The 288,358-nt window shown below is 38.7% G+C and overlaps 2 protein-coding genes and 2 pseudogenes across 3 annotated transcripts; 1 reads left to right on the forward strand and 3 right to left on the reverse strand.

The window, feature by feature from the left end:
• Positions 1 to 3,538: 3,538 nt before the first annotated feature.
• Positions 3,539 to 221,604, forward strand: SYN2 (synapsin II). The gene is made up of 13 exons (XM_059161765.1): positions 3,539 to 4,118; positions 171,382 to 171,439; positions 172,751 to 172,842; positions 175,097 to 175,253; positions 179,637 to 179,726; positions 190,842 to 190,904; positions 191,285 to 191,427; positions 195,600 to 195,674; positions 196,156 to 196,258; positions 198,253 to 198,402; positions 213,722 to 213,782; positions 217,846 to 218,065; positions 220,658 to 221,604. Exons 1-13 carry the CDS (start codon positions 3,733 to 3,735, stop codon positions 220,791 to 220,793), a joined length of 1,734 nt encoding a protein of 577 aa, XP_059017748.1. The 5' UTR covers positions 3,539 to 3,732; the 3' UTR covers positions 220,794 to 221,604.
• LOC131826026 (small ribosomal subunit protein uS10-like) lies at positions 10,352 to 10,818 on the reverse strand (annotated as a pseudogene).
• On the reverse strand, positions 13,858 to 14,900 carry LOC131824232 (ribosome biogenesis protein NSA2 homolog; annotated as a pseudogene).
• TIMP4 (TIMP metallopeptidase inhibitor 4) lies at positions 176,960 to 187,958 on the reverse strand. Of its 2 annotated transcripts, none has more exons than XM_059161766.1 (5): positions 187,343 to 187,958; positions 186,030 to 186,127; positions 185,506 to 185,620; positions 182,752 to 182,876; positions 176,960 to 177,606 (listed from the first exon to the last, which is right to left on the reverse strand). In XM_059161766.1, the coding sequence occupies exons 1-5, from the start codon at positions 187,479 to 187,481 to the stop codon at positions 177,346 to 177,348; spliced, it is 738 nt and encodes a 245-aa protein (XP_059017749.1). In that variant the 5' UTR covers positions 187,482 to 187,958; the 3' UTR covers positions 176,960 to 177,345. The 2 variants fall into 2 exon arrangements, with proteins under 2 accessions (XP_059017749.1, XP_059017750.1); XM_059161767.1 differs by having other exon boundaries at positions 177,469 to 182,122; positions 187,343 to 187,951.
• Positions 221,605 to 288,358: the final 66,754 nt, after the last annotated feature.

Genomic DNA, 288,358 nt, shown 5'->3' on the forward strand with positions numbered 1-288,358 from the left:
CTTCTGCTCATATACAACTGATTAATGACCATACATTCCCAATTATAATAAAATGGTCTATTTTCCCATAAGAATAATATTCTTTTTAAAACCTACCAGAAAGTAACAATAAATCCATGGAGTATTTGATAGATATTTTTCAATGGTCTTGTAGGCTTCCATTGTATCAATGAGGGAATCTAAACCAAAGGAGTTCTTTGGGCATATTTTGGTCTAGCACCCAAGACTGGGATACCAAGTGTGTGTTAGATGTTGTATCAGGCTTTGTAGAACATTTTGAGAGGAGAAGAAGAAGAATCCCTCACCTTGAGGTACTTGTTACCTAAAAAGAAACCTGGATAGACACTAGCAACATAAACAAACAAGTACAACCTGCAGAGCCTTCTTACAAATATGTAAGGGCATGCTTCAGACTAACACAGGTGAGGTCTTTGCCTTCAAGGAATAGATCAATACATTCTCACTACTTACCCAGTTTAGCTTCCCTGTCTTTGCTTTTCCTAGCCTTTCTGTCTTGATTGTTTTCTCCACCCTGTCCTGGGTATCCGAATTCCATCATTTCATAAGGACTGAGTCCTACCTCCCCTGTGAAATCCTCTCATCCCTCAGATCCTTTCTTCCTCTGACTCTCTCTCTCTCTCTCTCTCTCTTTTTAAAGATTTTATTTATTTATTTGACGGAGAGAGAAAGATCACAAGTACGCAGAACAGAAGGCAGACGGAGAGGGGGAAGCAGGTTCCCTGTGGAGCAGAGAGCCGGATGCAGGGCTCGATCCCAGGACCCTCAATCCCAGGACCCTGAGATCATGACCTGAACTGAAGGCAGAGTCTCAACCCACTGAGCCACCCAGGTGCCCCCTCCTCTGGCTCTTTTAACACTCACTGCCTGCTCCACTTTCTGGTCATTCACCGACTGCTCTGCTATTGCTGGTTATGTGTTCACATGTTTACAAGTTGTCTTCTTAAGGGTGTAACTTGGGTTTTATTTATTCTTGAGTATTCTTTATCCATGAGTGCTTAGCATAATAACCTGCATGTATTAGATACTCACAACATGTTTTTTAACTGGTTGATTTAAAAATACAATACATTCACTACTAGCTTCATGATTAAGAGGAATTACTTAGTGAAATATGAAAAAAAAAAGATAACCCAAACATCTGAAAAATTGAAGTGATAAAAGTATATGAAGTCCCATCAAGAGATTTATCCTTTGGAAAAGATTCATCTGATACTCTAAAAAATACTTATAGGAAGGGCAGTACATTAAACTAAGTTTATTTAGTTATTAGTGAAGTTATCAGTTTTATTCTCCAATAGACAGACACAAGAGCTGAGTTGGATAAGAGTACAGTTCGTCTCTCAAACAGCTGAGTCCTTAATGCAGGCCAAGGACCATGCTTCATGCTGAAGTCCAAGATGGCTCAAACATAATCCTCTCCTTGAAAAGCATATATTCAAGCCACCAGAATATTTTATTATAAATTTTTTAAGGGGCTATGACAAAACCAGACACAGGTTTTGTCTACTGTGAAGCACTTTGTCTATCTGAAACACTTAGTCTACCGTGGAGGATTGAGGGAAGGCTTCCTGGAGGAGTCATCAACTAGCATTCCTCAAGTCCTTCTCTGCCAGAGTGCCTTCCCTACTTCTCTGTTGGTAGTCTTTTAGCTGCTTTAAGACCCACTTCAAATGTCACTTTCTCTGAGAAGCCATTCCTAAACCTCATAGGCAGAATGCATCCCTCACTCCTTGGTGTCCCTAAACCACTTAGCCCAACAATATTACAGCATTTCTCACATATTATTGTAGTAAATCGTTCCTGTGCCTATCTTCCCTGCTCTCTGCTCTCATAGATTGTGAACTTCCCACAGACAGGATCTACTTTGCGTTTATATCAGTCTATCAAGCACTTACCACTGCCTGGCACGAGGTGGATGGGAAGACCACTGTATTATTATAGCTGGCTGGAGACCTCTTGAACATCACTGGGTCTCTGGCTCAGAGCCCAGTTGTGCATCTATAGGTCCCAAGTTTGTGCCAGCTGGGAGGCAGGACTCAAGAACTGCCCGTCAGTATTAGTGACAAGATGTTCACTGATTCTGTTTAGTTCAACAGATACATACTGAGAACTAGTTCACATAAGAATAAGAATCTAGCCACTGCTACTAGAATATCTACTGTGTGCCAGGTACTTTATATACACAATCTCATTTATTCTGTGTAACAACTTTGAAAAGTTTTATCTCAGTATAGCATAATGTATAAACTCCTTGAATCACTATAATCACCTGAAATTAATGTAACATTGTGTGTCAATTATACTAAAATAAAAAAATTTTAAAAGCATTATCTCCTTTTATCAGATAGGGAAAAGAGGCTCAGAGGCTAATTTGCCTGAGGTCACACATCACCCAGAGTGGGCTGAATGTAAAGTACTATATCTGCTGTGTCCTCTTCCCATACAACACATGGATTAAGTATATATCTCATGAGAGGTGAAAACAAAGATCCAGAAGTCAAAACAGATTTAGGGAGTGCACATGGAAAGGTGATAATCAGGTCTTCATGGAGGTGGAAACAGATCTAGCCAATTAATGAACTGGAAAAAACATTTAGAAAGATTTTTGAAGAGATAAACTTCTTGATACAATAAAGGACGCATCACTGCCTATCAGGGAGGCAAGCACAGAAAGGGTGGGGGACCCTTAGATACCCCACTTGGGGGGAGGGGTCTCCAGCCTTACGCAAGGTTTCGCCTCTCTGGTCCATGAGGATGGGAAGAGAAGGTGCTCGTAAGTGAGCCATCCCTAAAGGGCAGGCACCAAAAATGCGCCCACAGACCCAGTGGAAGATCTGTCAAATCTCTGTCACCAAAAGGATGAAGGGGTGGGGGTGGGGGTGGGGGGTGGGGGGTGAGGATGTCTTTCTCACCTAATATTGAGGAGGGAGTAGTTCTTCTTTTGTCTCATCATATGAGTGTGTGTTGTGTATGTGTGTGTGAACGCGCGCGCGCGCGCGAGTGTGTGGGCAGATTATTCTTTCCTCCATCACCTGGAGGTTGAGGAGATGGCACCTTTCTCCCAGCTTTGGGAAAAGAGGTGGTTCTTTACTTTCCCATTACAGGGAGTATGTGAGTGTGTGTGTGTGTGTGTGTGTGTATGAGCGCGCGCACCAGGGGAATGGGTCCATTCTCACCTCAGGCTGGGGAGGCTGACACCTCTCTTCCTTCGAAAGGCAGTGGGGACAGTTTTCTTCGCCTCCATCTCTGGGTGGGACAGTGCTATTTTATCCCCAACCAAAAAGGTTGTTGGGGTCTCGGCTCCTTTTTTCCTGTTCTCGGGGAGCAAGGCTGGCTCCCACACTCTCTCCACAGAACTCCGCTCAGGTTGCAGGAGACCTGGCAACCCCCCTGCCCCCAAATCTCCAGAGTAGGGACCCCACCGCTAAGTGCGGGGCGCTCAGGCAGCGAATAGGGGGCGGTGCCGGCTCTGCGGCGAGAGGCGGGGCGAAAAGTGGCTCCGCCTCCGGCCCCCGCCCGCTCCCTGGCGCGGTGCCTCGCGCTGCCCGGCCAGCCCGGCCCAGTGCACCGCGGCTGTCTGCTGGGATCGCGCGCCGCAAACCCGGTCGCAGCCGCCTCAGCCGCCTCAGTCCCCCAGCCACTGCCGCCTCAGTCTCGCCCTCCTCGCCGTCCGGCCCCGCCGCCCCGCGCGCCCCCAGCCCCTCAAGCCAGATGATGAACTTCCTGAGGCGCCGGCTGTCGGACAGCAGCTTCATCGCCAACCTGCCCAATGGCTACATGACCGACCTGCAGCGGCCCGAGCCCCAGCAGCCGCCGCCGCCGCCCCCCGGTCCAGGCGCGGCCTCGGCCTCCTCGGCGCCCCCGGCCGTCTCGCCGGGCCCCGAGCGGAGGCCGCCGCCCGCCCCGGCCCCGGCGCCCGCGTCGCATCCTGCGCCGCAGGCGACCGCGGCGCCATCGGTGGGCAGCAGTTTCTTCAGCTCGCTGTCCCAAGCCGTGAAGCAGACGGCAGCCTCGGCCGGCCTGGTGGACGCGCCCGCGCCCGCCGCCGCCAGGAAGGCCAAGGTGCTGCTGGTCGTCGACGAGCCGCACACCGACTGGTAGGTACCCGGCCGCCGCCGCCGCGCGGTGTTCCCGGGGCCTGCCGGGCAGCTGGAGGCCGCGGGGAAGGTGGTCCCGGGCGCCAAGGAATCGTTCCTGACACCTGAGAGGGAGGGTCTGCATGGTCCCCCTGTGGGGAGATGTTGTTGGTGGTAGGGGTTTCAACGTTGTGTCTTTTGAGGGGGGTGGTCTGGAAAGGTGATTCCTGAGGTGAAATATTGCCTCGATTCTCTCAAATCCCTCACGACACGTAAAAGAAGGAGCTACTTTATGCAACACGGAAGAATCCTAAAAAAAAAAAAAATGAGTTTTGTTTGTTTGTTTGTTCTTGAAGGGAGGGGGCAGAAAGAACAGACTTTCAGCCTAGACACGTAGAAGCTCAGGTGAGACATTTAAAGCCAATACAAAAGATTGTACAATGTTAGGCACGGAGTGAATTTGCGGTGGAAATGAGTGTTTTGAGGGAGAGGGTGATGGGGGTAGTTTTCACCTGGCTGGATGAAGGCTTGTATCAGTATTGACATCTACGTTGGTCAAGGCACGGATATGAGAGCCCAGGTGTATGTACTTGAGCTTGCTGCAGAGGAGCATGGCTGAGGTCCGTTTAAGAATAATAAAATGCTTGTGTTTTTTGAAGCAGGAAGGGGATTTGTGGTTTTTAAAATTTGTTTTTGTTTTAGTGTAAAAAAAAAAGTGTGTGTGTGTGTGTGTGTGTGTGTGTGTGGCGGTGGGGTGGGAGGACGGGGAGAGTTGTGAAAGAAGGTGGTTTTTTCCAGCTGGAAAGATGATGACTGAGGTAAAATATTCTGGATCATTAAAGGGGTACAAACAAATAAAAGGATCTACCTTAATGCAGTAGACAGCAACTTGGAGAATTTCTTTCTCTCTCTCTCTTTCTTTCTTCTTTCTTGGGATATTGCAACTTAGAATGGTGAGGGCTTCTGGAAAATGTTACCTCTAGTTAGTAAAAGCATGAATGGGGTTCATTCAAGACAGATCAGGTTAAAGAGGTTCTATGTCATGTAGCAGGAAGTTGGCCCAGGGGATGGTTGGGGTTGGTGGTGATGGAAGAATTGACTGGTGAAGGGCTTGAAGAAGTGAAGAGGCAAGAAGTCTGGGTTGCTTCTTCTTCAGGAATATGGGAAGGATTTTATTTTTTACTTTCTCAGAAAGGTTGAGGTAAAGAGCCTGGACCCAAGTGCTTCCTCCTGAGAGTGAGGCACAGAGGGACCACAGAATTGTTTTTCTCCATTTCCTCTTTTGGCTGATTTACTGCTTTTTCTCTTTCATTTTCTCACAGGGAGACTTGGAGGGAGGGAGTACTGGCGTGGGTGTAATGGAAGTGAGATGTAGATACGGAGATGCACTCCTGCTGGCTCCTAATATGACCATTCTGAATAGTCATTTGGGTGACTTGTGTAGTTGCCTTTTCTCAGAAAAATGGAGTAGAAAATCTTAAGGGACCTTTGTTAGGAAATGACAGAGGCACTGGCAAGAGTGTATGAGGAAAATATAAGAGTATATGATGGTACCATTGGTAGTCCCATAGGAAGATTATTCTTAGTTTAAATTACAAGTGCTTATTAAATGGGAAAGGTAGGTAACTAAGTTTCATTGAGCAACTGTTATATGTCAGACCCTTACTAGGTGCTCTTATATATGTCTCATTAAATTCTAAACACAAAACTGAGGCTTACAAAAAGTGAGTAACGTGTTCCCAGTCATACAGCCAGCAAATAGTTGACCTAAGATATGAATTAGGCCCATTTGACTCCAGTATTGCCATTCCACTATGCTGTATTGCCTCACAGTATATATAATAATAATATATTATTATTATTATTGCCAATAATGTTTGCCTTATTATTATATTATTGGCAATATTAATAATAGGCTCCCTCTACAGGGTAGGCAGAGTAGGGGCCTTACCAAGAACTCACATTGAAATTTAGAGACAAAATGGAGACATGAACAGTTAAAAAAAATTATTCTACAATTATTATTTCAGACCAGTGTTTTAGGCATTCAGTAAATAGAGTGATTGTGAGAGCCAGAGTTATTGGAGAAAGCTTTATAAAAGATGAGTTTTTTTTTTTTTTTAAAGATTTTATTTATTTATTTGACACACAGAAATCACAAGTAGGCAGAGTGGCAGGGGGAAGCTGGCTTCCCGCTGAGCAGGGAGCCCAATGCAGGGCTCAATCCAAGGACCTTGAGATCATGATCTGAGCCGAAGACAGACACTTAACCAACTGAGCCACCTAGGTGCCCCTAAAAGATGAGTCTTGAAGAAAGGCCAGGAAAAGGAGGAGAGAAATGGGAATATTGGTGCTTCGTTTTTTATGCAAGAATCTGACACTCATGTACCTTGCTTGTCCTGATCTGTTCTGATGAAGACATTTGTTTTGGGTTTAATTACCAGTTAGGTACCAACAGGTAGGAAGATATTCATTTGTATGGGCATGATGTAGCTGCTGAGATTTGTGTTTAGCACTAACTGCTTCTTTTGCTTAGGATTCAAAACTCTTTTTGGATAGTGTTTTTCTCTAGGAAAACTGCCTGCCTGGCATGAACCAGAAAATTTGCCTTGCCCTGGAGACTAAACTTCTGATGGAAGTAATAGAAGCCATTTTCCTTTGGGCTGACTCCCAACTGGTTTCTGATTTTCTTTGTAGTAATAACATTGATTTATTAAAACTCATAAACCCAGTTTGAGTCTAGTGCTTGACGGCATTTGATGGCTTCTCTGTTTCTATGTTTAATAGCGTCTCTCAGGATTGCAGATTTTGTTTTCTTTCTTGCCTGAATTTGCTAAAAGCATCTCAGATAAATATTTTTGAATGGTTTTATTGAAAGTTCTCTATAAGTTAAGGAGCAGGTGTCTGCTTATGACAAGCACAGTGACTTGAAAAGGTGCTTTTTCCTCTAATGGCAAATTTTAGCAAATTTGTCTCACTGTTTAAGCTATCTATCTAGATAGCATTCAGTGAACAGGTGTCATATATGCCCAATATTATTTTCCTGATGCTTGAATAGGAAGTCAGAGTGTAGCTTCCTGGTAGAATTTAAGAATATTGGTCCCATTTGAACTATAGATTGCTAAAATAAAGAGGGTTTTGAGAAGCATTTAAGTAATTGGAGATTTAAAAGAAGGGCTTAAAGTTGGCAGCTTCTCAGAGCAACCTTAATATATAGCAGATTCCTTCAAATATTTATCAGTGTAATTGTGGACAATGGAATTTGGGGACTTTTCCACAGACTAAGTTGATGGGAAAATTGGAGGTTGTCTGTCTCTTGTTTAAAATGTGTTTTCATTGGTTGCTTGAGATCTTTAGATTAATTGCATGGTAAAGAATCATTGAAAAAATGTATCTGCTCCACTAAAAAATGAAATCCCTTATTAGTTATTGTTACTAGTATTTTAAATATATATACGTTTTGCCTGAAATGCGTGTCTTCTTTTAAGGTTCATACCTAAAGTGCAGTTAATATTGAACTCTAATTATCTTTGTGCTTAAACAAGGAACAAATGTCTATTTGTATGTTGTTTTTTTTCTGCATCTTACACTCTCACTGGTGAAGAGGTAAGTTTTCTCTCAGATTTTCCCCTGCCTCCATTTTCAGCAATTCAATTCCACTGACCAAGTGATCTTTTCCATCTCAATAGCATGTCTCAATGTTTGATTTGAAAATCAGCATAGCACAGACATTCTAGAGATTATCTGATGTTCTGGGGACTGTAGATATGGTAAGTCCACAGGTGTTTTATTGAGCACCTTCTTATTATGGGGTGTATATGCTAAGAAAAAGGAGTTGTAGTATGTCTTTGAAGATTTTTCTGTTCAAGTGGACAAATAAGATAACACACTTTTTAAAAAAAATTAACATATAATGTATTATTTGTTTCAGGGGTACAGGTCTGCGATTCATTAGTCATATTTATATAATACCCTTGCTCCTTATAACACATACCTTCTTCAATATCTATCACCCAGTTACCCCATCCCTCCACCCTCCTCCCCCGAGCAATCCTCAGTTTGTTTCTTATGATTAAGAGTCTCTTGGGGTGCCTGGGTGGCTCAGTGTGTTAAAGCCTTTGCCTTTGGCTTGGGTCATGATCCCGGGGTCCTGGGATCGAGCCCCGCATCAGGCTCTCTGCTCAGTGGGGAGCCTGCTTCCTCCTCTCTCTCTCTCTCTCTCTGCCTGCCTCTCTGCCTACTTGTGATCTCTATCTGTCAAATAAATAAATAAAAAATCTTAAAAAAAAAAAAAAAGGAGTCTCTTATGGTTTGTCTTCCTCTCTGGGTTTCATCGTTTTTCATTTTTTCCTCTCTTCCTCTATGATCCTCTGCCTTGTTTCTTAAATTCCATATCACGTATCAGTGACATCATATAATTGTCTTTCTCTGTGACTTATTTTGCTTAGCATAATACCGTCTAGCTCCATCCACGTTGTTGTAAATGGCAAGATTTCATTTTTAATGGCTGCATAATATTGCATTGCATATATATATACACAACATCTTATTTATCCATTCATCTGTTGTTGGATATCTGGGCTCTTTACATAGTTTGGCTATTGTGGACATTGCTGCTATAAACATTGGGGTGCAGGTGCCCCTTTGGATCAGTACATTTGTTTCTTTGGGGTAAATACCCAGTAGTGCAATTGCTGAGTCTATTTTCAACTTTTTGAGGAATCTCCATACTGTTTTCCAGAGTGGCTGCACCAGTTTGCTTTCCCACCAACAGTGTAGAAGGGTTCCCTCATACTTTTTTTTTTTTTTTAAGTTTACAAAAACTACCCCTTTTATTCAAAGAATATAGTCCTTGGATCAACAGTATTGGGATCAAACAGGAACTTTTCTTTTTTTTTTTAAATGGATTTATTTATTTATTTTCGGTAGAGAGCATAAGTGGGAGGGGCAGAAGGACAGGGAGAGAGAATCTCAAGCAGACTGTACACTGATTGCTGAGCATAACCTGGGGCTTGATCCTGAGACCCTGAGATAACCACCTGAGGGGAAACCAAGAATGGGACACTCAACTACTCAACCCACTGTACCACCCAAGTGCCCCAGGCAGCTTTTTGAACTACAGCTTATCAGGTCGTCATACCTACTGAGTCAATTTGCATTTGAATAAAATGTCCAGGTGATTTACATGCACATTAAATTTCAGATGCACTGAACTAAAGGATATGTGATTAGTGCTAAAGGTGTGGCAACCACACTACTATGATTTATTGAGCCTTTGCTATAGGGGAAGCGTAATAAGCTCTTTACTAATATTGAATCTCTGCCACAGCACTGTAGTACTTTAGAAGTTCAAAAGAGTGAAAAATGGATGTGGGCTACAGTGAGAAGGGAGTGCTTCATGCAAGTATCAAGATTTGAACTGAACTTTGAAGATTTTGTATCAAAAGAGATAGGTTTGACTCAGTCCAGAGAGTGGATAGTAAAAGGAAAGTACAGTGGTAGAAAAGAGAGAGACCATGAAGAAACTGGACTGATGCATTATCTAGGCAGCACCTATTTTCCATGCTTTTATGGTCTGTCTTTGGACATATCATTAAGAATAGGGGATTTCAAAGTACAGTAGTCTGGACCAGTGCTTGTGAGAGACTCTAGAACAGTATTTGAATTAGAACTTGGGGGGAAAACTCAAGTGAAATTTGAGGCTTCTGTCTATTAAATATTTTATCTGTATGCCCTGTTTCTGACTTGTGAACACAAACATACTGATTCTACAAAATTGCATTGTTCTTAATAGCCATAGGCTATAGCTTAGAATTTTAGATTAGTAGAGCTGGAAGATTTGGGTACTTTACAAATGGAAGAAATATAATCTGAAGAGGGAACATGACTTGTTCAGGGTTACTCAGCTAGTTAATGACAAAACCAGAACTACAATCTAGAACTTCAGTCTCTCTACTAAGCTTTTTACCCCAATTTACCCTCTATTTTACTATCTTTCTACCTTCCTTTTATCTTTCTCCATTTCAAGGATTGATAGGGACTTTTTACTTTTATAATTATAACATTTGAACTTGAAAGAACCTGAAAGAGCAGTAGTAGTGCAGAGAAATGGAATGATTTGGCCAAGCTCAAATAAGAAGTTGGAGAATGAGGACTAGAATTTATATCTTCTGACTCCAACTCAAGTTTCTTTCTATTCTCTCTCTCTTTTATTATTTTTTTTAAACAACTGATAATTTATTTAAAAGATTGATTCAGGCATCTGCAATGGTGACTTCAGCCTTGACTCCTGCCTCCATACTGATGGAAGTAATTTGCTTAACAATCTCAGAAGGACTGTGCAGATCAATGAGTTGCTTGTGGATCTTCATCTGAGAACAATCCCAAGTCTTAGAACCTTAACCACAAGCAATTTTTCTTGTAGTAGTGATTCTCAGAATCTTGGTAGGTATCAGAACTAGTCCTTTCACTCTGAGATTCTTTTCCTTTGCACCTGTGATCAGGTTAGTATACAGTGTTTCCTAAGATTTTAGGTTGCAGCTGAGTAGAGTATTTCTAAATTGGTGAATCGCCATCTCTGGTTCCAGGGTGTCTTCCCAGTGCCTTTAAAAAATATGACTGTGGAGCGGCTTCCTGACTGACTTGTTTCTGGAGGAGAGCAAACAAGGGTGAGTCGGGAGCAAGAGCAGGGCATCCAGGACTCCACTGCAGCTGCGACCATGTCTTTCTCAAAGATGTTTTTTTACTCGTAAGTCACTCTTTAGACAGGTCCCTCAAATATAAGCCTTTTCTCCTTAAAAATACTGTTTTTATCTATTTCTTTTAAAGATTCATTGTGGAATGCTTAATAAATATTTTAAAAAGAGCCACATGAACACCACACTAGAGTCACACGGACCATTGCCTTATCTTATATGTTACTGTTTCAGCCAAGGTCATTGTAAAATGGTTGAAGGAAAGACTGTTCGAGAGTCTGGTAATCAAAATCCAACAATATAATAAAGTTAGTAGGACAGTGGTACAATGATGACCTTCTTTCCAGGGGCACATTTTTACTGTAGTGTTCCTGTCTACCTGAGATTGCTTCCTGTCTTTCTATACCCAAGTTCAGATCTATAATTATGTTAGCAAAAAGTAGTGGAGGTCTAAACAGTAAGTGTTCCAGAATTATATACCTTCCCTCACATTGGTAAGACAGTTTTTTTTTTTTTTAAAGATTTTATTTATTTATTTGTCAGAGAGCGAGCGAGTGAGAGCTAGCACAGGCAGACAGAGTGGAAGGCAGAGTCAGAGGAAGAAGCAGGCTCCCTGTGGAGCAAGGAGCCCGATGTGGGACTCGATCCCGGGACGCTGGGATCATGACCTGAGCCAAAGGCAGCTGCTTAACCAACTGAGCCACCCAGGTGTCCCTGGTAAGACAGTTTTAACTGGGACATGTTTAGTGCAGTTGAATATCTAACACAAGCCAAGTGCTGGGGATATAAGTTTGGCATAGCCCTTGTTTACTAGAATCTTCCCACCCAGTAGGGGAGAGGACAGACATTTAAGTAAGATTTATTATAGGATGGTAATTAATGGGCATTAAGTACTATGGGAACAAAGAGGTGGGCTGTCCTAGGAAATGAAGATATGTTAGAAATGTTGTACTGTTAAAAATGAGCCATTGTATATCCTTAGGTAAACCACTTTGCCTCTTTGGATTTTGATTTTCTAAAATCTGTCAGTTGATAGGATTGAAAAAGACACTAAGATCCTTTACAGCACTACTTATTTCCATGTTACAGTTTATGTGCTATTTTCTTTAAAAAGCTTTATAATTTACTCTATGGCATAAGGCTTATAAATCTTTGGAAAAAGAGGCCTACGTCAATAAATGACTAAACATGTTTTTGATGAAAAGCTCATCTTTGAGTACGCTCCATTTAGTACCTCTTTCTTACCTCCTCATGATGGGAACTGGGGACTTGTGGTTAAATTCCTGTCTTCCTGATAGATCTAAGAACTTTTGTAAACATATGTTGAAGTATTGGCTGACAGAGTTCATCTCTTGATCCCTGCCATGTACACTGTGCTGCTGATCAGTTTATACAACATATGTATACACATTGTCTCATTTTATCCTCACAGTGATCCTGAAAAGTAGAAATAATATTTCATAGACGAATAAACAAACTCATGAAAGTAATCATTTGCCCAGTAATTAATAGCTGTTAAGCTGAAATGTCAGGTTCTTAACCTAAATTGGTAGAGTCCTGCACACATAAGACAAATTTGCCAGCAGAAAAATTAGATTACTTTTTGTTATAAAAAAGGTTTCTTTTGCAAAAGGATTTACTGCATGATTCACTTAAATAGTAAGCACCCTACTGCTTTTGAAATTGCTCACTTTATAAAAATTTTATATATACACATGTATATATGTATATATATACATATATATGTATATATATACATATAAATTTATGTATATATGTATATATACATGTATATATAAAATTTTTATGAAGTGAGCAATACATATATACATATGTATGTATATATACATATATATATATACATATATATATGAAAAATATATTTTTCAGGATCATATTCATTACAGGGAGTGACATAGTTAGACATGGTTAAACATAGTGGCCTCAGTATGGAGAGTTGCATCCTGTTTTTGGTTTTTAATGGTACTCACACTGTGTTTGCCCTTCTGAATCCTGTGAATAAGATCTTCTACATACTTCTTGGTGGCATTGTCATCCTTTGTTTTAGCTTTCTACGTAGAAGCAATTGAATACCAGAAGGCTACATATAGCTTTCTAGAGAGAAGAGAAGATGACGTAAAGGGCATTTCTGTCCTGCAGATACTACTTCTCTGCAGCAGAAGGAAGTAACTTATAATAGGGCAGGTGACCTTCGGAAAGAATAAAGTGTACAAATACCATAGATTTCTGAACTCAAAAGATGCCCATGCAACATAAATAAGAATTACAGAAAGTATACTGGCCTTGGTGTTTGTTGCTCAGTAGTAGGCATTTCTGAAGTTTAATCAGTTTACATAAAATTGTAAAGCAGATTATGATCATATTCAATCACTGCACCCTTTTCTTCTCTTTTCAGGACCATGAAACAATGTGAACATACAGGATTGAGGCCCAGCCCCACCCTTAACTATATGACCCTATCAGAGTTACAAAACCTCTCTGAGCCCCTTTTCCCTCTATTTGACACATTTTTCATTGGGGAATTACCATATGCCAGACACTGTTCTAGGTTCCAGAATAACACAGACAAAAATTAGTTCCCATATGTGTGAAATGGAAGTGAAAACATGTATATCCCATAGTGATGTTGTGAGAATTGAATAAAATAAGGTTTTGGAAAAGCACTTTGTAGAGGGTAAAGAGCCTTATCTTTGTTCCTTTTTTTGATTTCCCTTATGGTGTAATTTTATTGTCTATTTTGCACACTTCAAGGATGAAGAATATTTTTATTCTTTTTTAAATTGAAGGCTACTTCTTTAAAGCAAAATTTTTGAAGACTTTTTTTTTTTTAAAGATTTTATTTATTTATTTGACAGAGAGAGACACAGTGAGAGAGGAACACAAGCAGGGGGTAGTGGGAGAGGGAGAAGTAGGCTTCAGTCTGAGCAGGGAATCTGATGCGGGGCTTGATGCTTAATGACGGAGCCAGCCAGATGCCCCTTCCTTTGGTATATTTTGAAGGGAAATATAATTTTAGCTTTTTTTTTTTTTTAAATAAATGTCTATTTTAATGTTTTTCACAATAGAATAAATGCTTCTCTTGATGACTGCAGATACATAAGGCTGTTTGGTAGTATCCAGAACCACCACAGGAATGGTTGTTTTCCTGATTGGTGTGTAGTCTTCAGTAATTATAAGGAATTACTTGTCTCGAACTGCTGTCAAACCAGCAGGACTGCATTTATGCATCCATCATTTTCAGGATTGTTGGTAACCTGGGCATATTTTCCCCAAATAACTTTGCCTCCTTGTGTCACAAGGCCCAACTCGCTCACGTTCACCTCAATTACAGTACCTTTGGTAATAACACCCAAAGTTGTATATAGTGGGGATGAAGGATTTTTTTTTACACCAAGTACTGGCAGGCAAAAGGTGGCTTTCAATTCAGGATGTGTTACATGGGCCTTTTGAAACGTAAGCCCATTGGTCTAATGAATCTTTCATATTTAGGTGGTTTTCAAGTAAAGCCATCTCCAACAAAGCAGACTTTAGTGACCATTCTTTTCCATGCTTTCTTCTTTCTCTTTCCTGTTCGAATAACTTTTAATACTTCTGTTTCTCCCTGGGCTCGAACTTTGGGTAAAGGAACTTCCCATTTTCCCGCTTTCTCTTTTCGTTTTTGTTTAATCATATTAGAAAGTACTTTAGCTCGAGACTGTCCCTCCCTGTCCAGTAGATATGCAGGTACTGCTCCTTGTGGAGTCTTTTCATCATTCTTTTGTTTGGTGTTTCTCTTTTCATGCATCTTGATAGTCTTTTTCATCTGTATTTTCTCAGCATGGTGCTGTTTATGGTAGAGCTTAGCTTTCAGACCAGTCATCTTTTTTGCCTTCTTTGAAGGTTCATGAGCCTCTCGACCTTCTTTCTTTCTCTTTTTCTCATGGTAATCCAAACGATAGCCATAGCACTTCCAGTGTAACTCAATATATTCATTTTGTGGCATGGTGATGGCTGCAGAGCTGTGGAGTGCAGCTGTTGGGGCTCAAAGAAGATCTCAGTTTTCGGATCTCCCAGACCCACGAACTAACTCCACGCAAACCGCGATGGGAAAGAGAGATTTTTTTTTTTTTTAAATAAGAGAGATATTACCTATTAGACTCAGCTGATTAACAGTTATGGACAGGACCACATAAATCCTTATTTTGTTTAATAAATAAATTCTAAAATAGCAGTGCTTCAGTTTCACTTGTGACTAATTAGGGAAGGGTGGTTACAGAGGGAAATGAAGGAAGAGAGAATCAGAATGGCTTTAAAAGTTATGTTTGGGGATGCCTGAGTGGCTCAGTGGGTTAAGCAGCTGCCTTCGGCTCAGGTCATGATCCCAGCGTCCTGGGATCGAGTCCCACATCGGGCTCCTTGCTCAGCAGGGAGCCTGCTTCTCCCTCTGCCTCTGCCTGCCATTCTGTCTGCCTGTGCTCGCTCTCTCCCCATCTCTCTCTCTAATAAATAAATAAAATCTTAAAAAAAAAAAAGTTATGTTTGTGCAGGGCATCTGGGTGGCTCAGTTGGTCAAGCCATTGCCTTCGACTCAGGTCATGATCCCAGATTCCTGGGATCAAGTCCTGAATTGGGCTCTCTGCTCCGTAGGGAGCCTGCTTCCCCCCCTCTTTCTCTGTTTGCCTCTCTGCCTACTTGTGATCTCTCTGTCAAATAAATAAAATCTTTTTCTTAAAAAAAAAGTTATGTCTGTGTTCTTTTCTCCTATTCAGTCTATCTTTCACATTGCATTCAAAGTATTAAACAAAAGCATCCACAAATCTTGTAATTTCTTTTAATGTTCTTCTCTAACACATTTTTGCTCATGAAGCTTATTTACAACATGCTCCAGTTTATCTTTTCAGACTCATTTGTCACTACTCTCTCTTTTTTAAAAAGATTTTTTAATTTATTTACATGACAGACAAAGATCACAAGTAGGCAGAGAGGCAGGCAGAGAGAGAGGGAGAAGCAGGCTCCCTGCTGAGCAGAGAGCCCAATGTGGGGCTGGATCCCAGGACCCTGGGATCATGAGGTGAGCTGAAGGCAGATGCTTTAACCCACTGAGCCACCCAGGTGCCCCTGTCACTACTCTCTTAATCCTAAACTTTTGCTATATCCTGGGTTACACTCTTCTAAACACATACTTAGCTTTTAGGATTCCATGTGATTATTTCACAGTTCGTTTAGAATGTTCCTGTTGTTCTCTGTCTTACCTCAATGATCATTTTCTTTATTCCATTCTTGAGGATACTGTCTTGTTTTAAAAAAGACCCATTCCCTCCTCCATGTCTTTGCTCTAAATTCTACCTCTTCTTTTCCCTTCTGTTCATTCTTTCATTTTCTGCTGGTTGTTCTGTCACTGCAAATAAAGAAACAAGCAAAATCTGTTCTCCACCTTAGTCACTCTTCCAGATGTGAAATAGAAGTCTCACTCTTATCTCTACTCCCTTATCCTATATTTCCCCCTCTGCACTAATGGCTTCTACTCTATAATACTGATTGTTCTTGCTAAATCCAAAGGAGGGTGTCAGTCTATACTTTCATGGATTGGTTTGACACTTTATCCTCCATTTGGAAGTCCCTTCACTTCTGAATATGGCAATCTTTGTTCATATCTTTTTAAAGTTCCTTCTCACTCTTTTTGTTCTTTTTCTTTTCTTTTTTTAAAAGATTTATTTATTTATTTGTCAGAGGGAAAAAGAGAGAGAGAGAGAGATCACAAGCAGGCAAAGAGGCAAACAGAGGCAGAGAGAGAAGCAGGCTCCCCGCTGAGAAAGTTGCCTGATGCGGGACTCGATCCCAGGACCCTGGGATCATGACCTGAGCTGAAGGCAGCCGCTCAACCAACTTGAGCAACCCAGGTATCCCTGTTCTTTTTCTTTGATTACCTCATTAAATATAAGTGTTCCTAAGGGCCCCATCTTCTGCCCACTTCTTTGTTCACTCTACACACATTCCCTGATCCATCTCCTCTCAAGATGTCATTTATCTTCTAAATGCAATCAGTTCCCACACCTCAGCCTTCAGAGAAGAACATTGTCCTGATCTTTATGTACACGTTTAGTTGCCTGCTGTATTTCTCCATTTGGGTGGTTACAGGCAACTCAAGGTCATTTGTTCCAGTATTGAATTCCTTATCTCCTCTATTCTCTGTCTCAACTGAGGACACTGACTGTTGCCTATTTCAAGTTCTCATTAATTTCACCTAGAACTCTTATAAGTTTCATAATGATTTCTACTTAATAGCTTGAATGAACTATTTAAAATACAAGTCTGACTCATTCACTCCTTTGCTTAAAGCTTTTCATGTCTATCCCATGTCTGATAAGTAAAGTTCATCACCTTCCCATGATTTGACCTGTGCTTTCTTCTTCAGTCTCCTAACCATTTCCATTCCTAAACTTCAATTTACAGCAATATTGAACTATTGAACTAACACACATTATGGCATTCCTTCCCCTTGTCTTTGTTTATGCTGTTCACTCCACATGCAATTGTTGTTCTCTTTTCTTCCTTTTCTTGACTGAACTCATATGTACCTTTTGAGACTGAGATGAATATTTCTCTTTCAGAAATTCTTCTATTACCCCTGGATATATTGGGCATTTCTGTCCCCTTCATGCCCTCCTTCAGTCATATGGCTATCTTTATCACCGGACTCAAAACAATGATCTATTTGTGTGATGAAGAATTCTTTGTGGCAGGCTTAATGTTTTATTCATTTTTATATCCTTAGCATCCAGCAATGTCTGACACATAGTTTAAGTTCAATAAATCTTTGCCAAATTGAGCTAAGGAGAGAGAGATCCAGAGAATGACAAAAGGGGTAGAAGGGAACAATGGTGAGAAAAAGTATTCGAGGATAAGAGGTATATGTTGGAAAACATCTTTATTCACTGCAAATACAAGCACTAGGATGCTTTTGCTCTTACTTATGCTCTATGAAATGCAAATTGACTTTATTAGTTTTCAACCAGTCCAAATCATAACTCTTTAGAGATTTAGCTCTGAATGAGATCCAATAGCAGCCTACAAATACCGGAAAGTATTATCTGGCTCATGGTAGCCATGGTAGCTTTGAGCAGAATAAAGGCAAATGGAATAAAATTATGGACCGAAGCTCTCCTTTGTGGCCTATATTGACACTCAGCTCTCCTGGAGCTCATTTTTCTGAAGTTAATCCTGCTTTTTTTTTTTTTTTTTTTCCCTGTCCAGCAAACACTCCAATCTTGGGCCACCCAAGCTGCCTTTTTTTTTTTTTTTTCTCCCCTCTTTCGTGAGAAATTCCTTTGGGTTAGCCTAAGGATAATTCTGGAGAACTAACCAGCATTGTGACTGATGGGAATGTGTTGAAAGGAGATACACAGTAAGCTTTTCATGATCTGACTCTGCCTACCTCTTCAGTTCTACCTTTGATTTCTCCATCCACTTTGATAACCATGACAAACTACTTAAGTTTAACTGAATTTGCCATGTCTCTATGTCTTTATACTACTCCTGCTACCTGAAAGTCTTCTTCTGTGTTTTTGCCTGGATCATCTTTAAGACTCAATTCAATTGTTGATTATTTTAGAGTCAGGACTAGACTTACTCCTTTATTATCTTCTAGTTTGTGTTAGAATCTATAATATGTTTGTTTATCTCATAGTGATTAACTTATAATCAAATTTTATTTATCTGTCTTCTCATCTCCTCATCTTCAACGCTGAGATCTCCTTGAGGCCAATGACTGTAACTTTTTTTTTTAAGATTTTTTTTATTTATTAGAGAGAGAGAGAGAGAGCCCACAAGTAGGCAGATTGACAGGGAGAGGAAGAGGGAGAAGGAGGATCCCTGCTGAGCAGAGAGCCTGAGACAGGGCCTGGGATTATTACCTGAGCTGAAGGCAGATGCCCCAATGACTATAACTTTAACCTTGATGTCCCCAGCATTTGGTATGAGAGAGAAGGTTTTCAGTAATTATTTATTGGATCATTCAATGACTTATGAAAAAAATTATGAAAATACGAATGATGAGGAAAAGCAACTATTCAGCTCCCTATAAATATAAACAAGAGTTATGTTAACAAAAGTGATTATTCATTAAGAAATGATATGCATATATATGCATGCCTGGGTGGCTCAGATGGTTAAGTGTCTGACTTCGGCTCAGGTCGTGATTTCTAGGTCCTGGGATCAAGCCTTGAGATGGGGCCCTGGCTTACCAGGGAGTCTGCTTTTCCCTCTGTCTCTCCCCCTGCTCATGTTCTCTTTCTGTATCCTTCTGTCTCAAATAAGTAAAATCTTTTAAAAAGTGATACATATAAAAATCTTTTTATAAGCTGTAAAATGCTATAAACGCATTAATTATTTTTACTGGCCTCCCTTATAAGAGGCTGATGATGTACCTGTTCTTCCCCTCTCTAACACCTCTTCTGATGGGCATAAACACTCCATGCTTGTTTTCTGGAGAAGAGCCATGTGCTCTCTCTTTCTTTCCCTGTTTCAGCTTAGGCACTAGGATGTCTTTGTTTACTCGAGCCTTTCTCAAATTTTAGAGTCTGTTCTTTCTTTTTCCTTCTGTCTAGGACCATTCTTCCATTCTAGTCCTCCTAAGTGCAGCTATAATACCTTTCTAGGATAAATACCTCTTATTTATTTGTTCAAGGGACCTAGCAACTTTATGCAGTAACTTTAGCCTGAGGTAATCCTGCAAAAAGAGACTTGGGCTTTATGGAAGGAAATTGAGGTCTCTTTTCTGTTGTAGACTCAAATCCTTGAAGGGCCCTCATATTAATAATGAAAAAGTAACTGAAGATTGTTTCTTTTATACTTCTGGATTCCAGTAATAATCCAGAGAGGGAGCTGTGTGTGTTGAGGGGGGCGCAGGGGGACATGCTGGAGTGTGCTGTGCTCCAAGTCTCATGGTGCAGGGCTCCAAATTTGAGGGTGTGCAGTGGAATGTGATGGACCCTGTGATGCAAATGCAGGGATACATATGGATATGTTTCCCTCTTTGGCCCCTATCACTCCCTGATGGTGAGAATTTAAGTTCCATTGCATCCTGTGTTGCAGAGTGTTAACGTATTAACACTTCAACCATTGGACCAAAGGGCATCAGGAAAGATTGATCTGCTAGTTAATTGGCAAACGTTCACTAACTTCAGTGTGTTAGTTGCCATGAAGGCCACAAGACCAGTTAATACTTTGAATCAGATAATTATAGAATATAAGCTTCAAGGAAGATAGAAGTTAGGAGAGTAGAGTAGAAGGAGCTTTGCAAACATTTAAAATATCCAGATTTAGGTGTTTACTCTGCCAGTTAACTTTTTGTGTCACCATAGGCAATTTAGCTCTTTAAGCTTCAATTTCTATTTCAAAATTTAGGGATTTGGGTTAAATCACCTACAGAAGCCCTTAGAAATCAAGTGATTTCTTTTTTTTTTTTTTTAAAGATTTATTTATTTATTTATTTGACACAGAGAGATTACAAGTAGGCAGAGAGGCAGGCAGAGAGAGAGAGGAGGAAGCAGGCTCCCTGCCGAGCAGAGAGCCCGATGCGGGACTCGATCCCAGGACCCTGAGATCATGACCTGAGCCGAAGGCAGCGGCTTAACCCACTGAGCCACCCAGGCGCCCAAGTGATTTCTTTTTTTTTACTTATTTTTTTTATCATGTTATGATAGTCACCATACAGTACATTATTAGTTTTTGATGTAGTGTTCCATGATTCATTGTTTGCGTATAACACCCAATGCTCCATGCTATCCATGCCCTCCTTAATACCCATCACCAGGCTCTCCTATCCCCCCATCCCCTCCTTTCTAAAATCTTCAGTTTGTTTCCCAGAGTCCAGTCTCTCATGGTTTGTCTCCCGCTCCAATTCCTCACCACCCCCCCCTTCGTTTTTCCCTTCCTTCTCCTAATGTCCTCCATGCTATTCCTTATGTTTCACAAATAAGTAAAACCATATGATAATTGACTTTCTCTGCTTGTCATATTTCACTTAGCATAATCTCCTCCAGTTCCATCCATGTTGATGCAAATGTTGGGTATTCATCCTTTTGGATGGCTAAGTAATATTCTATTGTATATATGGACCACATCTTCTTTATCCATTCATTTGTTGAAAAGCATCTCAGCTCTTTCCACAGTTTGGCTCTTTTGGACATTGCTGCTATGAACATTGGGGTGCATATGGCCCTTCTTTTCGCTACATATATTTCTTTGGGATAAATACCCAGTAATGCAATAGCTGGGTTAAAGGGTGGCTCTATTTTTAATTTATTGAGGAACCTCCGCACTCTTTTTTCCAAAGTGGCTGCACTAACATGCATTCCCACCCACTGAAATCAAGTGATAAAAAAAAAAAAGAAAGAAAGAAAGAAAGAAAGAAAGAAAGAAACCAAGTGATTTCTACAGGTTAGATTGACATTATGAAGAGTTTTTCAGAGAAGGAAGAAATTACTGTGGGCTAATGAAATCAGAAAATGTTTCATATAAGGGGTAGATCTGAGCTAGCCTTTGAAGGCTGAGTGAGATTTAGATTAATGAGGAAAGAAAGAGGCATTTCACTTAAAAGGAAAAGAAAGAGCAAAAGCATAATAACAACAGTAATGAGTAATGTGTATGTAGAGGAGATTTAGGCTAGGTAGCATACAGGTTTCAGGGCAGTGAAAAGAGAGAAGTTTGGGTATGCAGTGTGGGAGAAATGATGATAATAATACCTAATGTATTGGATATACCATGTGACAAGTGGTGCTCTAAGTAGATGTTATTAACTTATTTATTAGGTTATGAAATAGGTTATTATTATTATGAACTTAATTTTACAAATGAGGAAGCTAAAGCTCATAGTGAATCCAGGTTTGAACCCAGGTTGTCCAACTTTGAGTCCATGCTCTTAACCAACATTCTGTGTGATCACTGAATAACAGTGTTTGTTTCAAATTTCTTGCCACTAAACACCTTGCTGTTTCTTATCCTCAATGACATAAACACACATTTGACTTTGGACAGTTTCTTGTTCTCTCTGAACTTCAGTTTCTTCAGCTATAAGGAGGAAATAAATATATATCTCAAAGGGTTCTTACGAGAATCAGTCAAACTGAAAATGTCTAATGCAGTGTCTGGGACATGGAGAGATTCAGTAAATGTTCCACCATGACGAGCAGATTTTCATAGCAGCTTTAAGACAACAGTTTACCATATGAGTATTTATAGAAGACTTCAAGTCAAGTAAAATAATTTGTAGACAGATTTCCATGACACCAAAAATAATTCTGAAAAATAGGACAAACCTAAATGAATATTTCTTCATTTTAGTTACAGTGGTTTGTTGCATATAGTTTAGAAAACACTGATTACTAGTGTTTTGAAACAGTCTCTCGGGAAGAAGTTTTTGAGATGGCTTATTAGTAGAAACTTTATTCTTTGAGTGCTGTCACATCCGTTGTCTCAGTCCTCCACACAGTAATATTTGTGGGGCATAATTAATGTTATTCTCATTTTATGTATAAAGGAATTAAGATGGAGAGGTTACTCAAGCTCGCATAGCCAGGAAGTGATAGAATCAAGACTAGAACTCAGGTCTTTGACTTTGGGTCTTGTATATTTTTCTATGGACTTACTATACTTTCTATGGAGATGCAGGAGCCATAGAACTAGGTGGATGGCTAATCTAGTTGGAAAATGGATAAAAATATCAGTTCTTCCCGCCATTTAACAAACTTCTTTGTTTTCAAGGATATTTATATTTAGCTTAATGATTTCCCTTTAATGCTGCCTCAAGTATCTCTTGCAGAAACTGCTGCGTTCTTACACAAAAAGCCAGTGAACATTGCCATGGAAAGTGATGACAGGAAGGTTGAGACTGGTATTCTTTGGAAAGAATGGAGCCAAAAGCCCTCAAGAAGCATCATGGTGTTCTGAAAAGCATAGATTTGGAATCAGATGGCCCAGGTGAATTCAGGCATGGCAAGTTTCTGAATCTTAATGTCCTTATCCTTAAAGCTGTAGTAATAATACCTGCCCTTTTTTCTTCATAGGATTGTTGTGAGGTCAAATTGCAAACTGTACCACACAGATTTAAATATATATGGATTGAAACGATTGTAACAAGTGGGATTGAGAGTTGATATGAGGAAGAATTTCCCACTTAATTTCCTCTTAAGTATTGTCATGCACAGTTTATCTAGTTATGAGAAGTAGGAATTTAGGGGAGCAAATATATTTTTTCTAGAATCAAGGCTGTTGATTATAATCAACTGTGGAGGTGGTGAATTTTTTCCCCCCACTTTTCTGTGCCTTCTCTCCTTGTCGATGCCTTTCCATGGACACATGTCCTATGAATGACCTAGGTCCCATTCCAGAGATGAACAAATTTTCTGAAACAAAACTGGGACATGAGGTCTTATTTTTCAGTGCAGGAACTAGTCTGGATGATTTTTATGTGCTGAAATGTGGGAATTGGGAAATTTTGGTGGTTGGAGACATTGGGGGTTGGAACCTCCTTGAAGTCAGGTGGTTCTTGGCAATTGGAGGCCAAATTATTGTTGGCTTCCCTATTTCCTGGCCTTTAATATATTTTCAGCAGACTGAGTTAATCTTTGCTTAGCTAGGAGTTGTTAATGGTTATTGGCAATAACTTTTCATAGGTTTTTGCCTTTTTGTAAAAAGAGCTGGAAAATAGAAAAACATCTCTAATCCTACCTAATGAATAGTGGAATTTCAGCACCAATGTGGGGGGTGGGGAAAGAGAAGCATTCTTTATTACACTTGCCCTCATGAAAAGTCTACTCTTTGAAAGAATTAAACTGTGAGTTAACTTGGTAAAGTGGGATAAGACTGATTTTCCTGTAGCTTTCAGATAGCATATGCATTCACATTTGGTTGAAAAAAATGCACTCAACTTAACTTTGACCCTGGAAAGAAATTGTAGCATTTAGGATTTTGTAATAAGGTCACACATTTAAGTAAATCTTGGTAATTTATTATATGCTTTGACTTGCGTGTGTCCCTTCACTTGTTATCTTAATCTTATAAGTTGGTATAACTTCCTGTTTTGATTAGGAAACCAAGGCTCAGGTAGATAGATGGTGATTCACTTATAGTTACAACGTGAAATAGGTAGAGCTACATCTAAAAATCTAGATTCTTCTTTGTGCTCTTTTCTCCTTACTCAGTGCCCCTTTTCTGAGCTCTGCATTAGTCAATTATGATGCTTTTGCCTGAAAGCACTAAGGATGGATAAAAAAATTGCTTAAGCTGGAAAGAGCCTGTATGGTCTATAACAGGTACCGTGTAGGTTGGTTGAAAAACAACTTAAAGATTAGCTCCTTTCCCTATGTGTTTTTGTTAATGCTTATAATATTTTTATGATTTAGAATCCTTCTGGTTTCCTTGGTATATTTCAGACTGATTTTAAGTTGTTAGGAAAGGGGATTTTTCTCTCCAGAGCTCAATTCCTTTAAAGCTTCTTATTTTCCTTTGTACCTGGGAATTTATTTCTTAGCCAAAATTCAGAGTGCTATCAGACTTAAGTTCCTACCAAAAAGACTGTTCCCTGCTGATCTGTTTTTTCTTCTGCCTGCTTTTTGCCTACATAACCTGTCCCTTTTGCTACATTCCACCCCTTAATTCCAGCTTTAATTATGTGCAAGTTTCTGAGAATTAAAGGACAGTGAATTTGGGGGTAGGAAAAGGATATGAAGCTCCTGTCCCTTTTGATTCCGTATGTCCCCCGACCCACCAAATCCTGGGAATACCTTGCTATTCTGTCTACTTCCCAGCATCCTGTGTCTTTCTCCAGACCTTTTAGGAGCATCTCTGCAGTGGTCTTGAAATAAAGACTTCCCAGAGATTTTTTAATGGTTGGTTTGGTTTTTCCCATATTAAGAGCTTAAAAAAAAAGAGGCACATAGAGATCAACCTTTTGTTTACTTCTAGCGGTCCACTTCCTCTCCGCTCTTGAGGACATTTATTGTGAGGTTTCCCATGTATTTCATTAATTCTTTCATGAATTATTCTGTAGGAACTTGTGCTAGAATACTGAGCACAAGAGATGTTGACCCATCTTTGCAAAGCTTATAATTTTTGGGGGGAAGATAGTCAATTAAACAAGCAGTGTAGTAAAGTGGGATTTATTATTCTATCAACATAATTAAAGAAAGTTTTAAATAAAACATATTTTTCTCATAATACCACCATAGTAATAGTGTAGCTGCTTCACATTTTTCCATATTCTCTTCCAGTATTTGTCCATATGCAAACATATTTTTTATATATTTGTGGTGGTTGTCTAGCTATAATTTTTTTTCTGCTTACAAATAATTTTTATATGTTGTTACTTACATATTTTTTCATAGCTATTGTACCATGATTTATCCAATCATATTTCCTTTTTTTAAAAAAAAGATTTTATTTATTTATTTGAGAGAGAGGCAGTGAGAGAGCATGAAAGGGGAGAAGTCAGAGGGAGAAGCAGACTACTTGAGGAGCTGGGAGCCCGATGGGGGACTCGATCGCAGGACTTGATCCTGGGACTCCAGGATCATGACATGAGCCTAAGGCAGTTGCTTAACCAACTGAACCACCCAAGTGCCCCTATCCAATTATATTTCTATTAGAGAAGTGTGTTGACTTATGTTTTTCATGATTAGTACATAGTAAGGCTATAGGCATTCTCAATTTTTGGGAAAAGAACTATTTGATCAAAAATTACAATGTATTTGGGCTCCTGGGTGGCTCAGTGGGTTAAAGCCTCTGCCTTCGGCTCGGGGCATGGTCTCAAGGTCCTGGGATCAAGCCCCACATCAGGCTCTCCGCTCAGTGGGGAGCCTCCTTTCATCCTCACCCCCCCTCCCGCCTGCCTCTCTGCCTACTTGTGATTTCTGTCTGTCAAATAAATAAAATCTTTTAAAAAATTATAATATATTTAACATTGATAGAAGCTATACTGCTTCCTATAAAAAGTTTTTACAGTTTGTAGTCCATCAACCTTTTTACCACTCTTCAGGACATTTATTATTTTTTTAAGTGTTAATAGGTATAAAAGCTATATTTGAGTGTTTTAATATGTATTTCTATGAGTACAGGTAAGATTGAACGTTTTCCCTAATGTTTGTTTATAAATATGTGAAATGATTGCTCTGGACTTTAGCGGTTTACTTGTTGATTTTGCTTACTTGGTGGTTTGATTTTAAATGGGGCATTCATTGTTGATGTAGAGGAATGGATGACAGTGGCTAGAAGGTCTTTTTGGGTATTTGATCTAACTTAGCAAAAACTTCTGTGATTGTGGAGCCAAGAGTTAGATTCTTTGAGCTAAAGTCAGTACTCCAGGGCTGCCTGGGTGGCTTAGTTGGTTAAGTGTCTGCCTTCAGCTCAGGTCATGATCCCAGAGTCCTGGGATCAAGCCTCATATTGGGCTTGTTGCTCAGCGGGGAACCTGTTCTCTCTCTGCCTGCAGCTCCCCCTGCTTGTGCTCTTTTGCTCTCTCTCTCTCTAATAAATAAATAAAGTCTTTAAAAAAAAAAATAAAGTCAGCATTACATGTAGGGCTGAAACATGTGGGGTCTATACTAGGTTGAGAGTTTTTTCAGAGCAAGGGCCTTGTTTCATTCTTTGCCTCAGCTTTTAGCACACTGGCCTATATAGGCCTCAAAAAATTGTTGCAGAAATACAAATTTCTTGGGGGTAGCAGATAAACTCCTCTAAATATTATTCTTACCTCTTCTTAAATTGCTTAAACTTTTCACATTTTAGATTTGTTCTTTGGATCTTAACAATTTTCTAATCTTGGAGGCCTCTGGGAATTTATTAATATCTATAAGAGGATGACTATGGTGCTCTCAGGCAGCATATTGAGGATTATAACCACACTATGAAAGCAATACTCTGTTGAGAAAAAATATAGAATAGACACCTGGTGGTGGAGGAGTAGAGATGGGGTGAGAGAGATGCTCAGAAGAATAGTAGGAAGTTGTCAGAAATAAATCTCATCTATTGCAGAGAATCCCAAGAGTATGAGAACTGGATAGTAATCTTAGTGTTCACCTGAGCCTTGGTGTCATTATGCATAAATGTCAGTGAGAATGCCTGCTTTCTAGGGTTGTCGTGAGACTTCATTGAAATAAAGTAGATTATGAAAGTGCTATGTGAAAAGAAATAATTTTTGCCATTACTATCTCATGTAAGAAACCAAGAATAGAGAGATAAAGTTACTTTTATTTTTTTCCCAGAAGCTGGATTTATTCTTTATATTTTGCTGCCAATCTTTATCATTTGAAGATGAAATAGAACTTTCTTTCTTTCTTTTTTTTTTTTTAAAGACTTTATTTATTTATGACAGATAGTGAGAGAGGGAACACAAAAAGCACAGGGGAGCTAGAGAGGGAGAATCAGACTCCCCACCAAGCAGGGAGCCCAATGTGGGGCTTGAATCCTGGGATACTGGGACCATGACCTGAGCTGAAGAGAGATGCTTAACAACTGAGCCACCCAGGTACCCTGAAATAGAACTTTCTAAAGTACTATTTTCCCCCAAGGAAATAGTGAGGAAGGATGGAGGATGGAATGGGGGTAACCTTGGGAAGTGAATAGACTTTGTTAGCTTTTTATCACTTTTGCAAATGGTGAGTTATCTTATAGTTAGTGGGAATAGTGAAGGTTTTGGTCCAAGGGAGTATTCGATCATGATAAGTGCCTTCCTAAGGGAGGTGTATCTGGAGACAGTATTGAAAATTGGGAGGAGGTAGAACTTGTGTCAGCCTGGAGACTTTAGGAGCATGTTTTGGTTGTTCATCTCTGAGATACTGGAGGCTTGGAATAGTGGGACCACGACAGTGAAGAAGGAATGGATACAAGGAAGTCAGAGGGTGTAGTCCTAGGCTAAAGGACCTCTGTGACCTTATGACCTTCAATCTGTTATCTCTTCCAGAGGTTTATTTTCCCTGAAAAATTTTTAAACATTGAAGTATAAAGGTGTATAGCCCAAAGAGTTTTTGCAAAGTACAAAGTACAACCCAAGTCAAGATATATAATATGACTAGTACCTGCTAAGCTTCTTTGGTACCCTCTCAGTCATTACGTCTCCTCCCCCAACAGGTTACCACTATTTTTACTACCTTCACCATATATTAATTTTGCCTGACTTGAGCTTATATAAATGGAACCATGCAATATAAACAGTATTGGGTCTAACTTCTTTTGTTTGACATTATGTTCATGAGAGTCATCTGTATTCTTTATTTTTTTTTTATATTTTATTTATTTATTTGTCAGAGAGCAAGAGCGTGCACAAGCAAGTAGAGTGGCAGGCAGAGGCAAAGAGAGAAGTAGGCTCTGCACTGAGCAAGGAGCCCGATGCAGGACTCGATCCCAGGACCATAGGATCATGACCTGAGCCGAAGGCAGCAGCCCAACCCACTGAGCCACTCAGGCATCCCAAGAGTCATCTGTATTCTTATATGGAGCATTACTTCATTCTTTTTCATTGCTCACTTATATTCTATGGTTTGAATATATCATAATTTATTTATTTATTCTGCCGTTTGTAGATTCTTAAGTTATTTCCAGTTTGGGAATGTTATGAAAAATGCTGCTGTGAACAATTTTTGTATATGTCTTTTGGTGAATATAGGCTTTTTCCCTATCCAGGAGTGGAATTTACTGGGTAAGGGCATAATCACATTCTCATGAATATCCTCTTCTTGGTTTATAGATGTTGCCTTCTTGCTATACCCTCATATGGTGGAGAGAGAGTTCTGGACTCTTCAAACTCTTAAAAGGGCACAAATCCCATTATGGGGGGCTTTACCCTTACAACCCCATTTAAATCTAATTGCTTCTCAAAGGCCCTACCTCTAAATACCATCACACTGGGGACTAGGGTTTCAGCATATGGATTTTGGGGGTTGAGGGCAGTCATAGCTTTCAGTTCATAATGAGTTGTATAATTACTCAGTATTGCAGTATTTTAAATATCAAAGGCTTTTATGTTTTAAGAAACTTGAACAGAAAGGGCTCTATTTAACATAGGCGGAGAAAAGAAATACTGGTTATTGAATGCCTGCTATATACCAGGTACTGCCTAAATGCTTTTACTTATATTATCTTGTTTAATCAAGATAATACTCATTTGAAATCAGTGTTTTTGTGTTGATTTTATAAGCCATAAAACTGATGATCACAGGTTAGTCAGGCAACTCATAATTGCCGACAAGAATTTAACCTAGATCTTGAATCCAAATCAGTCACATCACATAGAAATTACATTTTGTCAGTGAGGTGCCTTTTGCTTTTTTTTTTTTCTTTCCTCCTTTCTTTTTTGTGGGTGGAAGGGGGTCTTCTTGAAGACCCTGAAACCTTGTAGTATAGGTGGCCCCCTTCTAAGAATTAGTTCTTAGCTGGCCCTGCAAACAGTAGCCTCCTAACCAGGCAACCCCCTCTCCCCACTCTCCACTCCCACCCAGTCCCTTAGGCCCTTTCTGCCTCCCCAATGAATCTCTTAGCAGCCAGTCATTAAGACTGTCTCAAGGTAGATATTATACTGGCATATCCTCTGCTCCAGCTGGCAGGCTAATGGAAGAAGCTCCCATAGAATTTTTAAGGCTAGTTAAGCCTCTTATTTCTCTCTCATACCACTTTTCTTCATGTAGCTTTTTACCCCCAAGAGTAGGAGATCAAGAATGACATGTAATAGAGGTAGAAGGCAGGAGACCTGGGTCGTGGCCCTAATACTAAATTGTTATATATTCTTAATCTTCTCTTTTTTTTTTTTTTTTAAAGATTTTATTTATTTATTTGACTGACAGAGGTCACAAGTAGGCAGAGAGGCAGGCAGAGAGAGAGAGGAGGAAGCAGGCTCCCTGCCGAGCAGAGAGCCCGATGCGGGACTCAATCCCAGGACCCTGAGATCGTGACCTGAGCCGAAGGCAGCGGCTTAACCCACTGAGCCACCCAGGTGCCCCTTAATCTTCTCTTGATCAAAGTTTTATAATTTATAAAAAGAGGGAGTTGGATTGGAGTTAGTGGTTCCATTGATCATCCTCAGGGCCTACTGTGGGAAGACCCAAGTAGGAGATACTTTGGATACTGTTTATTATTACAACCAGAACAGCTCTGGTTCTATTTGTTGTGTATGTATTGAGCTTCCACCTGAGATTTTAGTTAAAGCAAAGGATTATGTAACAAATATATGCTTGAAATCCATTAGACTTAGAAGATCTCTTATAAGTGTAAGTATTACTTTGTGAAAGATTATGAATGGCATAACTAGGATGAGCAAAATTTCACCTTTAATATTTTCTTTTGTTAAAGATTTATTTATTTACTTATTTGGGAGAGACAGCACGGGGAGAGGCAGAGGGAGAGAAAGAATCTCAAGCAGACTCTTCACTGAACATGGAGCCTGATGCAGGACTCGATCCCACGATCCTGAGATCATGACCTGAGCCGAGCTCAAGAGTCCAACGCTTAACCAATTGAGTCACACAGGCACCCCTCACCTTTAACATTTTCTTGGTGTATGCAAGGCCTTCACGCTATCCTCTGACCACCATGAGGGAATGGAGGAAGTATAAATAATTTTGTCTAGAGTAGGAGAATGGGAAAGATTAATTAAAGAGGAGTCATCTGACCTAGAGTTATAGGAAGAATACAAATTCACTGGGTGGATTAGGAGATTGGAGGGGATAAGGCATTTCAGGTAGAGGAATGCGGCAGGAAAGCATGAAAAGACACTATTATTTTGGTAATACTATGTTCTTAGTTTAGATATTCTGTATGATGAAAACAGGAAGAAAGAGGAATGCTAGATGATATGAGTTGAGAGGTGAGGGCTCCTTTGTAAAGGGACTTGAACATCATATTTATAGTGATGAGGACTAATGAAGAATTATAAATATCACTTGGATTAGTACTGCTTAATGAATTTTGGGTTCCTCTAGACTCTGCATCCTTGACTGACACAGCAGTGTTTGGATGGTAGCTATGGCAATTGTGAAGCCCATACACTTAGAAGTAATTTTGTTTAGAGAGAGCCTTGGTGACACTATTTTTTTCTTTTTACTTGGCTTAGAGTATTGGATATATGTGTAATGCTTGTGTGAAACAAAAGGGTAAGGGAGTGGAAGAGGCCCTGTTGTTGGGCAGCAAGTCTCCACACTGTAATAAACTCAGTGGTGTCCTTACCATTAGAACTGTCATCACAGGTAGAAGTGGCAAGGTTGTAATTTTACCTCCTTTGTGAAAAATTAGAGTCAGACTTGTGGCTCATGCTTCTTCCTAGCTCTTCTCCATAACAGATCTCTTCAATTCTGTCACTGGAAACATATGTTTATTTGTAATGCATTGCAATCATGGTAATTGGAGCAGTGTGCCTTTTCATTCTTCTAACAACCATTTCCCTGCCTAGAGAGGCCCAGAGCATAATGTAATGAGCCTGTGAATTGCATTAGGTTGGGAATCAGTTTCCCAATTAAACACATATAAAGATGTCCCACCCATTTGCCCCCTTTTTAATCATCTATACCCTTGAAATGTCCCTAGATCCCATGAGTTCTATACTGGTTGAGGACAGCTTTTACATTGAGGCATAGTATCTGCCCAGTTGGGGCCAATGTCAGCTTCCATTTTACAAAACTGAGGAGTGAACTGACATTGAAAAGTTAAAATGACCAGGCACTTTACATACATTTTCTAATTGAATTCTTACACTTACAAAGAAGTGTTATTGCCATTTTACATATAAGCAGATGGTAAAGTAACTTCCCCAGAGTTGCGTACAGATAGAAAGTGGTAAGTGAGGATTTGAATGTTTGTCTAAATTGAAAATCTGTGGGTTTTTTTTTCCTACTTCTTGACTCTGAAAGCAGAATAATTGTGCTATTAGAGTCATAGAAATTTCATCTCTGGTTGGGAAGAAGCTTAGGGGAAGAACTTTGGCATAAAGGTCAGGAAAGAGGTCATACAAAGTAATGAGTTATAAGCAGTTCTACTATTTACGCCATTTGGGAATTAAACAGGTTATGCTGGGACCAGTAGTGAGTTTAGATAATTTCCAGGTATGAGTCAGAATAGGGAGCAAGAGATTGATATGATATGTATTTAGCTGGGGCTTAAATTAAGATGTAATTTGCATACCTTAAAATTCACCTTTTTAATGTATACAATTCACTGGTTTTAGTATAGTTCCAAGGTTGTGTAACCATCAGCACTATTTAATTCCAGAACATCTTCATCATCATACCCAAATTCCCTTTCCGTAGCTCCAGGCTAATCTACTTTTTGTCTCTGTGGATTTGCCTATTTTAGACATTTTATATATGTGGAATTATATAGTAACCCTTTCTTAAACAGCTTCTTTCACTCAATATAATATTTTCAAGGTTTATCTACATTGTAGGATGTTAGTACTTAGTTCTTTTTTATGGATTTTATTGATTTTTTCCTTTTTATACAATATTGTTGGATTTACATATTTATCCATTTCTCAGTTGATGGACATTTTGGGTTTTTAACACTTCTATGTCATTATGAGTAACATTGCTATGAGTATTTATGTGCAGGATTTACATATATATATATATATATATATATATATATATATATTTCTTTTCAGCGTAACAGAATTCATTGTTTATGCACTACACCCAGTGCTCCATGCAATACGTGCCCTCCATAATACCCACCACCTGGCTCCCCCAACCTCCCACTCCCCGCCCCTTCAAAACCCTCAGATTGTTTTTCAGAGTCCATAGTCTCTCACGGTTCATCTCTCCTTCCAATTTACATTAATATATGTTTTGAGTTCTTTTGGGTATATACCCATGAGTGGAACTGCTGGATCATGTAGTAAGTCTGTGTTTAATTCTTTGAGGAACTGCCAAATAGTTTTCCAAAGTGGCTGTACCATTTTACATTCCCACCAGGACTGTATGATGATTTCCCTTTCTCTACATCATCAACAATGCTTTTTAAAAATTTTAAAAATTATTTTTATTTTATTTTTTTTTAAAGATTTTATTTATTAATTTGAAAGAGAGAGACAGAGAGCACGAGCATTGGGGAGAGGCAGAGAGAGAGGGAGAAGCAGACTCCCTGCTAAGCAGGGAGGCCAATCTGGTGCTCGATCCCAGAACCTGGAGATTACAACCTGAGCCAAAGGCAGCCACTTAATTGACTGAGCCACCCAGGCAGGCATCCTTTTTTTGTTTTTTCAAAATGGCTATTTTAATGTGTGTGTGTGTGTGTGTGTGTGTGTGTTTTGAGATTTATTTATTTGAGAGAAAGAGAAGGTAGGGGAGGGAAGAGCAGAGGGAAAAAGAGAATCTCAAGCCTCACTGAGCATGGAGCTTAGTGCGGGGCTCCATCTCACAACCCTGAGACCGTGACTTGAGCTGAAATCAAGAGTTGGTCGCTTAGCCAACTGAGCCATCAGGCATCGCTAGTATATGTGGTTTTGATTTGCATTTCCCTACTGATAAATGATGCTGATCATCTTTTCATGTATTTATTGACTATTTGTATGCCTTCTTTGGAGAAATGTCTATCAAAATTTTTTCCCCATTTTTTTAATTGGGTTAGTTGGGTTGATTTAATTGGGTCTTCTGGTTGTTGTTAGAGTTCTTCATATGTTTTAGATGTAAGTACCTTATCAGAGATATGATTTGTTAATATTTTCTCCCAATCAGTGGGTTGTCTTCTACTTTGTTTTTTGGTCCTTTCATGTTTGGGTTTTTGATATATTTTTTTTAAAGGACAAAGGTTTTTAATTTTGATGAAGTCCACTTTATTTTTTCTATTATTTCTTGTTCAAAGTCACAAGTATTTATATGACCTGTGCTTTCTTTTTTTTTTTTTTTTTTTTTTTTTTAAAAACTTTTCTATTTTTTTTTTTTTTTTAAGATTCCATCCATTCATTTGTCAGAGAGAGAGTGAGAGCAAGCACAGGCAGACAGAGTGGAAGGCAGAGGCAGAGGGAGAAGCAGGCTCCCTGCGGAGCAAGGAGCCCGATGTGGGACTCGATCCCAGGACGCTGGGATCATGACCCGAGCCGAAGGCAGCTGCCCAACCAACTGAGCCACCCAGGCGTCCCGACCTGTGCTTTCTTTTAAGAGTTTTATAGTTTTATCTCTTAAATTTGGGGTTTTGAAAATCCTGGGAAATGCAAAAGATACATTTAGATTTTGGATTCCTGAAAAGCAGTTTGCAAAAGAACCCAGCAGTATATAACATAATAATAGTTTAACTATTTATAGTTTAAACTATTATTAATAATAGTTATACAAATTATAATCGAAGAATTGTATCTTTTGTTGATAATGTGTTTCTTCTCTCAAGTTACATATCTAGAACATAATTTCAATTTTTTTACTTATGAATTTCAAACTTTTTACTTATGAATTTATCTGTTGAGTTTTGGGAGCTTTTTTCATTAATTTTATGTAGAGCTCATTTTCAGTTATTCATTTGGTTTGTTTAGTTTGTGGAGTATACATTCCTTTTGTTTCTGAAGCTGTGTCTTTTTTTAACATTTGAATCACATATGTTTTTGTTAGCAATGATCTTAATAGATAATAAAAATCATTATTACCTCTTAAAAAATTTGGGGTTTTGAACCATTTTGCATTAATTTTTATATGCTGTGTTCTTAAACATGTGGATATCTGCTTTTCCCAACACCATTTGTTGGAGATGCTTTCCCTATTGAATTGTTTTGACATACTTGTTGAAAATCAATTCATGATAGAATTATGGGTTCATTTTTGGATTCTCAGTTCTATTCTATTGATCCAGTGAATTCCAGTGATTCATTATCTATCCTCATACCAGTACCACACTGTCTTCATCATTTACTTTTATAGTATGTTTGCCTAGTAATGTTGGAAAGTGTAAGAGGAAAGTGTAACTCCTCCCAACTTTGTTTTTTCCAAGATTTTGGTCTATTCTGGGTCCCTTCAATTTCCTTACGGATGTTAGGATCAGCTTGTTAATTTTTGCGACAAAGCTAGAATTTTGATACCTTAATCTATAGATTAATTTGAAGATTATTGACATCTAGTAAGTCTTACAATCCATGGACATAGTTGTTTTTCCACTTGTCTTAATTTTGTTTAATTTCTTTTAAAAATGTTTTGTGGTTTTCATTGTATGAATCTTGTACTTCCTTTTCAACATTTATTTCTGATAATTTTATTCTTTTTGATGCTATCCTTAATGGAGTTCTTTTCTTAATTGATTTTTATTTATTTAGTCTTTGTGTTATTCATTACTATATATAGTAATATACAATACAACCATTTTTGCATATTGATTGTGTCTCCTGCAACCTTGCTGAATTCTTTTATTATTAATTTAATTATCTAATTGTGTGTATGTATTCCTTAGAATTTTGTATGTATAAGATCATGTCTTCTGTAAATAGAGATAGTCTTATTTCTTCCTTTCCAATTTGGATGCTTTTTATTTCTTTTTCTTGCCTGATTGTCCTGGCTAGAATCTCTAATACAATGCTAGGTAAAAGTAGAGAGAACAGACATCCTTGTCTTACTCCTGATCTTCAGGGAAAGCCTTCAGTCTTTTACCATTAGCATAATGTTAGTTGTGTTTTTGTTTTTCATAGATACCCTTTATAAGGTTGAGGAAGTCCCTTTGATTTTTTGATTGCTAAGTGTTTTTATGATGAAAGGGTGTAGGATTTTGTCAAATGTTTTTTCTATGTCTATTGAAGTGATCATGTGGTTTTTATCATTTATTAATATGGTGTACTGCATTGACTGATATTCATATGTTGAACCAACCTTGCATTCCTGGGATAAATCTCACTTAGTCGTGGTATATAATCCCTTTTATATATAGTTAGATTTGGTTTGCTAACAGTTTGTTTATAGCTACAATATATTTAGTAGATCTTCTGACATTATACAAAGAGAAATGTAAATTGCCTCATATTATTCCACCAAGAGCTGTGTGCCACCACCTTGCTAAAGGCCTTACATAATGTTACCTTATTTAAACTTCTACCTTTGTGGTAGGTGGAGGTCATTTAATCTCCCATTGTATGCTAGGTAATGGTGTTCCTGTCTTGCAGATGAGGAGACAAAGGGGCAAAGATTTGTTTTTGTTTTGGTTGTTCAGCACTTATCCTCCCTTAAATAGGGATTGAAACTGCAAGGAAAAGAATTGAGACAGAACCAAATAAAGCAATGGATTTTTTAAAGGTGGGTCCTGAGTTGTTAAACTAGTTTTATGTATATAGTAACAGAACTGGACCTGGGTACAGTCATAGAGTAGAGATCTTATATAAGGTGAACGGTTGGGGGTAGAGAGAAAGAAATTAGTTTTTCTTAATTACATGGCCAGTCTTTTTTGAGATCAGTTCGGATCAGAACTTAGCCCCTAAATCAAAGCCATCTTTAAACCTCAGGCTTAAAGAAGACACGTTTCATGCCCTTAAGTAGTTAGTGGTCTACTTGTGGATGACATACAAGCTGTACAGTGAGATTCTAGGCCTCTAGCAATGGCCCACATTAACCAGGTAGGCACTGGTGTTGGGGGAGCCTGGAATATTCACTGTATACTTAGTTGTTAATAAGAATAATGATAATAATAACAGTAGTATGGAGTGATTTGGTATAGAGTATACTGGTTTGGAACACAAGTTGGTGATTTGGGAGATTTGTGCTTATGTTTGAGGAGGAGAGACTCCCTGAGTGTTCAACAGGTTGATTATCATGAATTAGGATTGTGTAGCCATTCAGCTTCCCAAAGGTGATTGGAATTTGATGAGAGATGGGCTGGCAAGTATGTGGTTGTAAACAGAAATGGCCTTGAAAGTAGATTTTAGAGTGACAAATAGAAGGTCTTCAGATGGACAAATTAATCTAGCTTTGATGAATAGGAAAGAAGAATGGTGATTGGTTACTTCTGATGGAAGCCAGGGTGAGGCAGGAGGGTGTGGTAGAGAACTTTAAATGGAATTGGTAAGTTCTTTTCCTTAACGTGAATGGTAAGTCCATGAGAGTTCTTTTTATTAATAGGTTTTATAACTTCTGTGTATATTACAATTTTAAATATATCTCGTATTTCATTCAAAAAAAGAGGAGAAAGAAAAAAAGAGGAATAAGGGAAAATAATTCGGTCCCAGCAAGGAACTAATGTGTTAACAGTGGAAATGCCAGGTAGTCTTTGCTTAATGTGTGTTTTATTATCGCCATCTTGCCCATTTGGAGACATTAGGCGATTATGTGCTTCTCTATTCTCTTCTATAACCTATAACTGAAAAGGTAATTTCTTAGAGCTGGGCTTTGGGAAGAACAGAAAAGATGAAGGTTTGAAACAGATTTTGTTTCTGCTTCTCAGAGGAGAAAATGGTGGGTGTGGGAGTGGGAGCTCATGTGTTCAGGCATCAAACTTGGCAGACGACTCCCTCAGAGCAGATGGAGTGAGGATTTCATCGCCTGACAGACTGACTCAGACCTTCCTCCCTGCAGCCAGCCACTACTGGGTATGGTTTGAATCTTAGTCAAAAGCTGCAGGATCATGTTATTCCTCCTTCTATTCTAGTAGTGGCGAACTCTAACTTTCCTAGCAGCCCAGGACTCCGGAGGACCAAGTATTCCTTCAAGGAGCCGATGATGTATTCGACCTTGGTCATTGCAGAGAGCATGGCTTTGATGACATGGTCATTTCTTAGGCTGAAGTCTATAAGCAGAGGCTGTAACTCCTGTGGATATTACTTCCATCCATGTTGCTTTAGAGAGGATTTTACATTGGATTGGATTGCCTATGTGTCCTTTATGCTTCTTCTCTGCCCTAAGATGATGAGATATGAATTGGAAGATTTTAAAGATTTTTTTTTAATTTGACAGAGATCACAAGTAGTAGGCAGAGAGGCTGACAGAGAGAGAGGAGGAAGCAGGCTCCCCGTGGAGCAGAGAAACCGATGTGGGGCTCGATCCCAGGACCCTGGGATCATGACTTGAGCTGAAGGCAGAGGCTTTTACCCACTGAGCCACCCAGGCACCCCTGAATTGGAAGCTTTTATACAGTCCAGTAAATTGGTTTAGTGAGGTCAGCAGAGGAAAAATCTCTGGGAAAGACTTGGAATTACCACCTGAGAAGTAAGTGGCTTTCCAGAAATTATAGATCTTGCTGCCAGTCACGATTTTAGCAACCAGTGAACATGAACATATTCTGGATTAGGGCCACAGCCTTTTAGTTGCTATCCTTGCCTTTAGTCTCTCTCCTGCCAATCTAGATGGTAAATGCTGCCAGCCTTTTCCCCTAAAACCCTGTTTCATCATGGCTCTCTTCATTCAGGTACCTGTGGAAGCTGCTGCTCTGCTTCAAGTCTAGCCATACTGTCTAGTTTTGAAATTTGTTATATCTGGCCTTAATGTCTTATCTTCTTCCCTAGCATTCATTTTCTTCTTTAGCTAAAACCTACCTAACCTGTAAGACTTCACTCAATTTCTTCCTCCTTCAGGGTACCTTAGTCATTCTATTCTTGGCTCTGTCAAACATATATGGTCATTTCCAAATAATTCAGTGGTAAATTATTTTGTAGTCTTTATGTGTATTAGTATTGGATTATGAGCTCTTTGAAGCCGTGAACCATGGTATTTAAGATGATGCCTAGCAATTATCAGTCTATTTTGTTAAATAATTAAACACTGAAAATTTTTAAAGAATAACTAATATTTGTATATTATTTTAGAATCCCCAAATGCCTTCACCTTTATTATCTTAACCCCCCCCACATTTTTTAAAATTTCCATTTAAAGATGAAGAAATTGAATCTTGAAGAGTTGATGTAATTTGCCCAAGGTCTCACAGTTGCTGCTGGTAGAGAAAGAACTGGAGCCTAGGTTTTTGGGTCCGTTGCAAATGCTGGCTTGCTTTGGGCTTCCTTAAAATCCCAGTTTTCCTTAAAGCATTCATTGAATAATATATTCAATTCCATGGAAATATTACAGGAGCAGTGAAAAAGTAATGTCTTCCTGTGACCTGGATAGTCACAAAAGATGTAGTGAATGTTTCAAACTCAAATGAATCAGAGGAAGAGAGGTTGGGTGGGTTGAATAGTGTCCCCCCTCTCCCCCAAATGTCTACCTAGCAGCACCTTAGAATGTGACCTTTTCTGGAAATAGAGTCTTTGCAGGTGTAGTTAGTTAAGGATATTGAGATGAAATCACAGATTTAGTGTGGGCTCTAAATCTGAAGACTGGTCATACTTACAAGGAGAAGAGAAGACACAGAGAGAAACAGAAGAGAAGGTCATGTGAAGATGGAGACAGAGATGGAAGCCACATAGCTACAAGCTAGGGAGCAAGGATTGCTGATAACCAGTAGAAGCTGGAAGAAGCAAGGAACCCATGGTTCCCTATAACCTTCAGAGGGAACATAGCCCTCCCAATACCTTGATTTCAGACTTTTAGGCCTCCAAACTGTGAGAGAATAAATTTTAGATTTAGTGACTACATTTATGGTGATTTGTTATGGCAGCCTTAGGAAATTGAAACAGAAGGGAAGAAAAATTAATATTTACTAAAAGGTCTGTTATATACCAGACATATTCTAGGCATTTTAATATATTATTTTCCTTTGTCTTCCACCAGCTTTATTTGAGTGGTAGAGGTTATTTATCCCTATTTCATAAGTCAGAAAAATAAGGCTAGGAAAGATAAAATAAAAAGATTGTGTTTTCAGACTTTTTAAAAAAATGCGGGGTGGGAAAGGTCAGAAGGAGAGGGAGAGAGAGAATCCTAAGCAGACTCCCTGCTGAACACAGAGCTTGATTTGTGGGTTCATTGTCAAGGCCCTGAGATCATAACCTGAGCCTAAATCAAGAGTCAGATGCTCAACTGACTTAGCCACCCAGGTGCCCCTTAAGACTATTCAAGACTGCTCTATGATGTGTTGTCTACTATGTGGTTTTTGTTTTGTTTTGTTTTTTAATCCTGATGATTGCCTGAGGAGCTTATTTTGTGGCCACTAGAGTGACTGGGTACTGAATTATGGTGGTCCATCCCTCCTAGATTGGTAAAAATGTGGAAGGTGGATTAGGCAAAAGAGGGCCAGAAATCTCATACAGCCTTTCTTCTGCGATTAACTTTCAGCATCTGTGTACCCTAGCGTTTTTACCTATTCTTCACCCTTGCATATTCACACTTCCTTCATGATACTTTCCTAGGTTCTGCTCTAATATTCTTCTATCTCTTCATCTCTTTCTCATCTGAAACTATAGCAATTTATCTGTTTCAACTTTATTGCACTTTCAACAGTCTATTTTTTTATTAGGTGATTTCTGCCTGTTTCTTATTTCCCCACATATATTGTAGGCTTCTTGAAGATGAGGATCTTCTTTGTCGTTTTTATATCTTCCATATTACCTACCAGGAATCCTTACATGTAACATCTGTTAATTAATTGTTGGTTGAATTTCTGTTTTCCTTTTCTCCCTCTTCTCCACTTTCCAGTTATAGTGCCAACCTTTGGATGGAAGGCATAATTTATCTTTAGTCTCTTCCTATCTTCCTTCTCAGTGACATTATTATCCTTTGTGATGTACCTAACACCATCTCTAGACCTTCTTGCCTGCTGATTCTCATTTAATTCTTTTCTGAAGTGATTGTTGTGTTATGGCCCAAATCACTTTATAAGAGATTTATCATAGCTCATTCACAATGTGTTATAATTATACTAGATGTCTTTTTCCCAAACTGCAAACTCCTCAAAAGGAAGGGTTTTCCTCGCTCATTTTTTTTTTTAAGATTTTATTTATTTATTTATTTGACAGAGAGAGATCACAAGTAAGCAGGCAGGCAGAGAGAGAGGAAGGGAAGCAGGCTCCCCAGAGCCCGATGCGGGACTTGATCCCAGGACCCTGAGATCATGACCTGAGCCGAAGGCAGCGGCTTAACCCACTGAGCCACCCAGGCGCCCCTCCTCGCTCATTTTTATATCCTAAATGCCTCCTAGCTTTTTTCTTCACATTCTTTAATGTTGGTTGAGTGGACAAATTAAAGGTGTTTTTCTTGCTAGGATATCTGTATTTTTCTAGGAAAACTGGTAGCTCAATAGATGTTCCAAATCCTATTGAATTTGTGGTAGAATTTAAAAAATAGTAATAAGTAGTAATAAGTAATAGTAATAAGTAAAAAGCTCCCTGAATTGGGAACTTTTTAATTCCCTAACTATTCGACCGTATAGGTTACCCACTATTTTATATCGCTGATCCTGCCAGATATAGGTGGAAAGTAGATCATAAGGCCAAGATCATCTTGAAAAGTGATTCTGAAACTCTACAAATGGAGTAGAATTACTTCTTGGAGAGTTTTATGGTGCTGTCTTTTCATGAAAATAGCTTTTAAGAAGCAAAGCAGAAGATTTTAAGGTTTAGATAATTCAAAGCTTAGAGCTGATTGAGATCCTCTTTTACAATATTTTGTTCCTGGAAGAATAGTATAGTATAGTATGATAGCAATGTATAATAGAAAGAACACTGAATTGTGAGTCATAGTGCAAGTTCTGGCCCCAGATATGGCTCTAATTAGTTATATGATTGTAGTGCACTTCCGAGTTTTTTGTCTTACAGTGTCCATTTCCCCTTCTTTTAGCATCAGTACCCAGATTTTACTCTGGGGAACCATCTCCTCTCCAGAACTCAGGCTTTGGGCTTTGGACAGAGCCCACTGCACTCCTTGCTAAAGGAAAGATATGTTATTCGTATTTTGCTAACAAAAGTATTATATTCTGATCAAGGAGATTGACTTAGGAATGTTACCAACCCCAGTTTGGATCTATGACTGTGATTTTTTATCAGTTTTTTAGAGAAGATAAGTATTTTTTTAATACTGGACATGAACCTGGAAGGATATAAGACTGGGGTTCTCAGAAGTTTTTTTTTTTTTTAAAGGTTTTATTTATTTATTTAACAGAGAGAGAGAGAGAGATCACAAGTAGGCAGAGGCAGGCAGAGATTGGGGAGAAGCAGGCTCCCCGCTGAGCAGAGAGCCCGATGTGGGGCTCGATCCCAGGACCCTGAGATCATGACCTGAGCTGAAGGCAGCGGCTTAACCCACTGAGCCACACAGGTGCCCCATGGTTCTCAGAAGTTTTGCTTGAGAGTAAAGCCAGAACAGATGAAGAGCAACCAGGTTCTTTGAAGTCCTAAAATCTGTTGAACTCAAAACCTGGACTTTTCAAATATGTGAATTAGAAAAATTATATTTTTGCCTGGTTTACACTTGTAAATGTAAGAGTCCTAACTGAAAATCAATATAAATAAGATTTTCTGAGTCTTTATTTTATTATTTTTAAAATGAGTACACTGGGCTCATTAAGAAGTAGATTTACTTCTGTCTTGATACCTGTTTGAAATAAACTGGATTTTTTTACCAGAATAATTCAAGAAAATAATTTTTGAATTATAATATAAAAAATAATTTTTGAATTATTTTGATATAATAAATTTTGAAAAATTTGAAATTTTGAAAAATTTCAAAAAATTTGTATCAAAATTTATTTGATATAATAAAAATAATTTTTTTCACCAGAATAATTGGTGGTGTAGATTTTCTTGGTGCTACTAAATTGTTAGTTTGTTTCCCTATAGTTAAATCTAACCACTGATGTTTCAGTGGATTTATAAAATCATAGTAATGGCCTTGATCAGCTTTGTATACTTGGCCAAATCTCAGCCTCTGAATTTTAGTTTCTTCTTTTAGGACACTGATGCTGATAGCTCTTTTGTTCAACTCTAACGTCAAAAGGTAGAATGAAATCAAAAGTTCAGAAGAAAAGTATAATTTGGGTCTTAAGGGATGGGTAGGATTCAGATGAGGAGTGTAAGGCATGAACATGAACAGTATGAGCAAAGGCAAAAAACAATGGGAATTCTGTAAGTCATACTTGTTTGTGCTCCGTAGAATATTATATTTCATTTTGTCTCCCATTACATAAATAATTAGGATATTAAAAGATTTGAAATTAGATCCTTGTGGAAAAATAAAGGGTTCCAGAAATATGACTTAGTAATTCTCTAAAATTTTTGACTCTGTGCTTAAATAATTCTAAGCAACCATTTTCTATCCTTTCATAAGAAAGAAATAAGGAAATAGGTATGAGATATTTGGAATCTTATGAAGACATTTATTTAAACAATAGAACCCCCCAAAATAGGAGGAGGCTTTTTATCTTAGGTCATGATCATCTAGTTTTATGGAAGGGTATGGAGGCACTGAGATCTCTAGACAAACTGTTGGTATTCCTTTTAACTGTAAGTCTACCTGGTCATGATCTTTTGTTGTGAGCTATAACACATTCCTGCTAGCTGGGAATAAGAACAATATAAGATGAATTTTCTATATTATATTGTGCTCTGTGGCATTTGGTTTGTAGAATTCTTAGGACTTCAGAGCTGAAAGGGTAATAAAATAGTAACTATTTATTGAGTACTAGCTGTGTGCTATATACTATGCTAATATCTTTACATATTTAATTCTTAAAATTATTCTGTGAGATAGTGTTATTTCTATTTTATGAATGAAGAGATTGAAGATTATAGAAGTTGGAAATGTACTCCAGGTCATTTATCTAAGTGGTAGAAGTAGAATTATTAAAAATTAGAAATCTGTATGCCTTAACGATTATATGGTTCAGAGGTTCCCAGCCTGGGCTTTCCAAGTGGTCAGTGATCTTGAGTCTTAGTCCCCTAAATTTCAATCCATTCATTCCACTATACCACTACCAGGGGGCTGTATTTGTGGTGTGACCAAATCTGTGCTAAAAATGAATTTAAAAGGAGTTTACTACATTTAGTATTTTTTTTTTTAAGATTTATTTATTTGTTTTAGAGGGAGGGGGCAGGGGGAAGGGAGAAAGAGGAAGAGAAAGAATCTCCAGAGTACTCAAGGTTGAGTACAGAGCTTGACTGGGGACTCCATCCTACAACCCTGAGATCCTGATCTGAGTGGAAACAAAGAGTCCAAAGCTTACCTAATGGAGCCACCCAGTGGCCCCTGCATTTAATATTTGTGTGTGTGTGTGTGTGTGTGTGTGTGTGTATTTTAACTACGGTGACTCCTTAATGATTGAGATGTGATTATAAAATATTAGAAGTATCAGAACTTAAGATTTTTTTATGCAATAAAAGTAAGTAGATAAAAAAGTAAAATACATATATATTTTTAAAGATTATTTATTTATTTATTTATTTGACAGAGAAAGATCACAGGCAGGCAGAGAGGCAGGCAGAGAAGAGAGAAGCAGGCTCCCTGCTGAGCAAAGAGCCCGATGTGGGGCTCGATCCCAGGACCCCGAGATCATGACCTGAGATGAAGGCAGCGGCTTAACCCACTGAGCCACCCAGGCGCCCCCAAATACATAATTTTTTTAAAAAAGATTTTATTTATTTATTTGACAGAGAGAAATCACAAGTAGGCAGAGAGGCAGGCAGAGAGAGAGAGAGGAGGAAGCAGGCTCCCTGCTGAGCAGAGAGCCCGATGCGGGACTCGATCCCAGGACCCTGAGATCATGACCCGAGCGGAAGGCAGCGGCTTAATCACTGAGCCACCCAGGCGCCCATACATAATTTTTTTAAAAAGATTTTATTTATGTGAGCGATAGTATGCACGTGAGAGCAAACATGTGTTGGGGGAAGGGCAGAGGGAGAGGAGTAGCAGGTTCGCTGCTAGAGGGGAGCCCAATATGCAGTTTGATCCCAGGACCCCAGGATCATGACCTGAGCCAAAAACAGACTCTTAACCAAATGAGCCACCCAGGTGCCCTTCAGGTACATAAATTTGTCATTGGCTGCAAATAAGAATTTTGTTTGTAAAATGTAAAATGAGTTAAAATGGGATACTAAGAGTGAAAGAAGAGAGATATATTTCACATTTTCTTTTCTGGGTTAAATAAGCAAATGGCCATACTGTTTTTTTATTTGGATAGATGGGTTTTGTTTTATTTTGTTTTGTTTTGTTTTGTTTTTGTCCTTGGAGGATTCTATTGCTTAGAGAGATCACTACCACAGTTGCCAACACTAATAACAATCATTTGAGTAAACTTTTACATTTTACAGAGTACTTTCACTTACGTTATTGCCCCAGACAAAATTAATTTTTCCATCTTTTATGTTCCATAGCCCTCTGCACATAACCCTGCACTGTATTTAAACTATTTTTTATATGCCATAAGCCCCTGCCCCAGTCCCTACCTACCTTATTCCCAGAACAGTATTCATAGTCAGCTGATTTGATGGTTTTGTGGAGCTGGAGAATTGAATGGTAGGGAGCTGAGTACTGCCTCCCAGAAGCACAAGAGAGAATTTGAATCTGCTGGAATTAGGAAGAAAAAAGATAAAATCAGTTATGGGTAGTAATGAAATGAAGCTTGAATTTATAGCATAGTGTAGTGGGAAAAGAAGTTTAGACTTTGGAGTCAGAAGACCTGGATTTGATTTCCTTCCTTTCCCCATTTACCAGACATTCATTCATTCTCAAAACACCCTGTACTTCTCCTTAATAGTGGTATTTATCATAATAAAAATTAAGTAATTATTTGTGTAATGATTATATTTTCCACTAGGATATTTATTCAGTCAGAAAAGAGACTGTTAGTTTGTTCATTTATATCCTCTGCACCTAGCACAACAACTGGTATAGTGTGGGTGCTCAATAAATATTTGTTGAATGAATAAATAACTGGTAAGTTAGGGGGGAGGGTTAAAATTGGCTTGACCAAATCTGAAGGTTTAGGAAAGATTTCACTGAGGATATTACATTTCAGCTGAGACTCTAAAGGTAGAAGTTTGCTAGGCAGATGAACGGAATCACATTCCAGGAGAAAGAACATTCGTGAAGCTTCTGTATGGGAAAGAACATAATTTAGAGATACATATTTCCATATGACTGGAATGTAGATAGGGGACAGTGCTGTAAAATGAGATGAGAGTAAACAAAGTTTAGATCATGCAGAGGTTTATAGGCTTTGCTAAATATTTTGTACTTTATTCTCATAGAAATGGGAAATTATAATAGTTTTGATAAATAAGAGCCATGATTAGATGTTCCTTTTGAAATGACTGCTCTGGCTGCAATCTAGTGGACTCAGAGGTGGAGGAGGGGAAATGTGGATGCTGGGAAACCATTAAAAGTCTGTTGCCAGAAGCCCAGGTGACAGATGATGTTGACTTGGACAAAGATAGCGGCAGTGGAGATGGAGGGAGCTAGAATAATATAAGAAATATTTAATAGATAAGATTATGAGAACATGAAGATTGATTAGATAGGAGATGAATGAGAGGGTTGTAGCAAAGTATGTCAGCTAGATTTCTGGGTGGGCACTTAGATGGATGTGGGTGATGTTTCCTGAGATAAGGAGGATTAGAGAGCCTAAAGGAACAGATTTTAGGGAGAGGTGAGGAGAGTTATTTAATTTAATTTAATTTAATTTTTTTCAGTGTTCTAAGATTCATTGTTTATGCTCCAGAGGAGAGTTATTTTAGAACATGTTGAAGTGCCTCTGAGACATCCAACCAAAGGATGATTATGGGCAGTTAGGTATATGGGTTTGAATTTCGGGAAGGCATATCATATTCCATATGAGGACAGGAATAACTACCTTATTCTTTTTTTCATGACTGTATTGGATTTCACTGTATATACTAAGGTACTGATCATGTGTCATAAGTAACTAAAGGAAAAGGTAAATAATATGGAGAGAGAAGAATTGATAATGTGATTTATTTAAGAGCAAGAGAGAATGAGGTCTAGCTCACAGGTGGTTTTGGTCTTAGATAAGAGGAGGGCCACTTGATTTATTTAACAGAAGGGATGGAGGAGAATATGGATGAAGATACAGCAAGTTGTGTAGATTGGATGGTGGGAAGTTGAGGATGTATCCATCTGGTGGATTCTATTTTCTCTGTTAAGTAGGAGGCTAGGTCATCTACTGAGAATGAGGAAGGAGGAAGAAGGAAGGAATGGGTGTTATTTGAAGGGAATGAATAGGATTTAAAATTACCATTGCCTTTGACCAAACACATGATTTATTGACAGTTGAAGGCCTTGTTGAGGTGATAGTATGCCCTATTTTTTTTTTTCATTTCTCAGCAACTTGGGGATACACTTGGAGAAGGTGGATAATTGAGCTTATCAGGGGTTTTTGAGGTTTTATCAAGTGGAGATGGTGAAAGGGAAAGGAAATTTAGGTTTTTGAAATACTAGATCATGGAATCAAAGTTGAACAGAGAGGCAAAAGAAGATAGGGGAGTGGGGATTGGGACAGTGGTTCTCAAACTTTAGTGTGCATCAGAATCATCTGGAGAATTTCTTTTTTTTTTTTTTTTATTTATTTGTCAGAGAGAGAGTGAGTGAGAGCGAGCACAGGCAGACAGAGTGGAAGGAAGAGTCAGAGGGAGAAGCAGGCTCCCTGCGGAGCAAGGAGCCCGATGTGGGACTCGATCCCAGGACGCTGGGATCATGACCTGAGCCGAAGGCAGCTGCTTAACCAACTGAGCCACCCAGGCGTCCCATCTGGAGAATTTCTAAGATGAAGATTGCTTTTATTTGTAGAACAGGAGGTAAAGTTCTGATGCCTTTCTCACTTGGTTGGTATAGATATTAAGGAGGCAGCATGTGGACTTTCTAATTTGAAGAGAGCTATTATTTTTTAAAGATTTTAATTATTTATCTGAGAGAGAGCAGAGAGGGAGAGAGAGAGCGCGAGCGAGTAAGGGTGAGGGATAGAGGGAGAGGGATAAGTAGACTACCCACTTAGCAGGGAGCCTGATGCGGGGGTTATCTCAGGACCCTGAGATCATGACCAGAGCAGAAGATAGCTGCTTAACCAGTTCCCTGAAGAGAGCTATTAACATACTTTTTGCTCTCAGCTGTTCAAATTTAAGGTGGTTTAATAAATTAGCAAATAACTAGTATGAAAGTACTTTAGTTTTTTGTTTTTGGTACCTGATGGTGATACCCTCTACAAGTTACATACTTTGTGTATTCCAGCCTTTTGCTTCTGACTTAAGGTAAAATGCCCATTACTTGTCTTTATTGGACTGAGCATTTTATTTGACCCCAAGTGAAAACTTTAGCCTGTCTCTGCCTTTAAAAAAAAAAAATTATTTATCTATTTGAAAGAGAATGAGAGTATATGAGAGAGAGAGAGAGAGAGAGAGAGAGAGAGAGAGAGAGTATGAGTGGGGAGCGGGTCAGAGGGAGAATCAGACTCTCCTCTGAGCAGGGAGCCCAATGCAGGACTCAGTCCTGGGACTCCAGGATCATGACCTGAGCTGAAGACAGTTGCTTAAGCAACTGAGCCACCCAGGCACCCTGTCTCTGCCTTTTTAAAATGAGGCAAACAATGTTTCCTATGTTTTACTTTCCTAAAGGGATGGTATAAGATTTCATTATGTTTTTTTAACTACAAAATTTTCTAAATTCTTTAGAGACTGTTTTTAACATATAAAGTCTCCATTTTAGTTATGAAGTCCAGTAATTTATTATAAAGCTGGTGGCAATAGCTAACATTTATTGAGCACAAATTGTGTACCATGCATTTTGCCAGTTACACAGTAAGGCAATCTAAGGAATGCTTCCTTAGTAGGTGCCTTAATGCAATATTTAATTTGATCCTCTCAGCAGACCTATGAGGGTATATACTGTATTTCCCCATTTTACAAATAAATAAGTGTGCCTTAGGAAAGGTAAGTAATATGCCCAAGTCATGCAGCTAGTAAGTGATAGCTAGGGTTCAAATTCAAGTTGTCCAATCTCGAACTTCTGTTTATAATCACTGTACTGGAATTGCAGCAACCAACATAGTAATATCTACTTTTAGTCACTGTATGAGCTGGTTTATTAATTTTGCAATCACACGCAGACCTAAGTTCTAGAAGCATTATATGTCAGTCTTTTTAATTCTGTGTAAGATGGCATTGTCAGGGTTTCGTGAATATGCAGTTGAGACATAGTGAAACTGGTGACACTTGCTGTTTAGAAATGCTTATGGTCCCCATCTTTATCATTCATTCAGCAAATATCTGTGAACACTTAGGATATGTATCAGGCCATTGTTCTAGGTGGATTATGAAACACTCTGAATTCTTCCTGGTTTAGTGTAACTTTGGAAATTTAACTTTGAGGTTCAAAAGAGAAGGGAGAGGAATTATAGAAAGAACATTAGATTGAAGGTGAAGAGACCTGGGTTTTAGTCTGGTACTGGAGTGCTATAAATGACTTGATTATATAGAAAATGGTATAGTGCTTCCTGTAAAGTGGCTAGTATGTGTTGAATGAAAACTGGTTTGGAACTCATTTTGTTCTGCAGTCCTGTGATGTTCCCTGTTAGGACATTCTTCTCTTTTGTTCACTCATATATCCACTGGGCAATGCATATTTTGTGTTAAACCTCTGCCTGGGTGGTTAATAGATTTGCAAACAACATGCTTATGTCCAGAGTAGAACAAATACCAGACAGAGATGAAATCAGTACCGTGGATAGCTCCGACTCACGCTGGACCTACACAACACAAACCAGTGCTAGTGGTTCTTAGGCTGTAAATCATAATTCTCTGCAGCAATCTTTGCATGTTTGCAGATCCTTATGTTACTCACTTCATTTAGTATAGATTCCTTGACAGTGATGGCTACAGTTTGGAATGATTCCATAGTTTTGTAGACTTGAAAAGATATTTGGGATCCTCTCATTTAACTTTCTCATTTTAATGATAGAGAAAATAGAGACCCAGAAGAAGAAAAGCAAAGGTATAAGTGCCTTGTCAAACGGATTATAGCAAGTCATTAGAAAGGTCTGGACAAGAACATAAGTCTGCTGACTTGCAGGCCAATGCTTAGTATATGACAGTGGACCTACCTGTATGACTATTTAATTGTCCTCAGTAAAAGCACTTCAAATTATTAGACTACAGAATATGACTACCAAAATTTTTTTAACTTTCTGGATGAACAGGAATTTAAGATGACCTCCCTTGGGGGATTTCAGTGGAGAATATTTTTTATTGGAATGTAAGCAGAGGACACTGTGCTGAGAGATGAATTGCTACATTGTTCTGTATCTCTGACAGAGGCATGGAGACTGATAATTTCTTCTCCAGAATTACTGCTGATCTTCTAGTTTTGGGTAGTGGTGGTCTATTCCTCAAATTCTCCTGCCCCAATAAGTTTTCTTAGTGTAGACAAATCTCCAGTTTTTAAGAACTTAAATGTCATAGACTCCCATGGTCTACCTCCTTTATATTGTGGAATACTTTTGGTTTTGAGCTCCTATTCAACATTAAGTGGATCCTAGGGCTCTGAAATGGAATACTCAGACTTATGTCACCCTACTTGAAGATGGTTTGCCAAAGATCTTCTCTGGACCAGAGGGAATATTTCTTAAATGCGTCAGTTGTAAAAAAAAAAAAAAAAAAAAAAATGTCTGTGGAACCATACTGTATAACAGCATCTGCTTCAAGGCTTGCCTGCACCTGAGGTTTTAGGATCTCACCTCTTCAGGGAAAAACTCAGGTATTCATTTCTCCAAGAGAGAAGCTTTTCAGAAGCCAAAAATCTTATTAAATACATCATATATTTCCCATGGGGCTACTGCTTTTGAGTTGGTTCCCTGCTGCGTTCCTCTTCCATTCTGTTTCTTTATGTTGTGCTTTCTAGTGATGATAATTCTTTGCCTTTGACGAGTGTTTTGGTTTTAAAGCACGTTGACACATCCTTACTTAATCTTCACACTAATCATATAAGATGAATATTATTCACATTTTAGTATCTATATTCAGCAAACATTTATGGAATGCTAGCTACATGCTAGACATTTTGCTAGACTCTCTCATATGTATGATTTTAAAAGTCCCATGGTATTTCGGTAAGGTATTGTCCACATTTTATATAAGAGAAACTAGAAGAATAAAGTGGTTAAGTAAGTAACTTCTATTCTATTCATTATTTCTTCCCCTTCCTCCTCCTCCTTTCTTCTCCTCCTTCTTCTAATACCTGCCACCTGGCTAGAATTGCTTAGAACTTAGGGAGAAATAAAAGTCATGTTTAATATTCTCAAATTCATGCAGTGTCTGAGGGAGTCAAGATTCGTAAAGATAAGGTAGACTGTAATCTAATATTAAAAATTAACTGTTGGGGTGCACCTGGGTGGCTTAGTCAGTTGAGTGTTTGACTTTTTTTTTTTTTTAAGATTTTATTTATTTTTTTGACAGAGAGAGAGAGATCACAAGTAGGCAGAGAGGTAAGCAGAGAGGGAGGAGGAAGCAGGCTCCCTGCTGAGCAGAGAGCCTGATGTGGGGCTCAATCCCAGGACCCCGAGACCATGATCTGAGCTGAAGGCAGAGGCTTAACCCACTGAGCCATCCAGGCACCCCGAGTGTCTGACTCTTGATTTTGGCACAGGTCATGATCTTGGGGTCCTGAGACTGAAGCCCACGACAGGCTCCCCACTCTGAGGAGTCTGCTTGGGGAGTTTCTCTCTCTCCCTGTGCCCCTCCCTCTGCTTGCCCATGCTTGCTTGCGCACGCGCGCTCTCTCTCTCTCACAGATAAATAAATCTTAAAAAAAAAAAAAAAAGTTAACGATTGGTAAAACTTCCAAGAAAAAAAAAATTAAGTTGACTCTTGGAAGAGAGCAAGAAAAAACAAAATCTGAGTGGACCAGAGAAATTAATACAAGTTTATGGTGAGAAGACAGAACCTTAATTGAGGGATCTGAAGCTGTTATAGGTCCCTGATCTGTGGATAACAAGATAAAGAGTTAAGTTAGGAATGGTAAGGTAGATAGGGATATTGGTAGGAATAGAGATTAGAGGCAGGAAAACAAGTTGGGAGGTTGTTTTAATCAAAATTACCCATAGGAGCCAAGCATGGTCATATCTTCCTCCTTCCTAGGGAGAAGAGAACTTTTTTAAAATGCCAAAGAATCATAACATTATTGAATTTTTAGTTTTGCCCCATTCAGTTCAGCTTCCAAAGAAGTGATAGGTAGAGGATTGGTACACCTATCCCACTTCTCTACCTTTGATCCCTAAATGCTATTTTGACCTTACTGTGGTTCTTGTCCCTGTTTCTGTTTTTCAGTATGCTTCCCCACACATCTCATTTTACCTTTACAACAACCCTGCTGCAAAAGGCATGACAGGTATTGTTTACATTTGGCAAGTGAAAAGACTGAGACAAAAGTATTTTAGACAACTTGTGCAAGAACACACCAGATTGAATCACTTTAGAGCTGAGAATAGAATTCTGATTGTATGATCCTTCTTTCTCATTACCTGGTAGAGATAATTTTAGCTCTGGTAGAGATAATTTTCCTCTGCTTTCCATTCACCAAATTTAATTATTCCACAATTTGTACTTGTATCATTGATTACTGTTTACATTATTAAAACTGTGTAAATATTTTCTGCAGAGCTAGAGCATATATTGTACTATGATTACAGGGCTTACCTTACACCCCTCCTATCCCTTGGGAGTTAATAATATTCTGATGTTTTTCCTTGAATAATTTTTACAGAAGAATTAAAAATTTACTAGTTTCCTCAGAATCCATGTTCCTTAGACAACAGCTTGAGGCAAGCATTAAATGCTAATTGTTTATTGGGAGGTACAATCTTAAGGCAGCAAGAATGAAGGTGGGGGAAACAAGGCAGGAAGAATGGGAAGCAAATGCAAGGTGATGCATTAACTCATTGGCTACTGCTTTACAGCAAGCCATGAAAAACTAACAGCTGGTCATTTGGCAGTTTCATCTACTCTCCCACTCAGCACATTTCCATATGGGCTGTACTGAAATATGTTAGAATAGTCCACCAGAAAGAGGGAAAGGGATTTTATCTGTTACTTTCCCCATATTTTGTGTCTCCCACTGGTTAAAATTTGCCCTATGAGGAATAAACCCCCTCCCCACCTTCTTGTTTGCATCATCAAATGTGTGTTTGATATTTTTGGGGAAGGCAAGATTCTGCCTTCCCTAGTGTCATACTTCATCTGAATCTGGAAGTTGAGGGAGGAGCCAGAGACACCCTGAGTAGAACTTTTTGAGCCCACAGAGAATCACTGTGGTGGCAGTTGAAGATAAAGTGAGTAAAACAAAGAGAATCTGATGAGGAGGAAGAAATGTGTCTAATACAGTCAACCACTAACAATATCTGAAAAATCTACCAGTACTCCCTTTTCCCATCCCCTCCCTGTCTGGAGAACTCACGTCCAGAAATCTCTGTTCTCTTGCAATCTGTACTATTTGCTACTTAGTCCTATTGTATTCTGGGACTTTTTTTTTTTTTTAATTTTTAAATTAAATTAAATTTTTTTTTACCACTGTCCTCGGGAGTAGCTAGCTACTGTTTCATGGATCCCGCTTTGTCCTTTTTGCTTTACCTTACTGTCTCATTCTTTCGAAGCTCAATTTCCAAGAGTTTTTCAAGAAAGGGTGCCTAACAGATGAATCTTCTGAGAAATTGTGTGTTAAAAAATGTTGTTATTCTACTCATATGTTTGTTTTACAATTTAGTAGCATATAGAATTGTAGGTTGAAAATAATTTTTCTCCAAAATTAAGAAAATTGTTGCTTCTTTTTTCTAATGTATTACTATTGGGAAGTTTAACACTGATAGGTCAAGAAGGCAGAATTAAAAATTTAAAAATTTGGGGAGCCTGGGTGGTTCAGTCTGTTAAATGTCTGTCTTTGGCTCAGGTCATGATCCCAGGGTCCTGGGATCAAGCCCCTCATTGGGCTCCCTGCTCAGTGGGGAGTCTTCTTCTCCCTCTGCTTCCCCTACCCCCACTCATGCTCTCTCTCTCTCTCTCAAATAAATAAAATATTTTTAAAAATATAGATTTTATATCTAACAGTTCAAGAACACACCTTTTCCTCAAATATACATGGAACATTTATAATAAATATGAACAAGTCACAGAGTCCATCAACAAATTTTAAAAATAGATATTATAAAAATGATCTTTGATTACAACACAATGAAATTAGAAGTTAATACAAAAAGATAAGTTAAAATTTTCCATATATTTTGAAAAATTAACACAGACTTAAGGGGGGCATCTGGGTGGCTCAGTTGGTTAAGTGTTAGACTCTTGATTTGGGCTCAGGTCAAGATCTCAGGGTGGTGGGATCCAGCCCCCAGTCGGGCTCCACGCTGGGGTGGAGTCTGCTTGAGATTTTTTTCCCCTTCATTTTCCATCCCCCTCTGCTCCTACCCCCCCCAAATAAACAAATAAATAAAATCTTTAAGAAACACACTCAGACTAAGTAGATAATGTAATTAAAAAATACTAAGGCTGAATGATAATGAAAATATTACATAACAGCATTGAGGCATAAAACAGGAGTGGAATACAGAAGAATATCTATCTTTTAAATACATATATTAGGGGCGCCTGGGTGGCTCAGTGAGTTAAGCCTCTAACTTCAGCTCAGGTCATGATCTCAGGGTCCTGGGATCGAGCCCCATAGGGCTCTCTGCTCAGCAGGGAGCCTGCTTCCCTTCCTTTCTCTCTGCCTGCCTCTCTGCCTACTTGTGATCTCTCTCTGTCAAATAAATAAACAAAATTAAAAAAATAAATACATATATTCGATATGAAAACCTTAAAATGAATGAGCTAAGTATCCATTTTATGAAGTTAGAAAATGAAGAGAATGAACTAAAAGGAAAACAGAAATACATTAAAAAGAATGGATTTCCATATATACAAAAAATACTTGATGGGATTTTGTGATTACATTGACTCTGTGGATTAGTTTTGGGAGAAATTATATCTTTACATTTAAATATCTTCTAGTTCACAGACATGATGTATTCCACCGTTTATTTAATGCTTCTGTAACTTCTCTCAGTTTCATTTTGTGGTTTTTCAGTGTGGAATTCTTTCACATATTTTGTTGTGTTTATCCCTGGGTGCTTGGTGGGGTTTTGCTTTGTTTTGTTTTGGTTTTGATGCTGTTATAAATGACATTACTCTTAGTATTTTATTTCTTTTTATTGGTTGACAAAAATTAGAGCATTAGCATTTGTAGCACCTAGTGAACTAATGTATCTAGGCATTGAATATCAGCCTCTGTTAACATTACAAAAAAAGGGACAAGCAGAAATCATGCACTCCTGATAAAAGAACATAAAGTGATCCAACATGAGTCTGATCAAGCCTGAGTCCAGCTGCCAATTTGTAGGAAATACAAAGGGCTGAGGAACATGTTGATTTTCCTTGTGGAAGATTCTACATATGGGTCAATGCCTCCAGGTTCTTCAATGCCTTCAGATGTACCATAGAGAAAGAAACAGATTAAAGAGGGAATCCTGTGACTTGAAAGGGATTTAGAAGACATGTACAGGTTTTTTTTTTTTTTTTTAGTGGGCATCTCTAAACTATAAGTTCTAAAAGTGTACACTTGGGTATAAACTTAAGAATGTGATTATTATAAAGTCAAGATAAAGGTTACTTTGTGGGGATGGGAGTAGGTTAAGGTTATAATAGTGGACTGGGGAAGCTGCTGGGATAGGCAAAATTCTGTTTCTTAACCTGGATGGTGTATACATGGGTATTTACCTCATAACAACCCATCAAACTCATTAAGCAATATATTTTTTGGTGTGGCTTTCTGTATGTTTGTTTTATTGTGCAATATAAAGGTTAAAAAAAAACACCTCTGTGGTCTGAAATAATGAACAAGAGAATTAGTGGATAGAGAGGAGGAAAGAAGGGACCTGTGCTTGGCTTTCTGCTAGGGCCTTTCACAGATATTAATCTTAATATTCAAAACTGTCCCTATTTCATTGAAAGTCAGCCTTTGACCCACAGGTTTACCAAAACAAACAAACAAACACAAACAAACAAAACACAAACTATCCTTGTTTTACCAAGTCTTTTAGAGGTTAAATAAATTGCTCATGGTAATGAATAGTAGAGCAGAAATTCAAGCCCAAACCTGTTCTAATTCCAAAGTAGAGTCCTTTTACTCCTCATTAGACTGATGTTGGCAAGTAGAAGTGTGGGTGGCATAGTAATTTCTTTCTAAATTAAATGGCAGTAGTATCTGTCCTCCAGTTAGTCACCCTTCTGAAAAGTTGTGTGCTTTGTGTATGTTAAAAATTCTATGGAAACATGTATATTAAATTCTAACTGAAGAAAATAATAGTTTTTAAGAAGATAATATCGGATAGGAAAATACAGCGATATCTTTAAATCTCCTGTTTCTTGGGCAATTTTTTTCTAGTGAAACATACGAGCAAAGATATTTGAAGTAAATTTCAAATACCCAGCAGCCAAGCAGTACCCAAACAATTTTAAAAATACAGAAATTGAGGGTGCAGGGAGGGCTTTTATTTCAGTATTTTATGTGGTATTGATTTTAGTCTTAAACAATATAAACTTGGATTAAACATGCCTGTAGGTTGAGTAAGAGTTAATTTGTTATTTCTTTGGTTACAGTTTGATTTCAGAAAGTTGGTTTTATATTTATATTTTTAATTTTGACTTGGATTCAGTTCTCTCAGCATCTTATCTGTCAATAATGTAATTTGTTCTCTTAATTTACAGGGAACCAACATTTCCTACACTCTCTGCTGTTTTGCTTTTCCACTCCCTTGGCTTTCTTTTCTTGTTACTGTGAGACAATCAGGGAAGATTTTTATGAAAAAGTGTAATGCAAATACTTAAGTATGTAAATTGAGTTGGTTCTATAATTTTAAAAGCATTTTAAAAATAATTATATAAATATACTTGAAAATATTTTTTGTTGTGACCATTTTAGAACATAGTTTCTCAAAGTGTGGTACTTCTACTGCCTACATCAAAATCATCAAGGATGCTTACTTTAAAGCATACTCCTTAGGTCCCACCCTATGAATCAGAACCTCTACATTTTTTAACAAGTGACTGTTCCTATAATTTGATCTTTATTTTTTTTTCAGTTTCCCTATTTATTTCTTCATTTGCTTAAATTTATTTTTTTCTTTCTTAGATATAATTTTTTTTTCTGTTCTTTACTTCCAGTATAGTTAACTTATAGTGTTGCATTAGTTTTAGGTGTACAATACAGTGATTCAACAATTTTATACATTACTTAGTCCTTATCATGACAAATGCACTCTTAATCCCTTTTACCTATTTCACCCATCCTTCCACTCACCTCTCTTTTAGTAACTATTAGTTTGTTCTCTGTAGTTAGGAGTCGTTTTTTTGGTTTGTCTTTTTTTTTTTTTTCTTTGTTCATTTGTTTTGTTTCTTAAATTCTACATGGAAGTGAAATATGTCTTTCATGTTTGTCTCTGTCTAGTGTTTTGTCTTTCTCTGACTTATTTCACTTAGCATTATACACTCTAGATCCATGTTGTTGCAAATGGTGAGATTTCATTCCTTTTATGGCTGAGTAATGTTCCATTATATATACATACACCACATCTTCTTTATCTATCTGTCTATTGATGGACACTTGGGTTGCTTCCATAATTTGGCTATTGTAAATAATGCTGCAGTAAACATAGGGGGTGCATATATCTTTTTGAATTGGTATTTTCATATTCTTTGGGTAAATACCCAGTAGAATTACTGGATGATATGGTAGTTGTTTTTAATTTTTTAAAATAATTTTTATTTATTTATTTGAGAGAGAACAGAGCGAGAGGGAGAGGGAGTAGAAGGTTCCCTGCTGAGCAGAGAGCCCAACATGGGGCTCGATCACAGGACCCTGAGGTCATGACCTGAGCCTAAGGCAGATGTTTAATTGACTGAGCCACCCAGGAGCCCCTGTTTTTAATTTTTAAAAGAAATTCCATACTGTTTGTCACAGCAGCTGCATCATTTTGCATTTGATTTAAATTTTCTTATCTATAATGTCTGTAAGGACATGTAGATGTCAGTAGGCTATCTGGAGTTGATTTGCTAGATCTTGCATGTTTTTGAGATAATAGGTTTGATGTAAGTGGGAGATCTTGACAGCATAAATACATTTTCTTTCCAACAGATTAAGGATCCCTTTAATGATAGGAAATGATTTTTGAATGATTCTCAGCTGCATTATTAAAGGCATGAATTAAGATATGCTTTTATGCTGTAGGTATATATAAGACTAAAAAAGGAATCAAGACTTAGGGTTTTTTTTTCAGAATGAGCGTCAGTTATTCCAGTCATTAACCTTTGTATGTTTGTGTGGTGTAAGATAACAGTAATTTACTTCTTTTCCTGACAAGCAATTGTTTCTTCCTTGTTTAAATATGCCAGTGGCAGGAAATTCTCTCTTGGAGCAAACTGTTCCTTGCAATGATGGGTAGTTTGCCTCTATTATTTTCTCTTATTCTAGTATCAACCCTTCTGATAACATTTAAGCTTTAGTATTTAGAAGTGGGCCCAATAAGTCAAGATAAAAGCATTGGGAGAGGGAATACAAAGGCAGTGCTGAAACAAGGAGAGAGGCCTGGGTAGAGGGAAACCGAGAAAGGAGACTGAGTACTAAAAAATCTATTTGACAATTTTGCTTTCCCCAACCTAGTCCAAAGATTCTGTTGTAGTGTCATAATAGTGAGAATTGTTTCTAAAAAGAACACCTTTATCATTCCCTCTCCCCCGTCACATGCCGTGTCCCAAGCGTACCTTCTCATTCCAGTTCTATACTAGTTTCAACTACTTTCTCATCTTAAAAGCTATCTCCTAATGATAGCACTTGGGGCCCACATCACCACTAATTGGAATGAGAGAGCCTTAGTATTTGGCCAAGAGCTGAATTCCAACACAGAGGCATATCTAAATCTGCCTGCTAGGTTGTATGCATCCCACATAATATGTTGCTCAGGTGATTTCTCAAGAGAGCAACTGTTTAGGGGTACCTGGGTCGCTCAGTCATTAAGCATCTGCCTTCGTCTCAGGTCATGTTCCCAGGGTCCTGGGATTGAGCCCTGCATCAGCCTCCCTGCTCAGTGGGGAGTCTGCTTCTCCCTCTACCACTCCCCCTGCTTATGTTCCCTCTCTTGTTGTCTCTCTCTCTTTGTCAAATAAGTAAATAAAATATTTTTAAAAAGCAGTTGATTAAACCACAGGATGAAAATGCAAGCAGCAGGTATCAGCTCTGACTTGTAAAGAGCTTAAAAATGATCACTTCCATCCTTTCATAAGAAACAACTGAACAAAATGAAAATCAGTAATTTTTCTTCGACAGTAAAAAATATGTAATAAGTTTTATCAGTAAGTTATATCAGAGGACTGAGATTACTACCCTAAAATATGAAGAGACAGGTGAACCCAGAAAGTCACAGTTGAGATCTGCTTACCTGGAACAGAAGCTGCTGGAGTCATAAACTTGGTAGGAGCACTTAACTGATAATTTTGATGAATTGCTAGAAGCTGAGAGTAGACTAGTTTGAGAATGAAAAACTTCTGGGGTCCCAATCTTTGTGAAGACTAAGATTCTTCTTAGAGGAAAAAACCCCACACTTTCATGGGTTTTATATCCAGGAACCCCACCAGGTTCTCACTGTGAAGAGCCAAGAAGGATCTCATCTTGATTCTGGCAGAAAGAGATAAGGAACCATTATAAGATATAGATATAGGTATAGATATAGATATAGATATAGATATACATATACATATACATATACATATACATATACATATACATATACATATATAGCCTTCATAATAAGGGTCTCCTCTCCAAGGGAAACAAACTACTAGAGCCTTATCCTATCTGGGGAAGGGACATTTCTTTAACTCCACCCCTGTCCACTCTTAATATTTCGCTTACGTGAGGAGAGAGGAAAGAAGCTGAAAAACACTTGTGAAGGTCACAGCATAGAGACACAGCCCCACTAAAAGACTGAGATTTAATCCTAAGATTATAGAATGCTTTCCCCATTTTACTACCGCACCATTAGGGCTCTGATAAAGTAACTGGATTATAGCCAAAAGAGTTGCAATACATAGACTCTATCTGAGGTGGAATTCTCAGGGAAACCACAACAGGGGAGACACAAACAGGGATGCTAGGGGAATTTGAAGACTCTGGCACCTACTGCTACAGCAAATATTATACAGCCATGCTCTTAGCCAGAGTAGCATAAAACTTCACACTAAGGGTCTATTTACCCTAGTTCTGATTCCTGATAAATCATGTCTGTCTTTCAGCAAAAAATTACAAGTCATGCTAAGAGGGGTAAGAAAGCACAGTCTGAAGAGACAAAGCAAGCATCAGAAACACTCATATGGCACAAGTTTTGGAATCATATAGGAAATTTAAAGTAACTGATTAATATATTAAGGATTATATGGAAAATTAGACAAAATGAAGGAACAGGTAATATAGGAGAGATGAAAATCACAGGATTGAAAAATGTTACTAGTGACATCAGAATAGTTCCTTTTTTCTCTTTTATTTACAACTAATTGGATGTTTATAGCCTAAAAAATCAACCTTATACAGCATTCCAGGACATCCAACATATCCGCCCAACTGTGTATCTGGAAGTGGGTGGATTGAACCTTGGAGGAAGCTGTGGAGCAAGGCAAGTGGCAGTGGAATTTGTGGCAGCAGAGCTTGTGGTAGCAGAGAAAGCAGTGGCAGGTCCAGCAGCAGGACAGCAGGATCTTTATGGCATAGGAGGTGGAAAGTGAAGGTGCTTTTAAAACGTGGTGTGCTCTCAATTTTAGTGGCCAATCAACGCTGGAAAGAGAAACTAAAAACTTGTGCTATGGCACCACCTTCTGGAAAACAAAAGAAAGGTGCCTAATTACCAATGTGTTGAACTGTTAGAATCAAAATAAACAAAGCCCTTCCTAAGTAAGAAAGGTGTTTGCTGCTTCAAATGCAGTGGCAGAGGCAGTTCTCATCAACACCTTGGAAGGTTATGGTAGTATAGTATCACAAAAAGAAAATGACAAGTTTTCCAGCGTTGAACCCAAAGATGTAGAATATAGTGATCTGATAAATAATTCAAAAGAGCTGTTATGAAGAAATTCAGCAAGTTACAAGATAGATTAGAAATGCAATGCAGTGATTTCAGGAGTAAAATTAATGGATGGAAGGAGTATTTTACCGAAGAGAATGAAATTCTAAAAAAGAACTAAACAAGTTCTGGAGCTGAAGAACTAAAAAGATAACCTGAAGAATGCATTAGCATGCATTGGAAATAGAACAGATCAGAGGAAAGAGAGAATTAGCATGCTAAGAGACAGGAATCCAGAAGTGATTCAGGTGGAAGAAGAGAAGTAATATTTTTTAAAAGTGAAGAAAGCCAATGAGAGCTATCAGTCTCCATAGAAAAGCCAACATAAGGCTAATGAGTATTCCAGAAGAAGAGAGAGTGAAGGGGGCAGAGAGAGGTGTGGTTTTGGTGCACAAGCAGGAGGTGCAAGGAGCCCCATGTGGGACTCAATCCCAGGACCATGGGATCATGACCTGAGCCAAAGGCAGCCACTTAACCAACTGAGCCACTCAGACATCCGAACAGAGAGTTTATTTAAGCAAATAATGGCTGAGAACTTCCCAGACTCGGGGAAGTAACCGAATACTCAAGTCCACAAAGCTAATAGAACACTTTATTATCTCAATGCAAAATAAGTGTCTCTAATACACATTATATTAAAACAGTTAAAAGTTTATGGTAAGGAATTTTAAAGACAGCCAGGGAAAAAAAGACAGTAATCTGCAAATGAACATCCATTAGGCTATCAGCAGATTTCTGTGCAGAAACTCTACAAGACAGTAGAGGGTGAAATGACATATTTAAAATACTGAAAGATAAAAATTCCCAACCAAAAAGGCAACCTAGTGAATGGGAGAAGATATTTGCAAATGAAATCCAATAAGGGGTTAATATCCAAAATATATAAAGAACTTATATAACTCAACACCCAAAAAACCCACAAAAAGACAATTCAATTAAAAACAGGGCAGAGACCTGAATAGCCATTTCCAAAGAAGATATATACATACGCAGCAGAAACTTGAAAAGATGCTTAACATCACTACTCATCAGTGAAATGCAAACCAAAGCCACATAAAAATATTACACCAGTCAGAATGGCTAGTATCACAAAATAAGAGATAACAAGTGTTGGTGAGAAAATGGAGAAAAAGGAACCTATGTATACTGCTAGTGGGAATGTAGATTGGTCCAAACATTAAGAGAAAAAATGTGGGGATTCCTCCAAAAAAAAAAAAAATTAGAAATAGATCTACCATATGATCCTGCAATTTCACTTCTGGGTATATATTCAAAGGAAATGAAAACAGGATTTCAGTGAGATATATGCACTCCCATGCTTATCACAACATTCCCTATAATAGCCAGGATATGGAAATAACCTAAATACCCATCACTGGATGAATGGATAAAAAAAGAGGTGGTACATATATGTAATGGAATATTATTCAGCTATGAGAAAGGAGGATATTCCTCTGTTTGCAACAACGTGGATGGCCCTTGAGCATATTATGCTAAGCAAGATAAGAAAGAGAAAAACCAGAACTATATGATACCACTTATATTGAAATTTTAAAAAGTTAAATATGTAAAACACAGTAAAATGATTGTTATCTTGGAATGGGGGATTTGGGGTAAGAGTGATGGTTCTTAAGGGTACAGACTTATAACAAATAGGAAATAAGCCTTAGAATAAGATTTAGAGACTTAATGCACAATATAATGAATATAGACAATAATCTTGTGCTATTGATTATGTAACATAAAATCACTACATCACAACTAAATTATAGTATATAAATGTGTCAAAATAACATGCAGTATACTTTAAACTTATACAATGTTACATATAAATTTATTCAATTAAAAATGCTAGAAATAACACCATAACAAATGAAGAATGCTTTTGTAGGGTAAGCACTAGACTGGACACAGCCAAAGAAAGTATCAGCATGCTTGAAGATACAGCAATAGAAATTTCTCAGACATAAATGCAAAGAGAAGAATTAAAAAAGAAACCAGAACCGAACATCCAAGAATTGTGGAGCAATTTCAATAGATTTAACATATGTATGATTAGACTATCAGAAGGAAAAGAGAGCAGAATAAATATTTGAATAATGATAACCAGAAATTGGTGTTGAAAAAGCTTTTGACAAATTGCAACACCATTCATGATAAATATTCCCAGCAAACTAGGAATAGAAGTGAATTTTCTCAGCCAGATAAAGAAATCTTACCAAAACCAATAGCTAATATCATAGTTAATGATGAAAAACTGTATGCTTTCTCCCTAAGATTGGGAATAAGAGGACATGTCCTTTCTCATCGTTCTTATTCAACATTGTACTGGATTACCGAGCTACTATAATAAGATAAGAAAAGGAAATGAAAGATATATAAATTGAGAAAGAAGACATAAAACTCTTTGTTTACATAACATGATTGTCTGTGTAGAAAATTACTAAGAATTTACCAAAAAACTTCTAGAATTAATAAACATGTAGGGCAAGATTTCAGCATGCAGTTAATATATAAAAGTCAGTTGTTTTCCTGCATATCAGCAATGAACAATTGAAATTCGAAGTTGATAAAACTCTACCATTTTTAAGAGCATTACAGAAAAAAAACACTTTAGTATAAATGTAACAAAATATGTGCAGAATATTTATATAGAAAAAAATCCCCAAAACTCTGATGAAAGAAATAAAAGATCTAAATAAATGGAGAGATATTTTATGGTCGTAGATTGGAAGACTTAATATTGTTAGGATGTCAGTCCTTCCCAACTTGATTTTTGGTTCAATGGAATCCCAATAAAAATCCCAGCAAATTATTTTGTAGATATTAACAAACTGATTCTAAAGTTTATGTGGAGAGACAGAAGATATGAATAGTTAACATCAACATGAGGAATATCAAAGGTTGGAAGTTTCACATTACCTGATTCCAAGACTTACTATCAATCTGCAGTAATCAAGATAGTATACTCCTGGTTCAAGCAGAGGCAAATGGATCAATGGAACAGAATAGTCAATGGAACAGAATAGTCCAGAAATAGACCCACACAAATATAGTCAAGTGATAGCTGACAAAGGAATCAAGACAGTTAAATAGAAAAAGGGTAGTCTTTTCAAAAAATAGTGCTAGAAAAAGTGGACATCCATATGCAAAAAAAAAAAAAAAACCCCACAAAAACTAGATACAGACCTTATATCATTTACAAAATCAATTCAAAGTGAACCATTTTATTTATTTATTTATTTATTTTTAAGATTTCACTTATTTATTTGACAGAGATCACAAGTAGGCAGAGAAGCAGGCAGAGATAGAGGAGGAAGCAGGCTCTCTGCTCAGCAGGGATTGGTGCGGAGCTCAATCCCAGGACCTTGGGATCATAACCTGAGCTGAAGGCAGAGGCTTTAACGCACTGAGCCACCCCGGTGCCCCCAAAGTGAACCATTTTAGACCACAATCTAAAATGCAGAACTGTAGCCCTTCTAAAAGAAAACACAGGAGTAAATCTAGTGATCTTGGGTTTAGCAGAGTGTTTAGGCACAACACAAAAAGCACAATCCATAGATGCTAAAACTGAAATGTTGGACTATATTAAAATTAAAAACTTGCTCTATGAAAGACACTTAAGAGATTCATAAAAGCAAGCCACAGGCTAGAGGAAAATATTTGCAGAGCACATATCTGATAAAGGACTTATATCCAAATATACCAAGAACTCCAAGTCTCAGCAGTAAGAAATGTAGACTTTAGAAGTCCATTTGGCAGTTTCTTACAAAGCTAAACATAATCTTGTTATAAAATCTGGCATTCATACTCCTAGGTATTTACCCAAGTGATTTGAAAACATATGCCCGTGCAAAAACTGACAAGCACATATTTATAGCTATTTTATTTATAGTGGCCAGAAACTAGAAGGAATTACCATGTTCTCCAATAGGTGAAGGAATCCATACAATGAAAGTTATTTAATGTTAAGAAGAAATGAGCTACCAGTCACATGGATGAATCTTAAAAAAACAAAAAAAAACCCAAAAAAACCCTTATTTATTTATTTGACAGAGAAAGAGGTCACAAGCAGGCAGAGAGGCAGATAGAGAGAGAGGGGAAAGCAGGCTCCCTGCTAAGCAGAGGGCCTGATGTGGGCCTCATTCCCAGGACGTGACCTGATCTGAAGGCAGAGACTTAACCCACTGAGCCACCCAGACACCCAAGCATATTGCTAAGTGAAAGAAACCCATTTGAAAAGGCTACATGCTATATGATTCCAATTATACGACATTTTGGAAAAGGCAAAACTATAGTGACAGTAAAAAGATCAATGGTGACCCAGGGAAGCGAGGAGGAGGGAATTTGAATTAGGTGAAGCATAGGAGATTTGGCTTTTTTTGCTGGGCAGTGAAACTATGCCATATGTTACTATGATTGTGGATACATGACACAATGCCTTTGTCAGAATCTTTGGAACTTAAAAGCTCAGAATGAACCATAATGTTTGGAAATTAAAAAAAAAAAAAAAAGAAAAAAGGAGGTTGAGTGACCCCAAGGTGAATACAGAATGTAACAGAGTTACAAAATATGAAACAGTCTCACTGTGAATGTGGAGAAGTGAGGAAAATGTACTGACCTAATTGTGACATTGAATAGAGTTTTTAAGACTAAAGGCAAAGGAAACTGTACATAAGCACTATACTCTAGTTGATATTTTATCCCCTGGGGGTATGGGTTAACAATCTGATAATGCTATGGACATCTACTGAAACCGAACAATTAAGTAAATGGATGGCAGATAGTTGAAACCAGGTTTCTTACCATTGGAGTGTGAGTTTATGAAATAGCATGGGAAGGAGGCTAGAGTAATCCATATAGTAATGGATTAGAATTGGAGACATTAATGTGAACTCATGTTTAGCTTAATACAGGTAAAGATAGTAATATATGGAAATGTTTATAGGTGAAGATGTGTTTGAGGAGCACAGAAGTCAGTTGAGAGAGTTTCCAGTGGCTAAAGATAGAATAATTTGAGCAAAAATATAAATAAAGTTCTATTGGGTTATAACCTAAAATATGTAATAAATATACATGGGTCCATATTGATATAAATAAATGGTTGAATAAAAAATAAATGGGGAGAAGAAAAAAATTTCCTTATAGCATAATTACAAATAGTTTATGTAGATTGTTTGTCATCAAGGAGGTGGAGCATAACTCCCCACTTTTAAGTGTGAGCTGTGCGTAGTGACCTCTAGCCAAAGAGCACAGTATTGAAAGTGGGAAAAAGTAACTTTAATTTGGAGAAATTTGACAAACACTATCTCAGTTAGTTGATCAAGTTCATCATTCACAGTAATAAGTCATGCTGGCAGTATGTACCCCTGCCATGTTGTGACTAGAATAGCACATTCTTTCTCTGCCCTTTCTCCCCCAAACCCATAATCCTAGCATAATCATGAGAAAAACATTATATATATCCCAGTTGAGACATATTCCAAAATGCCTGGAAAGTATGTACTAAAATTGACAAGATTATGAAAAACAAAGCCTGAGAAACTATCACAGCCAAGAGGAGCTTAAGGAGACTCGACGACAACTAAATGTAATGTGGCATACTGTATAGGAGCCTAAAACAGAAAAAGGTCAGTAAGTTAAAAACCAAGAAAATCTACATTTCCCTCAGCATAATCTCCTCCAGCCAGAGAAAGTCAATTATCATATGGTTTCACTTACTTGTGGAGCAGAAGGAGTAACATGGAGGACATTAGGAGAAGGAAAGGAAAAGTGAATTGGGGTAAATCGGAGGGGGAGATGAAGCATGAGAGACTGTGGACTCTGAAAGACAAGCTGAGGGTTATAAAGGGGTGGGGGATGGGTGAACCTGGTGGTGAGTATTAAGGAGGGCACATATGGCATGGAGCACTGGGTGTGGTGTATAAACAATGAATCTTGGAACACTGAAAAAAAAAAAACAAGATTAAGATGTTAAAAAAAAAAAAGAAAATCTACATTTAAAAACAGGCAACCAAAAAACATAAATCATTTGAACATCAAAATTAAAAATTTACGTTTCAATAGAAACTATCAAGAAATTGAAGAGTCTGCAGTATGGAAAAAAAAAAGTAAAGTATATAGCTGAGAAGGTTCTAGTATCCAGAATATATAAGGAACTCTTATAACTAACAATAAAATGACAATCCAGGGTTTTTTTGGTTTGTTTTTTTGTTTGTTATGTTTTTTTAAGCAGCCTGCACACTCAGCATGGAGCCCAGTGTGGGGCTTAAACTCACAATCTGAGATCAAGGCCTGAGCTGAGTTCAAGAGTCAGATGCCTACCAGACTAAAGTACCCAGGTGCCCCCAACAATCCAGTTTTTAAAAGGGCAAAAGATTTGAGTAGACATTTCTCCAAAGAGCATGTACAAATGGTCAGTAGCACATGAAAAGGTGCTCAACATCATTAGTCATTAGGGAAATTTAAGCCAAAGTCACAACAAGATAAAACTTCACACCCAATAAGATAAAAAAGATAATAGCAAGCGGTAGGGAAGATGTGGGGAAATTGGAACACTTATACACTGCTGGTGTGAATTTAAGATGGTGAGCTTGGGGAAATATTTTGGCAGTTCCTCAAAACATTAAGCATAGGGCTACAATATGAGCTAGCAGTTCCATTTCTAGGCATACCTAACAGAATTTAAAACATGTTCATAAAACAACTTGTATGTGAATATTCATAGGTGCATTATTCATAATAGCCAAAATGGAAATAATCCAAATGTCTGTCAGATGATGAATGAATAAACAAAATGTGGTCCATCCATACAGTGGAATGCTATTCAAATATAAAATAGAATGAAGTATTGATATATGCTATAACATGGATAAACCTTGAAAACATGCTGAGTGAAAGAAGTCAAACAACCACATATTGTGTGATTCTGTTTATATGAAATGTTCAGAATAGACAAATCTGTAGACACAGAAAGTAGATTACTGGTTATTTGAGGATGAGAACGGAGGACTGTGGGTGATTGTTAATGGGCATGTGGTTTATGTTTGGGATGTTAAAAATGTTCTGCAATGAGATAGTTGATGGTTGCACAAACTTCTGCGATACTAAAAGCCCCTGAATTGTGTACTCTAAAGGGTAAATTTTGTGGTATGTGAATTATAGCTCAATAAAATCAGAGGAAATCTGAATAAAGTATGTATTTTAGTTAATAACAATGAATAAATAGTGATTCATTAGTTATAACAAATGTACCATACTAATGTAAGATGTTAATAGAGGAAACTTGGTTTTGAGAGTTGTGGGAACTCTCTACATTATTGTTTCAATTTTTCTGTAAATCTAAAGCTGTTCTAAAAAATAAAGTTAGTTTTAAAAAATGAAAACAGCTGTTTTAACATAAGAGGGGAAAAGAAACAAAATCTCACTTATGAAAACAGAGGAATAGTTAGAGCCATTTGTTTTATAAGAAAAAAAAGATTCAAAGAGAAAATCTCTAATCAAATTGCAAAGCATGAATTGAGTATGTTCACCAAAATTCTTGAAGGCATTGGAAGAAAATCTGACTCTTATGCAAACTGGATATCATATTTGCATAACTACTGACTTTCTCAGTCCAAATGATTCCCTTTTTCCTTCCCAACAATATTTGCATATTGATAAAAGAATGTTTGTAGAATGTAAGTTATGGAAATTTAAGTATGCTGGAGTCCTAACATCACAGAGGGTGGTATGGTAGTTACATTCAGAATATAGAGCATTACATTCTGTTCAAGAACTCCTTCACAGTCTTTACTAAATTCTGTTTCGTATCTCCCTAACAGAGAAAGGACAGAAGCAGATTTTTTTTTAAAGTAAGCTCTATGCGCAACATGGGGCTGGAACTCAGGACCCCAAGATCAAGAGTTCCATGCTCTACTGACTGAGCCAGCCGTGCACCCCACAGATGGAGATTTTAAGGGAAAAGGAACAGAACATGACCATGTCAGAGTTTTAACCTAAGTTGTTGAGTGATATAAAGGGAAACTTACTCCTCTTACAGTTTCAACTCTGTCTGATCTTCTCTTATTGTAGTCTTTCTGTCCTCCAAGGCTGTTTCCTCTATGAAACCTGTTTCTCTCTAGTCCATATTATATTACTTTGTTGAATTGCTCTAACTATAATTGGCATCACTACTTTGTTTTTTGTTTTTATTTTGTTTAAAGATTTATTTATTTATATAAGACGGAGAGAGAAAATCCTCAAGCAGAATCCGCACTGAAGGTGGAGACAATTTCGTTTTTTTAAATAAGAGTCTGTTAGAATTTATATTTTTTGATTATTTCCGATATCTACATATCATACATATATGTTTGCCCTTTTGTGAGAATCTAGGGGAGGAATTCCTTTTAGTTCTTCTTCTTTTTTTTTTTTTTTTTCCATTTACACTCCCATCAGCAATGTAGGAAAGCTGGGTCTTTCTAGCATTTGGTGTTTTTTTTTTTCCCCATCTTTATTTTTTTATTTTTTAAATAAACATATAATGTATTTTTATCCCCAGGGATACAGTTCTATGAATCGCCAGGTTTACACACTTCACACTTCACAGCACTCACCATAGCACATACCCTCCTCAATGTCCACCCCCCCACCTGAGCCCCCTCCCCCCAGCAACCCTCAGTTTGTTTTGTGAGATTAAGAGTCACTTATGGTTTGTCTCCCTCCCAATCCCATCTTGTTTCATTTATTCTTCTCCTACCCTCCCAACCCCCCACGTTGCATCTCCACTTCCTCATATCAGGGAGATCATATGATAGTTGTCTTTCTCTGATTGACTTATTTCACTAAGCATGATACCCTCTAGTTCCATCCACGTCATCACAAATGGCAAGATTCCATTTCTTTTGATGGTTGCATAGTATTCCATTGTATATATATACCACATCTTCTTTATCCATTCATCTGTTGATGGACATCTGGTTTCTTTCCATAGTTTGGCTATTGTAGACATTGCTGCTATAAACATTTGGGTGGATGTGCCCCTTCGGATCACTACGTTTGTATCTTTAGGGTAAATACCCAGTAATGCAGTTGCTGGGTCATAGGGTAGTTCTATTTTCAACTTTTTGAGGAACCTCCATGCTGTTTTCCAGAGTAGTTGCACCAGCTTGCATTCCCATCCTTTTAGTTCTTATTATGAAGTATTGGTTAGGCCTCTCCCAAATAACTGGTTGGTTTTCATTTAATGATGTGCTACAGTTTTTATTGATTTCCCCGTGTTGCTTTGTTATACAGACACTTAATGCCAGATTTATAGTCCATCACTAGCAACTATATATTGGACCTTATGGCATATGCCTGAATTGTTCTTAGTCCTGGCTTCCCCATTTTCTGCTGCTGATATATTTCTCACCTTAACACCATAGATAATTTGTTTTTATTCTAATCCATCATATGTGTGTTAGGAAGTACTCTTAAATCCTTTGTGAAAAGATTTAAACATTAAAATTACTCATGGATGTGTGGTTATAACTATTATGGTAAGAACAGTAAGTAGGATGTCAGCTGACTTGGGTTCTCATGTGGGCTGGGTCACTAATTAGTCATTTGCTTTTCCCAGCCTTAATTTCCCCACTTGCAAAATGAAAGAATTACATAATTTCTAAGGCCATTTCCTGATATAATGTAGGTATGTGTGTCAGTCTCATCCCACTACCTTTGTGAATGTTCTGTGACAGCAGAAATGATTTCTTCTCTTTCTTACAGAGCATTCTCTTTCTTACATGGGACTAAATACCTCTTAGGATCTTAATAAATTTTTTTTTTGAATTGAACGTTTTTCTAGGCACTTTTTCCTGTATGTAAAGTCATTGTTATTGGTATTTTCAAGTTGAAATCAGACTGTCATTTAAACTAAAATATGGGAAGGTACATTTATTTCACATTACTCTCAGGAATGCAGACTTTTCTATGCTGCAGGCACTGTTAGCTATTTGCACATACTCTAGGGCTTTCTGTAGGGCCTTGGAAAAGTGGCTACACTTATTCCAAAGTTTTGGTGCTCTCTTTGGCCCCACTTATCAACTCAGTTACTACAAACCTGTGTAGTGTACACTGAGATAGTAACATAGTACATAGTAAGATAGTAACATAGGATTGTCAGGCATTCAGGGAGGAGATAACAAATATGTATCATTGATGCGTTATCATTGATGAAAGCAGGGTATGAAGAAATTTAAGAGAATTGAACTTGGAGTTCCAAGTTTTGCTTTTTGGCTCTGCCTCTGATTTTTATTTTTACTTTCTTTTAACATTTTAATTCTAGTATAGTTAACATGTAGTGTTATATTAGTTTCAGGTATATAATATAATGATTCAACAATTATATACATTACTCAGTGCTCATCATGATAAATGTACTCTTGTATTTTTACTTTTGAAACAATAAAGTTGTTGGCTTTTTAAAAATCTGATCCCAACTTTATTGATCCCAAATCATTTTACACATAATTTCTGATCTTTTAGCCTTTGGAAAATATCATATCTGTTATATTTTTCGATTCTTCATCTTCATACTGAGGAGTTGAGCAAAATCACTGCGGAGTCCTTTCCAGAACTAACATTTGAGACTTTATAGGGCTTAACTATTAAGTTGAAGATAACAGGCTTTGCTTGGAGCTCCTAATGTGTGATAAAGTACCAAGAATCACAACCAGATTCAAAGCTTGAACCCAGAGCGCTAAGAGAATCAATATTTTCTCCTAGATAATGACTCTGCAATGATTGCCTCTTAGCCCTTTAAGCACTATCAGCAGAATTACCTCCAAGATGGTTTCACTTCAGGTCCTTTGCACCTTTATTATGACAGCAAGGTTTAAATGAAGTCACACAAAGAATTTGATTGCATTGGTGCTGATGGTGTTCAGAAAAATGTCAAAGATTTAGTGGGTATCTACCCAGCACTTTAGGAAGATGTACGCTGCTATATAATGAAGCCTCATCAAGTTTATGGAGGGAGAATTCCAAGTAGCATCAGTTTCTCCCTCTGTCCTGAATCAGTCCCATCAATATATCACAAGCTTTGGGTCACTTAACTTTAACCAAAAAACAAAAGGCATCCTTGACTCCTATACTCCCAATTTCATTGTTCCTTCCCTGGGAAAATTTCTCCAACTTAATCCATCTCCATGTCTTCACTTCTCGAGCTTTCTTTAAATTTTTAAAAAGTGGACGAACTCAGTTGTAATAAAGTATTTGGTATGAACTTGCTATCTTTTTTTATGGGAAAATTTAAAGTTCCACCATTCATATCTGAAAATATATTTATACTACTCTTGCACTTAATTGATAGTTTATTGGCTTTGGAATTTTAGGTTGGAAGTCATTTTCCCATAAGAATGTTGAAGGCATTGCTTAGTTATCTTCTGACTCCAGTATTGTTCTCAGAAAGTTCAAGGTCACTTTCCAAACCTTTTTCCTAAAAGCTTTTAGAATTTTTCTCTTTGACTTGCTCTTCTGAAATTTTTAATGGTGAACCTTGGTGAGAATCTACTTCTGCCAAGCTCTATGGAGCAGTTCTTTCATTCTGGAAAATAAGTTCAATTCTGAGACACTTACTTAAATTTTTTCATTGTTGATTTTCTACTCATGTTTTTCTAGAACTACTATTATTTGGATGTTGATCTGAACCAATCAGGTAATTTTAATTTTTTTGTTTTCTATTTACATCTCTAAGTTTTTCTTATATGTTTAGGAACATTTCCTTAAGTTTTCTGCCAACATTACTGTTGAGTTTACTTTCAGTAATATTTTTTTCTCTTAAGAAATATTCCCATTTGAAGTGTATACTTTGATGATTTCTCTTATATCCAAGAGTTGTGTAATCATCACTATGGTATATTTTAGAACATTTTCTTCACTCCAAAAAGAAACAGTTCCAATTAGCAGTCATACTCCAAGGAAAATTCACATTATTTTCCCAAGTTGATGGACATTTCATCTGTTGATGGACATTTGGGTTTTGGCTGTTATAAACAATGCTGCTATGAACATTCATGTATAAATTTTTGTGTAATTTCATTTATTTAAGGCATATACCTAGTAGTGGAATTGCTGGGTCAAATTGTTACTCTATGTTTAACCATTTGAGGAATTGCCAAACTGTTTTCTACAGCAACTACACCATCTTACATTAGCTATGTATGAAGATTCTGATTTCTCCACATCCTTACCAGCACTTGTTCTTTTCTTTTTTATTGTAGTCAGTTTAGTGGGTAAGAATTGGTATCTCATTGTGGTTTTGATTTGTGTTTTCATGGATAATGATCTTGAACAGTTTTTCATGTGATATTGGCTATTTGTATATGTGCTTTGGAGAAATGTCTATTCAGTTTTTTGATCAATTTCTAACTGGGTTATTTGTCTTTTTATGATTGAGTTGTAAGAGTTCTTTATTACAGATACTAGACCTTATCAAATATATAATTTGTAAAGACTTTCTCCTTTACTGTAGATTGTACCTTTCCTTTATCAATACTGTCTTTTGAAGCATTTTTTTCATTTTAATGAGGTTTAATTTTTTCTTTTATTGGTTGTGTTTTTGAGGTCATACCTAAGAAACTTGTATCTAATCCAAGGCCACAAAGATTTATGGTTGTCTCCTTCTTAAGAGTTCTGTACATTTTGCTCTTACATTTAGGCCTTTTATCCATTTTAGGCTAATTTCTACATATGCTATGATATATTCATTCTTTTATACCTGGATATACAATTGTCCTACAACCATTTGTTAAAAACACTTTTCTTTATTGACTCTTCTTTTGTACCCTTGTCAAAAATCAGTGGATCATAAATGTGAGGGTTTATTTCTGGGCTTCCTTTACATATATACTTTGAACTTTAAAGAACTCCTTGTTTTTTTTTCTGATTGTTCCGTTTTCATCCTATTTTTCTACCATGAGTCCATTATCTCTCTGAGGATACTAATGATAGCCTTTAAAGCTTTCACTTCTCTGATTCTATAGGTTGCTTTTTATCTGTTCTGGGCTTTAACTCTGTGTTTCATTTTGTAGTGTCTACAATAATGTGTATTATTCTTGATTGTCAGCTTAAGTCTAAAGAAGAACACTACAGGCTGATTGAAACTCTATGGATTTGGGTAGAACTTATCTACTGTGGGCCTCCATAGAGTGATCCAGCTAGATCTGATCAATATGTCAGTATGTAAAGTATTTTTCTTTTACCTCCTTGGTTAGGTTTATTCCTAGGTATCTTATGGTTTTTGGTGCAATTATAAATGGGATTGGTTCCTTGATTTTTCTTTCTGCTACTTCATTAATGGAGTATAGAAATGCAACAGATTTCTCTACTTTTATTTTGTATCCTGCAACTTTACTGAATTCTTGTATCAGTTCTAGCGATTTTTTATGTGGAGTTTTTTGGGTTTTCTATATAGAGTATCATATCATATGCAAAGAGTGAAAGTTCAACTTCTTCCTTGACAGTTTGGATTCCTTTTATTTCTTTTTGTTCTCTCATTGCTGTGGCTAAGTCTTCTGGGACTATATTAAATAATAGTGGTGAGAGTGGACATCTTTGTCTTTTTCCTGACTGTAGAGGAATAATTCTCATTGAGGATGATATTAGCTGTGGGTTTTTTATAAATGGTCTTTATTGTATTGAGGTATGTTCTCTCTAACCTTACTTTGTTGAGGGGTTTTTATCATGAATGTATGTCTCCTGAGGCAAGGGAAACAAAAGCAAAAATGAACTATTGAGGGTGCCTGGGTGGCTCAATGGGTTAGGCCGCTGCCTTCGGCTCAGGTCATGGTCTCAGGGTCCTGGTATCAAGTCCCGCATCGGGCTCTCTGCTCGGCGGGGAGCCTGCTTCCTCCTCTCTCTCTCTCTGCCTGCCTCTCTGCCTACTTGTGATCTCTCTCTGTCAAATAAATAAATAAAATCTTTTAAAAAAAAATGAACTATTGAGAGTTCATCAAGATTCTGCACAGTGGGGGGAGGAGTCAAGATGGCGGAGAAGTAGCAAGCTGAGACTGCTTCAGCTAGCCGGAGATCAGCTAGATAGCTTATCTAAAGATTGCAAACACCTGAAAATCCATCGGCAGATTGAAGAGAAGAAGAACAGCAATTCTGGAAACAGAAAAACAACCACTTTCTGAAAGGTAGGACCGGCGGAGAAGTGAATCCAAAGCGACGGGAAGATAGACCCCGGGGGGAGGGGCCGGCTCCCGGCAAGCGGCGGAGCAACCGCGCACAAAATCAGGACTTTTAAAAGTCTGTTCCGCTGAGGGACATCGCTCCAGAGGCTAAACCGGGGCGAAGCCCACGCGGGGTCAGCGTGGCCTCAGGTCCCGCAGGGTCACAGAAGGATCGGGGGTGTCTGAGTGTCGCAGAGCTTGCGGGTATTGGAACGGGAAAGCCGGCTACAGAGACAGAGCCGACAGTAAGCTCGCAGCTCCGTGTTACCTTGAACCGGTCGCAGGCTCGGTGAGCTCGGAGCGCGGCCGGAGGTCAGGCAGACGGGAGTAACTGGGCGCTGTTCTCTGAGGGCGCACTGAGGAGTGGGGCCCTGGGCTCTCGGCTCCTCCGGGCCGGAGACCAGGAGGCCGCCATTTGTATTCCCGTCCTCTGGAACTCTACGGAAAGCGCTCAGGGAACAAAAGCTCCTGAAAGCAAACCCGAGCGGATTACTCACCCCGGCCCCGGGTAAGGGCGGTGTAATTCCGCCTGGGGCAAAGACACTTGAGAATCACTACAACAGGCCCCTCCCCCAGAAGATCAACAAGAAATCCAGCCGAGACCAAGTTCACCTACCAAGGAGTGCGGTTTCAATACCAAGGAGAGCAGCAGAATTCCAGAGGAGGAGAAAGCCAAGCACGGAACTCATGGCTTTTTTCCTGTGATTTTTTTTAGTCTTGCAGTTAATTTAATTTTTTCTTTTTCCTTTTTCATTTTTTTTTTTTCTCGCCTTCGGGTAAAATTTTTTTTTTTAACTGTTACCTTTTTCTTTTTTAACGATTTTTTACTAGTTTATCTAATATATATATATATATTTTTACATTTTTCTTAGGTGTTTTCTTTTTTTAAAAAAATTCTTTTCTTTTCTTTTTTTTTTTTTTTTTTTTTCTTTTTTCTTTCTTCCTTTTTGAACCTCTTTTTATCCCCTTTCTCCCCACTCACGATTTTGGATCTCTTCTAATTTGGCTAAAGCATATTTTCCTGGGGTTGTTGCCACCCTTTTAGTATTTTACTTGCCCCTTCATTTACTCTTATCTGGACAAAATGACAAGACGTAAAAATTCACCACAAAAAAAAGAACAAGAGGCAGTACCGAAGGCTAGGGACCTAATCAATACAGACATCGGTAATATGTCAGATCTAGAGTTCAGAATGACAATTCTCAAGGTTCTAGCCGGGCTCGAAAAAGGCATGGAAGATATTAGAGAAACCCTCTCGAGAGATATAAAAGCCCTTTCTGGAGAAATAAAAGAACTAAAATCTAACCAAGTTGAAATAAAAAAAGCTATTAATGAGGTGCAATCAAAAATGGAGGCTCTCACTGCTAGGATAAATGAGGCAGAAGAAAGAATTAGTGATATAGAAGACCAAATGACAGAGAATAAAGAAGCTGAGCAAAAGAGGGACAAACAGCTACTGGACCACGAGGGGAGAATTCGAGAGATAAGTGACACCATAAGACGAAACAACATTAGAATAATTGGGATTCCAGAAGAAGAAGAAAGAGAGAGGGGAGCAGAAGGTATACTGGAGAGAATTATTGGGGAGAATTTCCCCAATATGGCAAAGGGAACGAGCATCAAAATTCAGGAGGTTCAGAGAATGCCCCTCAAAATCAATAAGAATAGGCCCACACCCCGTCACCTAATAGTAAAATTTACAAGTCTCAATGACAAAGAGAAAATCCTGAAAGCAGCCCGGGAAAAGAAGTCTGTAACATACAATGGTAAAAATATTAGATTGGCAGCTGACTTATCCACAGAGACCTGGCAGGCCAGAAAGAGCTGGCATGATATTTTCAGAGCACTAAACGAGAAAAACATGCAGCCAAGAATACTATATCCAGCTAGGCTATCATTGAAAATAGAAGGAGAGATTAAAAGCTTCCAGGACAAACAACAACTGAAAGAATTTGCAAATACCAAACCAGCTCTACAGGAAATATTGAAAGGGGTCCTCTAAGCAAAGAGAGAGCCTACAAGTGGTAGATCAGAAAGGAACAGAGACCATATACAGTAACAGTCACCTTACAGGCAATACAATGGCACTAAATTCATATCTCTCAATAGTTACCCTGAATGTGAATGGGCTAAATGCCCCTGTCAAAAGACACAGGGTATCAGAATGGATAAAAAAACAAAACCCATCTATATGTTGCCTCCAAGAAACACATTTTAAGCCCGAAGACACCTCCAGATTTAAAGTGAGGGGGTGGAAAAGAATTTACCATGCTAATGGACATCAGAAGAAAGCAGGAGTGGCAATCCTTATATCAGATCAATTAGATTTTAAGCCAAAGACTATAATAAGAGATGAGGAAGGACACTATATCATACTCAAAGGGTCTGTCCAACAAGAAGATCTAACAATTTTAAATATCTATGCCCCCAATGTGGGAGCAGCCAACTATATAAACCAATTAATAACAAAATCAAAGAAACACATCAACAATAATACAATAATAGTAGGGGACTTTAACACTCCCCTCACTGAAATGGACAGGTCATCCAAGCAAAAGATCAGCAAGGAAATAAAGGCCTTAAACGACACACTGGACCAGATGGACATCACAGATATATTCAGAATATTTCATCCCAAAGCAACAGAATACACATTCTTCTCTAGTGCACATGGAACATTCTCCAGAATAGATCACATCCTCGGTCCTAAATCAGGACTCAACCGGTATCAAAAGATTGGGATCATTCCCTGCATATTTTCAGACCACAATGCTCTAAAGCTAGAACTCAACCACAAAAGGAAGTTTGGAAAGAACCCAAATACATGGAGACTAAACAGTATCCTTCTAAAGAATGAATGGGTCAACCGGGAAATTAAAGAAGAATTGAAAAAAATCATGGAAACAAATGATAATGAAAATACAACGGTTCAAAATCTGTGGGACACAACAAAGGCAGTCCTGAGAGGAAAATATATAGCGGTACAAGCCTTTCTCAAGAAACAAGAAAGGTCTCAGGTACACAACCTAACCCTACACCTAAAGGAGCTGGAGAAAGAACAAGAAAGAAACCCTAAGCCCAGCAGGAGAAGAGAAATCATAAAGATCAGAGCAGAAATCAATGAAATAGAAACCAAAAAAACAATAGAACAAATCAACGAAACTAGGAGCTGGTTCTTTGAAAGAATTAATAAAATTGATAAACCCCTGGCCCGACTTATCAAAAAGAAAAGAGAAAGGACCCAAATAAGTAAAATCATGAATGAAAGAGGAGAGATCACAACTAACACCAAAGAAATACAAACTATTATAAGAACATACTATGAGCAACTCTACGGCAATAAATTTGACAATCTGGAAGAAATGGATGCATTCCTAGAAACATATAAACTACCACAACTGAACCATGAAGAAATAGAAAGCCTGAACAGACCCATAACCAGTAAGGAGATTGAAACAGTCATTAAAAATCTCCAAACAAACAAAAGCCCAGGGCCAGACGGCTTCCCGGGGGAATTCTACCAAACATTTAAAGAAGAACTAATTCCTATTCTCCTGAAACTGTTCCAAAAAATAGAAATGGAAGGAAAACTTCCAAACTCATTTTATGAGGCCAGCATCACCTTGATCCCAAAACCAGACAAGGATCCCACCAAAAAAGAGAGCTATAGACCGATATCCTTGATGAACACAGATGCGAAAATACTCAACAAAATACTAGCCAATAGGATTCAACAGTACATTAAAAAGATTATTCACCACGACCAAGTGGGATTTATTCCAGGGCTGCAAGGTTGGTTCAACATCCGCAAATCAGTCAATGTGATACAACACATCAATAAAAGTAAGAACAAGAACCATATGATACTCTCAATAGATGCTGAAAAAGCATTTGACAAAGTACAACATCCCTTCCTGATCAAAACTCTTCAAAGTATAGGGATAGAGGGCACATACCTCAATATCATCAAAGCCATCTATGAAAAACCCACCGCAAATATCATTCTCAATGGAGAAAAACTGAAAGCTTTTCCGCTAAGGTCAGGAACACGGCAGGGATGTCCATTATCACCACTGCTATTCAACATCGTACTAGAGGTCCTAGCCTCAGCAATCAGACAACAAAAGGAAATTAAAGGCATCCAAATCGGCAAAGAAGAAGTCAAATTATCACTCTTCGCAGATGATATGATACTATATGTGGAAAACCCAAAAGACTCCACTCCAAAACTGCTAGAACTTATACAGGAATTCAGTAAAGTGTCAGTATATAAAATCAATGCACAGAAATCAGTTGCATTTCTCTACACCAACAGCAAGACAGAAGAAAGAGATATTAAGGAGTCAATCCCATTTACAATTGCATCCAAAACCATAAGATACCTAGGAATAAACCTAACCAAAGAGACACAGAATCTATACTCAGAAAACTATAAAGTACTCATGAAAGAAATTGAGGAAGACACAAAGAAATGGAAAAATGTTCCATGCTCCTGGATTGGAAGAATAAATATTGTGAAAATGTCTATGCTACCTAAAGCAATCTACACATTTAATGCAATTCCTATCAAAGTACCATCCATCTTTTTCAAAGAAATGGAACAAATAATTCTAAAATTTATATGGAACCAGAAAAGACCTCGAATAGCCAAAGGGATATTGAAAAAGAAAGCCAACGTTGGTGGCATCACAATTCCGGACTTCAAGCTCTATTACAAAGCTGTCATCATCAAGACAGCATGGTACTGGCACAAAAACAGACACATAGATCAATGGAACAGAATAGAGAGCCCAGAAATAGACCCTCAACTCTATGGTCAACTAATCTTCGACAAAGCAGGAAAGAATGTCCAATGGAAAAAAGACAGCCTTTTCAATAAATGGTGCTGGGAAAATTGGACAGCCACATGCAGAAAAATGAAATTGGACCATTTCCTTACACCACACACAAAAATAGACTCAAAATGGATGAAGGACCTCAATGTACGAAAGGAATCCATCAAAATCCTTGAGGAGAACACGGGCAGCAACCTCTTCGACCTCTGCCGCAGCAACATCTTCCTAGGAACAACGCAAAAGGCAAGGGAAGCAAGGGAAAAAATGAACTACTGGGATTTCATCAAGATCAAAAGCTTTTGCACAGCAAAGGAAACAGTTAACAAAATCAAAAGACAACTGACAGAATGGGAGAAGATATTTGCAAATGACATATCAGATAAAGGACTAGTGTCCAGAATCTATAAAGAACTTAGCAAACTCAACACCCAAAGAACAAATAATCCAATCAAGAAATGGGCAGAAGACATGAACAGACATTTCTGCAAAGAAGACATCCAGATGGCGAACAGACACATGAAAAAGTGCTCCATATCACTCGGCATCAGGGCAATACAAATCAAAACCACAATGAGATATCACCTCACACCAGTCAGAATGGCTAAAATCAACAAGTCAGGAAATGACAGATGCTGGCGAGGATGCGGAGAAAGGGGAACCCTCCTACACTGTTGGTGGGAATGCAAGCTGGTGCAGCCACTCTGGAAAACAGCATGGAGGTTCCTCAAAATGTTGAAAATAGAACTGCCCTATGACCCAGCAATTGCACTATTGGGTATTTACCCTAAAGATACAAATGTAGTGATCCAAAGGGACACATGCACCCGAATGTTTATAGCAGCAATGTCCACAATAGCCAAACTATGGAAAGAACCTAGATGTCCATCAACAGATGAATGGATCAAGAAGATGTGGTATATATACACAATGGAATACTATGCAGCCATCAAAAGAAATGAAATCTTGCCATTTGCAACAACGTGGATGGAACTAGAGCGTATCATGCTTAGCGAAATAAGTCAAGCAGAGAAAGACAACTATCATATGATCTCCCTGATATGAGGAAGTGGTGATGCAACATGGAGGCTTAAATGGGTAGAAGAATAAATGAAACAAGATGGGATTGGGAGGGAGACAAACCATAAGTGACTCTTAATCTCACAAAACAAACTGAGGGTTGCCGGGGGGAGGGGGTTGGGGAGAAGGGGGTGGGATTATGGACATTGGGGAGGGTATGTGATTTGGTGAGTGCTGTGAAGTGTGTAAACCTGGTGATTCACAGACCTGGGGATAAAAATATATGTTTATAAAAAATATATGTTTATAAAAAAAAAAAAAAAAAAGATTCTGCACAGTGGGGGCGCCTGGGTGGTTCAGTTGTTAAGCATCCGCCTTTGGCTCCAGTCATGATCCCAGAGTCCTGGGATCGAGCCCCACATCAGGCTCCCTGCTCAGTGGGAAGCCTGCTTCTCCCTCTCCCACTTCCTCCTGCTTGTGTTCCTTCTCTCGCTGTGTCTCTCTCTGTCAAATAAATTAAAAAAACTTAAAAAAAAAAAAAAAGATTCTGCACAGTGAAGGAAACAATCAACAAACCTAAAAGGCAACCTATGGAATGGGAGAAGATTTGCAAATGACATATCTTATAAAGGGTTAGTATGCAAAATCTACAAAGAACTTACCAAAGTCAACACCCAGAAAGCAAATAATCCAATTAATAAATGGGCACAAAACATGAATAGACATTTTTTTCAAAGAAAACATACAGATGACTAACAGACACATGAAAAGATGCTCAACATCATCATCAAGGAAATAGAAATCAAAACTAGGATGATACCACCTCAAACCTGTCAGAATGGCTAAAATTAACAACACAGGAAACATTAGATGTTAGTGAGAATGTGGAGAAGGGGAATCCTCTTTACACTGTTGGTGGGAATGCAAACTGGTGCAGCCACTCTGGAGAAGAGGATGGAGGTTCCTCAAAAATTAAAAATGGAATTACCCTCTGCCCCCAAAAAAGTGATCCAGCAGTGGCACTGGTAGGTATTTACCCAAAGAATACAAAAATACTAGTTGGAAGGAATACATGCACCCCGCTGTTTATAGCAGCATTATCTACAATAGCCAAATTATGGAAAGAGCCCAAATGTTCATCAACTGACTGATGAATGGATAATGTGGTATATGTGTATGTATATATATGTACACTCACGCGTGCGCACACACACACACATATAAACACACACATATATATACATACACGTGATGGAATATTTCTAAGCCACAAAAAATAATGACATCTTGCCATAAATGCTTTTCAAAATCATTTATAAAGAAAAGCATGTATAATGCCTGTTGTTTGTAACACTATGTCATGTGTGAGAATTTTGAAACAATTTTGGGTAAATACCTACTAGTGCCACTGCTGGATCACTTTTTTTTTAACTTTTGAGGAACCTCCATACTGTTCTCCAGATGCACCAGTTTGCATTCCCACCAACAGTGTAAGAGGATTCCCCTTTCTCCACATCCTTATCAACATCTAATGTTTCCTGTGTTGTTAATTTCAGCCATTCTGACAGGTGTGAGGTGGTATCATCCTAGTTTTGATTTCTATTTCCCTGATGATGAATGATGTTGAGCATCTTTTCACATGTCTGTTAGTCATCTGTATGTCTTCTTTGAAAAAAAAAAAGTCTGTTCATGTCTTGTACCCATTTCACAATTTTGAAACAATTTTGAAACAATTTTATGTAATTAGCACATGGTTGGTAATAATAGTCAATGCCCCTTAAGTATTTACTATTTGTCAGGCAGTATTCTAAACACTTTAGAACATGTATTAATGAATATAATCCTCAAAACAATCTTGTGAAGTAGGTATTATTAATATTTCCATTTCATAAATGAGGATACTGAGGAACAAGCTAAAGTCACAGAGCTAGTTATTTGTAGAGCCAGGATTAGAATGCATATTTGACTCACTCTAAAGTTCGTGCTTTTCTCATTATGGTATGCTGCCTTTAGAGGCAGGAAAAAGCAGGCTGGTAAGGAGGCTAATGGAGTAATGCTGGTGTGAGTTGATAAATGCCTGGACTAAGTACATTTGTATTACCATAGTGATTGGATTTTCTTAGTACTGATTTCAGATAATCTCCTTGTCCTCATGAACCATGAAAATGTTAGGCAAAATCCAGTGTTATGGCATGTAAAATATATTTCCCAGGTTGCTTGCAGTAATAATTTTTTTTATTAGACTGTGTGAACCAATTTTTTATTATGGTAACCTGATCACTGTGGGAAATGAGAACAAAGAAAAAAATTCAAAGGAGTAATGCTAATAGTAGTTACTCTTTAAAGATTTATTTGAGAGAGAGAACAGTGTGAGGGAAGAGGGAGCCAGATGCGAGACTTGATCTCAGGACCCTGGAATCATGACCTGAACAATTAACTGTCTGAGCCACTGAGGCACCCTTATAGTTACTTTTTAAATCAGTTGCCAGATACTATGCCAAGTTATTTACCTGTATTAATTAACCTTAATTAGTTAATGCCATGGCTAGGATAGGTTAAGTAGTTGTCTAATTTCATATGGCTCTTTAGTAGTAGATTTTTTTTAAGAGAGAAAGATGATAGGGGTAGGAGAGGGAGAAAGAGAATCTTTTTTAAAAATTATTTTTATTAATATAAATGTTATATATATTATATATATTATATATATATATTATTAACATAAATGTTATATAAATGTGAATCATTAGGCTTATACACTTCACAGCATTCACCATATCACATACCATCCCAATGTACATAACCCAACCACCCTCTCCACACCCCCACTCCCCCAATAAACCCTCAGTCTGTTTTGTAAGATAAGAACCTCTTATGGTTTGTCTCCCTCCAAATCCCACCTTGTTTCATTTTTTCCTTCTCTACCCTCCAAACCCCCCACTCTGCCTCTTAAATTCCTCATATCAGGGAGATCATATGATAATTGCCTTTCTCTGATTGACTTATTTAGCTCAGATAATACTCTCTAGTTCCATCCATGTTGTTGCAGATGACAAGATTTCATTTCTTTTGATGGCTGCGTAGTATTCCATTGTATATATATACCACATCTTCTTTATCTATTCATCTGTTGATGGACATCTAGGTTCTTTCCATAGTTTGGCTATTGTGGACATTGCTGCTCTAAACATTTGGGTGCACGTGCCCCTTCGGATCCCTACATTTGTATCTTTAAGGTAAATACCCAATAGTGTGATTGCTGAGTCATAGGGTAGTTCTACTTTCAAATTGTTGAGGAGCCTCCATGCTGTTTTCCAGAGTGGCTGGACCAGCTTGCATTCCTACCAACACTGTAGGAGGGTTCCTGGGAGAAAGAGAATCTTAAGAGGTTTCACACACAGCATGGAGCCTGATGCAGGGCTTGATCTCACAACACTGAGATTATGACCTTAGCCAAAAAATCAAGAGTTGGATGCTTAACTGACTGAGCCACCTACACGCCCCAGTAGAACTGTTTTGAACAAACATCTTAATCATTAGAAGCCCTTGAACTTCCCATTGCACTGCTCTGGAAATAAACTGGGGTTACCCTTGTAGCTCACTGATGTTAAGATTACAACATGTCAAATGCCTCTGTAGTGTCAGATGGTTTGGAGGAACAAAGTTGATCAAAGTTAAGTTTGACATGGGAAATTGGGTGGTTTTAAACAGATATTAAGACAGCGGAAGAAAATGTGTTGAGGGAAAAAGCCACTAACCAATGGATTAGAATTTGACAAAGGGAGAGGTATTGCAAAGTAGAGGTATGGTTTCCTCTCTGACTTTATTACTGGTTGATTTTACTACTCGCTGCAGGATTGCAAATGGGACAATCTTACTCTAGTGTCTCCTCCATAATCTGTTACCCACAAATAGTTAGATTAGTAGGTTAGATTAAGCCCTGAGCTTGATGTCAGTGGCTCAGTTGAGATTAACTCACTCTAAGGAAAACTCCTGTAAGAATAAGCCTGGCCACAGATTTCAGTTAAATTTTACATAAAATCTTTTGGGCTATTTGCTCTCTCATTGTGGTGGAAAAAAACAGCTTGCCTGACTAACTGGATTGATTTGTGATTTCTTTTCCAACCTATCTGTATGCCACCCTTTCTTCAAGGCCCAAGTCAAGTATTATTTCCTCTAATGAGCTTTTCTAAAACTCACATTGTTCTTTCTTTGTATGATTATCTGTTTGTCATTAACTTTAGCATTTGTTCTAAGATGTAGAACTGAAGGACCAATGGGCAGAAACTAAGAAAGACAGAATAAGGCTCTGTACGTGTGTCAAAACAGTGTGTGGACAGGTTCCTAAGATCATCCTTAGATTGGATGATTCACTTAGCTAAGAATATTCTCAGAACTCAGCATATAGTCATACTCACAGGTATGACTTATTACCATGAAAGCAAAATCAGCTAAGGGAAAAGCTGCATATGGTGAAGTCTGGAGGAAACAGGTGCAAGCTTTTAAGAGTCCTCTTTGGTGGAGTTGGACAAGATGTGTTTAATTCCTGCAGCAGTTAAGTATTGTGACAAGTGTCTACCAAGAAAGCTTTATTAGACACTTAGTACCTAAAGTTTTTACTGGGGACTGGTTGTGTGGGAACCCTCTTCTTACCACATACCATCCGGACCCCCTAGAAAGAAAGCAGGTATTCATCATAAACCACATTGTTTTTATATATAGTTTAGACACAGTGAGCCATTCTTACGAGTTCTGACAATGGTGGCACCTTCCTGAAATCTAAGTTCCTAGATACTAACCAAGGGCCAACCTTGAAAGCAGGACTTTCTAAGGAGAGCATTCTCAAGCCTGGTATGTTAACTTTTTATGGTATTAGGAAGACCTGTCCAAAGTGCAGACAGAAGGTGAAATAGGCTAATGTAGGAAGTAAACATTACCTTGCTAGTAAAAGGCATTTACAAATAAGTTGGATAAAAACTTGTATGAAAGGGGTAACTCAGTGGCTCATTCAGTTATGCATTTGACTTTTTATTTTGACTCTGGTCATGATCCCAGGGTCATGGGATTGAGCCCCATGTTAGGCACCATGCTCAGTGTGGAGTCTGCTTGAGATTTTCTCTCTCTCCCTCAGCCCCTGCCCCTGCTCATGTACTCTCTTTCTCTCTCTCTCAAATAAATAGATAAAATCTTTCAAAATAACTTATATGAAAAGCTTTAGAGAAATAAAAAGTTTCAGAGGTGATCTATCCATTGCTGCTATTCTAGGACTTTTTAAAATCCCATGAAATATATTATTTTGCAGATTCTTTTTTCTTTTGTTAGTCCTTTAATACACAGCACTATATTAGAAGTCAAGAGACTTGAGTCTCTTACTTAGTGCTGTCATTCTTCACTTGTCTCCTTCATTTTTTTCTTATCTGTTTATAAGGGACTTAAACTTTTTGATCTCAGATGCTCTGCCTACCTCTGATATCTCTGCCCCTTGAGAGAGTCCACTGAATTACTTTGGTTATTAAAAAGCTCTTGGTGGGGGCAACTGGGTGGCTCAGTGGGTTAAGCTGCTGCCTTCGGCTAAGGTCATGATCTCAGGGTCCTGGGATCGAGTCCCGCTTCCCTCTCTCTCTCTGCCTGCCTCTCCATCTACTTGTGATTTCTCTCTGTCAAATAAATACATAAAATCTTTTTAAAAAAATGATGATACTGAGGTTAAAAATATACTTACTTTAATGTCTAACCATCCCTATTGTTCTTAATTATGTCCTGGACAGATCTATTCCATTTCTCACCTACAGTGCCTGTGTATGAGTTCCACCACTCTTGGTGTTGGTGCTAATGAATTTTCCAGATTGAAGTTTGAGTTTAGCTTCTTACTCTAGGTTAGTGGAACTGGAGCAATAAGAAATGGGGGAAACTCCATGGATAGCTAAAGACAAGGGGGATGTTTGTTCCTTCCTCCTATAGTTCCCCTTCAACTTAGAAACGCTTTGGGTTTAGGAAAACACTCAGAAAATGCTGAAAGTGCTTTAATGTTCCTAAAACTCCAGGGTCCCAATAATTTATTTTTTCGTGGACTGTATTGATTCTCCCTGAGCATAAAGAACCTAGGTGTAGACTGCTGCTGGCCCTTTATCATCTGTTCTGCCAGTTGTCTTTCCTGAGGATGGTGCAGAGCCCAACCATTTGCTAGTTTTAATCTGTCTGGAGACAGGAGCCCATTGGAGTTAAAAAAGACCTAACCTCCTCATCTACGTAGCAGAATTAAAATGACATCTAAATTTAACCCCCATAAGCTGTCAATACTCTACCAAGCAGAAAATGATGGAAGTTAGGGAGTAAGAAATCTTTAGAGGCCAAAGAATGTTTTTCATGGGTTGAAGTGGGAAGAGGAGAATGCTAAGACAAGTCTTTTGTCCAAACATGTTTCTTCCCATTCAAGTAATTCAGAAATCTATTTCAATATCTCTGTTAGGTAATCATTCACATTTGAATTAAAACCATTTATTGATCAAGAGTTTATTTCTGTGACTTGAGATAATTCATTTAGTCACTTTGAATATTCTTTATAATGCCAAGGTGAAAGCTGCTTTCCTATAACATCTAACCACTTTTAATTTTCCTAAGTATATTTCTTAGTGTCATTCAGATTGTCCTGTTTTCCTCTGAGGAAGCCCTTCAAAATATTGTCGTACCCTGCAGATGCCTCTGGAAAATGGAATTCATTAAATTCATATGAAAATTAGTTAATCAGATTCTTTCCTCCAGGATGGTGGATTAGATAAGTACCTAGAAGGAATAATTAATTTTAGAGCAATCCTGGTTGAATAGTGTTACAGCAGCCTTTAGCGAACCTAAGGGCATTAGGTGTCTTTGGGGAGTCAGGGGAAGATGGAGAGTTGACAGATGATGCAGAAAGGTAGACAAGGTATGCCAGCAGTTACATGTTACCTAAGAATTAATAGAATATAGGGGGAATTCTTGGGCTGGGTTCAAGGGTCCTGGGTTTTAGTTTTGCCTTTATTCTTGATGAGCTCTATAATTCTGAGCAGTCACTCCTGGTGCCTGGTTTTTGTATCTGTAATGTGAGGTAGTTAGATTAGAAAATTAATAGGCCCTGGGTAGCCCTTAAAGCACTATAGGCTATGATTACCAGGAAATAGACCAAATGCATTTTAAAATTTCTGCCCTAGATATCTAACTTGGCCTCTAGGGGACACACATATCTTCAAGATGAGCAAATTTAATTCTAAACATTCTTTTTTCTTTTAATCGTTTCCTTGGTCCCTATGAATTATAAAATCAGTAGCTTTGGAAGAGATCTACATTCAGAGCTGATGAAGCGAGTCAGTCTCTGGCTATGGCCTTTAGAAATGCTTAAGCCATTTGCCTGCAAATGTGTTACCTATTTTATTTTTATTTTTTCTCTGCTTTTAATATTCTTTTATTATTTTTTCTTACCAATAGTTTACTTTTTAAGTATTTACTTAAATTCCAGTTAGTTAACATACAGTATAATATTAGTTTCAGGTGTACAAGATAGTAATTCAACACTTCCCTAAAATGTGTTGTTATTTTTAAATGAACATGAGGAAGGGGATCCAACATGGTGGGGTAGGAAGATACTGAACTCATGGATTATTTCCCTCTGAAAAACATATGAAAACTAGGTGAACTGCTTTCTACAACAAAGGATAAAAGGATCATATTGAGATGAGTAGGAGAGGCAGAGGTAAGGTCTTACACACAATCCCACCCCTGGCCTAGGGACCACAATAAGGAGGATCTCACCAGATAAGCTCTTCTTCTGGAGGAAGGAGAGATCAGTGCCCCACTTTGGGCACCTCAGCCCCTGGGATCTGAACTGAAAAGATGAACCTTCAGAACCTCTGGCTGGAAAACCAAGAAGGCCAATGTCTGGGAGTCCTAAAGTCCTACAGAAATTGAGAATCTCCTCTTGGAGGGCTCACATGTGGTCTCACTCACCTGGAGACCCAGTGAAAAATAGCAGTTTGAAAAGTTCCTAGACGATGTATGAGGGAGATTCACTTGCTGATCTAGAGGCATCAACTGGAGAGGCAGGGAACAGCTGAAACACTCCCCAGAGATGGAGACATTGGCAGATACCATTGTTGTACTCTCCAGATAGCCTGCCAGCACAGGCAGGTGAGCTTGGATGTGGCACCCTCCCACCACCCTGTTGCGACCTATGGGAATAATCAGTCACAGTGCTTACTGAAGCTGGAGAGCATGGACAATTGCAGCACTCCCCCACTTCCTAGCTGGGGTGGGTGAGCACAAATGGTTGTAGAGTTCTCCTGCTCCCTAGTTAAAGTCTGTGAGCATAGATAGTTGTGACACTGTCCTTACCCCTGGCTAGAGCGGGCAAGTGCAAGCATTCTCCACTCCCAGCCTGAAGCCTGTGTCTGTGTTCAGACAGGGCATGCTCAGTGAATTGCTGAAGCCCACAGGTACATGCAGTCAATACATTCCTTCCCCAAACAATACCCCTCCTGCCCTGCCCTGCTGCTTTTCTGAAGCTGGCAGTTGTGCGCCACCCACTGCGATCCATAGCAGCTTTACTAGAGCCTCCTGGCCCATACACTGTACAAAGGAGATACCCCTTGATTGCCTGGCCCTGGTGCCCCAGAGGGCTGGTGTTCCAGAATTCCATGGGACTCGAAAAAATCAGGAAGACAGTTCTTGGCACTATACCACTCAGGGCACTGCACAGACAGCAGACACAACCCTAATCTTCCTATGAAAAAGGCCTCTTTACTTGGCCTGGAGCTTTAGCATGAGGGATAGGCTTCAGGTTTCCCATACTTTGAGAGGCTAAGGAGGCACTCCCTGGGAGATACCATCCTTTTACACACATTTGGCCTCATTTTAGCTCTATGATACTTCCCAGGAAGGAGCTAATATATTTGTCTGGAGCTGCAATTTTTGCAGCTGTGGCCCAGGGAACAGCTTTAGATCTCCTAGCTTCCAATTAGCCTGAAACTAGGTACTAAATAACATTCCTCTGCTTGGAATACTAACAGGTCTTGGCACACCTTCAACAATGGGTACATATCAAGGATAATTCAGGCAGTTTAGACAATCAAAAGGTTTGAGAAACTGCCAAGAGATAGGGCAAGGTTGAACAAGAAGGATCATCATCTATGCAAGGCCACTCCTTCAAGACGGAAGAGAGGTAGCTATTCCATCTAACACAGAGAAACAAACATAGGGTCAAGCAAAATGAGGAAACAAATACGTTCCAAACAAAAGAACAAGGTAAAACCTCACAAAAAGACCTTAATTATGTGGAGATAATTTACCTGATAAAGAATTCAAAATAATGGTCATAAAGATGTTTGCCAAAATCAGGAGAAGAATGGTTGAAAACATTGAGAACTTCAACAAAGAGAAAACAAGAAAGTACCAAACAGAAGTCACAGAGCTGAAGAATACAGTAACTGAACTGAAAAATACATAATATGGGCTACACTCATATTGGATGAAGTAGAAGAATGGATCCACAAACTGGAAGATAAAGCAATGGAACTCAACCAGAGTTGAACTCAACCAGAGCAGCACAAAGAAAATAAAAAATTTTAAAACAATGAAGATAACCTAAGGAATCTCTGGGACAATGTTAAGTTGGTTAACATTTGCTTTACAAGGGTCCTAGAAGGAGAAGAGAGAGAAAAGGGGGCAGAAAACTTATTTGAGGAAATAATGGGTGCAAACTTTCCTAACCTAAGGGAGAAAATAGTCAGGTCTAGGAAGCCCAGAGAGCTTCAGATAAGATGAGCCCAAAGAGAGCTACACCAAGACACATTATAATTAAAATGTCAAAAGTTGAAAAGAGAATCACAAAAATAGCAAGAGAAAAACACATTGTTACATACAAGGGAAACTTCATAAGGCTATCAGAAGATTTCTTAGTAGAAACTTTGCAAACCAGAAGGGAGTGGCCTGACATATTCAAAGTCCTGAAAGAAAGGGGGAAAAAACAATCAACAAAAAACAACCCAACAAACTTCCAACTAAGAATATTCTGCCTGGCGAGATTATCATTCAGATTTAAAGAAGAGATAAAGAGTTTTCCAGACCAGCAAAAACTGAAAGAAATCATCACTACTAAACTGGCCTTAGAAGAAATAGTAAAGGGACTTATTTAAGCTGAAAAGAGATGGCACTAATTAATAACAAGAAATATCATGGGGCACCTAGGTGGCTCAGTGGGTTAAAGCCTCTGCCTTCTGCTTAGGTCATGATCTCAGGGTCCTGGGATCGAGCCCCACATAGGGCTCTCTGCTCAGAGGGGAGTCTGCTTCCCCCCCACCCCGCCCTGCCTGCCTCTCTGCCTACTTGTGATCTCTCTCTCCCTGTCAAATAAATAAATCTTAAAAATATGTATCCAAAAGTAAAAGTCTCACTGGAAAATGTAAATATATAGTAAATGTAGTAGATTAATCACTCCAAAAGCTACTAAGAAGTTTAAAAAACAAAAATAGTAAAATGAACTAAAACTATGATAGTTAGCAAAATGATACATAAAATAGAAAGATGCAAAAAGTGACATAAAAAACAAAATGCTGGGGGAGGAGTACAAATTTGGAGTTTTGAAATATGTTCAAATTTAAGTTGGCATCAACTTAAAATAGATTGTTATATATATATATATATATATATATATATATATATATATATATATGATGATACATGTGAGCCTCATAGTAACCACAAAACAAAAACTTATGGTAACTATGCAAAAGAAAATGAGAAAGGAATCTAAATAACACTAAGGAATCATCAAATGACAAAGGAAGAGAAAAAGAGAAGATAGGAACAGAGAGAACTATGAAAACAGCCAAACAGTTAACAAAATGGCAGTAAGTAGTGGTGCCTGGGTGGCTTAGTTGGATAGGTTTCTGACTTGTGATTTTTGGCTCAGGTCATGATCTCATGGGTCATGAGATTGAGCCCTGCATCAGGCTCTACACTTGGTGCTCAGCAGGCAGTCTGCTTGTGATTCTCTCTCCCCTACTGGCCCTTCCCTCACTCACTCACTCTCTCTAAAATAAATAAATAATCTTTTTTAAAAAATGGCAATAAGTACATGCCTATCAGTAATTACTTTGGTAAGTACATACCTATCAGTAATTACTGGGTGGCTCAGTCAGTTAAGTGTCTTCAGCTCAAGTCATGATCCCAGGGTCCTGCGATTGAGCCCCATGCTGGGCAACCTTGTTAGTGGGGAGTCTGCTTGTCTCTGTCCCTTCCTCCTCACCCTCCCCCCCAACTTTGTACTTTCTCTGGCTCTCTTTCTCAAATAGATAAAATCTTTTTTAAAAAATTAATTAATTTAACATGGAACATTCTTCAGAGTAGATCACATCCTCGGTCCTAAATCAGGTCTCAACCAGTATCAAAAGATTGGGATCATTCCCTGCATATTTTCAGACCACAATGCTCTGAAGCTAGAGCTCAATCACAAGAGGAAATTTGGAAAGAGCCCAAATACATGGAGACTAAACAGCATCCTACTAAAGAATGAATGGGTCAACCAGGAAATTAAAGAAGAATTGAAAAAATTCATGGAAACAAATGATAAAACACAATGGTTCAAAATCTGTGGGACACAACAAAGGCAGTCCTGAGAGGAAAATATATAGCGGTACAAGCCTTTCTCAAGAAACAAGAAAGGTCTCAGGTACACAACCTAACCCTACACCTAAAGGAGCTGGAGAAAGAACAAAAAAGAAAGCCTAAACCCAGCAAGAAAAGAGAAATCATAAAGATCAGAGCAGAAATCAATGAAATAGAAGCAACAACAACAACAACAACAAAACCCAATAGAACAAATCAACAAAACTAAGAGCTAGTTCTGTGAAAGAATTAATAAGATTGATAAACCCCTGGCCAGAATTATCAAAAAGAAAAGAGAAAGGACCCAAATAAATAAAATCATGAATGAAAGAGCAGAGATCACAACTAACACTAAAGAAATACAGACAATTATAAGAACATACTCTGAGCAACTCTACACCAACAAATTTGACAATCTGGAAGAAATGAATGCATTCCTAGAGATATATAAATTACCACAACTGAACCAGGAAGAAATAGAAAACTTGAACAGACCCATAACCAGTAAGGAGATTGAAACAGTCATCAAAAATCTCCAAAAAAACAAAAAAACAAACAAAAGTCCCCGGCTTCCCAGGGAATTCTACCAAACATTTAAAGAACTAATTTTTATTCTCCTGAAACTGTTCCAAAAAATAGAAATGGAAGGAAAACTTCCAAACTCATTTTATGAGGCCAGCATCACCTTGATCCCAAAACCAGACAAGGATTCCATCAAAAAAGAGAACTACAGACCAATAATCTCGATGAACACAAATGCGAAAATTCTCACCAAAATACTAGCCAATAGGATCCAACAGTACATTAAAAGAATTATTCACCACGACCAAGTGGGATTTATTCCAGGGCAGCAAGGTTGGTTCAACATCCGCAAATCAATCAATGTGATACAACACATTAATAAAAGAAAGAACAAGAAACATATGATACTCTCAATAGATGCTGAAAAAGCATTTGACAAAGTACAGCATCCCTTCCTGATCAAACCTCTTAAAAATTCAGAGAGGGCACATACCTCAATATCATCAAAGCCATCTATGAAAAACCCACCGCAAATATCATTATCAATGGAGAAAAACTGAAAGCTTTTCCGCTAAGGTCGGGATTTTTCCATGGCAGGGATGTCCATTATCACCACTGCTATTCAACATAGTACTAGAAGTCCTAGCCTCAGCAATCAGACAACAAAAGGAAATTAAGGGCATCCAAATTGGCAAAGAAGAAGTCAAACTACCACTCTTCACAGATGACATATACTATATGTGGAAAACCCAAAAGACTCCACTCCAAAACTGCTAGAACTTGTACAGGAATTCAGTAAAGTGTCAGGATATAAAATCAATGCACAGAAATCAGTTGCATTTCTCTACATCAACAACAAGACAGAAGAAAGAGAAATTAAGGAGTCAATCTCATTTACAATTGCACCCAAAACTATAAGATACCTAGGAATAAACCTAACCAAAGAAGCCAAGAATCTATACTCAGAAAACTATAAAGTACTCATGAAAGAAATTGAGGAAGACACAAAGAAATGGAAAAATGTTCCATGCTCCTGGATTGGAAGAATAAATATTGTGAAAATGTCTATGCTACCTAAAGCAATCTACACATTTAATGCAATTCGTATCAAAATACCATCCATTTTTTTCAAAGAAATGGAACAAATAATCCTAAAATTTATATGGAACCAGAAAAGACCTCGAATAGCCAAAGGAATATTGAAAAAGAAAGCCAAAGTTGGTGGCATCACAATTCTGGACTTCAAGCTCTATTACAAAGCTGTTATCATCAAGATAGCATGGTACCGGCACAAAAACAGACACATAGATCAATGGAACAGAATAGAGAGCCCAGAAATAGACCCTCAACTCTATGGTCAACTAATCTTTGACAAAGCAGGAAAGAATGTCCAATGGAAAAAAGACAGCCTCTTCAATAAATGGTGTTGGGAAAATTGGACAGCCACATGCAGAAAAATGAAATTGGACCATTTCCTTACACCACACACAAAAACAGACTGAAAATGGATGAAGGACCTGAATGTGAGAAAGGAATCCATCAAAATCCTTGAGGAGAACACAGGCAGCAACCTCTTCTACCTCAGCCGCAGCAACATCTTCCTAGGAACAAAGCCAAAGGCAAGGGAAGCAAGGGGAAAAATGACTATTGGGATTTTATCAAGATCAGAAGCTTTTGCACAGCAAAGGAAACAGTTAACAAAACCAAAAGATAACTGACAGAATGGGAGAAGATATTTGCAAACAACATATCAGATAAAGGACTAGTGTCCAAAATCTATAAAGAACTTAGCAAACCCAACACCCAAAGAACAAATAATCCAATCAAGAAATGGGCAGAAGACATGAACAGACATTTCTGCAAAGAAGACATCCAGATGGCCAACAGACACATGAAAAATTGCTCCATATCACTCGGCATTGGGGAAATACAAATCAAAACCACAATGAGATATCACCTCACACCAGTCAGAATGGCTAAAATTAACAACTCAGGAAAGGACAGATGCTGGTGAGGATGCGGAGAAAGGGGAACCCTCCTCCACTGTTGGTGGGAATGCAAGCTGGTGCAACCACTCTGGAAAACAGCATGGAGGTTCCTCAAAATGTTGAAAATAAAACTACCCTATGACCCAGCAATTGCACTACTGGGTATTTACCCTAAAGATACAAACGTAGTGATCTGAAGGGCACATGCACCCGAATGTTTATAGCAGCAATGTCTACAATAGCCAAACTATGGAAAGAAACCAGATGTCCATCAACAGATGAATGGATAAAGAAGATGTGGTATATATATACAATGGAATACTATGCAACCATCAAAAGAAATGGAATCTTGCCATTTGCGATGACGTGGATGGAACTAGAGGGTATCATGCTTAGTGAAATAAGTCAATCAGAGAAAGACAACTATCATATGATCTCCCTGATATGAGGAAGTTGAGATGCAACATGGGGGGTTAAAGGGGTAGGAGAAGAATAAATGAAACAAGATGGGATTGGGAGGGAGACAAACCATAAGTGACTCTTAATCTCACAAAACAAACTGAGGGTTGCTGGGGGGAGGGGTGTTGGGAGAAGGGGGTGGGGTTATGGACATTGGGGAGGGTATGTGCTGTGGTGAGTGCTGTGAAGTGTGTAAACCTGGTAATTCACAGACCTGTACCCCTGGGGATAAAAATATATGTTTATTAAAAAAATAAAATAAATCATAAAGAATATATTTAGTTTAGAGGAACATCATTGTTCCTCTGTAGTATGCAGTGATATTCTCTCTTTTTTTTTTATGATTCTTTAAACTTTTTATTTTGAAATAGTTACAGAGTCATAGTAATTTGCAAAGATAGTACAGAGAGCACCTGCTCACCCAGTTTTCCCCAATGCTTACATCTCATATAATTATAGTACAATATCAAAACGTGATTGATCTTTTTTTTAAAAAGATTTTATTCATTTATTAGACAGACAGAGATCACAAGTAGGCAGAGAGGCAGGCAGTGAGAGGAAGGGAAGCAGGTTCCCTGCTGAGCAGAGAGCCCCATGTGGGGCTTGATCCCAGGGCCCTGGGATCATGACCTGAGCCGAAGGCAGATGCTTAACCCACTGAGCCACCCAGGCGCCCCTGATTGATCTTTTTTTAAGTTCATCATTGTTCCCTTCCTTTTTTTTTTTTTTTAAAGATTTTATTTATTTAGATAGAGCACAGGTGTAGGGAGGAGCAGAGGGAGGGAGGAAGAACGAGTCAAGCAGACTCCATGCTGATCATAGAGACCAATGTGGGGTTTGATCCCATGTTTGATCATGACCTGAGCTGAAATCAAGAGTTAGACGTTCAATGGACTGAGCCACTCAGGTGTCCTGATATTCTTCTTTTTTACTTTCATCATCATCTTCTTCATGGCATTCAAACCTTTTGCAACTGTAAATGAAATGTAAACACCTAGATACAACCAGGAAATATATCACTCTGTAGCTTTCCTTGATGAGAGTCATCATTCATCCAAAGGATTTTTTAAGTAGATATCCAATCAATTATCACTCATCAAAAGCAAGCATGTTGTTGTTGGTATTTTACATAATAAAGTATGTAAAATATGTAATAAAAATTTCTGTCTTTTCAAATTTGAATGGAATATTCAGGTAATGCAACAAGATAAAGTTTTTTGTTGCTGTTTGAGTTGGTGAAATTCAATAATAAAAGGACAACAGCAGAAGTGAGAACTGACCTAGAATTAGATATTGTGCTGTGCTGCCCCTTTTATCATACAAGTGAAGAAACTCCAGATGATTAAGTGATGCCCAGAGTCACATACCACAAGTGTCAGAACCAAGATCAAAAACCAGTTCACTGAAACCTGGTGATCTACCCCATCATGCTGATTGTTTTTCATTATATATTTTCAAATTTGAATACCATCTGGAAAGTTCTTGTCATATTTCCATGAATTGCTACAATTTTATAGCTGAGTTTATGGGGAATAGTTCCCTCTGTTAGATTAACTACCTCTTATTTTGTTTTCTTTTACATTGTATTTTATTGCATATAATCAACTTCTCAATTTGTAATTTAGTTGTACTTCAAGGCAAATGAAGAATGAATAGTGTTAAAACTTAATCCTCATCACAGTTTTTTATTAGAAAGATTTGGATTTATTTATACAACCTGAAGATAGAAAAAAAAAATCAGTCAACTTCTGTCACTTGTCCTATCAAATGTCATATTTTCATAGGTAAGGACATTGGGAATAAAGTTTGGTCATGCTATTAAAAAGCTTTTGTTCCTATAACTAAATAACATTTGAAATTATTCTATTCTCACATAGGTCAGTACCTTTGCAGCCCAAGGAAGGTGTTATAAAGTTACAAAGGAAAAGAATTATCAGTATACTTAGAATGAGAAAAAAAAAATATGTGACATTCCTAGTATGATGTAGTATATTTTTGTGACCTACAATTTCATGTTGTTTTGATTTATGTTTGAGTCACAGGACAACTTTTGGAATTTACAACAGAAGTTTCCATTATTGATTTGTAAAGACTATTATTTATTCCAAGTGAAAACGGGTTTTCTTTACTACCCATTATCATAGTATTATTTAACATTTAACATTTTTTAACATAGTATTTATTTAACATGTATTTTGAAGGAAACTTCCTAAGAGTGAAAAGAAAAAAATAATCTACTTTGGGTCCAGCAACTGAACATAAAACAATACTTCTACAAAGAAATATATAGTCTTCATTTTTTAATGGACATTTTCATTTTAATAATTTTTCACTTAGAAAAAAAACCAAGACAAACATTTTTTCTTTGTATTTTATACTATTTTAGTATCGATATTTTGCTGCTCATTAACAGTAAAATTGGTCTTGTATAAAGCTATCACATTTTATCCTTGAAACTATTTTTATTTCTTATTTGACTATTGAGGTTTTTCATTTTTGTTTTTTAGTGCTCTATCTCAGGTGGACACATCTCTTTCAAATCCAAATGAACAAAAACTAGCCATTAATCACTCTCACATGATGTGGCTAAGTTTTATGGACAAAAGGTGATATCCTTAATCCTGAGTTATTTATGGTTACATGTATTTGAAAGGACTTATTTAGAATGAAAAATTCAGCTTATCAACTATTTCTAGTTTAGGATGAGAAATAATGAAATAATATTTGGATAAAAGAAACTTGGGATATGTTGGGTTATGACATATGAAACCACATTTTGGTTGTAAAATGGTAGTTTGCTAAGGTGGAGTCAGAGAGTTGCACTGGTTGTTGTAGCCATGATAGCTACTCTCAGTTTACTTATAATTTCTTCATTAGTTCTATAAGCAGTGTTTATTTTCCTACTCACTGTTTAGGATGAAAACATCTGAGGAGATTTACTTTTGTTAAAATAATTGAGAATCTCATAAAAACTCAACTGTATATTCAGAATCATGTAAGTTAAGGGGCTCCTGGATGGCTCAATTGGTTGAGTGGCCTACTCTTGATTTTGGCTCAGGTTATGATCTCAGGGTCCTGGGATTGAGCCCTGGGTCAGGCTCCACACTCTGTGGAGAACCTGCTAGGAGATTCTCTCTCTCTCCCATTGCTGAAGATAGTTTTTAAAGCCAAAAATATTATAAAGGTTATTATAATTAAAATGCTAAAAATCAACATGTATCTTCTTCTTAAAAATATTTTCTGAACAGAGGCACTTTCTTCAGTCTTCATCTTGATAAACAAATTTCCTTTTTGAAAAATATTGATTTAACAGCTGTAAATTGAACAAATATCTGTGAATTTAGCTGGAGATGGAATTATTCACTTGGGAGATGACAGAAAGGAGAAAATTTTTAATTATAAAAGGAATGTCATCAAATCTAAATGATGTAATATACCTGGTAATAAGCAATTCAATTTAGGGTTTGGAATGTACTAAATTTAAATTTAATTTTCTTCCCATAAAAGCTAAATAATAGATTCAAGGACATTCTAAATAAGAAGCTAAGTAAACCGAGGTATTTTAATGGGAATGAGGGCCTCTCCCTGTGTTAAGAGACAGAAGAATAATGAGTTAACAACATTACAGGTAATATGCAGCATGACACAAAGGAAAAGTATACATGTGATTTATTGTACGTTCTGCTCAGGGTATATAAGCATCTCTCTACCCATGTTGACATTCACACTCAGGACCTGGACTCGAACAACAAACCAAACTCCTCACCCCTGACACCATGAGCTACTACTGAAACTACTTTGGAGGCCTGGGCAATGGCTATGGAGGTTTTGGTGGTCTGGGCTGTGGCCGTGGCTGGGGATGTGGCAGCTTCCACAGATGGGGTTGTGGCTGAGGCTGCAGATGCAACAGATATGGCTGCTGCCTCCCATCTTGCTCTGGATTCTATTTAAATCCTGCTCCAGAAACCCAACATGTGAGGCCACAAAAGGATCATCCAAATTTGACTACAATAACCAAACCAAAAAAGATCATCCAGAGCCAAGCCAAGATCAAAAACATTTGGTATCTAAGACTTTAGAAATATTTATCATTTTATAATGGTCTCTTTCATGTTTCCTGGTGTCCTTTATTTCTGCTTTTATAACTGTGGGATTTCTCTATTTCTTTTGCAATAAAGTTGAAAATGAAATAGAAAAAAAAATAATTACTTTAAATGTAAATGGGCTAAATTCTCCAATCAAAGACATGGAGTGGCTGGATGGATATAAAAAAAGATACATTTATATATTGCCTTTAAGAGACTCCCTTCAGAAATAAGGACAATGTAGGGCATCTGGATGGCTCAGTCAAGTAACCACCTGTCTCTGGTTTGAGTCATGATCCCAGGGTCCTGGGGTTAAGCCCCACATCAGGCTCCTTGTTCAGTGGGGAGCCTGCTTCTTCATCTCCCTCTGCTGTTCCTCCTGCTTGTGCTTGCTTGCTCTCTATGTCAAATAAATAAAATCTTAAAAAAAAAAAAAGGGTAAGGACACACAGAGACTGAAAGTAAAAGAATAGAAAGAGATATTCCACACAAATGGTAATAAAAAGGAAGCTGGTGTAGCTAAACTCATATTAGACAAAACAGACTTTAAAACAAAGACTGTAATAAAAAACAAAAAGGAGCACTGCATAATGTAAAGGGGTCAATACAGCAAGATGATATAATGTTTATAAATATATGTGTACATAACATAGGAGCACTGAAATATGGAATAAGTATTAACAGATCTAAAGAAAAATTAACAGCAATATGATAATAATAGGGGATTTTGAGGGGCGCCTGGGTGGCTCAGTGGGTTAAGCCTCTGCCTTCGGCTCAGGTCATGATCCCAGGGTCCTGGAATCGAGCCCCGCATCGGGCTCCCTGCTCAGCAGGGAGCCTGCTTCCCCTCCTCTCTCTCTCTCTCTCTGCCTACTTGTGATCTCTCTCTCTCTCTGTCAAATAAATAAATAAAATCTTTAAAAAATATAAAAATAGGGGATTTCTAAATCCAACTTCCATGAATGGATAGATTATCCATATAGAAAATCAAAAAGGAAGTATCAATTTTAAATAACACATTAGACCAGATGGATATAATAGATATATACAGAACATTCCATCCAAAAAGCAGTAGAATACACATTCTTTTCAAGTACACATGTAACATTCTCTGGGTAGATCATGTGTTCAGGCATAAAACAAGTTTCAGTAAATTCAAGAAGATTGAAGTCATACCAAGCATCTTTTCTTACCACAGTGATATGAAACTATAAATAAGTTATAAAAAGAAAACTAGAAAAAAATCCAAATTCACAGAAATTAAACATGTTACTGAACAATTACTCAGTCATAGAAGAAATAAAAGAAATAAAATATTAGAGACAAATAAAATGTACCAAAATTTATAGGAGGCAGTAAAGCAAAGAGAGGAGTTTATAGCAAAATTGGCCTACCTCAAGAAATAAATCTCAAATAAACTACTTAATTTTACACCTAAGTAACTAGAAAAAGAACAATTTAAAGAAAAGGAGAAAAAAATCCCAGCTTTAGTAGAAGGTGAAAAATAAGGATCAGAGTGGAAATACATGAAATAGGAACTAAAAAGACAATAGAAAAAAAATCAATGAAAGTAAGAGCTGATATTTTAAAGTTTTTTTTAAAAAGTTGACATTTAGCTAGACTCAACACATGAAAAAAGAGAAGGCTCAAATAAATGAAGTCATAAATTAATGAGGAGTGTCTGGGTGGCTCAGTCATTAAGCATCTGCCTTTGGCTCAAGTCATGATCCCAGGGTCCTGTGATCGAGCACTGCACTGGGCTCCCTGCTCCACAGCAAAGCCTGCTTCTCCTTCTCCCACTCCCCCTGCCTGTGTTCCCTCTCTCTGTGTCAAATAAATACATAAACTCTAAAAAAAAAAAAAAAAAGCGAGAAATGAATGAGAAGTTACAATTGATACCACAAAAATACAAAAGATCCTAAGAAACTGCCATGGACAAATTATACACCAACAAATTGGACAACCTAAAAAATTAGATAAATTCCTAAAAACTTACAATCTTTCAAGACTGAACCATGAAGAAATAGAACATCTGAATAGACTGATTATTAGCAAAGAAATTGAATCAGTACTCAAAAACCTACCAACAAACAAGGGTCCAGGACCAAATGTCTTCACTGGTAAATTCTACAAAACATTTAAAGATTTAATACTATTCTTCTCAAACTCTTCCCAAAAAAAAACCTGAAGAAGAGCAAATGCTTCCAAACTCATTTCAGGAGGCCAGAATACCCTGATACCAAAATCAGAAAAGAACACCACAAAAAAAGAAATTTATAGGCCAGTATCTTCAGTGAACATAGATACAAAAATCCTTAAGAAAATATTAGCAAACTGAATTCAACAATATGTTAAAATGACTATAAACCATGATTAAGTGAAATTTATTCCATGGATGCAAGGATGGTTCAATATTAGTAAATCAATCATGTGATACATCATATTAACAAAATGAAAGACAAAATAATAGGAATATCATAATAGATGCAGAAAAATAATTGACCAAATTTAACATTCATTTATGACAAAGACTTTCAACAAAGTGGGAACATACTTCAATATAATAAAGATTATAATAATATCATACTGAGTATTGAAGCTAATATCATACTGCAGCTAATACCATACTCAATATTGAAATGCTGAAAGCTTTTTCTCTAAGATTATAAATAAGACAAGGATACCCACTATCCTTACTTTTATTCAACATAGTATTGGAAGTCCTAGCCCCAGCAATTAGGCAAGAAAAAGAAATAAAAGACATACAAATTGGAAAGGAAGAAGTAAAGCTCACTATTTTCAGATGACATGACACTATATAGAGAAAACCTTAAAGACTCCACCTAAACCCTGCTAGAATTAATAAATGAATTCAGTAAAATTGCCAGATATAAGATTAATATATACAAATCTGTTGCATTTCTGTATATTAACAATGAACTATTAGAGCAATCATGAAAATAATCCCATTTATAATTGCAACATAAATAATAAAACCTGGAAGAATAAATTTCTTTTTTAAAATTTTTATTTAAATTTAATTTGATTACCATATAGTGTATTATTAATTTCAGAGGTAGAATTTTGTGATTCGTCTGTTTCATATAACACCCAGTGCTTATTCTATTAAGTGCCCTCCTTAATACCCACCATCCACTTACCCCATTTCCTGACCCCCCCTCCCCTCCAGCAACCCTCAGTTTGTTTCCTCTAGTTAAGAGTCTCTTGTGGTTTGTTTCCCTCTCTGTTTTTGTCTTATTTTTCCTTCCTTTCCCCTATGTTCATCTTACCCCTGTCAGAATGACTATTATCAACAAGATAAAAAATGGGAAATGTTGGCAAGGATGTGGAGAAAAGAGAACCCTCATGAACTATTGGTGGGAATATAAGTTGGTGTAGCTACTATGGAATGAAATATGGAGGGTTTTTAAAAAATTAAAGTTAGAGCTATTATGATCTAACAATTTCACTACTGGGTACCTATCTGAAGAAAATGAAAACGTTATTTTGAAAAGATATATGCATCCATATATTCACTGAAGCGTTATTTACAATAGCCAAGATATGGAAACAACCAAAGTATCCATCAGTGGATGAATGGATGAAGAAGATGTGGTGTGTGTGTATGTATGAAATCTTGTCATTTGCAGCAACATGGTTGGAACTTGAGGGTATTTTATATATACACACACACACACACATATTTGTATATGTCATTTGCATTGTATATATATTTATATATATACAATATATATATTGTATTGTGTATATATATACACACACACACACATACATAGATTATATATATATATATATAAAATACCCTCTAGTTCCAACCATGTTGCTGCAGATGACAAGATAGATATATATATATATATATATATATATATACACACACACACATAAGATACATATACACACACATATATATATACTCACATATATATATTATATATATACACACATATACATATATTATATATATATGAAATCTTTTTGCAGCAACATGGTTGGAACTTGAGGGTATTATGGTAAGTGAGTAAGTCAGCCAGAGAGAGAAAAATACTACATGATTTCACTTATATGTGAAATCTAAAAACAAAGCAAGCAAACAAACAAAGCCCAGACTTATAGATACAGAGAACTATACTGGTGATTGCCAGAAGGGAAAAGGTGAAATGGGTGAAGGAGATTAAGAAGTACATACTTCCACTTATAAAATAAGTAAGTCATGGGGATATAATGTACAGCATAAAGAATATAGTCATAACTTTATATTAAATGTTGAATCACTATATTGTACACCTGAAATTAAAATGTCCAAAAAGAGAGATGACACAGTAGAGTTGAAAGAATACTAAATAGTCTGAAGACTCAAGTTGAAGGACTGGCTCTGTCACTTCCTTGCCAGTAAACCTTGAGCTAGTAAGTTAACTTCTCCGTGTCTTAGAATCTTTAGCTGTAAGGTAAGAGAGTTGGACTAAACTTTCAAGTAACTGAGACTTGGCAACTCAGAAGTAAGGTAATGGAGCTAGAAGCCCCTGGACCGAAAGTCATCTGGGTTGACAGCAGGGCTAGGAATATGTTTCTGACCAGGAGCCTGATAACGAAGCATTACTTCTTGTTGTACCTTGGCCTAATTGAAGTTGTGGTGTTTTATCCTGATTGTGCCTCTGAAAGACTGGTTAGGTAGTGCTTTTCTAACTTTCCTCCCACATATCCCTTATGACAGGAAGATAAACTCAAGGTTTTTGTGGGAGAGGGGAACAGTACAGCATTAAACAGTCTACTTCAAGTTGAGCAATAGATACATTTAAAATGTTATATTAAGACAATCTCATGTAAATTTAAAAATTCTATTCTGTAACATTTTTGTTTTACTCTCAACATTGAGTTTTAAATTATTTTTAGGGAAAAGAATATTCAAAACCATTTCCTTTGTCTCTTCCCCTCATAATCTGAGTGGACAGAAGGCCTAAGCCTGGAATAATGATAAACACTAACCTGTTTATAGTAGTTTATTTTCAGAGGAGAGATAGAAGAGGACTTTCAGTTTATATTTTTATATTGAACTTATTGCAAGTATATATTTAGAAAAAGTGGAATTTTTTTAAAAAAGATTTTATTTATTTATTTGACAGACAGAGATCACAAGTAGGCAGAGAGGCAGGCAGAGAGAGGGAGAAGCAGGCTCCCCATTTGAGCAGGGAGCCTGATGCGGGGCTCGATCCCAGGATCCTGGGACCATGACCTGAGCAGAAAGCAGAGGCTTTAACCCACTGAGCCACCCAGTCCCCCCAGAAAAAGTAGAATTTTTAAAAACACCTACCTTTTCTCCAAAATATCATTGCATGAAATTGGTATTACAGGAAGAGTCTTTCTGTGTGTTCTGTGGAGATACGTACTTTTTGACACATTTTTCCAATTTAAGGAGCATGGGGCAATAGGAGAAGATGATAACCTTGCTCTAATCTTTTCTCAGAAACATTTTGACATTGTATAGCCTAAGTTATAGTTTTTAATATTAGTGTTTCCCAGACTGTTTGCTTTGACCTGTATGGGTAGATTTGATCATCCCAACAATGGACAGGAGAGGTGTGATTGTTACAGTCATTTTGTGAGGTAGCATGATGTAATAGGGAAAGGATTGGGCTTTGGAATAAAAAAAGTATCTGTTATTTATGTTTCTATATCTTATCTGTGCAAAAACCCAATAATGCCAAAAAACTTGAGTTCTGTCTATGAGTTAGATGTCTTGGCAAGACATCTAAATTCTCTAAACTTTCATGACTTTATTCAGAAGTGATCCCTGCATCCTTTGAGGGTTGTTATGAAAATTAAGTAAGATAATATATGCATAAATGCTCAACATAACACTTGGCACATACTAAATACTTAACAACTTACTTCTTTTTTCTTGTTGAGGAAGTACTTTATTCCTTTCAAAAAGCTTTTATATTCAAGGTCCGTTTTGATCCTCAGCTCAATAGATAATTATTCTTATTTAAAATAAGGGAAGGTGAGGGATGTCCACTCACACCACTGTTATTTTTTTTTTAAAGATTTTATTTATTTATTTGACAGAGAGAAATCACAAGTAGATGGAGAGGCAGGCAGAGAGAGAGAGAGGGAAGCAGGCTCCCCGCTGAGCAGAGAGCCCGATGCGGGACTCGATCCCAGGACCCTGAGATCATGACCCGAGCCGAAGGCAGCGGCTTAACCCACTGAGCCACTCAGGCGCCCAACCACTGTTATTTAACATAGTACTGGAAGTCCTAGCCTCAGCAATCAAACAACAAAAAGAAATAAAGGCAACCAAATTGGCAAGGAAGAAGACAAACTTTCACTATTTACAGATAACACAATATTCCATATAGAAAGCCCCAAAGATCCTGGATATCAACCTTTTGTCTGTACTGTCATTTGCAAATATCTTCTCCCATTTCGTGGGTTCCCTCTTTGTTTTTTTGACTGTTTCCTTTGCTGTGCAGAATCTTTTGATTTTGATGAAGTCCCAAAAGTTTATTTTCGCTTTTGTTTCCTTTGCCTTTGAAGACATATCTTGAAAGAAGTTCCTGTGGCTGATATCGAAGAGATTACTGCCTATGTTCTCCTCTAGGCATCTGATGGATTCCTGTCTCATGTTGAAGTCTTTTATCCATTTTGAGTTTATCTTTGTGTACAGTGTAAGAGAATGGTCGAGTTTCATTCTTCTACATATAGCTGTCCAGTTTTCCCAGCACCATTTATTGAAGAGACTGTCTTTTTTCCACTGTATATTTTTTCCTGTTTTGTAGAAGATTAATTGACCATAGAGTTGAGGGTCCATATCTGGGCTCTCTACTCTGTTCCACTGGTCTTTGTGTCTGTTTTTATGCCAGTACCATGCTGTCTTGGTAATCACAGCTTTGTAATAAAGCTTGAAATCAGGTAATGTGATACCCCCAGTTTTATTTTTGTTTTCAACATTTCCTTAGCGATTCGGGGTCTCTTCTGATTCCATACAAATTTTTGGATTATTTGCTCCAGCTCTTTGAAGAATACCGGTGGGATTTTGATTGGAATGGCATTAAAAGTATAGATTGCTCTAGACAGTATAGACATTTTAACAATGTTTATTCTTCAGATCCAAGAGCATGGAATGTTTTCCATCTTTTTGTGTCTTCTTCAATTTCTTTCATGAGTGTTCTATAGTTCCTCAAGTACGGATCTATAATGAACTCCTCAAACTCAACACACACGAAACAGGCAAACATATCAAAAAATGGGCAGAAGGTATGAACAGACATTTTTCCAATCAAGACATACAAATGGCTATCAGACACATGAAAAAATTTTCATCATCACTAGCCCTCGGGGAGATTCAAATTAAAACTACATTGAGATATCACCTTACCCCAGTTAGAATGGCCAAAATTAACAAAACAGGAAACAACATGTGTTGGAGAGGATGTGGAAAAAGGGGAACCCTCTTACCCTGTTGGTGGGAATGCAAGTTGGTGCAGCCTCTTTGGAGAACAGTGTGGAGATTCCTCAAGAAATTAAAAATAGGACTTCCCTATGACCTTGCAATTGCACTCCTGGGTATTTACCCCAAAGATACAGATGTTGTGAAAAGAAGGGCCATCTGTACCTCAAATGTTTATAGTAGCAATGGCCACGGTGGCCAAACTATGGAAAGAACCAAAATGCCCTTCAATGGACGAATGGATAAGGAAGATGTGGTCCATATACACTATAGAGTATTATGCCTCCATCAGAAAGGATGAATACCCAACTTTTGTAGCAACATGGACGGGACTGGAAGAGATTATGCTGAGTGAAATAAGTCAAGCAGAGAGAGTCAATTATCATATGGTTCACTTATTTGTGGAGCATAACAAATATCATGAAGGACAAGGGGTGTTAGAGAGAAGGGAGTTGGGGTAAATTGGAAGGGGAGGTGAATCATGAGAGACTATGGACTCTGAAAAACAATCTGAGGGGTTTAAGTGGCGGGGGGGTGGGAGGTTGGAGTACCAGGTGGTGGGTATTATAGAGGGCACGGATTGCATGGAGCAGTGGGTGTGGTGAAAAAATAATGAATACTGTTTTTCTGAAAATAAATAAATCAATTTAAAAAAAATCTTTGGGAATAAAAGAAAGTCCAAAAGACTCTACCAAAAAACAAAACAAAACAAAAACCCAAAAGACAAACAAACAAACAAAATTAGAACTGATACAAAAATTCAGTGAGGTTATAGGATACAAAATCAACCTTCAGAAATCTGTTGCGTCTCTATACACCATTAATGAAGCAGAAAGAGAAATCAAGGAATCAATCACATTTATAATTACATCTAAAACCGTAAGATACCTAGAAATAAATCTAACCGAAGAGATAAGAGATCTGTACTCTGAAAACTATAAACAATTATGAAAGAAACTGAAAATGACACAAAGAAATAGAAAAATATTTCATGCTCATGGATTGGGAAGAACAAATATTGTTAAAATGTCTATACTGTCCAAAACAATGTGTACATTTATTGCAATCCCTATCAAAATATCAACAGCATTTTTCACAGAGCTAGAACAAACAATCCTAAAATTTGTATGGAACCATAGAAGACCTGAATAGCCAAAGCAATCTTGAAAAAGAAAAGCAAAGCTGAAGGCATCACAATTCCAGAATTCAAGTTCTATTACAAAGCTCTAGTGATCAAGACACTGTAGTACTGGCACAATAACAGACACATAGGACAATGGAACAAAAAAGAAACCCCAGAAATGGGCCCACTGCTATATGGTCAGCTAATCTTCAACAAAGCAGTAAAGAATATCCAATGGAAAAAACACAGTCTCCAACAAATGGATTGGGAAAACTGGACAACAACATGCAAAAGACTAAAACTAGCCCACTTTCTTACACTATACACAAAAATGAATTCAAAATGGATGAAAGACATAAATGTGAGATAGGTAATCATCAAAATCCTAGAGGAGAACACAGGCAGTAATCTCTTTGACTCAGCTGTAGCAACTTCTTACTAGATATGTGTCCAGAGGCAAGGGAAACAAAAGCAAAAATGAACTTCTGGGACTTCATCAAGATTAAAACCTTCTGTACATTGAAGGAAACAATGAAACTAAAAGGAAACCTACAGAATGGGAGAAGGCATTTGCAAATGACATATCTTATGAAGGGTTAGTATACAAAATCTATTAAGAACTTACCAAAGTCAACACCCAGAAAGCAAATAATCCAGTTAAGAAATGGGCAGAAGACATGACTAGACTTTTTTTTTCAAAGAAGACATACAGATGGCTAATAGACACATGAAAAGATGCTCAGCATCATTCATCATCAGGGAAATAGAAATCAAAACTATGATGATACCACCTCACACCTGTCAGAATGGCTAAAATTAACAACACAGGAAACAACAGATGTTGATGAGGGTGTGGAGAAAGGGGAACCCTCTTACCCTGTTGGTGGAAATACAAACTGGTGCAGCCACTCTGGAGAACAGTATGGAGGTTCCTCAAAAAGTTAAAAATATAACTACTCTACAGTTCAGCCAATGAAACTACTAGGTATTTACCCAAAGGATACAAAAATACTGATTCTGAGGGACACCTGCACCCTGAAGTTTTATAGCAATATTATCAATAATTGCCAAATAATGAAAAGAGCCCAAATGTCCATCGACAGGTGAATAGATAAGAAGTATTGGTATATGCACACAATAGAATATTACTCAGCCATAAAAAAGAATGAAATCTTGTCATTGACAATGACTTGGATGGAGCTAGAGTATTATGCTAAGTGAAACAAGTCAGTCAGAGAAGGACAGATAGCACATGATTCCACTCATATGTGGAATTTAAGGAAGAAAACAGGTGAACGTAGAGGGGGAAACAAAGGAGAGGTAAACCAGAAAATAGATTCTTTAACTATAGAGAACAAACTGAGGGTTGCTGTAGGGGATGGGGGATGAGGGGGGATGGGTTAATGGATGATGGGTAATAAGGAGAGTTCTTGTTTAGATGAATAGTGAGTGTTGTAAATGATGAATCACTAAATTCTACACCTGAAGCTAATGTTACACTTTATGTTAACTAACTGGAATTAAAATAAAAACTTGAGGGGGCACCTGGGTGGCTCGGTGGGTTGAGCCTCTGCCTTCGGCTCGGGTCGTGATCTCGGGGTCCTGGGATCGAGTCCCGCATCGGGCTCTCTGCTCAGCGGGAAGCCTGCTTCCTCCTCTCTCTCTCTCTCTCTGCCTGCTTGTGATCTCTCTCTGTGTCAAATAAATAAATAAATCTTAAAAATAAATAAATAAATAAATAAATAAATAAATAAATAAATAAAGACTTGAAAGAAAGGCATGTGTTGCATGAGCACTGGGTAAGTTATATGCAAACAATGGATCATGGGACGCTATATCAAAAACTAATGAAGTACTATACGGTGACTAACATAATTAAAGAATTTAAAAAGTGAGTTTCAAATGATATGTAAAAAACAAACAAAAACCCTCATTGTTATTATTGGAGTAAATGAGGGAACCACCTCATTATTTTGAAAGCTGGCAAATAAAATAAGCAAGAATCTATAAAATAAATAAATAACTTGAAAAAGAAAAAAAATAAGGGTGGGTGATGGGACAGGGAAGGTAACTTATTTGAGATCACTTTCAATATAAGCAGAAGAGCTAGAACTTGAAGCCAGATCTTATGATTTACTATAGGGCTTTTATTCTGTACTTAATTTAGTGGAATTTCTGTTGTATTTAAATTGGATTGTGGGTATTATTTATGGCATTTAGTTCTGTCAAAATAATAAAATCTCAAAACTTAGTGGAGACTTAACAGCAGTCTAGCCTCTGTATTTTGCCCCTTACTCAACAGAGGAATTGACCATCAAATAAATATAAGCAGCCTAGGTAGAAGTGTTTAAAGCATTATTTGGAGTTTTGAGACATAGGGGTTTGGCACAATGAACATCAAGCCTTCTAATAAGAACTTCTGGGTTTGAGTTTCATAACTACTTTGGCCAAGACACAGAATAATTGTACAGAATGGGTATTAACCATCAATAGAAGGAGATATCACAGTAAAGATAATTAAAGCAAACTACAGATTGGTCATTTTTTAACAAGGAGAATTCTTTTTTTTAATATTTATATATATATTTTTTAGATTTTATTTATTTATTTGACAGAGAGAGATCACAAGTAGGCAGAGAGGCAGGCAGAGAGAGAGAGGAGGAGGAGGAAGCAGGCTCCCTGCCAAGCAGAGAGGCCGATGCGGGACTCGATCCCAGTACCCTGAGATCATGACTGAGCTGAAGGCAAAGGCTTAACCCACTGAGCCACCCAGGTGTCCTAAGAATTCTTTTTTTTTTTAAGGTGAGTTTTTTTCCCCCTTAAATATGTTATCTTTAAGCCTTATATATCTAAGATCATTTTTCAGTAGCTTCTTGGAATTTGAGATTTTTAGGGTCACCTATGAGGAATTAGAAAAAATTTGAACTGTTATCACTGCTAAACAGAGCACCAGTGTTCAGACTTTCTTCACTGTGCTTTAAAATGTGATTAGATAATAAGCTTAAAGATAATGAGGACTCATACCTACATATGAAAAAAACTACGTGATCTCTGTTTTTCAAGAGATAGTTGAGATACAATCTCTTGCTTTCCAAAAACTAAATCTAGTAGGGACTGCAGATATGAATGTAATTAGCCAAAATAAGTGAAAGAAAGGCTTAGAGAAAGACCAGGGACACAGAGGAAGAAGTAAGTAATTTACCAGGAGGGAGCATATCAAATTATTTTGAAGGATGAGTAAAATTTTTTGAGATAGAGGGACTCTAGTGGGGATGGGTTGATTATTCTGGTAGAGAAAATAATTACATAAAAATGCAGAAACACTAAAGTGCATATTTTTAAAAGTTAGATCTTATGCTATGACCTGCTACATGGGTTGGAGTTGGCAAAGGATGACTTCAGAAACGCAGGTTGGATCAAGGTTGTAAAAATCCTTGAAAACCAGGCAGAGCTTGACTTGACATTTTTTAAAAATTCAAAAAGTGACATGATCAAATAGAGCTTTTGGAAGAGCATATTAGTGTGGCTGACTGGGCCTTGATTTTCTGAATCTTTGAATGTTGGGAAGGATAGTACTTCAGGCCTTTAAAGATTTTATTTGTCAGAGAGAGAGAGAGAGAGAGAGAGAGCAAGCACAAGCAGGGGGAGCAGTAGGCAAAGGGAGGAGCAGGCTCCCTGCTGAGCAAGGAGCTTGACTGAAGATTCAGTTCCAGGACCATGACCTGAGCCAAAGGCCTGTGCTTAGCCATCTGAGCCACCCAGGCATCCCTACTTCAGGCCTTTAGAATTCACTGCTTGGTTGGAATCAGAGATTCTTCGAATTGGAGAGGATCTTAAGTGTTATTTAAGATCTGAATAGGATCTTAAGTGTTACTTAGCAGTTACCTGTCTTCTTATGTATCAGAAATTCATGCAGAACTTTTTAAAAAAAAATTAAGACTCCCAGTTTCCATCTTAGATCTCTTTAATCAGACCCACCATGTTGGGATCTTTGATTTTTCTTTTAATACATTTTCCACATGATTTTCATAACTAGTCAGAACTGTGGAACAATGTTTGAGAACCACAGCTCTAGACCAATCCTGTTTCTCACCCAATTCCCACCATTTCATGAGTGAAAAGTTTATTCCCAGCTCTCCTGTTTCTTAATTCATGTCCAGAACTTAATTCAATTCATCTTCACTTCTTCAACATTTTCTTGACCTGATATTTCCCTTTATATACCTGTTCTCAAACAAAAACCAAAGCAGAATGAACAGCAACAAAAATACCCAACCACTTATTGTTTACCTGTTACACCCCTAGGTGCTTATCCATGTTTACCTTATAATTCCTAAAATAACTCTGTGTGAAGGATATTGTTATTCTGAGTTCTAAAGAGGTTACATAACACTCAAGGCACATAACTTTGAGGTGACAGAACTGAATCTTCAAACCAAGATTAATTCTGTGCTTTATTTAATTTTTTCAGCTACCTTCATTGTCACCTTTTATTGTGATTCCGCTGAGTAGATCTCTTCTTCAATGATGAGATCTACAAATTTGGGTTCTCAGATTCAGTGTAGCCTGAAGGTATTCCACCATGTTCTCTTCTAGCCAGATCCTGTCCTCATGATGTCCTCGTTCCTTCTTGAAGTCTTCTTACTATATTTCCATTTTTGAGCTCTTTCCAAGCCCATGTGAATTCAGAACACTTATTAGCAATAAGATTCCACTTACTTGGAATCTCTTCATCACTCAGATTAGTTCATCTCTCGTATTACTTCTCATGTCCCTAACCAGATAGTAGGCTTCTTGGGATAAGGAATTTTATTTCATGTATCATTGAATTTTATACCCTAGGTGTTTCAGAATGTTTTACCTAGTTGCTACACAATAAATGTTTATTGATTGACCACCTGGAATATTTTGGGAGATGAGAGAAGGGACTTTTGAATCAGAGTTTGAGGTGACTTTTGAGATCATCTTTTAGGTTTCTTGACCAATACCAAAGAGTTTTTGGAGCTCTGAAAGTAGCTTATAATATTTTTCCTTTTCCTACATTTTCAGCACTTTTCTCAGCGGAAGACCTGATGACTGTCCTTCTCTAGGGTCTGTTGACCATACTTATTAACCATTCCTCTCCCGGTCCACCTTTGACCTTGAACTTACCAATTCCCTGCTTCCCTGCTTCCCTACTAATTAAGGCATCTGTGCCTTAATTAGTATAAGATCAAAGTAACCATTAAGTTTCTTTCTAGCTCTAATATTCTATGGTGCCATAATCCAGAACCTCTGCTGAATGATGAAGTAAATTATTTATCACATTTCCTTGTCATCATAGAAACCAAATTGGTTTGATGAACAGGTTCTGTAGAATAAAAACTTCTTCATCTAAGCCCCAGACTTAATGGGCATATTAGTGTTTGTGGTCTCTATAGGTTTATTTTTGTTTTGTTTTGATCAAAGGGAACTTCAGACATAGGAATAGTGGCATCTGTCAGTGTTAGCTATAACTGAGAGATGTAAGCTAAGAAAATGTGATTGACATCATTAGACCTATTTTGACAGTGTGATAATATTCTCAAAGCACACCCCAGCATTTTAATTATTTTGATCTCATGTAGGTCAGAATCTGGGTTTTATTTCCCTTCCCTGGGAAGTTGGGTAGACAGTTTAATGATGGTTTTGCCTACCAGGACATTTGGTTTTAATGATGAGCTCAAATGTTTCTTTGTTCCAGTGAGAACTTAAGCCATAATAAGGAAACTTAGTAGTAGTAAAATAAAATAAATTAAATAAATAAATAAATAAAATAAAACTTAGGAGTAAAAATATTTTGATGTGGGAAAATATAAGCATGTTTTGCTGAAATGAGGTTGCTTACATCACTGACCCTGAGCACGTTATTCTTCTTTCCACATCAATATTCTTTTTTTCTGAGTGTCCTGCCCCTCTTTGCTGGGAGCAAATATCCCCTCACTGAGTATCGCACTCCCATCTCCATCTCTCCAATAGCCCTTTATCCTTTCTCTGTAATTCTAATATAAGAAGCCTCTGTGTGCAATTTACTGCTTAGTTCTCTGTTGTCTTCCTGTATTATTATTTTACTGTTTTGTGTCTATTCATTTGTCTCTGTAAATTATTTGCTTTTTGAAGGCAAGGAGCAATCTTTGTTCATCTCTATAATCCTAATATCACTGAGATGGCCCCAAAACAGTACAGAGGAAGGAGTGAAGGGAGTGTTTTTTGAATTTATACCTTGAACTAGGGTTATTTACCTTATTGTTTATTTTTCAATCTTTATGACAGCCTAAAGTTAGGAAATATTAGGTTCATTTTACTTAAGAAAACTTGACCTCAGGACGCCTGGGTGGCTCAGTTGGTTGAGCGGCTGCCTTCGGCTCAGGTCATGATCCCAGCATCCTGGGATCGAGTCCCACATCGGGCTTCTTGCTCAGCAGGGAGCCTGCTTCTCCCTCTGCCTCTGCCTGCCATTCTGTCTGCCTGTGCTCGCTCTCTCCCCCTCTCTCTCTCTGATAAAAAAAAAAGAGAGAAAACTTGACCTCAGAGAGGTTAAGTTGTGGGGAAGAGAGGTCCAAGGCAGTGTGGAATCAGGCATATTTAGTATTAGATTCCTTCCTTTCTGCCATTTACTTTTTGTCTTAACCACAGTAAGTTATTTAACCTCTCTGAGTTTCAGTTTCAAGATGGAGATAAAACTACCTTATTGGGTACTTGTGAACCTAAATGAAAATATAATATAAATAAGGAACATTTGGATACTTGGCCAATATGCAGTTAATAAATGAGACATAAGCAGTTAATAAAGGTTCATAGCAGTTAATAAATGAGACATTTGAAAGTAAAATGTACAGGACTTGCTATTGGATTGGTTATAGTTCACAAGAGGAAAAAAAATGAAGCATGACTCCTGGTGTTTGTCTTGAACAGCTGAGAAAATAATGATATAATTTACAGAGAATCTGGGGCACTAGAAGCAAAACAGTTGTGAAAGGGAAGTGACTAATTTTGAGATTTGATTGGGTAATTGAATATGCAACTCAACAGCTCAAAGGAGTGATCTGAAACAAAGATACATGTAAAATTTGGGAGTTCTTGGCTTATATGTGGTAACTAAACCCCTCAGGTAGAAGAGAAAGATAAAGAGCAGAGTTAGAGTATCTATATTCTGTAGAACTTCAGTGTTTAAAAGTGAGTAGAGAGTAACCTAACATAGGCAACTTTAAAAAGGCAGCCATATGGGTTGGAAGACCAGGAAAGTATAGTGTCACAGTATCCAAGAGAAGAAAACATTTCAAGAAAGAATTGTCACACATGATATCATTCTTTTTCACCTTCCATTTACTCTTCAACCCAGCACAGTCTGGCTTCTGCACCATCCCCTCAACTGCACTGAAATGGCTCTTTTCAAAGGACTGTTATCCACAGTTGGACACATTTAGTGGGCATTTCTCCATACTCATTGAACAGAATTTAGCACAGTAGACCATTCCCTCTTTCTTTCCCTTACTTCTGTGGCTCCTCTTTTTTGTACCTTTCAGAGTTATTCTTCCTTTAACTGATCCCTAAATGTTGGGATTCCTCAGGGCTCAGAACCAAGCCCTTATCTTTCTGAAAATTCTTTTCTACGCTGATCTCAACCATTGCTATAGATTTGTAATGATCTTGATCTAATAACTTCCAAATTTTTATTTCCAGTAAGAGTTCTCCAGTGAGCTTCAATTTTCTGCATGACATCTCCATTTGGAGATATAGATAGATAGATAGATAGATAGATAGATATAGATAGATATAGGTATATCTATTATCTCCCAAACAGAACTATTGAATATTTTCCCCTTCAAACCTGTGTCCTCCTTAACACTTCTTTTCATCCTAATAAATAGTACCACTGTCTAAACCAGTTAAGCTCAAACATTGGGTTCAGCTTCACTCCCTCTGCCTCATTCTTGACATCTAACACCAAATCAAATGGGTTCTATTTTCAGAATATCTCAAATTATCACATTTCTGTCTGGTCTAGGTCCTATTACTTTTCACCTAAATTCTTAAAGTAGCCTCCTGTCTACATTTTCTGCGTTCAGTCTTGTCTTCCTATAATTCTTTCTCCATACTTCAAGGAAAGAGATCTCTTAAAAATGTAAATTTGGGGGACACCTGGGTGGCTCAGTGGGCTAAGCCTCTGTCTTCGGCTCAGGTCATGATCTCAGGGTCCTGGGATCGAGCCCCCACATCAGGCTCTCTGCTCAGCAGGGAGTCTGCTTCCTCCTCTCTCTCTCTCTCACTCTCTGCCTGCTTCTCTGCCTGCTTGTGATCTCTGTCTGTCAAATAAATAAATAAAATCTTTAAAAAAATGTAAATTTGGTATGGCATGTATTAATTAAAGATGATATTAATCAGTTTCACATTAAAATAGATTCTTGTTGGTTCCTTCAGAATCCTACAGCAGGTTAGGGGGTGGCTTGGAAGAGGACCCAGGTGTCTAGAGAACCAGTCCAGAGCTCCAGAAGGACACTTACTAATAGGATTCCAAGTGACATTTTCTCAAAGTTAAATAAAAAGAAAGCACATGGGTTTTCTGTTTATTCTGTTAATTATAAGACTTCTGCTATTTTATTTATATTATAAAATTCATTTGTGATCATCAGCTTTTGCTTATGTCTGAGGGCTCAATGCCTTTGATGAGATTGGTTCTTACTATCAGCAGAGTGATAACTTCTTTATTGAGAATTAATTCAAAAAACATTTTCTCAGTTCCTTCTCTGTGTTAAATTTTAGGTCTACAAAGAGGACTAAGTTATATACCTTATATCTGTCCTCAAAATTCACAGTCTAGTAAAGCAAACAGGATAGATTAAGTATCAGCTATTATAAATGCATATAAAGAGGGCTATAGGAGAAGACGCAGGAGTGACTGATTTGGTTCTTGGGTAGATGGAGTGAAGAAGACTTACCAGAGGAGTTAATACTTACACAAGATAATAAAGGATAAATCAGCATTTGCCATAAAGGGAGAGGGCATTTTGGAAGAAAACATGATCACAGGTATAAAAATATATCAGATAACAATAGGGAGATATTTTATAAAATTACACCATGACTCTAAATCCTGGAGGAAAGGAATTGTGCACCAGAAGAATATAAAGAGTCTGAGGAAACATAAATAAGGAAAAGTGAATAGTGGATCAAGTTCAGAAGAATTCTCTAACTCAAGAAGGAAACAGGTCAGTGAGAATGATGGAGTGTAGATCTGTTAAAGTGATGTAATCAACTTTATGAATCAGTAGGAGAAAAAAGCAATGAGCACTTTGGGCAAAACTTGCCAAATCTACTATGTTGTCAGAACCGTGGAAATTAAGTATAGGTCTACAGCAATCCAAAGAGCATCTTCAAGAAAAATGGCTGAATCTCCATGAAAATGAGAATGGAGCTCCTGCAAAGCCCCATACCCAAAGAATTGACATCATTTGACTTGTTTGATGGTTTCCTGGAAGACTCCATTTGTAAGGCTTGTCTTTATTGGCCTGACTGGAAACTTGTCCAGTGGGAAAAAAGTCTTTTCTCTGGGGGCATTTTCTAAAAATGGTCAGTGGCAATTGCTTAACATTATGACTGCCTGAGATGGTAGAAATTTAAAAGGAAAAGTTGAGGAATGAGATGTCCATAGAGGACTTTAAAACCTCTGGAATATAACTTGCAATTTAGAAGGCCATGCACATGTACAGGGCTGACTGAGTGCCTGTGCAGGATTTGTAGACTATAGCAGAGTTGTAAGGTGCCTGGCTGAGTAATGAAGTCTTATCCCAACACACATAGATCCTTCAGGAAAGACTAGACTTCCTGGTCCCAGTCATTTAAGAACATCTCTGTTCAATTATTAACAGACCACTAAGCTAACCGAGCAGAGACTTCACTGGCTACACACAAAGAATAGAAACTTTTCCCATCAAAGTCACTAAACAAACAAATAGTAACAGTGGCTCTTTGATTTATTCCCATGTGATCTCATTTATATGTGTAATCTAAAAAACAAAAAGCAAAAACAAAACAAAACAAACCAAGGTCATAGATATAGAGAGCAGATTGGGGGTTGCCAGAGTTGAGGGATGGGGGTAGGAGAAACGGTTGAAGGGGCTAGAAAGTTACAAACTTCTCATTATAAATAACTTATGGGGATATAATGTACATCATGTTGAGTAAAATTAATAATACTATATTATATATTTGAAAGCTGCTAAGAGGGTAGATCTTAAAAGTTTCCATCACAAGAAAAAAATTATAACTATGTAAAGTGATATATGTTAATTAGACATTGATGGTGGTCATTTCACAATGTATACAAATATTGAATCATGTTGTATACCTGAAACCAATATAATGTTATATGTCAATTATACTTTGATTTTAAGAAAATAATTAAAGAAAAATATGAGAATTTTGTATACCCAAATGGAAAATAACAATGAACAGAAAATATATAAGGATATAGAAAATAGATATAAAAGATATATAGATATATACAAATATATAGATATATAAAGGTATATAAAATAAATATTCCATAGTTTAAAAATACACTAACTGAAATGAAAAATTCACTAGAGAGGTTCAACAGCAGATTTAAGCCAGGCAGAGAAAAAGAATCCATGAATTTGAAGATTGTTCTATTGAGATTATATAGTAGGAAGAAATAAAAAAGAAAATAAAATGAACAGAGCCTCTGAAACCTGTGGAATATCATCAAACAGACCAACATAAACATAATGAGAGTACCAAAAGGAGAAAGAAAAAGCAGAAAGAATATTTGATAAGATAATGCTAGAAAACTTCTCAAATTTGATGAAATTACCCCAGAAGATCAATAAGCCTCAAGTAGTATGAAGTCAACAGAGTTGGGGGAAATCAGAAGGGGAGATGAACCATGAGATTGTGGACTCTGAGAAACAAACTGAGGGTTTTGGAGAGGAGGAGGTTGGCGGGTTGGGTGAGCCTGATGGTGGGTATTAAGGAGAGCACATACTGCATGGAGCACTGGGTGTGGTGCATAAACAATGAATCCTGGAACACTGAAAAAAAATTAAATTAAAAAAAAAAAAAAGAAAGAAAGTAGAATGTTGGTTGCCAGAGGTGAGAATGGGAGAGCAAACACAATGGGGAGTTATTGTTTAATGCATAGAGTTTCAGGTTTGAGAGATGAGAAGAGTTCTAGAAATGGGTGGTGTTAATGGTTGCACAGTAATGAGAGCATACTTAATGGCACTGAAATATACATTTAAAAATTATTAAAATGGTAAATGTTAAAAAAAGGTATACACCTAAATCATCATCATCAAATTATCAAAGCCAGACCCAAAGATACTCTTGATAGCATAAAAGAAAAGTGACTCATCATGTATGGGGAGGGTGGGAAATCCTCAAAAAGATTAACAGCTTATTTTTCATCAGAAATGAAGGAGGTCAGAAGGCAGTGGGATGACACATTGAAAATGCCAAAAGAAAAAGACTGTCAGGGGCGCCTGAGTGGCTCAGTTGTTAATCGTCTGCCTTTGGCTCAGGTCGTGATCCCAGGGTTCTGCGATTGAGCCCTACATCAGGCTCCCTGCTTGGTGGGGAGCCTGCTTCTTCTTCTCCCTCTCCCTCTGCTGTTCCCCCTGCTTGTGTTCCCTCTCTTGCTCTCTCTCTCTTTGTCAAGTAAATAATAAACAAAATCTTAAAAAAAAAAAAAGACTATCAATGAAGAATTCTGTATCCAACAATATCATCTTTCAAAAAGGTACGAGAAATTAAGACATTCCCACATTAACTGAGAGAGATAGAATGAGCAAGAGAGTGAGAGAGAGCAAGGGGAGAAAGAATGAATTCATTGTTGGCAATGAATAGATTTAAAATAGATTTAAAGTCATAGGTAGGTGGGGGAGGGGGTAACTGGGTGATGGGCATTAGGGATATGATATGATGAGTACTGGGTGTTATATGTAACTGATGAATTACTGAACTCTGTATCTGAAACTAATGATACACTATGTTATATATTCCATAGAAATAGTAACCCAAAGAGTGGGAGTGGCTATACTAATATTAGGCAAAACAGACTAGACAAAAATTATTATTAGAAACCAAAAAGGATATTATATATTGATAAAAGTTCAATCTATCAGGAATATATAACAGGTATAAACATACATCTAAATATACAAAACCTTAAATTAAAAAATAAAACAAAACCTGACTGAATTGAAGGAAGAAATTGACCGTTCAATAATAATAGTTGAAAACTTGAGTACTTCACTTTGATTGATGGACATATTACCTAAACAGAAGATCAGTAAGGAAACAGAGGACTTGAGCAACACTAAAAACCTATTTGATCTAACAGGTGTTTATATCATTTCAGCCAACAATGGAGGAATGCCTGTTCTTCTCTAAGCATATGGAGCATTCTTCAAAATAGACCAGACATTAATCTATAAAACAAATCTCAATAAATTTTAAAAAGAATTTAAATAATCCAAAGTATGTTCTCCAACTGCAATGAAATGCAATTGTAAAGCAATAACAGAGGGAAATTTAAGAAATTCAAAATATGTGGAAGCTAAATACATTCTTTTTTATTATTTTTTTATTTTTTAAAGATTTTTATTTATTTATTTAACAGACAGGGATCACAAGTAGGCAGAGAAGCAGGCAGAGAGAGAGGAGGAAGCAGGCTCCCAGCTGAGCAGAGAGCCCGATGTGGGCCTCAATCCCAGGACCCTGGGATTATGACCTGAGCCGAAGGCAGAGGCTTTAACCCACTGAGCCACCCAGGCACCCAACACATTCTTTTTTAAATTTATTTTTTAAAAGACTTTATTTATTTATTTATTTATTTATTTATTTATTATAATGAGAGAGAGAAAGCCAAGCAAGGGGAGTGGCAGATGGAGAGGAAGAGACAGGCTCCCTATTAAGCTGTGAGCCCAGTGTGGGGCTAGATCTCTGGATCCTGTGATCATGCCTTCTGTGGCCTACTCACTGAGCCACCCAGGCACCCCAACTACACACATTGTTAAACAACCAATGAGATAAAGCAGAAATCACAAGGGAAATTAGAAAATACTCAAGGGAAATTAGAAAGTGCAAAAACACAACATAAAAATTGGTGGTGTGTGATTAAAACAGTGCTTAAAGGGAAATTTATAGGTATACATAGCTATATTAAGAAAAAAGAATGATTTTAAATGAATAGTTATTTATTTACCTTAAGGGAAAAAAAACTAGGAATAAAAGAGCAAACTAAATCCAAAGCAAGCAGAAAGAAGAAAATAAAAACTAGAGTGGAAGGAAAGGAAATAGAGAATAGGGAAACAACAGAGAAAAATCAATGAAACCAAAAATTCATTCTTTAAAAAGATCAACAAAAATTGACAAATCTTTTGCTAGACTAAGAAAGATACAATATTCAAATTTCTAAAATCAAGAATGCAAGAGGGTACATTGCTATTGGTCTTGGAGAAATAAAAAGAATTTTATGGGAACACTATGATCTCTTATGCCAATAAAGTAATCTAGTTAAAACTGCAAATTCCTAGAAAGACACAGAGTACTGAAACTGACTCAAGAAAAATAGAAAATCCAAAGGGACCTATAAAATTAAAGAGATTGAATTAATAATATTTTTTAAAATTATCCCATAAAGAAAAGCTTAAAACCAGGGATGGCATCACTGGTAATTTCTAGCAGAGATTTAAAGAAGAATTAGCACAGATCCTTCACAAACTCTTGCAAAAGAAAGAAAAAGGAAAAGAAGGGAGCATTTTCTAACTTACTCTATGAGGCAGTATTACGCTGATACTGAAACCAGGTAACACATTATAAGAAAAGAAAACTACAGAACAATTCATAAACATATATACAAACATCCTCAACAATAACAGAGAATTGAATTTGGTACCATATAAAAAGGATTATATATCACAGCCAAGTGTGACATATCCCAGGAATGGAAAGTTGGTTCAGGGCGCCTGGGTGGCTCAGTGGGTTAAGCCACTGCCTTCGGCTCAGGTCATGATCTCAGGGTCCTGGGATCGAGTCACGCATCGGGCTCTCTGCTCGGCAGGGAGCCTGCTTCCCTCTCTCTCTCTCTCTGCCTGCCTCTCCATCTACTTGTGATTTCTCTCTGTCAAATAAATAAATAAAATCTTTAAAAAAAAAAAAAAAGAAAGTTGGTTCAACATGAAAATCAGTCAATGTAATACACCATACTAATATAATAAAAGCCCATGTGATCATTTTAATAGACACTGAAAAAGCATTTGACAAAATCCAACACCTTTTTCTAATATAAACATTCAATAACTAAGAATCAAAGGGAACTTCCTCATCCTGATAAAAGACATCTATAAAAAATCCACAAGAAATATAATACAAATGGTGAATCAAGGCTGTCCCCCTAAGATCAGGAACATGACAAGGATGTCCACTTTAACAATTTTTTTAAAAGATTATTTATTTATTTATTTCACCCCACTCCCAACTCCTTAAAGCATGCTTATTTTCTGGACAATCAATTTTTTTTAAAAGATTTTATTTATTTATTTGACAGAGATCGCAAATAGGCAGAGAGGCAAGCAGAGAGAGAGAGAGGAGGAAGCAGGTTCTCTGCTGAGCAGAGATCCTGATGTGGGGCTCAGTCCTAGGACCCTGGGATCATGACCAGAGCCGAAGGCAGAGGCCTCAACCCACTGAGCCACCCAGGCGCCCCCCTACTTTCACAATTTCTATTCAACTAGAGATTCTAACCCGGATAAGAAAGGATAAGAAAAAGAAATAAAAGTCTTCTAGTTTGGAAAGGGAAAATTCAGTTACATTTCTATGTACTAGCAGCTAATCATCTGAAAAAGAAATTTAGAGAACTATTTCATTATAATAACATCAAAAGTAATAAAATACTCAGAAATAAATTTAACAAAAGCACAAGACTTGTACACTGAAAAACTATAAAACACCTTTGAAAGAAATTAAAGAAGATCTAAATAAATGGAAATAAGTTTATGGGTCAGAAAACATTATTAAAATATGGCATTACTCTCTAAATTGATCTACAGATTCAGTCCAGTCCATGCCCAAATTATACATCAGGAATTAACAAGTGGATTTAAAAATCATATGGAGATTCCAGAATAACCAAAACAATTGGAGGACTCGCACTTGCAGTTTTCAAAAGTTACTACAGAACATGATTACGAAGTTGTTTTATCAAAACAGTATGGTACTGGCATATGGGCCAAACATAAACATATAGGTGAATTAAATAGAATTGATTGTCCAGGGGCACCTGGGTGGCTCAGTGGGTTAAGCCTCTGCCTTCGGCTCAGGTCATGATCCCAGGGTCCTGGAATCGAGCCCCGCATCAGGCTTTCTGCCCATTGGGGAGCCTGCTCCCTCCTCTCTCTGTCTGCCTGCCTCTCTGCCTACTTGTAATCTCTGTCAAATAAATAAATAAAATCTTTTAAAAAATTGATTGTCCAGGAAATAAGCCCACATATCTATGGTCAATGATTTTCAACAAGGATGACAAGACCATTCAATGGTGAAAGAAATCTTTTCAATAAATGGTGCTGGAGCAACTGAATATCTACATGCAAAAGAATTAGATTGGACTCCTTTCTCACAGTATATCAAAAACTAACTCAGTGTAGATTATAGACTGAAGTAGAAGAGCTGAAACTATAAGATGCCTAGAAGAGACTATGGGTGTTAGTCTTTTTGACCTTGGATTAGAAAATGGTTTCTTAGATATGACACCAAAAGCTTAAGCAATACAAATAAATGATAAATGTCACCAAGGTTAAAAATGTTCATGCTTCACAGATACTGTTTATTAGAAAATAAAAGAAAAGAGAAAATAATAGCAATAAATTTCTTTCTCCTTTTCAGGCTGCCCCAAATTCAAACAAATATTTGTTTCTGTCATTCATTACTGAATTTTAGCCCCCAACCTATATTCCTTTTCCAGATTAAGCCCTAAATGGTTGCTTTACTATATCTTAATGCAAAGTCTTGGAAATAATCAGATATAATTAGGTCTTATTCCTTAGACTTGTTATTTCTTCTTCCTTGAGTAGATAGCTGAGAATTGTTGTCTTTGAGATTTTTTTTTTAATGAATAAGTCCTAGAACTCAGACGAATTTACACTTAACTGTGCTATTGTGAGAAATTGAAGTGGAAGCTAGAGTATAATGTTCATGCCATTAAACTCAGGATATGGAATGAGAACAATATTAGAAGCTAGGCAGAAACAGAGGCTACACTGAACTACAACGGATAGGAAAAGAGAAAAAAGTATTAAAAAGACATAGTCCTGTAGCATTGAGGGATCAGGTAACATTTCAAATAGCCCATAAAATGGAATAAAATGAAGCCATAAAGAATATAAGGAAGCTCTTTATGTACTGATAAGCAACAATTTCTAAGATACCTTTTTAAATTAAAAAAGAGAAGGAAGTACAAAGTATATACAGTATGCTATCCTTTGCATTAAAAAAGGAAAACTATATATTTTATTACTTATATAAGCATAGAATATCTCTGAAAAGAGGAAAAGAAGTTGAAGACATTTTCTCCTTTGGTGATGGGAACTAGATGGATTTTACTGTAATAAACTGTCAGCATGGTGGCAGAGCTATTTTGAAAATTCTTCCCATTATAACTACATCTTTGATAACTTACAGTAAAAATAATATTTTTAACCATTGTTAGACCCTCAAAAACATAAGGAAAATCTCCAAATTCCCCTACCCTCATCCCTCTATGAATTTTAAAAAAGGATAAGGAAAAAAGTGAGTGCAAACTGAACTGAGAACTCTAAGCAATAAACAACCCAAAGGCTGCATTAGCCTTGAGGAGAAAGGCTGACTGATGTCAACACTGGATCTACAGACTAAGCATTGTATCTTCTGCAAGGTGGTTCCTGACCCTGAAACTTTATTGCTGACCACATTAAGATAGTTTCTCAGAGAAGTCTAAAATGATAAAATTGGTAATGTGATACTACACCCCACTCCCAACTCCGTAAAGCATGTATATATGCAAAACTTTTATGGAGGAAAACATTCTTAACTTAGGTGTTGAGGATTCCCAAAGATCAGATTCAACCAAATGTGAGCTCACAAGCAAAGATCACGAAACTTGTGAGGAGATAAGTCACCATGATTGAGATAAATCAGAAATAAGACTTGCAAGACTTCTGATATTAGAGCTTTCAAGTAGAGAAAGTAAAATCCTTATGAAAGACATGTTTGAGGAAATATAATATGAAATTACTATGAAGAATTGAAAAAACAAAATAGAACTTTTTTGTATTATAATTTTATTATTTCTTTGTGAGAGAGAAAGAGACTGAGCAAGCAGGGGGAATAGCAGGCAGAGGGAGAAGTAGCCTCTCCAGTGAGAAAGGAGCCCAATGCCAGACTCGATCTCAGGATCATGGGATCATGACCTGAGCTGAAGGGAGTTGCCTAATCGACTGTGCCACCCAGGTATCCCAAAATAGAACTTTTAGAAATAAAAATTATAGCTAAAAAAGAAACTCAGAAGATTAGATTGAGTAGCAGCTTTAATACAGGTGCAGAGAAAATTAATAAATTTGAATATTGACCTAAAGAAATTGCTTAGAATATTGCAAACAGAGAGATAAGTAGATGGAAAATATGGAAGTGAAGTTATGTGATATGGTCAATAGAATTAAAAGGTCTGAAATCCATCTATGTTGTCTCAGAGATGAGGGGGGAAAAGAGAGGCATTATCCAAAAAAATAATTTGAGCTGATAAATCTCATCTATGAAGAAAACACAAAACAAGATATTTTTAAATACGGAGAGAAAAAACAACCACCTTACACTATGCACATTGTAGTGAAACTAAAATACCTAAAAAAAAGAGAATATCTTGAAAATAATCAGAATAAAATGATCACCTATAGAAGAACTGTAGTAAGACATAGTAGTCAGCAGTGCTGTTACAAATTAATATCATTTTCTTTCTTTTTGCCTATAGTAGGATTGCTTTCCTTTTCTGTGAAGTTGAGTGTGGCATGTAACTTTCTTTGGCCAATGAACTGTGAAAAAAATTAAGCTCATTCCTGAAACACCAGTATGTGCTTCATCATTTCTCTTTTTCATGTCTAAGCTATTATGGAAGTAGGTGTCAAGAGAGAGCTCTGAAAACATGAGTCCCTGAATGATTGAATAACAGAAACTTATGCAATTTGTGTAGAGAATGTAGTGTGAGCAAGAAATAAACTTTCTGTTGTGTTAAGCCACAAAGACTTGGGGGATTATTTATTACTGAAGCATAATCTAGTCTATTTGATTGATAGAGATTACAGATCCTCACTAGTGATAATAGGAACAAGAGGAATGAAAATTCTATTTCCAAAGTGATAAGAGAAAATAAGTGACAACTTAGAATTATATAACTGTAATTACTAACACTTATTTAGAATTTACAATGTGCCAAATTCACTTGTAAGTTATTATCCTCATTTTATGGATGAGGAAACTGAGGACCAGAGAAAAGATGTGAAGTTCCTAAAGCCTATGGTTAGTAACCAACAGAGCAGGGATTCAAAACCAGGTATCTGCTATAGTCCACTAATTTATGGTCTCTCAAGAATGAATGTGAACCATTTAGCAGAGCTTTGTTTAAAGAATGTTAGAAATAGTGCTCTCTTTGGCAGCACATATACTAAAGAATGTTAGGAATAAGGAAAATAATCCCAGAGGTAAAGTCTTAGATGTAAGAAAGAAAGGTGAGCAAAGAAATGAAGAAACTTTTCTCTGTAAGTCTAAATGAACATTGTATAAAATAATAATGATAAGTATATTTGGAATGGAATTTTAAAAGACAGAATTAAAATCCCAGACAACAATAACATGCCAGTCTAAAGAGGGATGATTAAAGTATTCTAAGGCATTGCTTCTCAGTAGCAGTGAGTCATTTGGGAGCTTAGAAATGTGAGGCTCACCTCACAATACTGAATTGGAATTGCTTTTTTAACACTCCCCAAGTGATTCATATGGATAGTAAAGCTTGAGAAGTACTCTCCCAAAGTCCTTGAATTGTTTAGGAAGGGGGATTATGATATCAATTAACTTCAAATGTAATGAGAAGAAACAATATAATTTTAAGAATAACTAATGAAAGAAAAGAAATAATGTGTATATAATTTCCGAATAGCACAGGACTCAGAAAATTAACAAATTAAGAAAGAAGGGGTCAGGAAAAGGGAAAAAATATGTACAGGGCAAATGAAAATCACTGTTAAGTGTAACAGTCATTCCATTCAATGTAAGTGGCCGAAATGTACCAGTTAGAGAAAAATAAAATAATAGATTATCAAATGACATTTTAAGATAACCCAGCTGTACATTTTTAAAGAGAAACACACCAAAACATAAGGTCATGAAAGTGAAAATATCAAAAAGTATATACTAGGCAAACACTAAACATGAGAATGCTGAGGTAGCAATAACACCTCTACAAAACTACTTAGAAAGAAAAAAAAAGTTTGGGTAACCAGATTAATACCAGACAAAGTACATTTTAGGGGAAGGGCTTCAACTCAGAAGATTTATTAATTCTAAAATAATCTTGAAATATATAGAACCTGATAGAACCACAGGAGAAATTTACAAAGGCAGTATATCACTAGTTTTCAATACATCTTTCCTAATTTTTTTAAGGTCAAACTTCAAAAAAGCAGGAAAGATATGAACATTTGAACAATATAATTAATATTCATGATCTAATAGGCATTTTTACAGATTTTCCTATCAAGAATTAGAGAATATATATACAATTCCTATGGTTATGTTTTGTTGGGTTAGTTTTTAATTGCTGCTTAACAACACCTATTTATTAGCTCACAGTTTTGTAGGTCAGTAGTCTGACGTGGTGTGGCTGTGTTCTCTGCTGAGAGTGTGTTAGTTGTGTTGCTGGAGGTACAGGGGAATAATTGCTTCCAATCTCATTCTTTTTTTTTTTTTTTATGTTCAATTAGCCAACATATAATACATCATTAGTTTTTGAAGTTCAACGACTCATTAATTCCAACCTCATTTTTTATGTTGGCAAAATTAAGTTCCTTGTAATTATAGATCTGAGATCCTGTTTTCTTACTAGCGGTCAGCCAGGGGTCACTTGCAGCATCTAGAGACTGCCTGAATTCCTTACTGTGTGGCCTTTTTGATCTTTAACCTAGCAATGGCACCTCAAATGTTTCTTGTGCTTCACATCTCTGACTTCCCCTTCAGCCGTCAGCTGGAGAAGTCTCAGCTTCTAAAAAGCTTCTGCAATTTAACCTGCTTTAGGTCACCTAAATAATCTCCCTATATTAAAGTCCATTGCGCCATATAATAACCTATCCATAGGAGTAAAATTCATCCTATTTAACAATCCTGGGATTAGACTGGGAAATCTGGGGCCACCTTGAAATTCTGCCTCTTGCATTTGTGTAAATGTTTTATCTAATTTACTAGATGGGAAGAGTCTTTAGGGCAGATAGCAAATTCTGATATTTACATTATCACTGACTAATAATTAATGTGTTAGAAGTATGAGATTTCAATATTATTCATGTTTGATCCCTAATATCTAGAACAGAGTATGATTTATAGTATAGTTTTAGCAAATGCTTTTATGAACAAATGAAAGAATGAATAATTATGTACTTCACAGCAATGGTCACTATTCAGATGGTTATATAGCAAGATATATTTTTGTAAAATAATGTAAAATTTAGTTTACAATTTCTTTGTAGTTTTAATAAAATTATTTCTTCTGGTTTTTTTAATTGAGCTTTAAAAGCAAAATTCTGCAAATTATTCCCATAAATATCTTTTATATTTTTTCCTGATGTAAAGAAATGAGCACTGGAATAGGAAATAAAAGATAGATTCAGATCTTGACCCAGCCACTAACTAACTAGAAGTGTGTGTGTGTGTGTGTCTGTTTTCGGGGTGAAGACTACTTGGATTAGATAATCTTTTTTTTTTTTTTTTCCCAGTGATTTAAAGAAACATTTATTACTGCTCATGCATCTGCCATTTTTGCTGACCTAGATGAGGCATGGCTAGAACACTTCTGCTCCACCTATCCCTCATTCTCCCTGGACCAATGGTCTAGTCCTCAAGTCCTCAAGACACGTTCTTCTCATGAAATGACCAAGGCACAAAAGGGGCTACAGAAATGCACAGCCCAGGTTTGGAACTGGCACACTATCATTTCTATGCACAGGTCCCTGGCAAGAACAAATCACAAAGTTGGGCCCAAATTTAAGGGCAAGGAGATACAGTTCAGCCTCTATGAGGCACCAGTAAGGGTGCAGAAGCAAGGGGTGATGGGAAATTGGGTACAATAAAGCAATCTACCAGAGGTCCTTGTCAAAGGTCATTGTCAGCTCACAATAAAATTGAGTGTAATCTCTAAGTTTCATTGCCAACAACCTTGAGAAATTCTGCCCTACTTTGTAAGGCACTGCATCTTGTCAGCTAAGAAAGCTGATCCACATCAGAGGCCCATGGCAACAGTGCTGTCATCTAAAGACATCAATTTGTTTCCTTTATTCAGTGCTATTTATGAAGGAAGTTAATACATTTAAATTTGTGATGTTGACAGTCTCAGGAAACAAATATAGCCTGATGGTAATAGTAAGTCCTGGAACGTATGCGGTGTTATTGGATAATCTTTTAATTCCAATGTCCGTTGCTACTATTTCATACACCACTCAACTGTTCAGACATACTATTTCACATAACAATGTGACTTATACATTCCAGGTACCCAGCAAAAGTATTCCAACTAAAGGAAAGAATACTTGAAGCTAGGTACCAGAGAGATTAATGGATGCCAACAATAGCTTCCAAGACAAATTTATCTTTGGAATTGAAAGTTTATTACCCTGAGACTATCTAATGTTAATGTTTTCCTTCCTGCTTGAGTAGCTTTTTAACCTGCAGTTTTGAATGATGGTTATTGTTGCAATTTAATGACATTTGCTCAGCCCTTATTGACTATCTGCTCAAATAATAGATTAGCAGATACTAATCTCATCAGAGGGCTTGTCTGTATAATGATGTCACTGTAATCAGGCTGGGTAATTTAATTCTCCACTTAGTTCAGTTGCCAATGGTCATCCAGAAAGGTCTTTCCCATTTGAGATGACTCAAGTGGAGGCTTTGGCATATGGTACTGTATTTTCAGGGATACTACATAAAGAGGAGCAATATGACTTATTCCTCATATCCATCTTTCAGTGCAGGATGGTTTTTAACCCAATATTCCCTAAAATCATTTGGCAACAGAAGCCCTGCCACAGAACACTCAATAAATCTCATAGAACACAGTTTGGGGGGGCACATGGGTGGTTCAGTGGGTTAAGCCTTTGCCTTCCACTCAGGTCATGGTCTCAGGGTCCTGGGATCGAGCCCCACGTTGGGCTCTCTGTTCAGCAAGGAGCCTGCTTCCCCCTCACCCTCTGCCTACCTCTCTGCCTAGTTGTGATCTCTATCTGTAAAATAAATAAATAAAATCTTAAAAAAAAATACAGGTTGGGAAAGGCTGATTTTTTTTTCTAATCTAAGAAACAAGACCAACTCATAGGAACATTATAGTATACTTTTATTAGAGGTAGCTTTAGATATTATCTGGTTGAACTCTTAAAGATAGTTGGTGACAGTATTTGGAGCAAAGTAATCCAGGTATCTTGTCTCTCACTTCTGTGCTTTTCTCACTATATTGCAGTTCTTAATAAAAAGATAAAATCACCTAGGTACTATGATCCATAAGCCCTTTTTTGCTGAAAATGACCATACCTTGAACATTGACTGGGCTTCAGTTTGGGGATAGGAGCCAAAAGAGGGCTTTGACTTAAAGTATATACTGGCTTTTGTTTAAAGAATGTTTTCAGCTCCAGTTCAGATTTTTGTTTTGTTTTGTTTTGTATATAAAGTCCTTTTAAGTAAAGACTTTTTTTTTATTATTAAATTGATTTATTTATTTTCAGAAAAACAGTATTCATTATTTTTTCACCACACCCACTGCTCCATGCAATCCGTGCCCTCTATAATACCCACCACCTGGTACCCCAACCTCTCACCCCCCTGCCACTTCAAACCCCTCAGATTGTTTTTCAGAGTCCATAGTCTCTCATGATTCACCTCCCCTTCCAATTTACCCCAACTCCCTTCTCCTCTCTAACTCCCCTTGTCCTCCATGATATTGGTTATGCTCCACAAATAAGTGAAACCATATGATAATTGACTTTCTCTGCTTGACTTATTTCACTCAGCGTAATCTCTTCCAGTCCCGTCCATGTTGCTACAAAAGTTGGGTATTCATCCTTTCTGATGGAGGCATAATACTCCATCGTGTATATGGACCACATCTTCCGTCTTCATTTCTAGCATCTGTACTATTAGAATGTGTGTTCCAAGTGAGGACCTGCATCCTTCATAAATTATTTAATGAGTTTTTTTGGTTTGTCTTTTATGTGCTTTTGTTTGGTTGGTTGGTTGTTTGTTAATCAGTCTGGCAACAAGTTTTCCCAGAGCTTTTCTTGGCCCTCTACTTAAGGGAGTGGGGGTAAAATGGATGAAAAGTTTTGGGGAGGGAAATTGTATGGAGAAAACTCAAATACCTATTCTTAATACTGAGCTGTCTGATTAAAAAGAAAATGTGGCCATAAAGACTCAACGAGGTTTGCAGGTTGCCCCTACTTACAGTTTGTTATTCCATCTCTAAATACCTATTTATTTACATGTTGAAGATTTTTTTTTAAGTTTATTTCTTTTTAGTGCTATCATGCTCAAACTCATGACCCTGAGGTCAAGAGTCATGTGCTCTTCTGACTGAGCCAGTCAGGGTCCTCCATGTTGAAGATTTTTTGTTCTTGCTTTCTCTTGCCAGAAAATGCCATTGTCAGAAAGCATTTTAAGGGAATATTTTCTAGGAAATTAAAAGAAGTTGGACTCAAGGTAGGAACACAGTTGGGGGCCTGGAGACATGAAGAAGTATCAGGCAAAAACAGAAAGAAAAGCACAGGAGACACAGCTACCAAAGGCACCGTAGTGGAAAGTACTTGGACTCTGAAATCACTAGACTTTCGGATTTTGAGCTATGTCATTTTGGATAAGGTATTTAATCTCTCTGGGCTCATTATCTATTCTCTAAAATGAGTATAATACCCCTTATCTTCAGAATTATGAACACTACATAAATCGAAGTATGAGTGTTTATTATCATATTCATCGAACAATTAGAGTTTGCCTATGAAAAGTGAGATTGAAAAACGTTTTTAATTTCTCCTTTTTTGGAAATATTTATGATAATTATGTAGTATCAGAAAACCAATAAAGATATTTTTGCTTTAATATAAAAATGAACTATGTGAAGTGCCTGACGTTTATTAAGTTCTCAATTGGTTCTTTTTTCCTCCCTCCTTTCCTTCTTTCTCCAACACACACCCCACCACCAAAGTTCCTTGACTTATCACTTACTATCACCTGTTTCCTCTGTAAGGAAGAGAATAAGACCCAATTATACAGACACATCTTCTCCTGGGTTTGGGGTAGATACAGGATGAGAGGAGGAAACTCTGCCTGTCTAGGCTCTCTGACAGAGGCAATAAAGCATAAAGATTCAGGACTCAAGCTCAGGAGAAATTCATGAATTTGTATTCATGAATACAAATTGGCTGAATAACCAAGACAAATTATTATCTTTTTTAATTTTTAATTTTTTTTTTTTTAAAGATTTTATTTATTTATTTGACAGAGAGAGATCACAAGTAGGCAGAGAGATAGAGAGAGGAGGAAGCAGGCTCCCCGCTGAGCAGAGAGCCCGATACGGGACTCGATCCCAGGACCCTGAGATCATGACCCGAGCCGAAGGCAGCGGCTTAACCCACTGAGCCACCCAGGCGCCCCTAATTTTTAATTTTTAAATTTTTTTAGAGGGGGAGAAAAGGGAGGGGCAGAGGGAGAAATAATCTTTTTAAAAAATGATTATTTATTTGAGAGAGAGAGGGGAGAGAAAGAAGGATGGAAAGAGAGAATCTAAGCAGACTCCATGCTGAGCATGAGCCTGATGGGGAGCTCTATCTCACAAACCTGAGATCACTACCTGAGCTGAAAGCAAGAGTCGGTCACTCAACTGACTGTGCCACCTAGGCATTCTGAGAGAGAGAATTTTAATCTAAGCTAATGCTTAGCACAGAGCCCAATTTCATGGCTCAGGGCTCAATTTCATGACCCTGAGATCACAAACTGAGCCTTAACAGACTGAGTCACCTGGATGCCCCTCACCAAGACAAGTTATTTTGATGAAACTTCTGTTTTTTCCCTTTTATATATTTTTAAAGATTTTATTTATTCATTTGAGAGAGAGAGCATGAGTGGGAGGGTCAGAGGGAGAGAGAGAATGCCAAGAAGACACTGTGCTGATCATGGAGCCCAACTTGGGGCTGCATCTCACAACCCTGAGATCATGCCCTGAACTGAAACCGAGAGTCCAATGCTCAACTGACTGTACAACCCAGGCACGTCTGTTTGTTTCCCTTTTAAAATGTCAATAATTATAATACTCACTTGGTAGAGTTGTGGTTTGTATATATTTACCATAGTATCTGGCACATTGTAACACTCAATGAATGTTAGTTGCCATTATTATTATTATTATTATTATCATCAGTATTACCAACATCTCATCCAACCGAGATCCCCTTTAGGTCCTTAGACAAACCTAAGTGAACTTTTAAAGAATTGGCAATTCCTAAGCAGTTTGATAAGGTGGCTCAGAGAAAATGGTCTTCATTTTTTAGCAGGTCTTCTTTTGTAAATCTTTCTCTTCTTTATCTTAAATAGGACTTCTTTTTTTTTTTTTTTTAAAGATTTTATTTATTTGTCAGAGAGAGAGCGAGCGAGAGCGAGCACAGGCAGACAAAGTGGAAGGCAGAGTCAGAGGGAGAAGCAGGCTCCCTGCGGAGCAAGGAGCCCGATGTGGGACTCGATCCCAGGACGCTGGGATCATGACCTGAGCCGAAGGCAGCTGCTTAACCAACTGAGCCACCCAGGCGTCCCTTAAATAGGACTTCTGACTCAAAAGCTTTGAATTGGCTTTTGGTGTGAATATATTGCCCACTCTACCAGCCTTCCAAATAGTTCTAGTTAGTGGGGTGTTACTTAAGGAAGAGAAATATGGAATTTCTTAGCCATCAGTTCACTGCATTAGGTTGTTTATCTCTGGCGTATATTGACTACTTATCCATGTTGAAATATCAGAGAATCCTTGGTCAGTGTAGTATGATGAATCATAGTGAGATCCCTAGGCAATTAAGTGGCTGGGAAAAGGGCTCTCAGTGCCTGAAAAAATGAAATGGAATTTGGGACATGGCATTATTGTTGTGTCAGCCAGCCTTCTGGGAAGGCAAATCTTTAGAAACTACTTAAGACATTGGGAAAAACTCCTAGATAAGACCCCTGGGTGATGGTTGGTATAGTTTATCTCCTTAGAATCTCTAAAACAGTGTAGAGGCTCCTCAAAAAAGTTAAAAATAGAGCTACCCTATTACCCAGAAATTGCACTACTGGATATTTACCCCAAAGATAAAAATGTAGTGAAAAGAAGGGCCATATGCACCCCAATGTTCATAGCAGCAATGTCCACAATAGCCAAACTGGAAGGAGCCAAGATGCCCTTCAACAGACAAACGGATAAAGTAGATGTGGTCCATATATACAATGGAATACTACTTAGTCATCAGAAAGGGTGAATACCCACCATTTGCATTGACATGAATGGCACAGGAGCAGATTATGCTAAGTGAAATAAGTCAAACAGAGAAAGACAATTATCATATGGTTTCGCTTACATGTGGAACATAAGAAATAGCATGGAGGGCATTAGGAGAAGGAAGGGAAAAATGAAGGGGGGGAAATCAGAGGAGGAGATGAACCGTGAGAGACTGGAATCTGGGAAACAAACTGAGGGTTTCAGAGCGAGAGGTATGGGAGGAGGGGTTAACCTGATGATTGGTATTAAGGAGGGCATGTATTGCATGGAGCACTGGGTGTTATACACAAACAATGAATCACGGAACACTACATCAAAACTAATGATGTACTGTATGGTGACTAACATACCATTAAAAAAAAGAAGAAGAATCTCTGAATGCTGAAAAGCACGAGAATGGTGTAACTTAGAGATAGCTTGACAGAGGTGCTTTGAGTCTAGATGAGAAGTCCAGCATTCTCCTTGGAATCCAAAAGCACAGTACCTGTGTGCAAGTAAAATACCATGCTTCAAGTTGACCATCTGCCATCCTCCTACCCATTGTTCAATTTCTTGGATCAACTCTACTGTCTTTGAGGGCATTCCTGGAAGCTTCACAGTCAGGTTCAATTAATTCATTTTATTTCTATATTTAGATTTAACTACCTCTGTCAATTGAATTGTGACATAGGCTTCTTAGGTCATTTTTTTTTTTTTTAATTTTCGGCATAACAGTATTCATTATTTTTTCACCACACCCAGTGCTCCATGCAATCCGTGCCCTCTATAATACCCACCACCTGGTACCCCAACCTCCCTCCCACCCGCCAATTCAAACCCCTCAGATTGTTTTTTAGAGTCTGTGGACTCTTGGGTTTTTTTTTTAATTCATTTCACTATTTGGGGGTCTCTATCTTGTGCTCAGACATAGCTTGCAGCTATGGAGGACCTAGACATATAGACTGTACCTTCAAATTTTTTACAGTGAAGTTGTAGGGCTGTTAACTGATTGAAACGTGAGTACTAAGAATCCCTCATATTTGCATAATATTTGACAGTTTGCAAAATGTATATAATTCTCTTTCAGTTATCATGGAGAGCTGTATAGTCTTTTTTAATTACTATGTGGATTTTGTAGATGAAGACTCTAAAGCTTGAAATGGAGAAATGTGTCCACCAGGGTCATAGCACACCTCTGTTAAAGAGCAGTCTAAAACATGAATGCATTTTTTTTCTGCCTCCAAGTGAAAGCTCATTCAGTTATGCCTCAGGTACCTTCATGGATATCTTGTAAGTACTTAAAAAACAAATATAGTACTTTAAGAATTAAGTCATATCAAGTTAGTGTATGGTATGTACCTATGTTATAAACAGTAGGTTCCCTGGTAGTCTGGAATGATCATGGATTGTAATGATCAGGGAAGACTTGGTAGAATAGATAAGATTTGAGTTGGGCCTTAAATGAATGGAGGGACTATGAGGGGGATTTTTGGTGTCTGTTCTTCTGAGTTACAGGGTTTTCTTGTACAGAGGTCTTTGTGCAAGTTCTAAACTCAGTGGTGGTATCTTTGTTTGTCACCCTTAAAAAGCATTTCACCCTTCTCTCTATTCCACTCTTTAGAAATAATTGTGGCCCAGATCAGCATCCTAGTTCTGTGTGTTGATATCTTCATGCAATATTCTTTCCCCAAAGTATTCCTGTGGAAAAGAGAGTACATTAACGCAAATAGCTGCTGGCATTAGCTTGAAGTGTTTTAAGCCTTGTGTTTTGATTTTTAAGTATATGTAAAATTTACATTCTACTCCATAATATTTGTAATTGTTTGAGGTAAAAACCTTTGAAGGAAAAAAGGAAAAAATTAAGTACAAATGACGTTTCAAGAAGAAAGGCCATATTTACCTTCCCTCATTTTTATTTTTATTTTTTCAAATTTTTTATTTATTATTTGAGAGAGAGAGAGAGAGAGAGTACAACCAGAGGGGGAGGGGCAGAGGAAAAGGGAGAAGGAGACTCCCATTGAGCAGGGAGCCTGACTCAGGACTCAATCTCAGGACCCTGGGATCAGGGCCTGAGCCAAAGGCAGATACTTAACCGAATGAGCCACCCAGGTGCCTCTACCTTCCCTCTTTTTTTAAAAATTGTGGTATAATGAATAAGATATAAAGTTCGAAGGCAGACACTTAACTGACTGCACCACCCAGGTGCCTGTACCTTCCCTCTTTTTTAAAAAATTATGGTATAATGAACAAAATGTAAAGTTTGAAGGCAGACACTTAACTGACTGAGCCACCCAGGTGCCTCTACCTTCCCTCTTTTTTGAAAAATTGTGGTATAATGAACAAAATGTAAAGAACAAAATGTAAAGTACCTATTCTGAGGTATACAGTTCTGTTCCTGGTATGCTAAGTGGCGTTTAGTACATTCACAATATTTTGCAACCATCACCACTATCTAATTCCAAAACATTTTCATCACCCCAAAAGGAAAGCCTGTACGTACTAAGCACTCACTCCCATCCCACATCCTGGACTACTATTCTGTATTCTGTTCCTATGGATTTGCTTATTCTGGGTATTTAGTTATTTAGTGTAAATGAAATCGTATGATGTGGTCTTTTGTGCCTGACTTCTTTCACTTAGCATGTTTTTAAGGTTCTTTCATGTTGTATGTACTTCGTTTCTTTTTATGGTTGAATTTCTTTAATTCCTCAGTTGATAGGCATTTAGGTTGTTTCTGTTTTTTCCCCTATTAGAAATAGTTCTGCTGGGAACATTCTTGTAAAATTTTGTTTGAATATTTGTTTTCAATTTGGAGTTATCTCCCAAGGGGTGGAATTGTTGATTCATGTTAACTCTATGTTTAACTTTTTGAGGAACTACCATATTGTTTTCTACAGAGCTGCACTAATTGATATTACCCCAAGCAATGTATGAGAATTTCTATTTCTCCACAAGCTCACCAACGCTTATTGTCCATTTGTTTTATTACAGTCATCCTAGTGGGTATGAAGTAATATCTTACTGTGGTTTTGATTTGCATCCCCCTAATGACTAATGATGTTGAGCATCTTTTCATGTGCTTGTTGGCTGTTTTTATGTATTCTTAGAAAAGTGCATTCAGGGGCGCCTGGGTGGCTCAGTGGGTTAAAGCCTCTGCCTTCGGCTCAGGTCATGATCCTGGGGTCCTGGGATCGAGCCCCACATCTGACTCTCTGCTCAGCAGGGAGCCTGCTTCCCTTCCTCTCTCTCTCTCTCTGCCTGCCTCTCTGCCTACTTGTGATCTCTGTCTGTCAAATAAATAAATAAAATCTTAAAAAAAAAAAAAAAGTGCATTCAGGTTCTTGCCCATTTAAGAAACTGGGCCGTTCGTCTTTTTTGTTGTTAAATTGTAAGGGTTCATTATATATTCTGGATACTAGACCCTTATCAGAAATATGATTTACAAATATTTTCTTCCATTCTGGGGGTTGTTTTTTCATTTCCTGATGGTATCCTATGATGCACAAGAGTTCTTTATGAAGTCTAATTTTTTATGTATATCTAAAAAAACATTGCCTAATTCGAAGTCATGAAGATTTAGTCCTATGTTTTCTTTTAACACTTTTATCATTTCATATTTTACACTTAAAGCTATGTTGTCCCAGCACCATTTATTGAAAAGACTGTTTTTACCCATAGTTTTGGCAACATTGTCAAAAATCAGTTAGCCAGGGATGCCTGGGTAGCTTAGTCGTTGGGCATCTACCTTCAGCTGGGGTCATAATCCTGGGGTTCTGGGATCTAGCTTTGCCTCGGGCTCCCTGCTAGGCAGGGAGCCTGCTTCTCCCTCTCTCCTGGCTCATGCTGTCTCTCTTACTATCTCCCTCTCAAATAAATAAATAAAATCCCTTAAAAAATCAGTTAGCCATAGATACATGGTTTTATTTCTGGACTCTCCATTCTAGCCCATTGATCTATATGGCGATGCTTATGCCAGTACCACATTGTCTTGATTTCTGTGACTTTGTAGTAGGTTGGAGTGTGATTGAGTCCTCCAACTCTGTTCTTTTTTGATACTGTTTTAGCTAATCTCAGTCCCTTGAAATTCCAGGTAAATATTTGGATTAATGTTTTCACTTCTGCAAAAAGGCCGTTAAGTTTTTGGTACAAATTACACTAAAACTATAGAGCCTTTGGGGAATATGGCCATCTTAACAATATTGTGTCTTTCCTTTTGTTTAAGTCACCTTTAATTTATTTTAGCAATGTTTTATAGTTTTTATTGTTAAGACCGTTCACTCCCTTATTTAAATTTATTCCTAAGTATTTTATTATCTTAGTTGCTATTAAAAATAGAGTTGTTTTCTTAATTTTCTTGTCAAATTGTTAACTGCTAGTGTGTAGAATATAGCTGATTGTTGTATGTTGATCATATATTCTTCAATTTTGCTGAATTCATTTATTGGCTCTAGTTGTTGTGTGTGTGTGTGTATTCTTTAGTTTCATGTATAATGTGTGAATTAACTTCCTTCCCCATTTTAAAAGATATATTACCCATTGCATACAACTTCATTTCACTGTGAGTACACATTACCCCAGTGTGAGAAAATATTCTGGCATACTTCTTTTGTTTTCATTTTACAGTTTGCTTTACATCTAATTTTATTCTTTTAATAACAAGATGACCAATAATATTTCCTTTTACTGATAAGGAAAGAGGCTCTCAGAGTTTAATGATTGATTGTAAGCTCACATGGCTTCAAAAAGAGCTGAGGTCTTCTCACGATAGCTCCAGCATGCTTTTGATTGAACTCAAATTCCTTTGTATATTTGTTGCAATGAGTAGAACTTGGGCCACAGTAGTTTTTTTATGAACTTGAGAAGCTAGTTCTATAGCTAGGATCAGTATGCAGTAAAATGAAAAATGAAAGCAACATTTGTTCTCAAGAAGATTCACAGAAGAATGTTCATAGCTCTTTATTTATAATAGCTCCAAACTAGAAACATCCCAGGAGTCCATCGTGGAGATTAAACAAACAAATTCTCATATTCATATCCTGGAATACTACTCAGCAATAAAGGGGACAAGTTACTGAGCATAGAGCACATGAATAATCTTTAAAAGATTATGCTGAGTGAAAAAAAGCCTTACTGGGTGCCTGGGTGGCTCATTGGTTAAATATCTACACTTGGCTCAGGACCATCCTGGGATCAAGTACTGTATTCAGGGAGCCTGTTTCTCCCTCTCCTTCCTGTTCATGCTCTCTGTCCACTATCTCTGTCTCTCTTAAATAAATGAATAAATAAAATCTTTTTTAAAAAAAAGAAAAAAAAGGCTTACTGTATGGTTTCATTTATATGAACTTCTAGAAGAGACAAAACTAATCTCTCGTGGAAAAAGTTGTATCAGCAATGACTTCTAGAAGTGTTGGAGAGGAGATTGATAGGAAAGAGGTATGAGGAAGTTTTCTGGGTTGATAGTAATATTCTATACACTTAAAGGGGTTTGGGTTACATAGGGCGTGCTCTTGTCAAAACATAGCAAATGCACTTAATATTTGGGCATTTCATTGTATATGTTATCTTAGAAGAAGAAAAGAAGTATTAAACTTAGTTATGATATGCATGCTTAAGTATTTAGGGGGAAGTGTATTGATGTTTGCAGTTTGCTTTGGCATTGATCAAAAAAATAAGATAAAAAAATAAGATGTATTAATGGATGGTTGGAAGTATAGACAATTGGACAGATATGTCATAAAACAAATATGGTACAGTAGTCCTCTCTTAATTACACTTTAGGTTACCTGTGGTCAGCCACAGTCTGCAAACAGATTGATCCTCCTGACATTAATAAGGTTTAAAAGGTCAGTAGTAGCCTAACACTACATCACTATGCCTATGTCATTCACCTCACCTCATCTCATCACATAGGCATTTTATCATCTCACATCATCACGAGAAGAAGGGTGAATACAGCACAATAAGATATTTTGAGAGAGAGAGATCACATTCACATAACTTTTATAACAGTATATCATTATAATTGTTCTATTTTATTATTAGTTGTTGTTAATCCCTTATTGTGCCTAACTTAAAAATTAATCTTTATCATAGGTATGTATGTATAGGAAAAAATAGTATATAGGCCTTTGGTACTATCCACAGTTTAAGGCATCCACTGGGGGGTTTTAGAATTTATCCGCCTCAAATAAGTGGGGACCTACTGTATGATAATGCTAATGGTAAAATCTAGGTAGTGGATTCTCTATAAAATTCTTTCAACTCTCAACTTTGCTCTTTGTTTGAAATTCTCCATAATAAAATATTGAGGGAGGAAAGGAAACCGAATTTGGAAACATAGTTCCTTTTCAAGCACCCTCTCCTACCCACCTTCTCCTCAGCTTCATAAGATGGGCCTAATATTACATAAATGCTGGGCAAGATGAGAGTAGCAGGAGTTCACTCACCAGGCAGGCTCCAAGCTGGCATGACAACTTTCTATTATCGCTAACTCCCTTCTTAGCCTGGGACTCTTTTCAATGTTGTTACCCAGATTCTGTCCATTAGCACATACGTTCCCAAGAAACTTGCCTATCAGTCTTTAATTTTATCCCTAATAATAAAACCTCTTTCTTTTGGAGAAATATCTTACTACCTTGAAAAGATTTTACTATTGTCATTCCAAAGAATCAGCTAATTTTCATCTGAACAAAGGTATTCTTTTGTGTGGAAAGAATAGTCAATTGGGAAGCAGATTTGTGTCTAGAGTAGACTCAGATAAATGACTTGTGCAAGGTCAAACACTGATATCGAGTAGAGCCAGATTTTGGATCCAGGAGTCCCTAATTCCAATATGTCATTCTGTTCCTCTTTAGGACCTAAAGAAATGTGTGGTGGAGTTTCATAAGGCAGACATTTTTTACTCTTTAAATTCTGCTATTTAGACAGCTACTACTTTAGAACCTAGCCCTGGAAGTAAATCAACTTTTGGGGGGAAGAAAGCTTATAGCCAGCTCTTAGTAGCAGCATAAAAACAGTTTCAATCTTCATATCCTTAAATTATTTTCCTACTTTACTTACAAAAAGCTCTCCTAGAAAATTGGCTGTGGAAAACACGAGTTTTTGTGCCATATGTCATATGAAACACTTCAGGGTTCAGGAATTCCTAGTGTTTAAGGTCTCTTTAATTCTTTTTCATTCTGTATTTGTAATAACCTGTTCAAGGTCTTTCTTAAACAACCAGTTCCTGGGAAAAGGTATACAAGAGACTCAGAGTTCTAATTTACATAGAAACTTAAATCCCAAGAGCTTCTGAGTAAGAGTCTTTGCTGTTTACCTCCTTAATTTTACATTATGGCAAGAGATTATGTTTGGGGGATATTATTTTGCTCCCCAGAATACCATTCATTTTCCTTAGTACTTATTACAGAAAACAGTACATAGTAGGCATTCTGTGAACTTGTGATGAACTGGGGTAACTATTGGTTTCCTTGGAGCAAGGTCTGAACTTGTACATCTCCTAGTATAGTTCTTCCTAGCACAAAATGGATATTCAAGATTTTTTAAAGAATTAATTGAATTGAGATTTTACTTCTCTTTGAGGGGAGTGCCTATTATTTTAACTAGACATTTCTCAACCAAGAGTGTCAGGTTCCTGAATGAATCATCAGTCAGGATCAGAGGGTTAACCAAGCCTGGAGAAGATGGACTGAGCTTATAAGCTGATTCATGGAACTGTATGTCAGCTCTTTTTAGAGAGCTGGCTTTTTGGATTGGCCTAGATTAATTGAACACTAACAATAATAAACCCTTAGCCTCCAGTTAGAAAAACTGGGGATCTTCCTGAGTTCCTGGGAAAAGGAAATGACAAACTCCTCCTTAATCAGATTTCTGGGCTTGGAACTAGGGATTTTTTTGTGAGGATGCTGTGTGTCTGATTGCCAGTATGGAAAGGGGGAGCAGAGACAAAGTTTGGGAGAAGAGGGGAAGAGAATGGGGACACAGCTGAGAGAGGGAACGGTAACTAGTAATACAGAGAGAAAAATAAGATGACCTGAGAGAATAGTGGCTATGACCTCACCCTGGTTTTGTGATTGGTCAGTGATGGGTCGTAAATGTATTTTTGCTGGACAACTGTTTCCCCACAGTAGCAGAATATCCCCTGCATTGGGTTTGACTTTAGTAGTCACCATCCTCAAAACCCTTTTCTAGTCTTGTGGGACCTGTGATTCAGAGTGAGCTTTACATGTTTTATGGACCAAGAGGGGAAGAGGCTTTAAAGAGCAGCTCTCCTCCACAATCAAGTCTCAGACATCCTAGAGAGGTTCCTTCTTGTGATTACCGATGATGCTGTAAGCTTTAGAATCTAGGGCATTCTTGATTAGAGTTTAACTTCAGGAGGAAGCAAAGGTCATTGCAATTTCACCCAGGAATTTTCTATAGGATAAATATATTTGATGAAAGCTACATAAAAGTAGTTTCCCGGGGCGCCTGGGTGGCTCAGTGGGTTAAAGCCTCTGCCTTCGGCTCAGGTCATGATCCCAGGATCCTGGGATGGAACCCTGCATCGGGCTCTCTGCTCAGCAGGGAGCCTGCTTCCTCCTCTCCCTCTGCCTGCCTCTTTGCCTACTTGTGATCTATCTGTAAAATAAATAAATAAAATCTTAAAAAAAAAAATACTTAAAAAAAAGGTAGTTTCCCTACCTTCATAGATATGTAAAAAGACTCACTTAAGATGTACTATCATTGTAATTTCTCCTTGATTACAAAAGCTTCCAAATATAAGATCAATGGATCTATCCTGTATTCCTAGAGAAAACTGCAAAGCAATTTCTTCTAATTATTTAGCATATATTTTTTGAGTTACAACTTTGCTAGGTGCTTTAGTTTTAATGTTGTTGAGATAGAGGAATTTAGTCCCCAAATTGTGCCTCACCAAGTTATAATCTTTAGAAAAAGGAATATCATATTTTGTTTGAATCTGGTTTCAAAATCTACAAAGAAATGCTGGAAATTATTTAGACATACTGCCCTGAATTTTGTACCAATCAGTGCTATTTCATATAATATCTTATCATTCATTGTTTTTAAAGGCCCTAGGGACAGAGAACTAACTATATCCTGGCCCACCCTCCCAAATAACATTGGGAACTGAAACTAACAGCACTCTGGATGATCTGAGTGGGTAGTGCCAGAGAATGTTATATAATCTGCTAAAAATTCTGCTTTGAGGTTGCAGTTAGAGTTGTCAAGTTTTAAATCCTTTCCCCTATGTTTTCTACCTTTGCCCTTCTGGAAAAAGATAGAACTTCCCAACCAGAAGTTAGTGACATCTTCCCTAGAGGAAAAGAGTCAGCCTTTCTGGAGGGAATTGGAAAATGGGGATTCCTGGGTCTTCCTGGGTACTCTATCCTGGTCCTCTGTGCCACATTCTGTTTAGTCTTAATTCTGAGCTGCTACTACATGAAGAGTGTTAGAAGATGTGTTGTTTATGGAGATGAATGTGGCATAGATATTGCATTTAAAAAATGTAATCTGATTAGGGAGATAGGATATATACAGGAGGAGGTAAATGAAAGCAAGAGCAGCAACTCTCAGATGAGTGACATTTGTACAGCAAAACATAGCACAGGAAAATGGAAAGAGCAGTGACCTTAACAGTTGGAAGACCTAGATTGAAAGACTCAGTCTTATGTTCATAAGCAAATAAACCTTTTTTGCCTTAACTGTAAAATGAGGATAATGATCTTCACCCTGCCTAACTCTCAAGGATGTAAGTGAGATATTATAGTATATGAAACTTTGGAAAACACAATTTAAAATACAAACACAGATGGACAAGTGGAGAGTGATTTCATCCATTTTACAGATCAGGAAACATGCATAGAAAGATGAAAAACTTATTGAAAGTCCTGTGTGCTTGTGATGAAACGGCCACGTATAGTTTAGACACAAAACAAAATGACTTTTTCCATTTTTCCCCTCCTTTATAGACCTTGTCTGCTTGCAAGACTATTAGGTAGCTAGTACACTGTTGCCCCCGTATAAAATATGTTTAAGGGTACATATTTTATCCTAAGGATATCTGTTATAGGGATATACTGTCACCTTACTCATTTGGCTTGGCAAAGTTTTAACACAGCACTTACCAAAAAATAGTGCAAATTGCATGTGTAAGCCTTTGTGAAATAAATTTTTTGGTAGCCACAGTAAAAAAAAAAAAGGAAACAGGTAAAAATAATATGTTTTGTTTAGTTTATTATAGTATATATGAAATTTTCTCATTTCAACATGTGATCGATATATAAAACAAATCATTAAAGAGATGTTTACATTCTTTTTTTTTTCCATAATAGTCTTTGAAGCTGGAATGTGTATTTTGCCTCCCAGCACATCTCAGCTTGTATTAGCCACATTTCAGGTGCTCAGTAGTTACCTGTGACTGGTGGCTTCTCTGTTGGACTGTATAGCCATGTACAGTCTCCTCTTTTCCCGCCTTTTAGTTCTGGCTTTCTAACCTTCAATCTGATCTTTGCTACTTTCTTTAACGGATCTTTTTATTTTCCCCTTCTTTGGTCCCTAGAGAACCAGACTTCTTTTCTTTCTAAGTGCCAGGTATTCTTTTTTGGTCAGGTAGGCAATTATCTTCTCTACTAGCTACTATTTGAAATCAGCTACTGTTCCTTATACCATGCCTTTCTTTCTCTGTGAATATTCAGCTCTTTTGAACTGAGATTTCCATCTCATGTTACTTATGTGTCTGTCTCTTCTAGTAAATTCTGTACTCCTTATGGACAAACATAGCATTTTATTCATTTCTCTGATCCCAGCCACTTAACACAGTTACTGGCCCCTAGCAGAAATTTGATAACTTTTAAGTAATTGAACAAACAAATCAGCCTTTCCTGGATACCTCCCCATCTCCTTCTTGTTCCTTGACAGTGATAGTTTTAATGGTAACAGTAGTTTTTGTTACAGAGCTATACTTTTTGCACATAAAGACCACCCTTGTTATTTGTGGTTTTAATTATTTACAGGAAAACAAATAGCCAGAATTTTATTTTTATTTTTTTAAATAGCCAGAATTTTAAACCATATTCTACAGTTTCTTTCCAGAAGCTCTTTTTTTTTTTTTTAAGTTTATTTATTTATTTATTTGACAGAGAGATCACAAGTGGGCAGAGAGGCAGGCAGAGAGAGAGGGAGAAGCAGGCTCCCCGCTGAGCAGAGAGCCCGATGTGGGGCTCGATCCCAGGACCCTGAGACCATGACCTAAGCCGAAGGCAGAGGCTTAACCCACTGAGCCACCCAGGCTCCCCGAAGCCCTTTCTTTAGTAACTTTTTAAGTTGTCTGATTTTACCTATGTTGGGAAAGCCTTCAGAGTGTATTAGACTTGGCTCTTTAACTGCCTACTCAATTCCTAAAGTTTCTCCCAGGTTAATTTCCCTGTTCTTTTTGCCTTCATACCTGCCCTTACACTCTGTCCAGACTTTTCCTTCACTAGGAGTTTCTTATTCACTCTCAGCCACAGTTGACCTTAAGGAGGGAACTTCCTAACAGCAACTTAATGTGAAACCACAAAGTCATAGAATCCTGAAGTTAGACGGCTCAGGTCATGATCCTGGAGTCCCGGGATCGAGTCCCACATCAGGCTCCCAGCTCCACAGGGAGTCTGCTTCTCTCTCTGACCTTCTCCTTGCTCATGCTCTCTCTCAAATAAATAAATAAATAATCTTAAAAAAAAAAAAAAGAAAAGAAAAGAAAGTAAGAAATGATCTTAGAGATTCACATCCAAGGGTCTTCATACTTTCTAAAGTAGCTGAATTTTTTTTTTTAAACAAAGCTTTAGTTACAACTCTGTATATAAAATGGAGCTGCTTCAGTGAAATAGGGCTAGAGGTTCCTAGAGTTAGTTTGGGTTCCACAAAAATGGTTTGTGAACACTAATAGGGTTCAACTCCTTCACAGTATAAATGGGTAAACAGAGACCTAGAGAAGTGAAACAACTTGTCTAATCCATACAACAAGCTAGTGACAGGATCTGGACTAGAACCCAGATTTTCTTCCAGGTCAGTGTGCTTTGAACCATAATTTACTGTTTGGAGCCTCATTTCCCAAGGGGAGAAAACAGTAACAATGAGTCTTTTATTTTACTTTCCTTGATGAGATCTGACAGGGTCCACCTCTTCTTCTCCTCTAGTAAGTCATGTTGGCCCCCTCCTGTTATTGTTTTTCTCTAGAACCCAGGCTGGGGCTTGCCTTAGCCTTTGTTCTGTTCCCAGTTTTTGTAGTGCCAAGAAGAATAGGGAGAGAGCGGATTCAGGCAGGTCATGGTGGCACAGATGTTTCCTGTCCCTTGGCTAGTCTGGCTGTGTCTTTCAGAGGCAGCTGAATGCCACAGCCAGGTGTGTCTTTCAGGGCCTTCCAAGCCCTTGGAGGTGGTAGGTGTTTATAACCGCAATTTCCTCACTAGCTTCTGTTTTTCACAGGCCTCTAGCCACTACCTGAGGGAATACATCTATCTATCTATCTATCTATTTTAAGATTTTATTTATTTATTTGTGTGAAAGAGAGGGAGAAAGCACAAGCAAGGGGAGCTGCAGGCAGAGGGAGAAGCCCTCTAGGGCTCAACCCTAGGACCCTGGGATCATGACCTGAGCTGAATGCAGATGCTTAACCAACTGAGCCACCCAGATGTCTCTACAACCATATATATATATGAGATATATATCATATATATATACCATATATATATATTTGGGAGATGTGACTAATTTTATAAAACTATACACACACACACACACACACACATACACATAGAAAGAGAGAGAGCACATGGGTAGAGGGGTAAGGAGTAGAAGCAAAGGGAGAAGCTTAGGGCTTGATCCCAGGACCCCAGGGATGGTGACCTGAGCTGAAGGCAGATGCTTAACTGACTGAGCCATCCAGGTGGTACCTCCCCCCACTTTTTTTTTCAAAGATGGAGGGAACACATCCAAACCTCTACTTCAGGAGTCATCAGTCATTCAAAGCTCTCTGTTGTCTGGCCATGGTTTACCTCTGTGGTATTATTTTCCAGTGTCCCCTTCATGCATCCTATGTTTTCTCCCAGAGTATTCTGTTTTCTTCCCTTCCTCCTCACCTTCACCTGTTAAAATATTATTTGCCCTTCCAGATGAAACTTAAAGGCCACCTTCTTTAAGAAAATTTTTCTCAACGGGTACCTGGGTGGCTCAGTCTGTTAATGCATCTGCTTTTGGCTCAAGTCGTGATCCCAGAGTCCCTGCTCAGCGGGAAATCTGCTTCTCCCTCTACCTCTACTCCTCTGTTCATACTCCCTCTCTCTTGCTCACTCTCTCTCTCTCAAATAAATAAATAAAATCTTTAGAAAAAGAAACAAGTCTTTCTCAATTTCCAACCTTATGCCGCCTCCCTCTATTGTAGTTTTATAAAGTTAGCCACATCTCCCATCATTCCCTGCCTCATATTTTATGTACAGCAACTTTGTACATACCATTTGTTTCTCACTTTCGTAGCTTCGGTTATGCTGTTAATTTACCCACAATTCCCTACCCAAATTTTTACTTTACTTTTGCCTGGCTAACTCCCATTTAAATTTAGGACAGGCATAGGCAACACTTTTTTCAGGATGGCTCTCTTGACCCTTCCAAGCTGAGTTAGGCTACTCCCATAATAGAATATACCTATCTCTCTCATTGTACTTATGCACTGTATTTTATCTATCTGTATCTGACTCCCACACCAGAGAGTGTTCCAAGAAAGCTATGACTTACATTTTCTATTTCCAGCATTTAACAAAGTCTTATTAAAAGCAGATGCTTAATAAATATTTGTAGGATAGATGAATAAATGATTTTTGTATTATTTTAATACTTCTATACTATTACATTAAAAAAACTGTCTACCACTAAACTACAAGTTGTGTGAAAGCAGGGATAGGGTTTGAGTCTTAGATTTTTGTCCTTCACAGGGCTTAATTCATAATAGATATATCAGCTAGTGTTTTCCAGAGAAACAGAACCAATAGGAATTATATAGATACATAGATTTATTTTAAGGAATTGGATCAAATGTAATTTAATGAATTTTAAGGAACTCAGGCAAGAATTGCTATTGTAGACTTGAGTGAAATCTGTAAGGTAAGCCCTCAGGCTGGAAACTCAGGCAGGATTTCTGTGTTTGTCTTGAGGCAGAATTCCTTCTCTGAGAAACCTCAGGTTTTGCTTTTAAGTTTTTATACTGATAGGATGAGGCCCACACACAATTATGAAGGATAACCTCCTTTACCTAAAGTCAACTGGTTGTGGATATTAATTGCATCTACAAATTACCTTCACAGCAACATCTAGGCAAGCATTTGACCAAATAATGGGGCACTACAACCTAACCAAGCTGACATGTAAAATTTAATAATCACAGTAAGTGATCAATAAATGTTTGCTGAATTGAAGTTGCTTTGAGCTTCCTATCTGAAGCTCAGAAAAAGAGGATAATCTTATTTCTGTTTCCAGCAATAATTTGAGCTCAGTAATCTGAAAATTTTCCACCCACTAAACCCCTAACAGCTCTGAATAAAAAAGAAAAAAACCTGTAACATTCTTTAAAATACACGACTAAATTTGCAAGAAAGTAAGGGACTCTTCAGAGGCTAAAAAAGGAGATAGACTGAGTAGTAAGTCTATACATGATGTCCTATCAGGCGTCTTGGGTTATCTGTTTTGGTAACCTTGGGACTTGGATTTTAATACCAACACAAGAACAGGAGATGTGGATCTTCATGAGACACTGAGACCTACAAGTGAGCCTTGGACTTAAGTAAAATGATGGTTAGAAAAAAATCTCATTAACACATGGACACAAGAAAGTTGTCTATCTCAGCCTATGCTCTAGATACAACAACAACAAAAAAGAGGCTCTCTGTGAGAATTCAAAACCATAGGTCTATCTTAAATTGGGTTTGGAGTTTAGATTTATACTGCTTGGGTAGTCTGAGGTTCTCCAAGTTGATAACAAAAGAGTATGCCCAACCAACAATACCCTGGGATGTTTAGCAGAAGAAAACACGAACTTTCTTAAGATGACATGAGATCTATAAGATGATAAAAAGATCTATAAAATTAATATATTTAAAATTATTAAGGGGAGGCCTGGGTGACACAGTTGGTTGAGCATGTGCCTTCAACGTGGGTCATGATCCTGGGCCCACGTCGGGCTCCCTGCTCAGGCGAGCCTGTTCTCTTTTCCCTCTCCCTCTGCCTGCTGCTTCTCCTGCTTGTGCTTTCTCTCTCTTTCTCTCTCTCTCTGTCTGTCAAATAATTAAGTAAAATCTTTAAAAAATAAAATTATTAAGGACAAAACATAATTTAAAACATGCTATGAGGCATATGTGACAAATAGAGTTTCTAAAAATAAAAAAGACGTAAACATAGTCATTAAAATTAAAAACATAAGGGACACCTCGGTGGCTCAGTTGGCTAAGCACCTGCCTTTGGCTCAGGTCATGATCCCAAGGTCCTGGGATCGAGCCCCACATTGGGCTCCTTGCTCAGCAGAGAGCTTGCTTCTCCCTCTCCCTCCACTGCTGCTCTGCCTACTTGTGCTCATCTCTCTGTCAAATAAATAAATTAAAAAATAAATAATACACTGTTTAAACAGGAGATTAGATACTGCTGAAGGAAAAAAATGGTGAATTGGAAGTTAAGGCAGAAATTATATATAATAACCTTCACAGAGACAAAGAGAAGAAAAATATGAAAACAAAGTTAAGAGACAAGGAAGATAGAATGTGAAGATCCAATATATGTTTAATAATAGTTTTAGAAGGAGAAAATGGAAAGAGGCAATGTTCAGAAGTAATGGTTGATATTTTTCCAAAATTGATGAAAGATCTCAATTAGGTCTTTGAATTCCAAAGGATAAATTACAATAAAGCCACTTCTAAACATTCTTTAGTGAAACTGCATAACTACAAAGACAAAAGGTAGATCTTCAGGGCATCCAAAGATAGAAGAGATAACCTACTAGAAATTGCAAACTGAGAATAGTAACAAAATAAACAAAGGAGTGATGTCCTCAAAAGCTTAGAGGGAGTAAAAAACCCACACAATCTAGAATTTTCCACCTACTTAAACCTTAATTCAAGAGTAAGGGTAAAATGGAAATAAATTTAGACAGATAAAGACATCAAGTTTACAACTCAGAGACCATTTCTGAAAGGAGTACTCAAAATGAATATTGTTCAGGAAGGAGAAAATTAGAAGGAAGTAGTAACATGAGAAAAGCAACAGTGAGCAGAGAAATTGACAAACAAATGAGTAAATCAAAAAACAATAGAACAACTTTACAGTATGAAATAACAACAAAAATAATGACTAATTTAGGGAATATGAAAATAAAGTGAAATTGAAATATTGGGCAATAGTGATAAGTGACATGGGAGGGGAGTAAAGAGAAAAGAGGAGTGATCAGGGTTAAAGCACACTAAAATTTGGAAGGATAGGAGAGCTACTGATTAAATTCATACTTTAAAAGTAAAGTATGCATGTTAAAAGAAGAGTTGAGGGTAACCACACAATAAAAATAAAATGTGCAATTGCCGGACTATTAAAGGGATAATTAATTAAAGGGATAATTGCCAGACTTGCACCAGGGACCCCATACAAGAAAGATGAATTCTGCATACTTTGTAATAGCAAACATTCAGAATAACCCAGTTGTCCATCATTGGGGAAAAAGTTAAAATAAATTTGATATATTCAAACAATGAAAGTAAATGAACCAGCATTTTTTATGTATTACCATGAGTATACGTAAAAATTGCAACATTGAGTGGAAAAATGCTGCTCGAAGGCAGGTAGATAGAAAATAGTACCACTTATATAAAGCCCCCAAACAGGCAAAAGAGTACTATGTATAGTATATACATGTAGTAAAACTGTATAAATATGTATATGGAATTAATACAAATGAATTCAGAATAGTTGTTCCTGGGGAGGTAGGGGGATGAAACTGAGGAGGAAGGTGCAAGAAATTTCAACAGCAAATCTTGTATTTCTTTTTTTTTTTTTTTAATCTGAGAAAAACAGAAAAATATTAAGATTGACAAAGCTTGGTAGTGAGATAAACAGATATTTGTCATAGCAGTTTTAAAATATTTCTGTGTGCTGAAATCTTTCTTCATTTAGGCAAATAGTGAACTTAAATTTGCAGAAATGTGTATAACCTTAGAAGAGTGTGTAATTATGTGTATAACTAATTCTAGTTAAGTTTATTTTTCTCACTGTAAGGCATGAGATAAAATGATGGCAGAAATTTAGACAGATACCACTGTGACCGATTAAAATGTGTAACTTTAAAGAAATACACTGACTTGGCATTTTTCCAAAATCATTTTTTCTTTAAGTGGTAATTTGCCAAGAGAAAACAGCATTGAACAAAATCTCAGATTTGTCTAACTTCCAATATTTGTTGTTTAGCTCAGGTTTGATCTGACCAATCCAGAAGATTTCATTATGTTCTAGTCATCATGCCCTTATGACATAAACTGGAGCATCAAAGAGGAGGCTTCAGGGTGACGCTGTTTGAGAGAAAATAGTGGCAGTGTAGCTTGAAGATATGAAGACTCAAGAAGGCCTTTTCACTGTCCCCAACAAGGCAGACATGTACAAAAAAGGAACAGACTGGTTTTATGTGGGCAGAGCCAAAACCACACAGCAAACCCCAATATTTGGTTCAGTTTAAAAATCAACTGACTGAAAATGAAAACAAAAACAAAACCCCTGAAAAATGGTAATTTTTCTGAGTTCCCTTGTTATGAACATTGTAGAATCCATCCTTACATTGGGGTGGGAAGTGGAATTTGTTGATCTAGTTTTAAGCTTCCTACACATGGGAAGTGTAGGAAAATTTGGGAAAATCCCCAAAATACAGAAGCTGGAATCTGGGATATAAACAATATTCAGGGAGAAACCTCCCTTCAAGACAGTACTATCAAGGTGTCTGTTTCATCATTACCCAAATTCCAAATTATTTGATTCACAGTCTTCAGAGGCCGCTCTCCTGACCATTGGCAAACCAGGAAGTAAGGAACTGGCTCCATCCTTCCTTTCAGTCTATCCCTATGCCCTGTCACTTCCTCTCTGACATATGCATATCCTATATTATATCATAACCACACGACCACTTAGCAGGTTTTGTGAATTACACTTTCATGCTATAATACTTTTGTTTAAGCCAATTCTCTACTTGAAATGCCCTTTCTTTTTTTTTTTTTTTTAAGATTTTATTTATTTATTTGACAGAGAGAGATTACAAGTAGGCAGAGAGGCAGGCAGAGAGAGAGAGGAGGAAGCATATGTAAATATGTTTCTTTATATGTAAATATGCCATATTTACATATAAAGAAAGTGTAATTTAGATGAATTTCTAACTATACAAAATTTCTCCCATTCACACTATAGTCAGAATTTATCACTCTTTTCTCTATTATAGGACAAACAGAAAATCATACAGAATGTTTAGGACTTTATCTGTTCTAAATTAACAATATCTTTAAAGGTTAAATATCTTAGCTCCAAAAGAGCACAAGGAATTTTTATTTTTAATTGTCATAAAATACACATAACATAAAATTTACTATCTAAACCATTTTTAAGTGTGCAGTTCAGGAGTGTTAAGTATATTCACATTGTTGTACAACCAATCTCCAGAACAATTTTATCTTGTAAAATTGAATATCTATATCCATCAAAAAACAAATCCCCAATGAGCACAAGGAATTTTAAAGAGATATTTTATCATGTAAGGTGTGATGAAAGAAATAAAGGATTTTTTAAAGTGTATATGTCATAACTAAAAAGAAACTGAAAAAAAAAGTAAGGAGAAAAATAAAAAGAAACTGAAATATTTCATTTCAAGAATTGTAGAATTATGTAGAAGCCTGATGAAGACAAGTTTTTCCTTTGAAATCTGCCAGGGAAAGAAAGAATTAATATTTATAATGGTTGATTATTAGTGAGAAAGTTACCAAATTGTATCTAAAGGTGTTGGTTGTCTTTACTGTTCTGTATAAGTATCTATTTTTAAAGCTGTGTTTTTATTACAAAAGTCATACTTCTTAGGAAAAGATTTTAAAATAATAGAAATTCTTATGTTCAATTGTTTTTATTGCAAAATTTTATTTAGTCAAAAGTACAAGTTTTAAAAGGATGCATAAAAGTGAGTATCTTAGGGGCACCTGCATGGCTCATTCAATTAAATGTCTGCCTTCAGCTTGAGATTGAGCCCCACATGGAGCCTCATGTTAAACCCCATGTTATGCCCCTTGTCAATTTCCTGCTCAGCAGGGGGTCTGCTTCTCCCTCTGCCCCTCCCTCCAGCTTGTGCTTGCTCTCTCAAAAAATCCTTTTTTAAAAAGTGAATATCTTAGAAAATTATTAGTAAATTGTGAAATTTTCAGAAGTGACTACTCTTTAAAATTCTTTTTGAATAATTTCATATTTTAGAAGTCCTGTGAAGTAGTTAATAAGATCTGCTCTGCAATCATAGTCATATACCCTGAATCCACCACTCAGTAGTTGTATGACTTAAACAAGTTAATCTCTCTGTGCCTTAGTTATCTGTTAAGATTGGGAGATAATGTTATCTACCTTAAATGATTGATATGAGCATTTATTCATAGAGTATATAAAGTCAGCACAGTAACTACTGCTTACTAAGTACTTAATAAATATTAGCTATTATTAATTTTACTCTAGTTAATATAATTCTGGTGCTTGGGCTCTGTGGTAAATAATCTACTCTACTGCTGTTAACAGTAATTTTTATTCTTTGTGCCAGAGCTGAGTGAGGTCTATAGTCTTTCCTTTCCCTACACCCTACCCAGTGCTTTGCATATTGTTGGACGAATAGTAGATACCTAATCTAATAAATCTTTGTTGAATGAATGATGAGAATATTTTTAAGGGTTTATAGAATATATTTCATTATAATAGCCCTGAATAATAAACTCCTTTTCAAAGGAATGTATCTAGTGCTAAGTAAAAATGAACTGGGTTTTTAATCAGTTTGAGTTGATTTTTAAAACTACTCCTTTGGACTTGTTAAATGTGAGGAGCATTTCAATGAATCATGAGAGGTGGCTGAAAGTATGGACAAATTCATTGAGGAGAAGAGAGCCAGAACAATACCCTATATCTTTCCACTGCTATACCAAGGCATAAGCGTCTATCCAGGTCCATTCTGGACAAAACTTGGTATAACAAGAAGAGCATTGAATTGAGAAGTGATGACCATTCCCACAGGGTTCTTTTGTACACTGGTGATATAGTAGTGAGCATAATTACCTTCCATGGGTTTCCTACCACATGACCTTGGTCACTGTTCCTCTTTAAGCCTCAGTTTCTTTCCCTATATAAATGAAAGGATACCATTTAAAATTTAACGTCCATTTTTCCATTCAGACTATGTGTGGTTCCATGTTGCTAAACTTGGGTGCATCTGGAAACCTATGGCATATCTCTTCTAGGACAGTGCCAGTTATTCTCACAAACCTGCCAAAATTCAGTTGTTAATAACTATTCTGGTGAGTAATATCTCCCCCTGAATTGGTGCCAGTTGGAAAATTGTAGAATGGAATGTGCCACCTGGGTTTGGATTTGGAAATCTAAAGTATTGTTGCCTTGAGGTACAGGGATGTTTCTACTGAGCCATTGTGGTGAGTAGGCTGAAAATACCAGCCATGGCAGTTTTTACTTGGACCAGGAAATGAGGGTCAAACCTCCTTTGCTAATGATAACAGAATGAAGAAAGCTCTTTTCTTATTTCCTTCCGGCAATTTGCTGTATGAACTGTTATGCAGTATCACAAACAGAATCAATGTATCAGTAAAGTGAGAAAAATAAGTAAAACTTACGCTTCTGTAATGCATAGCTGTTGATATTCTATATCATAATTTCACAAATTATGAATGGACTCAAGTCCTTAGTTTCCACATCTTATAATGTCACTTAGGGATCTCTGTTCAATTCCAGTGTTCCTTGATTTTGGGAAGAGTTGCCTTTCTTGCTGTAAGGGGGCAGCATGGTGGAATGGAAAGGGAATGCAGTCTACCTCAAACTCAGTGTATGACCTTGAATTAGTCAAGTGTTTCCCCTCTCTGGGCCTCTGTTTCCTCCTAAATAAAAGGCCTCTAAACAAAATTTTCCCTTTTGGAAGGCTGAGTTATTAAGTTATTAAAGTCTCATATGAGAGTAAAGTCTTATAAACACTAGTATATTGTCTTAGTAATATAATATAATATTAATACCAATATTAATATTAATATTAATAAGTTTTATTAAATTTATTAAAGTTTTATTAAATAACTAGTGTGTTGATTTGTACCTAAATTAGATCATTAAGACAGAGGATGGTCTCATCAAACAGAGTAATGACCATATTTCTGTCAATAATTATAAATGCCTGATCAACATTCAAACAAAGGATCCATTTTGTTGAAATGCTCTCCATTTCAAAGGACTCACGCAAGTACATTGTTTAACCCAGTGATTTTTATATAGAAAGGGGGAAGAAAAGTACCTACAATGTGTGAATGGGTGCTTTACATACTTATAGTCATTTGACAAATATTATCTGGCACCTAGCATGTACCAGATATTATAAGAGAGCTGGACATAGGATTGACACAGTGGTACCATGACAGCAAGGTCACTGTTGTCATGTAACTTACATTTTGATTGCAGAGGTATATAATAAATAAATAGTCAAGGAAATTATTTTTTAAAAAGATTTATTTATTTATTGGAGAGAGTTGGGGGAGGGGCAAAGGGAGAGAATCCTTAAGCAGGCTTCCCACTGAGCACAGAGCCTAACTCTGGGCTCCATCCCACAACCCATGAGATCATGATCTGACCCACAACCCAACACTGGACTCTCAACTGACTGAGCCACCCAGGCACCCCTCAAGGAAATTTTTAAATAAAAATAATGTCTTTGAAGATAATGAAGACAGAATAACTGGGAGGGAAGGAGACTACTTTAGCTCAGGTAATCTAGAAAAACATAACTGAGGAGGTGATGCATAAACTGAGATTCAGATAGTAAGAAGCAACAGAATGTGCAAAGATCTAGGGGAAGGAAATATCCTGCAACAGGTGCAAAAGCCCAAAAGAGATGATAAATTTAGCATGTTTGAGGAACACATTAAAGGCAGGGTCATTTAAATCTAACAAACTTTAGAAATAGGTATTATCTTTATCCAATAGGTAAAGATACAGAGAAATAAAGAGCCCAAATTCGGGTAGTAAATTGAGGATCTGACTTAAACGCAGGTTACTCTGGCTTTAAAATCCATGCTTTTTCCACTGAGCCGTACCACTTGGCAACTGACTGAAATGCAAAATTTCTGAGTTGGCATGAATAACTCGTTTCTTTGTAACACAGTGGAAAAGGTACTCTTTCTTCTTTGTGATTCAGGAAGTATATATTTCAGCTGAAAGCTGTAAATGGCTATTTGCTTTTGACATTGATGAACATATAGTATTGTGTATTCCTTTTTTTTTTTTTTTTTTTGACAGACAGAGATCACAAGTAGGCAGAGAGGCAAGCAGAGAGAGAAGGGAAAGTAGGCTCCCTGCTGAGCAGAGAGCAGATATGGGACTCGATCCCAGGACCCTGAGATCATGACCTGAGCCGAAGGCAGAGGCTTAACCCACTGAGCCACCTAGACACCCAGTACTGTGTATTCTTATATGATACTATTTTATGTATTGTGGTTCCACATTCCCTCAAGTTTCAGATGGGTGGATGTCCTCTGCCAGGAATCAAGCAACAGGTCTTTATTAAAGATTTTGTTATAGGATGGAATGTGTGTGTGTGTGTCCCATGTCCCCCACCCATCCACCCCCTTCCAAATTCATACGATGAAGTTCTAACTTCCAGTGTGATGGTATTTGGAGATGGGGCCTTTGGAGGGTAGTTAGGTTTGGATGAGGTCTTGAAGATGAAGCCCCCGTGCTAGGATTAATGTCTTTATAAGAAGAAAACAGGGATGCCCGGTGGCTCAGTCAGTTAAGCATCTGCCTTTCACTCATGGCATGATCCCTGGGTCCTGGAATCAAGCCTGGTGTGGGCTCCCCGCTCAGCAGGGAGTCTGCTTCTCCTTCTCCCTTTGGTTCTCCCTCTGCCTTTCCTTCTCCCTCTCCCCCACCCCGCACCTCCTCCTGCTCTTGCTCTCTCTCTCTAATAAATAAATAAAATCTTTTAAAAAACAAAAACAAGAACAGAGTGTACTACTCTCTCTCTACCATATGAGAACACCACTATAAGAACACAGCTAGAAGGTGGGTCTCGGCAAACTAGGAAGAGGGTCTTACTGAATAGGCTATGCCTTGATCTAGACTTCTCAGCAAAAATGTCTATTGTTTAAGCACCCAGTCTATGGAATTTTGCTTCAGCAGTCCAAGGAGATAGATATCTCTGTCTATGTAACTATATCTACATATAGATAACATAAATAGGAAATAACTACATAGACAATAGATAATATATATTTCTATACATTATTTCTATATATATTTATCTGTAGATCAGTAGAGTGAGTATATAGAAGGATACGTAGGTGGGTAAGTAGATAAAGAGATTTATTATAAAGAGTTCACTCACACATTGATGGAAACTGAGAAGTCCCAAGATCTGTCAACAAACTGGATACCCTGGAGAGTTCCAGTCCAAGTCTGAAGGCCCAAGCACGAAGAAAACTGATGGTATAAGTTTCAGTCTGAGTCCAAAGGCAGAAGACTGATGCCCTAGCTCGAAGACAGGCAGAGACAGTGAATTCTTCCTTACTCCATCTCCATCTATCTATCTTTCATTCCTACCTTCCTTCCTTTCTTTCTAGATTTTATTTATTTGACACAGAGAGAGAGTGTGTGTGTGTGTGTGTGTGCACAAGCAGGGGGAGCAGCAGGCAGAGGAAGAGGGAGAAGCAGGACCCTTGCTGAGCAAGGAGCCCAATGTGGGGCTTGATCCCAGGGCCACGGGATCATGACCTGAGCTGATGGCAGATGCTTAACCTACTGAGCCATCCAGGCATCCCCACCATCTTTTATTCTATTCAGGTGTTCAGTGGATCAGATTAGGTGCACTTACATTGGGGAGGGCAATCTACTTTACTCAGTTCTGACTCAAATGTTAATATCATCCAGGAACACCTTCACAGACATACCCAGAATAATGTTTAGCCAAATATCTGGACACCTGTGGTCCTATCAAATTGACAGATGAAATTAACTATCCCAACCAGGCTTTGGTTAAGGCTGATGTGAGTGTGAGAGAGAGTGGTTGGGGAGTAGGAAAGAAATATAAACAGTATGCACCTTCAGAAGATACAGTAGATCAGAAGATACTGATACAGTAGGAAAAGGCATACTTAAATGAAAAATCAGTGGATTATACAAAGCTGTGTCTTTCTAATGTGACAAGTGAATGGGTTTCAGACAGAACTTTCAGAGGGAAGAAAAACCACCATTGGAGAGGAAGACAGGGAAGATTCATAAGGGAGGCAGAACTTGTTTTGGACTTTGAAGAATGAGGAGAGGGGATTTCTTTCTCTTTTTTTAACATTATTTTTCAAGTGGTCCTTAATAGGATACCTGCAAAGATAATTCATAAAATTTGTACCCAAAAAGAAAACAGGAGACTGCCCATCCAGTTTGGTTGAGGCTAAAATAAACTTAACAATAATTTGGCTAAGAGCAAAGAGAAAATTATTTGTCTCATTCCACTTACAAATTTAGATGCAGTCATTCTTTGTAACATATTAATAGAATCTAATTAGGTATGAAAAAGGACATTATATAATAAAGTAACTTATTCTTAGATCTAAAGGCTGGAAAAAAGTAGAAATAGACTTCACAGGTGAATTCTCCTAAAATTTTTGGTAGAGATAATACAAATTCCACAAACACTCTTACTCCCCAACTCATTCTGTGAAGTCATCATTATTACTCTGACACCAAACCAAAGTCACAAACCAAAGTCCCCAGTAAACATAGATTCAACAATACTTAACAACATTTTTTTTTTTTAAAGATTTTATTTATTTACTTGACAGAGAGAAATCACAAGTAGATGGAGAGGCAGGCAGAGAGAGAGAGAGGGAAGCAGGCTCCCTGCTGAGCAGAGAGCCCCATGCGGGCCTCGATCCCAGGACCCTGAGACCATGACCTGAGCCGAAGGCAGTGGCTTAACCCACTGAGCCACCCAGGCGCCCACTTAACAACATTTTAGTGAATTGGATCCAATGATATATAAAAAGGATCATGCATGATGACCCAATGGGGTTCATCCCGGGAACTCAAAGTTCATGTAACATTTGAGTATCTGTCACTGTAACTCACCACAGCAGCAAGTGTAATAAGAAAAACATTATGATCCCAATAGATGCATAAATATCCTTTGAGATTACTGTGTGTGTGTGTGTGTGTGTGTGTGTGTGTGTGTGTGTGTGTGTGTGTTAAGAACTCTCAGCAGATTTTGGGCACCTGGGTGGCTCAGTTGGTTAAGCATCTCCTTCGGTTCACATGATTCCAGGGTCCTGGGATTGAGCCCTGAGAGTGGCTCCCCCTGCTCACTTGGGGAGTCTGCTTCTCCTTCTCCCTCTGCCTCTCTCCCCAATACTTGTGCTCTCTCGCTCGCTTGCTTACTCTCTCAAATAAATAAATAAAATCTTAAAAAAATGAATTCTCCACAGGCTTCAAGTATATAATAAAGCGTTGTTACCATAATGAGTTTTAGAACTCCAAAACTCATTTATCTTACCTACTGAAACTTTGGAGTTTTTGACCAACATCTCATTTTTCCCTCTCAAGCCCCTGGCAGCCACCATTCTACTCTTGGCTTCTGAGTTTGACAATTTTATATTCCACATGTAAGTGAGATCATGCAGTTTTTACCTGTGTGTGGCTTATTTTACTTAGCATAATGTCCTCTAGGTTCATCCATGTTGCAAATGGCAGAATTACCTTTTTAAAGGCCGAATAACTATTCCATTTTATGTATACATTACATTTCCTTTATCCATTTGCCCATCAGTGGACATTTAGGTTGTTTCCATATCTTGGCTATTGTGAAAAAAGGGTGATTTCTTTCTTTCTTTTTTTTTTTTTGAAGATTCTATTTCTTTATTTCAGAGAGAGAGCACAGAAGTGAGGGGAGGAGAAGTGGGGGAGGAAGAGAATCCCAAGCAGAATCCAAGCTGCCTGCAGAGCCCAACACAGCTTGATCTCACAACCCTGAGACCACAGCCCTGAGCAGAAACCAAGAGTTGGACATTCAGCCAACTGAGCCACCCAGGCACCCCGAAAGGGGTGATTTCTAAGCGGACCAAAGCACAGAGGCAGCAGTTTGATTAGAGGTAGTTGGGAAACAATGTCTTAATGGCAGATTGATGTTGTAGTACCATTCAGTGTCTGAATGGTGGTTGGACAGTGCTCCTACATATGCTTGTGCAGGCTTTTCACCAGACAAAGGCATTTGAATGAGGAAACTAGTGGGGAATGAAACTCAGCCCCATGTTCTTTTTGTCAAGTTAAGTACCGCAGTACAGGAGTGTATCCATCTGGAGGAAGGAGACTTTGTATGACTTTGTATGACTTTTTCTAAGTCATACAAAAACTTTGCAGCTATCTTGGATGAGGGAAATAATAGGAGATAAATTAGAAATAGAAGGGTGGGACCAGATTATAAAGAACATTCTTCTGTATCTAGTCTGCTAAAAATGGATGGGAATGTGTGTCTTTGATGGTAGTCATGATTGTGGGTATGATTTGTGACCCTACACTGGAGTTAAATTTAGAGATCTGTCAATGCTAGAAATCGTGTTTATCTAGCATAAAATAAATCCGTATATTTTAAAAATTATATTTGCTTAATGTTTCTCTAAAGCAAACTTCCTAACTGACCCATTTTGCTCCAAAATCAAATCAGCCTGATTTAATTTTATAAGCCAGTCATGGAAAGAGAATCTGTCCCATGACTCCAAAGCATTCTGTTTGTAGCTCTGCTATAATTACAGACAAATGCATCTAATCTTCCCATCATGTGTTCTGAGTTACAGGATTCCTTTTTTTTTTTTTTTTTCTGCACTTGATAATCTTGTTATCTGGCTATACTGGATCATTTAATTATTCCCCAAAATAGAGATCTTCAGAAAAATCTCAGAAAAAGTGATTTGGTGTTTACAAATCAAGTCACAACTGGGGTGTTTACTCAGAAATTAGTCATTTTCAGAGCTTTGAGATTGCTGTTTTTCTTAAGGAGTCTCATCTGCCTCCTAAGGCTATGAAAGTCTTCCCACAAATAACCTGAGGGAGTAACATAAACTCCGGAGAAATGGACTATGTAGGTATCCTTAGAAACCTACAAGCCCAGGACTCCTTCACAATGAGCATGGCTGAACTCTCCGATATTAACTTCCAAATGTCTAGCTATATTCAATTCATTAACTCCATAAACATTGCCTGGGCATCCACCATGTGTCAAATAATATGACAAGTATTGGGAATACAAAAATGAATAGTGCACAGTCCCGATCTGAGAAAGTAAACAGTCTCTAAATTTGATCATCAGAAGCCCTGAAATTTAATTTTACTAGCTCTGCCACCTATTAACTGCTACCTTTAAGCAAGTCACTTAGTTTAGCTAAGCCTTATTTTACTATAAACCAGTAGCATTAAGATGACTTCCCTATAAGGCATGAAATTTCGTAAGATTAATAGGTTATTTGGGATGAATGACATATGTGGTCATTCAGTGTTCTCTTTCCCTCCCTTATTCATGTCTGTCCCCTTTGAATCTTTACCTTTAAAGGCTGAAGAAGACACAATTTCTTAGTTGAAATAGTGTCTTCTTCAGCCTTTCCCAAAATCCGAGCATGCACATTTTGTTCCATTTTTCCCTGGGCCATTTTTACTTTCACTGTATCATTTGTTTTTAGGTAAGTGGACATAACACGCTCGGTCAGAAATATGAAAAGTCCTACAGCTTGTACAAGACTAGGTCAGAGTGTAAGAAAGCCTTTATGTTGGGTTTCTAATAAACTTTCTGATGATACCCAACATTTTTTTAACCTTTCACAATCTTTTTAGGTTTTGTCTATGAGGACATACAGAACTGGTGTCTTTTTTTCCTTTCATTTTTCTTTACTGGGTGATCCTGTGATAAAATCATTTCCCTTGAATGTGTTTTCTTACACTTAGTCACATTAAAACTCCTCTGCCACTTTTCTGCCCACGTCCATATCTTCTTTCAGTTTACCCCTAATCAGCTTGGCATTTTAATCCCTGAAAGAGCTGAATGCCATCTGCAAACTTGGCAGTTTCCCCTGTACTCTCTTCCATATCATTTGTATGAATGTTAACTAAGACACCATGCAGCTTGCTTTCTACCTAAGAAGTGCCTCACTTGTAGGGCATTTGATTGAACAGCTTAATCACTGAATTAATGATATTAAGGAGTAGCCACAGAACTCTTTATCCAGAAAAGTGTTCACTTATTCCTGTTGGTTGCTTCTTATTCCTAAACCAGTTATTCATAACAGACATTTCTCCACACATTGAAAGAAAGTTTTATGGTTCATGAATTAGAAAGCAAGTCTAGATTAAAGTTAAGAACCCCTTTACCAATGTCGAGGCCCTACCTGACTAATATAGATCTCATTTATGTCTCTGTTCCAGAACATCTTTAGTAAAAGTCTTATACCACTTTCTATGACTTCATTAAATCCTTTTTGCTAATATCTTTTAAAATAACTGTCATTTTCCAGCCAGCTACAAAGTTCTGAGGCCTAATCAATCAAAGGATCAATTGAGTTGTCAGAAGATTGCTGTGTAGTAGCTATCAGTTTGTTATGTACCAGTAAAACCAAATCCTGAAATCTGGTTACTGCACCAGCTTCCCAAATGATCTCAAATGATCTCTAGTTTAATCCTTCCAATCTTTCCCACATTCCAGCTAAGATGGTCTCTCAGATTTTAGGCACAACTGATCATGTCACCCTCTACTTAATATTTTTTATGGTATTCTGGAGACAGTTGGGGAAATTTTAATATAGACTCAGTAAAGATGTTTAAAATTACTATTAATTATTAAATAATAAGTATTATAAAGTCATTACTCTAAGATAGGCAGATTCATAGATGGAAAGTAGATTAGAGGTTACCAGGGACTGGACCATGGGTAAGATGGGTGCTTATTGCATAATGGCTACAGAGTTTCTGTTTTGGAGGATGAAAAAGTTTTGGAAGTAGTGGTGATGATTGCACAACAATGTGAATGTATCTAATGCCATTGAATTTTAGACTTAAAATGGTAAATTTTTTTATATATATTATGTTAGATTAAAAAAATAAACTGGGCGCCTGGGTGGCTCAGTGGGTTAAACCGCTGCCTTCGGCTCAGGTCATGATCTCAGGGTCCTGGGATCGAGTCCCGCATCAGGCTCTTTGCTCAGCGGGGAGTCTGCTTCCTCCTCTCTCTCTCTCTGCCTGCCTCTCTGCCTACTTGTGATCTCTCTCTGTCAAATAAATAAATAAAATCTTTAAAAAAAAAAATAAACCAACAGCAGTTAGAGATAGTACTTAAAATTTTATAGAAGAATAACATAATATTTGGGGTTTGTTTTAAAATGCTCAGACAATAGTCTCAACAACAGTGATGGCGATAGATGAAAAATATTGGCAAAATGTTGGTAACTATCGCAGGTAGTTTTTTCACAATAAAAAGTGTTTAAAAAAATCTTTTGGAAGCTAGATATTAAGTCCCAACTATTCACCCTGACATCTGAACCCTTTGCCAGTTCAATGCTTCCCTTTCTTGGGACCTGCAGCTCCCACTGCTCAGCCTGTTGTGTCCTTCCCTGCAGTGTTCTGTGCTCAAGTAGCCTCTGTTGCTTTACACTCAGCCATTCAATTCTGCTTCTTCTTCTCATGTGGCAAATTCCTATTCATTCTTTAAGACCCAGCTCCTTAAGCAAGAGAACTTCCTCCTTTGAGCTCCTAAAGTTCCTGATTTATAATCCTGCTACAGCTTATTCCCTGTATTTACACATACACCTTTTATTCATGCTTCTGTTCTCCACTAACCTTATGAGCTTCTTGAAGGTACAGGAAACTTACTTTTCACTGTACATGTTTCTGATCTACATGAAACTTGTGTTGTTTTAGTTGTGTGCTTTAAATATTTTTTAAAGAAAAATTGAAAGGTGGGACTGTGAATATTAGTTATAAATCTTAAGAGTTGCAAGGGACCTTAGTAATAACCCGTATTAGTAGTGAATAGCATTCTCCTTTTCTAGAATGTGCTTTCTCTACTTGGCAACTGTAATGAGTTTCTACAGTTCTAGCACTTACCATTGGATACTCAGTAAATTGTTGCTGAATTTACTGACAAGTCACAACGTTTCTTTCTAGATATTGCAAAAAGCTAAGTATCAAGCTTGGGGTGTATGAGCACACACTTTCTAGGAGAAACAATGGATTTTCAGGCATCTTTGTCAAAGTGGCAAATAAGCCCCTGGAGGGATATTCCTGGGCCGGTGGGGTTGGTGCCTCTTCAGAGGGCTAAGCGGTGAGCTGGGACCACAGCATGTACGTAGTATACATCTTGCCAGTGGGTGGCAGCAGGCCCTCACAAACTCGCCTCAAGACCAGCAGGCCTAATTTTACCATTGGGTGGGAAATAGGAATCCTCTAGTATTCCTAGCTTACTTTCTAACTTCTTGATGCCTAAAGATGCTTGATTGAAGGAACGAGGCCAGTAAGACAGTGAGTGCCAGAAACAGCACCGTCTTAAAGATAAGTATCCAGACCAGTGCCAGGCATTTACTAGGTGCTAGACTGGTTCCAGAGCTCTAAGAATGCTTGTTAGTGCCTTCATATTCTACCTTGAGTTTTGATTTTTATACAAACTTCAGGCACCTAGAGAGGATTTACAGTGTAAGCTGTTTTTAGGTTCTTTAGTTCCAGTGTGGATGGAGACTGAGAACCAGTTATCACATGACATCCTCGGATGTCCACATGTGAGAAGAGAGGTTAGGCCTGCAGAGACAGGCTCAATCTGCTCAGTCCTGAAGGTGGCTCTTCTGATTTTCTACATTTGTTCAGCCAAAACCATCACTCCTAACATCTCCAGTCAATAAGCAAGCCCTGATTGTGAATCTAGGAAAGTAAATAGCTCAGTGACAGAGTTGGAAATTTATAGATACAATTTTGTATAGGCATTAGCTCAGATCACATAACCTGACAACAGGACAAAGTTGTTATTTAAAATCTAAAATGTTCTGGAAAATCCAGGGCTCACATATGGGTGGTCTTTACTCCAAGCATTATTACATATTTCAGTTGTGTGAGGCTGAGAGTGGGAGAGGGGCGTCCCAGATTATTGGACAACTGAGTCTGAAAGTTGGTATCAGATGATGATTCTATGAGCATCATGAGTGAACAATATCATGAGTGGACAATAAATGGGATTAAAGTTCAGAAGGGGAGAGGCTATGTTGGCTGTGATAATCATAAAACAGTAATAATACCTGGTACATAAATGTTTGTTGCATTTTCCTAATAGTACTTCATATTTGCATAGCATCTCAGAGTTTCCAGAACACTTTCATGTCAGTTATTTTCATCTGGCTTTATTAAGTATTCGCAACAACCTGTGACTAAGGTATTTATAAATGAGCTAAAATACATAAAATACTTAGAATAGTGGCTAGTGCATAGTGAATGCTTGCTATTAGTATTACAATTATTATTAACCTTATTTTATACAGAGGAAACGAAGGCTGAGAGAGGTAATTACTTGCCCAAAGTCACACAGTTGAAAAGTGACAGAACTATGCCTGAACCCAACTCCACTGGCTCCTATTTCTAGACCTTTCTCCATTATCCCATGCATAAAACAGGAAGATTTCAAGTTGGGCTTGCCCAAGTTTTGCGGGAGCCTTAGAAGAGAAGTGTTTGAAATTGTGGTGCTCAGCCTCACAAGCCCTAGTTGGATAGGAATTGGTGAGTATATTCGTTGCCTTGAGTAAGAAGAGTTAAATCTAGAAGCCTCTACTCATTTTAGCAATAAGGTGAGATGGTTCATTGCCTGGCCCATCAAGGAAGCTGTAAGCCATTAAACTCACATAGATCCTCAGCTGCTAGGCTTGTTAAGAAAATGTTACAATAGGGGGAAATTGACAACACAGGCACCATAGATATTTTTAGTCTGTGCTTTAAGGATGTACATCTTGGGTTCTGTTTAGGATTGAGCAAAGAAGGTGAATCGGGGCTGATTTGACAAGACCGCCAGTCAGAATGTCCTTCTCTGTGTCCAGTTTATGCAAGAAACTGTGGGGATTGGGGCAAGGGAGAAGGGAACTAAGGGAGAGGAAGTCATTTTCCCAAACTTTCAAACACTGAGAAAGAGTGCTGTATTTTCCTTACTGGGGGGGAGTGGAGGTGGGCAGTGTGGCAATATAAGTAAGAACTGTAACTGTGTCTGTTCCTTGAACCAGCAATTCTCCAATAAATTGTTTATCTTTCTAATATACAACATTGTGACTATAGTTAATAATACTATATTGTATACTTGAAATTTTCTAAGAAAATAGATCTTCTGTGTTCTCACCACACACACATAAAATATAACTATGCAAGTTGATAGATGTGTTAACTAACCTGAGTGTGGTAATCCCATTTCACAAAATACAGGTATATTAAGTAATCATGATGCACACTTTAAATATATACAGTTTTGTCAATTATATCTCAGTATATTTGGAAAAGGTAAGTTATTTATCCCATGGATGTATTCTTTTTTTCCTATGGAGATATATATACATTTATTTATTTCTTTATTTATTTTTAAAGATTTTATTTCTTTATTTGAGAGAGAGAGAGAGAGAGCACAAGCAGGGGGAGCAGCCGAGGGAGAGGGAGAAACAAGATCCCTCCTGAGCAGGGAGCCCGATATGGGACTCCATCCCAGGACCTCATTATCTAACCCAAAGGCAGATGCTTAACCAGCTGAGCCACCTAGGCACCCCGGATATATATATTTTTAAGATTTATTTGTTTGTTTTAGAGAAGAGAGGAAGGGGCAGAGGGAGAGAGAAAGTGGACTCCATACTCACCATGGAGCCCAGTGTGGGTCTCGATCTCAGGACCCCAAGATCGTGACCTGAGCCGAAACCAAGAATCAAATACTTAACTGACTGTACCACTCAGGATTCCCTCCTATGGATATGTTCTTAAATGTTAGCCATTATTGCGCTGTTTATAATGGTAAAAACAACCCAAAAACTGGAAATCTAAGTACTTACCAATATATATGATGAAATTACTGTATGACGTTCAAATGCAATTTTATGCAACTATTAAAAAGAAAGAAGTCCATCAGTATATGCTGAAAGCATATTACTAAGATGTATTTTTGAGTGCAATAAAAATCAAGATTCAAAAAGAAGAGTTTATGTAGCATGATGCTACATGTATGTGTGAAGCATATATGTGTGCAGACATTTTCCCCACACTGGAAGGATAGGCCTGCAACTGATAATGGGGATTATATGTGATGAAAAGAAATGGGAAAAGAGAAACTTATTTTTTATCTTATTCTTTTGTATACTTTTGAAGGTAGATTGATTGATTTCACCATATGACATACATTTTTTTTTTTTTTTTAAATTTAAGCCACTTGCCTAAGATCACAGAGCCAGGGACAGATACTTCTAGGATCCCAGACTATGATTTCAGAGCCCTGTGATTCACAGCTCTCCTGGATTCTAACACGATGCCTCCAAATAGTGCTCTCTTAGTGTCAGGAGGTACTTTGGTCACTTGCTTATAAGTCACACAATTTTTCATGAAAATACCTGGAACCTAAATTTCTAAGGGCTAGAGCTAGGAAAATATGCTCATTCTCCAGAAGAAGGCTCTGTGCCCCATCTGCCTGCCATCTTCAGCTCGTTTTCCATAAGATTGTGCTCAGCCAACAGAGGTCAGTGACCTGGAGTCAGGAAACACAGACTAAGATATTCAACAGGACAAATTACCTTAAGGAAAAGGCATTAAGATCATTGGAGAGGTGGGGGCAGGGAGAAGGCATGCAAACAGTATCATTAGCCAACTTGGTCAATGGGCAGGTGCAGGAAGTGGCAGATAAATCCAGCCAGAATCTATAAATATACCTTAATATCAGTGTTGTAAACTCACAAAATAAGTGAGTGAATTAAAATACTTGGCAAAACATAAGCATCTAGTTGTAAACTTTTAGTTCTAAGCTTAGCTCCTATGAACTTTTCTGTGGCTTGGGCATATTATTTCCCTGCTCAGGCTTTCAGTTCCCCCATTGGTCAAACGAACATTGCTGTCTGCCCTGGCTGCTTCAGTAAGGCAAGGAATGTGCTTTGAAAGTGCAAGGTATCATATAGAATGAGAGGTTATTGTTAATGTCTCTGAGACTTACCTCATAGAACAAAAGCTATTTTGACAGGAAGATAGGAGGAGGCATCAGAATAGCATTGCTGGTGGTAAGGTAGACATACCTCATCAATTCAAGAAAAGAACCTCCAGGGTCATTTACTCCATTTCTCCTTTTTATTGTCCTGGATAAAGGCCTTCAGAGTTTAAGATCTGCAGAGCAGTGATAGTGGCATGTGTAGATTATCATTTAAGTCCATAAGTCAGTTAGAACAGTAGCCAAAGGGATGGGATACAGTACAGGTGGAGGGGTTTGCTGAGCTATAAATGTTGAACACAGTTCTGGAAGCAAGCTGATGAAGCTTAGCGAGTTATTGGGGCAAAGGTTGGGGACTAGGCTTCAGTGATCCAGCTCCAGGATGGCTGAATGCCTCTGAGGAACAATTTGAGGGTGGCCAGGGACTTGGATAGGACAAATGACAACTTCCTAGAACGGACTGTTCCAGCAGAGAGGAAAGGAAATAGCCTGGCCTCGTCCTGGGTAATTCACAGGAACCAGGATAGGAAGTATTTGTAGTAGAACTAGTGCTCACAACATCAAGTCCCTTTTGAGCAGAAGAAGGAAAATGGGGGGAAAAACATGCAATGCAGCACACATGACAAGTCAGTTTTCGTAATGGTGGGAGTGAAGATGGAGAGAATGAATCATCAGAGAGGGATGACTGTACAGCCCCAGGATCACTGGATTCAGACTTGGGTGTGAATACTGTCTCTGCCACTAAGTTATCATTTGACTGTGAATTACACTATTTTTCTCCTCTGAGTCTTGGTTTCCTCATCTCAAAAATGAAGACCTTTCTCCCTATATCATAAATTGTTATTAGGATTAAATAAGATGTTCTTGAAAGCAACTTGCACACAATTCCTAGAGTATTATGCCCAATAAATGTTAGTTTATCCCTTTATTTTGAGAGGGTCTTTTGGAAACCTCCAGTGTAGCATACTAATTTGAAATTTCAAGCTCTGGGAAAGAACAACCTCGCTAACAGGTATAGCGTAGAAAGGCCCTTTATTCACATGGAGAACTAGCCTAAGTGGATAGGTAAGAAAATCTTTTGGGGGGGTAGGGTGGGGAGGGGGATATTAAGGGAAGGTAGGAATGAATATCAATATAAGTATAAGCACATCCACTTACAAGGAACTCTGAAGTCCCTGATGCTTTGTGAGACTCCTTTAGATCCATGAGAAGATAGGAAGATAATAAGTACTCTGTAACCTGGCCTGACTAGTTTTCTTGACTGAAATTCAGAAATACAGAATAGGTTTTGTGTTCAATTATAGTAGCTTTCCTCAGCCTCCTACCTTTTAAAATTTCTTTTCTGGTATAATTAATGCTCTGTCATTCACTGTCCTTTAATCCTTACTTTGTTGGTTATACCTGCCTTTTAAACTATTAATTGCCTCAAATACTTTTTGGAGGTATAGATATGAAGAGGTAAAACGATAACAGTTTCTTTAAAAACTAAAATTCCAAGGGTAGAACCCACCTAGAAAATCAGAGTGATCGGGAAGATAAGGAAAGTATAAAGATGTATGGTACTAACTTGGTCTTTACCAGAAATCATATTGGGAAAATTCCTACTTCTGGACTTCTTTTGTAGCCCAATGACAAAGTAGGATATTATAGAATCCCAAAACCTAGGAGTGAAAAAGTGCATTGGGTTATTTTATGGATGGGTAAACTAAGTAAAGGAGAGACCATGGTTTGCTTGAGGCTCTCTCACAATAATCTATTAGTTGAGTTTAGAGTCCAACCCTATCCCAGGTCTCTTGACTCTCATTCTGGGGTTCTGTCTGCTGTAGTCCTCTTTTTTATAATAGTAAATTTCCGATCTCAGACACATCTACAATACTAATTTGTGCGTTTTTTGTTTTGTTTTGGTTTGGTGTGGTTTGGTTTGGTTTGGTTTCTGTTTTGTTTTTGTTTTTGTTTTCATTTTCCAGGGCCAAGTGCTTCCGGGGTAAAAAAGTCCTTGGAGATTATGACATCAAAGTGGAACAGGTAATTACCCTGAAGCCCAGAGTTACATCTGCGTCATCATTATTCTCTCTTGACATCCCAAAGTGAATCATCTAATCTTCAGAGTGGAGTACAGTGTTTGTCAGTGGATTCCAGGCCCTCTCTCCCCTCTCCCCACCTGTTCCCTGGGGCTTTTCTCTTTTTGAGGTATGACCATGAAGGCTGCCTTTCAACTTCCCTGACTTCTTTTCGTGGTGCTGGTGTCTATAAAGTAGTGAACTCTGGTAGTGTGTTCTCAGGCTGAGGAAAACCTTAGGAGAATATCTTCCTGGGACAGTGACCACACCTCCATATTGTTGATGGCATGATATTTCTGGGTTGGCACATGTCTGCCCTTCAGTTGTGCAGCCTCCCATGCTCCCTACTTTGGGTGTGAAGCTACACTTCTGAGAGAATTAAAACACACACACACACACACAGACACACACACACACACACACACACACACACACACACACACGCCCCTGTTTTTAATGTAATGAAGTCCTGAAAGCCCCCTTTCCCTTTTTTAAAATCTTCCTCTACCCTTTGCTTCATGATAGAGATTAAGTCCATTTGGGTGGAGAGGGGGATGTCCAGTTTAAACAATGCATATGCTTTCTATGTAATTATAGAAGTTAATCATCATTCTTTACAGAGTACTTTCTTACCCATTATTGTATTCAGTTCTTAGAACAGCTTGTTGGATAGTCAAGGTTGATTAAAAATTATTCCTATTTTATAGATGAAAGAAATTGTCCCCACACCCCCCACCCCAACCCCAGGAGGACAAGTGATTTGCCTAAAGTCCATGGAGCTAACTGGGGGCAGAGCAGAAGTAAGACCCAGTTGCCTAAACTAAAATCTAGTGTTTTTATGTTGAAACTGACAGAGGGCATGCTGCTCCAGTTTGCATTCCTACTCTATAGAAAGGCAGCCCAGAGTTGTCAGAAGACCTGAGCTTTGCTCCTGTCTCTGCCAAGAATAAATTTGTTTTTGTCCAGAAAGTCACTTAACTGCTTCTTTTGTAAATGGGGAGAATTATCTCTATCCTTCCTGCCCCACAGAGTTGCTATGAAAGTGAGATGAAATCAGATTGTGAAAATGCTTTGGGAAACTGAATAAATGTTTGGTGGGAGGGCTGCTACTATTCTGTGGAGAACTTGGCAAAGCCAGGACTATGGACTTATTTCCCTAAAGTTATTTTTATTTATTTTTAATTTTTTTTTTTTTTTTTTTTTTTTTTTTTTTACAATTGAGTAAAAACACATAACATGAACTCTACCCTCTTAATCCCCTACTATTATTTTCCAGGCAGAATTTTCAGAGCTTAACCTGGTGGCCCATGCAGATGGGACCTATGCTGTGGATATGCAGGTCCTTCGGAATGGCACAAAAGTTGTCCGGTAAGGTCCTTTCTGTCCTCAGGGTCACTGTCACTGTCTTCAGAGTTATTTTCTGGTTTGCATAGGTGGTTTCAAAGTCAAGTGTTAGAGTGGGATGGCAGTGCCATGTATATAGTATAGAAGTTAATGATGTATGCTATGTAGCAGTGGTAGAGGAAGGCAGAGAATATCAGCTCCTGCTCTCAGGGGTCTCTTAGTCCAATGGTAGACAAAGGACTCAGGACTCATTTAGAGGTAACTGGATTACTATCAGAGGGGTTCTAGGATTCCAGCTCCACTTCTACCAGTGTTATTTTTGTGCTTTTATCTCTGCATATATTTTCCCAGGAAAAGAGGATTCCGTTGCTTAAAAAGAAAGTTTGAAAACCTCTGATCTAGTTCAACCTCCTACTTTACATTCATTTGCTTAGATTCACTCAGTGAGTTGGTCACAGAGCCTTGTTTTTGTTTATTTATTTTTTTTAGTGTTAATATTAATATTAATTTTTTTCAGAGCCTTGTGTTTCTATGTGAATTCTCTTAACTCCCAACCCTGTACTCTTCTATGTTCCTCAGTCCTGGGAATTCATAAGTCTGATGGGAAAGTCTAGGTTGGAAGGGACATAAGATAGAAGAAAATTTGCAGTTACAGGGCACAAACATGCCAGGTGGTATGCTGGGTAACTTACAGATGTGGCCAAATTTAATAAAACAGTTCTGTGAGGGAGGTAACAAGAATTCCAGATGAGGGAAAATGGCTTCCACAGTGTCAATTTTCCCATGGGCTCAGCATGGTGTCAGGTTTTCAAATACAGAATCTTGTGCCAGGAAGAATCTTTACTTCAACCTCTTCCCTATGTTAACCTACAGCATCCTGACACTGAGGTCTCCAACATCTGGTAAGAACTGGCTCAGTGACAAGGAAGGCAAAGCTCAGGTGTCTGGAACCTAACAATAGGAAACGTAAACTCATTCATCCTAGAGATGAGGAGGACAGAAAAATAGAAATCCGGCCAGTGGGGAGAGAGCTCAAGAGAGAATAATGGGCCCCTCCAACTGCAGGTAGAGTGAGTCATAGGGATGCGTACACACAAGGATGTGGTGAGAGAAAGGTCCATAGCAGGGTGCCAGGAGGGATCTGGCAAAACTAAGGCAGGTCCTTCCAGGTATGCGTGTAGGAACTTAAGAGCTGGCCAGTGTAGGAAATCTAGGGTTCAGTTCCTATAACTGGCATTTAAGGTTTGATCTCAAGAATACAGCTGGAGTCAGTTTCCCAGAACTGGGGCACAGGGAGATCAGAGCAGCTCCAGCACATGCCATAATGACTTGATGCTACATTCCTTGAGTTACTGAGAAGGGCTTCTTCCACCCCCACTTCAAAAGACTGATCTCTGAGCCCAGGTGGTACTGGAGCTGTAGATGGGGGGGGGGGGGGGGGTTGAATGTGTGCCTGGGCAGAGAACCAGGTGGGTCATTGCATATGGTGTGAAACTGGCAGGCTCCAGAGCCTTGAGGGAGAATGCTGCTACAGAACTGACTCTTTGGGAAGGTGGGGTTCCCTTGGAGTCAGGGCATGAAGATAGAGCAGCTGAGGAGCTTTGCTGGCTAGAGGGGAAACACAGGGAGCCTTCCCATGCATGGGAACATTCTGTACTCCCAGTGCTTCCTGTAGCCATTGCTCAACCTCAGTTCTTCAAAAAATATTTGCACCCCTCCCTAGTGTACACTTTGGAAGAATAACACTGAAGTTTGGCATGTGTTCTCAGCCAGCCAGGACCCTTGCTCTTCTGGGGGCCTGAAGAGGGCATTGCCTATTTTAAGGAGCAAGTTTAAGGAATCAGAATAGGACACTGAGTTCAGGGATCTCTGTGGCAGGGTGGTGAAGTCAGGCAAATATGTCTTCAAAGTCTACTGGGGCACTCTTTGTTGGAGCATAAACGCTGAAGCCACAAGGAGCTTCTCTTTTATTGCCCCATAGGGACCAGGTAAATTCTTGTTCATTTAAGTTGTAAGGGTATGAAAGTGTTTCTTTTTCCCCTCCTGAGGGAATTTGTACCTTAGAAAAAGACAATGCTCAATCCAGAGGAATAAGGGAACTTCAGACATCTCTTTAAATCTCCTTTAAGAGCTGCCATAACTTCCTATTCCATAGAATATTAAAACGAGGGGCTTACATCAGGTGACCCTTAATATCCCTTCTCTGTCTAGGGCTTTGGAAATAGGAGACAAGATGAGGGGCTGGTTTATGGGAAACTTGCCTCTACATTTTTACCAGGTCCTTCCGGCCAGACTTTGTGCTTATCCGGCAGCATGCATTCGGCATGGCAGAGAATGAGGACTTCCGTCACCTTGTCATTGGCATGCAGTACGCAGGCCTCCCCAGCATCAACTCGCTGGAATCCATTTACAACTTCTGTGACAAGCCATGGGTGGTGAGTGAGGCTCCCTTCCCCCCAGGTAAAAAGGTGGGATCCAGGTCCTGTATCTCCCAGTCCCACAGGAGGGACCACTGGCAATCAAGTTGCACTAGGCACAACTGAGAGGATGTGAGAGGAGCTTCAGATGGGACCTGGGGAAGGGTGGGCTCTCGCAATAAAACATTATCTTCAAGGGCTGGGCTGCCTTTGATGTAGAGTGGACCTTTGACCTCACAACAAAGTCACACAAAGATTCTCTAAAGAAGTCCTTATAGATCTGCAAGCTGTGCCCTCAAGCCATAGATGTAAGAATAAAAATACCTGATTCTTGCCTCTCAGTGGTCTATTGGAAACGCCTGAGGCAGGTGGGGACCCAGCTCCTATAACGGCTCTCCAGGCAGCCCTCTTAGAAGGAAATACCTGCTCCCAATCACATCCTCTTCCTCTTGTTTTTCAAAAATCACTTCAGCTATCACACTGGCTTGCCAAGGGCCACTGTGAAGTTCTCAAACCCAAGCCTCTATACCACCCAGGGAGTTGGAGGGGAGGCTTTTTAACCAGATGGACCCATCACCTTTGCTCTTGGTCTCTTCCTCACACCTGAACTCACAGTTTTCCCGTTCCCTTGGAAACCAGGGAGATCTGAGAGTGTAAGAGAAAGACCAGTGAATGAGGAGTCAGGGGGAGCTGCTGTGGTTGAGGAGGGAGGGTTGGGTTCCTGATCACCACTCATGCAGATACCTCTGGCCTGAGGCACGTAAGAATCCTAGGGTTTTGCAGAAACAAGCTAAAAGAGTTGTATGATTTAAATGTGAAGGCATTATTTGAGGCCTTTACCAAGTTTCTTTTCTAGGGACTTCCCTTTTCCCCCTAGTTTCACAACTTTCCCTACTGCACATAAGCCCTAGCCCTTTTCTTCCCTTTCCTTCCCTGCCCTTTCAATACCTGCTAGAATTTGTCTACCTCATAGCCACACAGGATGATTCTGCTATTGCTAATTTATTTCTTCTAAGTAAATTTTTCTGTGTCTGGTTTCTTTGTCAACTAGGGATGGATAATAGTAGTACCTGTCACCAGTTTGCCAGCCTGGTTGTTATAGTCCCCTAGTATTTAGGATCTCTTAAAGAAAATAGTCCCCTCCTTTATGTTCCAAAACTATGCCAGAAGCCAGGGTGGGAGGATCAGAGAGCCTATGCCTAGGGCTTTGCCCCTCCTGGGATCTGGGATCTGGTGAGGGTTCACATTCTCACCCATTCACAATCCAGCACATTGCCTTTGGCATCACATGAGAACAGCAAGGCTCCCTGGCCAGACACCAAGTTCTCCCTTCATTTTCATTAAGCAGCTGCCACACTAATGACATTTTATATATTGTTCTCTACTTGTTAATGGAAGTGAACAAATTTGGTGACCATGAAGGGAGGGTTCCTCTGAGATGATGACTTTTGTTCATATTCTCTTTCTTTATTGTGACTGTTCTTGGTGTGAGGAGAGACCTCAGTTGGGTGGTTAAGGTTCTATCTACCTTGTGTCTCTGAGCACATCTGCTATTATATATTGGTCAGGGCAGGCTGTGCCCTGGGATTTTGGAAGCAGAAGTGGCCCTATCAATGAAGGTAATATTCTAGAGAAAGTAAGAATGCCACCATTCCATATTGCTGCAAATTTATCTAAAAATCCTATCACTCCATCTGGGTATTTTAGAGACAGAGGCACAGGAGTTGAATTAAAGCATTTATTTCCAGGAGGGCCAAGGATAACATATTAAACTCAAGACTGATTCTGAAATCTCATTTCTTCCAAGAAGTCTTTCCTGATTCAATGAAGAAATGGTGATAATGAACATTATCTTCCTATTCATTGCCAACACCACCCCCAGCTCCTAAATCCATTCTTTTGTCTATGCATAGAGGAAATAACCCTTATCAGATATTACATTTGTTTAATTGGTAACTGTGTACTTGTGACTTAATCTAAGTTTCCAAGGAGGCAGGGGTTAGATGCCAAGCCCAGTACCTTGAGCAGACAGGGACTGCTGGAGATAAAGTGGAGTAGGGTAGGGTGAGCTCCCAGGGACCTAACTAGTGTCTGGGAACTGGCTGCCATTTTAGTCTTGCTGTCCCAGGACTCTGGGATTTTGCCGTGGGCCTTCCTGGCATCGCTGTGGTGTCTGTGTAACTCTCCCACATGCTGGAAAGATAAGGCCCCACATGCCTTGGTGCCATGCCAGGGCGTGGGTTGCAGCAGGACAGAGGTTGTTAGGCAGAGCTGGCATCAGCTTGCTGGTGATGCTGGAGAGCCTTGGGAGCTCAGGCAGATATCCAGAGGCAGAACAGGAATCCAAGGTGGCCAAGGTGGGCAGGCAGGACTTAAAGGTCAGATGGGGTGATGGAGAGAATCAGAGAAGGCAAAAAAGGTCTGAGGGGTTTGTCTTGACAGTCAAAGCAAGTTGAAAAACTAAAGAATGGCAAGGACAGCAAGGTACAGTGAAACATGCAATGGGGCAAGGCGTGACCTACCTCGTTGCTGTCCTAGTGCAGTCCCAATTCCAGGCATGATCTGGTAACCTATGCTGTCCTTTGCTTTTCTAGCCTCTGTATCCTCATATGTAAAATGAGATGTCTGGTCTAGAGACTCTCTAAAGTCTCTCAATAATAAAATCTTCAGGGTTCAAGAGTCTCTGAATCATACTTTTCTGTTTTATAGGAGGCTCTCAAGATCTATAGTCACCAGCTGTGTCACAAATGGGAGTGACTCAGAAATTCCAACATTTTCCAGCATTTCAAAAATAATGAAATTCTGTCCCTGACAACAAAAGGATCACAATATATGATCACTTAAACTGCAGTTTGATAATGGAGTTTGGGAGGATATATAATAAAATGATATTCCTTTATGGTAAAAATTTTGAGGAACTGATCAAACTTACTCCTTTCATTTTATTTATGAAGAAAATGAGGCCTGGAGAGGAGAAATCATTTGCTCAAGGACACCTAGCGAGTTCAAGGCAGAACAAGAACCCAAAGACTCTAACCCAGTTTTCTAACAACCCAGTTCTAAGTTTCTGCTCCTCCCCCCACACTTCCCTGTCCCCACCGGCTCTTGTACCAACATCCCTTATTGAGAATAGGAGCTAGGCTTTTGAAAAATGTTCTAGCTTTCCTTTCTCTGATAAATAGAAGGCAAGTTTGATCTGGCAACTTTTCCTTCTAGCAGTTCCAGATATCAGTGGTTTCAAGTGTAAACTAACCTAAGTAGCACTACAGGGAAGATGCTGGATTACCCCTGCTGCCAGTGCACTGGAGGTGTGTGGGTGGGTGTGTGTTTGAATGGATTGAGCAGAAAAGTCCTATGTGTTTCCTACAGGAAGAGCATGGTCTCTGCAGAGTCTGAAAGGCAGCAGGAAGAGTTATAGGTTGGAAATAAAGGGGCCTGACTATGATCCCACCTCAACTATTATGTGACGTTGGGCAAGTGATCTCTCTGGGTTTCAGTTTCTTCACTTATAAAATGTGGGGACAGGGAACTCCAGGGGGTGCTAGATGTTTGCCTGAGGCTTTTCAACCCTCAGACTGTAAGTATGTGTATCTCACCTCTTCATAGAGTTGTTCTGGATTCTCCTAGGTAAAGGATCCAGAATTCAGTTCTTAGATGAGTAATAAGTCCTAGAGTGTCTAGGTCTGTCTATCCTGCATACCATGAGCATCAATATTTTCCTAAAGAACAGCTTTATTCATGACCCCTGCTCCAATTCTTATGACTCCATACTGTCTGCAGAAAACAGCTACCATTCCTTTCTTAGAATTGGAACTTTCAAGACTTGTCCCCATGTTACCTATCTAGCTTTATCAATTGTCATCTCTAGAGATCATGTATTTAAAGTTAGAGATCTAAATTTCAATCCCAGCTTCACCTTTTTGTAGTTCTGTGACTTCAGGCAACTATTCTACCATCTCTGAGCTTCATATGTAAAATAAAGATGATAAAATACCTAGTTCATCAATTTGATATGGGGAATGAATGAAATACTGTAAAATTGTATAGATAATGAATGAATGTTAATGCATTCTCCCTTCCCCAACTAATGCATATGTTCTTTTTTTTTGCTGCTTTATTTTTTTAATTTAATTTTATTAAATTTTTAAAATAATGATTAAAAATCAATTTATTTTTTAAAATTTAATTTAATTTTATTTGCAGTGTTTTCAAAATTCATTGTTTATGTACCACACCCAGTGCATATGTTCTTTAAAAACAAGAATTGTACATTTTTTATATCCTCAGTGTTTTGTTCAAAGTCCCCAACAGAGCAAATGCTCAGTAAATATTTGTTTGATAGATTGATGTTTGTCTAAAGCAGTGTCTAGATAAGCTGAATCATTTGCTTCTCTTTTGCAGTTTGCCCAGCTGGTGGCCATCTACAAGACATTGGGAGGAGAAAAGTTCCCACTCATTGAGCAGACATACTACCCCAACCATAAAGAGATGGTAGGTGATTGAGTGGGGACTTTAGTTCCTCTGCTGTTTACATTCTGAGCCACATGGGGATTATGGGGCCCTAAAGAGGGCCTCAGCATTTCAACCCCAGACACTCTGTTGGGATTAAACTATGGGGCTAGAGCAGCTGAATTTTAATTGATAACCCCTTGTTTCCAAAGTCTGGAGACCAAATAGCTAAGAGTAGAAATTTGGGCATTTTATCAAGTTGAGAAACTAATAAATCTGTGTATCAACAATCAGAGGATCCTCCTGTTTGGGGTTCTAGCCCTGGCCCTGCCACATATCACTTGACTAGTTAGATTCCCTGTGTGTGAGTTTCTCAATAGGAAAGTTCAATGGCATAATTATTCCTGACCAGGATATCTAATATGGTACTTATAAAAAGTAAGTGAGATTAGGTGATAGCCTTCTGGAAAAGTGTGAAGTACAACTCAGATGTAAGATGTTGTTCCTATAATTATTCACCAGCCCCTTCCATTCCTCTGGCTTCCTCAAGATTGACTGGGTTAACACTATGCCTTCTCTGAGGCCATGCTAGGATGTCAGAAGGAACAGAGAGATGGCATGGTTGGTGGTGAGGAGGCTACAACTAATGTTTTTTCTTTATGACCACCTCTTGCTCAACTCCCTTCTTCCTCCCTGTCCCTACATTCTCTGCCCCAGGCCTGCATGGTCAGTTGGTGATCCTGCTTAACCCACCAATGGAGACTTTCTGCCATAGCATTCCAGTGTCATACTGTGGGACAGAGAGCCCTGCTCCAAAAAGGATCTCCATTGGAACCATTTCTGTGAATCAAGAACCTTCATTTGACATATTGGTCATAATCCTGCTTATTAGCAAACTACACACAAAAGATGAATAGTAAACTTGAGCCTTGAAAAGAACTACCTTATTCATCTTTGCCAGGGAGAGGCTCTGGAAATTTAAGCCCTCATCCTTCATAAATCCTTGAGATGAACATATGAGCTTTCTCTTTCAGGGCAAGCCAGGAAGCCTTGCAGAATCTAAGGAACCCTAAGGGCTCAGTACTTAGAGTTCTAAGTACTCTAATACACAGTGGTGGAGGGGAGTGAACTTTAGGGCAGACAGGGAGCAAAGCTGGCTTTTTTCCTGCCATAAAGTCTAGCAGGGCTGACCAGTGAGAACAGTTGTAACAGTTGCAAAATATGTTCCCCACCTACCATTTTTCTCCCCCAAGTGTCTTTGTGTTATTTCTCTCATGTCCTCTGTCCTAAAATTGGCCCTTGAGAAAGAACCTCCTAAGATCTCTCTGAGGTGTCAAAAGCTAAAGGGGAATTTCATCTCTACAAGAGAAAGGCTTTTTTGGCTTAAAAAAAAAATTCTGAATTAGGAATAAAGACCTTAGTAATCTAGTAGAGAAGACTTTAAGAAATTGAGGAGAAGCTTTATGGACATCAGTTGAGGACATTAAAGATAGTTGACCTGGAGAGACAATACCTAAGTCTATTCTTGTCCAAAGAGTTATGTTAACTGGACCAGACTCTCTGCTAGGAATGGTATAGAGGAGATTATAGCATGTAGAATGAGGTTAAGCCATTGCAGGTCTCACAGTGAGTGACTGTATTCCCCCAAGTGTCTCCCCAAACAGAAAAAAGTATATGAGAGGATTAGGATGCGTAGGGACATGAGTAAAGGACATAAAGCCATAGTGGGTTGTTCATTTCATTCCTCCAAATCAGCTTGTTTCTGATTCTGTCAGCCCACCTTCTGGAATTGTACATCACAGTGCTACATTATCTCATATGTATAATAATCACCATTTCTCTCCTATCAGATCAGTTAAGGGAATAGTTCTGGCTTTCTCCTGGGGAGAAAAGGGAACAGTTCTGGCTTTCAAAAACAAACTAAGCCAAAATCAAAACTTTCAGTAACAGGTTTCTGTTACTAGCTAGCCTAAAAGGGTTTGGGACACAGGGGAGATGGGCTGAAGGCTGGATAGAAAAGTGATGTTATTTTCTGTGGCCCTTGACAGGTGCTGGGCTGTCATTTGGACCCAAGCTGTAATATGCCCCATCCCTATCCTAACACTAGCCAGACCATCAACTTGGTACTTTCCATTGGCTGGCAGTGATGAGGCAGATGGTGATAGCCAGAGCTCCACAGGGAAGGAGAAATGGCTTGGGCTTCAGGATGCTTGAAGGAGTGTGATGGTCACTGGCCCCTATTAGGGCTGTATGATGTCAACAAACTCCTTCCTGAGGGGCAGGCGGCCCTGGTACCAGCTGCAGGTGCCATCAGCATGCTTCATGCAGACATAATGCTGGGCCTGGTACCCATAGAGCTTCCGTTCCAACAGCCAGTCTGTCCAGAGGCACTCGTTGGGAGCTGAGATGGTACAGGGCACTGTATAGCAGGTGGTAATCTAGAGTCATAGCCACACAACATCAACGTGAGTATGGTGTCCTTTTTCCATTATTGCCTTTCAGACTCCTACATATCATTACAACCCAGTTCAAATGCCCCTGACTCCTGAAGCCTTTCCTAGTCCCTAAACTTCCTTCTGAGTTCCCTTTCCCCATCTCCTAATATACAGTATTGCCTCTCAAATGATATCTCTTGAGTCAGACAGGCCTGAGGTCATTGGTCCATCACTGACCTTGAGCAGATCACTTCTTACAGCATTGATTTCTTCACCTTAAAATGGAAATCTTAACTCTTCATAAATTTGTTATAAAGACTAAATTAAATATTTTAAGGAAATACATCATTACAGGGCCTGGCAAAAAGTAGACTCTCTCTAAACAGTAGCTATGTTATCTCGTTCTTTATATGATAGCCACCTTCCCAGCCAAAAATGTAAGTACTTTGAGATCATGAACTATGGGCCATGTTGCTTTTCCATCCCCAACTTAATACAGTGCCTGATCCATGGCAGATTTCAAATATAGTACAATAAGTGAATAAATGCATCCACAAAGGAAGGAATATGGCTGCAAGTCTCAAGACCCTTCCCTCAGCCCCAAAAGACCTTGCAAATGGATATTCCCTTACTTGGCAGCCACAGTTCAGATGGTAGTGGTGATTCAGACTTTCTCTCTGCAAAAGGGACAGGTTCTCCCAAGGTTCGATGTAGTTGCACAGATGGATGAAGACTTTTCCATCACTGAGGACCTGACCTTCAGGGGTAATGGAGGAAAACCTAGCATGAGGAATTTGCTCATGGAGCTCCAGGAGCCCAGGTCCGCAAAGAGACCAGAACTACAATTTCTTCAATGGCTTCTTGGTGGCAGTGGTGACATGGGGCTCAATGAAAGAACCAGGAAAACCTTTACAATTTTTATATCAAAGATATTAACAGATTATGTTTGTATGAGAGAATTGTGGGATGAAGGTCTTTTCCTTTAGTGGTGTAGAGAGAAAAACATGGACTTTAAAGTCAGACTGTGGACACAACTGCCTTCTTTTCTCTCATTTACAGCCATGTGACCTTAAGAAGGTCACATAACTTCTCAGCTCAAAGTATGAAAGTAGTAAGTTGTTGTCAGGATTAAATGAGAGAATGTCTGTAAAGTTCCCAGCACAGCTTGGGCCCACAGAAGGTTCCATAAATAATAGGTCCCTTACTTTTTCCAACCCTTCCCAGTATCTACATAGCCTGGTATCCTGCCCCATTGATACCTATCTTGGTGAGTCTCTCCTCTTCCCCATAGGAAAGTGTCCCCTCTTTACTTATCAAAGTCTTTCCTAACTTCCAAAGGCCCTTTTCAGTACCACAGTGTCCTCAGAGCCATCTCTGACCCCCTAGCCCACACTTCTCTTAGAACCTTAGTCACTCAATTATTCACTGAGCAACTACTACGACTTGGTACCCAGAAATTCAGAAATAAATATGACAGAATCTCTTCCCCCAAGGAGCTTAATAACCAGTAGGGCAGATAGGTAAGTAGGCAAAAATTATACTGTTGTGTGATTATGTATAAGATGCAGTATAAGAATGAACAAGGCACAATTATCTACATCTGTGGAAGGGGTGTGGGGCAAGGAAGGTGTCTCAGAGGAGCTGATGCTTGTATTAGTCTTTGAAAGGGTGGATAGGAGTTCCCCTGTGAGACAAATGAGGGAAAGGACTTCTGAACATAGGGACTACCCTGTGCAGGGTGGAGGGGCACAGCCCAGCAGAACACTTTCTGCAACTGCAAGTAGTTTAGTTCAGCGCTGGGGGATATGAAGAGTTGGGAGCTGTTACCCACACTTGGCTGAAGATAAAGCTGGCGAGGTCAGCAGTGTTCTGGTTACAGGGGCTTTCAACATTAGACAAAAGAGCTTGTGTCTTCTCCTAGAGAGCATGGGCACCACTGATGACTTCTCAGTAGACTTGTGTTTTTTTTGTTTATCCCCACTCACAGTTAAGACTTGATGTTTTTGAGGGCAAAGAACATATCTCCTCCTCCCCTGATGCACCACGGTGCTGGCAGAGGGCTAGGCATACAGAGTGAATGAGGTAGCCTTGTCTGCTAATCCTGGGACATGAAGGGCTCAGTGACATGCTCTGCCTCTGTCTCTCCCAACCATAGGCTCCCAGATCAACATAATTCTACATCCTTAGGTCTGGCAAGCCCCTACCAGTGTGACTTCTAATAGCTATGATTTCTCAAGAGCCAAGCTTGGACCTTGAGCTCTTTGAGGACTGTGACTTGTCACTGAGTCTCCATCCTCCTGCCCAAGGCCTGGCAGTGAGTAGGTGGTCTTTATTGCTGAATGGATGGACAGATGGTGGAAATTCCTTCTGTTATCCCCACCTGCTGTGTTGTTGTTGTTGTTGTTGTTTTTCCTTGCCTTCTTTCCAAATATTTTTCTTCTTTTAGGGGCAATTTAGGTCGCACTTACAGAGTGAAGCTTCCCTAATTGTTTACAATCACACACTTACCCCTTTCCCCTGAACTTCAAAATAATTTAATATTGCATTCATTCACTTATGTAGTCATAATCTTGTGTGGTTTCTTAACTGTCCTGTCCCAACCAATGGAGTATGAAGGCCTGCCTGGGCCCAAGTTCATAGAGACTTGTTAGACTTGTTAGACTGAAGGCTCCTGTTAGGGCCTGTGCTTTACTATACCCCCAGTATATGACCTGTGATGTGATTTAGCAGAGTCTCATTATGAGCCAATATCATGACCTAATGTAGCTATCTAAAATTAATGCCACTGTGACTATAATATGTGTGTTGGGGGGCAAGGTTGACATGCACAATCCTCATTTACTCTGTGAATCAAGACATCACCTGTAGTGTAGGGAGTTTAGGGACCTGTGCTAGGGGAAAGACAGGCTCTATCCCATTTGATAAGGTGGCCAGGCTAGGAAGGGGTCTGGAAACCATGGGCAGCAGACCTAGAGCTAGAGTGCCCATGTTTATGGTCCTTGGGCCTCTGAAGGATCATCATGGGCAGAGGGCAAAACTGAACCCACAAGGGGCAGTTTCAGAGGAGTGGATTTTTGGTTCAAGATATCAAACTTACATCAATTAAAACTGTTTAAAAATGGGACCAGCTGCCTGAGCCTGGAAGAGCAGCCTGTCCTTAAAGTAGTGAAGCAGTGGCCAAGATCACTGTAACGAAGACTCTAGCATTGAAAGGAAGGTTACCACAGCTCCTCCCAACTCAGAGGCTGGCTCTTAGGAATGCAGCTATGTTTTCTGCCCAAGAAAATGCCACCTAGCTCAGCTTGCTGCCCAAGGACAGCCCTGGCTCCTTCTCTGTCCTAAGGAGGACAGAGACTATTAGGGTTGCTTGTTGGTCTTCAACTTACCAGTCAAAAGATATTGCTTCTGACTGTTAGCTTCTAGTTTCACACCACAGAGGGAGGAATCAAAAGGTGTATAGATATACTGAACATCCTTGAGTTTCTCAAACCCTTTAAACATCTGAAAGGCAATAACAAAAGAAAAAGCAGTGTGTTGGGTCAGTGAGTATACTTTATATCTTAACAGGGAAAAAAATCATTTCTCAATCTAAAAGAAATTAAGCAAAAATCTAGTAGAATTTGGTACACACAGATGGCCCAACTGGGTCATTTCTATCTTTAGAAAAATCTAAACCTTAGTTTAATTGGGTGGAATACCTCTAGTAGCCCCACGCACAGGCAGCTGTAGGAATGGATGGACACTAAGGCCTGTGGGCCCTGCTTGCAAACGTCAGCGACTTCCACTTCAGCGTCAATACCCCATGATCAATGAGCCAGGTTACCTGCCAACCAGCCCCCCTCCCAGTACACAGACCCCACTCCTCCCAACAGCCCAAGGAATTCGATGCCCTGTCCTGTTCCCCATGTACCTTTATCTGTTTGATTTCATACCGGATCATTTTTTGAGTGTCAGCAGGGTCTGTGCTAGCAGGAACTACCTTCTCACTGGAGATTTTGGCCCGAATGGCTGCATAAGAAGAGAAAAGAGGGTACCTTCAGCAACCTGTGGGAGGAGTTCATCTGGGATCTGGATGACCTGGACCCCTGGAGAATTTTATAGGGGAATTCTGGGTTTAGGTCTTGCTGGATTGTGAGGGGAAACGTGTGTAAAAGTGTGGACCTGGAAACTCATCCTCCACAATTGCTTGAAGTTTCAAACTCCTCAGGTGTACTGGATCCTATGATCTCTATACTTTACCTGCTCGATTTAAGAGTCTAATTCTCCATAGCTAGACTGCAGTGGGTTGGAGGTGGGCATCAGGGTAGAGGAAGGAGGGAGGAACCCCTTGAGGACAGTCAGTTTGCAGTCATCTACCTGTATAGCCTGAGGCCTCAAGAGAGCCTACCCAAAGCTGATACTGGTAAATGGTTATTGAATTAATACATATATTCTGACCCTATACAGAGGTAGTTTGTCTCTTGCCATTTTGGATGTTAATCAAAAACTGGTTATAAAATTCTTTCTATGTGCTTGGCCCAACAGTAGGTACTAGGTCCATAAACATAATTAAGATAAGGTCCCCCGTCCTGCAGAACTCTTGGTCTAGTAGAGAATACACTTACAAAGAATAACAGCACAGTATGCTGGGAGTACAAAAATTTTTGTTAGAGATACCATGGAAGCACCAAGAAGTCAGGAAATGTTCAAAGAAGAAAAGATACCTGAATAAGACCTTGAAGGATGAATAGGAGTCTGCAAGGAATTTAAGGAGAAGGGGAAGGTGCATTTCAGGCCGAGAAAAGATCAAGAACAAAAGGTTTTTGGTGGGGAGGGCAGTGCATGGAGTAAACATCAGTTATAGGCTTGGACACAGTGGGATGTTTATAATGAAAGCCCAGTCCTCTGGCTCCTGTCTCCCCCTCCCTGCATCCAGTAGTTCAGAATATCCAGCCCCTGGATAGCTCCCCGTGACTTCTTGTTTAAGTCCGGTAATTGCAGTAGGCAGAGGTGAGGGGGTCGCTATGGGGGTCCCTTTCATTTCCTTGCAAGTCAGCCAGGCTTTGCGCTTGCAAGGTTGCTATGGCACCAGCCCTGCCCGACCCATCAGCCCCAGTGGGAGGTAACTGGTGCAGCATTTGATCTCCCTTTCCCTCCAGACTCCAGGTCTATAGCTCACCTCAGCCCCATAGCAAACCCACACAACCACCCCCTGCTGTGGTCCTCTCCAGCCTCTGGACTCACCAAGCGCCGAGTGGCAGACGTGCTGCTGGGGGTGTGCAGGGGCACAGCTGCATGCCTCAACCATACCCGGTGGCCGCAGCAGTGCCAGCAGCCTCAGCAACAGCGCCCAGCTTGGCGCGGTCCGGGGGCTCCAGGGCATGACACTGCAAAGCCCTGACTGTGCCTGTGGAGACTGTCTGACCAAACCGGCCCTCCGGGGCTCATCCAGAACGTGTCGTGCCCCTGGCCCCAGGCTTTTTGAGGTGGACCTAGGGCCAATCCCGCCCAGATGGGCTCCTCCCTCCTTTGGCTATAGGCCACCCACGGCTGCAGGACCCACAGCCCTCCTGACTGGCAGGCTCAGTAAAAGGAAGAGGGAAGCCAGGAGAGAGGCCCCTAGTCTGTTTCCCTGCCTAAGCAATCGAGCCTTATAGAAGCAGAGTAAAAAACACTGGGAAAGAGGATGGTGTCAAGGCAGAAAGACAAGTGCAACAAAGATAAAGGCATGAGGGCAGAAAGATCGATAGGCTGTGATTCACACTGAAAGAACAAGAGTGAGGAGAGGCACAAACAGAAAGTGAGACAGGCAGAGTCAGAGAGAGGCAGACAGAATTACAACAGGCAAAAGAGACAGTGACAGAGAGGACGGACCCCTTGCTGAGCTCCACACTGGGAATGAGACAAGCTACTCAGGGCTTCTTTCAGCTGCAGGAAGTGTTTTCAATGCCCTATTTATGAGGCTCCAAAGCAACAGCAAACAGTAATGGAATAGGACAGAGAAAGTTGGGGTGTGTGTGTGTGTCTTGGCGCTGTCAGCTGGGGGGTGGGGAGAGATGTCAGAGAAAGCAGCCTGTGCTTTAGAAACTCTTTCCCATATCCAGAGCCTCAGACTCTGCAGGTGGCTGAAGACAGTGCTCTTCGTGGGGGCTCAAAGCACAGGATATCGCATCACTTAGGGCAAACCTTCAAACACTGGTTCCTATCTCATATCATTAGTCACTGGACTGACTATACCTTGTCATAGAAGGTGGGACAGCTCAGAAAATAAAGAAGCAAGGCACATGGGGGTCACTGCAGCCAGAGCCTTGTCTGCTCTGTTTGACAGAGCATAGTGCTCCAAGTTTCCAAATACAAAGAAACCCAGGAGATTATTGTAGGATATTTCCACACAGTGCTGGACTAGAAGGTAGAAGGCTGGGTCCTGATTCTGTCACAAGGTAGCTTTGCAATTTTTGCCTCTCTGGGCCTCACTTTCTTCTCCATTAAATAGGCTTGAACGTGTTTCCAAGGCCCTTTGATGCTCTTTGTCCCAGCTTCAACTGGCCTCAGCCAGGAATATTGAATTCCTCCGGTCAGGTATTCCCAGCATCTGGTCACACCTCGGATTCCCACGGGAATCTGCCTTTTTATCAGAGTTAACTTCAGTTTTTTCAAAAGACATCTCATTTTGTTGTGGTAGTGATGTTTGAAAAGAAGGAAATTGAAAGAGAGCTGAGTCTGAGTTAGAAAGATGAGATTTGATGACCAAGTTGATTCTTCATATAACACCCGAACCAAAATAGAGCCTGATGTATTTATTATTGGACAGACCCCCAAAAGCATCCAGTCCAGTCTCTTCATTTGGCAAATGTGAAGACAAAGGCTCAGTGAGGTTAAGTGACTTACAAAAAGCTAATGGCTAAGACTAGAATGCAAGTCTGCTGACATAACAGTGTAGTGCTTCTTCCACTCCACCATAGTACTTCCTTCATCACCACTTTGTAACCAGTTGAAATGCTGCCTTTGGAAGGTAGTTCTTCTTTTAAGTTTCTATTGTCCCTCTGTTAAAATATGGCTACCTCAGGATAGAGTTTACACTCTTTTTTTTTTTTTTTTTTTTAAGATTTTATTTATTTATTTGACAGAGAGAAATCACAAGTAGATGGAGAGGCAGGCAGAGAGAGAGAGAGAGAGGGAAGCAGGCTCCCTGCCGAGCAGAGAGCCCGATGCGGGACTCGATCCCAGGATCCTGAGATCATGACCTGAGCCGAAGGCAGCGGCTTAACCCACTGAGCCACCCAGGCGCCCCTAGAGTTTACACTCTTAATGGTGCCTTTACATGTTGAATTCTTAAGTCAGATCTCTTCCAAACCCCAAACTGGGCAGAAAGAGGCCTTAGCATCCTAAGCTGTGTTTGGTGTTGAGTTTGAGGTGTTGGTGAGCAGTGACAGCATTGTGAAAGTGAGGGAGAAAACCCAGGTTCAGTGTAGGAAGCTGTATGTTTGAAGGGGAAGGGGAGGGTACTAAAAGGTACATGACAAAGGGGACATTAAGATTCCGAAGATACATTTCTTTTTAAATTGAGGTTTACTAAGATACAATTTTCTTACAACAAAATTCACCCTTTCAAAGATGCTTTTTCTTTCTTTCCTTTTCCCTTACCCTTCCCTTTCCCTTTCTCCCCTCCTCTCCTCTCCTCTCCTTTCCTCTCCTTTCCTTATCTTTCCTTTCCTTTCCTTTTCTTTGGCTAAGGACTGGTCCTGCCTAGGATTTGTATAATGCAGAGAATATTGAAGCAATGAATGTTAAAGGTATAGAAAGTACTGAGTGGCAGAGCAGGGTTCTTGCAGTTCTGGTAATTGTATGCTGTGACCTCAGGCAAGTCACTCTCACTCTATGGGCCTCGGGGGTTTTTTGTTTGTTTGTTTGTTTTCTGCATTTCCCACAGAATATTTATTTATTTATTTATTTATATTAACATATAATGTATTATTTGCCCCCCGGGGTACAGGTCTGTGAATCATCAGGTTTACACATTTCACAACCCTCACCATAGCACATAGCCTCCCAATGTCCATAACCCAGCCGCCCTATCCCTACTCCCCTATCCCCCCAACAACCCTCAGTTTGTTTTATGAGATTAAGAGTCTCTTATGATTTGTCTCCCTCCTGATCCCATCTTGTTTCACTTTTCCCTCCCTACCCCCCATGGTCCCCAGTCGTGCCTCTCAAATTCCTCACATCAGAGAGATCATTTAATTGCCTTTCTCTGGTTGACTTATTTCACTCAGCATAATACCCTCTAGTTCCATCCACGTCATTGCAAATGGTAAGATTTTGTTTCTTTTGATAGCTGCATAGTATTCCTGGTGTGTGTGTGTGTGTGTGTGTGTGTGTGTGTGTGTGTGTGTGTATCACATCTTCTTTATCCATTCATCTGTTGATAGACATCTAAATTCTTTCCATAGTTTGAGTATTGTGGACATTATTGCTGTAAACGTTTGGGTGCACGTGCCCCTTCGGATCCCTACATTTGTATCTTTGGGGTAAATACCCAGTAGTGCACTTGCTGGGTCATAGGGTAGCTCTATTTTCAACTTTTTGAGGCAACTCCATACTGTTTTTTAATCTGTAAAAACAAGTAGGTTGGGCTAGTTCTTTAAAGGACCCTTCCAAGGGTATTACCAAGAAAATATTTGTATGATGCCATAGAGAGTGAGGCACACTCTGACCAGTTCATTCCTTTCTCCTCTGCTTTCAGCTGACACTGCCCACATTCCCTGTGGTGGTGAAGATTGGCCATGCTCACTCAGGCATGGGCAAGGTAAGGCCATGGTAAAGGTTTGTTGTGCTTTGGGGTTGAGGCCAAGGAGGGCACTTTTTAGAGAGCCTGCTTATGGACTATTTTGCCTCATTTCTCCATGAATTCTTTCCAAGGAGTTGATTTGGCCCCTCTGAATTATGAGTGTTACCCAAACAGACCTCTTCCAACCTGCTTGTAAGGCCACTTGCTTGGGCCCTTGGGCCCTTTCTCCTCTTTGAGGGGAAGCTAGAAAGAAAGTGTATCCTAGGGAGATGTGGCATCCAGGTTTACATCTGGATGAATAACATCTTGATGGGTATGGAGGCTCAGAGCTCTTGTGACTCTCAGTATATGTGTTTGTATGTCTCCTTTTCTCCTTCTCTGCCTTGCTCCAATGTTAGGTCAAAGTGGAAAACCACTACGACTTCCAGGACATTGCTAGTGTGGTGGCCCTCACCCAGACATATGCCACAGCAGAGCCTTTTATTGACGCCAAGTATGACATCCGGGTCCAGAAGATAGGCAACAACTACAAGGCTTATATGTGAGTGGGGCCGGAGTGCCAGCAGATACTCTTCACTTTCTCCTCAGCCCAATGGAAAATCTGAGCCTCCAGGTAGCAGCCAATTCTCATTTAACCTCATCTGGCCCAAAAGGCAGAGACCAGAGAGAGGGTGCCTTTCAAGTCAGGGGCTCCCAGTCTGGGTTCCTTTCAAGTCAGAAGAGGACCAATGAACTAAGATGAGAAATAAAATTAATATTTATTTTCACTAGCCTCTAAGTGAAATTTGACATCTCCACGGTTATAAACCATGGCAACAGGCTACAGTAGTAGCAACAGCACATGTGACTTAAGCTAAAGGTAATCACAGACATTTTTGATTCATATTGCAGTTATGACTGATATCTCTAAATACCAATTATTTTTATCACTACTCAAGAATCACGGTAGTTGTTGCTACTCAACTACATGGTAGTTGTTAGACCTGTCACTGCAAATAGTTTTTTTTTTTTTTAAAGATTTTATTTATTTATTTGACAGAGAGAAATTACAAGTAAGCAGAGAGGCAGGCAGAGAGAGGAGGAAGCAGGCTCCCTGCTGAGCAGAGAGCCCGATGCGGGACTCGATCCCAGGACCCTGAGATCATGACCTGAGCCGAAGGCAGCGGCTTAACCCACTGAGCCACCCAGGCGCCCGCAAATAGTTTTGTTATTTACAAAAAGATGTATTTTTTTTTACTAATCACAGATCTGTTTAAGATTTTGATAACTATTTTTATAATTATTTTAAAAATTGGGTTTCTTTGTTATCTTATGTACTTTATTTTAAACCTTTACGACTCTTACGTATTTTTGTACATTGAAAGGAATCCATAGAATTCACCGTTATCAGAATTCAGAAAAGATTAAGAAACTCCTAATGAAAATGTATCACCCTAAAAACATGCCAGAGCATAAAAAACCCAGTGGTTATAAGAATAGGTAACTTCGGGGAGCCTGGGTGCCTCAATGGGTTAAGCCTCTACCTTTGGCCTGGGTTATGGTCTCAGGGTCCTGGGATTGAGCCCTGCATCGGGCTCTCTGCTCAGCGGGGAGCCTGCTTACCCCTCTCTCTCTGCCTGCCTCTCTGCCTACTTGTGAACTCTCTCTCTGTCAAATAAATAAATAAGTCTTTAAAAGAAAAGAAAAGAATAGGTGACTTTGACTTCTCCACATGACTGTGTCCATCTGCCAGAATACAAAGTTAAAAGTTTCCTCCATCTGACTTGAAAGAACAAAAAGATTTCTGGATGACCAGAAATCTATATAAATCTTCTATAATATACATGCAAATAGCTTACAATTCCAATTTTGAAAAGATGAACTTCTCACTTTTTAAAATCTGCAGGGTAGTATTTCCTATAAAAACAAGAACATTCTAATATATGAATTTGGTCTTGGCCACTCGGCATTTGAGTAGACTTTAAGACTGAGTGGATTCCCTTTCCCTTGCTCGTTCATTTCCATTGTTCTTCTGTCTCCCTCTTCAGTGTTTGTACTCCCCCACCTCTGGAATTAGTTAGGAGCTCTGCCCCCCTTTACAAACCTCTGGTTTAGCCTCTGCACAAATGGGAATTTCTGTCACCTTCCTCTGAGCTCCCTGGGCAGGAACAGTGAAATCACCCCTAAAAGCATGTGCAGCAGCAGCAGGCACAGAGTAAGCACCCATTAAGTATTCAGGGAAGAACCCTTGATTAAAACCGAAGAATAGAATCTTTTTTACTTTTTTACTAGATTACTACTTTTTTTTTCAAGTTTATAGTTTTTAATTTAAAGTCTTGCTGCTTCAAAAAGGAATTTAGGATTGTTTTAAAATTGTACGCAATGTAAGACAAGATAATTTAAAAGACCATTATAAAAATCAGCTAAAAGAAGCAGAAAATTCAGTATGTGTAAGCACCTAGGAAAGCAGATTTCCCATCCTTTCCTTTTAAAATCCCCTAAGTTAAAATAATAATGATAATAACAAAATAAAAGACAAAATCCCCTAAATGAACACAAAATGTTTATGACAGTAGAGCAAGAGTGTCTTGATCCTTAAAAGGAGATATCTCATTTTTAAAGGTTAGGATTTCTAAAAGTAATTTCAAAGAAGCATAAGAAAAGAGAATCCTCTAATACTGATTAAGGGTGGGCTACTGAAGAAACTTTAAAAAACATTTACTTTCTTTAATTTGCAAGGGACAGTTATTCAGGTCCTCTTGGCTCCTCTTCCCCAAACTTTGAGCTATCCCCTTGCTTTCAGAAGGAATTGACCTGGTAATAGCCAAGATATGGTTTGAGAGTCTTCCCTACTCCCTTAGCTCTCACTCTGGAGTTTCAGACCAGCCATATTTGGTAGACAGAGGGTATTTTTCCTGCTCTACTCTCAGTAGGTAATAATGTGCATCCCTCTGTGGAGGTCAGATGACCTCCAAGTCCTGAAAGGTAGTTGAGCTGTTCCTGAGTGGCTTCTAGGTGCCCCCTGATTCTCCCCCTGCTCCAGTGGCCTATATGGATCTGTGCCCTGCATCTCATTGTTAGAGAAAGGTGTGAAGTGTGAAAGACATTATTACTATTCACTCAAAGTTTCCAAAACCCTATTATATACCAATGCCCTGTGCTGGGGACCTAGAAGTGAATGACTCTGTCCCCACTCTTGAAGAGCCCAACCTGGTCACAGGAACACACTCATAAATCATCAGTGTTAGAAGGACAGTGTTATTTTTATTATGATCTATTTTTGTGTCTCTACTCAGATTTTGCAAGCCACTCATCTGTTAATTGTTTTTTTTGTTTTTGTTTTTGTTTTTGTTTTTTTTTATGAAGTAGGCAGTGTGGTATAGGGGAAGCACAGCGCAATGAGGGAACAGAGAGTCTTGGAATTTTTTTTTTTATCTAATGTCTAATTTGACTGGATATACAACTTTGGGCAAGTCATTTAACCTTTCTGAGTCTTAATCTCCTTGTCTATAAAGTTGGGGTGAGAATGTCAGCCTGCTCTGAACAGGGGTTTGCACTCTGGTGAGGGGTTTATGGGGGAAGAACACTGGCAAGCAGTCACTACTGTACAAGAGTGAGGGGTTGTTAATACCTATCAGTTGACTCACTGGGTCACCTCAGGGCTCTGAAAACTAGCTGTATATCTAGGTTTATCAGTGTCTGAGATCAGACCTCTGGGGTAGGTACTCCTGGGAACTGCTGAGTAGAGACTACTACATGCATCCAGTCTCCACATGGTAGCAAGTGACAAGGATAGCACGTGAACAGCTCTGTCAGTAGTGTGAACAGTGCTTTTCTATCCCCTAGGCTATCCTCTTCCTCTTGACTGTGTCTGAGTGAAGACTCATAATTAGGAAGTCCTATTTTTGGTGTTTTACAATTTATTTAAATCTGTATCAATTGATCTTTATAACAACCTTGTGTTTACACAGGGATAAGAGGCTCAGAGAGGTAAAGTGATTCACCCATGGTCACCCACCCAGTCAAGAGAAAATCCAGAACTAGAAGCAAGGTCAGCTACCTCCTATTTAGTCTAAGACTAGTTGACCCTAACACCTGCTCACAGTTGGAGAGGGTGCAGAGGGCATAGCAGAGAGGAGGTTGATGACTTGATTCAACAGAATTTGATGGACAAGGCAACTTAAGCCTGGAGAAGTTAACTGACTTGTCCAGAGTCACATTGTTAATACTGTAGGCTCTTAGAAATTAACTGTTGAATGAACAAATAAATGAGCTAGTAAGGAAGCCATGAGGAGATATTCACAAGAGTCCTGAGAGTGTCCCTAGGATCAACAGAATTCAGTTTGTATATACCCAGTCAGCCCAGATAAGTGGGTAGGCTGCTAGTAGTTTATGACTTGTGGACCTAAGACTTAGCTCAAATAACTAATATTAAAAAATAGATATAGGACTGGAAGTGAGGTTCAGGAGAGCAAGTGTTCATCTGGTTGAAAAGATTAGGGAAGGCTCCATAGAGCCACAGCAGTCTGGGCTGGACTACAAAGAGAAGAAGGACATTGAGGGTAGGGGTTGGCAGGGCAGCCAGGTTCTCAGTTCAGCAGACAGGTGCCTGGGCTACTTTTGCAAGAAGCAGGTGAGGAAAGCAGCAGTTAGCTAAAATTCTGGGAAGTTTCATGCCCCCCTCTTGCTCGTGTGGCTCACTGCCTATCCTATCCTTGTGGGACCTTGTTGCAGGAGGACATCGATCTCAGGCAACTGGAAGACAAACACTGGCTCTGCAATGCTGGAGCAGATCGCCATGTCAGACAGGTGAGTGAGAGAAGGAGTCCACTCCCCAGCCCAGCTTCCATGGCTAAAGAGGTATAAAAAATGAGCCCTGCCCAAAGGAAGCCTCTAATCAGGACAGAACACAAAGAGCCAAGCCAAGCCAACACAAAGAACACAAAGAGCCTTGTTACACCAGGTAACAAGATCAGGCAGGACTGGGTTATATGCTAAATTATGAAGATAAAGACTGGACATGATGTAGAAGCTCCAAGAAAGGAGCAGTTACTCTGCACTGGAAAAGCCAACGAAGGCCACCTAGAGTATGTGAGACCTGCTTTAAGCCTGGAAACATAGATTCAATCTGGAGTTAAAGTGAGAGAGCACTGTAGAGAGGGTAATATGCTTGACAGGGAGAGGAAGGGGTGGGATGGTAGAGATGGAGGCACCAAGGAGATCATGAGTAGCAGGTAGGCTTGATATGAGCTAACACCCCAGCCTCAGAACACCTTCCCATCCCTTCCAGGTACAAGCTGTGGGTAGACACCTGCTCTGAGATGTTTGGTGGCCTGGACATCTGTGCTGTCAAAGCTGTACATGGCAAAGATGGGAAAGACTACATTTTTGAGGTAAGTCTGGCCCAAGGAATATCTCAGTAAGAGACAACACCCAAGGCTAGAAGCCAAGCTCTTAGCTTGAGAGCTATGTGGGTGACCCAAACTATGTTTAGATCAGAGTCTTTCAGGCCAGGGGATGGTTCCCAGACAACACAACCAATGGATGTGCATAGTGAAATACCTCCACCAGCAGGGAGCTGTTTCCAACCAGCTAGGCTGACCCATGCTGGGTAGGAGTTGGCACATTTGGGTTCCTGGGGTCCTAGCCTAATGCTATTCCCCTGGGAAGACTGTAGTGATTTACCATTTTGGGTCTCAGAAATTTGGACTTGGGAATCATTCGGTTCAATCTGCTCATTTTGCAGATGAGAAAACTAAGGCCTAATGCCATAAGCATGTGTTCAAGGCCATGGAGTGAATCAGTGTCTCAGCCTGGGCTAGATAGAGCTCAAGTTTCCTAGTTACAGGAGATTTTTTTTTTTAAGATTTTATTTTAATTCCAGTTAGTTAATGTACAGTGTTAATAGTAGTTTCAGGTATACAATGTAGTGGTTCAACACTTGCATGCAACATTTGGGGTTCACTACAAGTGCATTCCTTAATCCCATACCCTTTTTAAACCATCCCCACACCCTGCCCTCTGGTGACCATCAAATTATTCTTTAGAGTTAAGGGTCTGTTGATTGATTTGCTTCTCTCCTTTTTTCCCCTTTGTTCCTACGTTTCTTAAATTTACACAGGAGTGACATCATATAGTATTTTTCTCTGACTGACTTATTTTACTTCTGTAATACTTCGTAGCTTCATTTATAACCTTGCAAATGGTAAGATACCATTCCATTTTTATGGCTGAGTAATATTAATATACATATGTATACTATACATATAATCTATATATATGCCCACACACCACTTTGTCTTTAATATAAATGTGAATCTATTTCAGGGTTTTCTATACTGTTCTACTGATTTATGTATCTATTTTTATGACAGTACCATACTATGTTGATCACTACACCCTGGTTTTGTTTTATTTCTTTTCAGTGTTCCAGAATTCATTGTTTATGCACCACACTCAGTGCTCCATGCAGTACGTGTCCTCCATAATACCCACCACCAGGCACAGGGGATTCTTAGCATCTCTCTGAGCCTTGGAGATACTTTACTCAGCCTGGTCCTCTAACACAATTTGCTGACTCCCTTTTCCCCAGATTAAAGGGAAAGTCGGTAATAATATGAATCCTTCACTCATATTCCTGCCCAGTCTTACTGGGAGCAGGAAAGGCTCCTTGCCAGGAGTTGGTGGTGTTGGCAAAAGATTAGTGTCAGGAACCCAAAGTGGGCTTCAGAATCTACTCCATGATCTACTTGGCACATAGCATTCTAAATAATCACACCCCCTCTCTCAGTGGGGCTCAGTTTTCTCATCCATAAATGAGAGTTGGATTACAGAGTCTATTATCCTAGTTAGCCAGCTATCCACTTCCTAACGCAGGAAAACAGTTACCTGGACTTTGAGGTATGGGAAGAATCAGGATGGTGGTGAAAAGGGAAGGCATCCCAGGTCATGAGCAAAAGCAGAAATCTAGTTGTTTAAAGGGCAGACTGTGTGGAGATAAAAACTGCATGGGTGAAAAGTCCCAGAGATGAAAACTGGCTACTCCTAACTAGAGAGTTAAGGGAATGACCTCCATGTATTCCTGCTTTCCCTGCCTACAAATCTCTAAACCTTGCTGTCTCCCTTTCCCTACCACCTTCAGCCATGAATCTTGTATACTCTACTGAGCCCTGGCCTAGGTGAAGTCTTGGGGGGAAGAGCCAAAGCAAAAGTTTGCTGGAGGGGGAGACTAAGGTCCTAATTCTGCACAGGAACATGCTTCTAACTGAAGATAGGAACACCAGTTTCATCCCCAATCTGTCCCAGATGCCTTAAGTTCTATTCATTCTGAAAGTAGGCCTTTGATTTTTCCAGCCCCTTTCCTAACCTGGGCTACATCTTCTACCAGGTCATGGACTGCAGTATGCCACTGATTGGTGAACACCAGGTGGAGGACAGACAACTTATCACTGAACTAGTCATTAGCAAGATGAACCAGCTGCTGTCCAGGACCCCTGTTCTGTCCCCTCAGAGACCCTTAACCACCCAGCAGCCACAGGTAAGCAGGAGGAAGAGACTGGAGACCCAAGAACCATTCCCAAGCCCACTGCTGTAGACTGTGGTGGCTCCAGGATAGAGGAGCCTTCTCTTTAGCAGTCTGCAATATCAGCTATAGAACTGACCAGTTCTATAGATCCAGTACTTACTGGTTCTCTTCTCTCTGAACTTGAAGTCTCTGGGGAACCAGAGCCCATTTCTCTTGGGATACTCCCACTTTTAAATGGGAAGTCTCTGAGGAAGGGCTGGGTCAGACCTCTTACCAACTGTTCACTGTCTATGAGGGGTCTGCTGCATTTGTGGAGAAAAAAGGGTGTTTATCAGAAATCTGCTGGCTTAGAGAGAAGAAAGGGTCAGGTCCCTCATTCTGGAAGAGAATGATGAGGTAAAACTCAAATTAGAAATCTGCTTTCCTTCCTAAGGGAGAGGAGGAAGTTTTCTTCAGTTGACTATGGTGTGTGACTCAAGGCCAGTCACATTCACAGTGGCAGTATCCCAGATGCCAAGTCTGGTAGGAAATCCACACTGAAGTTTTTGTGGCTCAGGCCCTGTGGCTCTAGAAGAGGCCAAAGAAAAGCAGGGGTCCAACGTCTTAAGTCCCATCTAGGAGATATCTCACTTTGCAAAAATGTCCCCCAGCTTTCTTCTCACTGAACTTTTGCATAATGAAGTGGTAAGAGCTTGGGACAAAGAATCCAAGAACTGAGTCCTAGTCTAGCTGTTCTCCCCTAAACAGCTGTGTGACTTTGGGGGGAAATTACTACCTTTTCTAGGCCTCAATTTTAATTACTTAACATAAAAATCTCTCAAATCTTTCTTTCAAAATCACACTTCAAACAGTTAAGGAGATAGAATAGAATGGTGATTTCAGAGTGTGGACTTTGAAAAGAAAACTATTGAAGTTTGAATCCTGGACACTCCATTTTATTGGCTTTGTGACCTTGGATAAAGTACTTATATGTGGCTCAGCAGAGATGACAATGGCACCCCTCTCCTAGGGTTATTGTGAGAATTAAATGAAGAACCTAAAATATAGTGTATATATATATAGTGTATCATAAATGCTCAAAAAGGTTGCCTATTGTTATTAAGTAACTAAGCAGCCTCAGGGCTTAGGTTCCCTACAACCTCTGGCTTCAAGATCATCACTCCCTTTTCTAAAGATCAGTGCCTTGCTGCGATTATACTACAACCTCAGAAGCCAAGTAATTGGAGTCTGGAAATCCTTTAGTAAGAAAGAAGAAAAGGAGTGGGGAGGGGAAAAGAGTATAAGCCAGCCTGGATTATGGCATAGAAGCAAATTAGTTCTTATCATTTGAATGTCACAGAACCATAGCATAGGAGCATAGTTGATATTCATAATAATGGACCTGAACCATAAAGAACAGCTTTAAAAAAAAAGAAAAAGATTTTACTTATTTATTTGACACAGAATGAGAGAGAGAGAGAGAGATCACAAGTAGGCAGAGAGAGAGGGGGTAAGCAGGCTCCCCGCTGAGCAGAGAGCCCGACGTGGAGCTCAATCCCAGGACCCTGAGACCATGACCTGAGCCAAAGGCAGAGGCTTTAACCCACTGAGCCACCCAGGCACCCCAAGAAACAGCTTATTTTAAGTCAGTATTCCACATGTTGTTTAAGAAAACTAGTAATATAATGTATAAGAACTATTTCTGTAGAAATGACTAAAATAGGGGTGCCTGGATGGATCAGTTAGTTTAGTGTCTGACTCTTGATTTCTTTTTTTTTTTTTTAAGATTTTATTTGAGATTTTATTTAAGATTTTATTTGACAGAGATCACAAGTAGACAGGGAGGCAGGCAGGGGTAGGGTGGGGGGTAAGCAGGCTCCCCGCCAAGCAGAGAACCCAATGTGGGGCTGGATCCCAGAACCCTGGGATCATGACCTGAGCCGAAGGCAGAGGCTTTAACCCACCAAGCCACCCGGGCGCCCTCTGACTCTTGATTTCGGCTCAGTTATGACCCTTGGGTCTTGGGGAATCTGCTTTAGGATTCTCTTCCTCCATCTGTCTTTCTTCCCTCTTCCACCCCGAAATCAATAAATAAATCTTTTTTCTTTTCTTTTCTTTTTCTTTTTCTTTTAAGAAATGACTAAAATAAGACAGTGTGACAATTGGTAAGTCATTTCTTTCTCTGGATCTCAGTTTCTTCACCTATGATATAAAATGGATCTAAATACCTTTTCAGCTCTGAAAATTTCTTTGAGTAGAATACTTCCATCCCTACTCATGCTAGATAAATGGGAGCTCCTGGGCTAGTAGACTTACTTTGGGCATCCAAGTTGAGAGTAGCCCCCTGCTATGGGATGCTATCATACATTAGCTCGTATGGGTGTTTTGTACCTTCTGTAGCTGGCTCATATGTGTCAAACCTCCAGGCAAGTACAAGAATCTGTTTCTGTACATCAGGAATGTTAGTCACCAGAGAATTATAGTAGGGTAGTTAAGAGAACAAAAATTAATTGTTTGTTAGAGATATAAGCCCATTATTTAAATGTTGTACTTCACAAGAGGTGCTAAAAAAAGATTTTCCTGGTTAAAAAAATATCAGACCTGTGGTTAGATTTCATGATTTTGTAAAGCTTAGGGATTAGCAGATTGTTGCTTGTCCCTGCCCTAGAGGAAGAGTGATAGCCCTTTTCTTCCCTTTAACCCTGAGAAATACAGAGAACATCTGGTTGCCCCTTAATGAATTTATGACAGAGTAAGACAGCCCAATGCTACCCAGGCGAAATAAACAAAAATAGGTTGTTCTGGGATTCTGTGAGGATCCCTTAAGTACTTTTATAAATAGAAGTGTGCACAAAACTTTCTTGGCCTTCTACAGGGAAGTCATTTTGAACTAGAATGCAGAGGAGACCTGAATTCAGCCTTGTCCTTACCACCCACCAAATGACGTTGGGTAGATATCTTCCTGTTTCTGTGTCTCAGTGTTTTCATATGTAAAATGAAGGACTGAACAAAAAAACTAAAAACAAAAAAACTAATGTCTTTTTTGAACAAAAAAAAATGTCTTCTAGCAATGAAATTTAAATTATACAGAAATGATATCTGTAACATAAAAGTTCAGTGACAAATCACCAAAAAAACTGCCCCCCCCCCGAAAGCGTTAGCTTTTCTTTGGGACAGTCCCCTTACTTTGCAAGCATTACATAGTGCAACTTAAATATTCTCAAGAAAAGTCTAGAATGTATCCAAATCAGGTCAAGAAACATAGTAAGGAATGAGCTTTCCTAAATATAGGAGCTCGTGCAACAGTCCCTTGTAGTAAAGTCAGACTGACTGAAGGATAAGCTTTTCCCTGCTCAGGATCACATTCAAAACTACAACATGATATTGTGGAAAGCACACTGTACCGGGAGTCAGAATACTCATCGGTTATTCTTACTCAGTGATAACGTTATGTGACCTCGGGTAAGTCATTCCCTATCTCTAGACCTCTGGTTCCTTACTTAAAGAATTAAATTGAATCAGATGATATCTAGATCCCTTTTATTTCTAAGGTCACATGAAACCTGGTCTGCCCAATTGCAGTCTGAGAGTACAGTCCTCTACAAGACTGCCCTCATTCCTGACATGAACAGGAAGTTCAGAGAGTTCTTAAGAAATCTCTGGAAAGTCTCACATAATTTACCTCAAGCTATTATACTCACAGTTACATTTTAGGAAAGGATACAGATCAAAAATAAAGAAAGATGCACAGGTCAGAGTCTGGGAGTGTTCCAAACATGAAGATTCCATTGTCCTAACCTCCCAGCATCCATATGTAATAGTACACATGGTGCCAATCAGGGAAGCTCATCTGAGATTCAGTGTTCACAGTTTTTATTGGCTTTCATGTCATAGGCATGCTTGATTGATCACCTCCTTGAAATTGGTCTCTAGTACCCCCATCCATGAAAGTCAGGTTAATACCATGTGGCCCCAGGGACCACTGTGAGTCACCTCATCAGCTTATATTATGTAGTGTGGTCTGAGGGCCTCTCACCCACAAAGAAAAGACACTCCTATTACTCAGGAAATTCTAAGAATTTAGACTTATCTCCCAGGAGTTGGGGAGAAAAGGCCAGATTTCTCTTTGGGCAAGGCCAGAGTCTTTACTATACACATGATTAAATTAATTTTAGCAAATGTCTCTTAAATACTCTTAGCCCTTGGTACACAAGGGTGATGCCCTTTTTCGACTGTGTTTCTGCTGACTAGCACAGGCTAGCTCAATGTATGTGCTTAAAATTGGTTTAATAGACTTAGGGCTACAGTGATGAATGAGATACTGTCTCTGTCCAAAAATTGTTTATATTCTAAATTGAAATCGTGGCTGAATTCACAGAGTCATCACCATTCATCAGACAATACCTTCTTGTATTCTCTGTTAGTTTCCTCCTGAACCTTGTGCTTTGACTTTAGGCCATCCTAAAGACAGGAAGTATACCACAGTCTGTCACATTTGGCAGAACACTGCAACTTGGGCTTGAGGTCATGACTGTACTGATTGTATTTCTACCTCCCATTTCTCCCTGATGATAGCCCATTTCCACTAGTTATGATTGAGGAGACATTTGAGTCATGCTGGCTCCAGGGCCATAGAGCTGTCAGACTCGATTACTTCCATATTTCCAATATTACATCTGCCAGTTTATCTGGATCTTAAGCCACATGAATCTCTTCTAAGCCCCACCCTCCACAGGTGATCTGGGTCCCACCTTTTTTTTTTTGCTCTCACATTATCCCTCTCTTCTCCATCACTGATTTCTTCTTTTTGAGAGGATCACATCCATCCATAAACATCTCCCATTTAGAATAATAAAGTAAAAGCCAATCCCACTGAAATTGCTCTTGTCAAAGTGACTCCATGTCTAGTTCTCATCTTCATTTTCCCATGTTCTTATCTTGCATGATTTCTCAGTAGCTTTGATGCAGTTCCCTCCCCTCCCCGCCCCCCCGCCCTACTCTCCTTCTTGAAACATTTTCCTTTCTATGCCTCAGTGATTCTGTTCTTGCCTGGTTTTCATTCCGCCTCATTGGTTTCTTCTCACCTCCTTTGCTGGCTCCTCCACTTCTGCTAAATCTCCACATATCAGTGCCTTAGAACTTGGTCTATGTACTTTCCTTGGTGATCTCAATTAACCCACACCTATCTGCTGCCCTGACCACTCCTTGAACTCCAGATTCACATTTCTAACTCTTGCTTGACATCTTTATTTACATGTCTAGAGGCATCCTAATATAAGATAGCCAAAGCAGAACCCTGTAAATTTTTGACCTCCTTTCAGTTTTCCCCAAGCAATTCATGTAGGACCCTACCTGCCTCTTTCCCTTCCTACCATCCTAGCTCTTTCTCACTGGTAAGGGCCTTCATATGTGCCGTATCCTCTGTCTGAGATGCTCTTCCCCTTGTTTTTGCATGGCTGGCTCCTTCATGACAGTATAACTGAAGTTTCCTCAAGCATCTAATCCAAAATTTCCATCTAATAACTGACTACCGCCCCTGCTTCTTTAATTTTCTGCATAGCACTTACTAACAGCTTAAGTCATTCCCATCTATTTCTTTCTTTGGCTCTTCCAGTAGAACGTAAGCATCTTCCAGTAGAACATAAGAGAACAGGGTCTCTTCACTGCTATATCTCTAGTGTCTGCAGAGTAGCTAGCACCTAGTAGCCATTGAATACATCACGGATGTACTAAAGAGGGTGCAGTCAGTCATCAGGAGGAGAGTTAAACAGCAATAACAAAACTATGTCTTCCTGCTTTTTATTATGATCATGTGATAGCAATTCTATGCAAATGACAGTGATTAAAATACTCCTTCTACGCAGACAAATTATTGCCCTTCTCCTCCCCTAGATATGGCATTGCAGTACATATTTATTGAATGAGTTACTAGATGGAATAATTGTCTTTAACAGCCCTTGCAGCATATTGGAGTTGGTGTTGAGATCCAATGAGCAATTTTGGTAGTGTACAAATGGAAGGGATACAAACCAAAGGGTATTACCTGGGTCCCAGCCAGAACTCTGCATGGTGCGCTGAGCCCTTAGCTGCTGTCACTAAGTCACATTCCATTCCTCACAATCAAGCCCCTCTTGCTGGCTCCTTTCTTCTGTGGCTTTGGCAGCTCAGACTGAAAGAGCTTCTGGCCGAGTCACAAGCCCTAAGAGCTATTCCTTGCCCAGTATTCTCAGTCAAGACCAGGATAGACGAAGACTAGTTATTTATCTACCTTTCTCTTTCTCCCTCTCTCTCCTTGCCTGCAGCTCCACCCTTACAGCTTTCATTTCTCTCACTCTAGAAGAGGCCCTTAGTGTTGGTTGAGGGGGAGATTAGTAGAGGGCACACCTTGCCTTATTGTCAGCCAGTCCCCTAGCCAGAGATGGATTAATTATAGAAAACAAAGAGCAAAGTCATTGAGATGGGCCCAGGCTAGCTGCTTGCCCAATTCAAAGGGGTAGGGATGGGGGCTGTAAGAAGCGCTGGCTATGTAGCTGAAAGTAGGAAGGTGAGTCGCAAAGCCTTATCTGGCTAATGACAACTTAGTCTCAGCCTAGCTGGACTGCCCCCTTTGGAGCTGCCCTAAGAGTTGGTCAGGACAAGTGACTCCATCAGCTCTGAAGTGCTTTAGGGAAACTGTTCTCAAGGTGGCAGTGACACCTGGTGGCCAGTGATGGCCAAAGCCTCCAGGCTATATACCTTTGAAACCTCCCTACAGGCTCTGCTCTCCCATCCCCCACACACCTTGGGGGTCTGTCTTCTGGGATCTGAGCTGGGCTTTATAACCCAGGGCTCTAGAGTGGTGTATGCTGCTCCTGAGACTCTCGGGAATCAGGGAGAGAACTTCAGGTAGAAAAGCTTTTAAGTCATGCCTGTAGAGGTGGCATCCTGGTGCTCTCCTTTGTGTGGCTAATCTTTTTTCATTTCCCATTACACTGTTTCCATTTTTGTTATTTTCCTATAAAGTCTTCCAGAGTCAAAGGGCTGAATTGCTAATGCAGGGATTTCAGACACTAACACACTTTCTATTTGGCTTGTGGGTTATACCCATGAGGAGTGATTCTAAGTAATTCCAAGTATTACACATCTGATGTCCAGGAGGAAGACAAGCCTCTTCCCCTACCTTGAGCAGGTCAGATCACACCTGCAATATTATTTCCAGCCTGAGGGTCACAGGACAAGGACAAGGACAACCTCTAACTCTAATTGCAATGTGCTCAGAGGAAAGAACCAGGAGGCTGAGGCATTTGGCAAATCTTTGAGTAAAAGTTAAAGGAGCTCCAGTTGAATAGCAATAGTTTCAAGAAACCCATGACTTATTATCTTTAGCTCTCTCGTGGCTGTCCTGAGAGAAGACTGATGCCAAAAGGCAAACCTGCTAGAAGACAGGAGTAAACTCTAAAACTAGGAAAGGAAATGGCTGAGAATGGCTACTCTGAGAAGTAGTGTGTGGCTGCCACATCATTGCTGATGTTCATTCAGGTGCAAGATAAGCCCCTAGTCAGGGATATGACCAAAAGGTGGGCTGGGGGCTAGGGCTAATGGAGCAGGTAACTTAAAATATCCTTCCAGATCTAAGATGCTGTGTGCTAGCCACTGGCCTGGAAAGGGCAGTGATATGACCAGAATTGAAGGATTGAGGTCCATAAACTGGTAACCTCTGACCTCTGGTGGGACATTCTACCAGTCCTTTTAACTGGTTCTCTGAACTGAAGAGATACTCAAAACATTTCCAGATAGATCTTTGCAGATGCAGAGGCTTGAAAAGATGAAGTCTCTTGAGTACAGGACACCAAGATTGAGAAGGGATTTCACTGGGGTCTAAAGTGCCATGTAGTTAAGGAAGGGACACAACTCAGATCCCAAACATGGGACTAAGAAGGACTTACATAGCTTAGAAGAAGTAAATTTAGGACAAATGAAAGGCCTTCCTGCTTCCCACAGCAGGACTGGCTTTAGGGAATTTGTTCCCCAGTGAGTGTAAGCTGAAAATGTGAGGAGATTTGAGGCAGGTTCAGATAAAGTCACTAGTGGCCAGATCCCTTAACAGACTATTAAGGGAAACTGACTATTTTGGGGATGTCTTAACTTTTAAGGGACATCTTTAATCACTTGAAGCTGACATTCTGACCTCGGGTGACCTGGCCTTTAGTGCCCCCATAGGTCTCATGGACTGCCCCCATGGGACATTTCTTATGTCCTTAGGAAATCACTGATTATGGGAGGGCCTCAATCCAGAAGATGAGCTCTGCCCTCAGAGTAGCAATTGCCCTCATGAAAGGAGGAGGAGGAACTCATCCCTGGGAACATTTTTTAACCTTTCAGAGGAAGAAAGGTGGGCACTGGTAACTGCTGGAATGATCTCAGAAAAATCCCGAGGTGCCAGAAAACATACTGTCCCCTTTGCTCTGACTGAACCTACAACCTCCCGACCACATTCCTTCCTGCTGCCTCATTCCCCTTGGGGTCCTAGACCGAGGGAGTGAAGCCTGGGGGAGCTGATCAGAATAGCTGTATGGCGTGTCCAGCAAGGAGCTTGGCCTGGCCTCTTTCTTGGGGCCAGACCCTGAGACCCTTTCCCAATTTCCTGTCTCAGATATGCTGAGCAAGCACAGGCCTTCCTCCTTGGTGGGGGCAGCTGGACTCAAGCCAACAACTCTCAAAAGTTGAGTCACTTAGTGTCTTTCCTTCCTCAGCTTTCCATCCTGCTGGGACCTCAGATAGGAGCTCCTGTCTCCCAGTTTGTCTGCTGAAAACCACAGGATAGCAAATTAAAGGTGCCTTTGACAAAACCCCACAAACCCTCATCCACGGGCTTGGTGTCTCCTAGACAAGTGATTTCCTGTCCATTCACCTCAAGAGCTAATATTTATTGCTCCAAAATGACTCTTCTGCATCTTCAAGGTCCTCGCTGGAACAAGTCAGTGACATACAGAGAGCATGGTATAACCCAGCCCAGAATCCCCTACATACTGAGCTACTATGTACCAGATGACAGGAAGCCACCCAACAATACTTTCTACATTAATGCATTAAATTCTAGAACTTCATTAAAGCTGCATTCCTTTGGTTTGATATTTATTATTATCGAAATAATAACAATGATGTTCACTTATATCGTTGCTTTGCCTAGCACTGTACAGTTTACAAAGCACAGACATTACTTTGAGCCTCACCATCCTTACATAATATGGTTTGGGTTGGTATATCTATCTCCATTTCATACTTCAGCAAAGAGAATGCAGATGACTTGTCCGAAGTCATACAATGTATAAGCAAGAGAGCGGAATCTTCTGTGATCTACAATACTATGCACTATGCCTTTTTCATGTCCCCATCAGAGCACTGGGGAAGGTAAAAATGGAGAAAGCTGGGCCTTTGTGACCTTGTGTAAGGTCAAACCCAACTGCTAAACCTGCCAACCTAGAGGAGTTTCTGAGCTACACCTACCTTTTCTGCCTCCCTGACTTCTCAGATTGCTAAAACCCAGTGGGTTCAGCAAAGTGGGATACCAGCCCAACCAGCTTTGATAGAAAGCAGTAGCATATTCTACTTGCCAAGCCTTTGCCTACAGACACCTCTGCTCAGGCCCAATAGCCCTGGGTCTTGCTGGACTCAAGACTCTGCAGCTAAGAAGGGCTTGTCTCTTCTCCTCTCCTCTCCTCTCCTCTCCTGCTTTAGATAGACATGTAAAGAACTGAAAAGTGCATGGAAGAATTAATGGAAACCCAGAACCAGAGGGCCTGTAGAAGTCCTCTGCCTGTAAATTCGTGACCTCCTCCATAGCATCTCTGACCAGAGTTTGTCATGGCCCTCCTTAAATACCTCTAAGGCCAGGAAACCAAGAACCTCACTACTACCCAAGTCAGTCCTTGACCTTAATCAGATCTACATTTGACTAACTTTGACCTTCTACTCGGTCCCAGCTTCCATAATTACCTCACTTAATCATTCCAATTGGTGTGCTTGAGGAACTGAGAATCATAAATTAAGTAACTTTCCCAAAGTCACATGAGGAAAGGTGTCATTTCCATACTTCTCACCATCCTATCTGTTCCAGGTACCCATTTTTTCCCCATGTACCCATTTTAATTCCACTAGTGTCCTCCTTAAAGAAACACCCAGAACTGGTTGCAGTGCTCTCTTGTGAGGCTTATCAGCTGAAAGAGCATAGGACCTGAGCACTCCCCTCCTTGAGACACTAAGCCCCTCTAGCTGCATCAAATTTTTGGCAGCAGCATTGTCATTCTGTAAAGCCACAGTTGATTGGTTTTTTCCCCTTGTGCTACTGTAAAGTCCGTTTCTTCCCCCCTTCTTTTTTGGGTTCAGCTGAGCACAAACATTGGACTACATATTACTACCTGTTTGAGTCAACTCAACTTCCTGAGGAAAACTGCAGCTCAGTCTGGCCGTGGGCTCTTGCTGTGGGTTGGCTATAGGCCAGACTTTGGCAGTGACGCCAGAGTGGCCAGACTTCCGTGGAATTCAGCATCTCAGGCAGTTCTTGGTGACCGGAGACAGATCCCATGGTATCCAAACCCCATGGGAATAGCCCTCAGCCCCAACAGATGGATGGCTTGTGGGTGGAGCTAGAGAGTCTTAGTCTAGCAACGGACAGTCCTAAGGGACTATTTCCCTACCCCTCATAGTCCCTGGGAAGTCTTCAGTCCACAACCTCTGTGTAGCCAGGAAAGGGTGAAGCTCCCTAGGCGCCAGACAAGGGTTGCCAAGGCATATTCCCAGGATCCAGCTCAAACGACTGTCTCTGGGAGCTCTTCCTCTGAAGCTTTAGGAAGGAAACTTTTGGGCTCAGTTCATCCATATCTTATTTATATATTTCTGAGGCTGAGGAGAGCCAGAGCCAGCCTTCCTTGGTATGATTACCCCTGTCAGCTCATCCAATGAGTATCTGGAGTTCTACTGTTAGAATTTAATCTATGAGATTGTAAAGGGTTTCCCCCACCCTCAGAATCATAAATTGTCAGGATAGAAGGAACCATAGTGCTCACCTAATCTATCTCATATTTAGTGTAGGAATATTCTCTACAATATCTTTGTCCTAATTCTCTAGCCTCTGCATGGACACACTCATCTCCCAAGATAGCCTCTTCCACTGATTTTACTATAGAAAGTTCTTCCCATAACTAAAATTCTGCCTTTCTGGAGCTTTTGCCCATTGGCCCAGGTTCTACTCTCTTGTTATGTGGTCTTCTATAATCCTATCTAAAAAATAACAATTCTTTTGGAGGAGTACATCTTAAGTTGTTCCTGACCAATGTCTGAGGTAATTGGCAGCCATCAGTGGTATGGGGAGAGGCCCCAGGAAAGGAGACTGTCAAGAGCCAGTCTAATGACTCCACAAACTGTATGAATTTTGTTGTCTTTCATCTGAGTATCCTTCTCAGGCATGAAAAAACATAACACTGATAGCTTGTCGGGGAGACCAGAGGAGGCTTTACTATCACAACTAAATAAAGTTCTCTGAAGCCTAGGAATAGAACACTTTAGGGGGTATTCCATCAGGGGAGTAAGACTTGGGTAGCAACAGAGTTTCAGAGGAAATTCCTCATCAGTATCACCATCATCTGTTGCATTTTACTTAGCACCTGCTGGGGCCAGATGCTTATAGATATCTAGATAGATATATACTTAGCCCCGTGCTTGATGGTGTTGGTAAAATGATGATGCATCCTGAATTTTCCAAAATATTCCTAATTCCAACTGTTTTAACTTTTTAAATAAATTCCTGTTCCAGGCCATGTATCTCTATTTTTCTTTGAGAACAAGTTTGTTAGGAATTCGTGAGAAGATGAAGACACATAGTCTCTTCCCTGAAGGATCTGGCAGTCTTCTTGGGAGCTTCATCCCAGTCTTTAAGATAACAACACAGCACTATGAAGACTCTCTTCAGTAGTATGAGTCTTTTAAGTGCTGTTTCAGGCTTTCAGAGAAGAGATCACAGTCAAAAGGGGCAGTCAAAAGGAAAGATTTCATGGATGAGGTAGAAAGTGACTTAGACGTCTGGGATGTGTTGGAAGGGATTGGTAAAACAGGTGAAATGTATTCCTGGAGGGTAACATGGTGTTGCCTCACCTAGATAATAAAGAGTGAGGGGTTGGGCCTGTAGGGAGCAGGTGTGTTTAGGACATGAGTGAGAGAGAAGGCTAGGAAGGTCAATTTCAACCTACTGAAGCAAGTTTTAGGGTTTTTTTTGCGGGGGGGGGGGGGTTGTTTGTTTGTTTGTTTGTTTTAATTTGACAGACAGAGATCACAAGTAGGCAGAGAGGCAGGCAGAGACAGAGGAAGTAGGAAGCAGGCGCCCCGCTGAGCAGAGAGCCCGATGTGAGGCTCGATCCCAGGACCCTGGGATCATGACCTGAGCCGAAGGCAGAGGCTTTAACCCACTGAGCCACCCAGGCGCCCCTGAAGCAAGTTTTAGATGTCAGCTTGAGGGATATGGCTGTCATCCTGTTGGCAATGGAAAGAACATGGGAGCATAAGGTTGCCTAACCTCACAGTCCAGCTGCATCAGCCTCCACTGTGTAACCCTGGGCAAATTACCTTAGTTGGGGCTCAGTTTCTTTGTCTAAAGATTAGGGATATTGATAATATCATCTACCTCATAGAGGTCTTATGAGGTTTGCAATACTTCATCAAAGTGTCGATCATGTTACCTGGCACATATGTAGTGTTAGCTATAAGTTATTAGGGCACTAAAGTGACACAGTTAGGGAAGGAATGTAGGAGGACACTAAGTAGCACAGAGAGGATAGATTGGAGAGAGAGGAGACTAAAGCATGAGGAGACTATTCTGGTAGTAGTATAGTATAGTACTGTAGTATACTATAATAGTACTAGTAGTAATATAAGCAGAATAGTAATAATACTATAATACTATTACTATAGTAATAATACTATAGTAATATAAGTAGTAGTCTAAGCAGTATATAGTACAGGCTTGACCAGCAATGGTCAGGAGAAGGTAATGAATCATTCATTCATTCATGAATCATTCTCAATTTAGATGTTGAGAGGGAAAAACTGACGGGTCTTTCTGCTAACTGGGTAGTATGGTCTCTAGCTGGTGTGTTGGGTGTGGGTCTTTCGGTGTCAGAGCTCAGACCACGCACCGTTGTTAGGGTCCGTGATCAAAGGAACGAGACTGACACAAAGCGAAAATCAAGCAAAGCTTTATTTCGCACCAAGCATCGAAAATCAAACTGACAGGTAGGAGCCATCTCTTGCAAAGAGACAACAACGATGACCCCGACAAGGTCACTCCCAAGAAGGCCGCTCCGGATGAGGCTGCTCTGGACAAGGCCACTCTGGAGGAGGCCGCTCTGCAGACGAGGCCGCTCCCAGGACGAGGCCACTCCTGACAAGGTTGCTCCCCGGACAGGGCCGCTCCCAAGAAGAGGCCACGCTGGACGAAGCCGTTCCCAGGACAAGGCCGCTGCTGACGAGGTCACTCCCCAGATGGGGCTGCTCCCCAGAATGATGCCACTCCAAGGAGGCCACTTGCAGCGGCGCCACGACCTGGGGCAGTGAGGCCACCCGTGTCGGGGCCGCGGGTCGGTGGTGGCGAGGCCACATGCTGTGGTGAGGCTGCTGGCGGCGAGGCCGTTTGCCGTAGCGCCACTGCCTAGGACTACGATGACCAGGACCACCATGATGGCCACGATGCTCTGACTGTCCCGAAGACTACCCTGACAGCTATCCCAACGGCTATTCTAACCGCTATCCTAACAGCTATTCTAAAGCTATTCTGACTCCTCCTACTACTCCCCCCAACCCCAGCCTCACAGACTAACATTTATAGAGGTGGTTGAGACCAGCCCACACAGGTGGCCAGTGGGATTTCAACTCACCACAGTAAATATATGTGCACCCCACTGATTGGATGTCTCCATCTGGCCTGGCCCACCCCTATATCTGGGGTTTGCAACTAAGTTCCTCTGGCTAACCAGGCCCTTACACCGTGACATTGCTTGGAAGAAAGAGAGGGGAAGTGTTGGTGTGCTTGCTGTGATCCTTGAGAGGGTGGGGATTGTAGGTAGAACAGCGCCCTCTGATGTGGTGGCACTTGGGACATTTCAAAGGTCCCCTGCCTCCTACTGCCCTAATTCCTTTTAGTAGGAAAGTTTTAGGCAATGTTGTTAAAGACCTGGGCACTGGAGAGGGTAACACTTCAGCTTTCCTTGAGTGAGCTGAAAACAGGCCTTTCTAGGCCGGAGAGGAGATTGATGGTCAGAATAGAAGGCCCATAGGAAATGGGGAACTGGAGAAAGAGGATTCATGTGGGAGTAGGGCTGAGGGGTACGTCACGAGGGAGAGAAGCACTGAAAGAGGAAGTGTGAGAATGCTGAAGACATGCTTAGCCCATTTCACAGCCTTGCCCCTGCAACTCCCTCTGTGACATCACCATTGACACACTTGGCAACCCTTGGGCTTTACAGAGCATTTCCCTTGTACTGAATTTAAGCTCCAAATGTTCACTGCCTTTATTTCAAATGTTAGACAAACTGAAGTCACATGAATCTTTGATCCTGTCAGGGCATAATCAGATGATAGCTGGGAGGAGAGGAAGCATGGGAGTGGAACCATGTTGTTGGATAAAATGTAATTATGCTATTTGAGAAGGAAAAACAGCTTGGCCTTGAACACTTTTATAAGCATTAACATCTTACTCTTTCCCTCTTGGGAAGGGGGCTTTGGGGGAAACAAGTGCCCCTCTCCCTCAAGTCCTTCCCTGTGGGAGTTCCAGCCCAAAGAGTGGATCTGACTCCCGAGCCAGCCCCAGAGCTAATCCTACCCCAGAGTTAACTCCCTAAGAGAAGTGAGGCAAGTCTGGACTTACCACCTGGTCTAGCCCCTGCTCTTGGGGACCCTGGAGTCACCTAAAGCCCAACCCACCCTCTGGAGTTGGGTGTTGATCTTCTCTTTGCTTCAGGAAGCCAGGTCTGTGAATATGATGGGGAACTAGACACCAGGTAGCCACCAGAGAAGAAACCAGTTGCTCTTAGGAAACTCAAAGCTTCTAGACAGACTGTTAGAGGGAGGAAATGAAAAGGGGGATTATGGGGTCTCAGACGCTGCCTGTCAGTGTGGGACTAAGCCCGGATAGCCAAGACCTGTGCTCCAGCAACATTTCAGAGGTTGAGAACACCTCTGAAGTGTTTCTCGAACAGCAGAAGCCTCTAGGCCAGATCCCATGGTCCCCATCAGTTCCCACTGCACACTTGCCACAAGCCACAGGGTTTCTCTTTGGAATCTGTTCGGAGTTTTGTTTTTATCTCTTTTGCATTTTGTTTTCCAGAGTGGAACACTTAAGGATCCGGACTTGAGCAAGACCCCACCTCAGCGGCCAGCCCCCCAAGGTTGTTTACAGTATATTCTCGACTGTAATGGCATTGCAGTAGGGCCAAAACAAGTCCAAGCTTCTTAAAGTGATTGGTAGTTCATTTTTCAAAGCAGAAATTTTAAGCCAAAAACAAACAAGGGAAGAAAGGAAAGCGGGGAGGGGAGCAACAGACCCTCCCCTTGGTGCCGTTTCTGCGTTCTTTCAATGCTGACTGGACTGTGTTTTCCTATGCAGTGTCAGCTCCTCTGTCTGGTTGTTTACCTGTTCCTGTTCGTGCTTGTAATGCTCACTTATGTTTCTCTGTATAACTTGTGATTCCAGGGCTGTTTGTCAACAGTGTACAAAAGAATTGTGCCTCTCCCAAGTCCAGTGTGACTCTATCTTCTGGGTGGTTTGATAGTATTTTTTAAAGTATTACATAATGTGGGGTGAAATAGGACTGGGGGGCTAGACAGGGAGAAACAAAGACCACAAAAATAAAACCCAACTCCTCTCCTTCTCCCCCTACCCCCAGGCTCCGATTAAGTCACCCCCCCACCCCCTGCTTACCTCCATGAGTGTGCTTGGGATCTTCAGTGAATTGTGCTTTTTGCTTCCTTTCTGCATGACTAGGGTAAATAGATAGAAGTTTAAGAGATTTTTCAAGGTCTAATTTCCTAGCTTCATCCGTTGAATCTGAAGGCATCCACCTTTTTTCCCTTTGCTAAAATTTGGTGCAGTTTGAGTTTATGTGATAGGCTGGCTGTGCCTGTAGAGCTCTTGTGTTTTTAGTGATGACATGAAATATAAAGAAAAAGCTATTTCCAGGAATGTGTTCTGTATTTGACATCCCAGTGTACCTTATTTTTTATTATTAACTAATTAGCTATGAGATTAGACAAAAAAAAAATGGGGCCGCTGATGTGCAATATCAAAGTGAACATGTGAGTATTTTCTGTGCGTTGATCTCAGTCCCCCAAGTTGTTTCTTTGTTGCTGTTTCTGAATTGGCCATATTATGCGCTTCTGTGGAACTGAGGCTGCTTTGTATTCCCCAAAGCCTGACAGAGATGATTCTTGTACAGAGATGATTCTTTAGCAATTTTGGACATAGGATGCAGGAAACCACTGAAAGTCTAAGAAGGAGTTGACCATTCTGCTCTTGGCCTCTCCCTAGGCAATCATGAGACCAAATCAGAAATGTCCCATTTCACAGAGGGGTATACTGCCTACAGAACTCTGAGGTGGACTCCTGCTTTCATTTTCAGCTGTTACAAGAGCCCTCTGAAGGCCAGAGAATGAGAGGCTTTATCTTTCCTCGGAAGAACTGTCTCTGGTTTTAGCTTGTGTGTGTTTGGGACAGAGTCTCCACAGCCATGTGGCTATTGAAGAAACCTCACCAGTTTGTCCTCTTTCCTCTGACATGCAGTTACTGGGCAGTGATGAGACAGTTAATTAAAGCCTCGGCTTCAGTGCCTCATCTTGCCATCTCCTAGCCATAACTGGGATGGGCACTGAGTGGTCTTCTCTAGCACTGTGGTCGATGGGAGTTCATGCCAGCAGTTTGGATTTTAAAGAAGCTCTACTGTTACATTCCTCTCACTTCCATTCTGATATGTTACCGTTCTGGATTCCAGGTCTGAGGAATAAATAATGTTGATAGTATGGTGTATGTGTCAAGGGCATGTGCCCTAGTTTCTCTGTTGGCTGCTGGCAAATTCTGAGGCTACAGGGAAATGCACTGAGTGTGAGTGTTCTCATCTGTGATCCCTCCCTTAGATGGTGATGGTGGTCGGTCTGTTGTAAATATATACATATATGCATTTATGCACTTCCAGGTGGGTTGCATAAGAATCAGGTCCTTAAATACCTCCCAATCTGATGAAATGGTAGAAAGGAATAGAGCAACATTTCCCAGAATGGAGGAATACATTTTCATTTTTTATTTTTATTTTTTTGTCCAAGTGGTGAGCTGATGGTGGTGTTGCTTCTCTGCATGTTATCAGTGTGAACATCCAGGTGCTTTTCATGTGACATTTGTGAGCCACAATACAAAGTTGCCATTTGAATTCAGTCAGGCTCCAGGGTGGTGTTAGCCAGTTTCTCAGGTTGGGGAGAAACTGATTAGGGCTCCTACTGCCAAATGCAAGCAGGCAGTGTGACCTGACTATCATATGCCCTCAGGCAGCATGCTAAGGGCCAACTCTGTGGCCTGGGGGACATCCATGTCACAGTATAGGATTGCTGTTCAGGTGTTTTGTATCCATTTCTTTTCTGATGTTGTCCCCTTTTTTTGTACCAATCCAGCTGGGAAAACCTCAGCCAATGCTGGAAGTGTGATTTAAGTACCTCTCTTTTGTGACTCTCTTGTACAGCTTAATGTGCAATAAAGGAAAAGTTATATCTGTCTTCAGTGTTAAGTTGTAAAGTTTCTGGCTATTCAAGCATCTCTGTCCAAGTGGGAAAGAACTCAGGTTCCTGGTCTAAGAGGCTGAGCCATCAACCTGCTGTACTTTACAAGAAAAGGCTGATACAGATGAAGCCAGACTTTGGAAGAGGCAAAAACTGGCTAACGTGAAAGATGCTGATCTGTCGTCTTCATCTTTACTGGTTATCTGATTTGAACTTGGAACTTCAAGTTTTCAATCCAAAATTCCATTTATGTATTTATGTAAAACTAACTCTGGTATTCATTGGTAACTGATACAGTGGAGCCCATGCCATGTAGCAGGGAGATGGGCTGATAATCTTGGGTGCATAGTGGTGTAGATGGATAATTCTGCCTCTGCAGAGGGTATAGGTATTCTGGTGTTTCTAGGATATTAAGTTACAACACAACTCCTAGCTGCTCTTGGGTTTCTATAAGCCTACTCCTTCCAGCTGGCTCATGAATGTGGACACTGAGAGTGAGACATGAGAAATTGGATCTCTCAGGCTAATTATGCATCATTTCCACTAGTCAGTATGCACTGACGAGGACATCTTTTGAATTTTACTATGTCAAAAGATGACTAAGGAACCACCGCCCCTCCATCTTAGCAAAATCTGGGCAATCAGGTATCATGCTTACTGCCTGGCATCTCCCAGAGGAAGGATGGCCTTTTCCCCCTCCAGACCACTGGATGGTTTTCTGTCTCCCGCTGAGAGAATGGTATCCTGGTCCTTTGGGGGTTGGGGGTGGAGGTGAGGGGCTGCTTCTTTCTTTCTGCTGTCTTTTGCACCCACAACATCTCCAGGGGAGAATAGGACTTGGATTTCTGGAGTTCACCACACATACCAGAGAGGGAGTAGAGCCCCCTGAGGATGGTACTACGAGACAAAAGAGCACATGGAAACAGAAGATTGCCCCTAGTCATGTGCTTGAGTTAATGTTAAAATGAAGCCCTGGGGGGTGGGGGTGGGGCATGGCAATCAGGCATGTGCTGGTCAGGAGCCAGACACAGCCCAAGTTCTGTAAAAACAATGCAAGTCTATGATCATTAGTGATCATAGTTTTTAAAGTTTTTAAAGAACTTTCTTGTCCATTAACATCTTTGAAACACTACTTCTTGAAAGACAACTAAGACTCGGGATTACCCTTTCATAGTTTTATGGTTAGAATCACCAAGTCCCAGAGAAGTGTGCTGACTTGCTTGGAGTCACTGAATGACTGTCTTGACTTTGTGACTCCCAGACCTGTGCTCTTTCCACTGCCTTGTACTGCGTCTATAGTGTGGAACTTGAGACCTCCTAGTAAACTATGAGGCAGGTTACCCTCTACCTGAGAAACCTCTGGGGAAGTAGGGTGGGGTCCCTCTGGTCTAAGGGGCCTTCTGTAAAAGAGCTTGCTTCTGATCAGGGGCACTCATCCCATGGTTTCTTCCTTGTCCTCCTGACTTCTGATGTGCCTGAGGTGCTGTGTCTCTGAGGAGGAGCAAGTAGTGGCAGATGTATGAGGGAAACCAGGGGCTGGCTCTGGAGCCTGACAGAGCCTCGGGTGGCTTCTTGTAACAGAGCTTATCCTTTTTGTGATTAACTAACCTCACCCTTTAAGACATAGATTCTAATAAGGAAACCCTTTGATACGGTTAAATTATGAAGTTTTTCTTGTACTGAACCTAGGGGGCCCTGGGCAACCCCAAGGAATGCAGCCCCCAGGCAAGGTGATGCCTCTACGCCGGCCTCCCCCTGGACCATCACTGCCACCTTCCTCCTCTTCCTCCTCCTCCTCTTCTTCCTCCACCACCCACGGAGATGCACCCTCCAGCAGCAGCTCCCTGGCAGAGGCCCAGCCACCCCCGGCTGCTCCACCACAGAAGCCCCAGCCTCACCCACAGCTCAAGTAAGAGACAACTCAGCAGCTCCTTCCCCTCCCTTCTTCCTGCCCCTCCTCACAGGCCTTAGGCTCCAGAGCTGATAGAAAGCACCTTCAATCAGGCTTTCTTCTACAGATATTTTTGTGGAGCTTTTTTGGATTTTGGTTTTGGGTTTTTTGGTTTTTTTTTGTTTTTGTTTTTGTTTTTTGTTGTTGTTGTTTGTTTTGCTTTGTCTTGTTTTGTTTTGTTTTGGTTGGGGACGTGGTTGGGGGTTGATTAAGGAGGGTAGAAAAGAAGGAAGTGAAAGTCCAAGGTCTAGCTAGAAGCTCAAATCCTTTCTTCCTGGGGAATGCCAATAAGGCAGAGTCACTGCCCCTTTCCTATTCTTACGTTAGCTAAGGGTTCTTTCTTCCTTCCTTCCTTCCTTTCTTTTAATCCTATCTCCTATTCTTTTTTCCATTCCTTTTCTGTGTGTGCGTGTGTGTGTGTGTGTGTGTGTGTGTGTTTCTCCCTCTCAAAATTAAAAAAAAAAAAAACAAAAAACCCTCTTTCCTGCCTCTGACTCACAATTTAGAGTGTGCAATCAGCAAGGCTGCCCAGAAGGGAAAGTAGGGGAAGGCGTTAAATCCATTTCAACTTGTTACCTTCTGCTTTGTCAGAAGGAGGTCGGTTTCTGGTATGGTCATCAGAGGAGGGTCCCAGATAGATGCCCGGAGGAACTCCCATTTTCTTGGGCTTCCTCACTCCCTAGAAGCCCTCACCACACTGGATCCTGCTTCATAGGAAGAACTGAGGGCCACTGGAAAACAGTAAAGCTGTACTAGGGATGGACAGCAACTGGATGTGGATGGCGATCAGTTCTACCCTCTCCTCTAGATCTAGAGATGCCTCCTTCCACCAAACAGAGACAGCTATAGCCTTTCAGGGGTGGGAATGACCCATGAGTGCTTCTCAGAGTGAGAGGTGATGGGCATCTTTAGGGAGGGAGAAAAGGAGGCCACTTAGACATGGTCTAGTCATTGCTTAGATGAGTAAACTGCTCAAAGAGATTTGATTAATTTTCTTTCCCCAAACCACTCTGCTAGTTAGTGGCAGAGCCAGGATTCAGGCTCAGGTAGTCCAGATGACCACTTTCTCTGGGTCTTCCAGCCCTTGTGGCTGGAGGGACATCACCCACTCCTGCTCCCCAGCTCTGGCCAGTGGCACATTTCACATCTCACCTGACTTATAACTTCCCCTCAATCCAAATGTTTTCTGCTGCTGACTTAAAAATCTCTCCCGCCTTCTCATTAGCCGCCACTGGCCCCAGTCTGAGAGCAGATCTTTGGGTTACCATTGCCTTTGGGCTAAAGTTGTTGAATAGAGCCGTCACCTGGCAACAATCAGGAGGCTTATATCCAGTGCCCCTGGCTGTGCTTGCAGAGGGGGCCCTCCCTCCCAAAGGCCAGCATGTTGGGGCCCATTGCCAACCCTAATGGAAGGCAGGGTTTCTGTTCACAGTCACTGCAGGAGAGAAACTGCTCACACTCCTGTAGAGGGGAGTTTTGGGGGCTGCATCCCGAATGTAGGGAAGGGTTGGGAGCCCTAAGACATCAGGTGAAGATTTCTACAGCCAGAAACTATCAGGAAAAAGACACAGTGAAAGTCAAGGAGACATAGCAGACTACTGGAGATGCCAGACCTTATTCTCTTCTCAAGTACTTGGCTTGGCCTCCCCTCAACCTTCTTGACCAGTTTTTTTTCTCTGAATCCCTAGTCTTTCAGGGGGAAATCCGGTTCCTAGAATATGTGTGATTTGGGTTTTTAATTAGAAAACTGCTTAATGTCCTTATGTGTACCAGATATGTATCTCGTTTGCCCCTGGACCCCGAACTGCACAGACCTCATATTAGAGCTCCTTTGAGGAAGGCTACAAAGAATGGTCATGTCCATTTTAAGAGGAAGTAACTTGAGGCCTTGGTTTATTCCAAGTTTATTTGGAATCAGAGAAAATAAGCGGAGTATAAAGACCTGAAAAGGCTTGAGGAGAGTATTTTACCAAACATCTGCACATCACAAATGAGAAACCAAGACCCAAAGAAGCACAAAAACGAGTGAAGGGCAGATCCAAGACTTTACCTAGGTTTTCTGATGCTGGCATTACCACTTGACAATTAATGGAAAAGAGAGTACAAAGAGCCTATGGTCCCCTGGCTGCTATATTTCATCAGAAGGGAAGGGTGTGAGAGTCCTAGATTCTTACTTACTAAGTTGGGACCTCTGAAATGTAGCCTGTGGGCCATTTAGTTTAGCTTAAGTATAAGAAACAGTCTTTGAGTCACTCCTCCTTCTTTCCCTTTTCTCTTTTTCCCCTTTTCCCTCTTTCTCTTCTCTTTTCCCCCTTCTCCTTCTCTCCCACACTGCCCCCATCCTTTCCTATCTTAACAGCACTGAAGGTGAGGATAATAGCACAGGGGCCTCCCGGGCCCTGGCAGTACTCCATTGCTGACTTTCTCCTCCATCACCCTGGTCTCCCTGGGGTGGGAGTGGGGGTTCGGTTGTGTATCCTCATGTCACCGTCTTTCCCTGCCTCACTGGGAACACCCCCTCTCACGTTCTTTCTGGTTTTTATCTTCAAGCAAGTCGCAGTCCCTGACAAATGCCTTCAGCTTCTCTGAGTCCTCCTTCTTCCGGTCTTCAGCCAATGAGGATGAAGCCAAAGCGGAGACCATCCGGAGCTTGAGGAAGTCCTTTGCCAGCCTCTTTTCAGATTAGCTCTCCAGCTACTCGGGGGCGGTGGGCACCTAGCCCAACTGGGAAAGTTATCTGAGACATTTACCAATAGTCAGCCACGCTTGGTGATATCCCAAGACCTTGATGTGTGTGGTCCCTTCCTTTGCTCTGTTGTGCTAAGTGATATTGTGCAGCTCAGAAAAGACCATGTGAAAGTCTCAGGGCAGGTGCCTAACCAGCAAGGAACCCCTGACATCAGAGAGAATAGAGCTGCTTTCCTGTAGTCCTGAGAGTTTCCTCTGAGGTCATTGTTAGCTGTGAGTATAGTGGCCTTATTGTGATAGTGCCCTCATGTCTTATTCTTCTTCATAAAACCAGGATTCCCTTCACTGAGGACTCTGAGCTTACCCTAGCTCAGAGGCAGTGCTAAGCATGCCCCCGCTTTAGTCAGTGCTGCCTGTTTGGGGACCATATACTTACTCCAAAATGCTCTTGGCTCTAAGTGTTAGGAACCTACCCACACTTGGATCCCTTGTCATACCTGTTTAGCTGTTTAAAAGACACCTGTGCAGCACAAGAGATTCCTCTACTATCATGGTAAAGCACCTTTAGTCTGTCGATATTGGAGAGAACAAGGATCTGCAGTCCCCCCGCTCCACGTTTTCTCTTCTCTGGAGAGCAGTTCTTAAGTGCGTGCAGCAGTGATCTCGAGCTCTGAAGCTGCACTGTAGAGAATGCATGCCACTGTAATAGCAGTATGCCAAGTTTTGTGTTCATCTCCAAATAAATGTTAAGACCTTTGGTGCAATAAAAGCAGCAGCATTAACCAGCATTTGATTCAGCCATGAGGTCTCCCCTAGGCTACCCTTTTGGCTGAGAGAGTATATGTGAAGCATATGTGTGTGCTTGCAAGTGTAGGGAAGGGAAATGTCTAGGAGAGTGACGCTGTTTGTGCCAGTATGCTTGGGAATGTGTTTATGTGTGAGTGGCTATTTGCAAGTGGTTGAGAGTACGGCTATCCTTTAGATGTCACTTATGTTGGGCCTCTTGACATCTCCTGGTGAATGCTTCCTGCAGGACAACTGAACTTCCTTTGGTGACTCAGCATTTCTACCAATTTTACTGAATTTGTAGACTTTCTAATAAGCATAACACCCTTGATCCTGTGGCAGCCAATTTAGACCTACTTGTCTGGTCCATCAGTCTCCTCAGCTAAAGCCATATGAGGGTGCCAATGAAGCTGGACCCACCTGCTCTGATGAGACGTGTCTCACAAGCCGGCCTCAGGCCTCCTAAAAAGGTCTGCAATTGAGGGTGGGCTCCAAGAGACTTTGCTGTGGCTTCTTCACAGCTCACACAAGAGTAGGTTCCCAAAGACCACAAAGTCCTGTGAAGATAAGCACCACATCTGCACTAATAAATGGAAACCAGTGTATTTTTTTTTAAAGAGTTTATTTATTCATTAGACAGAGACAGCAAGAGAGGGAACACAAGCAGGGGTGGTGGGAGAGGGGGAAGCGGGCCTCCTGCCAAGCAGGAAGCCCAATGCAGGGCTCAATCCCAGGACCCTGGGATCATGACCCTAGCCAAAGGCAGATGTCCAAAGACCGAGCCACCCAGGAAACCAGTGTATTAACATTATATCTATATAGTTTCCAACACATACCATCCTAACCCAACAAAATAACACTCAGCCAAATGCCACTATCTTGCTAACCCTCGTCACAAGCAATAGATGCTGAGAGGCCAGAGAATGAAGTTCTCTGACATCAGAGTCTCCTTTCTAAGTCAGCCCATGATTTCAAGGTTCAAGGATCTAGAACTCTACCTTCTTCTGCCACTTGTAGTCACTTCTGCCCCCTACCCCAATTCTAGAAATGTTTAGTAGAATGCATTAATTTCACTGAAAAACATTGAATGCTTACTATGAGCATAAACATTGTGATGGAGTAAAAAAGTGTTTACTAATACTTCTGTAGTGCCTACTAAGTTTCAGGCACCATTCTAAGCATTTAACCAATACCAGTTTATTTATTCTCTCCAGAATCCTGTATCATAGGTATTAGTACTGTTTTATAAATGAAGAAATGGAGGCACATCAAGATTCAATAACTTGCTAAAAATTCATTCAGCTGGAATGCAGTGGAACTGGGGTTTGAACCCAAGCAATATAGCAGCATAAGTCATGGCTTTGACAATTTTGCTATATTATTTTTTATTTAATCTAGCAAAGGAAACAAGATATAATTTTATTAAATTATACATAATGTGAAAGCAAAATAAGAAATAAACATAAAAATTCTTCACACCCATACCTTCCTCCTTCCTTTACCTCCTCTATACCTATTGATCCCAGGAAAGGGGCAGTGGAAGAAGGTCAGAGAATGTGTATCAGTGTTGACCCCTTGTCCTAGAACCATGAGTAACATACACAATGTATCTTATTCTGATTGAATATAGTTCTGGTTCTTAAAAAATTACTCATTCTTCCACATGTGATGTCAGACCAAAAACCACAAGTGGCTTATTTAGAAAATGAGTCAGCCAGGAATTGCTAGGGTGACAAAAAGGGGAGGCATTTACCATAGGTCATATAGCACCCTGGTCCAAAGAACACATGGATTCTATTCAACCCTTAGTAATGGAGTGGGGCCAGAAGTGGGGGGAGTCCCATTTAGAGACACCTCTCTTGGTATGTAATAAAGCTGGCCCCAGAAACTGGGAAATTTGCCACTCAACAATCAATAAATATTTGATGAATATCATGATTAAAAAAATGATCTAAACCTGGAAACTCCCTGGGTTGGTGATAGTCCACTACAGATCTTGAAACCTTCAGTCTGTATCTGTTAGGCCAGTTGTGACCCCTCTGTAGTCCTCTAGGCAGCTGATGGAGATTCTCTACCCATATCTTTACCCTAGATTAATAGAGATAGAACACCTCATCCCTGCCCTCACAGAACTCTCCATTTCCTTGGGTCAAGATTAATTAATTCTACTTTTTTTTGTTGTTCACAACTTTTTATTGTATACTTACAATATTATTAAGCTCGATAAATTTTGTGGGAAGAAAATAAAAATGAGTTAAGCAAAGATTCTGCCCTCATAAAGTTTACCATCCAGTAGGGATGCTATATGCTATATATGTATATATGTATATATACATATATACAAATAAAAGGAAGGAAGTGGTCAGTGCTGTGAGACATATGCAATCAAAATGTTAGTTTGGAAAAAAATTAAGCTTGATAAGTATTGGTGAGGATATGGGAAATAGAACACTTACATTTTGCAAGTGGAAACATGTTGGTATTACACTTTGGGGAACAACTTGGCAATATCTAATGCACAAACCCTATGACTCAGTAATTCCATTTCTAGACATTCACTCTAGAGAATCTCTTTCACATGTACTTAAGAAGGCAAGTAAAATAATATTAGTCACAGGACCATTTGCAAAAAATGGAAAAAACCAACTGTCTCTCATGGGGGAATTATAACATAAATTGTGATTTACTCTATTCCAGTTTTACCAATTTACCAAATTCCAGTTTTACCAATACCATTTACTGTATTGGAATTGGAATTCTGTATTGGAATTGGTACTGTATAGAAGTTAAAGAAAAATTGGAATACTGTATAGAAGTTAAAGAAAAAAACAAAAATCAGGGCACCTGGGTGGCTCAGTCTGTTAAGTGTATTCCTTTGGCTCAGGTCATGACCCCAGGGTCCTGGTATCAAGCCCCACATCTGGCTATCTGCTCAGTGGGGAGTTTGCTTCTCCTTCTGCCCCTCCCCCTGTTCATGTGCTCCTTCTCTCCTCTCTCTCCCTCTCTCAAATATATAAAATCTTAAAAAAAAAAAAAAAAAAAAGAAAAGAAAAAAATATTTGAAGAAGTTAGTTAAATTCAGGTAAGATATGGGAAGAGAATGAAAAAGATGAGCCAAAACCAGAGTAAAAGCAGTAGGTGTTGTGGGAATGTAGCATACTTCTAGCTTGGATGGTCAGAGAAGGGGGAACCCTACTAGTGAGTTGTGAGCAGCCCACAGGATGAGGAGACATACCCACTGGGGAAATGGGGTGAACACATAGAATGCAGTCACCGAATTTTACAGCTGGAGGTTTCATCTAGTTCTATCCTCTCATTTTACAGTTGAGAAAATTGAGGTCCCAGCAACTTAAGGAGCTGGCCAAGGTCATGAAGGAAGTTAATAATAACAGTAAATGAGTCTCAGTACTAGGTATCTGATGGGCCATTCAAGACACTGTCCTTCATGAGATAAGTGAATGGATGTCACTTCCAAGAGCCCTCCAGGGAGGGAGAGGCTTTTGGGCATTTCAGAAGCCAGAAAAGAAATGGGAAGAGACAGTGTTGGGCCACAGGAAGAGCCTGGAATCAAATCTGAGTTTAAATCCTGACTTGGCTAATTATTAGTTAGTGACTTTGATTATAGTTTTCTGTGTTTCAGTTTTCTCATCTATGAAATGAGAATAGTACCTTGCTGAGGAGATTATTTTAAGAATTAAATGAGCTAAGCTTCTTCAGTAAATGATGTTGGTAAAACTGGACAGCTACCTGCAAAAGAATGAAACTACACCACTTTTTTTTTTTTTTTAAGATTTTATTTGTTTATTTGACAGAGATTACAAGTAGGCAGAGAGGCAGGCGGTGGGGAGCGGGGAGGGAAGCAGACTCCCTGCTGAGTAGAGAGCCTGATGTGGGGCTTGATCCCAGGACTCTGGGATCATGACCTGAGCCGAAGGCAGAGACTTTAACCCATTGAGCCACCCAGGTGCCCCATTACACCACTTTCTTATACATAAAGGTAAACTCAAAAATGGATTAAAAGCTTAAACATAAGAGCTGAAACCATAACATTCCTAGAAGAAAACAGGCAGTAATTTCTTTGACATTGGCTATTGCAACATTTTTCTAGATATGTCTCCTGTAGCAAGGGAAATGAAACAAAAGCAAAATTAAACAAGTGGGACTACACGGAAATAAAAGCCTTCTGTACAACAAAGGAAACCATCAACAAAACAAAAAGGCAACCTATTGAATGGGAGAAGATATTTGCAAATGATATATCCCATAGGGGGTTAATATCCAGAATATATAAAGAACTTAACACACACACACACACACACACACACAGGCAAGTAGTCCAATTAAAAAATGAGCAGAGGATCTGAATAGACATTTTTCCAAAGAAGACGTGCAAATGACAGTATGGAGTTTCCACAAAAAGTTGAAAATAGAGCTACCCTATGACCCAGCAATTGCATTGCTGGGTATTTACCCTAAAAATACAAATGTAGTGATCCAAAGGGGCACATGCACCCAAATGTTTATAGCAGCAATGTCCACAATAGCCAAACTATGGAAAGATGCCCATCACCAGATGAATGGATAAAGAAGATGTGGTGTGTATGTGTATGTATATATGTATATGTATGTGTGTGTGTATATAGTATATGTATATGTATGTGTGTGTGTATGTGTGTGTATATATATATATATATATATGTATGTGTATATATATATATACACACATATATATACAGGAATATAATGCAGCCATCAAAACCCCGCCGAAATCTTGCAACTTGCAGTGACGTGGATGGAATTAGAGGCTATTATGCTAAGCACAGTAAGTCAATCAGAGAAACACAATTATCATATGATCTCATATGAGATCATATGAGGAATTTGAGAAACAAGACAGTGGATCACAGGGGAAGGAAGGGATAAATGAAACAAGACAAAATCAGAGAAGGTGACAAACCATAAGAGACTCTTAATCTCGGGAAACAAACTGGGAGTTGCTGGAGGGGAGTGGAAGGGAAGGGATGGCTAGTTAATGGACATTGGGGAGGGTATGTGCTATGGTGAGTGCTGTGAATTGTATAAGACTGATGGATCATAGACCTGTACCCCTGAAACAATACATTATATGTTAATAAAAAAAGACATGCAAATGGCCAAAACACATAAGATGCTCAATATCACTAGTCATCAGGAGATTGCAGATTAAAACACAATGAAATATCACTTCACACCTGTCAGAATTGCTAAAATCAAAAACACAAGAAATAACAAGCTTCTTTAAAAATTAAAAATAGAACTACCGTATGATCCAGTAATCCTGCTACTGGGTATTTACCCAAAGAATGAAAACACTAATAAAAAGATATATGCACCCCTATGTTTATTGCAGCAGTGTTTACAATAGCCAAGATAAGAAACAACCCAAGCATCCATTGATAGATGAATGGATAAAGAAGACAGAAAGGATGTGGGAGATCTGACTGGCAGGTTCCTGGCTTGTTACTAAGTCCTAGTGGTCTGTACCAAGCATGACCTCTGCAGGTCTCTGTCCTCTGCTTCAGGCCATAGTGAGAACATGTGAATAGAGAACGAAAATTTCTTCTCGCCTCAGTTCTTGCTCTCCAGAATTCTCCTTCATGTCAAAAGTGCTTCTCTTGGGTAATCCTGATCTCCAAAAGCTAGATCAACATTCAACTATTTTGAACAACAAGGAAGACAATCTGAAGATTAAGAAAATGATCTGCACAGTTGGAGGGAGAGAATTCAGCAGATGCAAGGCTTATTTTGACAAATGAAAGCACACCTACTTAAAGTTCCAAACACTCTGCACTACAAACAAGGAGGTCTGTAGAGGAAGGTCCAGTGGGAGAGAGTAGCCAAAACACAAAACACAGCAAAGTGCATAACATACATCAGAAACACTACTTAAAATTTTTGTCATTGTTGCTGTTGCTGTTTTTCCTGGGGTTTTCTCTTTTTTTCCCCTTTACTGTTTCTTTTCTGGACAAAATGACTAGTTTAGATGGAAATGTTCACCCCAAAAGAAAGAACAGGAGGTAGTAATCCCTGCCAGGAATTTAACCAATCTGAATATAAGTAAAATATCTGAATTAGAATTTATAAAAAACAATTATGAAGATAATAGCTGGGTTTGAAAAAAGCATAGAAGACACTAGAGAATCCCTTACTGTAAAAATAAGACAACTAAAATTTAATCAGGCTGAAATTAAAATGCTATTACTGAGATGCAGTCACAAATGGAGACTTTAACAGTGAGGTTGAATGAGGGAGAAGAGAGAGTCAGTGATTAATTGATAGAAAATAAGGAAGCTAAAAAGAAAAGATAAAGACAGCTAATGGATCATGAAGGGAGACTTTGAGAACTCATTGATTCCATAAAATGAAATAATATCCAGATAATAGGGGTCATGGAAGATGAATAGTGGGAGAGAGGGACAGAAGGTTTATTTGAACAAATTATAGTTGAGAACTGCCCTAATCTGGAGAATGAAATGGGCATTCAAGACCAGGAGGCACAGAGAACCACTACCTCAAAATTAATAAAAATAGGTCAACCCCTCTACACATAATGAAACTTGCAAATTTCAAACATAAAGAGAAATTCCTGAAAGCAGATCAGGACAAGAAGTCCTTAACCTACAACATAAGGCTGGCAGCAAACCTGACCACAGAGACCTGGCATGATATATGTTCAACATGTTGAATGGGAAAAATATGCAGCCAAGAATAGTTTATCCAGCAAGACGTTCATTCAGAATGGAAGGAGAAATAAAGAGTTTCCAGGACAAACAAAAACTAAAATAATTTGATAATAGTAAACTAGCCCGGCCAGAAATATTAAAGGGGGTGCTTTGAGCAAAGAGAGAGCTCAAAAGGAAGAAAGACCAGGAAGGAACAGAGATAATCTACAGGAACAGCAACTTTACAAAAGTAATACAATGGCACTAACTTAATATCTTTCAATAATTATTCTGAATGTAAATGGACTAAATGCTCCAAAGAAAACACATAGGGTAGGGGCACCTGATTGGCTGGGTCATTAAGCAATGGCCTTTTGCTCAGGTCATGATTCCAGGGTCCTGGGATTCAGACCCACATTGGGCTCCCTGATCATCAGGAAGCTTGCTTCTCTCTCTCCCACTCCCTCTGTTTGTATTTCCTCTCTTTCTGTGTCTTCCTCTATCAAATAAATAAATAAAATCTTTGAAAAAAATACATAGGGTATCAGAATGGATAAAAAGACAAGACCCATTGATATGTTGCTTATAAGAGACTCGTTTTAGAACCAAAGACATGTCCAGGTTGACACTGAGGGAGTGGAGAACAATTTATCATTATAATGGACACCAAAAGAAAGCTAGAGTAGCCATCCTTATATCAGACAAACTCGATTTTAAACCAAAGAATGTTATAAAAGATGAAGAGGGACTCTATATCATAATAAAAAGTGTCTATCCAACAGAAAGATCTAACAATTGTAAATATTTATACCTTTAACTTGGGAACAGCCAAATATATAAGCCAATTAATACCAAAATTAAAGAAACACATTGATAATAATGCAATAATAATAGGGGATTTTAATACCCCACTCACAGCAACGGACAGATCATCTAGCAGAAGATCTGCAAGGAAACAAGGGCTTTGAATGACAAACTGGGCCAGATGGACTTCACAGATATATTCAGAACATTCCATCCTAAAGCAACAGAATATACATTCCTCTCAAAAGCACATGGAACATACTCCACAATAGATCATATACTGGGTCACAAATCAGGTCTCAAATGATACAAAAAGATTGAGATTATTCCCAGCATATTTTCAGACCACAATGCTTTAAAACTTGAAGTCAACCACAAGAAAAAAATTAGAACGACCACAGATACATGGAGGTTAAAGAGCATCCTACTAAAGAATGAATGGATCAACTGGGAAATTAAAGAATTTAAAAGATAAATAGAAGCAAATGAAAATGAAAACACAACTGTTCAGAATTTTGGGGATGCAACAAAGGTGGTCCTAAGAGGGCAGAATACAGCAATACAGACCTTTCTCAAGAAAGAAGAAGTCTCATATACACAATCTAATCTTACACCTAAAGAAGCTAGAAAAAGAACAGCAAAGAAAGCCTAAATCCAGCAGGAGAAGAGGCCCAATAAAGATCAGAGTAGAAATTAATGATATAGAAATCAAAATAACAACAGATCAACGAAACTAGGAGCTGGTTCTTTGAAAGAATAAGATCAATAAACCCTTAGCCAGACTTACCAAAAGGAAAAAGAGAAAGGATCCAAATAAATAAAATTTAAAAAAGGATCCAAGTAAATAAAATAAAAAATAAAAAGAGGAGCAATCACAACCAATATTGAAGAAATAGAAACAATTATAAAAATATTATGAGCAGTCACATGCCAACAAATTAGACAATCTGGAAGAAATGGATGCATTCCTAGAAACATATAAACTACCAAAACTGAAACCACAAGAAGAAATAGAAGACCTGAACAGACCCATAACCAGCAAGGAAATTGAATCAATAATAAAAAATCTCCCAACAGGGCCACCTGGGTGGTTCAGTCAAATAAGCATCTGCCTTCAGCTCCGGAGATGATCTCAGAGTCCTGATTATCAAGCCCCATGTTGGGCTCCTTGTTCAGCGGCAGTCTGCTTCTTCCCCTCTACCTGTGTGCACACACACTCTCTCTCTCTTTCTATCTTGCTTTCTCTCACTCTCACTTTCAATAAATAAATTAAATCTTTTTTAACTCTCCTAATAAATAAGAGTCCAGGGCCAGATGGCTTCCCAGCAGAATTCTACCAAACATTTAAAGAAGAATTAATACCATTCTTCTGAAGCTGTTTCAAAAAATAGAAATGGAAGGAAAACCTGCAAATTCATTCTATAAGGCAACATTACCTTAATCCCAAAACCAGATGAAGATCCCATCAAAAGGAGAATTACAGACCAATATCCCTGATGAACATGGATGCAAAAATTCTCACCAAGATACTAACCAATAGGATCCAACATTATATTACAAGGATTATTAACCACGACCAAGTGGGATTTTTTTCCTGGGCTGCATGGGTGGTTCAATATCTGCAAATCAAGCAGTACCATAAACTACATTAATAAAAGAAAGAAAGAGAACCATTTCATCCTCTCAATAGATGCAGGAAAAAGCACTTGACAAAGTACAGCATCCTTTCTTGATTAAAACTCTTCACAGTGTAGGGATAGAGGGAACAGACCTCAATATCATAAAAGCCATAAATGAAAGACTCATAGTGAATATCATTCTCAATGGGGAAAAACTTAGCACTTTTCCCCTAAGGTCAGGAACATGACAAGGATGTCCACTATCACCACTGTTGTTCAACATAGTACTGGAAGTCCTAGCCTCAGCAATCAGACCACAAAAAGAAAGAAAAGGCATCCAGATTGGCAAAAAAGAAGTCAAATGCTCACTCTTCATAGATGACATGATGCTCTATGTGGAAAACTCAAAAGACTCCACCCCAAAATTGCTAGAACTCGTACAGGAGTTCAGCAAAGTGACAGGATATCAAATCAATGCCCAGAAATCAGTGCATTTCTATACACTAACAATGAGACAGATGAAAGAGAAATTAAGGAGTTGATCCTATTTACAGTTGCACCAAAAATCATAGGATACCCAAGATACCTAAGATACCTAACCAAAGAGGTAAAGGATCTATACTCTGAAAACTATAGAAAACTTACGAAAGAAATTGAGGAAGACACAAAGAAATGGAAAAACATTCCATGCTCATGGATTGGAAGAGCAAATAGTGTTAAAATGTCTATGCTACCCAAAGCAATCTACACATTCAATGCAATCCCTATCAAAATACCACCAACATTTTTCACAGAGCTGGAACAAACAATCCTAAAACTTGTATGGAACCACAAAAGATTCCTGAATAGCCAAAGGAATGCCGACAAAGAAAATCAAAGCTGGAAGCATCACAATTCTGGACTTCAAGCTGTACTGCAAAGCTGTAATCATCAAGACAGTATAATACTGGCACAAAAAAGACACACAGATCAAGGGAACAAAACAGAGAACCCAGAAATGGACTCAACTCTATGGTCAACCAATCTTTGACAAAGCAGGAAAGAATATTCAATGGGAAAAAAACAGTGTCTTCAACAAATGGTATTGGGAAAATTTGACAGCCACACACAGAGGAGTGAAACTGGTCTGTTTTCTTACACCATATACAAAAGTAAACTCAAAATGGATGAAAGACCTAAATGTGAGACAGGAACCCATCACAATCTTAGATGAGAACACAGGCAGCAACCTCTTTGATCTTGGCCACAGCCAACTTCTTGCTAGACACGTCTCCAAAAGGCCAGAGAAACAAAAGCGAAAGTGAGCTATTGGAACTTCATCAAGATAAAAAACTTCTGCACAGGAGAAGAAACAATCAACAAAACTAAAAGGCAACCCACAGAATGGGAGAAAATATTTGCAAATGTCTTATCAGATAAAGGGTTAGTATCCAAAATCTATAAAGAACTTATAAACTCAACACCCAAAAAACAAAAATCCCAGCCAAGAAATGGGCAGAAAACATGAACAGACATTTCACCAAAATAGACATATTAAATGGCCAATAGACATATGAAAAAAATATTCAACATATAAATCAAATAAATAAATAAATAAAAATATAATAAATATAAATCAAAATAAATATAAATCAAAATCTCACAATGAGATACTACCTCACACCTGTCAGAATGGCTAAAATTAACAACTCAAGAAACAACAAATGTTGGTGAGGATGTAGAGAAAGATGAACCCTCACCTCTTACACTGTTGGTAGGAATGGAAACTGGTTGTGGCCACTTTAGAAAATAATATGAATGTTCCTCCAAAAATTAAAAACAGAGCTACCTACCCTATGACCCAGCAATTGCACTACTTGTTGTTTATCCAAAGGATACAAATGTAGTTATTAAAAGGGATACATGCACTCCAATGTTTATAGCAGGGATGTCCACAATTGCCAAACTATGGAAAGAGCCCAGATGTCCATCAACAGATGAGTGGATAAAGAAGATGTGGTATATATGTACAATGGATTGTATATACCACAGCCAACAAAAAGAAATCTTGCTAATTGCAGGGATATGGATGGAACTAGAGGATATGATGCTAAGCAAAATAAGTCTGTCAGAGAAAGATAAATACCATGTGATTTTGCTCATATGTGAACATAGGGGAAAGGAAGGAAAATAAGAGGAAAACAGAAAGGGAGACAAACCATAAGAGACTTCTAACTCCGGGAACAAACTGAGGGTTGCTGGGGGTGGGGGGGGGGGTTGGTGGGGGGATGGGATAACTGGGTGATGGGCATTAAGGAGGGCCCTTGAAGTAATGAACACGGGGTGTTGTATGCAACTGATGAATCACTAAATTATACCTCTGAAACTAATAATACAGTATATGTTAATAAAATTAAATTTAAATTTTTAAATTTTTAAAATTTTTTTCAAAAAGAATATTATTCAGCCATAAAAAAGATTGAAATCTTGCCATTTGCAGCAACATGAATGGACCTACAGAGTACAGTGCTAGGTGAAACAAAAGTCAGAGAAAGATAAATACCATATGATTTCACATATGTGGAATTTAAGAAAAAAACAAATAAAAAACAAAACAACAACAAAAAAAGGAATAAACAAAAAAACCACAATCTTAAATACAAAGAGGTTGTCAAAGGGGTGGTGGCTGGGAAGATAGATGAAATAGATAAAGGGAATTAAGAGTACACTTACCTTTTTTTTTTTAAGATTCTTTCTTTCTTTCTTTCTTTGACCGAAAGAGACAGCAAGAGAGGGAACACAAACAGGCAGAGTGGGAGAGGGAGAAGCAGCCTTTCTGCTCAGCAGGGAGCCCAATGTGAGGCTTGATCCCAGGACCCTGGGATCATGACCTGAGCTGAAGGCAGAAGCTTAATGACTAAGCCACCAGGCACCCTAAGAGTACACTTATTTTGATGGGCAGTGAAAAATGTATAGAATCTTTGCATTGTTATATTGTACATCTGAAACTAACTTAACATTGTTATGTTAAGTATACTTCAATAAAAAAATAGTTAAATGAATTCGTTCATCTAAAATCTGTTCCTAACAGTGGTTGTCGTGTGAGAGGATCACAAGAAATCCTCTCTGTTTCATAAAGAGAACATCAGTGGAAGCCCCAAATCCCCCCTTGGCCAGGAGTCCTCCAGGAGCCGCTGAACAAATGCCAGTCATGTCTTTCTTCTTCTCCTGTAACCAGGTGGGTCTTTAGGGCAATTTCAGCCCATTAGTTACTTTTTCCTAGGGCTATGACTCTTTTAGATTAAGTTGATTAAATTGAGGTGAGGGTAGACACCTAGGGATGCAAATGCTGCTGCCTACTAGCAAAGAGCATATATGTGCGTGTGCGCGTGTGCACACACACACATACATACACACACACATGCACACGCATAGCAAAAGCCACTGCAACTATGGAAATGACAACACAAATCCTGTATGACTCTAAAGGGTTAATTTTTAGATACTCATACCATGTGATCATTCCTACAGTGGTGTGGTTTCCTTCAGATAATTCCCTTGGGAGCCTAAACATTTATTCCAACAACAACCTGCTGCTCATGCCCAGAAAAGGATTGTTCTTAGATCTGTAACCCTCAAATTTGAATATCTTTAACTTGTGGAAGACTGGGAGTTCTTTACCTAGGAACACACAGATTCCCATGCAAACTGTTCTGTGTATCATGCATTTTGACAGGTCCTCAACACAAAAAAATGTGGTTAAGAATTATTGTTTGAAGGAGTGAATTTTGATTTAAAAAAAAAAACATGTAAAGTTCTTTTGGAGTCAACTCTTATGATTAAGCTAGATAATATGTAAGCCTCAAAACAAAATGTGACTATAAATTAATGAGATGGGTATTGATACAGTGATACATGTGCACTGATGCACACACATACACATTTGTGTTGGTCCACTGGTCTATATTTTCAGGAATCTTTTCTTCTCTTGTTTCACCCTCCATAATCCCCAGCCTTTCATCTTTGTCAGGGAAATAACTTGAGAGAAAGAAAGGGGAAGAAGGAACAACAGAGAACTGTTTCAGGGATCTCACACCATGTGTAAATTAAATGTTCCCCCGGGAACACCTCCCATCTCATTTTCATCCATCTCCATATCCATATATTTTTCTTCTGATAAGAATTTCCACCCTTCAGCTAACTCCTTCAGGAATTTTGCAACGGAAAGCCGCAGCCATCCCAGTGGATCAGGTTAAGTTTAGTGACTGCCTAACAAACCCTGGTTGTTCTAGATCCAATTCTTGGGGAAGGGGATTAGCTCTGCTGGATTACTGATGGGATGATGCAGGTTTGGATTCTTGAAGCTAGAGCTAATGGGTAGTGATAGGGAATTGAAAGACTAGGTCCAAAGGAGTGCTGTAGACGGCGCAACCAATCCTGACCTATCAAGACTCTAAAGACTTTGTAGGGGTGCCTGGGTGGCTCAGTTCTTAAAAGTCTGACTTTGTCTCAGATCATGATCTTAGGGTCTTGGGACTGAGCCCCACATCAGGATCCCTGCTCAGTGGAGGATCTGCTTCTCCCTCTCCCTTAGCCCCTCCCCCAGTCATGCTCTCTCTCTCCCTCTCTCTCTCTCTCAAATAAATAAATAAAAAAAATATTTTTTAAAATGCTCTAAAGATTCTCAAACCAGACCTGAGACCTAAGTAACTTGGTGTGTGGACTGGAATGACATCTGGGATGCTCATTTGTCTTTCAAGTTTCACTGAGCTAACATAATACAACTCCTAAAGACATTTTTTTTTTTTAAGATTTTATTTATTTATTTGACAGACAGAGACCACAAGTAGGCAGAGAGGCAGGCAGAGAGAGGAAGGGAAGCAGGCTCCCTGCCGAGCAGAGAGCCTGATGCGGGGCTAGATCCCAGGATCCTGGGGTCACGACTCAAGCCGAAGGCAGAGGCCTTAACCCACTGAGCCACCCAGGCGCCCCCCCAAAGTCATTTTTATTTGAATATTTAATGCTAAAGCAGTGAATTTCTCAATATAATATTAGGAAGAGTTTAATAGATTATTTCTTCTTAAAGACTATTCCTTTATTCTGTCTTCATAGATATTATTCTGGGGTAAAACCTTTATTCACACTTTTATTGTGACAATGTCCTAACTGTGCTTCCTGGCTTGAATCTCTTCCTTCTTTCTGTAAGGTACACTTCTTTTAAAATCTGTGATCACAAAATCTTTCAGTGGATCTCCAGTTGGAAAGTAGAGTCCAAACTTCTTATCTTGTTTGTTAAACCCTACTGAGTTTGGCCTCAATTTATCTGGGAGGCATTATGTCTAATGGTTAAATATTTGGGCTTTGGGTTTGAACAAACCTGGTTTCATACTAGCTCTACCACTTACTAGCTGTGTGATAGTGGGCAAATGACTACACTTCTATAAACCTCAGTTTCCTCACTCATATGATTGTAGTTGTAACATCTCATATGACTGTTTTGAGGATTAAATGAGATAATGTGCGGAAAGTGCGATGCACAGGTACCTCACACATATAAGGAAGATTCTTATATTTTATTTATCATTATTATTGCTTTTCCACCCTATCTCCCCTTTTTAGTTACAGCTAAACTGATGTAAATTTCACTGTCCTTGTTTTTGCATTCTTTTTTTTTTTAAGATTTTATTTATTTATTTGTCAGAGACAGAGGGAGAGAGAGCAAGTGAGCACAGGCAGACAGAGAGGCAGGCAGAGGCAGAGGGAGAAGCAGGCTCCCTGCCGAGCAAGGATCGTGATGCGGGACTCCATCCCAGGACCCTGGGATCATGACCTGAGCCAAAGGCAGCTGCTTAACCAACTGAGCCACCCAGGTGTCCCTTGTTTTTGCATTCTTGCTCTACACATATATTCACTTTATCTTTTTTTTTAGCTATCCTAATTCTTAAAAATTACTTTTCTTATCTTCATTACCCATCCAAATCATGTACATCCTTCAATACCCAGCTGAAATATCACCTACTCCATGAAGCACTTTTTCTTCACCCAATAGTCTGCTGTGATTGTTGTTTCTCCTCTAAAGTCTTAACAATACAGTAAGTCTCTTACAATACAGTAGTCTCTTACTTACTTACTATTGTAAATACTACTTACAATACAGTAGTTTCCTGTGATTGTTGTCTCTCCTTTAAAGTCTTAGAATACACTTATTGTTTCTTTAACAAGTTCACAAAATTTTATTAAAATGTATACATTTAATCTTAGTTCTATTCATAATCTTGAATTCTTCTTGATTCTTTTTATATTGAATTATTTTCTTCAGCTTTTTTTTCCCTATCAAAGTCTATATTTTAGGCTATTCTAAACTACACATTTTTCCCAACACTGTATTTTTTTTTAATTTCTTTTCAGTGTAACAGTAATCATTGTTTTTGCACCACACCTCGTGCTCCATGCAATACGTACCCTCCTTAATACCCATCACCTGGCTCCCCCAATCTCCCACTCCCTGCCCCTTCAAAACCCTCAGGTTGTTTTTCAGAGTCCACAGTCTCTCATGGTTCACCTCCCCTTCCAGTTTCCCTCAGCTCCCTTTTCCTCTCCATCTCCCCATGTCCTCCATGTTATTTGTTATGCTCCACAAATAAGTGAAATCATATGATAATTGACTCTCTCTGCTTGACTGATTTCACTCAGCATGATCTCTTCCAGTCCCATCCATGTTGCTACAAAAGCCCAACACTGTATTTTGAAAAACTTAAGATACACAGAAAGTTGAACTGTAAAATAAATATCCTTATACTCACTACTTGTATTCCACAATTAACATTGTAATATGTTTGCTTTGTCCCATATCTGTCCACCCCACTATGCATCCAACAACCCATCTTACATTTTTAATGCATCTCATAGTAAGTTGCAGATATCAGAATACTTCGCAAATCATGACACAATTTAGTACCATCTGGTAAGAGTTGTGAAGATGATCTGCTTTATCCCCTGGTTTTATAGACAAAAAAACTAAAGACCTAAGATATTATAAGATATAATTTAACATTGATCAGTTTATCTCCAAGTATATACTGATCACCCATTATGTCCCTGGTATTTTGCCAGTTCCCAGAAATATAGTAATGAGCAAAACACATAAAGGTTCTGTCATCGTGGAGTTTACAGCTTACTGGGGAAGAAAGATATTGAACAGATCATTACAAATAGTTAAATAATAAAGTACATGAATATCCAACCAAGTCTGGTAGTTTAGAAAAAGGATCCTGAGAGGAGTCACTACTTACTGCTCTGATCTCCTGACCCTTACTACTGGTGATATCCAAACACTTTCATGAATAATAATAGTCTCTTTTTTGTGCATGAATAAATGACTGTAGTATAGAATTATTCTTGTTGTACATATAAGAGAAACCTCACAAATTCCTCCAGAGGAGACCAAATACTGTGAGACAGAGTTGAAAGTGTAGCCTCTATGGAGGAAAAGATTCTCAGGAACATGGCAGTCTTAGCCTGAGCCCAAGAGTTAAAGTTGTGAACCAGAAACAGCAATCTCTCAGGAGCTAGGGCAGAGATGCTCAGGTCAGACTTCAGGAAGCATATGAATTCAGGCAAAAGGAACCCTAGACCTGCAGGAAGCTCAATTTAGGATGGACCAAAGAATTACAGATACAAGGATTTCATTAAGAGTGACCTCCTGAGCTGGACTTTGTACCTATTTTTAGAGTTGTAGTTTCCTAGTAGACTGAGTACATGTGAGTAAAACATAACTTTTCCTTAGGAAATTTCTTGAGTTTCTCTCCTATTGAGTGATCTGAGGATTTCACAGTATCTCTTCTAAGTTTGTACTATTGGGATCTGTTTTCCTGTTTTAAAGTAAAGAAATGGGTCCATGGCTCATCTCTGTTAAAAGACAAGGGAATATTTTAGAGATTTATCAAGGTTTTAGATCTGATTTTTAGAATTCCGTAGCCAGAATTTGGCCCCCAAGCTAAGTTCATGCATTGACTGAGCACATTTCCCCCAAGACTTCCCTTTCAGAGAACATTGTTATAGGTGGAGAGACCAGCTGTCTGTCTCCCTTTCTTCCTTTCTTTCTTTCTTTCTTTCTTCCTTCCTTCCTTCCTTCCTTCCTTTCTTTCTAAACATTCTTTTTAATACTTTTTTGGTTAAGGTATAACTGACTTACAACGTTATATTAGTTTCAGGTGGACAACAGGATGATTTTGAATTTGTATATATTGCAAAATGACCACCAACTTAAGTCTAGTTAACATCCATCACCACATAATTACAAGATTTTTTTTTCTTGTGATGAGAAAGATCTACTTTCCACTTTTCACGATCTACTTTCTTAGCAACTTTCAAATATGTAATATGGTATTATTTATTGACTATAGGTTACTGCCTGTGTTCTCCTCTAGGATTTTTATGGTTTCATGTTTCACATTTAGGTCTCTCATTCATTTTGAACTTATTTTTGTGTATGGTGTAAGAAAGCAGTCCAATTTCATTCTTCTGTGTGAAGCAGGCCAGTTTTCCCAACACCATTTGTTGCACATACTGTCCTTTTAATTTTTTTCCTTTGGATATTCTTTCCTGTATTATTGAAGATCAGTTGACCATATAGTTGTAAGTCCACTTCTAGGTTTTTATTCTGTTCCATTGATCTATGCATCTGTTTTTGTGCTAGTACCATACTGTCTTGATGATTACAGTTTTGAAATATAGCTTGAAGCCCTGAATTGTGATGCCTCCAGCTTTGCTTTTCTTTTTCAAGATTGCTTTGGCTATTCAGGTCTTTTGGGGTTCCATATAAATTTTAGGATTGTTTGTTCTAGCTCTGTTAAAAAATGCTGATGGTATTTTGATAGGGATTGCATTAAATATATAGATTGCTTTGAGTAGTATAGACATTTTAACAATATTTGTTCTTCCAATCATGGAGAGCAAGTCTTAAAAGGCTGGGGGATTTATGCATTCTCTAGAAAATTTATAAACCATAAGTATTATTTTTAACCCATTAGTTTTGAAGCCTAATTTTTTTTTATAATAGAACACATTTTACTTTCAAAAAAGTTTTGTACATGGAATCTGGATGTATAAAACATATCAAATTTATTCTGATTAAAGCCAAACAGTAGGTCAGGCACACCACTCAGTTGACCTATTGTACCTTTACCCCAAGATGATCCTGCTTCCCTTCCATGAAATGCCAAGTGTACTGGTCTAGTCCAGTTCTACTATACGGTCTATAGCATCTCTAATGATCGTTCATTCAGACTTTTTTTTTTTAAGATTTTTCCTTTTTTAAAAAAAAATTATTTATTTGAGAGAGAGCACATGCAAGAGAGAGCTCAAGTGGGAGGAGGGGCGGAGAGAGAGGCAGAAGCAAGCTTCTTTCTCCCTGAGTAAGAAGCCTGATGATGTGGGGCTTGATATGGGGCTTGATCCCAAGACACTGGGTTCATGACCTGAACCAAAGGCAGACACTTAAGCAACTGAGCCACTCAGGCACCCCCATCCAGCCTGTCTTTAAATCTAAGATCTTAGACTTTATGTTTAGCTAAATCTGAGCTATAAGCTAATAATATTATAACCATTATCAAAATGGAGAAGTAACAGCTGCTCAAATCAAAATCCACCTGGGATGAACAGGTCAGGAACTTTCAACAGAGAGCAGCATGTGCTGTGCATGCCAAAGTACTCAGAGAGCAACGAGAGAAGGGACTCAGTGTCAACTTCTGGATCAGAGCCAACCGCCTCCAGCCCAATGAAGACAGCAGGAGGAGTTCTACAGAGTGTACCTTGGAAAATGTGATTGCACTCCTTGGCACTATATTTATTCCTTACAATTGCTTCAAGCCTTAGGGCTGCTGGCTATTTGAAATATCATTTTAATTAAAACATTTACTCTAAGTGACAAGATCAATTTAATGAAAGGTTACAAGGACCAAGACTGGAGAACATTAAAAATGTACATCACGTTGCCATCTTTTTCTTTCACACCCATCCCAGGTCTCTCTCTTTTATAATGAAGTCCAAGACCAATAGATGGGATCTTCCAGGTTCTCAAAACACATGTATTTTTCCTTTCATGAAAAAAGGAGCCTCTCAAAAACCAATAGACATTTAAATGGCATTGTGGGAAGGATTCCTCATGCCAGGTTCCACATCCAAATGAACTGAGGAAAAGTACTATGTGGCAGATAATCATGGATAAACACAAGTAGGAAGCTTAACTTCCTCCTGGTGGCTGTCCAGAGCCTCTTGGGGCTAAGCCAGTGTTCCCATTCCCATTCCTGAGTTAGGTGTTACTGCCTTCCAACAAACCTGCAAAAGTGCCATGGTTGTAAGATAGAAAGAAGAGAGGAAGACAGAACTCTGTATGAAAGGAAGTGATTCATTTTAAAATATACTGTATTTAAATACAATATTAAAATGAGTATAAGATTCTACACTCTACTGTGAGTAAGGGTATGTCTATTGGGAACCCAACTGGGAAAAAACAAAACAATCCAAAGTTGGATTTTGGTAGATGTGCACCAGCCCATGGGTGAAATGTCAGCCAGCTGCCTACTGGGAGAATGTATATTGAAGAGCACAAAAGAAAAGGGTGTTTCTGAGAAAACACCTGGCAAACCCTCAGAACATAGAATTCAGGCAATCAAACAGAACCATGAAACAAACACAACATAAAACCTTCCAATCAGCCACTTTGCTTCTTCTGAATTATGCTGAGAGTGGTAACATACTTCCAAATATAGATGGTATGTTATTTAATGGGTAGTAACAAGCTGCTGGCATAGGGGTTTCATGTTGTCAGTGTATAAATAGGAGTCATTTGGGCTCCTTGCTGCACAATTGCCCTTGCTGGAGATAAATAGAGTGTGCAATTTCTGCTGTCAACAGTACACAGTGTAATAGGCCTTTAGTGCAATGAAGTAACACTGGGCAGTGGCCCTGAGAACAGGGGGCCCTGTTGGTTGGTAATGACCAGAATTGTATTGTCTCCTGCACTTTCGCCATCTCCATTTTATTCTAAATTTACCTCCTATAAGAAATACTCTACTTGGCTGCAGTCAGTCTAGGTATGAGGCACAGAATGAAGACATTTGCATTTTCTCTGAGAGCCATAAAATCTTTCTGAGGAGAGGAACAACTATTTTTTAAAATATAATTTTAAATTATATTTAGGTGATAAATTAAATTAAATATATTTAAATTATATTTAGGTAGTATAGTTTAAAATTATACTAGGTGGCTCAGTTGATTGGGTGACTGCCTTTGGCTAGGGTCGTGATCCTGGAGTCCCAGGAGAGAGTCCCGCATCTGGCTCCCTGCTCGGCAGAGAGTCTGCTTCTCCCTCTGACCCTCCCCCTTCTCGTGCTCGCTCTCTCTTCCTCTGTCTCTCAAACAAAAAAATAAAATCTAAAATAATAATAATAAGAATAATGATTTTAAAGAGACGCCTGGGTGGTTCAGTTGGTCAAGCATCTGCCTTAGGCTCAGGCCAAGATCCTAGGGCTCTGGGATGAGCCCTGGGTTGGGCTCCTGATCAGTAGGGAGTCTGCTTCTCCCTTTCTCTCTCCCCTCTCGTCCCCTCCGTCCCAGCTTGTGTGTCCTCTCTCTTTTTCTCAAATAAGTAAATAAAATCTTTTAAAAAAAGAATTTAAAAATCTGATATCTATACATACATTTAGAAAAATTTAATCTTAGTATTGGAAGGAATTTCAAAGGGGATCTAGCCTAAACTCATCTATCATAAACCTGACATGGAGTGGTGCATGAGGTTTGCAAAGTATCAACAGATAAACAGTAAAACTTCATGCTTTCAAGTACTATTGTTTCAAATTTTGCAATAGTCCATAAGGATAAAAAGATAAAAAGGAAAGTAAAAAAGAACCATGTTAATTATGATATTTGAAACATATATAATCAAAGAGCCCTAGGGTCAAAGGCGAAATGCAACAAGATATTATAGAATTTCTAGAAAGTGCTGATATTGAGAACAGACATGTCGGAATCTCACCAATATAGGTAAGCAGCGCTCAAAGAAAATTAATAGTATTAAGTATCTATGTTTATAAATATTAAAATAAATGAATTAAATATGCAACTAAAAATAGGAAAATAATAAAAATGGAAAAAGAGCAGAAGAAATTGATAAGAATAAAAGCAGAAATTAATGAGACTTAACAACTGACTCTATACATCAAAAAGCTTGTTCATTAAAAAATTAACAAAAATAAATGATCCAATAGCCAACCTAATTTTGAAAAAGGAGAGGAAGACTAAAGACACAAAATAAGAAATGACAAGGGGACAGTAACCATCAAAAGAGAAGGAATTTTGGGGTCTCCTAAAAATTACAGAAGACCCAAAAGAACTTTCATTCATGTGGGTTGTATCTATTACTATTTACCATAGTTGATATTAAATTTGACAATTTAAACAATATTTATGTATTAATTAAAATGTTAAATAACTAAAACCCCATTGCTGTTAACATAAATAAAAATTTTAGGGAAAAAATTCTGTTCTCCTTTAGAAATTACTGAGAAGAATGGCTGGTTTACAATTTTGCAGATTTCTTTAATATCCAGCTTGATGGAAAACAGCTGGATTCTCACCCACTTCTGCTGTCAGTTTTTTGTGATGTCACATGCTATAGCCTCTGGATACAGCTACCATGTGTTAGAGACAATGAGGGAAAGATCTGAAGAGTTGATGTCCTAGGAAAATGTAACTTACAATAAATATATGTAATTTACCAACAACAAAAAACTACAGACCAATCTTGCTTATGAATATTGACGCAGAAATCTTAAATAGAATATTTGAAAATAGAACCCAACAGCATACTAAACAAATGTCATTATCAAGCAATGTCATTATCAATGTCATTATCAGGACTTGTTCCAGAATGTAAGAATGTTTTAATATTAGGAAATCATTAGTTGTTATAAGTTAATAAAACACATAAGTCATCATATTAGCAGATCAAAGCATTTGACAAAATCAAAAGCCCATTCCTGATAGAAGCACTCGATAAAACAGGAACCAGTGGTTCCAATGGTTCTTAAAATTACAAAGTACAAAAATTATCATGTTATTTCATTAACATGAATTTATGTACACACTGCTTTTATGCTTTTAATATATGATGTAGATGTAGATATGAAGATGGAGATAGAAATAGAGATAGACACAGCAATATCTTAGCTCCCAGACCAGCATCTCATTTCATGGGAAATCCTAAAGGCAGTCTCACTAAAGTCAGATTTAAGACAAGGGTGACCATAGTCACCATTTTAACAACCTGATGTTGGAGGTGTTAATCCATGCTGTTCAATAAGTGAAAGCAATTAGAGGCATATGAATTGGAAAAGATGGATAAAATTATCTTTTGGAGGAAATCCAAGAGAACTGATGGAAAACTACAAATAATTAAAGAGTTTAGTTAAGAAGCAGGAAATTAGGTCTCCCCTCCACCATCACCACTTATTTAATATGCCACATTCCTGTTTACTCTCTGTTCTGTTCCATTAGTTTGTTTTTTCTATTTGTAGACCAGGATTATGCAATTTTAATTACTGTAACTTTACCATGTGTTTTTATTGTTAGGAAAATTCTAGCCTTTTCTCCCTTTCCAAAGTTGGCTTGATTATTTAATTGAGAAGGCATTGCATTTACATATTTATTTACCAGGAGAATTGACATCACTACAATGTAAGACTTCGCATCTTGGTAGCATATGCTGTCCCTCTAAACAAGGCTTTCCCTACCACCCTATTTTAAATTGCAGCTCCCCCCAATACTACCTATTCTTCTTTTCTGCCTTATTTTTCTCTCTGTTTCTCTGCCTTATTTTTCTCCATAGTACTTGTCTCCATTTAACATACTTTATATTTTATTATTTTATTATCTATCTTCCCGTACTAGAATGGAAGCTTCATGAGGACAAGGACCTTTGTTTTCTCTACTGCTATAACTAGCCCCCATGCCTAGGATGGTCCCTTACACTTAACAGGTGCTCAACAAATATTTGCTGATAAATTAATACAATTGAGTCTTCTCTTATCCTTAAATAACAATTTACAGTTTCCTTCATATATGATTTGCTAATTTCTTGAAAATTAGTTCCAGTTATGTAGTTGTTGCTATTGTGGAAAGAACTTTATTCTGTTTAACTTTCTGATAGGTTGAAAATTAGAAAATTCTAATAGTTTCTTACTTAACTGTCTTTGACTTTCTAGATCAACAATCATATAATTTGCAAATGTTGTTTTTTCTTTTCCGCTATTATTACCTGAAATATTTGCCTGTTTTGTATTTTCATTGGTTGGGACCTCCAATAAAATGTTGAAAATTATGGGTAAGAAGCATCCTTGTTTTGTTTCTTAATTTTAGGAAATGCTCATTATAATAAATTATTAAATGTGATTAAATATGATATATGAACTTTGTCAGATTAAGAAGCTTTCCTTTTATTCCTAGGAAATAGGAAGCATGAAAGTTTTAAATTTTAATATACTCAAATTATTAATATTTTTTTCCTATGGTTTGTATTGTCTGCCTCTTATTTGAGATATCCTTCTTTATCTCGAGGTCATAAGGATACTTTCCTATACCTCCTTCTATAAATCTGCCACTACCATTTAAGTCTTTGTTGTACCTGAAATTAATATTTGTGGTATTGTGATGTAGGAATACAGTTCCATTTTTCTCCTGTATAGATATCCATGATCCCAGAATCACTTCTTAAATAATCCTTATCTACTTGCAGTGATATTTCTATCATGTATCAATGTGTGGGTCTCTTTGGGCTCCTCAGATTTGTTCCATTAATTTATTCATCTGTCTGTACACAAATACTGTACTATATTCCTGTAATTAATAAATATTAATATTTGATAGGAAAAGCCCCTTATCACATTCTCCTTCAAAATTACTTTTGTGGTTCTTGACTCTCTGCCTTTCCATAAAGATTTAGGATTAGTTTGTTAGGTTGACAAATTGACCCTGTTGAGATTTTTGTTGTAATTTTATTAAATATATAGATGAATTTTTACATCTTTTTACACTTTATACATGAACTGCCATTTTTACAAACTGAGTCTTCTAGCCCATAAATGCGATATATTTCTCCATTTATTTAGGACTTTTTAAATGTTTTTCAGTAGTGCTTTTAAGTTATTTTCACATAATTATCTTGCATAAGCTTTCTTAGATTTATTTCTGGATAGCTTATAGTTTTTGTTATGATAGACATCCTTTATTCTGTTGTATTTTCTAAATGACTTATTATACTGGTGTATAGGAGTGCTATTGGTTTTTCTAAATGTCACTTTCTTCAGGAATCTTGCTGCATTCTCTCATTAGCCATATGTTTAGAAATTTTGAGATTTTCTATGCAGACATTTCTATGCAGACATTCTGTCTACCAAGAAGGACTATTTTCAATCTTCATTTACAATCGTTTAGCCTTTAATTTACTTTTCCTACTTCTTGAAAAACAGAAGTTCTTAATTTTAATTAGGTCCTAAATATCAAGATTTCCCTTCATTTTATTGCTTTCTGTTCCTATTTAAGAAATTCTTCTGTATTCTCCTATATTCTAAAATCTTTATTGTTTTTCCTTTTTATATTTAGATCTACAAATCTTCTGGAATTGATTGGTGTATGGTAGAAGATGAGAGTCAAGATTTATTTATTTTTCCTATAGATATCAAATCAATTCAGCACCATTAAATGTAAAGACAACCTATGACCTACTAAATTATAATGACTACTTTGTCATAAATCTCTGGAGGTCTGTTTTAGAACTCCCTATTATGTTTTAGTGGTCTATACTTTTGTAAATAGCATTGTTTGAATTACTGTATTTTTATGGTAAACCTTGTTATCAAGTAGATCTAACATGAGATTTCATCACGATTATCTTTGTATTCTTCAGCTTGTCATTTTCCACAAAAAGCCTTCTGAAATTTTTTGTTTTGTTTTGTATCCAGTTGGAAGACTTGAAATGTTTACAATATTGAGCCTACCAATTCATGAATATGGTATGTCCTTCGAGTTATTTAGGTCTTTTTTAATTCCTCTAAGTAAGGTTTTGTAGTTTTCTCTTTAGAGTCTTCCACATCTTTTGCTGTTTAGAGTCTTCCACATTTTTCACATTTTTGCTTAATTTTTTTTCCTGGATACTTGATTTTTTTCCTATTATAAATGCATATGTATCATGTATTATATTTATAAATATATATAAATAATCATTTAAAATTTGTGTTTTCTAATTGTTTATTTCTGGTGTATGGAAATACCACTGATATTTTTGTATGTGGATCTGATAACTAGCAATTTTGCTCAATTTACTTAATTGTAATAGTTTGTAGACTTTTTTTGGATCTATTTTGCAATCATGTCATCTGTGGATGATGATTGTTTATTTCTTTTCCAATCCTTTTATCTTTTTTCTTTGTGACCTACTATACTGGCTAGGACTTCCAATATAATGTTGACTGAAGTGGTGATAGCATATATTCTTGTCTTGTCTCTAATTTCAGGAGGAAAGCTTTTAATATTTCTCCACTAAATATATTTACTAGATTTTTTTCTGATGTTTATTTGGTTAGGTAATTTTTAACATACCCTTTATCAGAGTAAGGAAGTTCTGTTATGTTCTTAGCTTATTAAGAGTTTCTTTTTTAATCAATAGTGAATGTTGAATTTTATCAAATGCTTTTTCTCCATCTATTAAGATGATCTTATGTGGTTTCTTCTTGATTCTGTTAATGTGTAAATTATATCATTCAACTTTCAAATTTTAAGTCAACATTGTATTTCTGGAATAAACCAGACTTGATCACAATGTATTACCCTTCTTATATATCAATAGATCTGATTTACTAACATTTTGTTTAGGGTTTTTTTTCTATATTTATGAGAAAGTTTGATCTGTAATTTTATTTACTTATTTAAATATTTTAGGGTTGTTGTTTTTTTTTTAAGATCTTATTTACTTGTCAGAGAGAGAGAGCACAAGCAAAAGAAGAAGAGCTGCAGGCAGAAGGAGAAGAAGACTCGCCGCTGAACAGGGTGCCTGGTGCAGGACTCCATCCCAGGACCCCAGGATCATGACCTGAGTCAAAGGCAGATGCCCCACTGATAGGGCCACCCAGGTGCTCCATACTCTCCTCTTCTTATAAGAGAGACCAATCAGATTGGATTAGGGCCAATCCCAATGCCAGCATTTTTAACTTAATTATATCTTATAAGGCTCTATCTTCAAATATAGACACATTTTGAGGTAGTAGGGTTAGAACTTCACCATATGAATTCAAGGTGACATAGTTCAATCAATAACAGTTAACATGGCCCATTTTACCTGCTATCTTTCTGTGTCCTTATAATGAATGTGGATATCTTACAGACAATATATATTTAGATTATTTTAGAAAACCTCTGACCTTGAAATGGAGATATTGGCTCATTTTCTGTTAATGTCATTGCAGTATACTTGGCTCAAATCTACCATCTTATTTTTTTGCAATTTGTCTAATATGTCCTTTTTTAACTCCTTTCATGTTTTCTTTTGGATCAACTAAGAAATTTTTATTATTTCATTTTATCCCTTCTCTTAGCTTGTATTTGTTCAATTATTAGCCTTTCTTTTATTGTTACTCTAGAGATTATAGTGTGCATTCCCTGAAAGCTTTATTTTAAGAGATTTAATTCACACACTCAGCAATTCACCCACTTGAAGGGTCCAATTCAATGTTATTTAGTATATGCATAGGTTTGTCCAACCATCACTACAATCTGTTTGGAACATTCTTACCATCCCCAGAAGAAATCAACAGTCACTTCTTACCTCTCCCTCAGCCCTACACAACAACTAATCTATTTTTTGTCTTTATAGATTTGTCAATGCTAGACATTTCATATAAATGGACTCATATAAGATAGAGTCTTTTGCGACTGACTTCTTTCACTGAGCATGGTGTTCATATATTTTGTAGCATGTATCAATACTTCATTTCTTTTAATTGCTAAATAATATTCCATTATATGAATATACAACATTTTATTTACCCATTCATTAGTGATGGACATTTACGTTGTCTCCATCTTTGGGCTATTATAAATACAAATATTTGTGTCTCAGTTTTTGCATGCACATGCATTTTAAATTCTCTTAGGTGTGTACTTCAAAGTGAAATTGTTGGTTCTTATGGTAACTGTTTAGTTTTTTGTTTTGTTTTGTTTTGTTTTGCTTTTTTTGAGAAACTTCCTTTTCCAAAGAGGCTGCACAATTTTACATTCCTACCAACAGCGTATGAGGGTTTGTTTCTTGACATCTTTGCTAATGCTGGTAATAATCTGTCTTTTGTATTATAGCCGACCCAGTGAGCGAGAAGTAATATTTCATTGAGGTTTTACTTTGCATTTTCCTAATGGCTAGTCATCTTCAACATCTTTTCATATGTTTTTTGGCAATTTATATATCTTCTTTGGAAAATCTGTCCATTTAGATTCCTTGTTTATTTTTAAATTGGGTGATTTAACTTTTTATTGTTGAATTGTAAGAGTTCTCTATATATTTCGGATACTAGGCCATTAAAATATACAAAATTTCTATCCCATTCTGTCACTTGTCTTTTCACTTTCTTGATAATGTCCTTTGAAGCACAAAAGTTTTAATTTTGATAAAGTCCAACCTATCTATTTTTTTCTATGGTTGCTTGTGTTTAGGTGTTACATAGATTTATATCAATTTTTTTCTAAGGGTTTTTATAGTTTTTGTTCCTAAAATTAGCTCCTTGATCTATTTCTTTTAAAGGTTTTATTTATTTATTTGACAGAGAAAGAGAGAGAGAGATCACAAGTAGGCAGAGAGGCAAGCAGAAAGAGGGGGGAAGCAGGCTCCCACCTGAGCAGAGAGCAGAATCCAGGGCTCAATCCCAGGACTCTGGGATCATGACCCAAGCTGAAGGCAAAGGTTTTAACCCACTGAGCCGCACAGCACCCCTCCTTGATCTATTTTTAATTAGTTTTGTGTGTGGTATGAGGTAAGAGTCCAACTTCATTCTTTCACATGTGTGTATCCAATTGTCTCAATTGTCCCAACACCATTTGCTGAGAAAACAACTTTCTTCCATTGAATTGTTTTGGCACTCTTTTTTGAAAATCAATTGACCATAAATGTAAGGGCCTTTTGCAGTTTTGCTTTTTATATTTTGCAGACATTTCTATGTTTGAAGCAGATAAGGTATGTGAAAATGTGAACTTATTGCTGTATATTAATGAAAGTCACTAAATTTATTTCACACTCTTCTTCCGTTTGCTTGGGAATTAATGTCTTCATTGAGTTTAATGCTTAGGTTTTCAAGCTGTTGATTTTCTTCAAATATTAGGTGATTCTTTTTTGTATGCTTATCTTGTGTGTGAGATCCTTATGTGAATGCCTTTTCTGTTTGTCATTGTCTATTGTCTAATTTAGATGCTAAATTAAGGTGGACAGACTTCCTCTAAATGTGATATTATAGTGGCTTGTTTTTTGACTGTGGAGTTTCCCTGTCTCTCATGGTGGGTTTTACTGGTTCACTGGCCTACTTCTCATTATTCCAATGCCCAAATTCAATGCATTCAATGGATTAAAGACCTAAATATAAGACACGAAACCATAAAAATCTTAGAGGAGAACACAGGCAGCAACCTCTTTGACCTTGGCTGCAGCAACCTCTTACTAGATATATCTCCTGATATATCTAGCAATTAAGCAAATTAAACCATAGGGACTTCACCAAAATAAAATGCTTCTGCGCAGTGAAGGAGACAGTCAACACAACTAAAAGGTAACCTATGGAATCAGGGAAGATATTTGCAAATGACATATCTGATAAAGAGTTAGTATCCAAAATATATAAAGAACTTATCAAACTCAAAACCCAAAAAACTGAACAACTTTTTGAAGAACCTCCATACTGTTCTCCAGAGTGGCCACACAAGTTTGCATGCCCACAATAGTGCAACAGTGTTCCCCCTTCTCCACATCCTCAACAAAACCTGTTGTTTCCTGTGCTGTTTATTTTAACCATTCTGACAGGTGTGAGGAGATAATTCATTGTGGTTTTGATTTCTATTTCCCTGATGCTGAGTGATGTTGAGCATCTTTTCATGTATTTATTAACCATCTGTATCTCTTCTTTGGAAAAATGTCTTTTCAAGTCTTCTGCCTATTTTTGATTGGATTATCAAATTCTTTGGGTATTGAGTTTGATTAAGGTCTTTATAGATTTTAGATACTAGTCTTTTATCTGGTAAAGACATTTGCAAATATCTTCTCCCATTATGTGTGTTGCCTTTCAGTTTTGTTGATTGTTTCTTTCATGTGCAGAAGTTTTTTATCTTGATGAAGTTCCAATAGCTCACTTTTGTTTTTGTTTCTCTGGCCTTTTGGAGACTTGTTTAGCAAGAAGTTGTTGTGGCTGAGGTCAAAAGTTGTTTTCTGTGTTCTCCTCTAAGATTTTGATGGGATCCTGTCTCACAATCAGGTCTTTCATCCATTTTGAGTTTACTTTTGTATATGGTGTAAGAAAACAGACCAGTTTCACTCCTCTGTGTGTGGCTGTCAAATTTTCCCAATACCATTTGTTGAAAACACTGTTTTTTTCCCATTGAATATTCTTTCCTGCTTTGTCAAAGATTGGTTGACCATAGAGTTGAGTGTCCATTTCTGGGTTCTCTGTTTTGTTCCCTTGATCTATGTGTCTTTTTTGTGCCAGTACCATACTGTCTTGATGATTACAGCTTTGCAGTACAGCTTGAAGTCCAGAATTGTGATGCCTCCAGCTTTGATTTTCTTTGTCAGCATTCCTTTGGCTATTCAGGAATCTTTTGTGGTTCCATACAAGCTTTAGGATTGTTTGTTCCAGCTCTGTGAGAAATGTTGATGGTATTTTGATAAGGATTGCATTGAATGTGTAGATTGCTTTGGGTAGCATAGACATTTTAACACTATTTGCTCTTCCAATCCATGAGCATGGAATGTTTTTCCATTTCTTTGTGTCTTCCTCAATTTCTTTCATAAGTTTTCTTCTTATTTATTTATTTATTTATTTTAAAAGATTTTATTTATTTGACAGACAGAGATCACAAGTAGGCAAAGAGAGAGAGGAGGAAGCAGGCTCCCTGCTGAGCAGAGAGCCTGATGTGGGGCTTGATCTGATGCAGGGCTTCATCCGATGCGGGGTTTGATCCCAGGACTCTGGGATCATGACCTGAACTGAAGGCAGAGGCTTTAACCCACTGAGCCACCCAGGCACCCCTCTTTCATAAGTTTTCTATGGTTTTCAGAGTACAGATCCTTTACCTCTTTGGTTAGGTATCTTAGGTATCTTGGGTATCCTATGGTTTTTGGTGCAACTGTAAATAGGATCAACTCCTTAATTTCTCTTTCTTCTGTCTCATTGTTAGTGTATAGAAATGCACTGATTTCTGGGCATTGATTTTATATCCTGTAGGTGTAGACATTGGAACTCTCAAATAATGCTGGTGGGAATAGTGTGGCCCTTGTGGAAACACTTTATCAGTTCCTCAAAAAGCTAAACAGAGAATTGCCATATGACCTAGCAATACCACTCCTAGATATACCCCCAAATAATTGAAAACAGGGGCTCAGATACTTGAACACTAATGGTCATAGCAGTATTATTCACATCACCAAAAGGTGGAACAACCCAAGTTTCCATCAACAGATGAATGGATAAACAAATTGTAGTATTACACACAACGGAATATGATTCAGCTATAAGAAGGAATGGAGTTCTGATACATGCTACCACATGGATAAAATCTGAAAACAGGAAATAAGCCAGATACAATGGGACAAATACGGTATCATCCCACTTATATGAAATAAGTGGAATAGGCGAATTCATAATTGTATAGTTAAATCATAAAAATGGTTATAAAGACAAATTTTATGTTACATATATTTTACTACAATAAAAAAATGCAAAAAAACCTCCAAAAACTAAACAAAAATGCAAAAAATGTCCATCCTTCCCTCTGCTTTTGTGTTATTATTGTATATATCCTAAATTCTATATATGTTATAAACACTCTGTACATTGAACACAATACCCTCAATACAATAAAAAAAGAAAAAATCTTCTATATTTACCCACATATTTATTATGTGTTTTATCATTTGTTTTTTATTTATTTTATCATATTATTATGAGTTTTATCATTTCTTTGAGTAAATCCAAACTTTGATATCATTGTTCTTTATCCTGAATAACTTTTTAAACATTTCTTGCAGTACTTGTAAGCTGCTGACCAATTCTCCAAGGGTTTGTTTGTCTAATAATGTCATTATTTTACCTCTACTTTTTAGAGTTATTTTAACTGTGTATTTTTTTTCTTTCATTTAAAAATCATCTTGTTTGCATGGTTTTTGAGGAGAAGTCAGAAGTCATTCTTATCTCCAATTCCTCTGTATTATAGTGTGCCTTTTTTTTTCTGGGTGCTTTAAAATTTTCTCTTTATAACTTGTTTTCAGCAATTTGATTATGATTTGTCTTGATATAGTTTCCTTCATATTAGTTTTGCTTGGGATTCATCTTAAACCTCTTTGATTTGTGGGTTTATAGGTTATTTGTTTTTTTTAATTTAAGGAAAATTGGTCTTCACTTCATTTTTTTTTTCTGCCTCTTTTCCGTCTTGGAATTTAATTATATTCGTGTTTGACCACTTAATGTTGTCACACAAGTCACAAGGCTCTGTCCATTTTTTCTGAATGGTTTTCTTCCATATTTAGTCCACATAGTTTCTATAGCTATGGCTTCAATTTCCCTGGTCTTCTTTTATATTTCCTAAAGTACCATTAGTCTCATCCAGTGTATTTTTATTAATTCAAATATTATCTTTTTCAGCTCTAGAATGTCCACCCAGTCCTTTTACATATCAATAATTTCACTCTTCATTGTGTTCATATTTTTCTTCAAACCCTTGAATGTGTTTACAATAGCTTTTAAAGTACTTTCTGATAATTGCATCATCTCTGTCATTTTTATAACTGTCCTTATTGACTAATTTTTATTATAGGTATGGCTCAATTTCCTGCTTCTTCACAAGTCTAACAACTTTTTATTTGTGATTGTGATTTTTTGTGTTGATTGTTTGGATTTTGTTATCTCCCTTCAAAGAGTATTGTGGAATTTTGGCAGGCAGTTAAAATACTTGGAGATAAATTTGTCCTTTCAAGGCTTAGTTTTTAAGTGTTGTTATTTAGGTGTAGAGTAGCCTTACTCAATGGTTAGTTTAGCCCTACTTTTTTTTTCTATTTTCTTTTCTTTTCTTTTCAGAGAGAATGCAGTAGTGGGAATGGCAGGAGGAGAGAGAATCTTGAGCAGGCTCCATGCTCAGTGTGGAGCCCCACCTGGAGCTCAGTCTCACAGCCTTGAGATCATAACCTGAACTGAAATCAAGAATCAGACACTCAATTGAGTAAGCCACCCAGGAACCCATAATTTTGCTTCTAAGGCATGGTCTTCTTGAGGTCTTTATTGAATGTGCCAGGTGTTTTAAGAGGTCTATATTTGAATGTCTCTCAGCATTGTGTGAGCTGTATGAATTGTGCTCCATGAATTAGGGTATAAGCTTATAGTTCCCTGATAATTATGTTTTCCCCAGTAATTGTTATAGTTTTTACTATCCCTGTCTGTGTAGTCCCATTCTATGCATGTTCAGCTTAGTATTTAGGCACAGACTAAAGAGTAATTCATGCAGACCTCTAGAGCTTTTCTCTCCTTACTGTTACTCTACACCATGGACTCCAGCCTCCCCAGTCTCCCAGAATTCTGATCTCTTTCTCCTCACTTAGCATGACCTACCTGTTCTGCTGGGATTCCCCATTCCTACACTGAAGTCCAGGAAGTGCCTTGGCAAAAAAAACTCTGGTGGTCATAAGACTTGCTTCTTTTGTTTCTCTTAAGGATCACAGTCCTGTGCTCTCTATTGTCTAATGTCTGAAAACAGCTGTTTCATAAACTTTGTACCATTTTCTAGTAATTTACAGTGGGAGGACAAGTCTTGATCCTGCTCTTTTGCCATGGCTAGAAGTAGAACTATAATCTTTTTTTTCAACTCATGGAACAATGATAGTTTATAGAGCTGTGTTTCCACTTAAGGTAAAGGAAGAATGCGTGAATGAATACAATGAAGTATAGTAAAATAAATTTCCAATGCTGTAATCAGACCTCCTATAGCTTTGAGAAACTGTAACTTCTCACTTTAAATAAGAATTCTTTATGTTCTCAGGGTCCTGGGATCAAGCCCCGCATGGGGCTTCTTGCTTAGCAGGGAGCCTGCTTCCCTCTCTCTCCCTCTCTCTCTCTCGCTCAGCCCCTCCCCAATGCTCATTCTCTCTCTCTCTCTCTCTCAAATAAATGAAAAAAAAATCTTAAAAAAAAATATATGTTCAAAACAAATTGAGAAAAAGCTTGTTCTTTGCTGTAAGTAATTTGAGATGTACTGAGCTAGGAAGTCTTGGATATTCTTCCAATGCTGAGAGGTAAGAGAACATGACTGGACTAATACCTTTTACCAAAAAAAGAGCTGAAAAAAAAATATGTGATCTATATTTTCTCATTTTCTTTCTTAAAAGTGTGCCATGTACTGCTAGGTACAGCAAAGGAAATGTAGTCAATGATATTGTCACAATGTTGTAGGATAACAGATAGTGGCCACATTTGTGGTGAACGTGGCATAGCAGAAAGTCTTCTCCAACCACTATGTGTACACCTGAAACCAATATAACATTGTGTCAACTACACTTCAATAAAAAATTTTAAGTGCACTTCTAAAAAAAAAAAAAAAAAAAGAATTCTTTATGTTGTGTTGCCAGTTTGATTTAAGGTTCTTTCTTTCTCTCAGGTCAGGCATATTTTAGAAATTACCCTTTCACAATGGGTCTTTAATTGACCATTAACACCAATGGAATGCTACCTCAAGTAATATTCGCTATCTTCTGTGATATCCTCTAATGTGAAGTTAGGAACACAGTATGTTCCAAATGTCCCTTATTTCACTGAGGGATAAATGACAAGCTCCGGTTTGCTCCAGTGGTATTGGTATTAAGTCAGCCAACTATGTTTTTAAAATCAGGTATGCTAATTTTGTTTAGGATTTCATAGGAAAAAAAAGTCTTTCTTTGTAGGATCTAAAAGTGTAAGATTCTGCTTTTGAGATTATGGCCAATTTCTTCATTCACTTTGAGTGTTGGGATTTTTGTTAACCATGCATGATTAATGGTTTGAATGAGTCTTACATATTTTCATGTGTACTTTCAGATAGATGCCTCCACTTCAAGTCTTACATCATGCTAGATATTTTATCTGAGTAGAAAATTAACAATTGGGATAAATGGAAAGGTGAGTCTCTTTCTTAAGTATAAAAATCTCTAATTTGAGTTAGCTTGTGTTATGTGTGGTGAGGACTGTAGGAGATGTTAAGCAACTTCAAACAAAAGGGTAAGTAAAGGAGACATAATTATTTTTGCTTATTAATATTAATTTGAGTGCCAACAGCACTGAAGATACAATGCAAGCAGAACTGTTACCTATAAAATGGGTGGATTTAGTTTGTTATGCCAGGATACAGAATAATGTGTCATGCTTTTCTATGGAAACACAGTGATCAAGGTGAATATCCGAAATGCTGTATAAGTCAGGAGGCTTGGCTGAGAACAAAGAAAGATGAAGGGAGGAGAAAGACAGAGGTTGAATATGATTTGTATGTATTTAAGATGAGAGGATTTCCAGAATTTCAAAGACATATCTTCCATGTTCATCACAGCACTCAATGTTCACAGTAGCCAAGGTATGGGAAGAGCCTCTGTGATGAATGGAAGATGAATGGATAAAGGAAATATGGCTTATACATATAATGGAAAATTATTGAGCCTCAAAGATGAAGGAAATTCTGCAGTATGTGAACAACGTGGGTTGACCTTGAGGAAGTTATGCTTAGTGAAATAAGCCAGACACAGAAAGACAGACTGTGCATGATTCCACTCATATGAAGTATCTAAAGTAGTCAAATTTGTAGGCTGACAGAGTAGAATGATGGTTTTCAAGGGGAAGGGGGAGGGGAAAACAGGGAGTTACCACTCAAGGGGCATAGTTTCAGTTAAACAAGATAAATGAGCTCTAGACTTCTGCTGCACAATATTGTACCTATAGTCAACAACATTGTATTGTACAGTTAAAAACTTGTCAAGAGGGTAGAGTTCATGTTAAGTGTTCTTATTACAATCTGAAAAAAAAGAGTAGAGGATTCCTACTTGTATTCATGGTATGGAGATCTTATAGGAATGTTAAAAAGTCTTCAAAACAAAACCAAAAAAAATTGTTTTGAAGTCCAGTCCTGTTAAGAGTTTCAGGTTTTCAGCACATGCCTCTTTCTTTGACTTTATGAATGGAAAAATGTGGCATGTATCCACTGGCTTAATCTAAGGTGTCAACAACCCCTCTCTGAAGTGATTGAAATAAGAGGAGTGCCTACAATTACTAAAGATCTTCCGGTGATAAAAGAGAAACTGCATAAACTTCTGGCTAATGTATCAGAATGATTCAGCGTTTTACAAAAAATTTACTTCCATCGACTTTCCAGTTAGGTAAATTTTCAGGAACACTTTCTCCTCATACGTAGCTGAGTCTGTGGAAAAGCAAACCACTCACTCCCAAAGCAGTCATGGCTTCTGAAGGCTGGTTGGAGCCCTGCTTTTACTGTCTTCTTTATATCCATTTTCCCCTCTGAAAGAAATAGGAAATAGACTGAATGGATGACAAGCCAGAGCAGAATTCTACCTCTGGCAGGCAGTTTTTCTAAGCTAGGTTACCAAGGGTGAGAATACCGGTGAAGCAGAGAACATGCTCTAAACTCCTTGCAGTTGAATTGTCTAATTCACCTGAAAGAATCTGCACCTAGCATCTTGCTTATCAAGTGTGCTCCCTAGGGGACCTGATTAAGGAAGGAAAGAAATAGGATATTGGAACCACTGCCACAGATGTGCTGTGTGAACATTTACCTAATAAAACATTGTTGAAGCCATGCCTATTAACCTTTAACTTCCAAGTCTATGCATAGTAAATATTGGCTCTATGGATCCTTTTAAAAGCTGACTGGAATCTGGACAGCCAAGGTTTTCTGGATAGCTATGAATAAGCATCGAGTTTTTTAAAAATTAACTATTTTAAAAGGAAATAGTTCTGAAATTTTTTTTCTTTTATAAGCAAAATGTATAGAATACAATTTTCTTGAATACCTACTTAATTATTAAAAATTGCAGTCACAGTAATGAGCTGTAATGTGGTGATACCTTTAAGTAGAGTGAAATGCTAGGACACATTTTTCCCTATGACACTAACTGGTTCCAGACTCCTGTCCCTTTTAAGTTGTTGGATATTTTCCCCTCGTGTCATTTTGTTTGGCTCTTCCCTCACAGACACAGTATTAGTGGGTAGTACTTCCTGTTATTAAGAAATTTTTAAATACTTCTCCTAATTTGTTATTAGTGGATATGGGCATAGATGATATATTGCCAGATTTCCTGTGCAGAGACTCTCCAATGAATCAAGTTCACTTGCTTTGATGCATAGACTTGGTGGTATCTGTTTCATCTGTTCAAAGGCATTTGTTATCACCATCTTCTTTTGCAAAAGATAGGTGAGTTTGCTTAGCGCTGAGTTCTTGTTTGTTGATGTTTTGCTACTATTTTATTTAGTTTTTTTACACAGTAAAGAGTTAGTTTTCTTACTGTCAAGATGAGTAGTGGATGCTGTGGTGCAGGACCCCAAATGGACTTTCAGGATTGGGGTGTTCTCTCCCCCAGCAGTTGACAGCTTTAGCTACTTAAATCTCACAGGCGAGTTTCTCTCTGGACACTGCCCTCAGCCATGGGGGACTGCTTTGCCACAGGCTGTGCTTCCTCCCCAGGTGCAGCTCATATCCAATGACCAATTTGTGTGAGTGTCATAGGTCTAACTTCCCACCTTGACTGAAGACAACTTTGAAAGGCCATCCCAGTTCCAGAACTTTCTGTGGGATTGGCTAAAGCCATTGTTGCAATTGTATCACAGCTCAGCTTCTCCTGCCCAGCCCTGCTCCCCTCACTCCCTTCCAGGTATTGGTCTAAAGAGAATTCCTTTTGAAACTCCTTCAGGCAAATCTCTGTCCCAGAGTCTCCATCTCAGGCAAACCACCCTAAGAGAGGCAGTAATGAGTTCCTCTGCCAATGGAAACCAGGTTAGGGTTGCCCTTCACAGTTCTGTGACATCAACATTTATGCATGAGGATAGCACTTCTATCTTGTTCATCTTCTGCTCCAACTTCTAGATTTCCATACTTTCTACAGAATTCCTTCTTTGAGTGGAGACTTTGAAGTTTACTAGTTGAGGTCATAAAAATTGTACTTCAAAATATAGCTTAGAACCTAACATTTTCTCAGATAACCACTTTTACCGAAGAAGTTTTATTTAGATCTTTGCTTACAGCCTATGAAGTATCAAGGACTTTTTCATGTTATATTATTTTATTTCTTTAACGTTACAAATGCTCATTTTGATTATTCTCTATTTCTTTTATTCTTTTAAACCAAAATTCATGCTCCAGAATAAAGAAATATTTATGAACATCTATTTTCCAACCATGGCCTTCTTCAAATTCTCTTGTTCTCATGTTCTGTCTGCCAAAACTTGGACAAGTGTTAAGTATCTTCATCCTTGTCTTTGATATAAGATCTCCATGCTATTATTGTGACAGCTTGCTCTGATAATCTCCATGCCCCATTCATTCATTTTTTGTTGTTTTATTGAGGTGTAGTTAACAATCCCACCCTATCAATTTTACCTGGTAATTTCTAGTCTTAAACTATTTAAATAGCCTGGTTAACCACCTTCAATGCAGGAATTAAAAAAACTTTTTTTGAAAAGATCTCAAGCATCCTAATATAGTACAAATTTTAATTTAATTTAAATGTATATAAACAACAAAAAAAATATCACTGATCAAAACCAGCATACCCTAAACTACAGTCACCTATTTCACAGAGTAATAGACTTGGGGGGGGCTCAGAGAAATCATCTAATCCAAGCACCTGAAATCCAGAGAGAAGTGAATTCCCCAGTGTGTGGCAACAAAAGCTGGAATCTGAAGCTAGATCTTTTGACTACTGGTTCAGAGATCTTACTACCTTACCACATCATAACCACTGGATTCCTTTTGCTTTCTCTCCAAATCACTCGGTGAACTCAGAGTATTTTCTTGACTCAATACTTTGGAGACCACAGTTATTTCAACTTCATTGCTCTTTAAACCTCAAGTGGGTTTCTGGTATTCCCGCTTCCTAATTCAGTTATGCAACCCATCAGCATAATTTAACCAACACACGTTTGCTCGGGTGAGAAAATATTGATGTACTTTCATCAATATCCGGGTTTTTCTTAAAAAAAAAAACGGTAAAATAATTGTGCTAAAATAGTTGTCAGAATGTGCTAAAATAATTGTGAATGTGCTAAAATAATTGTCAGAAAATGTACATGTTCCTTTCGAAAGTGCTTCACATAATATGCTTCTTTGTGTGAAATTTAGCTTCACATGTGGTAGGATGAACTGTTACTCCGACCAAAAGTACATGCAACTTTGTTCACTTCCATATACTTAGGTTTCATCTGAAATAAATTGGTTAACTAAATAAAGAACAAATGAACAACCAGTTACACAAATATTCATCATGGAAAGACAGCAGAGTGAGTTTCAACTTGAATAGGAGTCTTAGAATTACTCTAGAAAGATAAGAATGATGCCAAGTGGAGGGAGCAAGGACTCTGATTCTATTTTACAAATATTTTCCTTTCATATCTCTGGTCTTTGTCAATCTCTTCAGAGTCACCAAGGCAGACAGGCAATTGACAGTTTCTTGCAGTAAATCATTTTGCTTAGAAATCCTGCATAGCAGGTATTGCCTGACTCAGCTGGAAATGATAAACTAGCAATGTTGTTATTCAAGTTAGGAGGACCTAAAGGAGCATAAAGCTACCTGCTGTGTTGTCATGGTATCTGCTTAAGAGAGTGATAAAGAACTTCAGTTTGGGGAAGTGGGAGGCTTCAGCATGCATGAAGAACCTAATTCTCCAAAGTTTCCATTTAGGTTAAACTACCCAGAGAGGAAGTCAGATCCATTCTTGACCTCACATGTAACTCCATTCTCTAGCAACATCTCCAGAGATACCACGGATCTACAAAGGTTTCAGTTAAAGAAATGTTTCTCAGTTCCCTGGCGTCTTAGGAAGTTTTCTCATATGGCTGGTGTGGGTGAATCTGGCCTTGCTTCTTATTCTTGCTTCTTATTTTTGTGAAGAGACCACACCAGAATGAATCACGTCCCTACGATGGGTTTAGTAGGGGCTGAGAGCAATGGCACTGTGAGCCTTTCAAAATCTTGCTGCTTCTCCGGAGCTAGGCAGTCTCATTTACAAATCTTGACCCACCTTCTGTACCAATCCCCCCCTACTCCCCATTCCCCACCCCCCCACCACCCCCTCACCCGCCCCAACAACAAACTCCTGGCATTCTTTACCAGGCACTGACATTCAGGCTGAGACCTGCTTCCTTACAAAGGACTTGTTTCCTTCCTATCTGGCATATCCCAGGTAGAAATCACGTTTCATAATGTTTTTCTCCTTTTGTTCTCAGATGTTCTAAGTCGGCACCCTGTAGCGCATGTCAACATTAGAACACCTGGGGCAGAGCTGGCTCCCAGAACAACAGCAGAGACTTGCCAATAAGCTTGCTACGGATTTCTCTGTAGTGGAAATTTTGGGACTGGGGCCTGTTTAGAAATATCAGAGATAACTTGGGGAGGGGGTAGTGGCAATGCTTCCTTTTAGAACAAGAAAGAAAACCACACAGATCATTTTAAAGAAGCCACACTTTGGACTGGATGTGAGAGGGAATGGTTTAGAGGTCACAGGTCACTGCCCCCTTGATGTCGAGTAGACTCTAGTTTTATTTCCTCTGTCATGATTGGAAAAGGATTTGTTGCTAACCTTCTATCAAGCTGTTCTCATATAACTTGGGGTCCAGCATCAACTCTTATGGGGAATGAAAAAGCTACAGAATATATGTGGAGCATGAAGCCCCTCCATCACTCTCTCTTTTCTTCCCCATCACTACATGTGTTTGATCCATTAAAGCCCAAACTTTTGCTGGCACCACCTTGGTCTCTCACGGTCACCTCCACGAAGTCTCCAAGTGAGTCAGCTGAAATAGGAAAGAGTAAAGAGGTGTGTTTCTGACTCCTCCACTCAAGACTCTGAGCAATGAACAACTGCAAACAAAGTCTCTCAACCTGAAACTCTCAAGGGCAGGGTGTGGGGAGGTGTGCGGCATGGTGTACGCTCAGCAGGTTGGGCATGTGTGCTTTCCTTCTGTTTAATAACTAACTCTCCCCACTGGGCTGCAGCCCAGCTTATGATGCTCTTCATGGAAAATACCACCACCACACCAACCTTCAACACCTTTGTGTTCTGGCCAGGCATAAAAAGTTCCCTCCTTCCCTGCAGTGAACCCCCTTATCCCCCCACCAATTGCTCATGTTCTAAAATGTTTATTAATTAAATTTGGCTTCTCTGGTTGATTTTGTAGGAAAAGCTTTTCACACATTGAAGTCACGCATCTGCACACATATTGGCTGACGCTCGTTGATAGCTAAGGACACAGATGGAAAGGCCCTTGGCTGGCAAGCTGTCTCATGTGACTGCAGAGCCCTACCTTTCATATGATTCTTCAAGTTCTGTATAACTAGAAGAGCTATATGCTGGCTAACAGAGAAGACAACATCACTCCTCTCATACCTCTGTGGAATGTTGCTAGGTAAGAAATAAGAATTGTTCATCTAAAGCCTGTAGAGTCCAGTAGTCTACTTCTCATGAAGGACCAGCAGATATTTTGTAAGAATTCAGGATTGTTTTCCCTGATGTGAGGCTTAAAAATCTAAAAAAACATTATGAAATGTGATTTCTATCTACTTGGCAGGGAGGGATGATGTGGTATTAGATTTACACACACACACACACACACACTGTGTGGAGACAAGTTTTAACCTGTATCTTGGAACCTCTGGTTAAATCCCAGGAGACAAAGGACAACAGACCTTGTAGAGAGGGGTTTCAGCACGTGGACTTGAATCAGACTGCCCATGTTTAGATACTGGCTCCTTTACTTATCATATTAGCCAAGTTAGTTAATGTCTTTGTGCTTTAGTTACCCAATCTTTAAAATGGGGACAATAGCATTTCCCACTTCGTAGGGTTGTTATGATAATTAAATTAAAATTTGTGAAGTGCTGAGGTGCCTAGCTGGCTCAGTCAGTAGAGCATGAGATACTTGAACTCAGGGTTGTGAGTTTAAGCCCCAAGTTGGGTGTAGTAGAAATTCCTTAAAAATAAAATGTTTAAAAAGTGAAACAAAAGAAAAATTATAAAGTGCTTAGAAGTATGTCTGGCACATAGCAAGCTCTATATAGGTGTTTACTAAATAAATAAAATAAAAGTGTGTTACAACCGTATTTGTTTTCTAGGGTTGCCATAATACCAGGGACTGGGTGGCTTGAACAATAGAAAAATTTTTTAAAGATTTTATTTATCTATTTGAGAGAGAGAATGAGCATGATTGGAGGAGGTGCAGCAGAGGGAGGAGGGAGAAGGAGGCTCCCCACTGAATGGAGAGCCCCATGTGTACTCGATTCTAGGACTCTGAGACCATGACCTGAGCCAAAGGCAGATGGTTAATTGACTGAGCCACCCAGGCACCCTTAAACAACAGAAATTCATTTTCTTAAACTTTCGGAGGCTGAAAGTCCTAAACCAAGGTTTTGGCAAGATTGTTTCCTTCTGAGGGTTATGAAGGAAGAATCTGTCCCAGGCCTTCATCCTTGGATTATAGATGGCGGCCTTCTCCCTATGTCTTCACACCATCTTCCTTCCATACATGTATGTGTCCAAATGTTCTCTTCTTATAAGTACACCAGTGATTTTGCATTAAGGCCCACCCTAATGACCTCATTGCAACTTAATCACAATAATAAAGGCTCTATCTCTAAACACAGTCAAAGTCTAAAGTACTGGAGATTAGGACTTCAACATATGAATTTGAGGGGGGTGGGCACAGAAGATGATACACAATTCAATCCATAATAGCAATTTTAACATAAGCTCCTCTATCTCCAGATGGACACGTACAGTTAAAATAGCAACATGTAAGAGCAGCTACCAAACCATGGGCAAGAGGGCTCTTTTATCTGCATAATTTCTCCTTTAAACTTGTTGTATTCATTTATCAAACTCTATTAAAACCATGCTTACAGCCTGTACCTCTCCTGGGAACTTGATGAGTTCAGTAAGCCCAGACTCTTTCTTCAGAGCAGCACATTTAAGTGTCAAGTTTTGGCTTATTTAATCAGTCCAGACTTTATTTTTTGAGTTCAGTTGGGTTCTCCCTAATTCCAGCATCCTTTCATCCAAATCTATCAATATTTGTGAGACTGCAACGGTGTCACTCATAAGCCTTCATCTTTCCAGAACAGGAGTCCTTTAAGACAGCTTGCATACTATATACTCAACATGCTTTTTGAATAATGTAAAATTTTTGTTTCTAATTCTTTTTGGGGACATGCCCTCCTGGGTGAAATACAGAACTCTCTGTACTATGCCATATTTGCAAGGGCTTTAGCTTGTGAATGCCTGGATACATGTGAGTGTCACCCAGACCAAAAAAAAAAAAAAAAAAAAAACCACAAAAAACCATAATGTTCTGAATAGGGAAAGAAAACCAGGGAAATATCACAGGATTAATCAATTTTAAAAATAGTAATGATGATAAAATCTGAGTATAAGTTAGAAGAAGTTGAAAGATAATGTTAAGAATCAATAATCCCCCCAAACCTAGGACACAGTTGATATAGGTTGGGGACTTCTTTTGAAAGATACCATTGTTTTATACTACGCTCTCTCTCTTTTCTAATTTCCCACGAGGACTAACATAATTATGGACATATATAAGTGCTCAGTGAATGTTTGTAAATTAAATGTTTGTATATTAAAACATTATAATTGAAGCTAAGGTTTAAGAGAGATAACCTTAGGGTTTACTTAAAGAAAACTGATGAAACTCATTACATATCAAAGGCAGTGTAAATTGAAAATACTAATAGACTCATAAAAGGTGCTTAGAAGTAGAGAATTTTTCTCTTAAAAAATCATTTGTTCAAAGGGAAGAAAATCTAAAATAGTTTGATATAAGTGGGGAACAATCTTTTTGATTTGAGATAAGTGTTTAGCCTTCTTGCTTTAAACAGAAGGAGCAAGAAGAAGAAATCATAGACCTTAGAAGGACATCCATCTAGACCCTACCCCTCATTTTACAGATGTCGCAACAGAGACCCAGCCATAGTAACTGTTCAAGATCCCACAGTTAACTGTTAACTGGATACCAAGCTGTTAACCTATTTCCATATGCTTCTTCTCTTCCTCCTGACGGATTTATTTAGTGAAGAAATGATTTAAAATATACTTCAGCTTCCTGACATGTACAACTAAGAAGAGGGAAAGGGACTGCTAGACATGGAGATCTTACACAGTACCCAAGAGATGGAAGCATCCCCCACCCCCATGTCCTCAGATGGATGGATGGATAGACCAAGTGTGGTCAGTACCACAGAGGAACTTAATCAGCCCAGAAAAGGAGTGAGATTCCCATGCAGGCTACAACACGGAGCTTATGTTGAATGAAAGAGGCCAGTCACAAAAGAATAAATACAGTAAGATTCCATTCCTATGAGGTACTTAGATTCATAGAAACAGAAAGTAGAATGGTGGTTTCTGGAGGCTGAGAAGAGGGTGGAGGAAATGAGGAATTGTAATTTAATGGATGCCGTTTCAGTTGTGCAAGGTGGAAACATTCTGGAAGTTGGTTGCCTATCAGTGTGAATATACTTAACCACTACTGAACTGTGCACTTAGCAATGGTTAAAAGGGTACATTTTATGTTATGTTTTTTTTTTTACCCTAATTAAAACAAACAAAAAGGAAAGAAGAGACAAACATTAAATAGTAAGAGAGAAAAAGACAAAGAAGGCACAATGCCAAGGAAAGCAAGGATCAGCATAGTTCCTCCCAGTCATGGAGCTCCCCACCACCTGCACCTGCACCCCCAAATCCAGGCTTCCATTCTGATTCTTAGATCCATTTACTGTACTTGTCCATATGCTTACCAAGACTACTCTGCTGTTCATGTCAGAACTCTCTGCTGTCAAATTTCTGATCCCCATTTCTACACCCACACCCACACCCACCCACACATATGCACATACATGCACACCATGGTAAGCCAGAATCTCCCCCCCATTCTGCAATCCTCTCCTCCCCAGGGTTGACCTGTCCCCAAAGCCAAAATTGTTGTCATCCCTTCACTCTATCGGTGGTCAAGGATCAGAACTAAACCAAACCGTAAGGGTAAGATCTATCTCAGGACCCCCTTTCCTCCTTCCTCTCCTGGGCTCTGGCTGCCCAGCACCCTCATACAGCTCCCAGGCAGACAGGAGGCACTCACTGTGCTCAACCCAGAGACGTTTGGGTCTGTGCCCTTGCTTTGCACTACTTTATCTCTGTGGTTTCTGCACGTGGTTCTTGCTCGTGGTTCTCCTTCCTCTCTCTGTGCCATCCCACTCCCACTGGTGTCACTGTCACTCCTACACACTATCCACATTTGTTCTCCAGCAACTGTTATGCTAAAAATAGAATCAGACTACAGAAATCACACTGTGGCAGCATGGAGAGGTACCAGTTTATTTATATGTGTTGATCTCTCAGGGAATATTTGCTTTACAGTGGGTAACAATTCAAATGGCCATCTCTTTAGTGGTGACGTTTTAGCCATCTGAGACAGGCCTCTGGAAACATGAATTTAGAGTAGCAAGGCCTTTAAGGTACGTGTCCAAAGGACATCAAGCTCTGTCTCTTCCTTCTTTCCTGCTTTCCCACCCCAAGATAGCGGCCCTATCTCTGGAGCGTGTCACCTTGGAGGGAAATATTTGCACTGTTTTGGTGCTTGGCTTCATAGAGAGATAACATGACAAAAGCCTATTTTTGAGTAGTTTATAATCTATTGTTAATGACTTGCCTAGCTCAAAATTGCTGTTTATTCAGGTGGTCAATTCTGAAAAATTCTCATTGGGAGACTTCAAAAGAATGGCCAGATGAAACACAATTCTTAAGTTCTTGGTAAAGTTTCAGTCTCTTCCTCATAGAATTTCCCTCCCAAACCTGTTCTTTTGCCTAAGATGCAAATTCTTGTTTGAACTTCATCTTTAAATTTTCCTCCATGTTTGCTGGAGAAGCTGGTGAGCTGTGATCTATGGTCAAAAATTGCTAAGGAAGGTGGTAAAGAAATGGAGAGCACAAGTCATATGGAGTTATCAGCTCCTTATCTTACTGGGGGCTAACTTGGCCAACATGATCTTTTTTTAATTATGTGTTTCTGATATGACTGGATACACATATATTATAGAGATGAGCCCCATATAAAATGAATTCTTCACTGAAAAGCATCTCAAGACATGGCACATATATTCTTCTGAAGATTATTTATTTATTTATTTGACAGAGATCTCAGGTAGGCAGAGAGACAGGCAGAGAGAGAGGAGGAAGCAGGCTCCCTGCTGAGCAGAGAGCCTGATGCAGGACTCAATCCCAGGACCCTGGAATCTTGACCTCAGCTGAAGGCAGAGGCTTTAACCCACTGAGCCACCCAGGCGCCCCCACATATATCCTTCTAAATTACCCAAAGACAGCCATGCTCAATTCATAGCTGGCATTATGGTTGACGAGGAGACTTGCTAGGCATTCTGAACGTGGTAAATATAAAGACGTACAGCTTCCTTATGTCTTTTTAACAATACCTCATCTTTTGTTCTCTAGTGAGAAACCCAAATATCTGAATGTCAGTCTTTGTACTAATAAATGGATTTTCTGTTCTCACTCACCTTGAGTTGTAAGAATGAAAGATCAGCTAATATTCACTGCTTTTCATTGCACTTGGCTTAAGAGATCCCTTCCTCCATTTTTCCTTGTATTGCTCTTTCCTTGGAGTGTCATGCCAACTAAAGCAAGAATTTCTCCTATAGCTTATTTAAAGCCATCCCTGTGTTCCTAGAAGCAGCATAAAGCAGGAGAAATCTCAAAATGAACATTTGTTTTCTAAGGAAGAATCGTACCAATAAACCATCTCTCTAACACAAACTGCCTTCCAACAAGCAAAAAAAAAAAAAAAAAAAAAAAAAAGTAGTTGCCAATAAATCAATGAAGCTACACAGCCATGCTAGTGATGATGGTGCCTGACAGCTAGAACAGCTTCAAAAGGTAAATCCAATTCTGTAAGAACAGGAGTTGAGCTAACACTCCTGGGTAATCCAATAAAGCTTCCAGTAATTCTGCTTTTTTTTTCCCCTACTCTTGATTATTTTATTTGTGTCTTTTGCTTATCATTTGGAATGGTGACTCATATTTGCTACTGGGCAGTTACCTTTGGCTACTCAACTTTCATTTTAGACTGAAGGCATGCTGCACCCTTTTCAATACTTTGGAATTCCATTTCTAGGAGGAAACATGTTATGGCAAATCCTAGAGACCATAAACCTCCATAAGTCTTATTTATAAACAGGTTACTTCCTTTCATCTCCTAAAAAGGTTTTTTTTTTTTTTTTTTCCTTTTAAATATACATTAACAAGAAAGAAATACCAGTCTTCCCAAGAGCTAAAATCTTATTGAGCCTGTATTTCAACTTTTTAAAAATCTACTTGAATTCCAATATTTTTTTAATGGATTAGATAAAGCCTGGCAATCAGGGGCTAGGAAAGAAATATGCCTCTCCTAGGATTTCCTCAAACTTAATTAGCTAACATTTGGCTTGGGGTAGACCCTAAAGGAATTTAATCAATTTATTTCTGCCAAAACCAGTGTTTTGTTGTTGGTCTTTGATAGGAAGAGTAAAACAGAAATAACAAAGAGGTTTCTGTAAAGATTAAATTTTTAAAACATCCGGGATAGGAATGTCTACATTTGCACCACATTATATAATTGTTGTCATCATCACATTGAAAAATACTTATTAAGCCTTTGAGCCTGCATGGCGCTGTGGTAAGCAATGTATAAGGAGAACTAACTATACAGAAACAATTCCCATTTTGCCACGTGGAAAGGGGAAGCTAAGGCTGAGGCATAGCGTGAAGGATATAGATTTGTTTCAGTGGGTGAAGAATTATGAAGATTAAAAAAGTAATAGGTGGGTTTTTCTTGTTTTGTTTTCACAGTTAAATTTGTTAAAAAGCAAAATAATCATACAACTTAGAAGTAGAAGCAACCTTAAGGATCACCCGGACCAATGATTTTATTTTATAGATTAGGAAAGTGCACACGAGAAACTCAAAATGATTTGCCCAAAGTTAAAGAAAATGAGAGACATCCTCGGGATTACGACCCAAGAATCCTAATTCCAAGTTTCATATGCTTATCATGCCACTATTTAGCCACAACATTTTCAAAAACACATTAATAAGTTATGAGAGATGCGATCTCAGCAAAGATTCAAGAATTTGAAGGTTAGACCGGGTGACAGGCTCCCTGGGCTCTGCTTCTCATTAACTCCAGAACTGTGGATCAGTTCCTTCATATCCCTGCATCTTTGTTCCTTCATGGATAAAACAAAAGAGTTGAACTGAATTCCCTCAAAGGTGCCCTTTCCTGCTCTCATGTGCTACAATTCTGTTATTCGATGGGCACCGAAACACAGGTGGTTCTGGAAAAAGAATCCTATATATTTATGGAAGAACATGTAAGCTTCCCACAGGGCCAACGGTGAAAAGGTAGTAGGCCTGAGCCAAGAAGAATGATCTCTTTTATTAAAACCTCAGACACTCAGAATATCAGGAAGTATTTTCTTTTTTCCATCTCAGTTACTTCTTTACCACACTAGAGGATTTGATTTGGGTCATTATTCACTTCTGTATTAGAATTGTGGGAGCCTGATTGTTGTTGGCTCTGTGTCCATATCTATGTGTGTAAACATATATACTAATAACTTTAGAAGTTATTAGTAAGGGAAGCATTTCTTTCTCTCTCTCTCTCTCTCTCTCTTTCTCTTTCTCTTTCTTCCTTTCTTTCTTTCTTTTTGGTTAAACTGTCCCCTTATCTCTCAAGTTCCAAATCTGGAGTAGTGAATTTAGGGTAATGTTCCTCTGGTAGAGTGAATGCTCCTCACTCTTGACTCTCTCCAGGGGGATGCTATTGTTAGAAAAGATACTCATTCTTGCACTGTCCTCAGTTCAAGAAAAAAGACAACTGAGTCATACGTGAGTGGTGCTTTCTGTGATGTTTAAAAATGCAGCTACGAGGCTATCCACTTGAGATCCAGCAGAGCACTAAAATAAATTTAACAAACTCTTGATCCCAGGTTGTACCCCAAGGTACAAATCTTTCTTTTTTTAATTTTTGCTTGATGTGCTAAGTAAAATGGCCAAACTTACGTGTATGGTTATTAAAGCAAAGAGTTGTAATCATATCTCATTTCAGCAAAAACTCCAGCTAGCTTAAATCAGATTTAAACAAAGTGATGCACTTTGCACAGCCCATTTCCTGAGGCCTCAGATAAGAACAACAAGCATCCAACTCTACCATCCCAAATGTCTAGACGCAACCTGTAAAATTCTGGAGATGTCTTTGTGTTTAGGCTATTTGTATGTTTTGTTTACATGGTACTGAATAGCTAGGTGCTAGGGAACATCCAGATGATGGGCTTAAAAATTCTTCTGTGTATGATTTTTAAAAGACTTTATTTATTTATTTATTTATTTAGGAACGAGAGTGAACAAAAGAGAGAGCACAAGCAGGGAACGGCAGACTCCCCGCAGAGCCAGAAGCCTGGATGCTCTCTCCATCCCATGACCCTGAGATCATGACCTGAAGGCAGACACTTAACTAACTGAGCCACCCAGGTGCCCCTTAAAAATTCTTGTTTTGATGAGATTTTGGCTTTATAACCAAGAAGCAATCCCAATCAATATTGACATCACCAGCCTTTGAAAAAGCGTATGCTTTATTTTATTTTAGATTGTCACAAGAGTAAAAACAAAAAAACGCCATAACCATAACATTTTAACTCAGTTTTGCATATTGACTCCCATTTGCAAAAATTATAGTATGAAACATCATAAATTGTAAAGCAATAACAATGCCTCTAAAGTTTTAGAAGTTTCTCATTCACGGTTTACATCTCTGTTTTTCCTTTTTTACATTAAAAATTTGATCTTTGCCTTATTGGAACTATGAAGAAATCTAAATCTGAATAGCCCTTTTTATAATAGACAGTATTGTTTGTACTTGCAAAATTGGATTAAGAAATCACTGGTATTATTAACACATGTTTTTTGCCAAAGAAAATTCAGCATATTTCTGCTTAGCCTTGAAATTTCCACCAACCAGACTGAGTGATTGGGTACCACCCACACTCTTCTCTTCGGCGTCCCTACTTCCCTAGGGAAATCTCAGCTTGAAACCCATATAACATGTATAAACTCCTCTTGTACCTTGTTCTGTTACACCTGTCCTGCAGGTGAAATGATTCCCCAGTTGTACCACATTATGCGATCGAGCACTTAGTTTATAAAAATCAAGTAAACATCTTTTCTATGTTTCCCTCTTTCCGTCCTGTGCTGTATCTAAAATTATAGACTATACCCTTCTTTTTGATAGGAGCACCTCTCTTTGTGATTCCTTTTCTTATTTTTTTTCAAGATTTTATTTATTTAAGAGAGAAAGAAAAAGCACAAGCTGGCAGGGGAGCAAGAGGGCAAAGCAGACTCCCTGCAAGCAAGGAGCTCAATGCAGGACTCAATCCCTGGACCCTGGGATTTTGACCTGAGCCCAAATGCAGATGCTCAATTGAATGAGCCACACAGGCTCCCCTTCCTTTTCTTATTTTTAAGCATTAAACTCCCCTTGGATCATGATTATTTCTTGAGCTTGAGAAGATTATAGCACATGTAGTAAATACAGGCTCCTTCTTTCCTTCCATAAATACCTGAGTTGTTGATAACCCACTCTTCTTTTTCCTCTCCCCTTCCAAACCAACACACATCACATACAAAGACACACACATACACAGCTTTAAAAAAATTAACATAAACTAAATTTTATCATGAATATAACAACCAAACCTTTCTAATGGGCAGCTCCCCTTTGCTTTAATTCTGCTTTCCTAGTGCAATCGAAAAAAAATACATTGTTAGTCACCATAATAAGCAGTTGTTTGGAATTTTAAAATGTTCTCATTTATTCAAACAGTACATGCAATAAGTGAACTAACAGTATTACACAGCTTATTACAAACAAAAAAAGAATGCCCTTCCCCCCAAAAACTACAATACACTTCCTAAGTTCTTTTTCTCAGATACAAATGTCTTTTACCAATTTCTTCTGCTCTTCTGTTTCTTCTGAGAGTTCTCTCCCTATTTCTAAATGATTTGCAAATGTTGCTTTTTCTTTATTAGTCACCTTGTGTATTATCTAAAATGCACCTATGGAAGCTGTGAGTTTACCATTCTTCCCTATCCGCCCCCCCACCCCTTGTCCTTTCTTTCCTTCTTTCCTTTCCCAACGTAAATGAACATTCTGTGTTTACATTATTATTACCATATACATATTATTCATGAGTGAGCCAATAGCATAGTATTTACATTTCTTTTCCTGTATGTTTATTTTCCCCTAGCGTTAATAATTGCCCCGCCCCCTTTTTTTTACTACTGCAAATTTTTATCAAACCCTTCAAAAGAATTATAAAACTCTTTTTAACACAGCCACATCAGGTGATCTATTGGTTTTGTTCGGGGGGAATCTGGGAGACATCTTTCTGGAATTTCTCCATCCTCCCACTCCAGGTGGGATTAATTGTTCTTTTCCGCCTCCTGCAAAGCTGTCAATCTCACCTTTACCACCATCTTGTTCTTCCTTTCTGCAGTGTGGGTTCCCCAGTCTCCTGGATTTTTGTCTTCCTTGTGATTGATCTGTTCTGCACCCTTCTTAGAGTTACATTTTCTAGTAACTTCCAAAGGAAAAGGGAGAAGGAAGCAGTTTTAATTTAACTTTTTATTTGTAAATAGCTTCAAGATTACATGGGTGTAATCATATATTATAATTTTCCCTGGATTCTCCTATTCTTAATATTTTGCCCCATTTGTGCACAGACATACACAAGATGTATATGTGTGTTCTATCAACAACTTTGATAAATTTAACATTGACACAACAATCTACCATCCATATTCCAACAGATCAATTTTGTCAGTTGATCCAGAAATGTTTTTAATATTGCTTTTTCCCCTCTGTTATAGGATCCAATCTAAGATCAGGTATTACATTTAGATATAATTGATCTTCTTTAATCTGGAATATTTCCACAGCCTATCTTTGTCTTTTACAATGCCCCAAGGTGCCTGAGTGGCTCAAGTGGGTTAAGAGGCCTACTCTTGGTTTCAGCTCAGGTAATGATCGCAGGGTCATGAGATTGAGCCCCATGTTAGTCTTTGAGCTGGGCTGGGTACGGTGCCTGTTAAGATTCTCTCTCTCCCCCTTCCTCTGCCCTCCCCCTCTCTATGAAAAAAAAAAAAAAAAGAATAAAATAAAATAAATAAAGCCCCCCTCCCTTCTATTTAAATAGGATGTTCTTCATTTTGGTTTCCTGTTGTTTCTTCCTGGTTAGATTCAAGTTATGCATTCCTAGTCAGAATTTCTGGTCTTATGTCCTTTTTAGGGCATCCATTTGGAAGCATCCAGTGTCCATCCGCCCCTTATTGGTGATGTTAATTTTGGTCTTTCGGTTGAGGTGCTAGTTAATTTTTTCCCCATTAGATAGTTTGTTTTACCCCTTCCAGTAGGAACTCTGTGGGAAGACACTTTAAGACCATGCTAATGTTCTCTTCACTGCAATTTTCCCCTAGGTTTTGCAACCATTGATGATTCTTGCCTAAGCCAATCTTTACTTTGATCGTTACAAATGATGACTTACCTCCAGCACTCTCTTCACATTTGTCAGTAAGCATTCAGCATTCTACAAAAAAATTCTTCTTTTCCCTTCCCATCTATCTATCCACCTACCCAGCCATCTCTCCATCCTTCTGTCATCTATCAATCTATCCTCTCTATTCTTGGTATGGACTAGTCTTGAATTTCTTTTTTTAAATAATGGTTTATAATTCATTACTGCCCCTACTCTCTTTTTCTAGAATTCCTATTTTTCAAATTCTGACATGATCCTCTAGTTTTCCTACCTTTTCTCTTTTGTTTTTCTCCTTTTGGTTTTTGTTTTGTTTTGTTTTGTTTTCCTTTTGGTTCTTTAATTCTACTTTCTGGGACAGTTTTTCAACTTTGTCTCCTGATCCTTATATTGACTTTTTTTATTTTTAGATATTACATTTTTAATTTTTGAGAGCTCTTTCTTATTTCTGATTGTTTTTATTTCTTAAATGTAGTATATACTCTTCTGCCTTTCAGAACATTACTGAACCTATTTTCTGCTCCCTGCATTGTTTCTGTTTCTTTTCTCTAAGATTTTTTTTTCAGCTTATCGAAATCAGATTTTTTTTTATCATTACTCAAAACAAATTATTTTTTAAGATTATTATTTGTGTGCTGTCATGGTGGAGGTGTTCCTCAAATGTTTAGTGATCTTTGACAGATTCTCTTTAAGAGTGAGGCATTGTGGGGTGGGGGTGTGGGAGGTGCGCCTGGGTGGCTCAGTAGGTTAAAAGCCTCTGCCTTCAGCTCAGGTCATGACCCCAGGGTCCTGGGATCAAGCCCTCACTGGGCTCCCTGCTCAGTGGGAGGCCTGCTTCTCCCTCTCCCACGCCCCCTACTTGTGTTCTCTCTCGCTCTATCTCTCTCTGTCAAATAAATCAATAAAATCTTAAAAGAAAAAAAAGAGTGAGGCATGGATAGGGTTTGTTGACTGGTGGGCTTCACTGTGATGTGATTCAGTACGACCCATTTGTTTCACTGAGATGTCTCCAAATGTCAGGGTCTAGATTTGTTTTCTCTTGAGGCAGTTTCTCCAGGGGAGAATCGTTCAGTCTCTGGTTGGGGAAAATTGTGGTTGTAGGAAAAGGGAGGGAGTTGGAAGACTTGTTGGGGGCAAGAGGAAGATACAGGCTTGAATGCTGGAGCATAAGGAGGAACTCTTGCACAGTGTTCACCCACACCCTCCATTATGCCTCTCTCTCTTTCAGTTTCTTCAAGGAATAAATTTCTATTCTTATACAGGGTAAGAGAGGAGTAATCACCTAACTGGGTGGAGTAATGGAGAAGATGGGGGGAAATAAATGCTCTTGGTACAGATTCTCAACCAGTGCTCAATCCTCTCCATCCCAAGGGTCACCTGATGTCTCCAATTCCTGAAATTTTTACTGTTCTGTAGAATGAATTAACTCTCTTCTCATTGCATTCTGCCTTTTGTAGACTTAGGTTTTAGTTTCTCCACTCCATTAAGTCAGTTATGATAGGTCCTTCTACTTTCCATCTCTTTGAAATTTGTGGAATCTTCCATCCATTGTCATCTCCTGTCTCTAGTGAGTTTATGCCATTTAAAATTCCTGTTCTGTCATTTTGATGATGTTACATAGAGCAACAGAGATAAAGATATGATTTGATCCACCTTGTTAACTAGAATATAGACAAAAATTTGAAATAGGATGAGAAAAGCAAAGCCCAAGATTAGAATTAGCACTCTGGTCACCTGTACCTAATCCTTTCCAATTTAAGTGGAAATGGATGTTGGGTATGAGTTCTGTACATTTAAGCTTGTTTTGTGATCAAGGGGAAAGACAGGATCCTAAAGGATTAGTGTGGGGGAGGATGTGATGTAGCTGCTCAGGGAAGGGTATTAAGAGAAGCCATTTACATCATATTTCTTTATATAATATGTAAAATTTATCTCATCCGTACTGACCCACATACTTTTGCAAGATTAGCCTAGAAAAATGGAACAATTTTAAGATGACCCAGTACTGAAGATCATAACATGGATATGATACAAATGTCTATATTTCACCATTTAAAATGACAGTTCAAATATAACATGGGATGCAGGGATGGATTAATAGGAAATTGAATCATAAAACAGATCTTAAAGAGGGACAATATTCCAGTTATTAAAAAAAAATAAATCCCAGAGATGAAAAGTATAGCATAGGGAATATAGTCAATAATATTGTAATAACATTGTCTGGTGAATAAACTATACTTATCATAGCAAGCCTTGAGTAATGTATAGAATTGTCAAATCAATATGTTGTACACTTGAAAATATAACATTATGTTTTAATTATACATCAATTTAAAAAGGGGGGGGTGCCTTGGTGTCTCAGTTATTAAGTGTCTAACTCTTGATTCAGCTAAGGTCACAATCTTAGGGTTGTGAGATCAAGCCCTGCTTCGGGCTCTGTACTTGGGATGGAGCCCGCGTGGGATTCTCCCTTTTGCTCCCTCTGCTTCTCCCCACCCTCTTTCTCTCTAAAAAAAAAAAAAAAAATGAAAGAGAGAACAGAACTTAATTGTCACATGTTCAACAACTAATGTTAGAAGCCCCATATGTGCCAGGCCCATACCAGGTGCTTATTCCCTAGATGTTCATGCTAGGTTATCATTAAGACCCTCAGCAGGAGAAAATGTGTTATTGACAGAAATGCAGACAAACTCAAGTTACAATGATGAACTAAGGAAACTGGTTAACTCTATATGGTAATAAAACTGGAGACTTACTATAAAATATAATCTGCCTATGGTGCAGTTTGACTTATCTCAGAGGGATCTGTCCAATAAAACATTACTTATGTATCTAAGGAAACTCTATTCTTTTATTCCATTAACTAGAAATCAAGCAATTGGGTGGAATCAATAGTTTATTTATAAATATTCATGTTTTTGTGAAACCACAGTCAGTTTTGGTGTAGTATGTCTATCAAACAGGGACATAATATAGGAAAAAAGAAGCTCCGTTGGATGGTCCGCTATATCCAGGGGAAGAAAATTCTAGGATTGTCAACTTGATACTCCATTAAACCTTTGCTGACTTTAGATAAATGATGTGACAGAAGAAGGTACAGTTTTCCTACACAATTCCTTCACAGATTTTGTGACTGATAAGGGGTAGATGGAAGGAGGATTGTGGAAACCTCCGCAATACACTGCTGAAAGAACACAGAAGGTCATGGTATGTATTATGACATGAAATCTGTATGAAAGGGCCTAGCGGTATTTACACAAATGGTTAAAGGAGGTAATATCAAATTTGCAGGCTATATTAGGCCAAATGATGACATCCTTGTTCCCATGTGTCAAGTTTGGGCAAAGATGTGGAGCAAAATAAAGGCTAATATATTGTTAATGGGAATGAAAGTTGGTATAGCTACTTTGAAGAGCAATCAAGTTTCACACCAGAAAAATGCAAAACAAAACAGTAACAAGATACCATTCTGTGCATATCAGATTGGAAACAATTTTAAAATCTTACAATATTAAGTGTTGGCAAGCAGGTGGGAAAGTTCATACTGTGTATGCTTGCTACATTGCAAATCCAAAGGACCACTTTGAAGAGCATTTTGGCAATCGCCAGTAAAGCTGAAAATAGGCATACTCTGTGACTCAGCATTGCAGGTTTTCGTTTTATTTCAGTTCTTTGTTGATTGAATTGTATCATCAAGTAGACTTCAAGAAATGGTCTATCTCCAGAATCCTTGCTTATCTGATACACCTGTTGTTTGTACATTGCCTGTACGTATCTGTTGCCTAAATGACACTAGATACAGAATTTTTCAGTCACGTCCCTTATCTCGCAAAACATTTAGATGTTGCTTCAGTTTTCAGATAAATATTCCAGAAAAAGTCTCAAGTCAGTTTAACTCCTTTCCCCTGTGTGGGCAGTTTAATCCCTTTTCTGGGAAGCCTATAAGAATTTTCCCTCAGCTGTTTCACCAGCAGCATTTGTGTTAAATATTTTCTGTTATTTTTTCCCCTGAAACCTTTAATATGTAAATTGAAAATTGAACTAATCATTTCAGAAATTTTTCTGCTCCTGAATATATCTTTTTTTTTTTTTTAAGATTTTATGTATTTATTTGACAGAGAGAGAGAGATCACAAGTAGGCAGAGAGAGAGGGGGAAGCAGGCTTCCAGCTGAGCCGAGAGCCCCATGTGGGGCTCGATCCAAGACTCTGAGATCATGACCTGAGCCGAAGGCAGAGGCTTAACCCACTGAGCCACCCAGGCGCCCCTGCTCCTGAATATATCTTTGACTTGATTTTCCACATGCTCGTTCTGTGCCTTTTTATTTCTAACATATTTCTTTGTTCTGGGACTGCATTGTTTTCTTCTCAGTTCCTTTTGTTGACATTTCCAGCTCCTTCTATTTTATTTATTTATTTATGTTTATTTTTTTAATTTGAGAGGGAGAGAGAGAATCTTAAGCAGGCTTCATGCCCAGCAGGAAGCCCAACACGGAGCTCGATCTCACGGCCCTGAGATCATGACCTGAGTGAACAGCAGTAGTCAGACGCCCAACTGACTGAGCCACCCAGGTGCCCCGCCATGTCCAGCAAAATGACAGAATAAGTTCTGTCAGAACTTATTCTGTCATTTTGCTATTTCACATTCTCCTTAATTTCCTCAAGAGTGTGAAGAATATAGTATCTAAACATTTATTCTCCTTCCACTGCAACACCTCTTCCAATTTGGATTTTTCACCACATTTCTTCCCTTTGAGGGGACCTACAGAAGGAAGCCTAACAAGTTTTTGCACAGGTCCCATTTCAGCTTGTTTTGCAAACTCATCTTTGGCTTGGCAATCCTATCCTGTCCTTTGGCCCCCCCAAAATGTGGTAAGTTATCCTTGACTCCAGATCTTGTTCATCTGGGTAATATTTGAGTCCTCCCCTCGAGCAGGAGTTTAAGGCCTCATGTTAATGGGCTGTCATTTTCTTCCATCCTTTACTTGCTTGTCGGAGCAGGAAGGGGCTGGGGAGTTTGTGACTTGGGGAGACAGAGATCATGGAACTTTATCATCTCTCTTTAATGAACCCTGCCTGCATAACAAGTCCATTCTCCTGAGTTGGGGGATGAGAGTCTATTCTTGCAGACAAATAGTTGGGGCACTGAGGTTCTCTTGAGTTTCACTATGTTCCCCTGTTTCAGGGTCATCGAGCTGGTGTATTGAAAGTACAAGCATTGGGTGTTTCAATTTTCAAGTTTTGTGTGACATGTTCTCCTTCCTACCCATCCAGGGACTTTATTTGCTACTTAAAAACAAAAACAAACAAACAAACAAAATCTTCTTTCACTTTAGCCAAAAGGAAAAGAGGTAAATTCTACGTGTTTTTCTAAATTAGATGCAAACTATTTATCTGAGGTTAGAGGGTGGGGCTTCAAGTTAGAAGTTCTCTACCTTTTATTTACATCCCCACTCATATCACCAAACCTCAGTGACGTCTTCCAGAATTTTATCGGTCTACTGATTGCCTCACTGTGTTTCTCTCTTGAGAGAGAAAGTCAGGAGCCTATTTCCTGCATCACCCTATAATTTGATAAAATTTGTGTTATAAAAGGTTGATATTCTTGAAGTTTGTAGAGTAAGGTGGACACCCTTGTGTGGTTGCAGCATCAATTATATATCCTTTGCTCTTTTCACTTCATTTTTTGTATTTGGCTTAATTTAGAGGAGGAAAGTTCTATGGTGGTCCTATATTTTGACTATCATTTAAAGATCTTTCCAAGTTCATATTGTACATATCCTCTCAGTTGTGAATGCATTGGGTTAAGTACAGAAGGTTATTTGCATTGAAGTTTTCTAATAGTAAATTGTGCCCTCAAATTATTATTTGAATGTTTTAACCCGGTCTTCTTTAAAAAAAATCTTTTTGGGCCATCTTTGCTACTTCTATATACTTACTCCTAAAAGCAGCCCACAGCCCAGAGAAAGATGGAAGATAGGATCTTTTAAACAAAATACATATGATTATTTTCAGTCCTTGAGGAAAGAGGCATAACTACAATAACAACATAATTAGAGCAGACAATTCTATTTAGGTTAGTGAGTGGCATTTTCCTAAAGGTTATCTGTCCATTTTTAGCTTACCTTTGATATAAGAGTGTTACCTTTGATATAAGAATATCTTTGATATAAGTTATCTTTGACATAAGAGTATGAAGAAATATAATTATTTCCAAGATTCTTTTTTTTAATTTACTTTTTTAGCTAGGCTCCACATCTACTGTGGAGTCCAATATGGGGTTGAACTCATGACCCTGAGATCAAGACTCAGACACTCAACCAATTGAGCCACTGAACCTCCCCTAAGTTATTTCTAAATTAAGTTTCCAGAGAGTGACGTTTTTGTTGTTGTTGTTTTACAATATCTTCTACTTAAATATACCCAACTTATGTCCATACACAGAAAGGTCACTTGTGGGTTTATATTAATAGTCTTACACTAACATTTCAATAGGAAAATCAGAAAATAACATTGACAAATCACTTAAGGAAAAAAAATACAAATGACCATTAAAAATAACATTCACAGGGCACCTGGGTGGCTCAGTGGGTTAAAACCTCTGCTTTAGGTTAAAGCCTCTTCGGCTCAGGTAATGATCCCAGGGCCCTGGCATTGAGCCGCGCATTGGGCTCTCTGCTTAGCAGGGAGCCTGCTTCCTCCTCTCTCTCTCTCTGTCTGCCTCTGTGCCTACTTGTGATCTCCGTCGGTCAAATAAATAAATAAAAATCTTAAAAAAAAAAAACATTCACCTCATTAGTTACCAAATGCATTCAAAGAAAAAGAAAATATCATTATTTGCTTATCAAATTCATAAAGGTAAAAAATAATTTTATTCTAAGTTTTGTGAAGAGTATAATGAGATACACTGATATAAATAAAAATGAACACAACCTTGGTAGAATGTAATTTGAAAATACTTAGGCAGAAAAATTTGAAGTTTTTGCTCTGACCTAGACATTCTACTGACAGGAAACCATCCCAAGGAAATGACCAGAGAAGAATATAAGTATTTATATACAAGAATATTTATTGGACTATTACTTAAAGAAGAAAAAAAAAAATCAAAAGCAACCTAATGTCAAGTTTAGAGGAATGCCTAAATAAATTGTATGACTTAAGATGAAATAGTCAGCAATCATTAAAATTGCATTTTGGAAGAATTTTAGCAGCATGGGAAAAGTACAAAATATAACATTAATTGAAAGAAGCAGACTATTCTACTTGTGCTAAATAGCAATGTATCATACACATAAAATAAGCCTGGAAAGAAATATACCAAAATATCATCAGTGACTATCTGGGTTATGAGATAATAGGTAATCTTTATCTTGTTCTTTAAATTTTGTTATCTTTTCCAAATGTTCTTTAATGAGCATGCATTCTTTTATAACCCAGTAGATTTAAAAAATATATTGACATATGCCATACATAATGTCTCTATAACTACATTATGTCCTCAGTAGGAAAGGATCATATTTTATACCCCTACAATGACATACAAGGTTTTTAATGATATGTTCCCTACTTACCTCATTTTATTTTTTACTCTTCTCAAATCTTTCCACTTCTTTTTAGTCATGCTGAACTACTTGAAATCTCTGCGATTGTGTTTATCTACAGATGCTGGGGGGTTTTGTTCTTGTTGTTGGGTTTTTTTTGTTTTGTTTTGTTTTTTTCCTGGAATGCTGTGATCTTGATTTCAGGAGCAAAGACATTCATTCTTTTGGAGGAGAGACTTGTAAGAACAAGACAAGGCCTAAAATCTGGGAGGTCCTGGGATATCAGGCAAAACACCAAGTCACAAACTCAAGCAGAGAAATAAGGTGGAACCCCAGTCACCAGAATCTAAACACCAAGAATCGCACTATCTTAGTAAACCATAAATACACTGGAGCTTTCTGAGTCCTGGCTAGAGCTACTTCATGCTGAGTTTGTAATGCCTGCTAGAACACTTCGGTCCTGCTCCCTAAGAAGTAGCCATATTTTCATTTAAAGACAAAGTCTAAATAAATAAGCAAACAATCAAATAAATGAATAAATACAAACTCAAATTCTAAAGCTAAATTTTAAAAATGACTGGCAATTATTACATCATTGTTTATCTTCATGAGAAGGAATGTTGAAGAATTATATCTTTAATCCTTACTGAATAATCATGTAGGTCAACCTCTGGCAAGCTTCACTTAAATATGGGCTTCTCAACCTTTTTCACATTTTGGAGCACGTAGAAAATGGCATTTATATGGCAGTCAAGGGTATATCCATGAGGACGCTTGTGGACAAAGATGACCCGTCTTGGGTCTCTGCAGGCCCCAAGCCCTGCCCAGCTTCCCTTACGGCTGAGATGATCATTATCTCTGCTCTCCTGAGACACATTCCCTGCACAGCAGCTCTGATCTACATCATTCCAAGTGGAGGCACATCTAGTCTGTTTGGAAATGTCCCCAGGAGAAGAGTTTCTACCATTCTTCCCCAGGTAAACTTTTCCCTCAGATTTCACCGCATGAATACTAGCCAAAGATTCCTTATTTTAAACCACATGCTAATCTAGCTTATTTTAAGGACTTTATTTTAGATTTATGGCCATGATCACATACTTTAAAAAAGCAATCTTCTGTCACTTTCTTTTGTATAACACCTTCATCTAATGCATACCTGACATATGGGGACCAGACTATTACTTGCATTTTCACAGATTGCTTAATAAGTATCTTTTCAATCAGGAGTCAGCAAAATTCTAGAGTAGATACAGAAGTACATCAGTTAGAATCAGCCAACAGTTATTTTCCTCCATTTGTGTGGGACGCTATCATATATCCTTGGGGAGGGAACAAAGAACAAAAGAAAAAGAAGACATGACAAGTTTGTGTGGACCACTGTCTTCTGGTGTTCTATTTTTCATTAAAAACAGACTTGTTGGGCGCCTGGGTGGCTCAGTGGGTTAAGCCGCTGCCTTCAGCTCAGGTCATGATCTCAGAGTCCTGGGATCGAGTCCCACATCGGGCTCTCTGCTCAGCAGGGAGCCTGCTTCCCTCTCTCTCTCTCTGCCAGCCTCTCTACCTACCTGTGATCTCTCTCTGTCAAATAAATAAATAAAATCTTTAAAAAAAAAAAAAAAAAAAAAAAAAAACAGACTTGTTTCCCCCTTTCTTATCCTCTGCTAAAGGACTAGCCCTAAGTCTCCTGCTTAATTTTGGTGACTGTATTTCAAAGGATTAATGAATATGGTCAAAGGCATTTATTTGGAAGCACTGATAGGCTGCTTATTTTTTTTTTTAAGATTTTATTTATTTATTTGACAGAGAGAGAGAGAGAAGTGAGAGAAGGAACACAAACAGGTGGAGTGGGAGAGGGAGAAGCAGGCTTCTCGCCGAGCAGTTAGCCAGATGTGGGGCTCAATCCCCGGTCTGTGATCATGACCTGAGCCAAAGGCAGACGCTTAATGACTGAGCCACCCAGGTGCCCCTAGGCTGCTTATTTTTAAGGGAATAATATAATGCTATCTGTTACAAATTTCTTGGGTTTCATTTCTTTCCACCAAGGATAGGCATATGATCAAGTATCTTTTGACTTTTTGAAATTGCTGTTTACCTGCATTAGTTCCTTCCATGAGCGGCTAATGGGAAGGAGTGGCAGTCTAGACTTTAGGCTTGCTGGTTTTTTCTGCTCCTCTTCTCTCCCCCACCCCCATTCTCCACTGTAGAAGTATCTGTGCTTAAAGCTGTGTAAGCATGTATTTTTTTTTCCTGCCACCAAATACTTCCTTAAAATGATACATATGTCCCTTATACTAGAAAGTACTGGCTACTGCTCCTTGCTTAGTACCTGTTTTCTTGATAAGTAATACTTAGTCCTAACAATGACAGTGACAGCAATATATAAGAATTTCAAAAGTGGATTTAGATAAATTACCTACTCCATGCATCCTAAAGGACATTTAGACAGAGGAGAAGAAGAGCTTTCTCATCATAACTTTTTAACAGTAACTAGTGATTATATGGGATTTTTTTTTCAGTGCATATAAACTGTGTTATTTGCCATAGGTTTATAGAGTGGGATGTGTGGGCAGGATTTTATGAAGCTGTTTTCTTTCATCTTAGTCAACAGGCTTACTGTTTGGTTACCTGCCAATGGATCAGAGGTGGGGCCTTGTATTATGGCTTTATAGGGCAATCAGCTCGGTTTTTTTTAGCCCGTGTAGATAACTGAAAGCAAGGCCAGCCCACAGCCTGTCAGCCATGTTTTTCTTATTTTAAAAATAGCTAAATTATACCCAGCGACTTTTCTCCTAGGTATTTAGCCAAGAAAAATGAAAACACATATCCACACAAAAACTTGTGCACAAATGTGAATACTAACATTATTTGTAGTAGGCAAAAAAGGAAAGCAACCCAAATGTCCATCAGCTAATGGTATATCCATACAATAGAATATTATTCAGCAATAAAGAGCAATGACGTATATACTACAACATAGATGTATCTCAAAACCATTTTGGTAAGTGAAAGAAGCTAGTCACAAAACACTGTGGCTCCATTAATATGAAATGTTCAGAATAGGCAAATCTATAAAGACAGAAGTAGAATAGGTTGCCACAGCCGGGGGGTTGGGGGTGGGGAGGTTAGGAAAAAGGGGAAATGACTATTAATAGGTATGAGGTTTCTTTTGAGAGAGATAAGAATGTTTTAAAATTGGTTGTGGTGATGTTTGCACAACTCTGACAATAACATTGAGAACCACTGAATTGTACACTTTAAATAGATTAATTGTAAGGTATGTGAATTATATTCCAATAAAGCTGTTATTATAATAATAGCTCAATTATAACTCTCTACCCAGTAAGAGAGGGTGGGGAATGGTGATTTCCTTCCAAAGAGTGTACTATAGAAAGGGGGCGGGGGGAGTCACTGTAGGGTGGAGAAAGCTGACAAACACGGCTGACATTGTATGTTGAGAATGCCACTTTACCTCATGTTCTGTTTCCCCAAAACCCTTATCTAGTCTAAAGATGAGTAAAACATCAGACAAATCCCAGCTGAGCCACATTCTACAAACTATCTGAGTAGTGCTCTTCAGAACTGTCAAGGTCATCAAAAACGAAGAAAGTCTATTAGAGCCAAGGAGACCTGAGGACTGAATGTAATGTGATATCCTGGGCAAAATCCTAGAATAGAAAAGGGACATTAGGTAAAAAACTAAGGAAATCTGAATGATGTATAGTCTTTAATAATAATAGATCAATAGTCACCCATTAATCGTGGCAAATTTACCACATGACAAAGTTACCATACTAATGTAACTGAGCCTCAGTTTCTCATCTCTACAGTGAGGATAATAATCCTGCCTACCTCCTTGGTTTGGGGGATTTAAAGATTGAAGCCATTTGTTATATAATGTTTCAACAGTGCCTGACAAATGGTTAAGTGCTCAAAAATTGCTAGCTACCCACATTTTTTTCCAGGTATTTTATTTTAAAATAAGACAGTGACTAAGAAAAAAGTCTACCAAGTGCAAATGTAATTCTGTAGGAAATTCAGAAATGCTGCCCTTTTTACAGTGTTTATTAAGTAAATAAGTGCCTGTTTCAGGAGGAGGTGATATGGAATTGAATATGTAGGTAAATTTTCTCTTTAAACCATCTACATTTTAGATGGACTGGAAAGGAAATGAAAGAAGATACATACCCAAGAGGGAAAAGACAAAGTCAATACATTATTTTGAATTCAGAATTAGTGGGGGACAAATAAATAAGAAATGTACTGTTCCCTCCCATAGAACCTCATGACAGAGCAAGTAAATAGCAAAATTGGTTTTAATTACAGTTTTTTTTTTCACTATTACTCACCTTTATCTGATGGCCATCCTTGGGGGCACTAACATCTCCTTGGGAAACTGCAAAAGAAGTTCTAAAAATGACTAGTCCCCAAACAAAAAACACCTGGCTACAAATATTACATACATATAAAAGATCAATCCTAAATACTAAACGCCCAAAAAAATGACAAACAAGTAAGATTTTTTTAGTATACATATGTCTCAAATATTGCATGAGAATACTTCATACTAGACAAGTATTCATTTTTTATCTGAAATTTATATGTAACCAGTGTCCTGTATTTTTATTTACTAAACCTTGCAATTCTACCCAAGGGTAAGTATGCTTTTCAATGTTTATGATATTTTCTTTCTAAAATTATCATAAGAAACTTAGGAAGATGAACAGCAGCCCCTTTGCCTCCCTCGTACATGTTCTAAGCAACAATCACAGAAGGCATAGTAAGAATGTTTTCTTTTTTTTTTTTTAAGATTTTATTTATTATTTATTTGACAGAGAGATCACAAGTAGGCAGAGAGGCAGGCAGAGAGAGAGAGAGGAGGAAGCCGACTCCCTGCTGAGCAGAGAGCCCGACGCGGGACTCGATCCCAGGACCCTGAGATCATGACCTGAGCCGAAGGCAGCGGCTTAACCCACTGAGCCACCCAGGTGCCCAGTAAGAATGTTTTCTATCAAAGGTCACTGACTCATAGGAAAAAAAAATTAGAAGTTATAGCAATTGTATCTTTAAAGACATAGAAATTTAATAAATCACCAGCTCCCTCAAATAAATTCAAGAAAGAAAATGGAGAAAATGTGAATACATGCAAGAGAACAGAGAGGGAGAAGAACAGACATAGAGACAGAGAGAGGCAGACAGACAGACACGGAAAGACCAGGGCAACAGGCAGAGGAGGGAAAAGGGGCTGGAGAAGACATTGCAGCTGGGAGATGCGTCAGTGGAGACACAGGGTTTATGGAGGCTGCGGGCTTCAGTGGGCAGAGGGGCTGAGAGGTGAGGTCACAACAGCCTGACCACCACTGAGGACCAGATGCATGTACACCGAGGAGTGGACGGGAAGGGATCCTGCGTAGGCTGCTGCCAAAGAATCGCTTGCTTTCAGCCCAGAGGAGACTGCTGGCCATGAAGAAAGGAAGGAGGGAAAGCAGTGGGAGACGAAAGGAAGGAGAAGAGGAGGGAGGGAGGAAGAGCTTTCTCTTAGTTATATGTAATGTTTTATCTAACCGGGCAAAAGAGACACTTTCTTTTCCCTAAAAAATGGGTGATCTCAAGTTTGGCTTGGAAATTAAATCTGTCTCTGTCTCTGTCTTTCTCTTTCTCTCCTACAACCCTCCCACCACACACACAGGCACACACATGCATGCACACCCCTGATTAGACAGTGCATGTCTGACCCTGACTCAGCTTCATGTTCAGCATCCTTGAACTTGGCCAAGAGGCAAAGGTGAGGAAGAACTGAGTCACCAAAGATAAAGTATAATTTAAGTAATCCATCTATAAATCATAAAAATTTAATGTACATTAAATTGTTACCAGGCCTAAAGAGTCAGACTTTGAGAAAAGATTTTGAACTGCTAAATTTTGGAACCTTCAAAAAAATGAAAAAGTATATAATAGCATTTACTACTGAGGATGGGGAAATTAATTTCTCTCCTGTGTACCTTTTTAAAAGCACATGGATATGGACATTTTAGAGAAAAGTTTCCATACATATTACCACAAGAATACATAAATATGATCTTGGTTAAAACATGGATGTATCAAAACTTTTATATGTGCCCCAATTGTCTGGAGAGAAAAATGCCTAAAATCAAGAAATGAGGATGGTAAGAGGAGTATTTGGGGTTGTTTAATTTAGAAGGAAGCTTGGATAATAGCCAATAAATTTCTTGGCTTTAAATAAGACCTTGGTGACATGTTTCATTTTGATTTCTGAGATTAATTAATTATGGGAAAAACCTTAGAATTTATTTAAAGGGTCACATGGGAAAAGTCATACACCAGTTAGAAGGGTTTGGTATGAGATTGAGGAGTTCCAAGATAGGATGACTGGCATGTGGAAAATTACTAAGAAACAAATAATGGCTAATGTTCTTGCTTTCCAAATTAGAAAGGAGGAATTATTTTTGATACTGCTGTAGAGATCATTAGAACCTTTACAAACTATTTTGGGAAAGAACTTGGTGTACAGCAAGCCCGGGAAACTTTCCTGAATTTTCAGTGTTGTATCTCCGGCATCTAGTACAATGCTGAGTGTATATATATCTATCATATATGATATGTGTGTGTATGTCTCTGTGTGTGTATCACAATAGATCGTATCACCAAACCCTTAAATGGAAGACAGAAAATTTAAGAGCAGCTTTGAATTCTGATAAATGGAGAAACTGGAAAGTTAATTAAACGGTAAATGAAGAAAGAAATACAGATAATTCTACTAGTTTGGAAATGGTTTTGTCGATTTAGGTTTGCTGCAAAAAAAATACTATGAAAATGAGTGCAGCCAAACATCAGACTTAAAGTCTGATACAGAAACCTACTGCAGCTCAGTTGAAATTCAAAATGCAAAGGTGAAGATTTAATTTTGGTTTGTCTTTATCTGTGTCTGACAACAGTT

The sequence above is a fragment of the Mustela lutreola genome, chromosome 2 (assembly GCF_030435805.1).
Source record: "Mustela lutreola isolate mMusLut2 chromosome 2, mMusLut2.pri, whole genome shotgun sequence".
Classification (NCBI taxonomy): domain Eukaryota; kingdom Metazoa; phylum Chordata; class Mammalia; order Carnivora; family Mustelidae; genus Mustela; species Mustela lutreola.

Bases quoted from the DNA above. Each gene is read 5' to 3' on its own strand.
- SYN2 (XM_059161765.1), top strand. From the start codon at position 3,733: ATGATGAACTTCCTGAGGCGCCGGCTGTCGGACAGCAGCTTCATCGCC. The intron at 190,905-191,284 runs GTAAGGCCATGG...CTCCAATGTTAG, and splicing joins CTCACTCAGGCATGGGCAAG to GTCAAAGTGGAAAACCACTA. The intron at 191,428-195,599 runs GTGAGTGGGGCC...ACCTTGTTGCAG, and splicing joins AACAACTACAAGGCTTATAT to GAGGACATCGATCTCAGGCA.
- TIMP4 (XM_059161766.1), bottom strand. From the start codon at position 187,481: ATGCCCTGGAGCCCCCGGACCGCGCCAAGCTGGGCGCTGTTGCTGAGG. The intron at 186,128-187,342 runs GTGAGTCCAGAG...CTTCTTATGCAG, and splicing joins CGTCTGCCACTCGGCGCTTG to CCATTCGGGCCAAAATCTCC. The intron at 177,607-182,751 runs GTAAGGGAATAT...CTGACCTTTAAG, and splicing joins ATCTGAACTGTGGCTGCCAA to TCCTGCCTGCCCACCTTGGC.